Source organism: Typopeltis vanoorti, chromosome 26 (genome assembly GCF_054136105.1).
Source record: "Typopeltis vanoorti isolate ZY-2024b chromosome 26, IOZ_Tvanoo_1.0, whole genome shotgun sequence".
Taxonomy (NCBI): domain Eukaryota; kingdom Metazoa; phylum Arthropoda; class Arachnida; order Uropygi; family Thelyphonidae; genus Typopeltis; species Typopeltis vanoorti.
This window is the reverse complement of record NC_143574.1, coordinates 16259495-16465875: the sequence shown is the minus strand read 5'-3', so window position 1 is coordinate 16465875 and position 206381 is coordinate 16259495. Positions and strand designations below refer to the sequence as shown.

The 206381-nt window shown below is 35.4% G+C and overlaps 1 protein-coding gene and 1 non-coding gene across 3 annotated transcripts; one reads left to right on the top strand and one right to left on the bottom strand.

The window, feature by feature from the left end:
- Positions 1 to 14394: 14394 nt before the first annotated feature.
- Positions 14395 to 178697, bottom strand: LOC150092360 (protein phosphatase PP2A 55 kDa regulatory subunit-like). Of its 2 annotated transcripts, XM_090415158.1 has the most exons (10): positions 178532 to 178692; positions 178320 to 178385; positions 131821 to 131918; positions 110341 to 110506; positions 102913 to 103203; positions 93520 to 93684; positions 76525 to 76786; positions 43069 to 43192; positions 31679 to 31864; positions 14395 to 16980 (listed from the first exon to the last, which is right to left on the bottom strand). In XM_090415158.1, exons 1-9 carry the CDS (start codon positions 178536 to 178538, stop codon positions 31712 to 31714), a joined length of 1332 nt encoding a protein of 443 aa, XP_090271284.1. In that variant the 5' UTR covers positions 178539 to 178692; the 3' UTR covers positions 14395 to 16980; positions 31679 to 31711. The 2 variants fall into 2 exon arrangements, with proteins under 2 accessions (XP_090271284.1, XP_090271285.1); XM_090415159.1 differs by lacking the exon at positions 14395 to 16980 and having other exon boundaries at positions 31728 to 31864; positions 43069 to 43130; positions 178532 to 178697.
- Positions 159049 to 159121, top strand: TRNAF-GAA (transfer RNA phenylalanine (anticodon GAA)). The gene has a single exon. It is a non-coding gene; the product is annotated as a tRNA-Phe (tRNA).
- Positions 178698 to 206381: the final 27684 nt, after the last annotated feature.

The window sequence follows — 206381 nt, the reverse complement described above, 5'->3', positions numbered from 1 at the left end:
GAACACCAATAGCGTGAGGAACAAACAGCCATGACGCATACCTTAATAAGATGTAGGACATCCTTTTGCTGCAAAAACTGCAGCAAGCCTATCAGTCATACTTTTCATAAACATACAATGGCGTTCAATGGGAATTTTAGACCATTCTTCTTGTAGGCATGTAACGAAGTCCTGGACTGTTGTGGGGCAGACGTCCCTAGGCGCTCCAGTCCATCCCAAAGATGTTCAGCAGGATTGAGATTAGCGGTCTCTGTAGGCAGTCAAGTGTGGTAACATTCATATTCACCAACCATGCAGTCACGACAGCAACCGGATGGCATTGTCTTTGCCGAAAGAGACAATAGTCAGTTCCGTAGAAACGCCACAAAATAGGAAGCATTGCAGAGAATGTTCGTGGCCCCACAAATAGAAGTTGGAGGCCAAACCAGGACCATACATTCACACTGCCGAATTTCATAGAGTTACTCACTCTAGTAAGAGATGTGGCACCGACCATTCACCAATTCTTTTTATTTTATGGAGGATGTAGTGCGATTTCTTTCCTCATAAATAGTTTTCCAAGCTTTCACGTCCAGTTATACATGCTTTTTGCACCAATGAAGACGATGTATGTTGATTCGAATGTGGAGGCTGCATATGGCGGTTCTACCATGGAAACCCATGTTGTCAGCCACGGGTATGAATGTTCTTATACAGATTTGTGTTCCAGGCGATGCCCGAAACTCCGCCTTCAACGTGTCGGCCGGTGAATGGTGATTTTTACATATTTTATCCCTAAGCTCACGTTTGGTGTCGTCCACTGTGGGTAGTACTTGGAATTGACTGCCTGCACTTCCCTGTCTCCGTATGGTATCATTGATTAACCTAGAGTGGCCCCATTCGTCAATAATTTCCAGAAGAGATGGGCCTGCAACATGGCATCCTATCACAACGCCTCTTTAAAACTCCGTCAGTTTCCTTGTCTCAGCCGTTCACCAAGACACAGTTGCACTGACCCGGGAGCATCATATCCCTCCAATTTATATATACTGACTACAAACACGTGACGGTGTGATACACCTTGCCCAAGTCCATTGACTCTTTTCCAACCAGTGTATGTATATTGAGATGAGCAACTTTCTATCTTTTTCCTGTCTGTTTCATTTTTATCTTCCAACAACCCTTCCTAAATTCTAGCAGGTAATCTGCACTACTTCATATTCTTACTTACCTTCAATTATTCTAAATGGTGGTATGATCAATCCATGTCATAACATTCAGAACGCACCATCAATCTATAATTTTCCGTCATCTCGCACTATCTTTCAACTCAAGAAACTCAGCATCTGCATTACCTGTTTATAATAAAAATAATTCAGAAAGTTTTTCTATGACTCGTTTTTCATGTGTATCCATGACACGAGTAAGATTTTTCTCCAGAAATTCGGCTTTTTAACTCCCTATCTCAATAAAACGACCTTAAGAATTAGAAACAATAATTAATGCTAGCATATATGGCCATGAGATGTCAGAAGTTATCTGCTGTATCCGCTTTGTCTCATCACCTGAAATTCTTAATTTATTAATAACATAAGCTCACTCTCAGTGAAAGCTTGAAGGATAGAGAATGGCTGCATACTTTTCACAGAAGTATAGTTCTGCCTTCGCCTTTTGATTACTAAAAGGTATTACAGGATATAGAACAGTATGAACCAAAATAAAATGAAATAAAAACGCAAGAGTATGTAAATAAATGTCACAGATTTTTTCCGTGGAATAGATAAGCAACAGAGTGCGAAGTCTGGGAGGAATAATAATACACGAGCTTTTAAAAATATCATAAGAGGATACTTATCTAAAAGAATACAGAGAATAAAAAGAAATTTTCTACATCATCCTTTCAGAGATATAGGCCTAGTGGCCTGTTTCAGTCTCATTCCATCTTTAACTCGATAATCCCTGACTTATATATCCTCCAACTGGGTGTATCGGAGTATTTTTTTTTTTGGTATTCATTCTTTTGATATGTTCAATCCACTTCTTTTGGTATTCACATTCTTTGTCCAATATGGAGTCTATTTTTTCGTTGTTTATCTATTTCTGTGATTCTTTTCTTTCTCAGAGAGTATAGCCTACTGTTCTTCATAACAGGTATTTCATTTCTTCAGTTTGTATTCTTTTTTTCTTGTGCAGTTTTACGGTCCATAATTCACTTCTGCACAGATGTCTTGCCAAAACTTTATAAACTCTTTTTCTTGTATGATTTTAAACTTGTTTAAGTTTGAAACTATTACTGATGATGCCTGCTATCTTTAGAAAGTTTGATATCAATATGCTTTTTTTTTTGTATACGCTATGATACAGCAACATCGAAGGTATTTGAAGCAGTTAATTTGTTCTACGATTTTATTTTCACTCATTTTACTTTTGACTGCAGATGGTCCTTTAAAAGCCATGATTTTTATTTTCTGTTGATATTTGAATTTCAAATCAAACTTATCAGGAATTATATTTAAATATATATTAATCTTTGGAGTTCATTCTCGCTTCTTACGATTATCTGGTAATCTGCAAATAAATGGATATTAAGTATAGTTCCACGATCCAGTTTAAATGCTGGTTTTATATATTTCTTCACTATTTAATTTATACAGATATTAAATAAGATTGGTTGTACTGGGCATTCTTGACAGATCCCTGTTTATTGATTTCGATTCTGTAATTTTTTTGATTCTTATAGGTGTTTGGTCGTTCTGATACATGCTAATTACCGAAGAAAGCAGCTAATTTTGAATGCTTAGATTCTTGAGTACAGTCCACTGTTTGTTCCTTAATACTCTCAAAGGCTTTCTGGTAATCTACAAATGCTGTATGTGCCTCTATGTTGAACTCGTACATTAACACTTTCATTGCCAAGCTTAAAATTGGAATTTCGTGTGGTGGCCAATTTTTTTTTATTTCTTTATTTAGTTGACGTCCACGCGATAACGCGTGATCGGCCGTTTGGTGAGAGCTCGCATCGCGTGATATCGTTCATTGCCAAGCTGAAAATTGGAATTTCGTGTGGTGGCCAATTTTTTTTTAAAATTTTTATTTAGTTAGCGACGTCCACGCGATAACGCGTGATCGGCCGTTTGGCGAGAGCTTGCATCGCGCGATTGGCAATGAACGTGTTAAGATTTTTAATATATAGAAGCTGGGTCAATGCACGATCGTACTTTTTTGGAAGTCACTTTGTTCTTCTCAAGGATTATCTTTTACACATCATTAAAATTCTGAAGTTAATATTCGTGCAAATAATTTATATAACCAGTATTTTGAAGACTTACGTATTCCTCTGTAGTTTTCACAGTTGCAATTATGGCTTTTTACATATTGAGATAATAATTGCTTTATTCCAACTTTCTTGGACTTTTCCTTGCTGCCAGACATTAAATAATTTTAAGTCGTTTGATGAATAGGATGCCTGCCTATTTTATAAGTCCTATATTTATTTCATCTTCTGCAGGGGATTTTCATTAAGTGCTTTGCTGTATTATTGCTTGTTGGATTCTTCTAATATTATTTTTTCCACTGAACAGTTAGTAGTTAGAATTATCAGTTTTAGATTCCGTACTATTTTGACATTAGTGTGGAAGGAAGTCCAGCCAGGTTTACTCTTTATTTCAAGTTTCACTTTTTCTTTTAATTCAGAATAATCCTTAGAATATTGTGTATATATATATATATATATATATATATATATATATATATATATATATATATATATATATATATATAATTGGTCTCTTCAAAGATAGTGCAAAGCTGGAGCATATGCCCAAACGTCTACCGAATTTACCAGCCAATAAAAAAAAAGTATGATAGGAAAAATAAGAGTATGATTGTGAACGTAAACAAAATGAAAGAGCGAGTGCCATATGGAGATTCGTTAGTACGAGGTGTGATAGTAGAGAGTTTGACAAAATCGTACCAACCTGGTGCGAAGATTAAAGACGTGAGTCTGTTAGAGAGCAAAAGGTGAAAGAAATGATCGCGGTGGCAGGTACGAATGATTTGCAAGGAGATAAAATGGAACTCATAGAGGATCTGAAGGAATTGTTTGAGGTAAGCAAAAGAGAAGAGTGAGAAAGTTAGGATGATTAGTCTTTTCTGCGGGATGATAGTAAAGAGTTTAGGAGGGCAATAATTGCAAATGACTTTATGCGTGGGTTATGTAGGATGAGTGGAATGGAATTTGTGGACGTGTGGAGTGAGTTCGATGGGAGAAAGGATCTATTTAAGATGGATGGTTTGCATTTGGTGTAAAGGAGACTTGAAAAAGTGTTGTTGAATGAAGTGGACGTGCAGAATCAGGGAAACAAGATTTAATAAGGTGGTGGGGAGGTAGATATGCAGACCTTAGGGAGGCAGTTGAATGTATGAATGAGTGTAATATGCCCGAGGGAATAAGGACAACAAATCAGAATGAGATGGTTAGTATAAGGCATCAAGGTAGTGATGGGACTAACATTGGGGTCTGCAATTCATGTATACTAATGCTAGGAGTATGGAACAAGAAGAAATTTTGGCCTTGGTAGGCACTTCCAGACCACTGGTTATTGGCATTAGTGAAACATGGCTGACTGAAGATGAGATTAGCTAGTGGGATTGAATGTGAGGGGTATGCTGCGTTCAGGAATGACAGGTAGAATAAAATGGGGGAGGAATATTATTGATAGCTGATGAGCGGCAGCCAAGGAGAATAGAAGTTGAATTGCAGGATAGAGAAAAGAGCACATTTGAGGCCATTTGGTGTGAGATTGAGGCTAGCAGAACAAAATATACAATTAAAAAAAAAAAAAAAAATCAGCTAACGCCTTTTTTTTCCCGTATACGGGAGTAGGCGAGGCCATTTAGCCCTATCTAACTTTTTGGAGACTGAGTGGGCAGTTCAATCTCCACTGGTACCAATCAGAGATAGATGGCCCAAGGCTATCACTAATTAAGCGGTACACAGTGAAGAGAGACGGCTCAAATGTGCCGCCATCTCATGGTCCCTAACACAATATATTTAATGTCTGAAATAATGTGGGTTCTACGGTCGATTTTCTTGAGTTTACGGGACGAAAAACCCGCTTGCCCGTGCCAGAGATCGACTAACTCGGGAACCGGTCGAAAAAAGGCTTAGAAAAATTTCCTCTAGTCGGCGACTAGATTCGAAACCAATTCTTCCTTCGTGCAGCCAAGCGCGGTGGTGTGCAAACGCCACACCCACTGAGCTACACAGGCTCTCTCTAAAAATATACAATTGGGTGCTGCTATAGACAAGGTGATGGAATGGATGGTGGAGACAGTACGCACAAGCAAACAGAAGAAATGAGTGGAAGGAGGGTAATTATTATGGGAGATTTCAACTATGGTAGCATTGATTGGAGTGAGGAGAGGACACATGGGAGTAATTGGATTTTATGTGGTTCTTAAGGGATAACTATCTGCAACAGCATATATAATGTAAAATGGAAAATACTAGGGGTCAGAGAATGCTTGACCTAGTAATTGCATCTGGGGATTTGACTAACGAATATGACCAAATTGCCACCAATTGGTAAGAGTGATCATATCATAGGGTCTTGACTTGGGAGGTGGCTAAAGGTGTGGAATTTACAATTAAGACAGGGTACATGTGAAATTATCAGTCTGGTACGACAAGCTTAGGAGTTTGATTGGTTCAGTGCCATGGCACGTAAAACTGCAAGGTCTGGATGTTGATAGTGCATAGGAGGCGGTTAACACGTTCATTGCCAAGCTGAAAATTGGAATTTCGTGTGGTGGCCAAATTTTTATTTAGTTAGCGACGCCCACTCGATAACGCGTGATCGGCCGAACGATGAGAACTCGCAACACGTGATTGACAATGCACGTGTTAAGAAGTGTTTGCAGGAGGCAATGGCTGACTGTATACCTAGAGTCTGAATAATAAATAAGTAGGGATTAAATGGATGAATAACACCATTAAGCTTGAGCTGCAAAAGAAGAAACAACTGTGGAGGGAATTTAAGGAGAAAGGTGACCTGCAGGCACATGTACGGTATAAAGCAAAAGCAGATTATGAAAGAACATTAGCCATGCAGGCTAAAGAGAATCCCAGTTTTTTCGATATGTTGCAAATAAAATAAAAAAGGCATACGGCAGATTGATTTTAAAGAATGCTGATGGTAGGTAGGTAACCAAATCAGTTGATATAGTAGAATTACTGAGTGAACACTCTGCAAGAGTATATCATCCATGTGGTGACACTGCAGAAATGGAAGAACCAACAGCTTATATAGGAATTGTGGTGAATAGTCTATGACAAAACCTCAATGCCAATTTCAATTTGTCTGCGCGATTGGATGGTATATACCAGCTAGTGTTGTACAAGAAGCGGCTAAAGAATTGTCAGTGGCTTTGACCATTTTGTTTAATTTGAGTCTTGGGTCTAGATTAGTCCCAAGGGGGTGGAAAGAGGGGAAAATAGTTCCATTGCATAAAGGAGGTTCCAGGACTGCTCTTGAAAATTAGCGGCCGATCAGCATATAAGGAATTGTCAAGGTTTTGCAGACAATAGTCAAGAGGAAAATACAAGATTGGATAGAAAATGGGATACTGTATGAGGAACAGCATGGCTTTGTGAAGGGTAGATCATGCCTCAGTAACTTGCTCACGTTCTATAACAATGACAGTGAACTGTATAAGGGTAACAGGTTTATAGCGATTCTACTGGACCTTGCTAGCCTTTGATAGGATATCACATGGAATTCTAATCAGTAAACTGCAGCATATGACAATGGATATAGGGCTGGTGAGATGGATAGGAGGGTGGTTGATGGAGAGATATCAGAATCAGAGTGATTTATTCAAGAGTAGAGTCCAAAAGACAGCCTGTGACGAGTGGTGTGCTGCAGGGTTGTTCTTGGACCACTACTGTTTAATTTATTAACGATATAGGAAAGGATCTGAGCATCTGTTTGCAGATGATGCAAGTTAGGTAGAGCAATAGTGAATGCTCAGGATGTCAAAATTTTGCAGGATGATTTGGATAGTTTGGAGGACTGGGATAGGGAAAATGAATGCCAATTTAATGTGGCAAAGTGTAAGGTTATGCATTTTAGGGTGAAAAGATTAGCAGCAGTATATCACATTGGTGACACTTCATTCCAGGAGATTGACGAGGCCAGGGATTTGGGAGTGTTGATGGATAGGGAGCACATCGCAAAAGTGGCAAAATCAGCTCATCAAATCTCTTGGATGCTGAAAAACACTTTAACGAACAGAGACAAACAGGTTATCGTTCCTTTGTATCGAGCCTTAATAAGACCCCCATCTAGACTACTGTGCCCAGATATGGGCGCCAGGATTTCTTCTCGATGGGGAGGATCGAGACGAGTGACCAAGATAATGGCAGGTCTGTGGAATGAACTGTATGAGAACAGGTTGAAGATTTGTGGGCTGCAGAAATTGGTGGAAAAGGTGATATGATTGAGACATTCAAATTACTGAAGGGTTTCTATAAGATCAATTCAGAAGATATTTTTGAGAATAGGACTGGTAGTGGGAGGACTAGGGGCCATCCATGGAAGCTTGGTAAGAGTGTGGTTAGCAAGGGTGTCAGAGCTAGGTTTTTTACTTGGAGTGGTAAATGAGTGGAATAAGCTGCCAGTCTGTTGTGGGTGCCATGACCTGTAAATGAGTTCAAGGTGAAATACGATAGATACTGTGTGAATGTTGAATAGTTGTTCTTGACACGATGTTGGGCCTCCCTCAATGAGTCTAAGGATGCCGTGGAGCTGCCCATAATAGTAATAATCTTTTTCCACTTTTGCTATGAGGTTAACCCATCTTTCTCTATTTTTTTCCCCGGCCTGCTTTTTTTTGCTATTGCTATTTTGTATTTATAATTAATTTCTGATTCTAGTGATTTTGTGTTCATACATCATTTACATGCTTCTTTCTTGTCTTCGATTATTGCTTCAATGTTAACACCCCAATTTCTAAATCCCTTTCTCTTCAATTTACTTTTTGTTCCGAGGCATTATGTTGCTGTGTTTATTAATATATTTTTTAAATTATTTCATTCTATCTCTCTATATATAATCATTCTTTTATTTGGTCTTGTTTATCATTTATTCTCTGCGAATAAAGGTAGTTAATACTTTTATTATTCAAGAGTTGAATTCTGAAAGATTCCTGGAGATTGCTCTTAGCACTGATATGGTTAATTTTAAACCACCTTGGGGTATTCTTAATTTTTCTTGTAAGAGATAATGATCAGATTCTATTTCTGCACTTCTAAATACCAAGCTATCTAGTATCATATTAGCTATTATGCATTTTATGTTTATGCTTGAAAAAATGAGGGAAGAGAACATCATTCCTCAGCAAGCAATTCAAAACTGTCTGTAGGTTTTGATAAAACTCTTCACCAGGCCTATTTGTGTAGGTAGGATGCAACATAAAGTATCCTATAATTTAATAGCCTATAACCAAGAAGAGATGTCTGATCTTTCCCTCAGTATCACAGTTCCTCCATGGTGTTTTGAATATCTCCTGAGTAAATAATTAGCTCACCACCTTCTCTAACAGGTTCATATTTCTGTGAATGATGGATACATTCACAGAAATATGAACCTGTTAGAGAAGTATGTATAACATATTCTCTAACAGAATCCTCCACTTTAGCCCTGAACATAATTGTTTATTCTGTGTAACAGCCAATGCAGCATAAGATTCATAAGGCACAATCATGTTAGATTTTGAAGTGACAGGGTTGCATAAGTCCTTTCCACAGAATGGAGAGAAATACCCACTGATCAATTGGTTTCTTATTCTTTATTCAAAGAAACTCTTTTGGGCATGTCAAAGGCTGAACACTCCCACATGGTGCATCTCAGGAGAACCTACTCCTACCGGATGCACATAAGACTGGGCTCATCCTGGGAGCCCAAGTGGTTCTACACATAGAATAATTAGCATGGTAATTTATGCTTTAAGGACCTAACTGCCAATATTCTTAACAAGTATGGTCAATTTCATATACTGTCATTGACACTGCCATAAAAAAAAAAAAAAATAGAATTCCAAGCAAACCTAACTGAATATGAAGGCCTTAAGACATACTTGTGACTAGTAAGGATAATGTTGTTAATTCACTGTTGTTTTAAGAGATCAAAAACTTATTTTTCATTACTGCAGATACAAAAGCCTATTTATATTAAGAGGCACTATTAAGCATGGTACTCATGAATAAAAAATCTTATCAAGTTAAAGAGAACTCCAGTTAACAGAAAAAAAGCTTGTAAACTTTAAAAAAAAAAAAAAAAGTCACTTCCTGGGCACTTGAAATAATTATCAAGTTCATTTTGTATAATCTTCATAATCCTCTTTTGCACTGAATAGTGGATAATATATATAGCTCCAAGTAAAAACCAGACTTCTAATTCTATTAAAATTTCCACCATTATCAAATTTCTGATATGTACCCTCAGGGAATGTACAGGATATTATGATAGTACTACATGAAAAGTTTACATCAATACTGACAATTTTCCTCTCAAATAATCTTATCTGTCAGCAACCTAACATCAAATCATACATTTCAGTCTCCTAAGGCACTTCTTACTGTATCAATCTACTCAGATCTTGGTCTTCCTCTGCCATATATATACATAGATATAAAAAGCTTGTTTTGCTAACTATTCCTCGCTTATTGTGTAAGTGACCATACAAACTTAGATTAGTTCTGCTCACACATTACTGAATGTGCTAACAATGTCAAGTTTCTCACTAATATCTCATTAACATGATTTTGCCACTGATGCCATCTGTTTGTTCACCTTTTTCTCAGAACTCTCATTATCTATGGTCTTCAGTCTGATTTCTAATCTAGATCTATAGAAATTGAAAATTCCACCATTTTAAATCAACTTGAGAAAAACAAAAATTAACAATGATACTGATATGCGATGTGAAAACTCACACGTTCATGTAAACATTTTTTTTGAAAGGTTGCAAAAACTACAGCATATTGATGCTGCATAGTCATTTTTATTGAAGGAATTCAGTGGAACACTACCCATGCAAATACCTATAAAAAGTAGTAAAGCAGAAAATGGCAGATGAAAATGCATTAGGTAAACGTGTGTGTGTGTGCACGAGTGTGAAAGACGCACACAGTTTGAGTTTTTGGTCAACTAACCAAAATGAAACAAGAGGACTCCAAGGTTGATATTGAGATTTTGTATGAGATTAACAGCTGTACCAGTGAAACATGACATCAAGTTTTTTGGAAGCTATGGATGTAAGCCCAGGAAAAGATATCTTTTCTAGAGATATGGGCATTATCAAAGATAAGATGAGGTGAAATATTTCCTTAAAAAAAAAAAAAAAAATATTGACTGTTAAAAACATTTCCCTTTGTTTTTGAGAGAATTGAGGTGAGGACAATGGTATGAGTTTAATGCTTGTGATTTATCTTGTTTTTATGGAATAAGCAGATTATAGGCTTCCTTTTTGTAGAAATGATATAGGGTTAGTGATAGTTATAGATTACAACTGGATGGGTATCAAGACTAAAAGACTTGTTCATATGAAGGCTATTCCAGATTCTTCTGATATCTTTTGGACAAAACTTCAGAGAAGGCATGCAGTGTACTGCTTCTGATATAATAAGTGTTTGTGCAGATCACCTATGCACAAGGTGGAAAAGAAGAATTATGCCCAGGAATTTAGAGCTTTAATTTACCAATAGCTAACAAGCTTTAATCTGGGGGAGGGATTCATTCTTGCACAATTGCATGTTTCAAGTATGTCATCACTCCAGTTATTTCTTTTGACATATCCTTCTGTCACATACATATGTGGGCCCCATAATAATAATAATAAGAATAATAAAAAACTCAGATAAGAATGACTTATACACTGCATTTAAATATCTTAAATTAACCACATTGGTTTCCTTAGCACTTAGACTTTTGTTAACCAACATATTATTATTATTCCAGGCAACTCCAAGGAGTCGACAGACTCATCGAGGGAGGCCCTAACATCATGTCAAGAAAAACTATTCGACATTCACACAGTATCTATCATACCTCGCCTTGAACTCATTCACGGTCATAGCACCCACAACAGACTCTGGCAGCTTATTCCACTCATTCACCACTCTCCAAGTAAAAAACCAAGCTCTAACACCCCTTCTAACCACATTCTTGCTCGGCTTCCATGTATAGCCCTAATCCTCCCACCACCAGTCCTATTCTCAAAAATATCTTCTGGATGAATCTTATAGAAACCCTTCAGTAATTTGAATGTCTCAATCATATCACCCCTTTTCCGCCTATCAATTTTTGCAACCCACAAATCTTCAAACTGTTCTCATAAGGTTCATTCCACAGACCTGCCATCATCTTGGTCACTCGTCTCTGGATCCTCCCCATCAAGAAGAAATCCTGGCGCCCATATCTGGGCATAGTAGTCTAGATGGGGTCTTATCAAGGCTTGATACAGAGGAACAATAACTTGTTTGTCTCTGCTTGTTAAAGAATTTTTCAGAAGCCAAGTGATACGATGAGCTGATTTAGCTACTTTTGCAATGTGTCCCCTAAACTTCGATTCCCTATCCACCAACATTCCCAAATCCCTGGCCTCATCAATCTCCTGGAGTACGGTTCCACCAATGTGATATACTGCTGCTAATCTTTTCACCCCAAAATGCATAACCTTACACTTTGCCGCATTAAATTGGCATCCATTTTCCCTAGCCAAGTCCTCCAAACTATCCAAATCATCCTGCAAAATTTTGATATCCTGTGCACTCACAATTGCTCTACTCAACTATACATCATCAGCAAACAAGTGAACACTTCCTCTCAGATCCTTTCCTATATCATTGATGAACAAATTAAAAAGTAGTGGTCCAAGAACAGAACCCTGCGGCACACCACTAGTCACAAGCCGTCTTTTGGACTCAACTCCTGAATAAACCACTCTCTGGTATCTCTCCATCAACCACCCTCCTATCCATCTCACCAACCCTATATGCATCCCCATCTGTTCCGGTTTACTGATTAGAGTTCCATGTGGTATCCTGTCAAAGGCCTTGGCAAGGTCCAGTAGAATCACTGTAAACCCATTACCTTTATCCAGTTCAGCCGTCACTGTGTTATAAAACGAGCAAGTTACTGAGGCACGTTCTACCCTTCACAAAACCATGTTGTCCCCCATACAATATCCCATTTTCATCTATCCAATCCTGTATTCTTTTCTTGACTAATTTTTCCAAGACCTTGACAACGATTCCTGATATCCTGATCGGTCGGTAATTTACAACAGCAGTCTTGGAAACTCCTTTATGCAGTGGAACTATTTTCTCCTCTTTCCACCCCCTCGGGACTAATCCAAACCCGAGACTCAAATTAAACAAAATGGTCAAGGGTACTGACAATTCTTTAGCTGCTTCATGTATGACACGAGCTGGTATACCATCCAATCCCACAGATGTATTGACATTGAGGTTAAGCAATAGACTACTCACCTCCACTTCATTCACCACAATTCCCGTATAATCTATTGGTTCATTCATTTCTGCAATGTCACCACCTGGATGATATATTCTTGCAAAGTGCTCGCTCAGTAACTCAACTATATCAACTGATTCGGTTACCTCTCTACCATCGGCATTCTTTAAAATCATTTTGCCATATACATTTTTTCTTTTACTTGCAACATATCGAAAAAACTGTTTAGGATTCTCTGTAGCCAGAATGGTCAATGTTCTTTCGTAATCCTTTTTTGCTTTTCTTACCACACTCGTTACCCTTCTTGCCTGCGTTTTATACTGTTCGTGTGTCTGCCAGTCACTTTTCTCCTTAAATTCCTTCCATAGTTGTTTCTTTTTTTGCAGCTCAAGCTTAATGGTGTTATTTATCCATTTAACCCCTACTTGATTTATTATTTGGACTCTAAGTATACAGTCAGCCATTGCCTCCTGCAAACACTTCTTAACTGCCTCCCATGCACTATCAACTTCTAGCCCTTGCAGTTGTACATGGTACTGAACCAATCAAACTCCTAAGCTTGTCATACTTACCAGCCCGATAATTCCACATGTACCCTGTCTTAATTGTAAATTCTACACCTTTAGCCACCTCCCAAGTCAAGATCCTATGATCACTCTCACTAATTGGTGGCAATGTGGTAAAATTAGTTACAGCCAAATTCTCATTTGGCTGTAACTAATATTAAAACCCCTAGTATTTTCCTTTAAATGCTTTCGCAGATAGTTATCTCTTAACAACCACATAAAATCCAATTCCTTCCTCCCGTGTGTCCTCTCTTCACTCCAATCAATGCCACCATAACTGAAATCTGCCATAATAGTTATTCTCCTTCCACTCATTTCTTTTATTTGCTTGTGCATACCATCTCCACCATCTTTTCCATCACCTGGTCTATAGCAGCACCCAATTGTATATTTTGTTCTGCTAGTCACAATCTCACACCAAATAGCCTCAAATGTGCTCTTTTCTCTATCCTGCAATTCAACTTCTATTCTCCTTCGCTGCAGCTCATCAGCTATCATCAACAATACTCCTCCCCAATTTATTCTCCCTGTCATTCCTGAACATACTGTACCCATCACATTCAATCCCACTAGCTATATCATCTACAGTCAGCCATGTTGCACTAATGCCAATAACCTGTGGTCTGGAAGTGCCAACCAAGGCCAAAAATTTTCCCTTCTTGTTCCTAATACTCCTAGCATTAGTGTAGATGAATTGCAGACCCCTGTTAGCCCCATCCATACCTAATCTACTACTGTTCGTGTTTGTTTTTATCCTGAGATACCACATAGCAAAATACTGGTAAGCTGCATTTATCCAGCTGCCAAAAGACATACAACGTACTTCAAAAACATAATTTATGCATATTCAAAGTAAACTATCATACTATGGTTAATAAGGAAATATGCATCCATAAGAAGCGAAGAACCCATAGATAACTTAAGATTTTACAAGATTTCTTGTGAATCAGATTCAGCTTTCAAAATCAAGCTAAAAACTTCAGAAATATGATTATTCTAAATTGCCAAAGAGATGGAAAATGTCTGTAGAGTACACCACATTGGTTTCCTTAGCACTTAAAGACTTTTGTTAGACAACATATCTACTACTGTTCATGTTTGTTTTTGTCTGTGTTCAGTTATTTAAATCCTGAGATGCCATATAGCAAATACTGGTAATAAAATTTATTCCTATCTGTGCTAGCCTAATTATTATTTAAATCTCAAAATGAAAAATGACCAATATATATATATAGGTTAAAATCATTATATAAAATAACATTTTTAATATAATAATAATAATTTGATATTTCATCAAATCATTGCTTGAAACATTGTGATCATCTGAAAGAACAGTGTCAAATATATGGCACATGATATTTAATGATAAGTTGAAGTGCTCATACAATACAAGTTCAACTGAAAGCAGTCCCAATTGGGATGCTGTGGACATTTCCCATGAGTGTCATGAAAATTAAAAAAAAAAAAAAAAAAAATTAATATATATACTCATATAGTTTTGTCTATTACTTTACTTTGATCACTAGCAGTAAACAATGTTCTTTCCATAGTGGTCCTTTGTGAAAAATGTAATGAGGAAATTTCATGCCCTCTTATTAACAGTTTATACATGCACCCACCCCATACACAAATAATATTCAGTTAGGCAGCATACTAGAATATTCCACTATTGACACATCTGAAGCAAAGATCATGCTTTCTCATTATCTTCCTCAAATAAATAGTAAAGAGCCATCAGAGAACAAATCTTGTTTAGTACTAGTGATGTAGGTTACCAGTGACTGCAATATTTTTCAAAATCAGATCATGTTACAAAATCCAAAAGACAGCTTTCTAGCATAAGTTTAGAACAGAACAAAAAGAGTATTTTTTTGCTAAAATACTCTACAAAAACTGGTTTGTTTCCACAATGGCTGTGGAGCTGAACCCTGCATAAGGTGTGGATGTTTACAGTTGCTTGCTCTGGATGGGCTTGTATATAACTGCATTTATAAGAATTGTAATTTTTTTATTTTATTTTAAATAATAAAATTCTTTTTAATTAAGATTTTTGCAAGTTGAGATTGTCACTACTATTAATTTTTTCAATGTTTTCAATTAAAAACACTGGCTATTCCTATCATTTCATACCATACTCTAAGTCAGCTGAACCCTGCATAAGGTGTGGATGTTTACAGTTGCTTGCTCTGGATGGGCTTGTATATAACTGCATTTATAAGAATTGTAATTTTTTTTTTTTTATTTTAAATAATAAAATTCTTTTTAATTAAGATTTTTGCAAGTTGAGATTGCCACTACTATTAATTTTTTCAATTAAAAACACTGGCTATTCCTATCATTTCATACCATACTCTAAGTCATCTTTCAGGCAATTACTATGAAAGATTGTGATTTTTGGCTTTGAGTTTTTTAATTTAAAATTTCCCTAAATTTGCCTGTGTGTGTGTTAAAGATGGAAGAGATTTACTAGGAATAAATGAAAATAAACAAAGACATACCTATTATATTTCCAAGGGCATTGTGCAATGTTTATTTTGAAAATGTAATTGTGTATTTTAACAAGAAGTTGGGTCTTATATATATATATATAATGCGCGTGAGCCTATACATGCATGTATATGTGCATGTGTATATTTACACACATACATACCTGTGCTTATACACACACACACATATACACGAGCTTACTATTATACAATTTTTCCAGTAATGTCTCACAATGTGCTATATATATTTTTAGATTTCTATGATCTCTAGTTTACACACAAATATCAATAATAAAATTTAGTTACTGATTGTCCTCCTCATAGTAACTTCTAATATGTAAGCTATCCAAAAATTTTAATTCATTAAAAAATAAAAAATAAAATAAATCGTAATAAGCTCTTTAATGCCACATAAAATAAATGTAGCAAACAGATGAGGTACTCATTGAAAATTCATTATCCTTATTTTAATGTAAATTCATTAAAATCTCAAATATTCTGGAAGGTAATTTACTTCATTTATAACACTGGACAAAAATCTGTTCAATGTTTGTATTCTGCACATGGAAGACTGAGCAACACAGCACTGGACTGGGAAGGTATGACAATGATCAGAGTGAAAAATGGAGTGACTGTCATGATGAAATGATGCTGTTCAAGGTTTCCTGAATTTCCATGACAGCCGAAATATGATGTTCCCAAAAGACAAACAGCCAGCTAGCTAACAGCCAGCCAGAACACACACACACACGCACGCACACACACATAATCTGTATTTTGATTGTGACCGATTCATGATGTTTTTCCATTCTTTCATTATTTACATTTTTTACATTTTATACACAACATTAAGAACACTGCTGAAGAGTATACATTCTATGAATGTATATCACTATCAGCAATACAGAAATAAATTGGTCACTGCTTACTACAATTTTCTTGAGCACGTTTCCTTTTTTTTTTTTTTTTTTGCTCCAAAAGAAAGCAAATGATCAAAGCTTGACACTATATAGCCTGTGTCCACAACCTTAAAAATACAAACCTTTATGCATGATCTGTGTCTGAGAGCTTTCTGCTTTGGCTAATGTGTATAATAAAATTACAGTGTACAAAATTAAAAGAAATAGGAACCATATAAATACTGCAGCAGACAGCTGAAGGCACATGGGGAAGGGAAGTTACAAGAACATTCACATTTAAGTTACTGCTGCCTCTTGACAAATTATTTTTTGGAAGGAAGGAGAGAAGTCTTTCTAGCATGTGCACACACACATACACAGAGCGATCACAGATACTGTCAGTTGCCTCAAAGCACGTGGGTGCAGTACTACTTTCTTGAAAAATTAGTTTTGATTGCCGAAGACTACTACCATCCGGTAAAGAATCTTGCTGCCAGCAGCAAGGCAAGGGAAGCTATCAAAAGAAAATATTTAATAATTAGATGCCATTCAGCTATTCAAATGTTAAGATTATATAGATTCAGTCAAATACTGAAACTGCTTATTATACTTCATAAACATTCATAAGTATTTAACTTTAATGCCCTTTAATATGATGCCATGTCTGGCTTTTTTTTTTTTTTGAGTATTATTAGTATACATTATATCCAGAACAAAGTACAACCACAGGCAAGTGGCACAGTAATTTCTTTAACTCCATTCTACTGTTGAAACTATATTAACAACATAGCTTTTACTTTGTTCTGAATTCCTTAATGGAAATTTTAGCCAGATTTATTTTAGACTGTGAAATTCAGATGGATGTTCTTTAACTAATAACTGATTTAAAAGCTGATTTGATTAGAAAATACTGTAGACATAGTGAAAAGGCACAAACACCATACGAGAAAAATATCAGCATTGTATAAGAATGAAAGCAGAATTAAAACTAGAAGAAAAAATAGTGGAAATCAGCACTAATAAAAGAAAAATAGTTATAACTACTATAGAAAGAATCTGCTTAATTACAGCATAAATCTGATAAATGGGAAGAATAAACTGAAAAAAACCAATGCCAAATAGAAACCATACAAAGTTTTGTTGTAAAAATTTTATAAGATTAATTCAGAGGAAAATTTTCAGAACAGGCCTGGTTATGGAAGAACTAAGGGCCATCCATAGAAACTGAGCAAGAGTGTAGTTAGCAAGGGTGTTAGAACTAGGTTTTTTACTTGGAGAGTGGTGAATGAGTGGAATAAGCTGCCAGAGTCTGTTGTGAGTACCATGACTGTAAACGAGTTCAAAGCGAGGCATGATATATACTGTGCAAATGCTGAATAGTTCTTAACATGATGTTTAGGGCCTCCCTCAATGAGTCTAAGGACTCCTTGGAATTGCCTGTAATAATAATAATAAATCGAAATGAAACTATTTACTGAAGAACAGTATGGCTATTTTCACTTATTTTGTGACTTACAACAACTAATTTTTACATTGGCATTGTCATCAATGGCTTAAGTCCATTGGTGAAAATATAGTAATTGTAGAAAATGTGGTTAATTATAGTGAAAAAGAAAAACATACATACCCACCAAACAATATTATGACAGAACGACAGCTGATGGCACAACAGCAGAAATGCAGAAAGTGCCACTAACATTCCACAGATGCTATGCTAAAAGAAATTCATTCACTATCACAAGCTGTTCACTATAACAAACATTTTCCTACTGACTGTGCTATAGAGATACCACTATGAAGTACATGCAGAAATAGTAAAAGAAGAAATTAATAAAATTACAAGATAAACACAGGGTCGAAGAACAAAACAAAATCCAAAAAAAGCTTGTCATGCATATACCAGAGAGATACTTATCAACCAGAGAAGTACAAAGGTTAAACTTCACATTTTATTATCAAGTAAATGGAAATAAACAGCATATTTAAATCATTCCACATACAAAAACATATGGGAAATGCCTTGTCTCATTTAACTCCTAAACAGAGATGAACAAAAACACAGTGCAGAAAATTAACAACACCCATTTGCACCTTGTAACTTAAAAAATAGAGTTTAATAAGTCAATAGGACCTCCTGTAACCATCAGGCAGAACACTATGACTTTAATTTCCCATAAGATGCCATATTTATTCTTACTTTTATTAACCCAGTAGTAAGTTAAAGGCCAAAACTGAGGAAATCTCCATGTAACCTGAAAGGAATGAGGACAATTGACCAGATGGTACTAACCTAATGTCCAATCCTCATTTTCATGGTACACCATCATTAGTTAACCACTTGACACTAAAAGAATGCAGATGGGATGACAATTTGGGTATTTAAATCAAATGACATTCTTCATTGGGTTAAACCACAAAAATCATGATGGTATAATGTCATGCTGGAAGAGGTATTGACCAGTTAATAGAATGAGAGTGCTGAGAAAAAGAGTAAAAAAGATGCAGAATGATATTAAAAATGAAGATATTAGGAATTAACTTGATGTTGTTAGCATTCAAGAAAGTGTGAGCATAGCTTATCTTAAGTGGTATGGTCACTTAGAATGGGAAAGGAACAATTAAAACAGGTGTTTAACGCTAGATGGCAAAAAACAGACCCAGTGGAAGCCCAAATTTAAGATCTGACGATATGGATATTCTGACAGACAAGACTAATTTGAAGGAAAATTGTTGATATGAAGTCATTAATAAAACTTTTCATGTATTTACTATCATACTACATGTACTTTACTCAGGATAGATATTGATGAGTACAATATAATGGTAGTTAACAGTATTATTTTATAATTTTTTTAACCTGAAATTTTAATACCTACCAGTAAAAGAAAATACTTATAATTATGCTGACAGGCACTGAGAATTTATAGAACTAAATCAATGCCTCATACTCTTGAATGATGAGCCACCTTACTGCTTTTTTTTTTTTTTTTGGTTAAACATTATCTTAATCAATGGACAGATAAAGTCTTATGATGCAACCCAATATCAAATATGGTGTTATTTCCTGGAAGAGTGATTTAATATAAAAACTATAATACACAGCATGCAAGAATATTAATCCAAATAAACCAATTGTTATAAAAGCAACCATGTAACTCAAGATTTTTTTCTCATATTAGCTTGTGAATTTCCAATGAACATTCATTATACTCAAGGGGGGGTCACAAAACCAAAAGGAGCAAATTAACTAGAATGAGAATTCCACTTAAGTCAGTTTGAATACTCTTCAACATCTTAATAATATAGATTTATTATGACACACACATAGTGAACTTTATTTAATTGGACCTCAGGTGATTTGAAAGTTTATTTTTCACTTGGTTAGACTATAATAAATTTAGTTTAATGCTTTATCCAAGTGTGAGCAAACAAAGTTTGCACTTGAAAATATCTTCAGGAACTGGGGTAAGGTAGCACAACACCGGGCAGCTCGTCGCAAAGGTGGACCAAGCTAACATCACTCATATCTCAGTATCTCCCATAATGCAAAAGAAATCTCCTTGCAGATATGAATAATGTTAAGCATTAACCTCCCAAACGGTCAGGACGTCTATAGAGACGTCCAGCTAAATCTGGATATGTTTCAGCCCACCTGTTGAAAGAACCTGGATAAGAAGTGTAATTTGACTGTCATGCCCATTCAAAGGTGTCACGCTGAAGAGAACGGTTAATCGGATTATCTCATGTTCCTAGCTGCCTCTCAATTGCCATATGACAAGAAAAGCACTTCCTTGTTCAATGCTGGGTAACTGGATTTTAGTTATATAGGCTACACTAAAAATAGAGAAATTATTTATATTTTTGTTTTCTCTTTTTATTGTACAATACAATTTTAATGTCTGGACAAAATAAAGATCTTATATAATTTCTTCACTTAAATATTGCCTTACCTTGGAGAACCAATTTAATTTTTATTTTTTTTGCGCTAATTTTTTTCTAATCGCTTACTAGACAAAATATTTTTCTTTGTTCTCGAAGAAATTAATTCACGATAATTATTTGAAATATTCTTTTAAAAAAAGAAAAGAAAACCGACTGTGACATTCCAGATTATATTATTTTTATTTTTGTACAAAACCATCGAAATCGAATAATACTTCACAAATTTCCTTTAGGACACACTTGAGCAACTTTGCTTTATAGAGAATAACATGAAATTCTTTAATCATATTACTAAATTTTTTCTTCACGTTGTATAGTAATCTATACAATCTTTCTTGGTTTTCTTGTACAATTGGTCATTACAAAATGAAATTAACAGTTGTGATTTAAATTTATATTTTCTGCATAATTCAGATATTTTATTCTCTAATTTTTAAAGTAAGCAATACATTTGCTTATTTTTATCATTCAAAATATGTATATCAAATGCATCAAATGTGAAATTTCATTTCCTTTCACAATAGAACTGAATTCTATTTCGCCTCTGATAGTTTAACTCCCCCACCCGCCCCATTGCATTACTATCACACACCCGAAAACTGTTATGAACCATGTGTGTGTGTGTGTGATATATATATATATACAGGGTGTTCGGGATAAATTTGACAGTTTCGTAAGGAAAAAGAAAATCTTCTTTGTATCTATTAAATTTAATGAATTGACAAAAAAACATTACAGGCAGAGTTAATTACAATACTATCAACAAGATTTACTCAAAATAACCACCATTAGCATCGATCACAGCTTCAATTCTGCTTCGGAACCTCGAACAAGCTGATGCTACAGTCTCCCTGGGAAGGGCCTCAAAAACTGTTTTAATTTTATCCATTAACTGGGCTTTTGTATTACTGGAAGTGCGATTGGTGTCTTTTTCAACTGCGCCCCATACAAAGTAATCCATGGGGTTAAGGTCTGGGGAGTTTGGAGGCCAAACATTTGGACTGGTGAAGTCGTAGAAATTTTCAGACAACCATTTTTGACTTTTCCCAGAGGTGTGGCAAGGGGCCGAATCCTGCTGCCATACATACGGCCTACCATTGGCTACCCTTGTTATCCAGGGCTTGACTACAGTTAGCAACTCCACGAACAAAGCCCGAATTCCAATGCCAGGGTTCTTCAACACCTGTTCCTGCAGATTTGCAAGGAATTCTGCTGTACGAACGCAATCAGATCGTCTGCTAGGGATCTTTCTTCTTGCTACATCCTCGTAGTCACCATTGCAAGTCTCTAGTTCATGCCTGATTGTTTTTACTGTATTCAGGGAGCATTGGGCAGCAGTCGTAATATCCTTATTTTGATGGCGGGCACGAATCATCATGATACAAGTTATTCTCTTCCATGATTCAGGTGGGTTCCAGCTATCCATCCTTTCTGACATCTTGTATATGAATGAAGAAGGGTCCAAACTTTTAAATGAAGAGAAGTGTGTGTTAATACATGTAACTTACGGAAAAATATAATTAATTATAAATATGTCAAATTTATCCCGAACACCCTGTATATATATATATCACACACACTCAGTGCTATTGCGAAAGAATATATATATATATATATATATATATATATTTTAATTTTTGTAATATATATATATATATATATATTACAAAGTTTTGTAATAAAAATTTCTGCTACAATGAAGTTGGACATAATCAACAATATTATTACTACCTTATTTCTGTTTCTTGTGTGGGAGAAAAATGGTAAAATGTCACTCTTATAATTATATCAGATGTTATAATGGCAAAAATAGTAAGAAAAAAGTGATTTTCACTTTCTCTTCAAAACACAAAGAAAGAACATTGTAAATTCAGCCAGTGGAAAAGAAAATACTACATATTTTTCTTCTGTTATCAGATTTTTTTTCTTATAGCACAAAGAAGAAATCACTGCATATTACATGAAGTCTGCAGGAGGGAAAATATCTGGAAATTGGTTACATTATAACGAATAGAGAAATCGTGTCAGAAAAATTATTCATGTAAGATTCTAATCTCAGCAGACAAAACATTTTCTTCTAGATTACATATCTAAATTAACTGAACCTTTGCTACTATTTTACACTAAAATGAATGGGTATGTTCCCCAAGTGATTTATGTTTGTAACAGCTGTCTTTCAAACGATTTATGAAATAAATTCTCTGAAATATCCGCAGATCGTTTAGGTCTATCCCCCCCCAAAAAAAAGAAGATTATGAAATGCATATGCACCTTTTCTTTGAAAATAATTCAAATCCTCTTTTTCAAGATAATTGTATGATATAATTTCTAATTTTTCGATAATAAAAGTGAAACTGATCATTATAAATTAAGCAATTATTTTTAAATAAATAATGTATACGCATGTAAATGAAATGTCAGTATTTCTGTTAGGATATCAGTAATCAACAATTGAAAAGGAAAGACATTCTTGATATATTCTGCACTACAGCCCGAGGCACTTTAGTGTTCTCCCCCTTCTTTCGCAATAGCACTGAGAGTAATAAGCCTTCAACTTTTCCTCCAGCTAAGAGGATATTACAAGTATTTATAAGATGTAGATTATTTCAGAAATAGCTTCCAGCAGCAGCAGAAGTAATATTTTGATTTTTTTAAAAGAAAAATAATACTACTGAACTTTCTTTTGTGTGGTATGCATATAAACAATTTTGCATGGTCAAAATATAGCATATTATTTCTAAAATTTCACATAATTTCAGCAGATAGTAGAACAGTTGGTTTTAGATTGCAAATAAATAATACAGAATTAGAAGTTTCACGGTACAATCTGATTACCGTATATCTTTTGTCAAAATGGTAAAATGAAGTAATTGATTTTGAATACTGTCTAGAAAAGCTTTCAAACCTGTATAGACATTTAGGGTAGTTATGCAATTGAGTTCCAGGAGAGGATAAGGGGGGGGGGGGGAAGAAACATTAGAAAATCTTCAAAATGAGCAAAAATTTTGAATCATTCCATATATGATATTTTTCACATTATATTTTCAACATATCTACGAGGATATGCACTGGATATTATCGTAATATGCATAATACAAATAAATAAATAAAAGACGAAGAATCACTGCTAAAATATCATTGGATATAAATATTTCATACCAAAAAGACACACAATCGGAAACCGAGTAATGCAATTTAGCATTTTTTTTTTTTATTTTGTCTTTATGAATAACAAAAAATCATTTCTAAAACTGAAATGTGATGATCCATATAATGCTATTTGGCTAGAAATGAAAGCAAAAGGACATATTTATTTCAATAAATATTATTTAAAAATATAAATATTTGACATAATATTTTCAAAGCAAACATTTGAAAATTCTGAAATTCGAAAAAAATTTTTTCTATATTATAAGTAAAGTGAAAGAACAATCAGCACAACTCTTCCGGTGCACTGATTTGCAGAATAAAATACACCAAATTTACTATCACTAAATAGATTCATTGCAAAGGCTAATCAGTGGTCATTTCAGGATTGATTTTTTTCGCACATGTGAAATTAGTTTCAATTTTTGGGAAGAGACACAATAAATCATTTTAGAGGCAAAAAAGGTCAAATAGCTTAGGAGAGTAAATGAAATTCTAAGCAACACAATAGACGTAAAGACAGGGGGACACAAAGGTCACTCAGCAACAGTTAATCCACTAATGGCTATAGAAGAGCCATAACGAGATAACAGCAGAGGAAGGTAATGGCACGATAAAAGGCAGAATGCTGACGAAGTTTTGATCCGTGAAAAAAGCTAGGGAGAGCTGACTATTTCATCCACACCAGCCGGTTGGGAGGTTAAGGGAAGGGCCACTATCCAGACCCAACTACCCTGGGTAGTGGCCCTTCCCTTAATGCATAACAATATACATATCCGCAAGGAGATGTCTTCTGCATTATGGGAGATACTGAGATATGAGTGATGTTAGCTTGGTCCACCTTTGCTACGAGTTTCCAGGTGTTGTACTACCTTACCCCAGTCCTGAAGATATTTTCAGGCGCAAACTTTGTTTGCTCACACTTGGATAAAGCATTAAACTAAATTTATTACAGGTGATTTAATCTGTTTAAAGTGAAAGTAGAATCAGTCACATTTGAAAAATGAGCTGAAAGTTATGAAAACAATTTATTTCAAAATACATTGAATTTTTAATATGAATACAAGCTGCACAAATATGCAGTTTTGAATAATTCAAACATTTATAATACTATACTACTTCAATTAAAAAAAAAAAAAAAATGCCTTCCTGGATTTTTCCTTTTTGCTTCTATAGCATTATATTCTCCATGCCTGTGCAAAATAAACGGCCACTAACTTTCAGATGAATATGTGACACACGCCTAAGTTAAATCATCATAATACAGTGAGCAAAAAATAAATACCGTCATGAGATGCTGTGCAGATACAAAACACCCTGTGCTTTTAGTTTTGTCTTACTTTAATTTTTAACGTGAAGAGAAAATGCAGTCAGTAAGGAATTAACTCTGAATTGAAAATAAGTTAACAATTTCAGTTTTAATTTCAATTCAGGGTTAATTCTTTATCCCACACTTATCAGGCAGGAATTTCATTCTGTGCTAACTTGCATTTTAGGATTGTGTAGATCGGTCATTTCATATTTATGAAATGACCGATCTACACAAAAAAGAAATAAAAATACTTTAGGACAAACATTTCATTAATTAAGAAAGTGCAACTATTCTGTGAAATATATCAGATAATTTTGTTTATCCACACTTTATGGTTCCTATAGTTTAAGTGTCAGGGCACTCATTCTGCCATTGTATGCCCACCTATCTAGAAGTAATGTTATATTTATCAGTTGATATTTTTCTTAACAACATTCACTATCTGCATGCAGCAAACTTCCTGAGATAACCAATGGCAGCAGCAGCATTTATAATAGTATTACTCCAACTACATGCTTGTTTATATTGAGAATTGTTTCCTATTAGTATTCTGTAATTTAGTGAATGTTTCACATTTTTGAATTTGGAATGCTATTATTGTCTAATTAATATACTGAAGAATGAAATTAAGTTTTACACCAACACCAAGAAAAAAGTCATACCTATTTTCCAGGAAAGAAATTTACTTAGTTTTGTTCTGAAATATTAAGTAATTAGAACACAAATTCAGAAGAGAAAAAAATGGGATTTCATGATGATGTTCAACTGAATACACTCGATTATTTTTACCATCAATAGTGAAATATATGGATCATGATGATGCTCTTGAAATATGCTTCTATCTTAAAAACATATTCAAACTCATCTGGTGAATGATTTAATTTTAATATGAGAATCACCTGGATGATTTTAGTGAGTCTTCATAGCACAGTGAAGACAATATCTACGATTTTTATTTTATTTTGTCAAGATATTCAAGTAGCAGTTGAAAATTTGTTATGTTGGAATTCTTTATGCAAGTGAAGTAAACTAACAACAAACTACTTCAAGACAGACACAAACTAAACAGAGAGGATAATAGGGAAATTTTGTTTATCGCCCAATCCGATGCAAAATCTGTCAATCAGGAAGTGGAGGGGGGGGGGGGTACATACATTTATAATTTGAATTTATTTAATTCCAAGCCAATAATTTTTGGTTACCTCAGCTCCATATTAAATGGGATTGACTGTACACAGTTCTAATAGGTAACACGCTTTTGATATTGGTGCACATGGCAATATTCATCTGGTATTTTCCACAAATGGAAAAACTTAGAACATGGCTATGACTTTCTCTCTTATAACACCATAATAATTTTTTAATTCATTCATTTCATTATTATTTTTTTTTTTTACTGGAAGCAAGAATTAGTTTCAATTTTGTTTTGAAAGTATAATGAAAGTAGCTTATGGAATTTACTTATCATCATCATCAAATTCCTGACATTTACCCTCAAGGGGTGTACAAGATATGATAGTTCTACATGAAAAATTTACATCATTACTGTTATGACTCTTTATCTTCCCCTTGTATAATGCTATTTGACTTAGTGGTCGCTACTCTTTCCTTTATCTTAATATATATAAATTGGCCTCTGTCTGCTATCTTTAACCCTCATATATCCTTAAATCGTCTGTCTAACATTTGAGTATATGATCTTACTGCTAATCTGACAATCTCCAAATTTTTGGCCCCAGAAAATACCAATTCCCTGATCTCTATAAGTCATCCACATTCGCTCAGACAAATTTATTTCCTGCGCCAGCCTGGGCTTTAAGGACAGAGTCAAACTCAGCCTAAGGTTGGTTATAGAGTATCAGATGCTACTAAAATAATTCGCTTAAAATCGGAAGCGTAGGTTTTCTAGTCTGTTTACAATCTTGCCCCCTTTCCTTTCTTACTTAGGATATCCCCGCTCACACATATGATCACAGGTTCATATTTTTATGAAGGGTCTAGGTTCATAAAAATACGAACAGTCAACATGTTCAGAAAAACAAGCATGAATGGTAACATACAAATTTAATGAATTCATAATTAATTACAATACAAAGACAAAATTGATATTAATGCTAGATTAAAACGCTTACGTTTCTCTCACTCTCTCATTCTTAGATAACCATGGATTTCTTAATCTCTACAATACTATTCCCCTTAACTTATCAAATATTTAGTTTACAACTTAATAGGAGCCAGCTAGGTATTTGCACATTATTAATTTCCCTCAAGTAGGTCACGACAGAATCTCCAGTAAATTAACAGTTCTCAGAATTCAGTCTAATGGTATAGAGTCATTCACACACATAATAATTCTTCATGCTTATCTTTATCATAAATTTCGAGTTACACTTTCTTCCGCTTCTGTTAGTCAAGTTCTCTAAAGGGTTAGAATATGTAAAAGTACTTATCTACACTATCTTAGGTTCTTTCGGGATTTTCTCTGTCCTACCTTCCTACGAAGTTCTGTCTGCCTTGGTTCTGATGTAATGTGGGAATCACGTGCTCTCCCTGGATCAAGTGCTCAGTTTCTTTACTAAAGATTTATGTCGACGCTATTCCTTACCGACGGCCTGTGTTCAAAATTTGCCATGCTCTGTGGCAGTGCCATACTGGGATTTCTCGGAGATCAGCTCTTAAAGATAAGAACTGAATCACGATGACCACTTGAAGCACATGGCGAGAATACAAGAACAAACAAAACTAGGGGGGGGGTTCAATTCTGTGTTGCAGGTTTTATACGCTCCCCGAGAGTGCCACCTTTTCCGAGTTTGACCTCTCCTTTCGCCCTTCTGATTCATCCCCGACTGGGTGACTTCACCGATCCTCATACAGGGCTTTCCAATTCCGGGAATGCATGCGTCTTGATGTTTTCTTAGAGGTATCACCTGCTGACACTTACACTGCTATTGTAGTATTGGGCGACCTTTGCCTCTTCTTACTGAATTGTTAGCATTCTTTCATGTGTAGAAATTCACTGATAATTACTCTCATGTGATCCCTTTTTGTTGACTTACAGTTACATTAAAGTATAAACACACTAACTACTATACAAACAGTTCTTATTCTAATTTGCCAGTTGTTATTTCTTTTAAAACATAGTTAAATTGTGCCAAATGATAAGTATACTCATTTAATGTATATCTTCTGTTAGAGTCTGGAAAGATGACTCCATTTAGAGTGAGGTCGCCCGTTTCAGATCTAACATTACTAACTTCCTATCTACAATTTTCTGCCAAATCAATCTGTTACCTGTCAAAGCTACAACATTGTCAGATCTTATATTTATATATATCATCTAAGGCAATTTGTACCGTATCAATCCACCTATATCTTGGTTTTCCTCTGGGTCTTTTTCCTGCCAACCTGGAAGAGAACACTTGTTTGGCTAATCTTTCCTCGCCCATTCTGTTTAAGTGACCATACCACCTGAGATTAGCTCTGCTAACGCATTCCTGGATGCTGACAATGTCAAGTTCTTTCCTAATATCCTCGTTTTTAATATGATATTGCCATTGATGCCATCTGTTCACACCCCTAATCTTTCTCAGGACTCTCATATTTACGGTCTCTAGTCTTTGGTCAAGTGTTTTGCTTCTGACCCAACTCTCAGATCCATAAGTTAAAATTGGTTTGAACACTGTCTTGTATACAGCTAATTTAGTGTTCCGACTAATTTCTCTCTTATTCCATATAAATTTATTCAGTTGACTTCCTACCATAGCTTTGTGGATTCTGTTGTCTATTTCCATATTTAATTTACCATCTTCACTAAAAATCGTGTCAAAGTAGCTGAAATGTTTTACTTGTTCTATAGGTTCTCCATTCACAATGCAGCTGATATTTTCAATGCTATTGCCTATTTTCATTATCTTTGTCTTGTTATTGCTGACCGTCATACCATATCTATCACAACAGTTATTCAATTTAGTCAGGGAATCTTGCAGGCTTGTAGCAGATTTATTTAGAAGTATAACATCATCTGCATAAAGCAAGGAGCTGACATTAACATCCCCAATTTTGATATCAGGTTTAATACCACTTTCCTTCATAATGTAATCCATATAGATAATGGATAACAGAGGTGATAATGTACATCCTTGTCTGACACCAGATTTAACATTAAACCATCTCCCTGTACTTCCTTCAATTCTAATTGTTGACTTACAACTCAAATAAAGACTAAGTATTGCTTGATATAATCATCCACTGACACCATACAACTGTAGCGTTTTGAATAGCTTCTCTCTAGGCACCTTGTCATATGCTTTTTCCAGCTTTACAAAACTTAAATACGGATCTTTGTTATATTCCCATGACTTTTCAACTATTTGTTGTAAAGTGAATATCTGATCCTGACAGTCTCTATTTGGCCTGAATCCAGCTTGTTTTCCACCAAGCTTCTCTTCTCAACAGTTTCTCAAGTATACTGGCATAAATCTTACCAGGAACACTCAGTAGAGAAATACCTCAGTAATTCTCAATCAGTTTTATTTCCCTTTGTCTGGAATTCGTCCTTCTGAACTATGCTTGTTTAACTTTTATACCTCCATACTTGAGCAATTCTGGTCTAATATCATCTACTCCAGTTGCCTTTCCACATTTCAGACTTTTGATGGCTTTTTCTACTTCAAGCATAGATATGTATTCCTGATTGCATGCCTGGTCAGTGTTTTTTTTTTTATCACTGTGCTGTCATCACTGCTAGTTTCATTTAGCAATTGCTCGAAGTAATTACTCCATACTTCAAGGATATCTTTTTCTCCAGTTTTCATATCACCTTTATCATCTCTAATTCCTTTTACAGAACTATTTCCTCCATTTCTGAGCTTCTTCAACAACCTCCAGAATATCTTGCCACCTTCTTGATATTTATTTTCTATGTTCTTGCCAAAGTCTTCCCATAACTTTTGTTTAGCTAGTTTTACACAGTGTGTAGCTTTCTTACATTTGTCTCTGTATTCTCTAAGAGCACAAGCTGACTTATTTGCCAGGTACTTTTGATATGCTTCCTTCTTTTCCTTCACTGTCTCTTTTACTTGCTGTGTCCACCAGGGAGTTCTGATTTTTCTATCCTTATGCCTCTCTGGCAGAATCAATCAATGTTTTCTTCAGAGCTTGCCACTGAATCTGCAAGGTTTGATTCCTGTTCTCTTTCATTTTTTCTTGAATAATGTTTGTATAATTCTCGTTTTCTTTATCATCTCTAATTCACATTTGAGAGCTGCTCAACTTTTATTCGTTTTAAAAGTTTCTTACATGTTCTTCTTTTCAATATGAAATTCAATATTATCCTGCTCAAGACTAAATGGTGATCACTTCCAATTTCAAATCCTCTGTACACTCTGGTGTCCTGCACCACAGAGAAAACATTACTATCAACAATAATATAATCAATGAGACTTTTCTTATTCCTTGCCTCTTCTGTCCATGTCAATTTGTACACATTTTTATGTTGGAACATGGTGTTAGTAATAACCAGTCCATGTCTGAGCAGAAATCCAAGTATTTGCCATTATTATTAGCTTTGCTTTTTTCTCAAAATTTTCCCAAAATATTTTTGTATATTTGACAATCATTTCCTACTCTGCTCTTTAGATCCCCAATAAGGACCAACTTTTCATTTTTCATTGTGTCAGTTGCTTTTTCTAAAGCATGAAAAAATTCCTCCACTTCTACCTTAGGAGAACCTTCTGTGGGACCATAGGCACAAATAAGTCTCATTGTCCAATTCCCCATTCTGATATTTGCCCACATCACTCTACTTGAAATTGCCCGCCATTCAAGAAGATTACCCTCGTATTTAGTAATGAATACTATGGCTATTCCTTCTTTTCCTTGCCTGAATATAACATTTTGTATTTATTGCTCAGAAAGATCTTACCAGTTTTGGTCTTTTTTTGTTTCAGTCACCCCTATTATGTCGATCTGGTACTTATCTAATTCCTCAGCTAGCTCCATTTTTTTGCCATTCAGGCTTCTTATGTTGATAGTACCGATCTTCAATTCTGGTGATATTGAGTTGGGGTGTGTTTTAGGATTAATTCCAGTAGCTGACTTTTCGCTGTTTTCCCTGGCGAAAACAATGGGGGCCTTGTTTATCTGGGCGACGCCCCAGCTGGCATAAAATTCTATCATGTTGTACCATCATTTTCTATATTGATTTAAGCCAATAAGAATACAATTTGGTCAGCTAAATCCCAAATTGCCAGCCCATCCTCGTTCGTTCAGTATCCAGGTAGATACCCAACAGGGTGCACGACGAGAAGGTGAGGATTGGACACTAGGTCGGAAGCCCTGGTCGGTTCTCCACATTCCTTTAAAGGCTATGTGGAGGTCTTCTCTCAGTTAAAGAAATGAATTTGATCATTTTGAATTTTTTTATTTGCATAATTTCACCACTTACTATTTGCTTTTGAGCTGAATGGGTTATAAACACAAAATGCTCAACATTTAAAAAGTAAACTTTGTTGATGCAAAGCAACAAAGTTTACTTGTTTGTGATCAATATAATCTATTGCTCACAAACTTCTTTATTATTATTTGTCTATCAGTAACTTTAATGCCATATAAAGTATGCATATACCAAGAAATAATTGTACAGATGAAACTGATTCAAACTAATATATGGTGATAACTGTAAATAACTTCACATCATGCTAGGTAATAATATCAAACAGAACTTGGATGAAAAATGCATCTGAAAAAAAAAAATCAATAAATAAAATAACAGAGATTTAATATGAACCAAGAATAGAAATAAGAAAATTACCTGTACTAATGATTCCACCATTGCATTTAATACTCAAAATTTTTCTTGGAAGAGATAAAGGTTATTTGTGGCTGCAACAGCAATAATGTTTTCATGTGGATGCCAAGCTGTATGCAAGATCTTTTTGTTGAAATCTAGGCTATCAGCACTAATTTCATCTTTTCTTCTTTTCACTCCAGCACACACCTAAAGGAAAGGGGGGGGGAATACATCATGAAAATTGATAGATATAACTGCAATAAATACAGTACAAAATCACTGTAGTATAATGATTTTATCTGATAGCATTTTTTTTAAAATTATTTAATTTTTGTAAATTCGAATAATCTGAATTCAAAACTGAGCTTAGCAGAACAGAAAACTGGTGAACAAAAACCAGACCTGGGAAATTACTTGAGACTAACCCATAAAAGCCCATTATTTTATAATTTTTTAAAACTGCTCTTCAACTCTTCAACATCAGTTCATAAGAACATCCTTAATGAACTAACAAGTTTCATGACGTTAACATGATATGCTTTTTTTTTTTTTTTTTAAACTCCCAACGCATGAAAGATTGTAATCTATAGTGCATTGGTACATGTGAGAGTAAAGGGAAAGGGATTTTTTTTAAATTCATAAAGATTTATTATTTTGTATCATCATCAATTTCTTGATATGAACCCTCAAGGGGTGTATATGATAATATGACAGTGGAACATGATTAAGCTTATTAATAGTGTCAACAATTTTCTCCCAAATTAGTCTATTATTTGTAAGCACTCAAGTATTGTTAAATATTGTTTTATTATATACTTTATTGTTTATAATGATAAATGTTTTATATTTTTAATTACTGTATTTGCCGGTGCATAAGACGCACCTCCTTTTTTGTACACATTTTTAGGAAGAAAACTTTATCCAAGTTCTCATCATTTTCTCAGTTTGGAGTGGCCCAAAATGCCTCTCTGCAGCCCTGTTTCCATATTCTTTAGCATACGCAATCACATGTAGCTTGTATGCAATATTGTAGCAATGCTAATGTATTTTCAGCCATAATTTGTCAAGAAATTTAGAGAAAATTTAACGGCAGAAATTTATCGCCATTCACAACAACTGCAATAACATTCGGAAAGTTTAAACGAACAGGAACATAGCTGCGATCGTAGATGACAGCGCATGCACATCCACTGAGCTCTACGTAACTGGAATGCTCTCACACATTGCAAGGAAGCAAGAAAGAAATCGCATAATTCGGAACAGAGAAAATTTCCGGAAATGAAAGTAATAAAAAACTGAGCGTCAGCGTATAAGACGCACCCTGTTTTTCAGACCTATTTTCAAAGAAAAAAGTGCATCTTATACGCTGGCAAATACGGTACATATTTTTTGATATATTTTATTTATTTTTTCAAAATCCTGAAACAATATTGTAAGAAACCAAACATGGAACTTTTTCAAGCATTCATGCCTACAGCAGAATTTAAATCTGCAAACTGTTGGTGGAAGACAGGATACACTAGCCACTCTGCCAACCAAGCCAAGATATACTTACACATATTTATATATTATTTCTACATATTAATAGAAAATTTATTTTTAACATTAACATGAATGTCCATGTGATTGTATAAGACAATTTCTCTGTGTGTTAGAATGTATTTATAGTTTTTAGAGGGAAACCTCTCAGAGAATCTAGTTTCATAGGCTAAAAAATGCATCTTCTATGGCAGTGTGTGCAAATTAAATTTAGTTGAAACATGCTAACATATGCATGCAGTTTCTGCAGTAATACACTTTCTTCATCGCACATTTTCCACTTTCTTGCAAAATCCATTGGCTATGCTGGCAAAATTTCTTTTATGTTATCACCGTTAAATTTTCAGTTTTAAAAGGACATTTCCTTAGAGACTATGTTGAAAATTCTTCATAAAGATTACAGTATTTTAAATACCTTTCACTAAAACAATGGAGCTCTATCTATTGTTATACACACACACATATATGATACGTTTCTTTTGTATTTTGATTTATGTTATGAAAGCTATTTTTCCTGAGTTTTTTTTTTTTTTTTTTTAAATTCTAGTCAGTTTGAAAAATAAATAAAATATATCAAAAAATATGTACCGTATTTGCCAGCGTATAAGATGCACTTTTTTCTTTAAGACGGCTTCACTAAACATATTGACGTTTCTGATTTCTAAGACTTCATTTGCCATCGTTACAATTCTTATGCTGCAAGAACTTCAATAATTACCCAATTAAAATTGGGTTATTTCTGATGCAACGTGAAAAAATAATTTAGATTATCTTGCTTTGGGCATAAGAAATAATTGAGGAGTGAGTTCTCAGCAAAAGATTATGAATTAACAACTCTTTAGATGAAAATATCAGAACTGTGAAGTTGATGGAATAGCCTGGTGTCAAGTGTATTAGTGTTTTTTTGGGGTGTGTGTGGGGGGGGGGGTATGCAACAGTATGGCATGCATACGATACACACATGCAATATATTTACAAATTTGTAATATTCAGTAATTTTTTTATATTTTTTTTACACATTTAACCAAATGTTCAAATAAGTTTAGTGAAATTTGTATTTTTACTATAACTATTTTAAGAATTACAGATTATTTTCATGCTTATAAATTAAAACATTCATGCCAAGATGTCGTGCGCAAGTTGCTCCTCAAGCTGGACTGTATTTAAGTACTACAATAAACCTCACTTTGTCTGGTTTGCAACTATGCAGTAGTGTTCATTCCAGCTGTTTCTCTAATTACACTAAATATAGCATACATTGACTGTGTCTATAACTTAGTGCTACAATAAAAATTTACTTTGTTTTGCTTGCACCTACACAGTATGGTAAGGGGAGATGGGTTTCACTATACAGGATCATTTTCATTCTAGTACTAAACTACAAATACATACTGGATGTGGAAAGCACTGGACAAATTCTCCTGTCCTGCCTGAAGGTCAACCACAACATTAGTCGATTTGTCTCTTTCCCCTGTGAGCATATTAACTAAATAATTTTACTGGTTTATGACTTTCACAGATGTTCTGTTCATCTAAGAATAACATAAAATGATCAACACCACCATCAAAAATAACATCATTACAAACTTCCTATCAACAATTTCCCTCCAGATTAGCCTACTATTTGTTCAAATCTTATATTTCTCTCTCTTCTAAGGCAAGTTTTACTGTATCAATCTGCCTAGATCTTGATCTTCCAGTGGATTTTTTTCCTGCCATCCTGGCAAAGAACAATTGTTTTACTAACCTTTCCTTTCCCATCATGCTGAAGCAATCGTACCACCTGAAATTAGCTCTGCTAACATATTCCTAAATGTTAATAATGTCAAGTGCTTTCCCTATATTCCTATTTTTAATATGATACTGCCACTGATTGCATCTGTTTAGTCTCCCAATCCTTCTAAGGACTCTCATATCTGGGGTCTGCAGTCAAGAGTTATCTTTTTAACCCAGCTCTGAGTTTCATAAGTTAAAATTGGTTTGAACACCATCTCGTATACAGTTAAGTTTAATGTGTTGACTAATCTCTCTTATTCCATATAAATTTATTCAGTTGTCTTCATACCATACTAATTCTGCTGTCTATTTCCAAAATTAATTTGCTATCTTCACTAAAAATTGTGCTTAAATAGCTGAAATGTTTTGCTTGTTTTATAGGTTTTCCATTCAGGATGCAGTTGATGTTTTCAATGTTTCTACCTACTTTCATTGTCTTTTTAATGCTGATTTTCATACCAAATTTATTATAACAGTTATTTAATTTGGTCAGATAATCCTGCAAACTTGTTTTGGATTTATTTAAAAGTATAACATTATCTGCATAAAGTAAAGAGATTAACACCTCCAGTTTTGATATTAGGTTTTAATACCACTTTCCTTCACAATATGATCCATATAGATGATGAATAACAGCGGAGATAAAGTACACTCTTGTCGCACCCCCTGACTTATCAAACATCTTCCTGTACCTCATTCAATTCTAACTACTGATTTACAACTCAAATAGAGATTGTACTGCTTGATATAATGTCCCATTTGCACCATATAACTGGAGCATTTTGAACAGCTTTTTTCTTGGCACCTTGTCATAGACAAACTGTCTTGAATTATAATACAAAATTGTCTTGAACTATAAAGTAAAAAATGAAAAAAGATTCCTAGTGTCCTTTTTCCTTCCACAGTTAAATTAAAAACAATGAGTGAAGAGTTAACTACAGAGGCTGTGTCTAAGACTGTTTTTGTTCATGATGCTATCAGCATCCAACAGTAAGGAATAACCGACTTTAATTGCTGGATTGTTGATCAAAAAATGACTTCTGTGTAAAGCATAAATAGCTAAACTATCATAATAAGAGACTTGGAATTGTTGTTAGGATATATGCTACTCCTGAATTCAAGAAAATATATAAATTTTTAAAGGGTATTTTTTAATGGTTGAAATACAATTTTGCCAGATTTCTCACCTCCTCCCTCCCTACAAGCCTGCTCCTAGGAATTGTCTTAGTTGCTCAGTGGATTATGATGGTCCTCCTTGGATGTGAATTATGTAAACAAGGAAAGAAACTTTTGGATTGAAAAAAAGATGGCATGATGATTTCTAAGGACTGAGCAAACAATGAATTTGCCTCTTTTGGTGAAAAATTTTTAACACAAAAAGGACTGGTTGGGTGTATGCTCTACATTCCTATTTATCATTAATGCTGATGCTTCTGGTGAAGAACTTTGGGGTGCAGATATTTTTACAGAATCGCTGCATTTCTTCAAACTGTGAAGAATCAATGATGTTAGTTACATCAACATCTGCATTCAGTGACACAACATGGGATTGTGAAGTGGTTTATGAAAATATAATTGTGTTCCCCCTTCCCTGACTTTTAACTTCTTCAAACTACCTTGCTTTCCTTTTTGTCTATTTATGATGATATTATCTGAATGACACTGCACAACACAAGTATGAATAGCGTACGATACAATGTCATTCTCATTAATCATGAGCAGCAACCCAAGTGCATTTATTACACTGTTGTATGTTTATTTTCCCCATATTTGCAGTGCACATTAGAAGTATTTTTATTAACAAATCATATTTTCTGAATAAAATTTATGCTTGGATGATTTAAAAAACACCATGGCCCATGAACACCCTTTTGCACATAAGCAAATTGGAAATTTCCTGGTAGTCAAGCCAGTCCATCCCTAGCTTTGTATTGATTCAAAAGTAATTGATCTAAACTGTAATAAAATATTACTATACTTGTTTTTTTGAACAACTCTAAATAAAGGCAAAGGAGATACCTTCTTAGTAATTTATATACTGATGAAAAATCCACCATTGCTGCGATGGGATTAAACTGTGATCTTTCCAAACAGGATATGTAGTTTCTTTTTAGAAGCTCTGGAAAACTACACTATCTATCCTGCATGAAAGAAATAGCAAATCCTTGATTTAAAGCCTTAAAGGCTAAATAACCATCATCTCTGAATTACAAAAATGTAAACCATATATAAACATTTCCACAAATGTTTATCTAACATCCATGATTTCCCATAAAAGTGAAATGCATGTTAACAAAAAAGTATTTATAAAAAGGTCACATAGCTCGTGATCATTCTCAAACCCATTTTGTGTAAGTCAAAATAAATATAACTATCAGTTATTCTTTGGTAAGTGATGTATAGCAGTGCTAATTTTCCTTGCCAACTCCTCATGTCAGCTACATTAGTCAGTATGTGGGTAAGAATGCAGTCTTTGCTCTAATATGGTAACTATGAAACTAAGCAATTATAGACAACACAAATAAGACTACGCAGAAAATGTATTGCATTTGTCAACTGAGACATTCTTCTGGTTGGCCTTCCTAGTGAAAAAACATGTTGTCTCTACATCAAGCTGGCTGACTAACTTTTAAATAAAAAGCCCCCATAATGGTTTTCCTTGTCAAGTAGACAGATCTGAACAGATATCTTTTCAACCAAAGGACAGATGTCACGCTGGTCTTTATGACTATGCTACAATTCCAGATGGGGAAAACAGTAAACATTTTATACACAACAGACTGCATATACATGCATAGATTATGTGGTTTATGGCCATTAATTTCTAAGAAGTTGACATACCATGTGCTAAGGAATGGCAATGCATATCTTATACCAGTGAGCAACAAAATGGATTTTGAGTTCAATGAAACTTGAGATCCAGACTGTGTAAGTCATATGAGTGAATATATAACCAGTGCATATGCATACATTTTAACACAATTTACAGTTAAATATACTTCATTGTCATAGGTGCCCATGGGTCCAATGCTTGTTTCATCATCCCTTCCATTTCTCTATCCATGCCAGCTGACTTAAATTCTGCAAACTCTTTCTGCACTACTCCTTCATATCATCTACCCACTCTTGCCTTGGCTGTCATCTTCTGTTTATACCATCCATTGTACCAAGTATCAAGATTTTGATCTTTCTACTGTTATCCATTCTGCAGATATAATTACATTGTATTTAAATTAATTAGAAATCGTTCTTAAATCTGACATTCATTCAGGACTTTTGTAACTCTAATCAGTCACAGGGTATCAAAGCATTGTATTCTCCCTTCCATGCTGATATCACAAAAATTTTCCTTTAAAATTTTCTGAAAAATGTAAGTATTTTTGTAACTTCAAGAATTACTACAAATATCAAAATTAACGTTATTGCATTGTCTTCACATACAACAGCATTTTAATTTTTTTAAAAAATAATTTACTTTTTTTAATATTCCAGTTTTATGTTATAATTTAGCTTGAAAATTAACTACTTTCCAAACCCAAAACACTAAGAAAATTAACTTCTTTCAGGAAATATACTGATTCATTTTTTTTTCACCACAACTTCAATCATGCTATAACAGATCTTCAAAAGTTCAAAGCCAAATTCCTGATATCTGCCATCAAGGATAATAGTACTAAATGAGTAAGTATACACTAGTCCTAAGAGATCATCATCATCAAATTCCTGATACATACCCTCAAGGGTTGTATGGGATATGATAGTACTACATGAAAAATTACATCATTACTAACTTCCTATCTACAATTTTCCTCCAAATCAGTCTGTTACCTGTCAAGACTCCAACATTATCAGATCTTATATTTCCATCCGCTAAGGCACTTTTTACTATATTAATCCACCTATATCTTGGTTTTCCTCTGGGTCTTTTTCCTGTCATCTGGCAGAGAACACTTGTTTTGCTAATCTTTCATCTCCCATTCTGTTTAAGTAACCATACCACCTGAGATTAACTCTGCTAATGAACTCCTGGATACTGACAATGTCAAGTTCTTTCCTAATATGCTAGTTTTTAATATGATATTGCCATTGATGCCATCTATTCATACCCCTAATCTTTCCCAGGACTCTCATATTTGCGGTCTCTAGTCTTTGGTCAAGTGTTTTACTTCTTACCCAGCTCTCAGATCCATAAGTTAAAATTGGCTTGAATACTGCCTTGTATACAGCTAATTTATTGTTTTGGCTAATTTCTCTCTTATTCCATATAAATTTATTCATTTGACTTCCTACCATACCAGCTTTGTCGATTCTGTTGTCAATTTCCATATTTAATTTACCATCTTCACAAAAATCGTGCCTAAGTAGTTGAAATGTTTTACTTGTTCTATAGGTTCTCTATTCACAATGCAGTTGATATTTTCAATGTTTCTGCCTATTTTCACTGTCTTTGTCTTTTTAATGCTGACATTCATACCATATCTATTACAACAGTTATTCACTTTAGTCAGGTACTCTTGCAGACTTGTAGCAGATTTATTTCGAAGTATCAACATAATCCACATAAAGCAAAGAGCTGACATTAACATCTCCAATTTTGATATCAGGTTTAATACCACTTTCCTTCATAATGTGATCCATATAGATAATGAATAACAGAGGAGATAATGTACATCGTTCTCTGACATCAGATTTAACATTAAACCACCTTCATGTACTTCCTTCAATTCTAACTGCTGACATACAACTCAAATAAAGACTAAGTATTGCTTGATTAATGCCCCATTGACACCATATAACTGTAGCGTATTGAATGGCTTCTATCTCGGCACCTTGTTATATGCCTTTTACAGATTGACAAAACTTAAATAGAGATCTTTGTTATATTCCCATGGTTTCTCAACTATTTGTTGTAAAGTGAAGATCTGATCCTGACAGCCTCTATTTGGCCTGAATCCAGCTTGTTCTTCCTCACCAAGCTTCTCTTCCACAATCATTCTCAACCATTTCTCAAGTATACTTGCATATAACTTACCAGGAACACTCAGTAGAGAAATAAATGGACTTTAAGTCTCACATTCAGTTTTATTTCCCTTTTTATATATGGGCACTATAAGAGCTCTACTCCAATCATCTGGAATTCGTCCCTCTGTCCAGGCCTTTTGAACTATGCAGTGCAGCCACTGTAAGACTTTTATACCTCCATACCTGAGCATTTCTGGTCGGATATCATCTACTCCTGCTGTCTTTACACATTTCAGGCTTTTTCTACTTCAAGTATGAATATGTATTCCTGATTGTATGCCTGGTCAGTGTTTTTTTTTACCACTGTGCTGTCATCACTGCTTGTTTCATTTAGCAATTTTTAAAGTACTCCATACTTCAAGAATATCTTTTTTTCCTGTTTTCATGTCACCTTTATCATCTCTAATTCAGCACACTTTTCTTCATTTCTTAGCTTCTTCAACAACCTCCAGAATATCTCGCCACCTTCTTGATATTTATTTTCTATGTTCTTACCAAAGTCCTCCCATGACTTTTGTTTAGCTAGTTTTACGCAGTGTTTAGCTTTCTTACATTTGTCTCTGTATTCTCTAAGTGCACAAGCTGACTTATTTGTCAGGAACTTTTGATATGTTTTTTTCTTTTCTTTCACTGCCTCTAACTTCCTGTGTCCACCATGGAGTTCTGATTTTTCTATCCTTACAGACAACCTCACCACATGCCTCTCTGGCTGAATCAATCAGTGTTTTTTTCAGGGCTTGCCACTGAATCTCCAAGGTTTGGTTCCTGTTCTCAAACTGTTTAATTTTTTCTTCAATCATGTTTGTGTATTTTAGTCTACAGTTCACATCTGAGAGCTGCTCAACTTTTAATCGCTTACTTGCAAATTTGTTATTTGTCAGGAATACAATATTGTTAGATCTTATATTTTGGATCTTCATCCATCCACCCAGTTCTTGATCATCTATCCACACTAGGACTTTTTTTTTTCCAGCCATCAAATGTTTTGCTAACTTTTCATCTTCCATTCTGTTTAAGTGACCACACGAGAGATCGCCTCTGCTCACATATTTAATATCTTCATTTTTCTTATGATTCTGCTTGATGCAACCTGTTCACTCTCCTAATTTTTCTCAGGACTCTGATCTGCGGTTTCTAGTCTTTGATCAACTGCTTTATTTCTTACCCAACTCTTAGATCCATAAGTTAAAACTAGTTTGAACACTGTGTTGCATACTTCTAGTATAGTGTTTTGAGTAATTTCTCTTATTCCATATAGGTTTAATCAATAGACTCCCACTATACCAACTTTGCTAATTCTTTGTCTATTTTCATATTTAATTAGCCATCTTCTGTAAAAAGTACCTAAATGTTTAAGTAAATATTTTATAGATTCTCCATTAAGAATATTTGAAATTTTCCTTAAACTTTTACTTTGGATTAAATTAAAGAAATACTGTATGTAAGAAATACTGTGCAATATTTCATGAATTTACAGTTGTAAGAGAAATGCCAGGTGTATATCATTGGGTCCTGTCCAATCAGAAAACTGACATTCAGATCAGCTACATATTATTTTTTTCTCCACCTCTCAAAGCTGACTAATGTTCATTACTTCTGTTTCCTTCCTCTTTGTAAATGCAGGTAACCAAGTTGACTGACTACTGAAGTTTTCAGGTTATTTTTTATTTTGATGGTAGAGTGCACATATTTAGTTTAATATTGCAAATTTCTGATAAGTGACATTAATTTAAGCTAATGTTACAATTCAAAATTTAAACATTAATTCTGGATTTCCATTTTTATTATTTCACACTTTTCTAGTTCTGTTCTTTCTTTGTCTCCCATTATTGCTTGCATTTCTACCTGTGCACCTTATGCATGGTTCCTGTCAGATTTTCCATCACTTCTTTTGTGTTATTTCTTATGATTTCTATTATATTTCTTGCAATATCTTTTGTTTCATAGTAATGAAGCATGGGGTTAATAATAGTTACCTTAAATTCACTATATATAACAAACCCTGCATTATAATGGACTAGATCTGTGGTCCTTAGGGATTGACCACAGTGATAGTTTACTGTATATACTGTTAAGTGCATAGTTTTCAAAGTCAGCAAAGTATCATCTGTTGATGCTTCAACACTAAGATTTTCTTCTGTGGTGATGTATTCATGAATGCCATTTTATTATTTATTTCTGATTTCATATTTAAGAACCTACTAACTATTTTCAAAGCATTAAAGGTATTTTCAAAGCATTAAAAATAGGCTGATATTCCAGAAGGAAGAATTAACTTATCAGTATACATAACAGCTTTTTCATATAAATAGGTTAAAAACAAATAATAAATTCCTAAAGAATGTCCTACTACAAACAATACAAAAAAATGTTTAACTCAGAAATTTATTGGGCCTTAACTGTTTTTTTTTTTCTTTTTTGCATCTCTTCACCACTGCTACCAATTCTTGGCATTATAGGAGATTTTGCATAGTCCAAGTATAGATGCTACCATTAAGGTATGACATAACTCCATAAACTTCCTGAGAAATCCATATTTCTGAATGAAAATAAATTTCTATATGAGTCTAGAGTCAAGAAGAAAGTATTACCAGAGCATGATGATTCAAAATTGATTGTATTATCACAATATTTAAATAATTTGTTAAACCACATATATTATTTAAATATGGCTGCAGGGATTTTTTTTTGTTGTTGTTGTTTTTGAATCTTTTAAATTCTTTGAAATTTCTGAAAGATCTCATCGCAAGATCTTGTGTAGTGTAGGAACATAAATGACCTATGTTTGACAGGAGTATGCAATCAAGCAAGATAAAGCCACAACCAACATAAAGCAAAGGAAATGAAAAACAAGCCATGCTACACAAAGCAGCATAATATCAGGTATTAATGTAACAAAGTGAGGTTTAATAAAAATCTAACAAATTGTTTTTTGCTATCTGTTAGGAGTTAAGGTTAATTTTTTTTTTTTTTTTTTTTTTTTTTTAAGCAGAGTAAAACAAGTTATATTCAATTTTATGAAATTCTATTATAGTGGACTTCCTTCTATAAATAATTCAAGTTCAAGTTATTACCTTTTTAGGTTTCAGTGCCGTCTTTGGTTTTGCGATTTCTCTAGATGCTTCCAGCATAACTTCTTTTTTTGAATTTCGATCAAAAATGCGAAAGAAATTATTGTAAGATCCTGTCATAATATAACTGAAACAGATAATTTTTTCAGGCATTTAGCATTCTTAATATATCTGAAAGGTACTCATAAAAACAAATATCAGCAATTCTTTCTAAATGTTTCCTCATTTTAAATCTTTTTTTAAAAAAAACAAAACAAAAGAAACTTCATAATTTTATAAAGAATCTGAAGCTTTTTTTAGGTTGGCTCATATTTTTTTATTTTTTTATATAGAAAGTAATGCTATATATTACAAATATTTTAAGTAATTAAACATACTTAATTTTTAAAATATTTATTATTTTAACTGGATGGTTTTTGAACTTAGTGAAATATAACTGCATAAACAAGACAGCATATAATTATAGCATGATCTTCAAGTGGAATTAGAAAAAAACAGACACAATCACCATTTTCTTTTATATATAGGTGTTAAAACTCATGGCTACAGATTCTGTTCCTATCCCTTCTCCCACTGTGGTCAGTGAAAACACCTTTGAAAATATTATATACAAAAACAACAGAACCACTGTAGTTTTTCTGCTTCTTACTTTTTTAAGTTTTTTTTTTCCCTTTTGGATTCATTTACTAAAGAAAATTCAAAATAGATATGATATTTTGCTCCCCCCCCCATCAAACAATACAAAAACATTGAATATCTGAAGAAAACATTGGCTCAGTCAGAGAAGTATTTGAATTAGCATAAGTACTTGGGAATAAACTACTAAATCCACAAAATGTTATGCTACAGACTAGAGACCAAATAAAATGTGCACTCAATATATTTCTTCAAGCGCACAAAATTTTGATCTACACTAGTGGCCAAAATTGTGGAAACCTTTTGGAAAAAGTGTATTTTTGAGCTTTGATGGCTCATAACACCATTTTTTTTTTATGTAATACCATAAAATTATATATCAATGGAAAGATAATTTAATAAAGAATGTAATGCAATAACTTTTATGAAGGCAGTTATAAAGAAGAAAAGTGAAACACAAAAAAAATGAGATATACAAAAATTCTTACAATGCGAGTTAATACTTAGTTGAGTAACCTTTAGCGTTAATTATGGCCTTACAACACCTTCCCATGGAGTGAACCAAGTTTTTTAGGTTCTGCAGCTGTTATAATGTGAAACCAAGATTGAATTATTGCTTCTATTCATTGGGTTTTATTGGTGGGTTGCTTCTGACTAACAAGTTTCTTTAGTTGGCTCCATAGATTTTCGACTGGGTTAAGGTCTGGGCTATTCCCAGGCCATTCCAGCAGTGGAATATAATTATCTTGAAACAACTTTTTACACACAGCAGCAACATGACATGGAGCTGAATCCTGTTGAAATATAAATGCTTCATTATCTTGGAAAAGATCACGTGCAGAAGGCTTCAGTTTGAGCTCAAGTATTTCATTTATGTATTTTGGGGCATTTATATTCCCATTAATCATGCAAATTCTGCCTACACCTTTTGAGGTCATACAACTCCAGATCATAACACAAAGTGTGTGTGTGTTAAGTTAAGGGGATAAAAATCCCTCATTGTTTTTCAGCCAGTAAGTGAAACTAAGATCGAAAACTACGATCTGTAACGTTTTCATGCTGACGAACTGTCGGCGTATCCAAGCGTAAGTGATCACTTGGTAGTGCCACACCACTTTAGCCGTGGTGTGGCACTACCAAGTGATCACTTACGCTTGGATACGCCGACAGTTCGTCGGCATGAAAACGTTACAGATCGTAGTTTTCGATCTTAGTTTCACTTACTGGCAGAAAAACAATGAGGGATTTTTATCCCCTTAACTTATCAACCTCGCCAGAAAAAAATAGCCATTTGGCTTTTCATCTTAGTTATACAAAGTGTGTGTGTTTCATGGTAGGTGTAATGCAATCAGGATGCAAACCTTCTCCGATTCTTCTCCTTATGTATTTTATGCCATCACTACCAAACTGGGAGATTTTGGTCTCATCACTCCAAATAACACTGTCCCATTGTTCTGCTGTCCAGTTAACATGGGTTTTAGTCCAGTTTAATCTTTTCAACCTTTGTTTGAGAGATAAAAATGTTTTTTTTTTGTGGAAATCTAACATTCAAACCAAATTCCTGCAGTCTGCGCCGAACAGTCCTTGCACTCAACTTCACATTGTATTGCACCATTTCATCTTGTATACACCCAGATGATTTTCTTATGTCACATAGGCACAGCCTCTCAATTCTTCTATCATCACTTGCTGTTGTGCACCGTTTCCTGCCTTTATCAGTATGGTTTTGTAGTGACTGAGTCTCCTTATACCTTTTCAAAAATTTAGAAATGCCACATTTGGTTAAGTTTCCTCCAATTTTTCTTCTAATTTCTTCATAACTGTAGCCTTGTTCACTTAATAGTACTATTTTACATCGCTTTCTGGGTGACCAGTTAACTCTTTGCACCGTTTCTTTAATTTTATGAACGTTTTACAAGCTCACTAAATGAAAGAACACAAAAAAACCAACCAACCAACTTGATAGCAATCACATAACACATTGACAAATGTCCTCCTCTCAGTTCCAATACATGACATAATAGCTGAATCCTACTGTGACCTTATTGGCTCATTGCCAAAACAAGATGACACTTGATTGACTCTCTAAACACTGATGCTCACTGGCTACATTCAAATGAAGGAAAGCTACTTCATATCAACCTAAGCAATTTGTGCTTCTTTTTTCTGGTTATTTGGCTATAACTTTTCATAGAATACAGATAATCGAACAAACTTTGTTGCATTACATTCTTGATTAAATTATCTTTCCATTAATATATAATTTTATGGTATTACACCAAAAAAAAGTGGTGTTATGAGCCATCAAACCTCAAAAATACACTTTTTCCAAAAGATTTCCACAATTTTGGCCTGTACATGTTTTTGCACATTTAGGCATTAGATACATTTCTTTTTTTTGTTTGTAGGTGCTGAGAGTGAAAGGAAAAAAAATCATAAAATTTTCATCTTATCTTATGTCATCAGCAACATAATGCAGATAGCAAAAAACATTCTGCAGTCATACATCAAGAGTGTGTTTTGAGATTTTGGAGCATCTGAACAATTTTCAATTTTGAAAGCATATGTTTAGTGATTTACTATATATAATTTTATATAATAAATCCTCTAATGCTTTTTTTCCCCAAAGGGAGTAGGCAGAGCTCTTTTAGTTCTAACTTTTGGAAATGGGAGAAGGCCAGTATCCACCTTCAGTCATCACCAAAAAATCAGCACCTTAGTTCTGATTTCAGAAGCATCAAGACAAGAGCACAGCAGATATTTATCACCATTTTGTGATCATAAATACTAATACTTGTATTGTCTATAACAATGAGATTTCTATGGTTTCTTTTCCAAGAGATACAAAGCTAAAACCTTCAGTTCCACCTGCACTGTGGCATTCCAGCACATGGCTCAGTCCTTTAAAGAGGATTACCATTCTTTGTTTTAGCTTCACCTTGGGATTTTGCTGATGCACTGAGAATGGCCAGTTAGTTTCTGTTCGAAATATCTGCTATAATAAAAATTATTCATTCATGTGAATATGTGTGTCTAATAATCTTTATTCATCTCCATTCTTCAAGAGATAATATTCTCAATCTTTAACACAGACCTTTCAGTTTTAGACACCAAGTCTCTCCAACGATGTCTCTTTTTATTACAACATCGTTGTAATAAAAATAGTTTTATTTAGTTTTTTAAATAGTTTTGACTCACTTGCTCAAAAGCAAGAACCAATTAAGGTCAACCTGGCAAAACAGACAGATGGGACTGCCAACATATCTGGATATTTCCTCGCCTCAGCAGAAACTTTAGCTCACCAAAAGACATGATTATGCTGTAGTGCCTTAAAAAAATCCCATGCCTGAATTTCTTGCATAACAGTGATGGGAACCTAACCAACTTCTCACGTGATGAGGTTAATAAACTAGCTAGAAGTCTCCTCAGTACTACTCAGAGATAAACTACCCAGGAAGGATTAGGAATGGTTGCTATGATTATGTATGGTCAAGGGAACTGGGTGTGTGTGTGTGTGTGTTTGTGTGACAGACCCTGAGATATAAATCTGTACTTACATAAGAAATTTGCTCAGCCCAACATGCTGCATCATCCCAGTTCCCACGTGTCTCTTGCTGTGAACTGCGATATATATAGTGTAGTGCTTATTTTCAAGTTTTTTTTGGTGTGTTTTTCCTATTATTCACAAGGCCGATAGTAAATATATCCTTGAATCAAAATGTGAACTATCTCGCAAACATACTGCAATCGATCTAGAGATGAAATTAGAGATAATAAAGAAATATGAAGGTGGATAAAGCTTATCAAGTATAACACCGGAACTCGGTCTTGTGGTATTGACAGTAAACACCATAGCAAAGGTTGCCTCACGTAAAAAAGAACATGCTAAAGAAACAGTCAGCATGAAAACAACCATAATACAAAACATGAAGGCACACTAACGAAGACAGAAAAATTGCCACGATATGGATGGAAGGCCAGATCCAGAAACGTGTTCCTTTGAGCCTTATGACAATACAGGCTAAGGTAAGATGTTTATTTGAGGACTTTAAGGGAAAATATCCTGAAGGACACAGTCATTTGCTGCAAGCAATGGTTTGCACATTTGATGCCGTCAGCATTTAAAAATTGTCCAACTGGATATAGTGTAAAATGTATGCATCTTCTATGCATTTAATACAGTTTTTTTTTTTTTTTTTTTTTTGCTATTTAATATTTCCATTGCATTGCATGTTTATTTTTTGCATATGTGTTTGAGATGATAAACGCTATTATGAAAGGTGGGGGGGGGGGGGGGAAGCAGACACGTAAATTTCAACTTGCCTAAGGAGTTGCAGAACTACTTACATATGTCGAGGCGTATTTATTATTCAAGAAAACATGAAAGAATTTGAAAACAAGAACTAAATCTTGGAGATTCGCTGGCAGACCTTGGAGAAAACACCAAATGATTCAGCCAGAAAAGTAAGTGGCACAGTTATCTGCAAGGATAGAAAAACTAGATCTCCATGGAGTAAGGAAGTTAAAGAGGCATGAAAGAAAAAGAAGAAACCATATCAACAGTTCCTGGCAAGTAAGATAGAATGTGCTCTAAGAGAATACAGAAAAAAAAAAAAAAAGAAGAAAGAAAGTGAAATGTGTAAAAGCAGCTAAACAAAAATCATGGAAAGACTTTTCAGGAAGGTGATAAAATGTTGTGGAGGTTTATTGCAAAGACTACTTAGGAAAAATTTAATACTGTAAAATGAACCAGAAATGATAAAGGTGACATGAAAACTGAAGATAAAAATATTCTTGATATATGGATTATGTAGAAAAAGTCATCAAAAATCTGAAATGTGAAAGGCAGTTGCAGAAGATGACATTCAACAAAAAATGCTCACATATTAAAAGCTTAAAAGTTTTATGGTGGCTATACTGTGTAATTAAGAAGACTTGGCCAGAGATTCAAATTCCAGATGATTGGAGTAGAGCTTTCATAATTCTCACATAAAAAAAAGCTACATAAAACTCTATGTGAGAATTTCAGAGGAAGTGCCTTACTGAGAGTTCTAGGTAAAACATGTTGAAGGGAAACTTGGAGAACAAGCTGGATTCAGGCCAAATATAGGTTTTCAAGATCAGATTTTTACTCTAAGTGAAAGAATTGAAAATCATGGGAATACAAGGATTTGTATCTAAATTTTGTTTATCTGGAAAAGGCATATGACAATGTGCCAAAAGAAAATACGACACTATAATTATATGCTGTAAATGTGATATTATATTCAACAACAGTCTATGTTTCAGTTGTAAATCAGCAGGTATATCAGACAAGGATATAAACCATCTCCACTGTTATTTATTGTCTGTATTGATCACATACTAAAGGAAAGTAGCATTAATTAATCGATTGTTGAAATATTCAACAATTGACTTACTGTACACAGATGATGTTACACTAGTAAATAAATCCACTCTAAGTCTCCAGGATTCTCTAACTAAATTGAATAACTCTTGTAATAAACTTAGTATGAAAATCAGCAATAAAAAGACAGGCTAGGAAAATAAGCAGAAACACTTAATACTGAATGATGAGCCTACAGAAGTTTCTCTCTCTGTCTTTCTCCCAGGATGGCAGGAAAAAGACTAAGATCAAGGTACACTGATACAGTAAGAATAGCCTCAGAAGACTAAAATGTAGGTCTGATGATATTTGGGTGCTGCCGGGTAAGATTAATAAAGGAAAACTGTCAACAGGAAATTGATAATGATAACTTTTCATATAGTACTATCATAATAACCCCCAACCCCCAAGGATATATATCAGGAATCTGATGGTAGTTCCATCTGTAGCATTTTATTGTACTATCCACATATAGAAATGTTCTAAATTATTGCATTTTTTTAAAAATTTTGTGATTCATCATCATCCAATTCCCGACATGTACCCTCAACGAGTGTACAGAATATGATAGTACTACATGAAAAATTTACATCATTACTAACTTCCTATCTACAATTTTCCTCCAAATCAGTCTGTTAGTTGTCAAGACCAACATTATCAGATCTTATATTTCTATTGTCTAAGGCACTTTGTACCGTATCAATCCACCTATATCTTGGTCTTCCTCTGGGTCAATTTCCTGCTGATCTGGCAGAGAACACTTGTTTTGCTAATCTTTCCTCGCCCATTCTGTTTAAGTGATCATACCACCTGAGATTAGCTCTGCTAACGCATTCCTGGATGCTGACAATGTCAAGTTCTTTCCTAATATCCTCATTTTTAATATGATATTGTCATTGATGCCATCTGTTCACACCTCTAATCTTTCTCAGGACTCATATCTCTGGTCAAGTGTTTTACTACTGACTAAACTCTCAGATCCATAAGTTAAAACTGGTTTAAACACTGTCTTGTATACAGCTAATTTAGTGTTCTGACAAATTTCTCTCTTATTCCATATGAATTTATTCAATTGAATTCCTACCATAGCAGCTTTGTTGATTCTGTTGTCTATTTCTATATTTAATTTAAAACCTTCACTAAAAATCGTGCCTAAGTAGCTGAAATGTTTTACTTGTTCCACAGGTTCTCCGTTCACGACACAGTTGACACTTTCAACGACTCTACCTATTTTCGTTGTCTTTCTCTTTTTATTGCTGCCCTACATACCATATCTTTTACAACAGGTTATTCAATTTAAACAGGGAATCTTGCAAACTTGTAGCGGATTTATTTAGAAGTATAACTTCGTTCGAATAAAGCAAAGAGCTGATTCATGTTTAATACCATTTTCCTTCATAATGTGATCCATGCAGATAATGAATAACAGAGGGGATAATGTACATCCTTGTCTCACATCAGATTTAACATTAAACCACCTTCCTGTACTTCCTTCAATTCTAACTGCTGACTTACAACTCAAATAAAGACTAAGTATTGTTTGATATAATGCTCCATTGACACCATATAACTGAAGCATATTGAATAGCTTCTCTCTTGGTACCTTGTCATATGCCTTCTCCAGATCGACAAAACTTAAATACAGATCTTTGTTATATTCCTTTGCTTTCTCAACTATTTGTCGAAAGTGAATATCTGATCCTGACAGCCTCTATTTGGCTTGAATCCAGCTTGTTCTTCCAAAATCCTTCTCAACTGTTTATCAAGTATACTTGCATCAATCTTGCCAGGAACAGTCAGTAGGGAAATACCTCTGGAATTCTCACATTCAGTTTTATTTCCCTTTTTGTATATGGGTACTATTAGAGCTCTACTCCAATCATCAGGAATTTGCCCCTCAGTCCAGGCCTCCTGAATTATGCAGTGCAGCCACTGTAAGGCTTATACCACCATGTTTCAGCATTTCTAGTCGAATATCATCTACACCTGCTGCCTTTCCACATTTCAAGCCTTTGATGGCTTTTTCTAGTTCAAGTATAGATATGTATTCTTGACTGTATGCCTGTTGAGTGTTTTTTTACCACTGTGCTATCACTGCTTGTTTCATTTAGTAATTTTTCGAAAAAATTACTCCATACTTCAAGAATAACTTTTTCTCCCATTTTCATGTCACTTTTATCATCTCTAACTCCTTTTACAGCACTCTTTCCTCCATTTCAAAGCTTCTTCAACAACCTCCAGAAATCTTACCAATTTCATGATATTTATTTTCTATGTTCTTGCCAAAGTCCTCCCATGACCTTTGTTTAGCTAGTTTTACACAATGTTTAGCTATCTTACATTTGTTTCTGTATTCTCTAAGAGCACAAGCTGACCTATTTGCCAGGAATTTTTGATATGCTTTCATCTTTTTCTTCACTGCCTCTTTAACTTCCTGTATCCACCATGGAGTTCTAATTTTTCTATCCTTATAGAACAACCTCACCAAATGCCTGACTGAATCAATCAGGGTTTTCTTCAAGGCTTGCCACTAAATCTCCAAGGTTTGGTTCCTGTTCTCAAACTCTTTCATTTTTTCTTCAATAATCTTTGTGTATTTTACTCTACAGTTCACATCTGAGAGCTGCTCAACTTTTATTCACTTTAAAACTTTCCATGTTATTCTTTTCAATATGAAATTCAATTTTATCCTGCTAAACTAAATAGTGATCACTTCCAATTTCACATCCTCTGTACACTCTGGTGTCCTGCACCAGGAAGAAAACATCACAATCAACAATAACATAGTCAATGAGACTTTTCTTATTCCATGCCTCTTCTCTCCATGTGAATTTGTGCAAATTTTTATGTTTGAACATGGTGTTAGTAATAACCAGTCCACGTCCTGAGCAGAAATCCAACAGGTATTAGCCATTATTATTAGCTTTGCTCTTTTCTCCAAATTTTTCCAAGATATTTTTGTATGTCTCACAATCATTTCCTACTCTGCTATTTAGATCCCCAACAAGGACCAACTTTTCCTTTTTCATTGTGTCAATTGCTTTCCCTAAAGTATCAAAAAATTCCTCCACCTCTACCTTAGTAGAACCTTCTGTGGGACCATAGGTACAAATAAGTCTCATTGTCCAATTCCCCATTCTCATATTTGTCCACATCACTCTACTTGAGACTGCCTGCCATTCAAGAAGATTAGCCTCGTATTTTGTGTTGAATACTATGGCCACTCCTTCTTTTCCTTGATTGTCATTGCCTGAAGATAACATTTTGTATTTATTGCTCAGAAAGATCTCACCAGTTTTTGTCTTTTTTGTTTCAGTCACCCCTATTATGTTGATCTGGTAGTTATCTAATTCCTCAGCTAGCTCCATTTCTTTGCCATTCAGGCTTCTTATATTGATAGTACCGATCTTTAACTCTGGTGATGTTGAGTTGGGGTGTGCTTTCAGATTTGTTCCAGTAGCTGACTTTTCGCTGTTCGCCCTGGTTCTCTGGCAAAAACAACGGGGGCCTTGTTCAACCGGACGACACCCCGCCGGCATGAAATTTTGTCATGTTATACCATCATTTTGTATATTGGTTTAAGCCAATAAGAATACAATTTGGTCGGCTAAATCCCAAATTGCCAGCCCATCCTCGTTCATTCAGTATCCAGGTAGATACCCAACAGGGTGCACCACAAGAAGGTGAGGACTGAACATTAGGTCAAAAGCCCTGGTCGGTTCTCTGCATTCCTTTAAAGGCTATATGGAGGTCTCCTGTCAGTTATACAGCTTTGACCCTTAAGCAATTCCTGTATATCAATTACTGGTTCATGTGTAATTTATGCCACCTTTTAGAAATTTAATGTACTATCCAAAAACCAAGAGTCTGTTCTTAATTAGTAGTCATATATTATGCTGTGTATGGCTTTCATGTGAATGAAAAATACACCACAATTAATGATGCATGCATTCTATAGAGTAAAAGAAAATTTCTGATGTCTCTGTCCATGAGAAAGTACAACACAGAACTCATTCTTGCCTGGCATGAACATGTTAAAAAAAAATATTTTTTATTGTAATGACGTGACAATGACAACCAACATAGTTCTATATATACTGTATAATGTTCTTGGAATGAATGTGTTGCTACACTTGCACTTATTGTACACTTGCTACACTTGCACATAGCCTAGTGCAAAATCTGAAGCACAATTTCATTCTCTCAAATTATCACTTATGTTGGGAAAACACAAAGTTAGACCATAACTACAAAACTGTGGTCAGTGAATGAAATATCTAGTTATATCATGATATTTTTGACAAAACTGGACTAAACAGGCTGTGTCATGTTATTAGTTGCATTCTTGTTATCTATCTCTGCTATAGTATTTCCATGCAATGTTTCTTTGAACAAGCTCAGATGTCTACCAGAGTTTTGTGCAGTGTATGAACTAGAGAAAAAGATGATTTCAAAAATGTGACATATTTTTGAATGGAGTTAGCTTCATAAAATAAGACAATCATGAAGATGTTTCAGCTTTCATTACAAATGATCTTATAATGAATTAACTCACTAAACCAAACCACCAAAAGGACCACAGGTATCGAAGAAATACTAAGGAAATTCACCATAGCGCACTGTCCATTACAGTAACATCTCACAGTATTCCTGTATAAATACCCGCTGATTCAAGTATTTGAGTCAGTCACCATCTTCCACTTTACTGGTTTTAAACCATACAATTTATTTATTAACTCAAAGAAAAAAAATCAGAGCTTAAGAGACTTCAAAGATTGGGAATATAATCAGATATATTTAAAAAGCTCTGGATAAAAACCTATATTTACTAAACAGAAGACAAAATTATAAATTAAAGCACACACCAGTCTCACAATACTAGTCGTAACCTAGCAACAGATATCACATGACTGAAATGCAACAAACTCAAAAAGTGCCTGCTCACCTTCCAATGAGAAAACTTTTTTCTTAGCTGACACAGCACCACTAATAGAGAGTTCAAATATGAGAATAGCTTAGAGTTTAATGTTTTATGATATGAGAATTAAATAGAGAACGTTCATTTCAAATGTCATCATCAATTTCCTGATATGTACCTTCAAAGGGTGTACAGGCTACTATGAGAGTACTACGTGATTAAGCTTACATCATTATTAATCTCTTATCAACGATTATCCTCCGAATTAGTCTATTAGTTGTCAGCACTCCAATATTGTCATATTTAACATTTCGGTCTTCTAAAGTACTTTTGACTGAATCGATCCACCTAGACCTTGGACTTCCTCTGGGTCTTTTTCCTAACAGCTTGGCATCAAACACCTGTTTTGCTAACCTTTCCTCACTCGTTCTGAGTAAGTGACTTAACCATCTTAGATTAGCCCTGCTCACACATTCTTGAATGCTAACAATCCAGTTCCTTACTAACATCTTCATTTTTAATATGATTTTGTCATTGATGCCATCTGTTCACTCCCCTAATCTTTCCCACAACTCTCATAACTGTGGTCTCTAATCTTTAATCAAGTACTTTATTTCTAACCCAAGTCTTAGATCCATAAGTTAAAACTTGTTTAAACACTGGCTTGTATATTACTAGTTTAGCATTTTGGCTAATCTCTCTCTTATTACATATAAATTTATTCAGTTGGCTCAACATCATACTAGTTTTCCTTATTCTGTAGTCTATTTCCAAATTTAATTTGCAATCTTGCTAAAAAAAAAAAAAAGTGCTTAAATAGCTGAAATATTTTACTTGTTCTAGAGGTTTTCCATTGAGAATGCAGTTGAAGTTTTCCATGTTCCTGCCTGTTTTCATTATTTGTCTTTTTGTAGCTCAGTGGAAGTGATGTTTGCACTCCACAGCACTTGATTGCTTGAAGGAAGACCTAAGTTCAAATCTAGTCACCGACTATAGGAACATTTTTTTCTAAGCCTTTCTTTGGCTGTTTCCCGAGTTAGTTGATCTTTGGAATGGGCAAGCGAGTTTTTTCCTCCCAGAAACTTACGTTTTTTTTGTTCTGTAAACTCAAGAAAATTGACTGTAGAGCCTACACTATCTCAGACAATAAAAATATAGTGTTAAGATTAGGGACCATGATATGATGATTTGCCAGCCACTTCTCTTCACTGGATGCGTCATATTGTTAGTAATAGTCTTGGAGCGCCTCCATAGCTCAGTCAGTATAGACCAGTGTTTCTCAACATGGGGCATATGCCCGACGGGGAGGGGCAATTTGAAACTGTACACGTACATATTTATTCATATTTATATTATACTTTTTCAGAACTTGGTTGACTATTATGCTGGGGGGGTATGATCCAAAAAACGTTGCAAAACACTGGTATAGACGAAGCCCTTTGGTTGGAAAGACCTGGGTTTGATTCCCATCCATGATGTGAGAAACATTTATCTGGTCTCTTTCAACAAACAAGAAGCAAACATTGTCTTCGAATTGTTTCATTCTTTTACATTTTCTTCTGGTATTCACTGCATGGGTTATTCTTTTTCAAATGCTATGAGCTGTAGGTAAGCCATCCAAATCCTTGGATTTGGATGGCTCACCTACATCGAATTTTATTTTCATTTCATTAAAGTAGATTCTTATCATTATTCCACATTAAAGTAGATTCTTATCATTTATCCTCTAACATGAGTTAGAGGATAAATGGAGTGAAAGTGCACTGAGACATTCAGAGAGTACAATATGAGACGTAGCATACAACGCCACAAAATTAAGTGAAACATATGGATGATCCTAACTAGGTCTGTGGGCGCTTGTTGGCAGCCTAGGATGTTAACTAGAATGTACTAGCGTTTCCCATATTTTGGGACATTTAATGCAACTGTATTTATTTAAATTATGCTGATTTCTGAGAACAGCTGCAGATACCAAAAATAGCCTCTTCAAAATTTACTGCAATGGAGCATGGTGGTCTTTTCCCAACTGATTCTATGAGCCATATCTAAAACATGTCCCGACTGGCCATAGTCATGACTACAGATGTATTTTTTTGTGTTCTTCCATGCAGATGTTGGCTAATCTTCCATAGTAGGCCAACTTGCAAGAAGAGGGCACTTTAAATACTACAGGCACAGAGAGAGGAAACTTTGGGTGGAGCTTGAAAGTAGTACAGACATTGTATTTCTTTAAGACTCTCGTTATTTTTTCTGAAGTGTTTCAGACATAGGGGATAAGGATAATTACTAAAATCTTTCTGAAGAGAAGGTCAAAGACCAGGGGAAGGATTATTTTTTGATACTGCAGAAACTGTAGCCATTAGGTAAGAAGGTGTGGTGTATGTGATTAAGTTCTGCTGTGAGGGGGGGGGGGGGGAGTTTGTGAATGTACCTGCCTGTGTGGGTGGGTTCCTTTATACTGAAAAGGACAAGTTACCATTGGGTAGGTGTGTATTAAGGTGTCTCAGAAAGGTGAAACTATTTTTATTTTTTCCATGGTAAATTGGATTCTAGGATGAAGACTATTAAGGTGAGAGGGGAAAGAGTGAGGTGTCTGGACGAGGCCAAATGGAAAATAGATCATCCACATATCTTAGCTAGATAGAAGGTTTGAGGGGAAGAGTCAAAAGCACTTGTTTTTCAAAATATTCTATATTAAAAAAAATATAGAATATCAAAAGTACAACTGATCCTTGAACAACATGGGGGACTAGGGGTATTGACCTCCTGTGCAGTCAAAAATCTGAGTACAACTTTGGACTTCCCAAAACTAAACTACTAATAGCCTACTGTTGACCAAAAGCCTTATTAATAACATTAGTCGATTATGTTGTATGTATTATATACTGTATTCTTACAATAAAGTAATTCAGAGAAAAGAAAATGTTATTAAGAAAATACATTTACAGTACTATATTTATCGCTATAAGTTAATGCCATCCATTTAGATGAATCATCTGTCTGTCAAGGACCTGCAGATGTTATATGTATTATAACATTAGACATAAAAAATGAAAAGATAATGTGAAAAAGAAATTTATTTTATTTACAGATAACGATTCATGCATTGATAACAAAGTGGCAGCAATATGATTGCTTTACGGTAGATTAGTGTAATCAATACAATTTCTTCACAGTAGCCTAGCCTATACACCAATGAATAAATCATAAAATTATTTTTTATGCTAATTAATTAAATTTAATTTTGTGCAGTTATGATTTAATACTGCATCTTTACTCTTCTTTTCTTTACATTTCTCTCAATTGTGAATGGCACCATGTACAGTCTGTAAGTGTTTCTGTGCATACGTTTTGATAAATTTTAACTTTTTATAATAGATTTGGGTATATTTTATGGTAGTAAATGATAAAATAGACTAGTATCTACATATATTTTCTGCATTCATGATATACCTAACTTTTTCTCAATTTTTTCAATATTTCTAGGTATGCAGTTTGTCTGCGAGTTTTTCAAATTGTTGTAAATCTCCAAAAAATTTTCCAATATACTTATTGAAAAAAAAAATCTTCATATAAGTGCACAGTTCAAATAAGTATTGTTCAAGGGTCAACTGTATACTGAATGGATAGCAAAGAAAAACAGATCGGTAATATCAGGAGGAGAAACTTTATGAGTGATAAGGTCATTTAAGGGAATATTGGTGAACAGTGAGGAGATATCAAAGCTAACCAAAATATCTGTATTATTTAAAGTTAAATTCCCAATAGAAGTTTATAAGGAAGTGGTATGTCAGGTGAGGGAAGGATACAAGAGCATGCCAACTGTTTTGCTAATTTATGGTAAGTGGGAATTCGCCAGATTCCCCAAAGATTTATAGTAAATGTCCCCCCCCCCTACATTAAGATAGGCACTGTTTCCTATCTTAATTACATAGGAAACAGTGCCTATCTTAACGTAATACACTTACTCAGTCAATAACTGAACTAATAACACGCCAATAACGTCTAAAACATCAGTTGGGAACCGATGTTCTAGACATTATTGGCGAGTTTGTTCCAGTAACTGACATTTGTATGTTCGTCCTGTTTCCTTGACAAAAACAGCATAAGCTCTGTATGGAGGGTTAAAGCTTTAGCTGTTTGGTTAATGTAAGGGCAAAGAGAAGTCATTTTCATCTATTATGGATTACCAATTTTAGGAAATCCATATATCCACCATTGAATTCCTTATATTTACCCTCAAGGGGTGTTGAGCATACTAGGATAATACTATATAAAACGTTTAAATTATTATAACTTCCTATCAATAATTTCCTCAAAATAAGTGAGTTATTTGTCAAGGATTAAAGACTGTCCAATCTTCAACTTTCTGAAGCCCTTCTAACTGCATCATCTGCTTTGCTAAACTTTTCTTTCCCATTCTGTCTTCAGTAACTATACTACCCGAGACTAGCTCTGCTTACATATTCCTGAAGTTACCAATGTCAGATTCCTTTTTAACATCTTCATTTTTCATATGATTCTGAAACATATCCATCTGTTCACTTCCCTATTTCATAGACCTCTTATACCTGTGGTCTCCAGTTTTCAATTAACAAAAAAACACTAAGTCAATCATTTTCATTATAATAAACTAATGAAAAGTTGCACCCAAAGCACCACCACAGCATGACTGATATGCTAATGAGAAATCCCTAGTAAATTATAACATTCTTTCTTTCTTTCTTTTAAAAATAGAAATGCTGCTTCAGAAACACAGCATAAATCAATTAAGGGTAATTTTAAATCATGCCTCCAACTTCATTCACAATGCAAATTGCTAACAGCAGAGTTGTGATTAACTGACTCAGTGGAATTGCAGAGAGTATATAACTGAAAATACAGAAAATCAGCGCAAACATGCACAATCCACTGCTATAATGTAGTGTATTAAAACAGAAAGTGCACATATCACATGCAGTCATTTTGGATAGAAATATTTTAAAAACCACACTGAAAAAGTGTGATTTTTAAAATATCACACCTTTTCATAATAATATACTTCATTATTATGATGAGAAATGACTGTTTTCCACATTCATTTCTCATCTTAATTGTGAAGTCATAGTAACATTCGATGAAGCAGTATGCTTGTGAACCAGGTCTCCCTCTGCTGCATCTAAACAAATGGAATTTGGTTTTTGTAACAAAAAATTGTAGAAAAATCAGGAATCCATATTCATAACAACACTGGTGAACTTGACAGTGTTTTTGTGCAAAGTTATGCACCTGTGAAAATTTGACTATTTCTCCTGTTTATCCAGTGATCCATCTCAGATCATATCCGATTGCTATCAGGGATCACAGAAACTGTGTTATAGAGAATAATTTACTATAACACATTTTTTTAATGCATCGCATTCCACCCACAGAGCTTGGTAGAAGCACCTGATTTCAGATACTAGTAGAATTTTAATTCTAGTCAGTCAGTGTAAATCAACAAACTTATTAAAAGAACTGTAATATGAAAAGTATGACAAATCAGGAAGTGTTACCATTTCATTTTTAGGTAATAAAAATGAAATATTATATTGAAAAGAAAAATGCACAAAAGTTTTGACAAGAATCAAACCAAAGAAGCTATCAGAGGTGAACTGCAAATTCAAATTGGATATCAAGAAACAAAATCTGAAAAAATGTTGAGTGATTCAGGCAACCCTGGAAGAGAAGAAATCACACAGTAGAGAAGATGACCCCAGAATGTAGAAAAAGAAAATGTTAGAAAGATAAGTCATGGAAAGATGTGTGATACAGACAATAAATATAATGACAGTGACAAAATGTTCTGGAGGCTATTGAAAAAGCTTAGAAATTGAGGAAGGAGGGCTGTAAAAGGAATTATAGAAGATAACAGTCATATTAAAATGAAAAGTAAGGATATCCTGGATGTCTAGAGTAATTATTATTATGATAATTTTCATCACTTCAACAGATGTATTGCTGAAGTGGTATCCTGGATGCACTCAAACTTAACATCCACGGATTCCCCCCCCCCAGCTGACGAAAAATTCATCAACTAGTATAATACACTACCTTTCAGAAGTTTACCAGCCTCTTTATATCATCCCTCTTTTTTCTATTTCCATTCACATACTCTAAATCTATCTGTGCTCATAATCTATATTCCACAATTCTGACATGATCTTTGTAAGTTGCATACTTCCTCTCCTTTTCTTCATCCCCTCAGAACCCAGGAAACCCAATCTGTGCATAGTAGACCAGGTGCAGTTATAAAATATAACATAAAGGATCAAAATGACTTCTAGATCTTTACACAATGTTTCTTGCAGCAGCAGCACAATTATCCTCTGAGCTGTATTTGTAATTTTTGCTATATAACCATTAAACTTCGACTTCCATCTAAGATTAGCTCTGCCAACACATTCCAGAATACTAACAAGAGCAAGTTCTTTCCTAATATCTTCATTTTACTCTATTGATGTCAACTGTTTACCTCTAATCTTTCTCAGAACTCTCATCTGTGTCTCATCTCCAGTCTTTGTTCAATTATTTTATTTCTAACCCACCTCTCAGATCCATAAGTTAAAAGTCGTTTGAACACTATCCCTGTATACAGCTAATATAGTGTTTTGACTAATTCTTTCTAATTTGATATAAATTTATTCAGCTGACTTCCTACCATACCATCATCATCAAATTCCTACCATGTACCTTCAAGGGGTGTATAGAATATGATAGTACTACATGAAAAATTTACATCATTACTAACTTTCTATCTACAATATATCTCCAAATCAGTCTGTTATTTGTCAAGACTCCAGCATTACCAGATCTTATATTTCTATCGTCTTAGGCACTTTGTACCGTATCAATCCACTTATATCTTGGTCTTCCTCTGGGTCGTTTTCCTGCCAGCTTGGCAGAGAACACTTGTTTTGCTAATCTTTCCTCGCCCATTCTGTTTAAGTGACGATATCACCTGAGATTAGCTCTGCTAACGCATTCCTGGATGCATATCAGCAAGCATTCCTGTTCCCCCCACCACCACACACTTATCCCTGCATCACCAGCAAAGAGCTGTATGTTGTCTGTCAAATCTTTCCCAATGGTTACCTTAAATCTTTAAGGTAACCAGTGTACACCACTGGTTATTATTTTTATTAATCTTTGTACTGGTTATGGGCAGTACTACCCTTTCATCACATCCAGACTTGATATAGGCCTAAGCCTTTAAAAGTGTTTTACCCTATGCCTGTTCTAGTTATCATTGTAGTCATTCTCTGGTGGCAACACCATGCCACCAGTGTGCCCTGTAGGGCCCTCAAGGAAAGAACTTTTATATCCTTCTGCATAAGCCTAAGCTGTTTTAAGTCCTTATAACTATCTGCACTCGATACGCCACGTAAAGCGATGGTGGCGCTGGTAAACCTTGGAGTGGTCCCATGCTCCACCGGTATCTTACTAACTAGATCTTGGTTATTTTTATAATAATTTACTTTATTATTATGGCCATAGGGCACCCTGTTCCCACCACCTGGGCATCAACTACCCAAACGTCACCATCTTTTTTAAATCACTAAGTCTGGCTTATGCAAACCCCAGAGGTCCTATAATGTGGTTCCACCGCAGTCTCCCAACCTTTGTTCTTAGAGCGGTTGTTCAGAATGGAGACCACGGCATTATGCTTCCTCATGTGGACCCCGTGGGTGCAGAAGCAACACTGGGCTATATGAGACAATGTCTCACTGTAGGGCAGCCAGCCCTACAGTTGGAGTCGAGTAGGCAGGGCATTGATCCTCGTCTTGATAAGGTCAATATACTCGAACCAGGGAGGAGTCTGGTGCCATCCCTTACCCAATCATGCTGAGGAGGCACCAGATATGACTCTTTTAAAGGAGCACCATCTACAGAACAGTGCAGCAGAGATGCCCATCTCGTGTTCTGCAGGTGCTGATTCGATTAAAGTACCTTGATAATGGGACCAGCCTTTAGCCCGCCTAGTCTTCTTGTATTAATGGGCTATAGAAAGCCTCTCTGCAGATGGGGGAAGAAGATAGTTCTAACTGTTCGATTCTTGTTAGCTGCAGGCGTGGGATCAGCCAAGTGATGGAACCCCAGGCCCACTATTCTTCACCCTCGCATGGAAATATGCAGTAGGAGTGTCAGGCGGCAGTCGGAGCCGTGATCCTATGGCTGAACGGATAGTCCTGTACATTCTGGACAGTACCGAGATACATGTCCTACCAAGCACCAATTTATAGTAAAAGCGAGGTAGGAAAGTAGAAACAGTCTTTGCTGGGGCTTGAGAGGAGCTTTCCTCAAAGAAGCGATCCCAGCTTCTAGGATAGAAGGGACAGAAGACCTTCCCTTTGGGGTAAACATGACACCGAGGTATCTCCACTCTTCCAGGATGGTCAAAGCATGCAATGGCCTCCCGTGCAGGGAAAAACTCTACAGTCTTGACCTTAAACTTCTTGTCACGACCAGAGGGGGGACAAGAGCAAGACTTCTCTACATTAATAGAAAGGCCTCGAATAGAGAAGTCAACTGCCCAGTCAAGGAGTTCCTGCAAGCTTATCTTAGTAGAGGCTACGAGAAAAAGATCGTCTGCAAAGGCCATAGCATTAAAGGAAGAAGCACATAGAGAGTAGCCTATGTGGCTAGAAAGACAATGAAGAAACTCATCTATAATGCAGTTAAAGAAAAGGGGAGATAGAGGATCACCCTGGCGAACACCCCGCACTGCGGGAATAGAAGTTGCACGAGACCCTGTAGTGATAGTGATGGAGCTACCCAAGTATAGCTCTGTAACATAGAAAAGAAAAGATTCTGGACATCCAGCAATAGACAGCGCTCAAAGGAGAGCAGGAAGGGAGACGCTATCAAAGGCCTTTTGGAGGTCCAGCGACGCCATATAGAGGCTTAAGGTGGCATCAGGAATCAGAGAGAAGAGAAGAAAGAAGATATATATTCTCGGCACAGCCGTCCGAAGGGACAAAAGCTCTCTGTCTATAATCATGCTGTATATGTTGCTGAAGTCATTTAACTAATATTTTATGACAGAGTCTAAGTAACACAGGGGAGATGGTAATAGGTCTAAAGTCTGATGCACAGCTTGAAGTTTCTCTCTTCAGAATGAGGATAGTTCTTGAAGCACGTATGGTGGTATTACTTTACTGGAAAGGAGAATGTCCACTAAGTCTTGAAGAATCTTCAACAGCACCTTCCGAAGCCTAGATGCAGGAAAGCGGATGGAAGAGCTGCTTTAATCTCCTGGATGGAGACAGGCTGGTATATTTGAAGGGCAGGAGTGGACCTTAATATCATAGGTTGGTCATCATAATCAGGGAAGTGTGGAGGTGGAGCAGAAAAGACTGTACTCCAGAATTTGACAAAATCATCATGTAAGTCTGCTAGAGGTGTAGGGAAAGCACCGTCAAGGATGGTTTTGGAACATTGCCCTCTATTCTTAAATCTTACCAACTCACATTCCCAGTATACCACTTTATGATATATGTCAGTCAGCCATCCTCTTATCCATGTTAATATTTTATAATCAAACCCATATTCTCCGATTTATGCAACAGTCTTCCATGCTGTATTCTTTCAAAAGCCTTAGCAAAATCCAAAAATATCATGGTGTATCCATTCCCCTTGTCTGGTTCAGTGGTAACATTATTATAGAATGTGAGCAAGTTGCTAAAACATGATCTTCCCTTAGTAAACAATTAATGTTCATTGCAAAGTAGAGATTCACTGTAAATTCATTTCTGAATGCGAGTCCTAACCAATTTTTTTCCCCCAAAATCTTCACCATCACTCCTGATATACTAATTGGTCAATAATTGCACAAATCATTCTTTGCACCACCATTGTGCAATGGGATTAAAAAAACATTCTTTCCATTCCTGCAGAATCTTCTCTACTTTGAGATTCAAATTATATAGCCAGTTCAGCTAAATACCTTTTTTAGCACTCGTGCTGATATCCCATCAGTCCCTATTGCTGAATTCTTATTCAGCTTGTGCAATAGCTCTAATACCTCTTCTTCTTACACTTGAGTTTTTTCATTCAGTGAAGAGGTAGCAGTGAGCTCAATGTTGATTACACCAGTTGATAGTTTTTAGCATTTTGGGCTCTCATTATTTGAACAACCTCTTCTACATGTCACCCTCACACCATCTGCATTCAGAAAAGTTATTCTTTCATATTCATTCTTTCTTTTACTTGCAACATATCGATAGAATTCTTGTGGGTTGTCTTTACCTTCCAGAGCTAGTTTCTTTTCATACTCAGACTTAGCTTTCCGTACAACAGTTGCGACTCTTCTAGCCTGCTGCTGCTTATAATTTTTATAACAGACATCTTTATGCACACAGTATTCCTTCCACATCATCCTTTTCTTACAAATCTTTTGCTTAATAATATTACATATCCATTTAACTCTTAAGTTGTTTATTCTTCGAACGCTCAGGACACATTCTGATATTACATAATTTAAGTATTTTTTAAATGCCTCCCATGCATTTAAACCAACCCAAGACAGAATAGTTACATCTTTAACTGAAACCCCTTCTGACACTTTATTTGGATAATTAAAGTCTCCCATTATGATTGCTCTTTTGGCACCCATCATCTCTATTTGGCAATGCATTTCATTATTGCTACAAACTGATCCACCAGGTCTGTAACAACACCCCATTATGTATTTGATCTTGTTAGATTCCACCTCATACCAGATGGCTTCAAACTCACTGCTACATGAAATGCTGTTACTAGCACTACAATCATAGGTCTCAACACTAACTGGATTCAAGTCATCCAATATCACTAGCAGCAGCACAATGACAATCAATATTGGTTGTCAGTGTGCTGCTGACAACCCTTTACAATCAATATCAGTTAGTATGTCTGATTCTGATAGGCAAGTGTCACCAATGCCTACAATATGAGGTCCCAACATATTGACCAAGGCAACAAACTCAACCCCTTTGTTTCTGATACTCCTAGCATTCATGTACAGACATAATAATCTACCCACATGTTCTCATGTATACTCTTGTCTGCAGTCTGCATGACACAGTTGGACAACTTGCACATCTCTATTCTTCTCTAGTGGCATATATATGTAGACATCTTTGCACATGTTTGATGGGTTCAAAACCAGACGAACATAAAGTCGAAATCATTCTCTCTTTGTAATCATTTTCATGATAATGCCCATTCCCATCATCAACACAGTTATATAACACTGTCACTCTTACATCCATATTTTCACCATTCCTCCTATTATAATTTAGCTCTTCTAAGCATTACATTTCTTGTGTGTTTTTGGCACCATTTTAAACTATATTTAATGTTGCACACTTAACAAAAATATCTTATTATTATTAGACACCTCCAGGGAGTCCAAAGACTCATTGAGGGAGGGTACCTGCTCTACAACTCTGTCTCTGCCACTCAATCCACCAACTGACCATAACTACACTAACCACCACCACGAGTATTTCCAAAGACAATCATAAACATCCATTCCCATGGCAGGATTTGAACCCGCAGTCTTTTGGGTGTTAATGTATACATTAATATTATATTTTAATATAATATAAATGTTATAAAACACTAAAAACATGAAAGTCTACACTGATATACTATAAAACACTAATTTTCTAATGGAAAAACATAATAAACAGATAAAATCACCAATTTTACATTGCCACATGAAATACTCCTTTATTTTCCTTTGTAGTACAAGAACTATACTCTAGTCATCTGGAATTCGATCCTCAGTTCAGGCCTTCTGAATTATGCATTAAGCGACTGCAAAACATCTATGCATCCATATTTGAGCAGTTACAGTCATATTTCATCTACTCCAGCTGCCTTTACACATTTTAGGTTTTTGATGACATTGTCTGATTCAAGTATGGATATGTATTCCTAACTGCATTCCTGTGAAGAGTTTTCTACCACCGTGCTGACACTGCTTGTTCATTTACGAGGGTTATTTGATATGAAGAAAACAATTTTTTTGGGGGCAAACATTTTTTATTTTTCAACGTAGTCTCCTTGAGGTCTATACGCTTCCAACAATGCTCGAGTTTTTTGATCCCGTCCATATAGTATGATTTGTTCAACTTGATGAAAATCTCTTTCCTGCCAGCCATTTATTCATGTTTGGAAACAGATAGTAGTCTGAGGGAGCCAAATCTGGAGAGTGGGGAGGGGGGGGGGGATGCGAAAGGACTTCATAGCAGAAATCGACCAATTTTGCGGTTGCAACTGCAGAAAAGTGAGCGGGTGCGTTGTCCTGGTGAAAAGGAATCTTATTTTTTGCCAAGTGTGGTCGTTTTTCCTTTATTTCATTATTTAAATAATCCAGCCAAGATGCATTATACACTCTGGTAATTGTTTTGCCCATTTCCAAGTCTATGAAGATTATGCCATGAGCATCCCAGAAGATGGTGGCAATAACTTTTCCTGCTGAAGGAACGGTTTTCGTTTTCTTTGGTGCGGATTCCCCGCTAGTCAAAACCTATTGTTTTGACTGTTCCTTGGTCTCGGACTCGTAGCGATGAATCCATGTTTCATCCACCGTTAAGAAATGGCACAAAAATTCCTCTGAATTCCGTTGAAACAACTTTAAGCTGTCCTTGCAACAGTTCACACGTTGACGCTTTTGATACAATGTGAGAGAACGCAGCACCCATCTTGCAGATAGTTTTCTCATATGTAAATGTTCATGTAAAATATTATGTATGCAGTCGTTTGAGATGCCCACAGCCTTAGCAATTTCACACACCTTCACTCTTCTATCATCAATCACCACATCATGGATTTTTTCAATAATTTCTGGAGTAATGACCTCAACAGGGCATCTAGAACGTTCAGCGTCACTTGTGCTCATATGACCACTTCAAAAGTTACTAAACCACTTATAAACTGTTCTAATCAAAGGTGCGACTCACCATAATGTTCATCAAGCTTAGCTTTGGTTTCCTGAGCCATTTATTTTTCATCCATTTTTCACAAATCACGGTACTTGATCAATTCAAATGAACGTCAAACACAGAATAATAGATCCATCTGACTGAAACTTAGTGTGTGATCCTTCAACAGTTGCCAGCAACTTAAAAATAACCGCAATACATATTGGTGGCATCATTTCTTAGACTTTGCACAGACTTATCAAACAGCCCTCTTTCAAAGTAATTACCCCACGCACCTAGAATATCTTCAGTTTTCATGTTGCCTTTATCATCTGATTCCTTTTACAGTATTCTTTCCTCCATTTCTAAATTTTTTCAATAATCTCTAGAATATTTTGCCACCTTTCTGGTGACAAAAACCACCAAGTCTTCCTGTGATGTCTGTTTAGCTAGTTTTACACGGTGCTTCACTTTCTTACATTTTTCTGTATTCTCTGAGAGCATCAGCTGATTTACCTGACAGGAACTTTTGATATGCTTTCTTCTTTTCCTTGACTGCCTCTTTAACTTCCTAAGACCACCATGCAGTACTCATTTTTCTATTCTTGCAGACAACCCCACTACATATTTCTTTGACTGAATTAATCAATGTTTTCTTCAGGGTGAGCCACTGAATCTCCAAGGTTTTGTTCTTATCTTCAACCTCTTTCATTTTTTTCTTTAATAATGGTGGCGAATTTGAGTCTGTAATTCACCTCTGATGAAAGCTGCTCAACCTTGATTTACTTTAAAACTTTCTTGCACACTTCTTTTCAACATAAAATTCAATTTTATTTTGCTCAAAACTAAATAGTAATCAATTCCCATTTCAAATCCTCTGTATATACTCGTGTCCTGGATCAGTGGGAAAACATTGCTATCAACGATGGTGTTAGTAATAACTAATCCATGTCCTGACCAGAAATCCAACAGGTGTGTGTTATGATCCGTCGAGTTGTTTCAGACTCCTGGCGACTCCACGAACATACACTCTCCATTCCCATCTGTCTCTGATCATGTCTTTCAGAACCTCCAAGTGCACTCCAGTTGCTTCTTTAACTCCATCTACCCATCTAATTCTTGTTCTTCCTCTTCTCCTGCTTCCATCAACTTTAGCAAGCATCATCATCTTCTCCAGACTGTCATTTGCTTGCATAATATGTCCAAATTATGACAATTTTTGCTTGATGATCATTCAAGGGAGCAATCTGGCTTTATTCTGTCTATCACTGATTTATTGGTTTGCTTTGCAGTCCATGGTATTCTTAGTAAGCGTCTCCAAACCCATAATTCAAATGCATCTATTTTCCTTCTTTCACTCTTTCTCAGGATTAAACTTTCATATCCACACAGCACCACAGGAATACCATTGCTTGCATGATTCTAATTTTTGTTGCGAGGCTAATATCTTTAAAGATCTCGCTTAAATTTGTCATTGCTTTAATAATAATAATAAATCCAACAGGTACTTATTATTATCAGCTTTGCTCTTTTCTCCATATTTCTCCAGAACATTTTTATATGTTTGGTAATCATTTTCTGCTCTGCTGTTTAGATCTCCAACAAGGGCTCACTTTTTCTTTTTCATTATGTCAGCTGTCTTCTCTAATGCCTAGAAAATTCCTACCATTTCTTCATTAGTCAAATTTTCTATGGGGACCACAGTCACAAATAAGTCATTGTCCGGTTCCCCATTTTGATATTTGCCACATCACTCTACTTGACATTGCCTGCTATTCAAGATTATCCTCATATTTAGTGTTGAATACTATACCTACTTCTTTTCCTTGACTGCTATTGCCTGAATACAAATACAAAGTATTTGTTGCTTAGAAAGATCTCACCTGTGTTTCTTTGTTTCAGTCATGTCTAATATGTTGATCTGGTACTTATCCAATTCTTCTGCTAGTTCCATTTCTTTTCCATTGATAGTACCAATCTTGAACTCTGGTTAAATGTTCAGATGGGATGTTTTGGGATTTGTTCCATTTGCTGACTTTATGCTGTTCACCCTGGTTCCCTGATAAAAAACAATGGGGGGGGGGGGCTTGTTTGACAGGACAACATACCAGGTAATATGAAATTCTGCCATATTGTACCATCATTTTGCATTGTGGTTTAAGCCAATAAGAATACAATTTGGTTGACTAAATCCCAAATTGCCAACCCCAACCTCATTTGTTTAGCATCCAGGTAGATACCCATAGGGTACACCATGTGAAGGTGAAGAGTGGACATTAGGTCAGAAGCCCTGGTTGTTTCTCTGCATTCGTTAAAAGGCTAAGTGAAGGTCTCCTCTTTTTCTATACCAGCATAATCGTACTAATATAATATGCTGTTGAAAATCTCATTGCCAAAGTGAATAACTTTACAATTAACAAGAACCGACAACTGTTATCATTTGCTCAAAGACCCAACATATTCAACACTAATTTCTTTTCATACTCCAACTTTGCTTTCCGTATTATACACTTAACTTTTCTGGTCTGCTCTTAATATATTTCATAACTTTTAACCTTATTCCCATGATATTCCTTCCACATCATCTTATAGATCCCATACTTAATAAGGCTGCATATCCATTTCAATACTGCCATACTTGTTCTTTGAACTCTAGAGACATTCAGATACTGCCTCATTTAAGTAGCATTTCAAAGCTTCCTATGCATTGCTGATACCATGTGACTAAAGATACTATTTCTCCTGAGTTTATCATAATTTCCAGCTTTGCAGTTTGCCATGTAACCTGTCCTAACTGGAATAAGTTAGCTACTTCCCAGGACAGTACAGCATGGTTTTACTGTCACTAACTTGTGGTAAAGCAGTTACATCTTTAAATGAGGCAACTTCTGATGATATGATCAAATTCAACACTCTTTGACCTCAAGTTCCTTCTTTCACATGCTGCTCTATAAAGTTGTCTTGCAGCAGTGAAGTAAATTCTCCTCCACTCTTGTTACTTTTCTCTGCTATCCAATCTATGTTCATATAATTTTAAGACATCCATAATAATTATTCTTTTAGGACCCATCAGGATAATTTATCAATGCATTTTATTCTCCCAACAAATGAACTGCAAGGGCTCTAGCAACACCCACCACATATTTCATTCTGGAAGCCTACACTTCAGACCAAACTCCATATACTCTCAAACTCACTTTTATATGTTAGATTCTTATTATTATTACTTTTGTGAACTTCTACCTCAAATGATCAGTTATCATGAGGTCCTATTCTGCGTTTCCTGAATACTACGTGAAGAATATTATATTCTTTACACTTAATTCGGGCTGCTACATCTGACTCTGATAGCCAGGTTTCATTGATGGCAACAATCTTTAAGCCACACCATATATTCATTAATGCAACAAACTTAACCCCTTTGCCCTTATATACATAACAAGTCATCCCTTCTGAATTTTTAGTATACAGTCAGTCTTTGACTTATGGCAGGGTTCCATTCCAGCAATTCATTTGCAAGTCAAAAAAGTCAACTCAAAAGTCATTATATCAACCATAAGAATATGCAAACAATTAGTACAAACGATTGCTAAAATGAGTAGCATTTTCAGATTACAAATACATTTTAATAATGTGTAATTTGTACTTGTATTTTAGCTAATTTTACTCTTTGTTTATTGTAATAAGGTACAAATTACAACATAAAATGAATGCATAGAGTACTGTGGTGTAATAAATAAATGCACAGTGCTTCTGTGCACTTACCAGTAAAATAATCAGCTGGAAACACATGGAGCAAGAGAAATTCTTTAAAGGTGCTACTGATTTAAATTTAAGGGAGATGGTAAATCCCGTATTATTCTACAGCCGGGTATGAAACTCGGATTGAAATCCTAGAGTTTCATGCTGAAAAAACTATCGGCGAGCCCAAGTGTAAGTAATCACTTGGGTAGTACACCACCAGGGCAACTCGGAGCAAAGGAGAGTTCAAACAAAGTAGAACAAAGTTCTACAGCTCTCTATCTTCTAGTTCTGTAAGATAATTTGAGAGAATCTTCTTCCATAGCTCCAATAAAATGCTCTACATCTTCACTGTCAACCTCTAACTCTGGTAGTTATGTAATAATTTCTTTAGGGGTCTGATCTTTGTTAAATCCTGTGAATGTATGAACATATATTTTGAGCAGTGTCTTCTAAACACCATTCATACACTTTGCCGTCATCTTGCTCCATGCCACACCTGCAAGATATTATATTCCTTCCAAAAGTCTGAGGTTTTCTACACTCAGTAGTAGTAAAAGTAAAGTAGTATTTGGTGAACGTGCTAATGGGGGTGACAGTTACAAGTATATAAGTGATCATTAGTTGAGAACTGACTGTAATTACATCTGCACTCTGCTTGACTCAGTTGGACAACTTTCTTTTTCTTGTATCTACACACACACACACATTTGGACTTAAAAAGTCTAAAGATAAAAGATAAGACAAAATGCCCAACCCTTCAGATTCGTACCATGCTCACTGGTATTTATATTACTATAATAAATTTAGTTTAATCCTTTATCCAAGTGTAAGCAAACAAAGTTTGCACCTGAAGTATCTTCAGGACTGAGGCAACTCATGATAAAGGTGGACTAAGCTCTCAGTATCTCCCATAATGCAAAGCACATCTCCTTGCAGACAAGTATAATACTATGCACGAAGGGCCACTACCCAGACCGGTTTCGACCTTTATTGAGGTGTTGTCGGCGGGAGCCAGACCCAGAGGTGGTGATACTAAGGTGGAAGTAATGGAGAAGTCATATTTACCTATACGGGTTGGCAAAAGGTGTCTCACCTTATTATTAAATTACTCTAAATCCAGAGTAAACTCTGGATTACTGTAAATCAAAAAAGGGACCAGCTGCTTGCATCATGATTACGTGACGAATTCTCGCTATCAATCGCATCAAAACTTCGAGATAAAACTCCATTGACCGTTTGGCCAGGCAGAACGAATTCTTTGTGGATAATGCTCATGGAATCGTAGAAACAAATCAGCATTGTCTTTATTTTTGACTTCTCCAAGTAACTTTTTTTTCAGATGTCCCTCTTCTGGTGGTCTCCACTCAGCAGTCTGGTGCTTTGTTTCGGGGTCATACTCAAAACACACGTTTCGTCACCAGTAACTAACGATTGTTTCAAGGAAGTTTGAATCCTAACGAGTAGTTTTAATGAGGTCCTTGCAGTGTTCAATCGATACATTTTTTGGTCGTCAGTCAACTTGTGGAGAACAAATCGCAAATTCAATTTACAAAGGCCCAAACTCTCAGTCAAAATGTTGTGCACAGTTGATTTTGAAATCCCTAATCAATCTCACAGACGATTTCGGGTTTTCATCGATGAAATCATGCACTTTTTGGATGTCAACTTCGCTCAGTCCAGTTTTTGGACTGCCCGGCTTTTTGTCGTCCTCAAGTGTCTCATAACCACTTTGAAATTGCTTAAACCACTCGTAAACTTGAGTACGGGATAAGTATTCATCACTGTATGCTTTTTGAAGCATTTGATGCGTTTCGGTAAAACTTTTATCGAGTTTAACACAAAAGTCTATCGCAGTTCTCTGTTTGAAACTCGTTTTCCGAACATTTGTCAAAACACGCTGTCACTCTTAGCACTATAACTCGGCTTCCAATGAAACAAATGTCATAAACAGTTGACACAACAATAATGAAGGTTGCCGCTTTCGACAACAAAAAGATACGACAGGTGGTGCCACTAGTTTCTTCTATTTTCAAAAAGTTTGGTTTCTTTTTGAACAGAGGGTGTATGCAGTATGGAGAAATTTTTCTGATTGTGCTACTGTGACTACTTCCATAAGGATATCTCCTGAGTGCAGTTTCTTTATAGATTGTGGAGACCCTGCTAATCCCTCTATATAAAGAAGGACGACATATTTCCAACTGATAGTTCCCTAGCTGAATGCAGGATTATACATACATACATCTTCAAGGCCCACTCTTCCTAATTGGGTTGTGGGGATAACAGCTGCAAGAACTTCCAATGGTCACGATCCTCTGCCACCAAGCTCAGGTGTTCTGGTGGGATTCCCAAACGTGTCCACCCAAGGTTTTGGATATAATCTATCCAGCGAATCCTTGGCCTTCCACCCTCTGGCTTGGCAAAGAGGGTCTACTGAGGGAGCCTCTCTTGTGGCATTCTGACTAACGTAACCATGATCTCTCAACACGGAGAAGCAGCGGTTGAGTATTGAGGGTTTCCCGAATTGCAGAGTTTCTGACTCTGTCGAGTTTTGTCAGCCCCGCAACCCCTCGAAGGAACCTCATTTCAGCCGCTTGGATTCGTGTTGTCCACATTCTTTCGGTCATTACCCAACTATCATGACCATAGGTGAGGATGGGGACATAGACGGTATTGAAGACAGCCAGCTTTGCCTTCTGGCTTAACTCCCACTTCAATACTACCGAACGGCCAAGCTCCCGCAATATTGAGCTTGCTAAGCCAATTCGAGTATCTAGCTCTACGTCCCATTTTCCATCATTCGTGAATATGGACCCAAGGTATTTAAACTTCTCCACCTGCCTCATTGGGACTCCACTTACATTTAGAGTGCGCTGGGATGGTTGTCTTGAGACCACAAATGTTTCAGTTTTGGCCACACTGATCTTCATTCCGGGATCTGCACAAAACAGCCACAAACCTATCCAGAGTCTGCTGGAGGTCATCTGTGGAAGAGCTAAGCAGAACTAGGTCATCTGCAAAAAGCAGACGTCCAATGCTACATTTTCCAATTCTGACACACTCACTGCCTCGGCTGTGCCTATCAATCCAGTCCATAAATATTATGAAAAGGAGGGGTGACAGAACACACCCTTGGCGGAGGCCAACGGAGACTGTGAAAGGTTCAGGCTTTGTGCTGTTTACCCTGACACAAAACTCTGGGCATTCATACAGGGACTTGATGGCAGCTAATAGTTGATCATCCACTCCATACTCCTGTACTACTTGCCAAAGCTTATCCCGAGGGACCCGGTCATATGCCTTCTCCAAGTCCACAAAACATGCGTAGACATTCTTGGCATATTCCCCAGATTTCTCAAAGACTTGCCTTAAAGTGAAGATTTGGTCAGTTGTGCTTCTACCAGGACGAAAGCCACATTGTTCTTCCTGGAACTTTGGCTCAACTATGCTCCTGCACCGTCTTTCCAAGCACTTAGCATACACTTTCCCAGGCAGGCTGAGCAGAGAGATGCCACGATAGTTACTGCAATCCTTCTGGTCTCCCTTCTTAAAGACTGGTATTATTATGCCTGTCTGCCAATTCTTTGGTGCTCGCCTTGATATCCAAGCAGCCTGACACACTACAGCCAGCCAGAGAACACCGCCTCGATTTAAGGCTTTTAGCATTTCGGGCCGAATTTCATCATTGCCAGCAGCCTTGCCCAATTTTAGCGATTTTATTGCTAAATGGACTTCTTCTGCTGTGAGACTAGTCAGTGCCCCGATCTGCACCTCTTGGATGTCCACAACTGCTGGGCCACCCGGGTTAAGAAGGCTCTCAAAGTATTCCCTCCATCTATGGAGGATATCCTTCTCAGTTGTTAAAAGTGCACCATCAGAGGCATTAATTGCTCTTGCTGAGCACGATTTCCTCCCTCGAAGGCGGCGGATGGTCTGCCAGAATACTTTGTTTGCATTTGCATAGGATGAGTCTAATCTTTCTCCAAAGGATTCCCAAGCCTTTTGCTTTGCTGTCTTTACTGCCTTAGCAGCAGCTTTTCGTGCCTCAGCATACCACAAACGCATATCAGGTGACCTGACTCTAAGCCACGTTAGGTAGGACTCCTTTTTTGCCCGGACAGTTTTTCGGACTTCTTGGTTCCACCAAGGTGCCCTTTTCTCACTGCCCATTGCCACGCCGAGCCGCTTTCTGCTACACCATGAGAGTGCAGAGGCAGTGACAGTTGTTCTGAACAACTTCCATTCCTCCTCAACATCTACAGTATGCTTGGGAATCTCTTTGAACCTGGAGGAAATGTCATCTGCAAAATTCTTCCTCACAGCCTCATTTTCCAATGTCTCCCATTTCATGCGGTATAGCTGCTTAGGCCTACCAGCGTTGATGGTAGCATCCGGTTTCTGAAGCCGTAGAGTGCACACAACAAGGTGGTGGTCAGTTGACAGGATTAAGAAAATAAAATACCAAAGTAAGAAAATTTCTTTCTTTGCTTTTCTATTGATGATTCTATAGTTTCTGAATCTGGCATGGGTTTGTTTAGGGGGGGGGGTCCCTGATATATACAAGAGGATGAAAAATTATTTATACCCAAATGGAGGTTGATTCAGAATCAGAGTTCACCACAAGCACCATGGGCATCACTCTTTGGCAAGTAATGACCACAGTTTGGAGTGGGGAGTGTCATGCCAGGGCTACCTTGGATGCTATACCAGCACCACAGGAAATGTTGGACCCTGCCACAGACCGCATGGGATAGGAGGCTTACTGCAACACCACTGACCCTTATAGGCTTACCTATAAGGATCAGTGGTGTTGCAGTAAGCCTCCTACCCCATGTGGTCTGGGGTATGTAGACAGAGCAGGATCCTCCTTTTTGAATGTCCACAAGACAGAAATATAAGATCTGACAATACTGGAGTCTTGACAGATAACAGATTAATTTGGAGGAAAATTGTTGATAGAAAGTCAGTAATGATGTAAATTTTTTTCATGTAGTACTATCATAATATCATCCCCCTCCAAGGGTGGTGAAACATAACAGAATAAGCAGAGATATGGGGAAGGGGGGACCAAGATGAATAAATTTATATGGAATAAGAGAAATTACTCAAAACACGAAACTAGCAGTATAGGGGTTGTTGGGATTAAATGTTTATCAGGATAAACAAACTAGGAGCATATGGTTGTCAGAATCAGATCAGAAATAAAACAGTTCATCAAAGACAAGAAACCACAAATATGGGAGTTGTGAGAAAAATTAGAGGAATAAACAAATAGCATCATGAATTGCAGAATCATATTAAAATGAAAATATTAGAAAAGGAACTTGACACTCTTAGCAATTAAGAATGTGTAAAAATAGCAAATCTAAGGTGATATGGCCACATAAAAGAATGAGAGGAGAGAGGTAAGCAAGAGGTATTTGATGTCAAGGAGAAGAAGAAGATCCAGATCTACAAGGATTGAGGCAGTCAGTAGTAATTCCTTAGAAGACAAAAACATGAGATCAGACAATATTTGAAGCGAGATGAGACAAATAACAGATTAATTTGGAAGAAACTAATAATGGATCTTAATTATGTGGTAGTACTAAAGTATCTGTATATCTCTTGAGGATACGTTTCAGGAATAAATATGTATTCAGTCATCAATATTAGAGGGTGTCATAAAAAAGTAATTAGTTCATAAAATCATTAATAAATGTATACATTTTCTTTCTCAAATTTCAAAACATTGTACAACAATTAGTTTACATTCATACGATAAATATACCGAGAAGCAAGTCACTACTGACTGTCATTTACAAGCAAGCTACTATTATATTCTTAAAATATCTTAAAGTATTACTCACTTATCTGTGCCGTTCCAGCAGCACTCAAATTTGTCAAAAATACAGTCATTTTCATATAGACTACATAACTTGGAACGAAGATATTCATGAACTGGAAAACATTCTATTGGTTTTGTGTCCATATTGATGTCCCAAAGTTTCACTGTTAAATAGTCCCTAGAGATCATGTAACGGCCATTTCTACTAAATTTTACATCTGATATACTAGAAATAATTTCAGAAAAAAAACTTCTGTTTGTGGCATCCTCAGGTTCTTCAAACACTAAGAAAGAATACAAAAACCAATATAACACTTATATAATAAACATTAAATTTAATGATTAAATTTGAGATTATTATGAATATTAAGGGATACAAATAATTTAATGATACACAAAGAGTTGTATGACCAGTGGTGAGCTATAAAGGGGCTCGCGCGAGCCCTTTGTTACATTTTTCTCAAATTTGCGAGTCCCTTGTTGTTGTTCTTTACTTTTTACTTAAAAAAAAAAAAAAAACCATAATTTTTTGAAATATATTAAGCCACAAACTCGTTCGGTAACCTAACAAAAATCAGTCTATTTGGCAGTGTATAGATTATTTGGAATTATTGTTTCAACTCCTCTATAACGAAAGTTTAAAAATAAAAATAAATATGTAATTGTATGGCAAAACTACAAGACAATCAGATGTTTGTAAAACTGTCATCAGCAGGTTGTTCCACTGGACATTAGTTTTGTGTTCATCAGTACACTGACGTATAACAGTTGTTTGTGTTTAAAATTTCAAAATAATAATAAATTGAAAAACTGTAGATTCAGCAAATTTTATTTTTACAATTGTAAAAGTATTTTTACCTGTGAAACATGAAAAGACAGTGAAATTTATTATATTAAATTTTTTTGGGAAAAAAAATAATGAAAATTGATTCTGCTGATTCTACTGCTGTGAAAATGAAGTCGAAGATGAAGTACGAAGATAATATGCACATTGATTCAATGAATATGCAACAAGTTGGAGGAAAAAAAGAAAATAATTTACCTGATTGCCGGAACAAGAAGCATCGCATTTCTAAGTGCAGTATGTATAAGTGGTTAGAAGTTAAAAATGGTAAATTAGGATGTCGCGTTTGCTCAAAATATAAAAACTTAAGTGAAAAAAGTTATTTTATCATCAAAGGAATGGGTAGAAATGAAAATGGAACTGATTGGAAACACTACAGACTCAAGAAAAGCATCTTTGCATAAAAAGTTATCCAAACATAATGAATCATTTGCTCATAGTAAAATCATAAAAATAAATGAAGAATGTTGCAAATTTATATTACCAAATTTAATTTACAAACTAAATGAAAAAGAAATTTTGACAACTTGTTTGTTTGTTAATCGAGCTCCAAATTAAAAATGGTATACTGTTCTAGGATTATCATTGCACTCTAGATTCTTATGAATTAGAACATTTTTCTAAACAAATAAAATTAGAAATATTCTCCAAAATAATAGAAAAAAAAAAATGCAAAATTTCTATAATAGCAGACGAATCGATAATGTTGTCAATTCGTCTGCTATTATAGAAAAAAAAAAGTGTTTTAGTTATTCACATACAAGTTGAGCTCACTGAACCATGTATGATTTTTGTGCAGAACTAGAAAATACCACTGTGGAATGTATACATGCTACTTTAAATTCATATGGATTTTCTGATAACAATTTAAAAAATCATCTTATTGCAGTTTGTTCTGATGGAGCTAGTGTAATGCCAGGAAACAAATCAGGTGTTGCAATCAAACTTCTACAAAAATTTCCCAACATTGTGATTTGGCATTGCGTAGCTCATCGTTTACAATTAGCATTAGACGATTCGATAAAAAACATTAAAGAAATAAATTATTTTGAAATATTTATGGATAAATTATGTGCTTTTCATCATCAATCTCCAAAACAGCAATGAGAATTAAATACAATTGCAAAAGATCTTAGTATCGAAATTTTAAAGATCAGCTGTGTGTTTGGACCACGATAGGCAGCTTGCAGTTTATGAACAGCTCTTACTGTGTGGAGAAATTACCCAGCTTCATGCAAGCATTTTGCATCGAATGATAAATATAAGGGCTTATTAAACCGACTTCTCAATTTGAATGGTTAAAAGATCTAGCATTAATGATTGAGATATGATAATTCCTACAGGAATTATCATATCTGTCAGAAGCTCTACAAAGTTGCAATATAAGTATTATAAGGGCTAACTCCTTAATCATGCGAAAAATTAATGATTTTAAAAATTCTATAGGTTCTTGTGAATCTAAAATTGATACCATGTTAAAATCAAAACAATTTGAAGGATTAGCGATTGAAAGCAAAATTAGATTTCACAAACTACCATGAGAAACATTACTAAACTCTCTCATAATGTTTTTAAAAGATAGATTAATGCAGCAAAGAAATTTCAAACTTAAAAATGAAAATTATGAGGATTTGGAAGATGAAGAACTCAAAAATATTTTAAATGTATGTTATCCTGAAACATGGAGTACGGAAGAAGTTACGTGTCCATGGTTAGAAGGAGGGAAAAAAAAGATAAGATCTTTAAATTTTATTTTGAAATATGAAATTAAAATTAATGATTTTAGAGATTTAGCTTTGACTGGAAAGTTACGAAACGAAATTCCCAGCACGGCGAAAAAAGCCAAAGCGATTATGGCAACAATTGCAGTTTGCAGCGATGAAGCTGAACGAGCTTTTAGTGTGATGAATCACATCGTAATGACGAAGAGATCTTCTCTCACTATAACATATTTCAGATTTAATGACAATATGTATAAATGGGATTGACCCTCGATTGAATTTAATCCGAATCCCTATGTCAAATCTTTTCTAGAAAATCATCGCTCGGCTATAGATCCTCCTAGAAGAACACAAAGACGTGAAGGAGGAAATGGCAGCTGTTGTCATAAGTATTTCCTTAAAGTAATTGTTCGTAAATGTTAATCTGTAAAGGAGAGAGTTTTTTCTGGGTAAATGTGCACCAGACAGCGTTTTTTTTTTTTTTTTTTTCATGTAAAATCGTCTCAGAGTTTCAAAAGTGATTTTATTAAATAAAATATTATAGTTACTACCATTTTACAAATAAGAATTCACTTTTGATAGTCTCATATAAATAAATAAGACTATAAAATAATGCCCCTTGATTGGTACCGGTGATTATCACTTGAAGTATAAAAACAAAAGAGAAATATGACATATTTCAATATTATTGTGTTTAGATAATATTTATGTATTATTTATAAATCGTTTGTCATAAAAACTTCTATCGCAAACAAAACAAATTTATTTTGTTTATAAACATCCCGCGAACATCCATTAGCGTTCACAAACATCCCTCTGTGGGAATGGATGTTTGTGATTGTCTCTGGAAATACTAATGGTGGCAGTCGGCGATAGATGGCATTGGTGTAGTTAGTTTTTTTTTTTTTTTTTTTTTTGCTGCGAGCCCTTTGTTAAAATTTCCATCGCTCACCACTGGGTATGACACTGTAGAAATGTTTATTTTTAATTTATCAGTTAGTAAATCCTGTCATCAATTGTGCTAACTGAAAAAATAGGCTGCAAGTGGTATCAAATTTCTATACTGAAATTTAAGCACATAAGATGATGGATGAACATAATTTGCTATGATAATTCTCCTCTATTCTTAAAAATCAATGTTAACTTCCTCAATAATTAAATGAACTGTGTATTCATACTTCTATTTACAAAAACTAAAAAGTTTAATAATACTAAGATAATTAAAAGAAACCACAACAGAAATTCTTCTTGGAAAAAAAAAAAAAAAAAAAAAAAAAAAAAAAATCGCATCACTTATCAGGTAGAAAAAATATGCGACTTAAAATATGGCATTATGTTTTTTTTAACTGCATCTGGACTTCTCTTGAAAGCTTTTTTTTCCCCCTAAATCTCTTCGGCAGACAGTTCCTTATCCTGAAAACTACCTCTCTCTATGAAAATAACCTTGAAAAAAATCATAGATTCTCTATTCATAAGAGATACAAGAAAGTTCAGACTTGTTTGAAATTAAGGATTTCATCATCCAACACTACATGCATATGGATGCGCTGATTATAGAACAAAATTAAAAACTAACTTAAAAAAAAAACGGGGGAGGGGGAGTGATATATGTGTCAGCTATCAAATTATCGACCCATTGGTCAATAACTGTCCGACAGTTTTGATGACAATAGTACACTCCACTCTCCTATTCATTTGAAACTTTGCAGTACACAACAAGCTTCAAAATCTTCTATGAGTGCCTCAAACACAAACAGAGACGATGCCAATCCTCAATAGGATGGAATGCTACATTCCCACAGCAGGAAATATCAAAATCGCAGAAATTCAATGGGTGGAGGATCTTGCCCTTCATCAAAGCCAGAAATGAACTCTTAAATAAGCTATATGGCCAATTTCCTTATGAGAAATTGAAGGAACCCTATAGTTCTTTATAGTTATGTCAATGAAGGACTCATTAGAAAACCAATACAAACTGAATTTGCAATTCATCAGGAGTGCAAGAAGCCAATTCAGTTGATGAGTTATTATAGTGCCAGATTTCTATAAGGATAATAGTGAGACTGCACATGAATATAACAACCAATATGTGTTTCCTTATGAAAATTGAGAATTGAAGTCTCACCTGGCTGACAATGAATGAGGTGACCCAGAAAAAAAAAATCTTTTATTTCTAACATGCAGATCTTCAAGACTAACTAAATGAAGAACCACTGTAACAAATATGGTATGAAAATCAGCAATAAAAAGACTATGAAAACAGGTAGGAATATAAAAGCATCAACTGCATTCTCAATGAAAAATCTATAGAAGTAAAAACACTTTGGCTAGAAGTTTACTGAAGATGGCAATTAAACATGGAAATAGAATAAGCAAAGCTAACATGGTGGGAAGCTAGATGAATAAATTTATATGAAATATAAGAAATTAGCCAAAACAATAAGCTAACAATATATAAAACAGTCTTCACATCAATTGAAATCAAAAGACCATAGCAAAGAATATGATAATGTTATCTCTCAAGAATGTGTGAATATAGCTAATCTTATGATGATGATGAAGATTACATAAATAGAATAGAGGTGGGGAGGATAGAAAAACTGGTGCAATGCCAGGATAGCAAGAAAAAGGCCAAGATCTAGGATTGATGCAGTTAATAGTGGCCTAGAAAGCAGAAATGTGAGATCTGACAATATTAGAGACATTCATTCATACAAGTGCCATCTCTGATCCAGAGGTTGATAGCCATGGCCTCCACTTATTCCTATATTGTGTATTTCTAAAGATAGTACTTTTGCCTGTCCAATGCCCTTCACAGAGTGATGTCTTGGTTGGCCTCTTCCCTGGAGTCATATTGGTCAGTACTTCTCTTAATTTTCTCTTCCTGATCTCATTTAGTAATCTTTTTTTGGTTTGCACCTTCAAGTATCTGGTTGTCTAACTTTTCTATCCAGTTAATCCACATCATTCGTCTTAGTAACCACATCTTTAGAGCCACCAATCTTTTTTTTTTTTTTTTTTTTTTTACAATCCCCTTCCCTACAGTGGTCCATGGTTCTGAGGTATACAACTTTGCAGAATATACACAAGTCAACGGTCATATTCTCATATTTATAATGACTTTTCTGTTGGTATTTGTTTCCTATTAAGAAAGGCTATTTATTGGCTATTTGTATTCTTTGATTTCTTGTTCATATTTTCCATCATTAGGGATTTTACTAATTAGATGTCTCAGATATATAAATCTATCTTCTTGTTCTATGGCCTTTTAAAGTTATGTTTAGGTTTTTATCCAACACTTTACCTGCAACTACCATTGTGTTTTCTGTGTTTATTTTTAGTCCCAAGTTATTGTATTATAGCTATGTTAGTTTATTAAATATATTTTGCAATCTTCATTTTCAGTGGTTAGTACTGTGTCATCTGCATATCTTAGGTTATGTATTTCTTCCATCAACTGAAATGCTTATGTTCTTTGATTTCTTGAAGGACCATTTCCGAGAAGATCCCAAACAGCAACTGATAACACACGTTTCTGTCGGACTCCTCTTTCTATACATATCTATTGTGAAAACACATCGCTTATCTTAACTGCAGATTGTCAATTCCAGTATTTTTTTTTTTTTTTAATTTCTTATTATCTTTAAATCTTTGGGGCTCAGAAGTCCCATACATTTTCCAGGAGATAGTGTCAAATGCTTTTTTCAAAATCTATTTTGAAAAATGCATTTGATTTCATTTTTAACTAAATCCAGACCTGGCATTTATTTTTCTATTTAATTTAAGTGCTTTCTGTACTTCTTAGAATTGGAGGACTATTCTACTTCATTCTCCTTATTAGATTATCGATATTAACTATTGTCTGAATATAGGTATTTAACGTATTTCTCTCAGTGTTATACGATATATGATATCCCCCTTTTTATATATTTAAGTTTTGTTCCTTTTCTTTATAAAAGGAGCACACTCGAAAGTAAACTTAGTCTCCTTACATTTCTGAATTAGTTATTTCTTTATTTACTTATATCTTTATTTTTCTCTCTATCTCGCTTTTTTAAAATAAATGCATAATTTCATCCATCATTTATTCTAATCAGTTTTCTTTATTTTCTAGAGGTATTAGATCTTCTGATGTTTTTAGCATTATTTCCTTGAAATCATTAATATAGTAGTAATAAAAAATCTTAATTTTTTATTACTACCAGCACTAGAGTTTTAATGTCATACTGAGTTTTTGAAGCTGTTTTTAATCATTATAAAAATCAGTTTGGCTCCATGTCAGGTCCCCCAAGGCCCTTGTAGAGTCTTGGATGATGTTTGAACCAAATACACTTTGGTCACTTCCTTCTACTAGTCCAAAATATCCCACTATATTTTCATATTTTACATTGCCAACATGGCATTTATATCACCCATCACTATCAAGGGCTCATCTGTTTTAAGCTTCCTGTATCTTTTCATACAACCTTTCAATTTTGTCACCTGGATGGTCATATATCAGTAATATGCATAAGATTGCTAGTCTCTGAGATGGACCAGAATCCATTTAACAAATTTGAAGTGTAACAAACTAATAATAATATTATGCTGGATCCTTCAGAAAGTACTCATTGAAGAAGGGTACCTTCTGTGTCATGTAATGCCTACAAACTTATCTTTCCAGTACATTTAATGAAAATGCACTTACAACATGAAACAGCAGCCTGTTCCACATGCTCACAAGTCAAGAAGAACCTAGATCTCACATACTTCCTAACAATACTCTTATTTAGCTTTGAGAAATAATCTCGAAGTTCTACTTCTATCGAAAATGAACTGAAAAATCTTGTATCTATATTATAACCCCCCCTATCAGTTGTCTATCACATTTCCTATTTATTTACCTCTCTAACTTTAAAGACCATATTTTTTCAATCTATCCTCATAACACAATTCAATAGTCCAGATACCATCTAGGTTACCTTCTGTAGGATTCTTTTTAATTGTCACTCATCTCCATGGAACCCAGGTGACCATATTTGAACATAATAGTCTAGATGTGTTCTTAACAATAAAATGAGAGAATAACTTCTTTATTTCTACACACTAGTGTTCTCAACACAGCAGCTATCTGATTTGAGACTTATCTTAACAACGTAACCCTTTAAACTTCAACTCTGTCCACTATCATCCCCAGGAATCTTGCTTCAGGGACCACCTGCAGAAAATTCTCATTAATAGAATACTTTGCCCATGATGTTTTCATTTTAAAACCTTACACTTGGCAACACTGAACCGATACTCATTTGCCTATTAGACCAGTCTATTGAAATCAGTCTGCAGAGATTTTGTATTAGCTATATCCCTTATCCTTCTGAACTTTGCATCATCGACAAGTAACATATTACAATAACCCTCTACACATCCCCAATTTAAATAACTGTCTGATAAAGTCATAAATATGGCATCGATAAAGCTGCTCCTTTATCCATGCTACAAGTCTATTTTGTATACCCAGTCAGAGTCTCCTTAAGTAAGTTTGCATAACAGCTTCTCCTGTGGAATCCTTTTATATGCCTTGCAAAATCTAGAGGTATCATGTTATTTCATTTCCTTCTGTCCAACTCTGTCACTATTATAGAACTTGAGCAGATAGATGTTTCCTACAGAGAATCAGTGATATCTACTCACTTCAACCAGCCCCTCTAAAACCTTAATGACCACTCCAGAAATGCATTAGGCAATAACTGGGTGCTTCTGTCCTAGCTCCACCCTTGTATAATGAAATTATCTTGCTCTTCTTCCACTATTCAAGAATTATGCTCATGATGAAACACAAACTGAACAACCAAGTCAAAATTGTTAATTCTCTTGAAAATTTCTTCAGCACTCATGTTGATATCCCATCCAATTTCACTGTTTGGTTTACACTGCATTCTTGCAATGCCTCTTAACTCATCTGCTTCTACTCTTTCATCTAGTTCTCCCTTGGCATCCAGAAAGCTAATAAATCTGCCTGGAATATGTTATTGTTATTATATGAGAACTCTAGAAAGTCAGAGGGAGGCCATACATCACCCAAACCACATATCATACCGTCTCTTAAATTCATTCACACTAGATTCACTCGCCATTTCAACAGGCAAATTGTTCCACTCACTCAAAGAGAAAAATCTTACTCCATACTGAGATATACTTTAGTATACCATACTAAAGTGATCACTCAGTAACTTAGCTGTTCCTTCACACTGTTCATTTTCTGAGCTTTGTTGTCAACTTATCCTGGTACTGGATCCATATTTTTATTATTATTATTATTTTTTTTTATGTATGTAGTGTTTGTTTTAATGCGTTCATCCATTTAATTGCATCCCCAGAATTAGGAGAATAACTGACAGGAGTTAAATGGATGAATAAGACATTAAAGCAAACACTACATAAAAAGTGTGTCCAGTACCAGGATAAAAGTGATTGCTTTCAGATATCCTCTGACTATGCCCACAGCAGTGTACTGGTTAAGGGACCAGCACCATCCAGCCACCAGCTAAGAGAGCCAAAGTCAGGTGGAGGTAACTATGTGGTTCTATAATAAATTTAGTTTAATCCTTTATCCAAGTGTGTGCAAACAAAATTTGCGCTTGAAAGTATCTTCAGGACTGGGGTAAAGTCCTGAAGATACTACACCGGGCGACTCCTTGCAAAGGTGGAGCAAGCTACCAACACTCCTATCTCAGTATCTTCCATAATGCAAAACACATCTCCTTTTGGATATGTATAATGTTATGCATTAAGGGAAGGGCCACTATCCAGACTAGATTCGACCTTTATTGAGGTCTATTGAAGAGACCTCACCCATGGTTCTCACCCATGATAAGAGAGACATTATCCTACAAGATGATAATGCTCAACATCATCGAGCACATGGACTAATATCTTCAAGAGACTTTGCACATATGGAATGGCCAGCCAGGTCTTCTGACACCTTAATCTTGTTGAACATGCCTGGGATGGTCTAGTTGGATGTGTTGCTTTTCTCAACCCCCCCCCCCCCCCACACACACAAAACCTTGGACTTGTTGTGAGTGCTATTGCTATGAGGAGTGACCCCATTATTGAAGTACTTTGACAATCTCATTTTGACCATTATTTCAGTAACAAATGGATACATATTTATTTACAATTTTTGTGGGCATTTGTTTCACATCATACAGATTTGAATTACTGTAATTCTACTCTTCCCCCCCCCCCTTACCTATGTGTGAATCTCATCTAGGACAAAGAACTTTTACCAGAGCTTTTCAACTGAAGGTGAGTTAGCTAGTCTCATACAAAAAGTGGCAGGATTTTTTTTTATTTTTTTGCAAAGCAAGCAGACTGGCCATTAGAACACACGCAATTAACAGACAATACACTAGCCTCATAGCCTGAGTTGCTTTGCCCATACATTCAAATAAATCAAATCAATCTTTATTTCTTAATTTATGGAAACCAGAGTAAATGCCTAAAAAGTACAATCATTATGTGGGAATTACAGAAGCATTGCTTTAATTTCACATGCAAGCTATGTAGAAAGTAATCTAAAAAGACCAGAACCATATGTGAATACAGAAATACTAGAAGAAGAGACAAGTTGTAAGAGAGGTAGAGGAACTAGGGATCAGACAACAAACATGAGATGAATTTTGGAAAGAACAAGAGAATTTTAGAAGGAAGTATTAATCTATTTATTGGTTATAAGAAAGCTTTTGATAGTGTGGATGATAATAGATTGTAAAATATGATGAGAGCAATAGGAATATTTGAGCCTTTAATGCTAGACTGTCATCTATGTGACAACCAAGAAGCTTCAGTAAAAACAATCTTTGGAGGAAGAGTGTTTGCATGGATGGAGAAAGGAATGAGGCAGGGAGATGGTATATTGTTGTCTTATCTTTTTAACATTTATAGTAAATATGATTTGAGAATATTGCAGACTTGATGTAATAGAGAAGGCTGGCAATACTGCATGTGTAAAAAAATAAACTGGAAAGGATAAACAGCATGAGAAACTGGAGGTTTATTTTTATTTTATTTTATTGCATGAATAGACAGCATAATGGAATGGGAATCATGCTCAATCAGGAACTTAAAGAAAATGTGTTAGAAGTAAATAGGATATCAGACAGAATAATAACAAAAATTTTAGGTGAGAGATGAATGTCATTGCCTGGTGTGGGTCCACTGCCATATATCTACTCTATATATATAAAAAGATAAGCCAAAATTTGAAACATTTTTATGTCACGTTTTTTGTTTTTGGCTTACCAGCCAGGAACTCGGGAGTTTGGATGCTGTGGGTGCCAGAACCCCCCTAGCATATATATATATATATATATATATATAATATATATATATAGAGAGAGAGAGACACACACATACACAAAATTTATAAAAATAAAAATATCCCTAGCCCACCCATGGTACAAAATATATTATAGGTGCACAAATAACCTTTCATGAATGGGAGCAACACAAAAAAATTGCAATGCATATCGACTTTGATGGTAAAATTCTGACTTTAGTGAGTGTATAAATGCACCTCAAGCTGGTTGTGAAGATGACGAAAAGGAAAATTTTTTAGAGAGATGCTAATTACAAAGTAGAGCAGATCCTTTTGTGTGATGATCTTAATGGCCATGTTGGTGAAAGTAATGAAAGGGAGACAATAAAAGGAAGACAGAGTAGGAAAAAAGAACAATGAAGATAATAGGATTGCTGATTTTACAATAGCAGGGAATTTTGCTATATTGACACCTTTTATAGCAAACTACCAAACCACAGGTACACATACAACAGTGGGAAGAGGTACTCCCAGATGGATTATATACTCTGCAGAAGAGAAAATATGAAGCAGGTAAATGATTGTAAGGTAATACCAGGAGAGGTAATGGCAGAGCAGCACATGCTTCTTCCACTTGGAAGAATAGCAGCAAATGCATCTATTCTTCCAAGTGGTAAAATAGTTCATGTTAGAGGTTTAATGGAATATTAACAGCACTGAGAGGATTAAAAATAATTTTAATACTTCCAATATTTTGTCTCAGTCACAGAGACATCTTCGGGGATTACAAAAACTTTTTGTAGCAACACACACACAAATACAATACAAAGTGAAACTAAAGTCCTATCTAGGTGGAGCGCCCTCTATGAGCATTTGCAGGTGGCCTGGGATGTAAAGAGGGATCTCTGATAATTAAAGTTTCCCAAATTTTGGGAAGTTTAATGCAACCGTATTTGTTTAAATTAGGTTGATTCCAGAGGGCAGATGGAGATTCAAAGAATAGTCTTTCTTTTTTGCCCAAAGTTCACAAACCTGATGTTCCATTAAGACCAGTTGTTTCACATATCAGTTATCTAAGTATTTGTCTACTTTATCTGCTACTTCTACAAGAAGAGCTTCAACTTATAAGCATTTGACTTTAAAAAGTTTATGATATAAGTTGAAGTTCTTCTTGTAGAAGTAGCAGATAAAGTAGACAAATACTTAGTAACATGTGGAACATCTACAATCAACAACTGGTTTTAATGGAACATCAGATTTGTGAACTTATAAAAAAAGGATATAATCTTGAAGGATGTGCAGGAATGGTCTTAAAGTTTTAAGACCATTCTTGCACATGATCTTCGTCTAGGCCCTTCTGATATTATGATCAGTTTGATATTGTATCCTTATTTACTAACATTACTTTATCAGATACCATAGAATTACCCAAGTAAGAATTTCCATCAGATATTGTAAAACTATTTGAATTTGTTATTCACTCTGGATATTTCACTTTTCAAAATAAATTTTATCAGCAAATTGATTTAAGGAAAAGGTATGAGTGAGCAGTCTCATTTTTCTAACTATTGCCAACTTTTTTTTTAATGGAATGCCTTGAATGATGCCCCCTCTTCAATATTTTATAACCTACACATTGGCATAGATACAAAGTCCGTCAAAAAAAATGATGCATACACACCTTAACAGATATCATCTATGGATATGGATTTTTTTTTCAAAGTTGGATCCAATTATGGTTGCATTGTTCTCTCAAAAGATGTCGTTACTCACATAAATACTACCATCAACACGTGACCGGTAGGACAGTCAAACAAAATGGCCAAGGCATGATTGTCATTCAATGAACGCAAGACCATTTTAAAGTGGTATTTCAAATTTAAGAATGTTGTTGAAGTTCAACAAGAATAGAGGTGTGAGTTTGCAACACGACCTCCAACACACCTGACAATTGCACTTATTCATGATAAGTTAGAGACCCATGGTACAGTGTGTGTGTGTGTGCGCGCGCGCACGCACAAGGGAAGATCAGGAAGGCCTCACACAGCAACAAGTCCTGCTTCCTCGGCTATGGTGTTGACTGTCTGACTATACTACCAGTCATGTATTGATGCTAGTATTCATGTGAGTAACAACATCTTCTGAGAGAAGATCATACTACACATTGCTACTGCAATTTGATCCAACTTCGAAAAAAGTCCATAGATGACATCTGTTCAAGTGTGTTTAATTTTTTTGACGGAATCTGTACATCAATGACATTTTTGCAATGTGGAACAGTTCTTCTGAGTTACAGCAGTTTCTAACCAAAATAAATGCACTTCATCCTAGGATCTAGTTCACCTTAGAAAAAGATAATCAGTCATTTTGGATCTACTGATTCCCTGTCAACTGGATGACAGGGAATCAGTAGATCATGGTAATTTTCAGTTTTCTAGAAAAAGACTCGTACAGGCAATTATACCCATGCAGAATATCATCATCCTAATAAAAAAACTGGGACTATCAAGACTTTTATATATTGAGTCCATTCTTTATGTTTTTCAAACTTCTACAGAAAAATTACAACATATTAAGTCAACTTTTTTCATCAAGAAAGCATTTAGCAATACAGGATTCCTGTCTCTTTGCTCAAGAGGAATAACATATTCCTCTCACTTTGTTGCAAGGAATTTCCAAACATATAGCAAAAAATCATTGAATGTGACAGGGCATTTTGTCCTGTCAGAAGAATTCCACTTTTCTTGCATCTCCTAAAGACAAGCATCATCCTCTTAGTTTTCTGGACATTTACCAAATTCTTTGGTTCTTGTGGGTTATCATATTCTGACAAAACTGGAAGATCTGCTTTTATTCATCACAAAGAACATAAGTCATATATCATATATTATGAACATGTCATCTGCACAAAGCATAGAGTTCAGTGAAATAAGACAAGCATCCATCATAAAAGCTGATTTCTTAGAGAACACCTTTACAAAAATTGCTAAACATTGTTCCATTGTCCTAACCTAAACAGATCCAATGGTCTACGTTTATCTCCTTTATGAGAGATAGTACTCTTTAAATCAGCTGATTTTTCCTAACTTTTACTTATATTTATATATATATTTGTATGCAGGTTAACCCGGTTTATGAACATGTTCAATAATTTTAATGACTTAAAACACCAAGATAATTAAGAATAAATAAAAGTTTAATAAGGACACAACTAGTTTCGTTGGTAAGACAACTTTGTCAGGTGTCAAAGCACAAAGGTGTATACAAAAAGACCGACAGAAACATTATACACTTACAACAACAAAGCTTTCAAAAACGGTAGTTAAGTTTGAATTGGAGTCCATGCTTCAGTTCTAGCTACATTTATATGCATGCATGTGATCTTGTGAGAATGAGAGTCTGGTAAATTGTAACTAAGGTTGCTATTAATGTGGGTAGAATCGAGGGCGATTTCTTTTGACTCCAGGATACGTCTTTCAAGTTCATCGTAATGTTTGTGAATATTAGAAGTTAGATTCCAGTCTATTTGGTTTTGGCGGCCTTCACCAGAGTTTACAGAGAAGGCATGGCTAGCAAGGGTGCTGGCTCAGATTCTATTATAAGAGATATCTCTTTTGTGCTCTTCAAGCTGGAGAAAGACTAATTTAACAGTTTGTCCATAATATGGTTTACCACAACTACAAATAATTCTGTATACTTCTGGGAACTGAAGATGGCGATGTTTTTCTTTAGGCTCACTAAGGATAGATCAAAGTTTTGGTAAAGTAGAGAAGCAAGTTTTGATGTTGAACTTTTTTAATATTCTTGCCAGTTTGGGGTGAGAGGGAACTTATATAAGCTCTGGGGATAGAAGAATCTTCTTTGGTTTGTTGACGACAGTGAAATAGAAGTTTCTCAATACTTTGTGGAGAAAAACCATTATTGATAAAGGTCCTTTTGAGGAAATAAGTTCATTTTTAAGATCTTCGTCATCTGATAAGGATCTGGCCAGATGTGCAAGAGTAGATATAATGCCATATTTCTGTGGAGGGTAATGGTGAGAGGACCCATGAAGGTATCTATCTGTATGTGTTGATTTCCTGAAGATTGAAATTTTAATATTATCAGTACTCCTGGTTAGCTTTATGTCTAAAAAAGAAAGACAATTGTTAACGTCTAGCTCAAAGGTGAATTTGATGTTGTGATGAAAGTTATTTAAACGATCCAAGAAAACTTTGAGGTTATCCGGGCCATGTTCCCATATAAGAAAAACATCGTCAATATAACGGAGCCAGGTTTTAGTTTTGCTTTTTACCAATATACCAACCCAGGAGGTTCTCACTCTTCTCAAGAACAAATTATCAAAGAAGTTCTTCGCTTTATTTACTCATTGTGTTGACTCAGGCTACTTCAAATTCTAAGACAAGATCTACAAACAAAACACCAGACTAGCCATGGGTGGTCTGCTTTCCCCGGTGCTAGCAAACATATTTCTTGAAGACTTTGAAAAAAAAAAAAAAAAAAAAAAAAGCAATTTTTTTGGCCACGCTGAAACCTAAAATCTGGCTCTGATTTTAGTTCTACCCACATGCATAGCAATCTTAGTTACAATTTACCAAACTCTCACAGCTCTGCTATTCAGTACTGGCATTCTCACAAGATCACACGCATGCATATAAATGTAGCTAGAACTGAAGCGAGACTCCAATTCAAACAAGTACAGTTTTTGAAAGCTCTGCTGTTGTGTGTAATGTTTCTGTTGGTCTTTTTGTATACACCTTTGTGATTTGACACCTGATGAAGTTGGCTTACCAACAAACCTAGTTACGTCCTTATTAAACTTTTATCCTTAATTATCTCAGTGTTTTAAGTCATTAAAATTATTGAATATATATATATATTCAATAATTAGATGGGGAGATGAAGTTCAGAGGACACATTGCTAAGGTGTCCAAGATTGCACATAGGATTACTTGGTTGTTGGGGAACACACTGACATCCAGAGATAAAGAGGTTATTATTCCACTTTATAAAGCGTTGATACTTCCACATTTGGATTACTGTGCTCAGGTCTGGTCACCTGGATTCCTTGGAGATGAGGAAGCTGTGGAGAGGGTTCAGAGAAGAGTGACCAAGTTGGTGAGTGATGTAAAAAATGCTCCCTACATTGATAGATTGAGAGCTTGTGGATTGCAGAGATTGGATGCTAGGCGAAGAAGAGGGGATATGATAAAAACATTTAAATTACTGAAAGATTTTTATAGGATTGATGCAGGGGAAATGTTTCAGCTGTGTAATAGTGATGGAAGAACAAGAGGTAATCCCTGGAAATTTAGTTAACAAAAGTGTCAGAACAAGGTTTTTTGCCTGGTGGGTGGTGAATGAGTGGAATTCATTGCCTGACTTAGTTGTGAGCTCTTCGTCTGTAAATGAATTCAAGAAGAGACATGACAGATATTGTTTTGCTAGTTTGGATCTCCCGCGATGAGTCTACTGACTCCATGGAGATACCCGTAATAATAATAATAATAATAATAATAATTAGTTGGTTAGGAAAACATTCACTGTTTTTTGTTATCTTAGACTAGCTACTAAGGTGGCGTGCTTTTTAGAAATTACCATTATTGTTTAACTGCTATTCCATTTTTGTACTGAAGATGCTTGTGAAACATAAGTGAAAATTTTACAAATAATCTAGCTTTTCCATGTGAATTTTCTGTTTTTGTAGTTTATTCTAAGTGCTAACATAATTAATCTACACTGAAAATGAAACTAACAGAGCAAAACTACAGTTGTCAGCTAAAAGATGTTCATGAATGTGCTTCTTAAAAAAAAAAATAACCTATATAATGCAAGTAAAGTCAAAAGTAATGCAAAACAAAATTTAAATTTCAAAAAAATTTACGGTTTGCTACCATACACTGCACCCACACATTAAAATAAAAATACATAAAATGTAATTTTACAAGTAACAAAATTAAAATATCCAGTTATTATTTAGTATCATCACTCCTCCATTCTTCACTTCTCACATTTCCACAAATTCATTACAACTGCATTAATTGCATTGGGCATTTGTGCAATGTGAAACTTTTCCAAAGGAGTAATTTTGAGCAGAGCAAAAGTGACATCATTAAATATGTTAATATTAAAGGTTTTAGAATAAATACTTACACTTGGCATGCTGGTCACATAATGCAGATGCTCGCATATCACATAACCTTATAGTTCCTTTGCTACTACTATATACAAAAACATTGCATTGAGAAGGATGGAACTCCGATGTTGTAATTATTTCTGTTAATTCCTCCATGTTTGTGGGTTTTATATCAACAATATCTGTTTTTTTTTTTCAAGTTAAGTGAACTAAAATTTAAAAACTTATATTTTATAAATATACAAATGACTATTTCATGCACAATTTTGATAATCTAAGTAACATTTTTGATTAAATTATTCATGTATAAACACCACATAATTCTTTTGAGGCACACCACAAAATTGCTAGTTTATTAACAAAGTCTTACCATTGATAAATGTTATAAACATTTATCATATCACAACTATCCTAACCAAATTTTGATGGAGGGAAAGATTACTACTGATGTTGGCAAAAAGAAGCTACAACTTTAAGACAATTATGTTATTACACCCTGATAACCAAGAAAGTAAAAATTTCAGTTATCATGGTGTAACAAGAAAATAAAAATATAAAATCCTATGTAAGTAGCTAATACGAGATATTTAAAGACAGAAAATATGCTTGCATCCAAGAAAACTAATTATAGCAGAAATTGTTTGTTTAACTAAATAATAAAAAAGGGATTCTTATTACAAAAAAAAAAAAGATATGAAAAAAATAGGTTAAGTAAGACAAAGAAGATTAGAATTTGTATGTGAGAGGCTAGTTTAACACTTGAAAAAAGGAAATTAAAATATTCAAGTAAATTCTGAAAAGGGGATTAATTTAGTATAGAGGCTAGCTTAAAACAAATGACGATTGCTCAAGGTCTCCCAAAGTGAGACATCGTCACGTGAGAGTCGCGGGCAAGGAACCGTAGCATGTTTTGGGCAGAAAAAACATGATTTTAATTGGTGAATGAGATCGACTCCAGTAAAGGGGGGGGAGAAAAGAAAGTGAAGAAGGTGCCAATAGGGGCCATGCAGATAAAAGGGTTAGGAACCCCCCCACCCCAAAGGGCTTTTTTTCCTCAGAGTTCTTCATGAAATTTTCGTATAGGTAACACGAGTTTTCCTGAGTGACGGCGTAAGTTATCTCCGTCTGACGCAACAAGGAAACAAAGTGTGCGGGAATTCGATCCCATATTCCTATTGCAAGAAACGAAGAACGCTGTATAGTTATAAGAAGGAAGAAATTGTCTATGTATCTCATCATCCAGTACTCGAATCAAGGGAAAGAAAATCCCTACAGAAGTCCGTGCCCACATGATGAGTTCCATAGTGATAGAATAGAAGATCCTGTGTGTGTCCTTAATTCAAGCACGAAAGGTATAGATCGTGAAAACCAGGGTTCATCCTAGAAAGGTACTGTAAAATCTTGTATCAATTGAAATCGCATGTAGTTGCAATCATTGTTAATTACTGGACAGTCGAAGATATACTAGGACTTTAGTACAAATCAGAGTAGAATGAGAGTAAACGAGTATATATTATTTGATAAGCATTCATGTGCTAGAGATTTATGTATGTGCATGGTATCTCATATGAGAGTGTCTCAAAGGTCAAATGTATGTATGGGTATAGTGAAAGGATAGTTTAACCTATATTGTTTTGTAAGTTAGATAAGGTAAACTGAAAATAAACATCAATGTCCATGGTATTACAGCAATATAGAGCATTCTGACTAGTATAAGGTTAAGTATTAATTTGTTCCAGGATTATATGTGTATATTTATATGTATAAAGTCTGTTATGACAGTATGATCACGAATTCCCATATAGGATTTTGCCCTAATATTTGTATTTTGCTTGTGTAATTTTGTAAATTTTATTCTTACTATTGAAATGTGTTTTATATAATAGAAATTTAATTGTACCATGTTTGAGATTTTAAATAAACTTATGTTCACTAATAATACAGTTGTCTGAAATTGCTGCCTAATGCACCACTTGAAAAACGTACGAACCTAATCACGTGGGAAATTAATGGGTTAAGTTACGAGATAGAGGGTCACGACTGCTTAATAGTTTCACGCTCAGACATATTTTTGTATTTTGCTCCTTGTTTTTGAATTATATATCTCAAACTAAATGTCCTGAAAGGCGCAGTATAATATAAATATTAGGGACACTAAGGGGAGAAAAAGCTTAAATATTTGAATTTTGTAATATCTCGTGCATAGTTAAGTTTTGATTAAAGAAAATATAGATTCACTCAAAAGGAGAAAAGGAAAGTTTAATAATCGTAAATAGGGACATAACAATGTATAGTATGCAGTTTTCCACACTTTTCTATTTTTCTCGGTACATTCATATTTTGCAAAATTTCTCAGAGCTTTTAAGAGAGTGCTAGTACGTCTTTCCCAACTAAAAATTTCCCTCATGGATATGGTGAGGAGAGTACAGTAATCCCTCGATTAATGCGCCCCTGATTAGTGCGCCATTTTTTTTTCGATACCCAAATTCGATTAGTGGACCTATCTTAAAAATAAATGTTACAGATTTTAAAAATTTTCTATCTATACATTTTTATGGCTAACTATTTTAAAAAATCACTCACCAGAATGAAATAATTTAGTTACTGATTTAAAACATTTTACAAAGTTATTTTTAATGGCATACTACACGACTTCCCTGTACACTATGTTCCAAATTTTTACTGCCAAAATTTATGTCGTCTGCTAATTACATAGCATTTTCCTGATCATATCTCGTACCTCCTTTGCAATTATCTTCCTTACATTTTTTTATTTTATTTTAAAGTATTTTCCCAACTTTTCATCATGAGTAAAAGAATTAGTGAGCAAAAAAGTGAAAGTGTGAAAATGATTCGAAAAGTAACCTTATTGGAAGAAAAACTTGAAATAATAAAGAAAAATGAACAAGGCGAGTCCAAAAATGGGTGAATCAACTATAAAAGCAATTTTAAGCAAAACCGCCGAACAAAGTATTATAATGATTGAATTAGAGAGACTTCTTTGTACACGGATCGAAGATTGAACCAAATTTATATTTTGAATATGTTTTATTGTCTTTCGGTGTCATAGTTTTTCTTTAACTAAGCCCTGAGACATAGCCTAATTCTTTCATAAAAAAATCAATGGTAAAAAACGAAATTTGAGGATACAATTATACTTTTTTCCATAGGTTATTATACTCGATTATGCATTTTTGATTAATGCACCTGTTTTAAAGAAAGCATTAGGCGCACTAATCGAGGGATTGTTGTAGTTTGAAAATAATCTTTCTACCATAATACCGTATTCACTCGAATATAACTTGCACTTTCCCCTAAAAAAATTAAAGCTAACAAATCACAATGCGATTGGGGATTTTCGGAAACTAAATTTTTCAGGAAAAAAAATGAAAATGGGTATGACTTTCCAAGAATCTACTATTTGCTATCGCTACTTCTGGCCTTGGGAGCAGTTTTCTTGTGTGCATCGTCAAAGTCATCTACCCCAAATAGCATAATCTTCTTTCCCATTATTTCAAGCAAAAATTAACAGCAATTTACAAGACTTGAGATACATAACAAACAATCCTTCACGAATAATTAACGAGAATCGAAAGCAGAGCACAAAACAGACAGCAATGGTAGGCCAGTAGACAGCGTGCGATCCAAAGACAAAGTCAAGCTGTCAATTGTTGAGTTGAAATTCTAATTCTCTTCAACTCAAATGCAATCAAACAAACACTTATTTCATGCAATTGAAAAACTGGACAATAGTTTCAAGTTAGATACTGTGTTTGCTGGTGCAACATATGGTTTTGCTTGAGTCTATACAGCATAGTTTCTGTGGAAGGGGATGTGATTCATTAGTTAGTGACGATTTTATCCCAGTTGTCTCTAATTGTACTATTTGTTGAGAAATATATTACACAGACTGCAAATTCTCTGTACCTTATTTCAGCGATACAATAAAACTACTTGTTTTTCTTGAGTCTGTAGTATATAACTCATGATTGTTGGGGAGAGCATGTTGTTTACCGTGGGGAGTGAGTTACTATCACCCCGATGTGAACATGTTTAAACTTTTTTCAATGTACGAGGTACATGCAAAACTTGTTAGTTTCTTTTTTCATAAAGTAAAATCAAGGGTGCAAGTTATATTTCAGAAAATACGGTATTTATATAACCCACTGGTTGAGATGGGCTAGACTGATTTTGTAGTTCAAATGCATTTAGGCATTACAAATAAAAATAAATAAATTAAAAGTAAATAATTCTGGAATTTGTGAATAATTACTACTACTTCCCATAAAAGGAATATTTTAAGTCCATCACTTCTATTTTGATTGGGACAATGTAGCAAAAATTTTGCAACTTTCTAGGAGATTATTACTTTTATAGAGAATCTTAATTTTCTTCCAAAGGATTTGATATCTGGTGGTGATAACATGTACTCCAAGTCCCAATTGTTCTGTTTATAATGACAAAAAGCTGCCGATCTACCTGTCTGGCCAAAATATGACAATCCACACTTGAAAGGAATATGATACATTCCAGGGTGGGCCAAAAGTAGGTTTATCTTTAGTAGAGCCTAGAAAAGTGAAAATCTTGTTGATAAGCTGGAAGGACACTTGTAAGTCAGCAGTTCTAAGTAGTTTGGCCATATCTTCAAAGACACCTTTAACATAAGGAATGGTCTTGTTGACATAAGATCTACCAATGATCTTGTTAACATAAGATTCAGTAAAGCCATTAGTAAGGAAAGTAGACTTAGGTGGAGGTAGAACTAAGGAAGAGATATCTGATCTGTGTGGAGATCTAGGTATTAAGGGTATCTAGATATATTACCTAGGTATACTATTTTTACTTACACTATTGTTTTTTATTTATAATCTCAAGCATCCTAAGATTTATGTTTGTCAGTAGTTCTTTTCAGGCTGCTGGAGACACATTTCAACATTTTTTTTTTTTTTTTTTTTTAAATGTTGCTCCTACCCATAAAAGGTTATTAGTAAACCTATAGTACATTTGTAATGTGGGTGGGCTGAGGATTTTTTTCCCTAATTTTATTAATTTTTTTCATATTTCTATTATATATTTTATATATTTCTATTTTTATCAAACAAAACAAATACCAAATAATATCCTAAAAGCTATCATAAGTACATATGAAAATAATCAAATACAAATAAGATATGATTAAATAATGAGCTATCATATACGAGACAGATAAATCAAGGAGTCCGACAGGGATGTCCATTCTCAGCAACTCTTTTTAATATTTACCTAAATAAAATAATAAAAGGGAATAAAAATTTCCATCAAGATATTAAACTTTCTCCTACTGTGAACTTAAACACTCTCCATTTTGCCAATGACCAAATAATAATTACAAATTCTGAAGATAACTTACAGAAAGCTATTTTAGATCTAAATGAGATAGCTCTAAAGGTTATGGTATGATAATATCAACAGAAAAATCAAAAACCATGGCCTTTAAAGGACAAAAGCCAGTAAGAACTAAAACAGTAATAGATAACAAGATTTTAGAACAGGTGAATTCATTTAACTACATAGGTTGTATGATTACATATGAAAATGAATAAGATATAAACCTAAAAATTACAAAATATTTAAAAATAACAGGTATAATTAACTCTATATTTAAACCAAACCTAGTTCAAAAACAAACCAGACTAAAAGTATATAATACACTAGCCGTACCAGTCCTAATGAATGGAAGTGAAATCTGGACAATAAAACAAAAAGACAAACAAAGATTAACAACAGCAGAAATGAAGTTTGAGAAAAACTGCAAAGTATGCTCTATTTGATCACAAAAGAAACAAAGAAATTATGAAAGAATTAAACCAGGAATCAGTAATAGAAAACATTTTAAAAAATATAAACATAAATGAATGGAACACATTCAAAGAATGAAAACGGAAAGATTACCAAAACAAGCCTTAAAGTACAAGCCATTAGGAAAAAGTAAACCAGAATATCCTCTTAAAAGATTCAACGATGATTTCTAAGGCAGGAACAGGCCACTCTAGGCTTAAATTCTTGATAGGCACAATGATGATGATATATTTTTTGGTAATTTTTTAACTTTATTTTTATATAGTCCTGAAGCCTTGCTCTACAGACCAAACATAGAAGTTTCCCAATATCATCTATTTGTGACAATAAGCTTCTTGTCATCACTAAAGGTGCATTCAGCTATCCAGTAAAATTAATGATCTTTCTTATCTTTTTAAAATATGAAGGAACTAATATGGTAATTCATTTAAAAGGGACAATTTTAGATTCTACTAACAATGGTATACTTTCTTAAGCTTTGCAAATAAGTAATATCTATTTTAATAACAGACAAAAAAAACTGATTTTATTACAATACATAATTTTTAATGTACGTAACCTTCTGTGATATACTTCTGACTGGAAGTGTCATTTCCAACAATATCTTCTGTTTCAGTTTATAATCTAAAGGATTTAAATGTATCCCCTTTGTTAACACAGACATGGTGGGTGGATCAAATGAAAACAGAAGAAAGTCATAACAACAATGCATGAGGATACAAAAAGGAAGTCCAAAGACTTCCTGGAAGTGAAGTCGCATTGTAAAGTGCCCTCCCTCACAACTACGTCATCACCACTCACCATCAACTCTCTCTCACCATCCACAATGAACTGCAACTACACTACCGTCATTTACCACTCACCTTCACTAGTATTTTCACAATCACAAACATCCATGCCCACAGTGGGATTTGAATGCACAACTTTTTGGCTGGAAAGCAAATACGCTAACCACTCAGCCAACGCCAACCAGGCTGGCTTTCATCAGGGAACAAACAATAAAAGGTCAGTCACTGGAATAAGCTTCAACCCAACATCTAGACCAATAAACCCAAAATCAGAAGAACTGGAGATTGGAACCATCAATATATGGAGTATTAATGGAAAGGTAACTGAACTTGCAGAAGAACTGAAAAAATACCATGTGGACATAATTGGCATTACTGAGATAAAAAAAAAAAAAAAAGAGACAAAAACTGACAAGATCTTACTAAATAATAAGTATATGATAATTTCAGACAATAGTGATCAAGGAAAGGAAGGAGTAGCAATAGCATTCAACACCAAACAGGAAGATAAACTTCTTGATTGGAAGGCAGTTTCAAGAAGAGTTTCGTGGGCAAACTTCAAATGGGGAAATGAACAATGAAATTTATTTGCCTATAGTCCCACAAAAGGTTTGAGTCATTAAAATAGGCAGGTGACATAAAAAAAATGGAAAAAGTGGTACTTGTTCAAGATCTGAACAGCAGAGTAGGAAATGAATCCCACCAGGCATATAAGAATATTTTGGGAAAATTTGGAGAAATGGCAAAGATAATAATAATGGTAAGTTATTTACTGGACTTCTTTCTATTCAGGACACAGACTACTCATTACTAACAACATGTTTCAACATAAAGATGCACACATGTTCACATGGAGAAAAAAATGCAAGAAATAAGAAAGCCTCATTGACCACATCATTGTTGATAATGATATCTTCATGATGGTTCAGGATACAAGAGTGTACAGAGGATTTGAAATTGGAAGTTATTTTTACTTAGTACTAAGCAGGATAAAAATAGACATCATATTGAAAAGAACAATATGTAAAAAAGTTTTAAAAATAATAGAAGTTGAGCAACTTTTACAGGTAAACTGTAAACTGTAGACTTGACTATATGGGAAGTATGTGATGAAGTTGCTTGTAAGGATAGAAAAATAAGAATAAGGTTGTTGAAGAAGCTTAGAAATGGAGGAAAGAGTGCTGTAAAAGGAGTTAGAGATGATAAAGGAGACATGAAAACAGGAGAAAAAGATATCCTTGAAGTATGGAGTAATTACTTTGAAAAACTGCTAAAAGAAACAAGCAGTGATGATAGCACAGTGGTAAAAAATACTGACCATGCATGCATTCAGGAATACATATCAATACTTGAAGTAGAAAAGGCCATCAAAGGCTTGAAATGTGGAACGGCAGAAGGAGTAGATGATATTCGACCAGAAATGCTGAAGTAAGGTGGTATAGAAGTCTTACAGTGGCTGCACTGCATAGTTCAGAAAGCCTGGACAGAGGGACGAATTCCCGATGATTGGAGTAGAACTCTAATAGTACCCATATATAAAAAAGGGAAATAAAATTGAATGTGAGAATTACAGAGGTATTTCCTCCCTACTGAGTGTTCCTGGCAAGATCTATAGTATACTTGTGAAACGGTTGAGAAGAATTGTGGAAGAAAAGCTTAGTGAAGAACAAGCTGGATTCAGGCCAAATAGAGGCTCTTAGGATCAGATCTTCATTTTACGACAAATAGTCGAGAAAGCATGGGAATATAACAAAGATCTGTATTTAAGTTTTGTCGATCTGGAAAAGGCATATGACAAGGTGCCAAGAAAGAAGCTATTCAATATGCTACAGTTAAATGGTGTCAATGGGGCATTATATCAAGCAATACTTAATCTTTATTTGAGATGTAAGTCAGCAGTTAAAATTGAAGGAAGCACAGGAAGATGGTTTAATATTAAATCTGATGTGAGACAAGGATGTACATTATTCCCTCTGTTATTCATTATCTATATGGATCACATTATGAAGGATAGTGGTATTAAACATGATATCAGCTCTTTGCTTTATTCGGACGATGTTATACTTCTAAATAAATCTGCCACAAGTCTGCAAGATTCTCTGACTAAATTGAATAACTGTTGTAATAGATATGGTATGAAGGTCAGCATTAAAAAGACAAAGACAATGAAAATAGGCAGAATCATTGAAAATGTCAACTGTGTTGTGAATGGACAGCCTGTGGAACAAGTAAAACATTTCAGCTACTTAGGCACAATTTTTAGTGAAGATGGTAAATTAAATATGGAAATAGACAACAGAATCAACAAAGCTGGTATGATAGGAAGTCAATTGAATAAATTCATATGGAATAAGAGAGAAATTAGTCGGAACACTAAATCAGCTGTATACAAGACAGTGTTCAAACCAGTTTTAACTTATGGATCTGAGAGATGGGTCAGAAGTAAAACACTTGACCAAAGACTAGAGACTGCAGATATGAGAGTCCTGAGAAAGATTATAGGTGTGAACAGATGGCATCAATTTTAAACACTTTCCAATAAAGTCATGATTTAAAAAAAAAATTATAATAATAATAAAAAAAGGTATGGCTATTATTCATTCTGCTGCTTTTCAGAAGAACTGTAATAATCAATTCTGATCTTCCTTAAATGGAGACCACTACCTTGTTTTAGTTCCAATGTTGAATGAGAAAGATCCAAGTTTTTTTAATAACAGAAAATAGCATTATTTATAAATTCAGGATGCACTATTTAAATATAGGATTAAAACTTAAAAAGGATACTGAAACTCTGATTTGTAATCTCCAAATGCCATAAATTAACCCTTAAGTCATCTGCAGAAAGATAAGTTTCTTGATCACTATTCACGGAAATAGAGTTAATATGAAAAGTGTGGGCATTGGCAAATATGCGTCGTGGACTAGCTTCCACCATAAGATCCATTGACTTAACAACAGGGACTCTTAATGTTGTGATTGAAGATGGATCCCGAATTTGACCATAGTCATCTTTTAAATTGCAACCATCTATCTGTTTATCTCGTTCTGATACTTTCCATAGTTTTATCGTCTTATCTAATTAAAATAAACAAATAAATGATTTTCATATGAAAAAACTTTGTATCTACTTACATTAGGCTAAACATCCATTTAACATTTTTCTATTATTATCCCTTAGTCCCAGGTGATGGCTAATCCAGACTGCTAGAGACCAAAGCTGGTAATGTTTCAAGCCATTTTGGACTTCAAATAAATAAGTACATTAACAGCAGTTTTGCACAAAATGGCGATACACAAAAACATCTATGCCCATGGCTTGCAGAGTGGATAATATACCTGCTCTGAAACCAACAAACTACAGGCACAGATCTTTATGAATGTCATTGTTTTGTGTGTAACTACTAACCTACTTATTTGAAGGTTGAAGCAGTTCCAGCTTACTCTATATAGCAGGGGTTTCTAGATTATCTAGCCATTAGTCTTGGTATAAATCTATAATACATTAATACTAATGTATTATAGAATGACAACCTTTTGCAAGTGGAATATACATAAAGAAGTTCATTATCAACAAAAATTCAATATGATAAATTCACTAAAGAGGCATACCTCTTATTAAGGTAAGATTTAGATTTAAAACATGGTTATTCATAATTACATCCAAACCAACTAACACTACGAGACCAGTGTATTGCTGTCTATTAATTGAGTATATTTTTCTGGCTGGTCTGCCTGTTATGTGGGATGAAAAACCAAAGTTTCCAAGAGCAAAAAAACTATCAACTGTGTATGAGACAGTAAAATGCCTACAGCTAAGTTTCTTTGCATCCTACACAAGATTGAAACCAGGTCTTTTCAACCAAAGGCCATCCTCAACACCAAATGAATTATGGAGACCTGCTTTGTTTCTCAACCGTTTCTGAAGTATACTTGAGAAACGGTTCAGAAGGATTGTAAAAAAGGAAGCTTGGTGAAGAACAAGCTGGATTCAGGACAAATAGAGGCTGTCAGAATCAGATTTTCACTTTATGACAAATAGGTGAGAAATCATGGGAATATAATAAAGATCTGTATATCTGGAAAAGGCATATGACAGGGTACCAAGAGAGAAGCTGTTCAAAGTGCTACAGTTGTATGGTGTCAATGGAGCATTATATCAAGCAATACTTAGTCTTTATTTGAGTTTAAGTCAGCAATTAGAATTGAAGGAAGTACAGGAAGATGGTTTTATGTTAAATCTGGTACCAGACAAGGATGTACATTATCCCTTCTGTTATTAATTTCTATATGGATCACATTATGAAGGAAAGTGGTATTGTTATACTCTGAATGAAAGGAAAAGTCAAAACCTTTACCTTCATTCAGATTTAACATGGTTTATCAATTCCGGAGCCAGTATTAATATATCAAGAGAGAAATAACCAATTGTAATTTATCAATTACGTTAATATTTAAGAAAGTTTTACCTAATGCATTATGTTGAAATTAATTAAGTGTTTTGTGAAGTTTAAACTATGTGTAATCTATGTAAGTGCTGCTACAATGTTGAAGGCAAAGGACAATCCGATTATACAGCAATGGCCTGAAGTCATACATGTGCACCTAATAGAATGTGCACATTATGGGAGAGATTGGAGCTAGGTGCTGAAAGGAGTGACACGCCGTGAGGAAAGGGAGAAATCAGGATGACGTCGGCAAGAAACATAGGGCATGCGTTTTTAAAAGGAGGTGCGGCGCCAACTCGTGGCTTTTTTCTCGTTCCCTGTACTGGAGTGTGGTTATCGCAGCAGGCGGCAGTGTCCATGGGCAGTCCTAGGCTACGGAATGACCTAACACGGTAAAGTTCCAGATCACACCGGAGATCGAAGACCCATGCCCAGCCGATTGATGAGCGAGCAGGGAGCCAGAATTGCTTCCCCCGTCAGCGATGTGCCAAGTCCGAATTCAACTGATGTGTAGAAAAGCTGAGGTAAATCTGGAAAGTAATCTGGAAATTGAAGGTGCTGCAGGGATACACATGAAGGCCTAGTGCATCCCCAACTACTGGTAATGTAGACTCTTGTTATGAACAATTGTGTAGGGGACAATAATTAGATATAGGTAAAATCCTCAACTCAGGACTGAGCCCTCATTGAAAGAACTTTAGGAATTAAGCTGATGAAACTTAGGAACTCTATACTTTAATTGGAATAATAGTGGGAAGATATTTGTTAATGTATCTGAAGTATAGAAAGAATAGCCTTTAATGATGTCATATATAGATGAGTTAGATCCTTGTTAGAATTAATGGTATGAAATTATGATCTAACATGTTAAAGGAGATTTAGCAATCATAAGTGAAACTACTCACTTCCCAATATTATCAAGATTAACATTATGTCAGTAAAAATTTCTTATAACTTGTATTATGTCTATTCAATGAATTAAATTCTTTTGAAATGAATATGAAGACTTGCCTGATTTTCATTTTATTGAACCGTTCATAAAAGTTCGAACCAAGGCAGGAGATAAGAATAACAAACATAAAATAGGGGGCTACGACTGCGAGATAAATCCTAACAGTGAGATTAATTGAGAATACTCTGCTAAGTGTTTAAGAATTACGAGACAGTGTGCTGATCTAGACTTTGGTTGCATGAATAAATATTCATCAAATACATTTTTGGGTGGCGCAGTATAAATATAAATTTTCCCTAAAATAAAAGAAGGAACCAGTACCAGAATTGAAACAAAGGAATTGGCGCCAAATAACGACATTTCCTTTGTCTCCATAGCCCATGTGCATATTTGCATAGCCGATGAGCAAATTTACATTACACCATGTAAATTTGCTCATCGGCCTAGATTGATAGTTAAGACATGACTCACTGATGTTAGATTAAGAAATTAGTTAAGGGGGGTAAATCAGAACAGAAGATAAATATAAGGATATATATATGAATACAAATATTAAAATAAAACTGGAACACAAGTTTAACAGTATTTAACCTGATATCAAAATTGGAGATGTTAATCTCAGCTTTTAACTCTATGCAGATAATGTTACACTTCTAAATAAATCTGGTACAAGTATGCAAGATTCCCTCACTAAAGTGAATAACTGTTGTAATAGATATGGTATGAAGGTCAGCAATAACAAGACAAAGACAGTGAAAATAGGCAGAAGCACTGAAAATGGAGATCTTATAGAACAAGTAAAACATTTCAGCTACTTAGGTACAATTTTTAGTGAAGATGGTAAATTAAATATGAAATAGACAACAGAATCAACAAAGCTGGCATGGTAGGAGGTCAACTGAATAAATTTATATGGAATAAGAGAGAAATTAGTCAAAACACTAAATTAGCTGTATACAAGACAGTGTTCAAACCAATTTTAACTTGTGGATCTGAGAGTTGGGTCAGAAGTAAAACACTTGACCAAAGACTAGAGACCGCAGATATGAGAATCCTAAGAAAGATTAGGGGCATGAACAGATGGCATCAATGGCAATATCATATTAAAAACTAGGATATTAGGAAAGAACTTAACAATGTCAGCATCCAGGAATGCATTAGCAGAGCTAATTACAGATGTTATGATCACTTAAACAGAATGGGCGAGGAAAGATTAGCAAAACAAGTGTTCTCTGCCAGGTTGGCAGGAAAAAGACCCAGAGGAAAACCAAGATATATGTGGATTGATACGGTACAAAGTGCCTTAGGTGATAGAAATATAAGATCTGATAATGTTTGAGTCTTGACAAGTCCTGATCAAAATAATCCAAACAGTTAATCAAAGACTGCAGACCACATATCTGAGAGTTCTGAGAAAAATTATGGGAGTAAACAGATGGCATCAATTGTAGAATCGTATTAAAAATGAGATTAGGAACACTTGATACTGTGGCCATTTAGAAATGTGTTTGCAGTAGTAATCCCAGGTGATACAGTCACTTAACTACCCAACCAGCCTTGATGTGTATACATGTCAAAGTTGACAGAGATGCAAAGTGCATATTAAAATTATAATACCATATTATATTGAAATATATGATGGATATGAAGTGCATGTGGAGCGATATATTTCATCCATATTGAGGTCTATGCGGCTAAACAGAATTAGCAAAACAGTTGTATAATGGCAAGATGGCAGGAAGGAGACCAAGAGGAAGATCAATACATAAATACCCTAAGAAAATTAACATTTAAGATCTGACAATACTAAAGTTCTGATAGATAAGTTTATAATTTTTTACATTATTTATAAAATGAATGCATTTAAATGTTAATTATCAACGTTATTTACTTGACCGGCCATTCACTTCACAATGCGATATATTTGAATCTTTAGCGAAAATTAGCGGATGACTAATGAGAAGTGAAAGCGGAGTGCAAAACAGACAATAATGGTATGCCAGTAGAGATAGTGCAGCTATGAAAACATGCATATGATTGGTGCAGTATTAACAAAAGATCACATGACTCAAAAACAAAGGCAAGCTGACGATTGTTGAGCTGAAATCTTGATTCTCTTCAATCGAATTCCAAAATATCTGAAACTGCCACAACAACATCCACTATCTACTTCTTAAATACTTAAACTTTTTTTGTGCACAAGGTATATGCAAAACTTTTTAATTTCTTTTTCCGTAAAGTAAAATCAGGGGTGCAAGATATATGCAAGGGCTAGTTATATTTGGGTAAATACGGTATTAGAAATTTGATGATGGAAATGATTTCAGACAATCATTAAAAGCATTTCACCATGCATTTTTATACGATGAACCCATACGTTATCACGACAGTTGATCTTCAAGTTGTTTTGCCAAATTTTGCTACTTTTAAAATGAAATGACAAATTCTGTGATCCCATGAATACAGAATTAAATCCATTGAGCCAGATAGGAATCTGTCATTAAAATCAAAACTTTTTCAGTTTTCTTTTCAATCATAGCAGAAAGAACAAGGTGGAACAGAACTATGCACTAGAGTCAGAAATGGTTTGATGTATCAACGAAAATACTGACTTAACAGGCAGTAGTTTCATTGTTAAATCAGTTGCAGGTTTTTAACAATGAAAATAGTGCCTGTTTCAGTAAAGAAATACTGTGATAGACATTAATTAAAATTATAATAACAGAATTAATTCACGTAAAATATTTTTTATTAGTAGAATTTTCACCTGAGTTTCATAGGCATCTTCAGTACATGTAAAAAGCTAATTAAACAATAACTGACAATTCCAAAAGGTGTCACTTAAGTAGCTAATGTAAGATAACTAAAAAAAAAAAAGGTCATTTAGTTATCTTGTACTGAAGATGCCTGTAATACTCAGGCGAGATTTCTACTAATAAATAATATTTTATTTATTAGTAGAAATCTCGCACATAAGACCATTTTTGTCTTATGTGCTCTAGTACATAGTTCTGTTCTACCTTGTTCTTCCTGCAATGATTGAAAACAAAACGATTTTTATGGGATTTACCAATATCATTTAGTATTTTGTCAATGAAAATGATCCAATGGACACCAAAAAAGAACTACAAGGTATCTTGCATAATCCTAAATCACAAATGTTATTAAATTCCATCCAGGATGAGCAGAGTTATTGCAAATATAATTTTGACATATTTTACCCATTTGCCCACTTTCCTGTAAAAGGTCTAACTGAAGCAAATTGAGAAAATCTCAACAAATTTTTGTAAGGATTCAAAACATTGAATTTCAATAAAATCAGCTTGGCTAAAGTGTAGGGCTGACCACCTTATCCTGTGAATGGTTTGAGGTCCGAGAATTGTGGAAAAGTTTGCAAATGCACAATGGCATTAACAGCAAAACTGAGAATTAGTGTGACTAGAATAAATAAATGAGAAAAAAAATATCCATTTGTACTCCCATATGGCAATGCACTATGAAATATACTAAGAAAATAATGTGAGGTCGATAGTCTATATACAAGTAGACAAGTCACTCCATGATTATACTTGGGCATAAAACAAGAATGTAAAATAAAAAAATAAAAAATTTAATACTAATATTAGTACATGTTTCTGTTTTACTAAGCATTATGTCACAAATAATGCTTCTACACATACACTGAATTACAAACGTCACAGAAATCAGTGGTTTCTGTATAGGCATGCAAATGCCAATACTGATTCTTTAAAATTGCCTGCACATAGCTTGGTAACATATGGGTTGGAAACAACCTTCATTAAATGCTTTGGCCATTTGCTGCACACAGCAGATTGTTTGTCCATACAAGCCTTCTTAGATAATGGCGATCTTGTTCCTGACAGAATGTCTTAGGCCCACAGTTACGCCTCTTAGACAAGAAATATGGATTATTTTCCCAATGATTAAAACACCCAAGATATCTCACCATTTGAAAAACCAGTCAGCTCTGCTGTTTTCAAAATCGTCAGTCCAGTCAGACAGGCACTGCGATAAGCCTTTTACTGAAATCCAAAATATCTTTCTTTTTGCCTCACTGTAATTTACTATTGACGATTACTGACCAGCAGCATTTTTCAATAGGTGCCTAGAACACATGGTAGCACATTACCCAAGTATTTTGCATATATGTTGCATGATGTTTACATACATTTGCATAAAAGTTCTGGTATGTGTATTAATGAGAAATAGATTGTGATTTAGGCTGGAAGGGAAAAATTACAAAAAACAAAAGATTTTTCTGACTGAGGGCTGCGCTGTTAACCGAGTGGCTATGCGCTCGGTTCTATTTCCGTTGCTGATGTGAAGGGCTTACGATCTTTCTCAGACATAACCAAGCTAGATGGTCTTGGGAGTGGACTGCAGGGTATTTCTCCCCAGTTTATCTGGGGTTTTTCATTCCACAAGCAGGCAAACCAGCATTGAGAGCTGAACACTTCTACAGACATGGGATACACCGGGAGGCATAGGGCTAACCACCTTATCCTTGTGTACGGTTGCGGGTAAATGAATAGAAAACCCTAGACACCACAAGATAAAAAGAGGGAAAAAGGAAGATTTTTCTGACTCAAATGGGATCAAAAGCGGCCACAAATTCCCAGAATATAAATTTTCCAAGTAGAAAACATGATTTTGGATTAAACAGATTTTCAATTAAGTACTCCACCAAATGTTCCTGTTTGCATGAGTACACTGTATTACTTAAATGAAAAAAGCAGGGGAAACTACATTTTTAATCTGCAAAAAATTTAATAAAGTAATATACTATTTTCTTACCATTTGTGGACAATAAAAAATGAGCTGCATTTCTTCTTTTTAACCATCTAATCTTGTTTATTTTTTCTTCAATTTCTAAGCTCTTTAAATAATCAAATTCCGGTTCATGACTCTGAAAGGTGCTATACACGCTATAATCGCCTCTACATGGTATCAAATGTTTCGACTAGGAAAGAGAAAGAAGGATGAAAGCAATTTCAACATACCATCTTAAAAGAATATATGAACAAGTTCAATCTTTGAAGTGCTAAATAAAAATGCATATTAATAGTGAGATCAATGATTTTAGATGATTGAGAATCCATGCAGTTAGCCTAGTGGCTGTGCACTTTGCAATCATATGCCTGGGAAAGGAGTGTCCTAGGTTCGATTCCCCTCAGTGACGTGAGGAGCTGAAGGATCTTCCATAACCAAGTTAGCCAGTCTTGGGCGTGGACAGTAGGTTTTTTTATCCCCAGTTTATTCTGGGGTTTTTCATCCCACAAAGCAGGCAAACTGGCCTTGAGAACTCAACAATACGGACATAGGATACACCAGGGTGTAAGGCTGACCACCGTATCCTGTGAAGTTTGAGGTCCGATAGTTAACTAACTCTCAACACTACAAGGTAAAAGATGGAAAAAAGAAGATGACGAGATCAATGATTTTAAGTATAATTTTCAAAACAGTTAAGCAATGCTTATGATGTTTTTCTCTCATTTTGATATTATATCACTCAAAAATGTTTAACCTAAATTATGATTATAAGGATGCTTTTTTTTTTGTGATGTGCTTATACAGTTTCCCCACTTTGCATTGTCTTTAAAATATTCAATCTGAATGCATATTAGATCTATGTGCTTAGTGAGGTTTAACAGCTCATTACAAAACAGGTAAAAAGAAACATACTTCATCACCATAGTTAGAATATTCAAAATGTGATCACTGCACTTACTCTTACTATATCTTGATGCAGTCAAATTGGTTGTTGTTTTTGGCAGAGAATGAATCTTCAAAATCATAACTTTTTTTGTAGTCAAATTTATATAAATTACAAGTATCCTGGAGAGTAGTGTTTCCCAAAGTGTGGTATACATACATATCCCAAGGAGTATACAAAAGGTCTTTAGGGAATATGAACACTTAGGAATTTTTTAATAAAAATGCATCTCTTAGCATGTATTGGCTACCTCTATGTAAGGACCATGTCTGACAGCATTATCATGTTTCAAATGTATGGTTCAAACAATCAGAACTCCCTGCTAATTATTATTTTTTTAAAAAATAATTTTAAGAAACAATTTCATCTATCTTATTCAACCTTTGTTATTGAAATTACATTTTTATAACTGAAAATTTAAATTTCATATTTTTTTGTTTTTACTGCATGCTTATTGGATTCATATAAATAATGCATTTAATAATTCAAACTACATGCCGCATGTAGTCCGTAACGTGATTTTGTGCGGCCCGTGGCAGGATAAAAACTATATTAAATTATACATATTATCAATTTAGCTATTAGTTTTGACAGCAGATTTTCTGATTGATATACTAGTTATATTCATTATTTCCGATGATGGAAACAATTTATATTCTCAACACGGAATCAAAATTGCTTTAAAAAGCTTACTCAATTTATAAAATCTACTGCTTCTCTGTGCGAGTTGTGGTAGATTTCTATGCACTCCAGAGTAATGCATCATTGAAAGTCACTTGCTCTGCTCTGGTTACAGTGATCAGTTTCACAGTTGACAGTGTTATTGTTGCAGTTTGTGTCCCCTGGTCAGTTACTTCAGCCTTTATGTACTATGAGTAAGAAACATAAGATCTGTGAAGAAAACAGGTCGTTTCAGGAGAAATGGGAAAATGAATTTCTGTTTATAAATTCATATAAAAACAATAATGACAACAAACCAGTGCCTTGTGTGTTTGCAGTATTGTCTGTGCACAAGGAATATAACCTCAAACGCCACTACATACAGCACCACGCTGCTAAATACCAAGAATATATTGGAAAAGTACGTACTAAAATTGTACATAATTTAAAGAGAAAGGTTAGTGCTCAGAAATCTATTTTTACTAAACCAACATCAATACAAAAAAGCTCGCTCTTGGCATCGTTTGTTGTAAGTGCAGAGATAGCAAAAGCAAAAAAATCATTATCTGATGGTGAATTTGTAAAACACTGTTCTGTGAAAATGGCACGTGCATTTGGGAAAGATAAAAGTTACCAGAAATATGTAATTAAATTTAATTTAACAACTTATATTTAAATCAAGTATTTTATATTGTTCTCCCAGTAGTAAAATGATTTAACAAATATAGTAATTCAATACATATAACTATTGCCTTGAAAATTTGCAGAGTTTATTTAAGTTCTAAATTATTTAAGATATTATTTATGAAGTTGGCCATGCCTGATATATATAATATAATAAATTACATATTTGTAATTTATTATAATACGAGGGATATCCAGAAAGTAAGTTCCGTTTTCAAATATTTTCACTGCAGCACTGTGATCGCAATGGTGCGCATGAGTGCTGAGTTTGTTGATTCCTTAGTAAGGCATTGGTGCCATTTTCAGACGTTCTCACAGTGCGTAAGCTTCTTGGTGTGCGTTTATAATGTCTAAGAAAATTGAATCACCCGCCACATTGGAAATTAGGTCAGTTATCCATTTCTTAAATGTAAAGAACGTTAAAGCAGGGAAAAAAATTAAAAAAATACAATGTTCAATAAAATTCTTAATTACTAAAAATAAATAAATTAATGAAATAAAAGACAGAAGTCATAACTTTTAAGAAGAGAATGAAACAATATCTCCTTTAGGGCAGATAGCTGAAAACCATCAGAAGTGTTAAAAGTTAGAATTAGTAATAAGGTTTTGCAGCTTTGGTTATAAAGACATTCCATATGAATCTGCTCTTGTGTAGAAGTTTTGTCTTCCACAAAACTGTGCTTAGTACAACAAAGAATCTGGTAGTCACCTAGAAAGCTAAGGGAGGAAGATCATCGTTGGATAAAGAAAGGAAGGTGGAAATTTTCCTATTTTTCTGACAAGACAATGGTCAATGATGCTAAAAGGCTTCAGGACTTTTGCAATACATTCCTATATTCTTTACCATAGGGAAAAGGAACATGAGGTTCATTTTTGAGAAAAGAAGGCTAAACTGTTGAAAGCTTTGATAATAAAGGACTCAAAATAAATTTTGGAAAATTATGGAGACAACTGCTATGTTTGAGTAAAACTTTAGTTTAATACAAAATCAACAGAAGCGTACGCCATTATAATCTCAATGCCACCTTTAAACCACCTATAAAACTTAAAAACAAATTCAACTCCTCTAAGGATCCTCTCCTCCCATTGGCACATCCTGGAGTTTATTGCATCCACTGCACCTGTAACTTACCTTACATTGGTGAAACAGGACGTACAATCCCTACACGTAAGAAAGAACACATAAGACACATTAAATATAACCATTTTGGTGAAGCAGGCCTTTCAGATCACGCTCTCAACACCTTTCACCAAATCGACTGGAAAAGAACCTGCTCTTTACACCATACAAAAACCTGGTATGAAAGAAAATTTAAGGAAGCCTGCAAAATTCTGATAAACCACCCAAATATCAACAATGGTGGCATGAAAATTCCAAGAATCTGTATGGCACACATTCAGCCTACCTAATAGTTAGTATCCAACATATTTCAGGATATGCAACCTTCAGCTAGTATTGGAAACCATTCCATACCAACTGGTTGGAATTTATATGTATAATCACGGTGTTAATATATATGATAATATACAAACTATATATATATATATATATATACACACACACACATACAAACTATATATATAGACTTGTTGTAGCTCCCAATGTAATTTTTACAACCAATAGATAATATTAATAATAGGACTCTAGCGTTGATGTAGTAAGGGTTTTTTCCCCCCCACCAGAGGTCAGGCCAATAATTGTTGTAATGGTTCGTCAGTAACTTTAACAAACCATGTAGATTGTAGTGCAGCTTGTTTCTCTGTATATAGTATATATATATGTATGCTCCAAAAGATGAACTTGATATAAAGGTCGAAACGTCAAATGTGGATTTTGGTTTATATCAGACATGGTAGTTGTCTCCATAATTTTCCAAAATGTATTCGAATCTCTGTGTAAGCCTTTTTGGACTCAATTTTTTTTTTTTTTTTTTTTTTTTTTTTAAATGCTAATTTAATTCAAACTCTTGAAGTAATAAATAGCCTGTAGTAATCCAAACATGATGTAATGAGGTCTTTAGTCTTGGTTTTCTGATTAGGATGATGTGACAGTGCATGGATATAAGTCTGTATAATTTTTCTTCCAAAACACAAAATTGTAAAATGACCATCCAGTTGGAGAAAAATCAATAAATCTGGAAAGGCTGTGTCCTCCCTCTCCCATAAAGTGAACTGATTAATCCTAGGATGAACTGCATCTATTTCAGAGAAAAAGTTCTAAATCAGATGGGGAAACCATTCCACATAGCAAATATGTCATCCATATATTTGTATCAAAGTGCAGGTTTAAGTAAATGCCATTAAGGAGATTATCTTCAATTTTACTATTTAAGATATTATTATATCAACAGATTGAAAGGAACAACAAAATGCTCCATAAAGTAGTTAGCAAATGTAGGTTAAAAAGGAATTACTACTGCTGTATTGTCCGAAAGGTTAGCCTAGTGGCTGTGTGCTTCGCAACCATATGACTGGGGAAGGAGTGTCCCAGGTTCGATTCCCGTCGAAGACAGGAGGAATTTGAGGATTTTCCTCAGCCATAGCCAAGTTAGCTGGTCTTGGGCACGGGCAGTAGGGTTTTTTCTGCCAGTTTATCTGGCATTTTTCATCTTGCAAGCAGGCAAACTGGCCCCATGAACTCACACGGATCTACAGCCTTAAATACTTAACCCCCAATGAGGGGGCTCAACTAGCCCCAATAGAGGGAGAAAAAGGGAGGAAACTCCATACGAATAAATAGCTGTATCTTTCAATCTGTTGATATATCTTGAATAGTAAAATAGCCAGTATGAATAACAAAATCTTCTCTTCAAGGATTAGGCATTTGCCTGTTCTCTCTCTCTCTCTCTCTCCTTTTGGTAGCCAATCTCTTTCCATTTCTCTCTATATTCCTTGATCGTTTCATTTATGTTGTAAATATCTAGTTCTTTTCTGATATCTTCATATCTCATATGGTCCAATTTTGTGCACTCTTTAATTCTTAAAAATCCCATCTCTGCAGCTTGTATTATATTTTCATCTTTCTTTTTAGCCATTCCATGTTTCAGAACCATATAACAGAGTGGGAGTTGCCATTACTGTATAAAATTTTAGCTGAGTTTGTCTTGTTTTTTTTATTCAGTATTCTTTTTATTGTTCCACAGATTTTCTGAAATTTCATTATTTTTTCATCTATATCTTTAAGATATGTTATTATGCAACCTAAATAATTAAACTGTGTCATCTGTTCTATTATTTTATTTTATATAACTATTTTTTATCTAATACAACCCTGACCTTTAAATGCCAGGACTTATTTTCTTCTGTGAAATTTTTAAATTGTGCTGTTTAATTCGTAAACTGATTTTTGAAAGCCATCTTCTTTGTCTTGTAACATAATCTGATCATCTGCATACAACATTGTATTGATAACAGGTCTCATTAACTGGATACCTTGTTTTATTGTTTTCCATATTTTAATAATCTTATCAATATATATATATATATATATTGAATAGAGTTGGAGATAAGCTATATCTCTGCCTGACACCTCGATTTATTTCAATCTCTTCTGTTTTAATTTATTACCTAACTGTATTTTTGTATCTTTATATAAACTTTGTATAGCTTGTACCAAATGTAATGGATATCCTGGTTTTTTTTTTTTTTCATTATATTCCATGGTTTTTCTCTTTGTATATTTTATCCATCTCGTAATCTATAAAGGCCATACGAGTCTCTAAATTAAATTCTCATCTTTTTCAATTTGTTTTAGCACATAAATATTGTCTATACCTTATCTTCCATGTCGGAAACTTTGTATGCCCACAGTTCATAGAACTAGGGTTGGCAGATTGCCAAGAATAGTCAATTCATGCTGAAGGGGAGAAAGAAATAAAGGATGTACAAATTAGTCACCAACACACGAAATCACATGCTTTATATGTAAAATTTTGCAACTGTTATACAAGCAAAATAGTTACCACTTTAAAAACTACAATATTCATAAAAGAAAAGTTAATTTTCGATGTGTAATAATAAACAACTCATCCCACAAGACGCACAAATTACCCTATTATTGGAATGGATTCTCTTTCTTCTGATATGTTCAGAAGCATCGAAGGGTCTTGCATCTGTGAGCACACAATAATTTCCCCAATCAACTCTGCCTCCTTTCTTAAATATAGAAATAACCAATCTGATAGAACCTCAAAAGAACCAATAAATAAAAAATTAAACATAACTGTTAACAAAAAGAAAATTTAACAGGTTCAGTCTTTTATATATTTGGGACAAATGTTTACGGATGGAGGAAATTCCCTTAAAGAAATAAAAAAAGAAGAATAGAGATAGCAAGAAAAGCCTTTATTGATATGAAAACTGTTCTAACATCCAGAGACATTAACATAGACACAAGAAAAATATTAATAAAACGCTATATCTGGTCAAGTCCTCTCTACAACAGTGAAACATGGACTCTAAATAAAGAAGCAGAGAAAAAAATTAGAACTTTCGAAATGTGGACTATCAGAAGAATGCTAGAAATATCATGGATAGAGAAAATGAAAAAGTTTTAAAGAAAGCAAAACTGAAAAGAACATTAATGAAAATAATTAAAAATATTTTATGTTTAATTATTCATAAAATATTATGAATCATTTTGGACATTAACTAGACAAGAAGGCATTCAGAAATTAACATTAGAAAGGAAACTGGATGGAGGGAGAGGTAGACCCAGGAGAATGTGGTTTGAAGACATTAAGGATTGGACTGGCTTGAATAACCATAAATGTTCCAGAGCAGCAAAAGAAAGAAAAAAGTTCTATGACATAGTTACCTTCTAGGGGATGACACTTGAAGATGGAACCTCACATTTCCTCCAATAGTTATTAATTTAAAGAATATGGGATGTAAATATTCTTCACCATATTTCCAAAGTTATGTTCTGTATTTATGTCATCTAATCCAACTGATTTTCTATTATTTTTGTTCTTCCAATTTTATGAGTTCTATATTAGTGTTGATTTCTTCATTTTCATTTTCTGTTGTTAAATTTGGGTCATACCATAAATTCTTATAATGTCCTATCCATTGTTTCCATTGTATTATGTTGCTTTGTGCTGTATCTCTTTCTTCGTTGTTTAATTTCCTTAATATTTTGTAGGCTATGTCTTTTTCTATTTTATTAATAAATCTATCCCAAGAATCTTCATGAGCTTTCTGTACTATGGTTTTAGCTATATTTCTTCTAATTCCTTTGTATGTTTTTAAAGAAGTTATTTGTATACCATTTGTTTTTCTTTTATTGCATTTTCTGTGTTCCAGATTTTTAGTGTTTTTCTTTTTAATATTTTATTTTTCTTCCCGAGTACTACGGATTATCTTTTTTCAAGTTTTCCCATTCTTCTTCTGTATCTTTACTGATTTGGGGTTCTTTCAGGTAATTTGTTAATCTTCATTGATATAGCATTCTAATTACTTTATTTTTGTAACAGATATTTTGTATACTTATTATATTTCTTTTTTTTTTTCTATTTACTTCCTTTCTCCACTTGGCTAGTATTTTTATTTTAAAGACTACTAAATAATCCACGCAGTTAGCCTAGTGGTTGTGCGCTTCGCAACCATATGCCTGGAGAATAAGTGTCCTAGGTTCGATTCCTGCTGGTGACACGAGGAGCTGAAGGATCTTCCTCAGCCATAGCCAAGTTAGCTGGTCTTGGGTGTGGACAGTAGGGTTTTTTCCCAAGTTTATCCTGGGGTTTTTCATTCTGCAAAGCAGGCAAACTGGCCTTGAGAACTCAACATTATGGACATAGGATACACCGGGGCGTAGGGATGACCACCTTATCCTGTGAACGGTTTGAGGTCCGATGATTAATTAATCCTCGACACCGCAAGGTAAAAGGAAGATGAGATGAGATAAGACTACTAAATAATGATCTGAAAAAATTTTGCTTCCTCTGTATACATCTCTCTGTCACACGTGGAGCAAGTTTCTGCTTAGCAATGATATAATCAATCATAGATCTTGTTCCCCTGCCATTCTAAGTACAGTTAAATAAATTTTTTTTTGAAAAATGTATTGGTTATTTTAAAATTAATGAAAGTAGGGAAGTCTAATAGATCTTGACCATTATTATTCATGAAAATTTCTCCAACTCTAGGATTAAGATCTCCTGCTGAAAAATCATAAAACTTAATGATGTCAGAAGGGAAAATCTTGTTGAAGCATATCAATAGTATCAGTTAAAGAAAAGTTGGTGAAAAAAGAGAGAATATACTGAAGCTGATCATAATATCCATAAAGAAATTGGCCAAGGGTGGGGAAAGTGGTGAACCCATGGCTGTCCCCTCTATCTGTTTGTAGAACTTTCCTTGCCAAACGAAATAGCCTGAGTTCATTGTGAACTGAAATAGGGCTGAGATATCGGGAGGAAACTTGGCTTGGATGAGCTCTAGGGTTTCTTTGAGTGGACATTAGTGAATAGGGAGGAGATGTCAAAACTGACCATTATGTCAGTTTATTGGAGTGAGAGGTTTTCTACACTGGCTTTAAAGTGGGCTGAGTTTTTTTGTGTGATGGTGTGTTGCCAGTGTATAGTGTGTGAGCGTTCTGGCTAAATGTTTGGCTAATTTATATGTGGGGGAATCAATGCCATCCACTATGGGACGTAATGGCACATTTTGTTTATGTATTTTTGGGAGTCCATATAATCGGGGGGGTATCTAGAGTTATAAGGTTTTAGTCTGTTAGTTCTACAAACAGATAGAGGGGACAGCCATGGGTTCATCACTTTCCCCACCCTTGGCCAATTTCTTTATGGAGACCTTTGAAGAGAAAGCCTTAAACTCCGCCCCACAAAAACCCACTATTTGGCTTCGTTACGTGGATGATGTGTTCGCTATTTGGCCACATTGCTCAGACTCACTCCACTCCTTCCTCTCAATTCAAGGAATGATAGATTTCTGTCTCCTTGTCTCAAGAAATCTTTCTTATTCCTCTTTCCTATGTTAAAGAATATCGCAATGTAACACTGTGGCCTTTCATCCTATTAGGATGAATTTCTATCTACCTAAGGACAAGCCTCCTCCACTTAACTTTCCGGGTGTCTATTAGATTCCTTGCTCATGTGACTTGTCTTATTTTGATCAATCTGGTAGATGTGCTGCTGTCTGTCAAGAAGAACATATATCTTATATCAAGTACCATGAACCTGAGTAATCTAGCCAAGTACAAAAAATAACAGTTACATCAACAGGTTTCTTCTTTCTTAACACTTGTCCATACACAGAACCAGTTATATAAAACCTGGCTTTATATCATTTCATAGCTCCACTTCCTTTTTAAGTGTATGGAGATATGAGCTGCAGCAGCTGATCAACATCTATACAATGGTGAGCTCTGAAAGAACTAAACAAAATCTGTATCCTCTTCCATTTCATATACCAATGTTCTTCAAAAAAAAAAAAAAAAAGCCTTCTTGAATAGAATTTCCTAGTAATCATGACCTCCAGCTGTTCCTGAAACATATTTGCATGTACAAAAAATGACAGAGACATGATAAAATTACATCAACAGATCTAGTATAAAAGACAATAGTACATTTTAAAAACAGGAATGAAAGCTTGAGTTCTAAATTAAAGTTGACTACGTGCTTGAGCTGCCACGAGTGCACCAAATCAGCTAAATCCATCCTTTTGCATATGGAAGAATACCAGAGAGACATCTCCTACAATAGGACCAGAGCCAGCACTCTCTCTAGCCACATTCTCTTCTCTATTAACTCAGATGAAGGCTGCCAACACCTCGTAGACTGGCCAAAAACTTTTAATATCCATGTGTGTTATGATGAACTCGAAAGAAAGATCATCGAATCTAGAGAAATTTCACTAGATTCATCCCATATTAACAGCAGCCTTAGCTTCAATCTCTGATGCACACATTGCCTATGTTCAATATTGGCACACTTGTGGCAGCTCACGCACGTAGTCAACTTTAATTTAGAACTCAAGCTCGAATTCCTGTTTTTAAAATGTACCATTGTCTTTTATACTAGATCTGTTAATGCAATTTTATCATATCTGTCATTTTTTGTATAATTCTTTGCCTGTGATACCTGAAGAAGTTGAATCATTCAACGAAACTAGTTGTATCTTAATATTAAACCTTGTTGTTTTTTAATCTCGGTATATAGTCATTCAAACTAATTTTTTATTTTTATATATATATATATATATATATATATATATATAGGACTGTATGTATTAAATGTCTGCGCAGTGCCTAATGGCTATGCGCTTCGCAACCATATGCCTGAGGAAGGAGTTTGCTAGGTTCGATTCCCATTGACAATGTGAGGAGCTCAAGGATCTTCCTCAGCCATAGCCAAGAAGTTAGCCGGTCTTTGGCATGGGCAGCAGGTCTCCCCCCCTCCCAGTTTATCTGGGGGTTTTCACCTCGAGAGCAGGCAAACTGGCCCCGTGAACACAGGTTACAGTCATAGGATACCTCCAGGAATAAGGAGTAACCAACCAATTCCATAGAATTTCAGTTCCGAATGCCTACACAGTAAGAAGTGTAGGTCTATGCGTGAGCGTAAATTAGGATAGGATGTAAGAAAAGCTTTCATTTTTTTTCATTTTTTACAAAATGTAAAAAATGAAAGAGTATAAAATTTATACATAATAAAATGATGAAAACAAAAAATTTACTGCTTCCTGTTAGTTTTGTCTTCATTTAAAAATAAAACTGTACACTGTGTAGTTTAAGAATACAATGTTATAATGGCTAATAGTCCAATACACAAGCACTGTAATGAGCCTGAATGTTTTTAGTGTGTTGAAAATACCAGGTGGCTGCACTCCAATCTTGTGAAGAGCTATTACAGCTACAAGACTCTCAATCTCCCCACTGCATGTTAACCAGTACAACTAAACAATCTCTCTCTTTCTCACTCTCTCTACTAATAAACACAGGAATGTTGGCTGCACAGCACCACTAACAGAACCGGGCTCTCACAATTCTGTGGGCAGTGCAGGAGTGTGCAGAAGTTATAACAATATTTATAGCAAGACTGTGTGTGGGTGCACGCATCACAGAAACAGAGAACTTTCATGTCAGTAAATACTATTATAGGAACTTGCTCAGTGCTACAAACAGGTCCTGACCAAAGACATTCTGAAGAAAATTTATTACAGCAAAACCTTCTACTACATACATCAATGGTGTTGTAGGTTCTCTGTTCTAATTGGAGAGAATGAGGATCAAACTTTCAAGTCTTTATCCAAGTAATCTTTTCAGCCTAGATATCGTGTCCTTATTAACAAATGTTCCTTTAGAACACTTTTCTAGAGCAAGATTTTCTGGTAGACATTATTAGTCTATTTCACTGTCTTTTGTTCTGGCTACTTCACATGACAAAATATTCTTTTTCTTCCTTTCCAGTAATAGACCTGGTGGCCTGTTATGATCTTTTCCCATCTTTTCAAAGGCTGTCCTCTAATCCTTCTCCCTTGAGGTTGATATCTCTGTATGTCTCTGGGCAGTCTTCCTTTCTTTCTGTATGTTTCCATCTCACTCTATAAAGATTGATGTAATCTAAAACAGATAACCTCAAGTTCCTTTAAGATATCACTATTTCTTTTGTGGTCTATTATATCCAGCTGTTTTACACATGAATCTCATTTCAGAGTTTATCAGTCTTTTTCTATCTGCTTGAGTTATGGTCCAGGCTTCTGAACGACATGTTAGGATAGGGCTTGCTATTGAGTTATGGATTCTTATTCTTGTTTTCTTGCTTATTAAATTTGGACTGACTATCTGACTGATAGTATGTTGCACATCTTTCTCGTTTTCATAAGAGAAGTGGTAACCCAGATATTTGAATGCATTAACCTGTTGTATAATATAAAATTTTGCTTCTAATTGGGTCTCAGTCACAATATTAAATGCCATGACTTTGGCTTTGGAAGTGGAGATTTCAATATTGTATGTTTTTGCTATTTCATTTAATGAAAAGGCTGCTCGCTATAATGAAGATTCATTATAGCGAGCTTCAATCATTATCTTCAATTAGAACCTGATCATCAGTGAATAAAATTTTGTATCGATGTTGGTGTAATCATTTATGTGAATGGAAAAAACTGGTTGTTTTCCTGTACTCTCTTATAATATTGTTAATATAGATATTAAAGAGGAGTGGTGACAGACTATATCCTTGTCGGACACCTGCATTTATGTTCTGCAATTCAGATTTTTGTGTGGCTATCTTTATTGTAATTTGGTTGTTATATATATATATTATTGAAAATTGCTTTAATGCTTTAATTAACTGGTTAGTAATGTTGTCATCTCTTAAAATTTTCTGCTTACTACGACTGATTATATGGTATATAATAATATACCATATATTATTCATAATTAATGAATAATATATGGGTCTCTAAATTGAATTCTCTTCTTTTTTCTATCAGGAGCTTGAGACTTGTTCTTTCTTTTACATTTCCCATTCTCACATGACTTATTAATGATAATTCACATATTTACACCTTTGAGTAATTCAAATATATCAACCAAGTACAGGTATCCCTTAATATATGCAACTTTGATTAGTGCACAAAAAATTATTGTGACCATAAACTTGATATATGCAGTATCAAATTTGATTAGTGTGGCCCAAAAAGTTTGAAAATAAGCAAAGCGTTAGACTTGGTCAATGAAACCGATCAGATCACGTGGTTGAGTCATGCTCCAGTGTTAGTAATGCACTCTCAGCCTCAGTGCTTCAATTTATCAGCAGAGAGTGGCACGTAGTGTACGCTTACGGCCTATCCGCATATTACGTAATTTTCAAATTATGTAAAGCATTACTCTTCGTAACCATTGCCTCGAAAAAGAGTAATAAATGAAAACTTATTACTTTGGATACTAAAATTGACATTAAAAGGTTTGATAACGGAGAAAGCAAAGCAAACATCGGAAAAGCTCTAGGCTTTGGTGAATCAACTATATAAGCCATTTTAAATAAAGCGACTAAGTACCGTGAACAAGGCAAAGTGGCATCTGAATCTTTGAGTATGCAGAGTAAAATCATGGAGGAGAAAAAAAAAAAAAGCTACCACTGTTCAATTTACGTTAGATAAGTTTTTTTATAAAAAATAAATATTTAGATAAGTTTTTATGTAACAAATATGTATAGATAAAATATATAAATATATGTCACCTTAAAAAATAAATGATGTTTAAATTTTTATATTTTGCAGGATTCATTATAATTATTCCCATTAATTCTTAATGTTGAATAATGCAGTTTTGATATATGCGGTGTCCATCAAGGATTAATTAACCACATATATCAAGGGATACCTGTATAGTAATCCCTTTCATCGTTTTTTTAATATATTCTAAAACATATTGTCTCTATATAGTCCGCATCATGTATGTGCATATCATTGTTGAATATACCAGTTTCTGTTCTTGTTATTTAATTTGAAAGTCATACTGAAAATGTTCTTGATACTAGGGCAAAAAATTTGATACCAATAAAAATACATATTTAAGTTAAATCTGTTTTATGTTATTTATTTATGTCTTACATTCCTATACATCAAATTAAATAATTTTTCTTTTAATTCCTAATATGCTAATTAACTTTAAAAAAAATTCAAACTGCCTGATGAAATTCGGCAAAATAAGTAAACAAAATGATAAATCATTCTGTTATACTCAGACCTCTCTATGCATATACACCAGTGATATATATATATTTATGTGCTTCTTGTAAAAGTAGTAGTGTCAGCACAGACTAATTCAACTACTACATCATGAATTAGAGTGAAGGAAAGGGTAGGGGTAAACAAGAGAGATAAAATGCTGAAGTTTAATTTGCATTTATCTTTTACACAAAGCAGATTATAAATTATGTTTTTTTTATAGTTATAAAAAAAGAAGTAATTTATAATCTGCTTTGTGTAAAGGATAAATGCAAATTAGACTTTAGCATTTTAACTTTATTTAAATTAAGAGGATATTAAATCCCACTTTGTTTTAAAACCGAATAAGGAACTCAAAGATTGGAATCAGAGAGTTTCATGCTGAATGTAGTACAAAACTATAAAAGTATCGGTGACTACTAGCATGAACTAATACACGTAGTCCAAGTACGTATTGCCGAAATGAAGCCTATCGGCTCTTTATATTTAAGTAACTTAATGGGTGCACCTTTTTGACAACTCGTATAGCAGAGTATATAAGTTCTTTTCGCTATACCCTTTGGTATTAATTTGGTCTAGCTACTCACTGATGAAGCCTCAATAAAGGCTGAAACCGGCCTGGGTAGTGACATTATGGAAAATACCAAGAATAGCGATCAGAACTTTACCACCTTTGCTGCGAGTTGCCCGAGTTTGTACTACATACTTGGACTACGTGCGTTAGCTCATGCTAGCAGTTGCCAATACTTTTATAGTTTACTATACTACATTCGGCATGAAACTCTCCGATTCCAATCTTTGAGTTCCTTATTCGGTTTTAAAACAATGTGGGATTTAATATCCCCTTAACTTAAATAATGTTTAATTTATTTTGACTATTATGGAAGATTTTTTTTTTTTTTTTTTGTATTATCATCATGGAGAGAAATTGGTGACACAAGAAGAAGTACACAAGTAATTATGGATGAAATAACTGCTCCATGATTTAACATTACATAATCAAGAACAAAACAGATTTAGGAGTAGTAGCAACCATCTTATGAGCAGCAAGTTGCTACTATTACCAAACATTCTGCATTTGAGTCCAACTTATGCAACAATTTTTTTTTTTTTCTCACAAGGGAAGGGAAATGAAATATACTTGAATTTACTAAAATGCCAGTTATTTTATGATTTACTTGTGTATCAAGTCCTGCTGAATTATGAACATTTCATTTGTGTTTCTAAAGTGATTAGAGTGCCTTAAGCTAAAAGTGAAGCAACACTATAATCAATAATGTTAGTTTGCTTAACATGCAATAAAGCAGTCTGTGCAAGATGAATTAAGATGTATGCTAAATGTCATGAATCGAAATTTACATCAACAATAAGGGAAATAAACAAGTGATAAATCTCTTAATATTTAAAGAGTTAAATTTAACAGTTTAGTTTTACAGAAGGATTAGTGTACTTCAATTATGATAACAGGTTAAAAGATGTGGATTGTGATATTAAAATATCACTCTTCAAGGCATTTAAAAATGAAGAACCTAAAATAATGAGGGATTTATTATCCCATTAACTAACTTAACCTGAAGGAATATTTTTTATATCACTCTCACACAAAAGCAAAGCAATCTGTCCTTTTTGAAGAGTTTGTAATCTCTGGGGAATATGTCATGTGGAAGTATTTAATATCAACATTGTTTTTTGAACTGCAATGCAATGAACAAATAGTCCACCAGAAAGCAGCAGATTAACTCCATTGCATAACATGGATCGGAGGAATTCTCTGATCCATGTTATGCAATGTATTTATTTATTTATTTATTATCTTCAATTCTGGCTTAGTTCTCCACTGGAATCAATAAGAAGCAATCATCTGACTACAAAAGGTGTTTCTCAAGCTGCTGAGGAAACAAGCTGTGCCTTTCTTGGTATGTGAGAATACTTTATCTGGTTTTTATGGTGTGAACAACTATCAAAACTTCTAGAACTCCATTTTTTTTTATTCTAAGATTCATTTACAATGTCCCCCCCCCTCATTTTATGAGGGTTTATGAATATACTAGTCTAGGTGGTAGATATCTTTCATCATCAAGTGAAATACCACCAGCTTGCTTATTAAAGTTGCAAGTGGCTGCCATGTTTTATCTTCAAAGGAGTAAGTTTTCTACCCCCACCCCCTCACATGCTGGGCATGCTTAAAACAATGTCATTAATGAATTAGAGAGAAAGCACTTCCTCCATGAGGGTATAGCAGTAAAATAGTCCTATAGGTTAGCTGTTAAATAGTACAGGGAACTGAACCCGATGGTAAATTATATGCTGGAGGCTTTCCTAATCAGCTGGCAAATAATCCCGCTCTGCCAGGTTGTGCCTGGGAGGGAGTCAAAGTATAGCAGCATACAGGGGACACTGTTGAAGCCACACTGGGATTGGAATCTAGAAGCTCCCTATGTGAGTCCCTCACTTCAGCTGCATGACTTACTTGCACCAACCCTATCATGAAAGATAACCAAACAAATGTTAGCATCACCATCACTGTGAATGTCAAAAGTCTCCCATAAAAATTTTTTTTTTAAAAACACAAAAATCATGAAAAATGCAGCAACCAAAAAACCAAAATATCACAAAAATTTCATTAAATACCAAACCACTTCCACATCCATTATAGAGCATCAAAATCCTATCTGCTAGTCTTAACCAAATCAATTTGCATCTTCTGCAACAATAGCCTCAGCCATTCCAACAACATCTTTTGACACATTCTGTTAAAAAAAAAGTATGAACATGTGCTTTTGGTCAAATAATATATTCCTTACTAAAGGCTACCAATCCTGGATTCCACACTTTTCAATTTGGTCTGGCTCAAGATTTTTTTTTATTTCACTTTACAGTTCTAATTTACTGCATTTACAGCTCTCGTATAACAATGAACTCATATAACAATGTTGATCCACTGATTTTAAAGTTGATTTCATACAGTTTAACACCAACTGAGATTTTCTTCCATAGGAGACCAACATTCATAGTACAAACTAGCACCCCCCCCCCTTCTCTAAATTCACAGATCAAACTGGAATGGAAGCTGAATTCATTTGCTATCAGTCATGACGTAACAAATAGTGAACATATCAACCAGAATACCAAACAATCCTCATCATTTCTCCAGCAACAGCACTCTGGATCTTTTCTTAACTAGTCCTTCCTCCAAATACACTATATATGTCTGCTCTCTTCTCGGCAATCAACCATAATCTAATCTACATCTTTTCCACAGATCGATCCCCTCCCAGCCAATCTCAGCTCATGCCAATTGGAATGATCTCCAGGATTTCTTCGTCTCTATTCACGTATAAGATTTATTCATTTGCCTGATCCAAACAGCTACTTTGAACTAATACTCCAAATAATCCTTACTGGAATGAGGGGTCTTCATTAATTGCAGTAGAGCAATCCCAACAAAATATCTATTTAAAATGGCATAATACAGAAACAGAGCACTTACAGAAAAATTAGTGGAGGCAGTCTGTGAGAGAGAATTCACCTGTTAGGCAGATTGCCTTCTTCTGTATACAATCAATAATTTTAGGAACGTTTTGTGTGCACCACCCCCAAATGCAAGAACAATATTCTAAGGTGGGTCAGATTTGAAATTTGAAAAGGAGAGAAGGGTATTTTGAACAAAAAAGAATACCAAGTTTTTTTAGAGGCTAAGGAGACTACTGATGAATATGTTTATGCCAGATGAACTTGATATAAAACTTAGCCCAAGAAGGAGGAACCATTCTGAAGGGATATTAAGACATTATCAAAAGTAAAGAGTGAAGTAAGTTCTAATAAAACAGGACTCTGTTTTAATAACATTAAAATTCACCAAAATGTCTTTATCCCACTTGAGACTGGTGAGATCAGTATTTAAAACATTAGTTTATGGCAGATCTTGTAGTTTCAATCATCTGTTCTACAATTTCTCAAATGAAGAGCATGGGTGAGAGCAAAGAACCCTTGTAAACCAAGCACCAATAATGAAATCTGATAAGAGGTAGCCATCTACCATAACACTCAAAAAACAACCACAGAGAATTTTTTTAAATATTTCTCCCACATACATGAAAGTCAGAAGAACCTATAACAAACAGATGCCCTGTGTGGGCAGGGTCAGGAATAGAGTAATCTGTTGATATTCTTCTTGAACTGTTGGAGATGGTAGTGCTTTGGAAATGATTTCTGTGGAAAACTATTCCACAGAACTGAGATGGAAGAATGAAAGATCACTGGAAGTAGAAGGTTCAGTGAGTATGCAGCTTGACTGTAAAGGGATGCTGAGGAGCTGTAGCAAGAGTTCCTGTAGATCTGTCAGAAATGGGAAACATAATGGATGTTAGTTCTGCTGAACAGCAGCCATGATGGAAATATTTATAGAACAGCCACAATGCAGAAACTGATCTTCTGTGGGAAAGTGGACAAAGAGAGTCTGTAAAAGAAGTGTCATTTATCAACCATACTGTCCTTTTCTGAACAGCAGCAAGAATTTTTAGGGAGGTCTTTAGTACGCTACTCCATACGTGAAAACAGTATTCCAACGTTGGTTTGATTTGGGATTTATATAGAGCAAATGTTTGGCAGAGAAGTACCATCTTGAGCAGAATAAAATGAAAAGTTTTTTGGAACTGATGATGTTATAGATGTGATATGATTGTGCCAGGAAAGGTTTAAGAGAAGTCAGTCCAAGAAGAGAGATTTGGTTTTAATGTTCAGTTGAGCATTATCAAAAGTGCAGAAGATCCGAGGTTTTTAATGGGAAAAACAAGCAAAACTGTGTTTTGGAAGCATTGAAGTCGACCAGGTTGCCTTCATCCCAATCAAAAGATACTGTGACAATCAGTGTTCAGGGCACTTATTACATATGATCTTGAAGCTTGAGCAGTGCAAGGCTTGTCATATGAGTAGGACAAGTGGAGTGTGCTATCATCAGCAAAATTATGAATAGGGTTTGCAGTCAATGAGAGCAGGTCATTTATATAAATCAAGAAGAGGGTGGTTGAAATGACAGAACCATGAGGGTCACCAGCATTGATGAGAGAAAACACCATCCATGATTACATGGAGGGATTGATCTGAGAGAAAACTGGTGATCTATTTACTCTATTTACACAAGGATGAAGGCAGTCCAAATGACTAACTTGTTGAGAAGCTCTCAATGCCAGACCTATCAAAAGCAATGGACACAGGTTCTCTGAACCTTTCCATGGAATGGGTCCAAAGGTGAGTGACATAAGCTAGGAGATTTTTGTGGATCTGGAGTGGTGAAATCCATACTGGTGATCACTAATTAGATAGCAGTTCTCAAGGTGTTGAAGAAGTTGATTATCGATAACATTCTCCATTACTTTAGACAAAACTAATGTGAGAGCAAAAATTTATCTCCTTTTTGGGAACTGGCTTCAGTCTTCAGCATGGAAGAAAGCTTATGTATATACATGAGCTTTCTTCCATGCTGAAGGGTGGATGCCAGGTGAATATAGTTTAGTGAACAGGTGTCAGCTCAGGAGCACTTCTCTTGAGTGCAATGAACAGAATTCCATCAGGACTGACTGCTTTTGTGGTATCCAAGTTATTCAAGATTCTTCTGAGAAACATGTTGAGAAGTCCTTGACAAAAACAAGAAATGCCTTTGCAATATCAAGAGCAACCATAAGCCTCAAAATATTATGTTCTGTGTCCAGGAGTGGCAAGGTTAGTGATGATGTCTGCTGTAGAATGAGAATGGCCAAATCCATATTGGTGATCCCTGATTAACTGATGGGTCCTGCATGTAGTTAGGGAACACCAGTATGGAATTGGTCTTTCTCATTCTACAACAGACCTTATCAGTAACCTTACCACCACTGTACACAGGAAGATTTTGAGAAACTCATGGTTGCTCTTGATATTGCAAAGGTATCTGATCTTGTCTTGCATCAAGGCCTTTTCAACAAGCTATCTCATGGTCTGCTATCTGTCTTTTGCCAGGTTTCTCTCTGGTTGTTCTTTGAGTGTCATGGTGGATAACTTCTTCTGCTCTCACTGATGCTCTTTTTTTCTTTACATCAATGACGTCTCCCTTCAGCTTTAAATACTGTTTATAGTTTTCCTGATGACAGTACTTTCCATTCTTCTTCAACATTTAAAAAACTGTAGTCCCTCAAACTACAAAGATCTGACATAACTAATATCTTAAACACTGATCTGCTTGCCATTCTCAAGTAGAACAAAGACAATTTAGTAAACTGCAATGCTATTAAAACACGTTAACCTTTTCCATTACTTTTGAGAGTACCGAGGTGAAAGCAATGGCATGATAGTTTAATGGCCGACTTAACTCCCCTTTTAGGTACAGGCTGGATAAAGGCTTCCAAGCTGTTGAGTAGATTCCAGATGAATACAAGTGATAAGTTCACTTATCACTTATATTCAACTGTCACATTAACACCCATCCTATATCACTTATATAAGCTAGAATAGTGAATGTGTTAATTCAGGAGTACAAGTTTTGAGCACAACTAGAGGGATACCACCTGAACCAGGAGACTTAGTAGTATCAGAACTAATTAGGATTTTTCTGATGTCCTATTGAGAGATCAGAGGCAGCAAGCAGTGAACAGTTTACAGTATGGCAGGAGGTGATTTGCCTTCATCATCTAAGCAAGAATTGGAGGAAAAGACTGATAAAGAGTCTGCCTTATCTTTGGATAATGTTACCACCAGGATAAGAGAGGTGAAAACAAGGAAGGATAGAAGTTATGTTCAACAGCATTAGCAAGATACCAGAAGCATATTGTATTTGGCTTTTATGAAGTCTGCTTTGGATATGTTGATGATCTTACACTTGTTTTGGCTATAGTATAGATTGAATACGAAGCTGGGATTTGAATTGATCCAACAAATATATGCTGTGCTTTCATCAAGGACAGCAGTGGTACATTTTTTTTTTTTAAGAACCAGGGTTTGAATAGAGGTTGGAAAGAAAGGGTGTTCGACATGAGCACAGTCCAACTCCAAAACATAATGAATGAGCATTTTATCATCATCTTTAATTCCGACCTCTATTTTATGGAAGAACCTTCCGAATACTGTTTTTTCCAATGAGCACAACTGCCCAGTTCTTCTCGAAAAACTTGTCAATATTACTTCTTTCTCCTTAATCACTTGTCCATGCATGGCAACGTGGGTCTCGTGACCTTTCATGCATGGGAAAATTATTCACATAATGAACTTTACAAACCTGTCAGAGAATATGTACAACTGACAGACAGACTATACAGATTATATATCTGTATCAGAACATTAATCAGGTTTCTATAAAGCCAAGTTATTAAGAACCATAACAAGCCACTGAACCTCAGGCATTAAGAAAAAGATGAGAATTAACTTCATCAGAAAATCTTCATCTTAGAATCGTCTTTCAACTAAAAAGGTTCATGACAACAAAACACAATTTCCTCTCCTACATTAATCAGAGAAAGACATTGAGTACAAGAAAACTACATGACACTTACTGAAGGTTCATGCTGAAATATCACAATTCTTCCTCCTTTATCACCCGTTGCTAACAGGTCACCATCTGAATTAAACTCAACACAGGAAATAATATCAGCTGAAAGCAAAAGAATTCAGTTATGAAATATACATAATGAATATAACGTTTAAAAAATATAATTATACTTAGCCCTAATGAAAAGATTAGAGAACTAAAAATATGCATGATAAAATGAACTATATCCCATACTTATCTGATAACATGAAAGAAGCAACAGAACATAAAATATAATACTAACTGTAGCAAAACTATGTTACAATCATTTCATATTTTTGGAAGTATATACACTATACAGCTATATTTTAATCATCCATTAATTTCCTTACTATGAAGGAGAAGAATAAAATCTTTTGGTTCTGTCAAAGCTATTTTGTAGCAAAGGAAACCCCCCCCCCCCTCTTCTCCAGGTAACATCCTCTCTGAAACTAATATGGGAAACAGAGTAATAGGCTGAACTTGGCCAGTTAATAAAGACTGCTGGGATGGTTTTTGTATTTCTGCAATTAGTCAACAACAAGAGGCTTTTATCTTTGTAAAAAAACATTAACCTATATTATAACATAATTCCATTTAAGAATTTTTTTTTTCCCCTTTTTGAAACTATCTTTGCATTCCAAATTAAAAAAGAAATTTTTTTAAATGTAGCATGCTGCATTCCATTATTCATTGTTAACATGAGAAATATTTGCAATTTTGTTCTGGCAATCGATATTTAACTCTTCAGACTACTTGTCAGCGAGTTGAGTACAAGTTCTGTTTTTGCAGTAGCATCATACTAGTCAGTTTGTGAAATACGCTTGTCTCAGTTGTGAAAAAGCCGGACGTTAATGTGTTTTTAATCACTTGTGCCATCGCTATATATCTTATAATACAACAAAGTGTCAAATCATTGGACAGATGAGTGCTCTGTTTACAAAACTTTCTGCTGTTTTAAATTTTTCTTTTTATACAATCTCACCTCCACCCATGAAAGGTTCCATTATTAGTGTAGATAGATAAAAAAAAATCCTTAAAATTTACTTTTTAATCTGAAAATCCTGCTGTAGATAGCAAATATGGTATTTTTCATGCCACTTCAGCCCTCAAATAAGCAACATAGTGGTCTTAACGAAAGTGGATAATGAAATTTATCTCCTATTAAAAGACGATCGCAAACATCAATATCTATAGCAGGATCACAGACATCTATAAAAACCAACACGCAAGATTTGAACCTGCAGTTTGCTGGAGAGTGGATATGCTAACCATTCAGACTAGAAATATTCATATTCCTAAAAGACATCAACTGGTTTTTGCAATTCTAATAATTATGTAGGCAGCTATACTTGCACAATGACTGAAAAAAATAAGCATCAGCACTAAGATAGCCATTTTACTGAATGAAAAAGAAGTTCTTAATATCACCATCATCACATTCCTGACATGTACCCTAAGGGATGAACAGGATATGATAGTACTACATGAAAAATTTACATCATTACTAACTTCCTATCTACAATTTACCTCTAAATCAGTCTGTTACTTGTCAAGACTCCAATATTATCAGATCTTATATTTCTATCGTCTAAGACACTTTGTACCGCATCAATCCACCTATATCTTGGTCTTCCTCTGGATCATTTTCCTGCCAACCTGGCACAGAACACCTGTTTTGTTAATCTTTCCTCACCCATTCTGTTTAAGTGACCATACCACCTGAGATCAGCTCTGCTAACACATTCTTGGATGCTGACAATGTCAAGTTCTTTCCTAATATCCTCGTTTTTAATATGATATTGCCATTGATGCCATCTGTTCATGCCCCTAATCTTTCTTAGGATTCTCATATCTGCGGTCTCTAGTCTTTGGTCAAGTGTTTTACTTCTGACCCAGCTTTCAGATCCATAAGTTAAAACTGGTTTGAACACTGTCTTGTATACAGCTAATTTAATGTTCTGACTAATTTCTCTCTTATTCCATATGAATTTATTCAAGTGACTTCCTACCATACCAGCTTTATTGATTCTGTTGTCTACTTCCATAGACATATTTAGGTAAATATTTAATTTACCGTCTTCACTATAAATCGTGCCTAAGTAGCTGAAATGTTTTACTTGTTCCACAGATTCTCCGTTCACAACACAGTTGAAATTTTCAACGATTCTACATATTTTCATTGTCTTTGTCTTTTTATTGCTGACCTTCATACCATATCTATTACAACAGCTATTCAATTTAGTCAGGGAATCTTGCAAACCCATCGCGGATTTATTAAGAAGTAAAACATATTCTGCACAAAGTAAGGAGCTGACATCAACATCTCCAATTTTGATATAATGTTTAATACCACTTTCCTTCATAATGTGATCAATATAGATAATGAATAACAGAGGGGATAATGTACATCCTTGTCTCACACCAGATTTAACATTAAACCATCTTCCTACTTCCTTCAATTCTAACTGCTGACCTGCAACTCAAATAAAGACTAAGTATTGCTTGATATAATGCCCCAATGACACCATATAACTGTAGTATATTGAACAGCTTCTCTCTTGGCACCTTTTCCAGATCTACAAAACTTAAATGCAGATCTTTCTTATATTCAAATGCTTTCTCAACTATTTGTCGTAAAGTGAAGATCTGATCCTGACTGCCTCTATTTGGCCTGAATCCAGCTTGTTCTTCACCAAGCTTTACTTCCACAATTCTTCTTAACCGTTTCTCAGGTATACTGGCATAAATCTTGCCTGGAACACTCAGTAGGGAAATACCTCTGTAATTCTCACATCCAGTTTTATTTCCCTTTTTATATATGGGTACTATTAGAGTTCTACTCCAATCATCAGGAATTCGTCCCTCTGTCCAGGCCTTCTGAACTATGCAGTGCAGCCACTGTAAGACTTTTATACCTCCATACTTCAGCATTTCTGGTCAAATATCATCTACTCCTACTGCCTTTCCACATTTCAAGCCTTTGATGGCTTTTTCTACTTCAAGTATGGATATGTATTCCTGACTGTATGCCTGTTGACAGTTTTTTTTCCACTGTGCCATCAGTGCTTGTTTCATTTAGCAATTTTTCGAAGCAATTGCTCCATATTTCAAGAATATCTTTTTCTCCAGTTTTCATGTCACCTTTATCATCTCTAACTCCTTTTACAACAATCTTTCCTCCATTTCTAAGCTTCTTCAACAACCTCCAGAATATCTTACCACCTTCTTGATATTTATTTTCTATGTTCTTGCCAAAGTCCTCCCATGACTTTTGTTTAGCTAATTTTACAGTGTTTAGCTTTCTTACATTTGTCTCTGTATTCTCTAAGAACAGAAGCTGACTTATTTGCCAGGAACTCTTGATATGCTGTCTTCTTTTCCTTCACTGCCTCTTTAACTTCCTGTGTCCACCATGGAGTTCTGAATTTTCTATCCTTGCAGACAACCTCACCACATGCCTCTCTGGCTGAATTAATCAGAGTTTTCTTCAATGTTTGTCACAGAATCGCCAAGGTTTGGTTCCTGTTCTCAAATCTTTCATTTTTTCTTCAATAATCTTTGTGTATTTTAGTCTACAGTTCACATCTGAGAGCTGCTCCACTTTTATTCGCTTAAAAACTCTTTTCAATATGAAATTCAATTTTTATTCTGCTGAAGACCAAATAGTGATCGCTTCCAATTTCAAATCCTCTGTACACTCTGGTGTCCTTCACCAGGGAGAAAACATCACTATCAACAATAACATAGTCAACAGGTGGCGAACCTATGGCACGCATGCCAGAGGTGGCACGTCCGAAAATTTTGCTGGCACGTCAACGATTTACATATGGTATCCTTTTATACACTTATAAATTATTCAATCTTATTTTTAAAATTGTTACAATACATACAAGTTAAATTTTGTTTTACAGGAGAGAGCAGCTATGGTGAATTCTATTCTATTGGTGTGGTATTAACAAAAGATCATGCAACCCTTTAAAGACAAATGGACTGACAATTTTTGAGTGAAATGCTAATTCTCTTCAACCGAATTCCATGGCATCTGCAACTGTCATAACAACATTCACTATATATTTCTTAATTTTAAGACATTCACGACGGGGTGTCGTTTATCGTTCTGACAGAAGTTCTCATTACCAGCGGGCTCTACTCACACAAAGTTTCAACCACTGGTTGATTTTTGTCTTGTTTGCATTTCAGCTGGAAGGGGAACTCAAGCATTATATGGCATGTTTCAATTCGTGGTAGAATTTTATTGAAGTTAGCCTTTGTGATCTGTCATAATGACATCGAGAATTTCAAATGCAATCAAACAAACACTTATTTCATGTAATTGAAAAATTAGACGAGTTTTAGTTAGATACTGTGTTTCCGGTGCAATATATGGTTTTGCTTGCATCTGTACAGCGTAGTTTCTGTGAGAGGGATACATGTGATTCATTAGTTAACACCGTTTTTATTCCAGCTCTCTAATTGCACTATTTGTTGAGAAATATATTATACAGACTGCAAAAGGCTCTGTACCTTATTCAGGGATACAATAAAACAAATTTTTTTTTTCTTGCATCTACAGTATATAATGGCTATTGGGGAAGGCATGTTGTTTTTGTGTGGGAGACATATGCAAAACATTTTGATGTTTTTTTTCGTAAAGTGAAATCAGGGGTGCCAGTTAAACGCGAGGGCAAGTTATATTCAACGGTAAGCGTTTGCTGACAAGTCGACATCCTTCTGCTGCTTCCCCTGCTCTGCTGACTTCTATGGTAAGTTACAATGCATAAATATTTTTCTCACAATCGTTTTTTTTTTTTTTTTTTTTTTTTTTTTTTTTTTTTTTTTTTTTTATCCAAACCAACATCATTAAAATCAATTTAATAATACAATAATAAATTTTATACTGAATAATATTATAAATTTTTGGTGATCAGCATGGGATATGTCAATGAAACTTACCACAAATTCATTTAATGATGTTGGCCCCAAAAGGCTTCACATCGGCGATACAAAATTATATAAATTAAGTGGATATTAAATCCAACATTAAACGTTAGTTTAATGTATGAACTTTTAAAAAAATGGGAACGGTATTTACGAGTAAGTTTGTTGGGACTGGGCCCTCTAATACAGTAAAAATACAGTCTTATAGAAAAAGAATTGAGAACGACTGGTCCTTAGGATTCCCTGACTTTTCCCTTTTCTAATCGCACGTGCGTTCATTATGCATTTCACATGAGCATCTGCCAGTGGGCAGAAATAAGCAGTGGCAAGTGCATTATTGTTGTGTATGTGCACTGTTTTGTTTTTGCTACTGTAAATGGGAATTATAAAGATAATTTAATTAGGCATATAATAAAATGTTGATTTTTTTGAAACTATAAAAAATGCATTTGATTTAAGTTTTGAATTATTTTGTTACAGTTCTACTGAACATGATTGGCGAAAATAGAAAACGAAAATTATCACAATCAAGCAGCAGAGAGTTCCAAAGCTGGTGGACTGAAGAGTATGGCATGATTAACAAAGACAATAAAGCAATATGTGTTTTATGTTCCGGGACAGTTGTGTGCAGAACGTCGTCAGTAAAAGGAATTATTATTTGACAAACCATAAATCGCTCCTTGAGAAAATCAAGGACGAACAGGAAGAATTTATTGCTCGGGCAATTAAAAATAGGAATATCCAGTCAACAACCCTAATGAAATTTATCAGTAGTCGTTCAAATATAACTGCTGCTAGTTTTTTGCCTCAAACGTAATTGCCAAACATGGGAAACCTTTTAGTGATGGGGAAGGTATAAAAGAAGCATGGTTAAAATGCACACCAGTTCTCTTTGAAGATTTTGAAAACAAGGGAAAAATTATTCAAAGAATAAAAGATATGCCTTTGGCTAGAAACATAGTGAAAGATAGAATCACAGAAATGGCTAAAAATATAACTCATCAGCAAAAAATAGATATATACTCTTCTGGTTTAATTTCTCTTTGTCTTGATGAGAGTACTGACACAACTTGATCAGCTCGTTTAACAATTTTTATTCGTTATTCTGTTGAGAATAATATCAAAGAAGAATTGATAAGTTTAACATCATTAGCAACAACAACAAAAAGAATAGATATTTGCAACACAGTTGTAAATGCACTTGCTGAAAGAGATATAAATCCTTCCAAAATTGTATCAGTAACTACTGATGGTGCTCGCATTATGACTGGAGAGGAAAATGGGTTCATCAATTTATTTACCAAACGTATTGGACATTCAGTTCTGGGTTTTCATTGTATTATATTGGCAGGTTTTATGAGCAAAGGCTAGTTTCAAGCCAATGGAAGATATTATGAGCATTGAAAGAAAATTGGTCAATTTTATATCGGCACACACTTTAAATAAACAAAAATTTATAGAATTATTAAGTGAGGTAAACGCAGTGTACAATTGTTTACTTATGTACAAAAACACCGATGGTTAAGTGGGGGAAAGTTCTTCAAAGATTTGTTGAGTGTTTAGATGAAGTCAGACTTTTTTTTTACATAATGAGAAAATCATTGAAAAATACAATCAGTCAATGAACGCCGAATGGCTTTCGAAATTAATGTTTTTTTACTGATTTGTGTTTACATTTAAATGAATTAAATGTTAAACTGTAAGGTGTTAACAAGACAATTATTGTCATGTTTGATTTAATCAAAGCATTCGAAGCTAAATTACCAATCTTTAATCCTGACGTTATTTCCAATACCTTCCGATATTTTCCAAATACAAAAAAATTCTTTGCAGATCTAGAATCCCATGGAAAAAAAAAAAAAAAAGATCAAGTTGCTGTATATTATCGCTTATAATGCGAACTAGAAATTTTGTTTGAAAACTAGACCTAAAATGCCATGTCCACGTATAATGCGATCTGTTAATCTTGTTCCATAACATTATAAATAATACAATACGAATTAACGAAAGAAATATTTATTTTAAAACAAAATGCCAAAATACAATACGAATTAACGAAAGAAATATTTTAAAACAAAATGTCAAAATTCTTTAAATTCTTCTTCATCTTTTGAGTCATCAAACATTTCATTTATAAATTCATCTGTAGGGATTGCGCGTCAGCAGTTGTCGTCATCGCCTTCATGCTCTCCAATTTGTTGTGCATCATCCTCGCTTTCGTATATGACGTGATCTTCGAATCCATCCATTGAATTACTTATTCCACATTTAAGAAATGCGTGTTGAATCATTACAGATGGTATCGAATCCCATGCTTCTTTAACCCAGCTGGTGACTAGGGTGATCTCAGGCTTCTGAAAATTCCCACCCTTTGTCATCTTCACCAAACCAGATGACATCCATTCTCTCCATTTTTCATGTAAGTGATCTTTAAACTGCTTATTCAAGCTGACATCAAGCGGCTGCAAAACGGAAGTTAGACTACCCGGTATGACTGCTAGGTCTGTATGTAGCTCACGTGCTTTCTCTTTGCTTGCCTCTGTTAAATACACCCGGAACATATCCCAGACTAGAATGCTTTGTTGACGTAACAAGCTACCTGAACGTATATGTTCCATACTTGATCCAGCCACAATTGTACACCTTCATCCGTCCAACTTTTCTGATTGGCGCAAACAATTACACCTGGTGGAAATTTCATATGCTTCGGAATTTTCTCCCTTTTAAATATCACTGTCAGCTTTAATTTGGTTCCGTCTGCATTGCAGGCTAGAATTAGAACAACGGTAAAATGCGTTTTTTCATGTCCCGCTGTTCTTATGAAGACACCCTTTTCACCAACTGAATTTACTGTCCGATTCCCAGTCATATCAAAGTACACGGGCATCTCATCCATGCTGCCAATTTGGGAAAGTTCATATCCACGACACTTCCGTAATTTTATGATAAATTTATGGAAGGACTGCACTTTTTCTTCAAGCTGCTTTGGTAACTTCTGCGCAATTTTTGTTCAGTGTCGTAATGTTAATGCTTTGTGTTCCATAAATCTGTTGCACCACCAGGCGAAGCAAGAAAAGATGAAATACCTGGTGTGTCCTTGAATTTACCATTCTTGAGTTGTAGAGCTCGAAAACGAATTGCATTTCTTGTTACTATAATGCCATCTTGTCGTTGCGTCAAAATCCATTCATTTAGCTCTTCTTCGAGTTCTGGAAAGGATGTTACATCTCCACAACGGGCACGTTTCGTTTTGGGGATTATTTTCAAGACCGTCTTTTTGCTTACGCCAAAGTCTAACATTACTCTCTGCTACACCCAATTCTCTCATAGCAACACTGTTATTATGTTCTTCTGCAAAGTGCACGACACGCAATTTAAATCCTGCTTTAAAAGATGAATGTTTACGTTTCTGTTGGCTCATTTTCAGGCTAGGTTTGTTTAACGAATAATATTAAAAACGAACTATGGTTAAACTGATATACCTAACTGTGCTCTATCATTAGTACTACTTACATTACTGGCTTTATGCGCAGATACGATGCACGCACGGTTGTGAATGCGAGTGGGTCAAGTAGATTTGGTTGCATAGGAATTAGGTAGTATATATTGTGTGAGCAAGTCTATTAAGATGCTATATTTTTTAGGATCCACATATAATGTGAACCCATAACTTTAAGTAGTATTTTTTACCATAAATTTTTCGCATTATACGTGATCACAATGGTCACAATTACTTACGAAGTTGAGAGATCTTTTGTAATGATGTACAAGGTACAATGTCTATGCCTTTATTAGAGCTTTTTCAATTAAAAGTGAGTTAGCTAGTCACACATGGAGGTGAGGTTTTTCATCCTGCATGATATTCAAACCAGCCAGAAGAACACACAGACACAGAACAAAATACTTCAACTAATGGCTTCATAACCCTAACTGTTTTTGCAGTTATTCAAAACAAAACCAGGTTAATTGAATAATTATAAGACTAATATTATAATTTACATTTATTAGATAACAACATGAAAATAAAAAAATATTCTCTTCCTCCTTTCCAGGCTTATAGGCCAAGTGGCCTGTTCTGGACTCAATTTCATCTTTTTAAGGGTCTTCCTCTGCATTGAGTACCTTTTGGGTGATAATTTAGAATTTGTTTAGGTATTCTGCTTCTATTCATTCTTAGTACGTGTTCTTTCCATTTTTCTCTATAGCAAATAACTGTTTCATTTAGGGAGGTTGTAATTCCACGTTTTTTTTCTGATTTTGCTGCTTTTCATTTTGTCCATTATTGTGACTCCTTCAGTTCTGCGCAGAAATTTCATTTCGGATGATTCAATTCTTCTTTCATCTGCTTTTTTATATTGTCCATATCTCACTGCCATAAAGTAAGGTTGGTTTAGCTACTGTATTGTAGATTCTTATTCGTGTGTGTTTTTGTACATAATTGGGTTTAAAAATTTTATTTATAATGCATAAAAAAATATTCTAAAGTACATTTATAATGTATACTGGAATATTAATTAACAGATAATTTAATAAATACTTGCTATATTTTGGCAATGTCACATTGCCATCTTCATGGGAACCTACAAATATGGCACGTGCATGCAGGAACAAATTGTCCTACTTTGGTCAAATAGGCAGGAGCGAATATCAGGATTTCAGAACACAAGGACTACATCTGGTTTCACCAGTATAGCCACTCTGGGCTTGCAGACCATGCTCTAGATACCCGCCACAGGATACGTTCGAAGAAAGCCAAAATAATACTGCAGCAAGTTTAAGTACGAAAGATTATACAGTCCAACACAATTTTTGCTGACTTTTATATGAGACTTGTTTTTTACTAATTTGGGTGCGCTGATTTCAAATATCAAACCCATTTTTCTCTATCACGTCAGGTTTTTCCTCTATGGCATTTTCTTTTTGCTAATTTGTAAGTTTTTGATAGCTTTAAGGAGGCAGTACTATTTAGAGGATCAAAAAAAATCGATTTTTTAATATTATCTTCTGGAAGTATGTACTTTTAAAAATCTGTTCCTAACTTTTTATCAAGAAATTCGAAAAATTCCCAAAGACATAGCCTATTATTCAAAGCGGTACGCAGATCAGAATCGGAGCGCTCACCGCTCTAGCTTGTTAGTAAAAATAAATTTTTCAAATTTCTTGATAAAAAGTTAGGAACAGAGTACATACTTTCAAGAATGCTAAACAGTGTGTAAAACTAGCTAAACAAAAGTCATGGGAGGACTTTGGCAAGAATATAGAAAATAAATATCAAGAAGGTGGCAAAATATTCTGGAGGTTGTTGAAGAAGTTTAGGAATGGAGGAAAGTGTGCTGTAAAAGGAGTTAGAGATGATAAAGGTGAAATGAAAACAGGAGAAAAAGATATCCTTGAAGTATGGAGTAATTACTTTGAAAAACTTCTAAATGAAACAAGCAGTGATGACAGCACAGTGGTAAAAAACACTGACCAGGCATGCAGTCAGGAATACATATCCATACTTGAAGTAGAAAAAGCCATCAAAGGCTTTAAATGTGGAAAGGCAGCAGGAGTAGATGATATTCGACCAGAAATGCTCAAGTATGGTGGTATAAGAGTCTTACAGTGGCTCCACTGCATAGGTCAGAAGGCCTGGACAGAGGGACGAATTCCTGATGATTGGAGTAGAGCTCTCATAGTACCCATATATAAAAAGGAAAATAAAACTGCATGTGAGAATCACAGAGGTATTTCCCTACTGAGTGTTCCTGGCAAGATCTATGCAAGTATACTTTAGAAACGGTTGAGAAGAATTGTGGAAGAAAAGCTTGGTGAAGAACAAGCAGGATTCAGGCCAAATAGAGGCAGTCAGGATCAGATCTTCACTTTACGACAAATAGTCGAGAAAGCATGGGAATATAACAAAGATCTGTATTTAAGTTTTGTCGATTTGGAAAAGGCATATGACAAGGTGCCAAGAGAGAAGCTATTCAATACACTGCAGTTATATGGTGTCAATGGGGCATTATATCAAGCAATACTTAGTCTTTATTTGAGTTGTGAGTCAGCAGTTAGAATTGAAGGAAGTACAGGAAGATGGTTTAATGTTAAATCTGGTGTGAGACAAGGATGTACATTATCCCCTCTGTTATTCATTATCTATATCGATCACATTATGAAGGAAAGTGGTATTAAACATGATATCAAAATTGGAGATGTTAATGTCAGCTCTTTGCTTTATGCGGATGATGTTATACTTCTAAATAAATCCGCTACAAGTCTGCAAGATTCTCTGACTAAATTGAATAGCTGTTGTAATAGATATGGTATGAAGGTCAGCAATAAAAAGACAAAGACAATGAAAATAGGCAGAATCAAAATGTCAACTGTGTTGTGAATGGAGAACCTGTGGAACAAGTAAAGCATTTCAGCTATTTAGGCACGATTTTTACTGAAGATGGTAAATTAAATATAGAAATAGACAACAGAATCAGCAAAGCTGGTATGGTGGGAAGTCAATTGAATAAATTCATATGGAATAAGAGAGAAATTAGTCGGAACACTAAATTAGCTGTATACAAGACAGTGTTCAAACCAGTTTTAACTTATGGATCTGAGAGCTGGGTCAGAAGTAAAACACTTGACCAAAGACTAGAAACCCCAGGTATGACGGTCCTGAGAAAGATTATAGGCGTGAACAGATGGCATCAATGGCAATATCATATTAAAAACGATTATATTAGGAAAGAACTTGACATTGTCAGCATCCAGGAACGCGTTAGCAGAGCTAATGTCAGGTGGTATGGTCACTTAAACAGAATGGGCGAGGAAAGATTAGCAAAACAAGTGTTCTCTGCCAAGTTGGCAGGAAAACAACCCAGAGGAAGACCAAGATATAGGTGGATTGATACGGTACAAAGTGCCTTAGGCGATAGAAATATAAGATCTGATAATGTTTGAGTCTTGACAAGTAACAGACTGATTTGATGGAAAATTGTAGATAGGAAATTAATAATGATGTAAATTTTTCATGTAGTACTGTCATATCCTGTACACCCCTTGAGGGTACATAGCAGGAATTTGATGATGATGCTTTACATTTTTATTTTGTTTGTTCACAAAAGATATAAAGCTGAATTTCACATGTATAAAAATAAAACAAAATAAATAAATTACATCTATTTCAAAATATGATGCAAAATCAATCTTAGCAATAAATTTAGTACTGGAAATATTTGTACTGATTTGAAAAAATACAATTTTCAAGAGAATGTTATTTTATTCAGTAGAAAGCGGGGAGATGAGAAACAATCAAATTCAAATTGAGACCAACGTTTTTATTTGACTTAAATTGAAAAATAATCTTGAACTGATATTTTTTTTGAAAAAGAAACTAAAATTTGGACCAGAATCAAGAAAAAAAAAAAAAAAAAAAAAAAAATCCAAATCGATAAACAATATTAGTTTAAATGAAAATAGAGAAATAAGCCCATAATTACAACACAAGAAAACTATAATTTTTCCCTCTTCCCTCCTAAGTAAGATTAGTCACTAGGGCCTCATAAGAATCAGCAAGTCACTAATTTTTATGCCGCACTACTTTTTTAAAGCATACATTCAAACTTTTTCCATTAAGAATTTTACTTACTTAATTTGAATTTTTAATACTCACTATACTTATGAAGCACTTAATATTAAAATGTTTACCTTTTTTTTTTTGGCTTGTTTAAGTTTTCATTCAAAAATACTAATTTAAATGAGTAACTTTCTTGAGAAATTAAAGAAAATATAATTGTACGCTTAATAAACACCATTCTGAGAATGAGAGGAAAATTATAAATGAATAGGAATCCCCTGGAGATGTACAGAAGCACTGATAAGCCCACAGGTATATAGAATAATCCATTAGATGTTGCATTTTAAGTAAAATTATCATGGTCATCAGAGGTTGACTACTAAAGAAAATTGACATATCTGATTTGAGCTACTGGTAAAGGTAAATATTGTTTTAGGCTTGATTAGTCCATTAATAATCTATTGCAACTGAATTCGTAACTCATCTAACCAAAATCTGCTTCTAATCAAGTAAACAGATGATGCTGGTACTGTCACAATAGTGTTCTGTTTGGGTTTAGAACCTGGGACAGGAGAAACTTAAAGGATGATACTGCTCTTAGAGAAGAGCCATGTCTAGTTGAATTTTAATTAACATTTTATTTCAAATGAGAATGTACAATCAATTCATAATAGATTATGATTATTATTATTCAGGCCTCCATGGAGTCAAAAGACTCATCGTGGGAGGTCCTTCCTAAGAAACACAGTCTATCATACCACTCCTTAAACTCATTGACCGTTCTCGCTCTCACCACTCCATCAGGCAATGCATTCCATGGTTCAACCACCCTCCATGCATAGAAACCACTCCACATCCTCTTGCTCACAGTTTCCTTTCGTAACTTCCAGGGATGGCCTCTTGTCATCACTCCTTCCCTCTGTTCAACCAAGCAAAAGAAGTCCCCAGTGTCAACCCTGTAGCCACCTCTCAACAGTTTAAGTCTCAATCATATCACCTCTCCTCCTTCTATCCACCAAACTCTGCAGTCCACATTCCCTCAGCCGATCCTTGTAACTATCATTGTACAGGCCTGAAATCATCTTTGTTATCCACCTTTGTACCCTTTCCACAGTTAATTTATCCCCTTCAAATCCTGGGGACCAAATCTGAGAACAATAGTCCAAGTGTGGTCTGATCAGGGTCTTGTACAACAGAATGCTAACTGTTTTATCTCTGCAGGTCAGCGCCCTTCTCATTATTGCAGCAATCCTCTGTGTTACCTTCACCGCCTTTGTAATGTGTCCCCTAAATTTCAGGTTTCTATCAATCATCAACCCCAGATCTCTTGTCTCCTCTACTTCCTCCAGTATAACTCCTCCCATAGGGTATGCAGTATCCCATCGATGTTTCCCAAACCTCAAGACCTTACATTTTGCTGCATTAAACCGACACCCCCATTCATTTGCCCATCTATCTAGCTTATTCAAATCCTCTTGCAGGGCTGCCCGCATCTGCACTATTACTAATAATTCTTCCCAGCTTCGCATCATCCGCAAAGAACTGAATATCACCTTGCACTTGAAATCCACTAACAATGTCATTGATATAAAGGTTAAACAATATAGGTCCCAGTACTGAGCCCTGTGGGACCCCACTTGTAACCCTCTGCTTCCTTGAAACTGCCCCACCATACACAACTCTGATACCTATCGGACAGCCAATCCTGAATCCAGTTGACCAATCTGACATCCAGACCCATGTACTGCAACTTAAATATCAGCTTATCATGTGGCACCCTGTCAAATGCCTTCGCTAAGTCTAAGAAAGTGGCAGTATATGCCTTTCCCTCATCTAATGCTCTTGTAACTTTATCATAAAAGGCTAGCATATTACTAAAACAAGAGTGCCCCTTCACAAATCCATGTTGACTCTCACAGATAACATTACCCTCATCTGCCCAATGCTGTATAAGGTCCTTCACTACTTTCTCCAAGATCTTACTAACTACTGATGACACACAAACTGGCCTATAATTAGACACTTCCAGTCTGCTACCACCCTTATGCAATGGCACTATCTTACCTTCCTTCCATTCCATCAGCACCTTTCCTGCAGCCAGACTTTCATTGAAAAGCCAGGTCAAAAATATCATGTAATATATAAATTTAAAAAAAAAATCATGAAAATCTGAATAATGGGAATCAAAACCCAAACTTAATCTGAAGATGTAATAAAACTGAAATTGATATTTATAAAATCCTTGAACTTTAACCCCCACCCAAGGAACTTCAGAACTTTCCATCAACCCTGGTAGAATGCTCCTTTGCTTACTTGGGTAAAGGATTACTTTACCCAAGCATGCAAGCAAACTCTGCTTGTGTAATATCTTCATGACTACTTGAATATAACACTGTTGACTTTCCACCAATTGCCTTAATATCCCATAATGCATCATGAGAAGAGTTACTATTATCCAGAGTGGTTTTGACCTTTGAGGTCTCACCTGTCAGAACCAGACCCAGGAAGACCAAATTAATGTAGAAGTCGTATCATCTATATACAAGTGGTGTGTCACCATATTATCAAAATATTCTGGATTAGAGACAGTTGAAGGTTCCAGGCAAATTCCTGTAAAAAGTTCTTATGTCTAGCTCCCATTGATTAGACCTCAAAGGTTGAAGGTTGTAACCCTCAACATAACACTTTTGTATTATGGGATACTGAGGCAACTGATGTGGAGTCAGCCTCTATATACGTGTAGACTAATCATCAAGGTATTTCATGCACAAACTGATTATGTTTGGTTAGAGGATTTTTTTTTTTTTAGATGACTCTCACCAGCAAAAAGGTTACATAAACCTATAATCATACTGTGGATAAGCTAAGGATTTTTTTTTTCTTTTATTAATTAATTTTAAATAAATAATATATTTCTTACATAGTCCAGAAATATATTATTTATGCCAGTTATGCCTAACCTGCTCTGCAGATTAGGCATACTTATCTCCACTCCTCTCAACTGGAGATGAATATTAATGATGATTCATCTCAATCACCAACATCCATGTTAGAGAGTGGATACACTAACTACTTGACCAACCAAGCTGGCAAAACAAGAATATAAATTCTTGTCAAGCAGAAACAGTATCCCTTGTGGAGATAAAAGGGTAGAAATGCAGAATCTTCTGTAAAATTTACCAGACAGTTGTGTAAGGCACATCCACCTATTCTGATACAGCACATGCACTGCAGGAACAACACTGTTATTCATGGTCTGCTCCACAACAGCAGTAGCAACTTTCTCTTGTTGTGAAACTGATTGTGATCACTGCCAGGTCTAACTCCCACCAATCTCATTTCTTCAAGACAAATAATCACTTGTTGCAGAGCACACATGGAGATAGTGGACCTTGTCGACATTTGCTCGGGCAACGAAATTAGTGAAATGCAGCAACAGCATTGCAATTGTTTAGGTAGTAGAGCTTCATAAGCAAAGCATGTTGGGGCAAGGTGCCATAACTGTGGACAGCATTAACAACCAGAATGAACGGAAATCTTGCGTTCTTCTTTTAAAACCCTCCTGGCACCTGCAGAGTTGCAATGCAAATTCCTTTCATTTGATGTTTACAATAACCATGGTGATGGTGAATTTTGGAACTACTCCCTCCCTTGGATATCACTTCTATGTGATGCATAATGTATTCCTGCAAAGTTTTGCAAGACTTGAATTAATGGGTGGAGCTCCACAAGACCTTAAACAGGGAAACTTTAACTTTGTTCACTGTGTAGTTATTTTACTCTTTTTTTTTTCATTTTCATTGTAAAATATTGCTGCATGCATTGAAAATAATTGTAATTATTCATTGAAACATTTGTTTCAATAAATAGATAACAAAAAAAATAAATAAATCTAAATTTGTTCAAAATTTTAACAAAAATTCTAAATATGAAAATATTATATTTAGGCACCTCAATGCAGTCAGGGCCTTACCGAGGGAGAGTCATATAATTCCTTGACAAATGAATAGAACCGTTTTTATGTTGCTTCCACCCACAAAAGATTATTTGCAAATCTACAGTACATTTTGTACCATGGGTAGGCTACAGATTGTTTTCCCTATTATCAATAGAATACATTTTTTACAGTCTGGAAACTGCTCTAGTTCAAATGTCAAATAATTCAAGCCACTTCAGGCCTCCAATAAGCAGGGTAGTGGTCTCAAACCAAGTGAAGAAATTCATCTCCCACCTAAAGACAATCACAAACATCCATGACCACGGCAAGATTCGAAAGCAGTCTGTTGAGTGGAAAGTGGGTACTAACCACTCCGCCAATCTAGACCTCACATTTTTACGTGAGGTCTAGATTGGCTGAACAACCGGCTTCTGTCCACTGTTTTGACTGCTGTTTGGATTCTGGTGTGTAATGGTAAATCCAAGTCTTACCCATAGTAATAAATCAACACACAAAATCAGTTTTATTCTTGTTAAAACACTCCAAGCATTGTTCAGAGTGTGACAGGCTTTCAGAAATGATCCCAAGTTGTTCCTCTCCAGCCCACCATGAGCTGAAAAATTTTTCCTGCATCTTTACTGTAAGAACTCTCGTGACTCCTCCTTTTTTCTAAAATGTCACAAATGTATATGCAGTAGGAGGGTGGTCTGAAAAGTTCTTGGCAAAACAATGAGAAAAAACAAAATTTATAATTTAGAAATTATTTTTATTTTTCAACATAATCTCCCTTAAGACTAATATATTTATTCCAGCGATGGTCCAGAAGCATTATTCCTGTAGTGCTTCTCAGTAAGATCTGCAAAATAACCCTCTAAACTGCAATCACTTCTTGATTCAAAGAAAAAAGGCTGACCAGTGAGGAAGAGTTTTAGTTTTGGGAAGAGATAAAAGTCGGGGGAGCCAAATCTGGGGAATATGGTGGATGTTCTAACAATTCACAGTGCAGATCCCTTAATTTTCTCATTGCTAAAACACCTTTGTGGACAGGTGCATTGTCCTGATAAAGATGATCTTTTTCTTCTGTAAACCTGGTCTTTTCTCACAATTTTTTTCGTCTAGTCTGGTTAAAAGATCGGAATAATATTCCCTGGTTATTGTTTTATCCTTTTCAAGATAATTAATAAACAAAATGCTTTTAGCATCCCAAGACACAGATGCCATAACGTTCCCTGCTGATGGAACCGACTGTCTTCTTTGGCACTGAACAACCGGCTACTGTGCACTGTTTGAATTCTGGTGCGTAATGGTGGATCCAAGTCTTATCCATAGTAATAATAAATCAATAAACAAAATCAGTTTTATTCTTGTTAAAACACTCCAAGCACTATTCAGAGATTTTCATGCGAGCGAGTTTTTGATATGCTGTGAGCAAGCAGATCTGCGGTACCCATCTTGCGCAAAGCTTTTTCATTTGCAATTCTTCATGCAAAATATATCCTACACGTTCTTTTGAAATGTCTAGTCTCAGCAATTTCACACACTTGATCAATGATTTCTGTTTTTACACTTTGTGATGATCCACTTGGAAGTCCTCCAAGTGGATCATCTTCAAGGCTGGTATGGCCACATTTAAACTCGGCAGTCCATGTCTTAATTGTCGAAAATGAAGGAGAAGAGCCTATAAACTTTCACGAACTTGGAATGAATTTCTTTTGGCATTAAACCTTCTTTTACAAAGAATTTTATAACTGCATGGTACTCAAATTTATCCATTTCAAGGGATACAGACAACACTTTTGCTTCAGAACGAACCACTTGATAGAATGACTTGCAATTTCACATGGATACTTATGAGAGATGTACTAACTTAGAGAAAAAAAAAAAAAAAAAAAAAAAAAAAAAAAAAAAATGCTGAAAGTGCCGCCATCTATGGCCAAGAACTTTCAGACCACCGTTGTAATATTCCAGAATTTCAGCCTTTCGTTGCTGTAAATACATGCTGAAAATGTCAGAAGCATATTACATGCAGATTACTTTAAAATTTATGATCATTTTAATGTATTCCAATTACACCCCCACAAATTCCCATGAGAAGACAAGATTTATAATTACTTTGTCTAATTTTCAACTCAAAATTTTTTACTGAGTATTTTACATTTCAATATCCAAACTTTATTACTTCATTTTACTGTTTATTATTCCTGTTAACACCGTTTCCTTCTCAGCATGCCATCAGTTGTCTGAGAAGACAAACAGCTCAACTTATTCTAATTTTCACAAATAGATTTCCTGTTATATTTTGTAATAAAAAAAAAAAAAGTTAATTTAAAAGGAATAAAAAGTTAGCTTTGAGTGTTATTACTTTTCCCCATTAAAAAGTTTCGAGTTTCTGCAACTGCTAATGGTTGTTATTTCTGAAATCAGTCATATCATAAGTATATTAGCTAATAATGATTTAGTAATCATTATTAGCTAATGTAATTTAAGTAATAACATATCTAACAAAAAATAAGTTTAAATAAACTCAAATTCTGCCCAACAACGAACAGACTGAAAGCTAACTGAGATTACTCATTATCAAGAGAGACCTCCAGGGAGTCAGGAACTCAGAGGGAGGCCACACATTACACGCACCAGCTATCATACTTATTCTTGAATAAATTCACACTGCTTGCACTCACAACATCCAATGGCAATCCATTCCAATCAAGCACCATCCTATGAGAGAAAAATCTAGCACTCACCTTCTTCTTAGTGGCACTCATTCTCAGCTTCCAAGGATGCGCTCTTGTCCTTTCCCTATTCTACATAAATTGAAATCCTGCATGACCCTTTCAGAAGTTTGTAAGTCTAAATCATATCACCCCTCTTTTCTCCGGTTTGTTAGTGTCTGCAGTCTACAAATTCTCAATCTGTCTTCGTAATCAGTATTCCACAATCCTGATATCATTTTCAACACTCTCTCTCTCTCTCCAATATCCGAGGCAAAATCACATTCTTATCTTTACATGTGAAAGTTGGTTTAAGTTACAATTATCTTTTGAGTTGTATTTGAAATATTTGCTACATGACCCCTGAACTTCAACTTTCTATCTACTAACACTCCAAGATCCCTAGCCTCATCAGTTTCTTCAAGCATAATCCCGCTAATATAATACAACATTGGATATCTAATCACACCGAAGTGAATGACTTTACATTTACTGACATCTATTTTCTCATGCCCACGATTCCAGCCTATTCAAATCATTCTGCAAGTACTGTATATCAACAGTATTCTTGATTACCCTACCTATCTTTGCATCATCAGCAAATAGCTGTATGTTGCTTGTCAAATCCTTCCCAATATCATTAATGTATAGATTGAATAACAGTGGACCAAGCACTGATCCTTGTGGTACACCACTGGTTACCTTAAATCTTAAAGACTCACGTTCCCCATATACCACTTTTTGATATCAGTCAGCCATCCTCTTATCCATGTTAATAATTTATAAGGCAAACCCATATTCTCCAATTTATGCAAGAGTGTTCCATGTGCTGTATTCTGTCAAAAATCTTAGCAAAACAAAAACTATCGTGGTGTATCCATTTCCCCTTGTCTAGTTCAACAGTAACATTGTTATAGAATGTGAGCAAGTTGCTAAAACATGACCTTCCCTTCACAAACCCATGTTGCTCATTGCAAAGTAGAGATTCACTATCAACTCATTTGCGAGCTCTAACCAATTTTTCTAAAATCTTCACCACCACTCTGGAAATACTAACTGGTCGATATTTGGATACAATGGTCTTTGCACCATCCTTATGCAACGGAATTACCATACATTCTTTCCAATCCCGCAGAATCTTCCCTGTTGTGAGACTCATTAAACAGCCTGGTCAAAAGGAATAACCAGTTCAGCTGAACACTCTTTTAGCACATGTGCTGGATTATTCAGGTTGTGTAACAGCTCTAATCCCTCTTCCTTATACACCTGAGTTTTTTCATTCAGTGAAGAAGTTGAAGTGAGCTTAATGTCGCGTACAACAGGTTGATAGCTTTTAACAAAATGGGCATTCATTAGTTGAACAACCTCCTCTGCATATGTAACCCTCACGCCATCTGCATTTAGAAGTTATTCTTTCATATTCATTCTTTTACTTGCAGCTTCTCAATAGAATTCTTGTGGGTTCTGTTTAGCACGCATAGCCAGTTTCTTTTCATACTCAGACTTTGTTTTACGTACAACAGTTGACTACTTTAGCTTGCTGCTTATAGTTTTCATAATACACATCATCCTTATGCACACTGTATTCCTTCCACATCATCTTAAAAATCTCCTGCTTAATAATACTGCACATCCAATTGACTCCTACCCTATTTATTCTTCGAACTCTTGGGAAACACTGTGATATTGCATCATTTGAGTATTATTTAAATGCTTCTCATGCACTTAAATATTCACGATATTCTTCCCATCCAGCAACCGATTCCATTGCACCGAGCTCAGTATATGCCTCAGTTGGTCAGAATTTTCTGCTTTGTAGGATGTAACTTTTTCTGAATAGAACATTCATAAACTTAGTCACTTACCAAGTGAATACTGTATGATCACTGTCAAAAACCAAAGACAGAATAGTTCCATCTTTATCTGAAACGCCCTCCGACACTATAATCAATTCTAACTCTTTGACCTCTAGTTCGTTCTCTCACATGCTGCTTGAGGAAGTTGTAATGAAAATGTAAATGCATTTTCATTCTTCTCATGAGATTCTACTGCTACCCAATCAATATTTGGATAATTATAGTCTCCCATTATGATTACTCTTTTTATGCTTATCTTGTCTATTTGGTGATGCATTTCTTCATCAATAGCAACCAATCCACCAGATATGTAACAATACCCCCACTATGTAATTGATCTTGTTAGTTTCCACCTCACAGCAGATGGCTTCAAACTCACTGCCACATGAAATATTGTTAGCAGTAGTACTACAATCATAGGTCTCAACTCTAACTGGATTCAAGTCGTCTGGTATCATTAGCAGTAAGTCCCCTCCTCTCCTTTCTATCCTTCCTAAAAATAGTGTACCCTTTACACTCGATATCACTTAGTATGTCTGATTCTGATAGCCAGGTCTCACTAATGCCTACAATCTGAGGTCCCAACATATTGACTAAGGCAATAAACTCCACCCCTTTGTTTCTGATACTCCTAGCATTCGTCTACAGACAATCATCTAACTGCATGTTCTTTTGTATACTCTTGTCTGCATGACACAGTTGGACAACTTGAAGATCTTTATTCTTCTCTAGTGCCTTATACATGTAGACATCTTTGCACATGTCTGATGCATCCGAACCGGACAAACACAAAGTCGAAATCGTTCTCTCCTTGTCAACATTTCCACGACAAAAGCCCATTCCCATCATTAACACAGTTATATAACATTGTTGCTCTTACACTCACATTCTCTCCATTCCTCCCATTTTCCTTGACTCTTTGTGTTAGGTCTCATACCAGTTATTAATTTTTCTAGAATCCTGATACCAAACACATTTAGGTGTAGGCCATCCCTCTTATACAAATCCAATCTTCCTTCAAATTCACTCCACACATCCATTCCTTCTACACAGAACTACGCATCGAATCGTTTGCTATCATAGCCCTTCTTAATTCATTTGTATCATATCGCGGTTAAATACTGACGATTTCCACTTGATCACTTAGCTTTCGCTTCTTCCAACAACCCTTTCATGTCTTCTCTCATACTGAACTTATCAGTAGTTAAGTGGTTAGTGCCTACTACAATTACGCTTTTATTTACTTTTCTTTTCTGAATTGCTTCTTTTATATTCTTAATTTTTGCTCCAGGAAAACTCAAAGTTATAACTCACTCATTAATAGCATGTTTCATTATTGGGGGGGGGGGGGGGGGTAGGATTTTACAAACTATTCACAAGAAAATTAACAATGAGCTTCATTTTGGGAACATACCGACATTTTTTGTTTTCATATAAATTGATATGAATAGTAAAGATGCTTCAAAAAGGAAAGAAACATTTTGGTCCACCTTTTTGAATATTACATACAGGTAGCCCCTGATTTATGTGGTTTTTTTCTGCCACTGTATACATATGTTATGTCACTGTCTATACATTGCCATACTTGTGTGCATGTGCCATTTGCACCACACATTACCCAGCAATTATAATTTTTATTCAGAGTATTATTTCATTGTATTTTGAATAAAAATGATTTGTTTCAAGATATTTTGTACACTGCATTAATATGAGAAAAGAGGAAAAAAAAATCAATCAATAAAAACAGTCAAAAGATGTGAAAAAAAGATTATCTTGTTTAACACAGAAATTTCTTTTATATGGATTTCTTGGAACACACACCATCTGCGCAAAATTGGGGTTACATGTAATACCAAAACTAGTAGTGAACGTATTCCTTTTCAAATATGTAGTCAGAATTTTTTTCTTCAGAGCAAATGATCTTTTCAGAACCCAATTTTATTCATTAACAGCTTTTTTCCTCAAAGTGTGGAGGTTTTTTTTTTTTTGTGCAACAGCTGAAACTGAAAAGAAGAAAGCTTAGCCTATGCATAACAATGTTTCATTACTATTTCAATTTGTAATGAGTGATTCTGAGGAAGAGTGAACCTGCAACACTCAAAGAATATCATAAATAAGGTCTCATAACTCTCGTGAAATATGTAGAGATTTACGTTCTGTGAGAAAAATCATATAAAGTGCATAAAATAAGCATTCATTCCTGTGAAGTGATTTTGATTTCTAAGCTTATAAATATAAATAAACAAGATTTAGAACAAATTGTGAATTTTTTAAAACTCTGACATAATACTTTTAGAAAAGAAAAAAAAAAAGCACTACCAGCTAAACATAATCAGACAAAATTAACAAAAGGAAATTGATATTCTGCATTGCCTTTTCCATCAGATAAAATATTTATATGCAGTAATGATTACAACAATTTCCCAATAGAACCCTCCCCATTAATGAGTATGGGAAATTTTCCGATGATATTCCATGATAAAAAAAAAAAAAAAATCTTATTACAGAATCGAAGTGTCTTATCCTGCCTCCTCCCAAAATAAGAGAACCTGTAAGAAATCTTTTTATTAGACAAATTATAATTATATGACAAAAGGAAGGACTACAAATATGAAAATATGTTGTGTATATTTAGACCTATCTAATATCTCTATTTAAAATTGGAGCTGCAATGCACTGTTTTCAGTAGCGCTTGCCCTCAAGATGTTACAAGGTAAGTGTGGAGGATTATCACACCCCTTCATGGAAATAACTGATGACTTGCACTTATCCATTTTACTTCAATTGCCTTATGCTTCACGTCCATGTTTTGGTGGATGTGAAAACACATGGCTGACAGATGTTAATCCAGGAATTCCATCTTAATGGAAAAAAACTTCATGTCAAGAAACCAGATGATGTTCTGTCATGTTCCAAGACAATAATAGGCAGTTCTTGCATCTACTAGGCAGAGTAGTTTATGTTGTCAGGAACAAAATATTTAGACGAGTTCAATTTACAGCACAAATATGTGGACTGCACACTCTTATAATTAAATGGTTTTAAAATACAAAATTTCAAGAACTACAAGGACTTCTAGAGGCAATGATGTGGTCCCTGTTAATTACAACTTCAAGAGAAAATGATCTCACATTTTGAACTGGAACAATTATTGTACTTTTTTTTTTACATGAGTTCAATCTTAAAATATAAAAATCACTTCCATAAATCAGTTCTACTAAACAGTACCCTACATTATGCATGTGAGGTTTCAAACCCTGTAACACATCAGTCCCACATTTTGCCAGTGGACATTTAAGGAGGAAGTGGAAATCAATGTGTTTCTTGAACAGATAGAGGTTGTAGTCTTTGGAGAAAATAGCATGAGGAAGACTGTTCCGAAGAACAAAAGCAGGCAGAATGAATATCAGAAATTGGTTTGGTAAGTTTGAAGATGAACAGTAAATGGATGTTGACCAGAAGCTGCTTATGTTCTTATAGACTTTAGGGGCAAAAGAGGAAGGATGGAGAACTGTTCTATGAAACACTGCTCTGTAAAAATACAAAAACATAAGCAAATACAGAATGTCTACAAGAAGAGAATGCTAATGAGAGTGAATTTGGAAGAGAAGGTTCATTAATTAATTGGATTATCCTTTTTTCCTTTCTATTCCCATCAGGATATACCATCCTCATCCAACTGTGCTTCACTAATTACAACAACTTTTAGGTGAATAAACTATCCTCTCACTTATTTCTGATACTCATGGCTAAATGCAATTCACTTTCAGGTGTATACCCAAGTCCTACCCACGTTACCTCTCAGATGTACTTTTCCGTACTTACCCGTACCAACTGCCTTTATCATCGTTTATCTTACATGTCTCTCAGGCACCTACCCGCCCCCCCCCCCCCCTTACACTCCAAGCTATACTATTCCTATGCTGACCATAGGAATTCATTACTGCTTCCAAGACACTCCCCACCCCCCCAATTTCCATATTTTATGTTTCTGTAGAACATGATATTTCAGTCTGACCTGCCACACACTCCTGATCTTTCACATAACCTGCTATTTCCCATTATCTTTTGGATCAGATATTTTCCCACATCACTCATAACATTTCCATTTCTTTCCAGAATGAGACTCTCCATTTGACTCAACCAGACCATTCAAAATAAAATGACCACCGTAAATGAAATCCATCACCTCTATGCAATTCCATCCTTCCTTTGAGCGCATCCCACATCATCCAACAATTAACGAATAAATAAAATTAACTCTTGTAAAAAAAAAAAAAAAAAAAAAAAAGGCAAAATGTTTAATGTTTTCCCCCCTCCTTACATCCAATATAAGGTTTGAAAATAGAATTTCAATATATTCTGATGTAATTACTAATAATTTTTAATTATGAATAAAATTTATAATTTTATAATTTTTCTTGATACTTTTGATTTTTCTGATCCAATGTTTGCATCAAAATGAAAATTTACAATTTTGCTTCATTAGGTAATTCTGCAAATATGTTTACTAATTCAATAACTACATTTTTTTTGGGAGGGGGAGGGGTGGTGTTGAAACATTCACACCACATTACATGGCAATACCAATTGAAACTGTGGGTGGTAGATATAATAACACTGAGATTCCATGAAAGCAAAATTCAGACTTCTAGTCTTTTTCTGCAAAAACTCAATCCTTAGATGAGATGGGATTTCTCTCAGGATAAATCTAACTTCCAATCTTTCTTGGCATAAACAAAATCGCACATCTTGCTTCCTCAGCATCCAAGAAATTATTCTGTCTCTTTCACATTAGATGTTGCCTCTGAACAACTACTAACCATATCCAAACTGCACATTTGTTTAACCATCAAAAACCCCCACCTCACATAGACACATATGCTTGAATTTTTTTTTTAATTGTACAAATAACTTCTCTCAGTAATTTACTCCATTTCCTTTTATACAAAACTCCATTTCTAATGCAAACATTTTTCGCATATAGGAGTATTTTTATGATAATCAGAATTGGCATCGCTGTATGTTAGAATATGTATAGCAGCAGCTTCCATTTATACCTTCTACTGTCTTTTGGAATAAATCTTCCATTTTATTAGCTGCTTAAAGAACATAATGAGGTCTTGAAATCAAATCTTAACAGTTTTCTTCTATCTCCACAAATTTTCATCCGCATTTCACACACACACACAGAGAGAGAGAGAGAGAGAGAGAGAGAGAGAGAAAGAGAGAGAGAAAAACCAACCTTGGGGCAAGAGAGCACCATAAAATAAATGATATATTTCTTAATGAACAAGTGGAAAAAGAAATAATGAAAAGTCCATAAGAATACAGAGACAAGGACAAGTGCAAAAAATAACTTTTTTTTTTTATTTTGTGTGCGAACTACAGAAAATGTAAAAGCATACATTAAAAGACAAAAATGCCACTTGCATGAAATATTAAGTAAAAACATAAAATGTCAAATTTCACTCATCCAATGACTAATATACTTTAAAGTTGTTTCATTACACTGCATTAAATCTTTTTGGGTACATATATTATTAATGTCTATTAAGCAGCATTGCAGAAGATGATCCATGGTTTGTGCTTCACCACATGAGCAGCTATCATTGTCTGTGTAGTCCCATCTGGCCATATTCTGCTTTGATCTGCCCATTCCAGAACAAAGTCAAAGACATTGAATAGACTTCCATCTTTGCTAGTCTAGATGTAAGCTGGAAGGAAAAGATTTGTTTGCGTTCAGAGCATCTAGAGAATGTGCTTGCCACATTGTTGACCTTGTAGCTTTTATGGAATCAACCAACGGTTCCACTGAGTGAAGAAAACTTTTCCTTGATCTAGCCTCTTATGTACTGCAACATGTCCATACAAAGGATGCTGTTCATCATTTAGTTGTTGTTTCTGCTCATATCTACTCGTGTAGTCCTGATGTGAGGAGGTGCAATACTAGACAGTGAGTATACATGGTCAATTTTTGTAGGCATAAGGCAGCCGGTAATGGGTAGACAGGTTTCATTAAGAACCTTATCAATAATTTTGACATGTGATGATCTTTCCCAAACAGGGCTAGCATACCCGGCTGTCGAAAAGCAGAGTGCCAGTGCAGTACTTGTGGACTTGCACCCCACCACGATGATGTTAATTGGCACAGAATATTATTACATGCTTAAGTTTTAGCTGCTGTCTTCTCTATGTGTCGCTTATAATTTAAGCCGAATTAGCTCAGTTGGGAGAGCATTAGACTGAAGATCTAAAGGTCCCTGGTTCGATATCGGGTTTCGGCAGAGCGCATTTAATTTTTTTTTGACATATTGGTCGCTTGGTGTCGCACTGATTAGATCGTCGGCTTGTCGAGAGCTCCTGAAAAGATTAGTAGTATTTTGTGTTAACATTAGATATTTTACTAGAATTTTAAGTAGTATTGTTTGCTTTTTGTTTCTTGGTGTGTCTGTGCAATTTTTGATTGTTTTCTGTTATTTTAATTATTATTTTTAAGAAAAGATAGCGTACACATGGCACCGATAAAGAAAAAAATGGCGGCCAGGTCGCCATGTTTGTTTAAGAGTTTCGATGTAAACGAATTTATGCAATGTGCTGTCTGTGAGATGTATGCCTTGCGAAGAGCGGTGGGAGTCTAGTTAGAAAGTGATAGTGGAGTTAATATGTGTAAAAAGTGTAAAGAGAATGAGGACTTCAAGCGTGTTTCGTGTGTCAAGAGTGATATCGTTAACAATAGTCAGAATGTAGAAAATGGCGGTGTGCTAGAGAATTGCGTGGTAGTTCCAGATAGGTGTGAGAGCGTCGCCGAAAATGTAAATGAAGGAAGAAACACAGAAAGAATGGATGATTTGATCGATAATGAAAATGGTGAGATAAATGCGAGTAGCGAAATTGCCCATTTGAATGGTGCGATACACAGAGCTAAAAGACAACTGGAGCGTATGGAAAAATGTGTGCTGAACGTACCGACAAATAACCGGCGGAAGTCTGTGACAGCAAATAATAGAATGTTCGCAAACGTCAATAAAATGAAGGAGCGAGTGCTGTATGGGGATTCGCTATTAAGAGGCGTAATAATTGAGAGTTTAACGAAGTCGTACCAGCCGGGTGCGAACATAAAGCATGTCAACGAATCTATTCGACTGCAAAAACAGAGGGTGAAAGAGATGATAATCGTGGCAGGAACGAATGATTTGAAAGAGGATAAAATGGAAATGATAGAGGATGTGAGGGAGTTGTTTGAGGTAGCAAAAGAGAAGAGTGAGAGAGTTAGGATGGTGAGTATCTTACCGCGGTATGACAGCGAAGTGTTTAGAAGGAGGTCCATAATTGCCAATGACTTTATGCGTGGGTTATGCATGGAGAGAGGAGTGGAATTTGTGGATGTGTGGAATGAGTTCGATGGGCGAAAGGACTTATATAAGATGGATGGGTTGCATTTGAATGGAGTTGGTGTACGGAGACTTGAAAGAGTGTTGATGAATGATGTGGAAGTGGATGTACAGACTCAGGGAAACTAGATTTATTAAGGGGGGGGAGTTAAGTGTACGAATGAGTATATTATGCCCGAGCGAGTACGACGGACAACAAATCAGAATGGGATAGTTAGTCTAAGGCATCAAAGTAGGGATGGGACAAATGGGCTTCTGCGATTCATGTACACTAATGCCAGGAGTATTAGGAACAAGAAGGAAGAGTTTTTGGCCATGGTTGGCATTTCCAGGCCACAGGTTGTCGGTATTAGTGAAACATGGCTGACAGAAGATGATAAAGCTAGTGGGATTGAATGCGACGGTTATAGCATGTTCAGGAGTGACAGGGTGAATAAAAAGGGGGGAGGAGTGTTATTGATGATAGCTGATGAGCTTCAGCCAAGGAGTATAGAAGTTGAACTGCATGATGGGGAAAAAAGCACATTTGAGGCTGTTTGGTGTGAGATAGAATCTAGCAGAACAAAATATACAATTGGGTGCTGCTATAGACCGGGTGATGGAGTGGATGGTGGGAATAGTATGCATAAGCAAATAGAAGAAATGAGTGGAAGGAGGGTAATTATTATGGGTGATTTCAATTATGGTAACATTGACTGGAAAGAGGAGAGGGCACATGGGAGGAAGGAATTGGATTTTATGCGGTTATTAAGGGACAACTATCTACGGCAACATGTATTGGAAAAATACCAGGGGGCAGAGAGTGCTGGACCTAGTAATTGCAACTGAGAATGTGGCTGTAACGAACATGACCATGTTGCCACCAATTGGTGAGAGTGACCATTAGGTCATGACTTGGGAGGTGGCTAAAGGAGTCGAATTTACAATTAAGACAGGGTACATGTGGAATTACCGGGCTGGTAAGTATGACAAGCTTAGGTGTGTGTTTGGCTCAATGCCATGGCATGTAAAACTGCAAGGGCTGGATGTTGATAGTGCATGAGAGGTGGTTAAGAACTGTTTGCAGGAGGCAATGGTTGACTGTATACCAAGAGTCCGAATAATAAATCAAGTAGGGGTTAAATGGATGAATAACACTATTAAGCTTGACCTGCAAAAAAAAGAAACAATTGTGGAGAGAATTTAAGGAGAAGGGTGACCATCAGGCACAGGAACAGTATAAAGCTCAGGCCAGGATGGTAACAAGGGTGATAAGAAAAGCAAATTACAAAAGGAAATTGGCCACGCAGGCTAAAGAGAATCCCAAACAGTTTTTTCAATATGTTGCAAGTAAAAGGAAAAATGCTCATGGTAGAATGATCTTAAAAAATGCTGAGGGTAGGGAGGTAACCGAATCAGTCGATATCGTGGAATTACTGAGCGAGCACTTTGCAAGAGTATATCATCCAGGTGGTGACTTTGCAGGAATGGAAGAACCAACAGCTTATACTGGAATTGCGATGAATGAAGTAGAGGTAACTAGTCTATTACAGAACCTCAATGTCAATACATCTGTGGGATTGGATGGTATACCAGCTCGTGTCGTAAGTGAAGCGGCCAAAGAATTGTCAGTGCCCTTGACCATTTTGTTTAATTTGAGCCTCAGGACTGGGTCAGTCCCAAGGGGGTGGAAAGAGGGAAAAATAGTTCCACTGCACAAAGGTGGTTCCAAGGCTGCTGTTGAAAATTACCGGCCAATCAGCATAACACGAATCATTATCAAGGTCTTAGAGAAAATAATCAAGAGGAATATACAAGATTGGATAGAAGAAAATGGGATACTGCATCGGGTACAGCATGGTTTTGTGAAGGGTAGGTCATGCCTCAGTAACTTGCTCACGTATTATAACACAGTGACGGCTGAACTGGATGAGGGTAATGGGTTTACAGTGATTCTACTGGACCTTGCTAAGGCCTTTGACAGGATACCACATGGAATTCTAATCAGTAAATTGCAGCACATGGGAATGGACATAGGGTTGGTGAGATGGATAGGAGGGTGGTTGACGGGGAGATATCAGAGAGTGGTTTACTCAGGAGTAGAGTCCACAAGACGGCCTGTGACTAGTGGTGTGCAACAAGGATCTGTTCTTGGACCACTGCTGTTTAATTTGTTCATAAATGATATAGGAAAGGATCTGAGAGGAACAGTTCATTTGTTTGCGGATGATGCGAAGCTGGGTAGGGCAATAGTGAATGCAGATGACGTCAAAATTTTGCAGGATGATTTGGATAGATTGGAGGTCTGGGCTAAGAGAATGGATGTCAATTTAATGTGGCAAAATGTAAGGTTATGCATTTTGGGGTGAAAAGATTGGCGGCAGTTTACTGCATTGGTGGAATCGTGCTCCAGGAAATTGATGAGGCACGAGATTTAGGAGTGTTGGTGGATAAGGAATTGAAATTTAGGGGACACATTGCAAAAGTGGCCAAATCAGCTCATCAAATCACTTGGTTGCTGAAGAATACGTTGACAAGCAGGTTATTGTTCCTCTGTATCAAGCCTTGATAAGACCCCATCTAGACTACTGTGCTCAGATTTGGTGACCTAGGTTTCTTCTTGATGGGGAGGAGGTGGAGAGGATCCAGAGGCGAGTGACCAAGATGATAGCAGGTCTGTGGAATGAACCGTATGAGAACAGGTTGAGGATTTGTGGGTTGCAAAAATTGGTTGATAGGCGGAGGAGGGGAGATATGATTGAGACATTCAAATTACTGAAGGGTTTCTATAAAATTAATTCAGAAGATATTTTTGAGAACAGGGCTGGTTGTGGGAGGACTAGGGGACATCCATGGAAACTGGGCAAAAGTGTGGTTAGTAAAGGTGTTAGAGCTGGGTTCTTTACTTTTAGAGTAGTGAATGAGTGGAATGCGCTCCCTGAGTCTGTGGTGGATGCTGTGACAGTGAATGAGTTTAAGGCGAGGTATGATAGATACTGTATGAATGTCAAATAGTTGTGATGAATATGATTTGGGGCCTCCCTCGATGAGTCTAATGACTCCCTGGAGTTGCCCGTAATAATAGTAATAGGGTCCTATCTAGTGAGGTAAGTTGGATTTGGATAATTGACCAGTTTCACACCATTCCATTCTATATTCAACTCTCTCCTTGCCTCTCTATTATTGAGATGGAAAAGGCACATTTGGGTTAACTGGGATTTGGTTTCAGTTTCCTTACAGTAAACTTTCTAGCTCTTGCGTGAGCTGCTTCTCAATATCATCAAAGGATTTTGCTTGATAAGCTATTGCCCGGTCATCTGCATATAAGAAGGTTCTTGACTGTGGGTTTATAGGTTGGTCATTAGTATATATATTGAAGAGGAGGGAAGATAGCACACTTCCCTGAGGTAGACTATTTTTCTGGATATGCCATCTGTGCTTTTTTCCTTGAAAATCAACAAAGAATTTCTTGCTGAACAGCAGTGACCTAAATATCTCCACTAACCGATAGCTGTTTATCATGCTGTAAATTTTGACTATAAGCTTTCTAAAATTTAGTGTGGCATATGCTGCTGTCAAATCTATTGTAAAACTCGATGTAGCTTAAGAAATAGCAAAGCGCTTTATATCGATTTTTACTGAGGTCAAGTCTCATGAGAACTGTTACAAAAATAACCTTATTTGTCTCTATGTAATTTTTGCTAAATATATAATGTAAATAACCCTATGGGAATTGATTGTATTTACTGTTTTAACTAAAGTTTCTAGAATCTCAAAAACAAAGGCAATGCCTTGCCATTGGAACTTTGTATAATAGCTATGTGTAAGAGCAAAAGAAAGTTGTTTACAATTAAGTGTGTGAGAAAGTTGTTTGTCAGCTCTGCACACGAACCCCTTCAAAGCTAGTATCAAAGAAGTCCGCTAGTTTCAGAAGTTTCTGCTGCCCAACAAGACAAAGAAAAAAGGCACATGGAGCAGAAGAAAAAATGGGCTGGCCTTAACAAAAGGATCAAGGAGAACTGCCGATTTCTTCGGGGTTTACAACCCTTGGTGCAAGGTCCTGAGAAGGCGAAAATAAAAGAGGACTGAGCCGAACATCAGAATCAGTTTTTTGGCAGAGAACCAGAAGCAGTCGAGAGGAGGCGAGGTCCAGATGCTGACAGAGGGGAGGTGAGATCCAGCTGCCGAGAGAGCAGAGGCGAGGTCCAGTTACCGAAGCAGGAGAGGCGAAGTGCTGTTACCGAAGAGAGCCAGAGGCAGTCGGCAGAGAACCAGAAGCATACTGACCCAGAGAACCAAACTTTACGGCAAACCCAGACGAGAGGAAAAAATTGGGAAGGGAAGAGAAGCCAAAAGCCGCAGAAAGATCTTCAAGCCTGTATGCTGAATCTTCTTGCCTGAGCTTTTGAGTACCGGAAAAATTGCAGTCCAAGAACCGCTAATACTCCGACGAAACGCCCCCTGAAGAGGAGGGAAGGAAGCCTGAGGTGAAAGAAAAATCACAGACTTGGATGCAGGACCTTTGGAAGGGTCTGCATCAAAAACATCTTTGTCGTGACAAAGAGCCTCTGTAAGTGTGTCCAACCTTTAACATAAATTCTTTTTGTAATCTAGGAGATATGTCATAGATGAACTGATAAGAAATAGTAATAAGAAATATCTATAAGAGAGTCCTCTGATTTGTTGTTAACTGGAATCTAAATTGTAAGATAACTTGCCATAGCCAGTTAATCTCTTTATGAGTAAATTAGTCTCAGCAAATTGGTTTTCTTAAGCAGAGAAGTAGCAGAGTAATTATATTGTATAGTCATTTAATATTGGAAAGGGAAAGTTTATTCATTTATACCAAAAGCATAAAGGATAGGCAGAGAAGAGTAACCTCCCTATTGCTTATTTAATGTACTTTATTTTAAAATGTAAATAAATGTGTTTTAATTATATGTCAATAGATTGCTGCCCGATTGTTTATTTTACAATGCACTGTTCCTAAAAAAATTATCATACTTGTGAGGCGGAAACCAAGTGAGATAGCCGAAGCGTATACAGTAATTCCTCGATTAGTGCGTCATTTTTTTTCTATACCAAAATTCGATTAGTGCGCCTATATACATCTTAAAAATAAATGTTACAGATTTCAAAAATTTTCTATCTATACATTTTTATGGGTAACTATTTTAAAAAATCACTCACTAGAATGAAATAATTTAGTTACCTATTTAAAACATTTTACAAAGTTATTTTTAATGGCCTACTACACTACTTCCATGTACACTATGTTTCAAATTTACTGCCAATATTTATGTCATTTGCTATAGTACGCCCACAGATTCAAGACCCTTCAACACTTCTGCGCATATCACAAAAAGGAGAATCCATTCCAATAATAGGGTAATCAATCCGTCTTCTGGGAGGATGAGTTGTTTATTATTACATGTCTGAAAATTAGCTTCTCTTTTATGATCATTGTAGTTTTTAAAGTGATAACTATTTTGGTTGTATAACAGTTGAAAAATTTTATCTATAAAGGACGTGATATTGCGTGTTGTGACCGATTCGTACATCCTTCATTTCTTTCTCCCCTTCAGCATGAATCGACTATTCTTGGCACCAAGACAAACGAAGCTGTACAAAAGTGTGGGGTACTATAATTACATAGTGCTTTGATGGTCGTATCTCGTGCCTCCTTTGTAATGTTATATGAGTGTGTTTTCCTTACATTTTTATTTTAAAGTATTTTCCCAAGCTTTAATCATGAGTAAAAGAATTAGTGACCAAAAAAGATGTGTGAAAAAGATTCAATGATGAAGAGAGAAACAGTAAAATTTGCAGAAGAGTAAAAGAAGCAATAGGGCAATATCGTTGGTTGTATGAAAAAAAAGAAACAAAATGCCAGCCAAACTACGTTAGCTCAATTCTTTGTTAAGAAGTAGAATAATAAAATTTATATTCGGAATATGTTTTATTGTCTTTCAGCTTCATGGTTTTCCTTTAACTAAGTCCTGAGACATACCTTAATTCTTTTATAAAAAAAATAAGGTTCAAAAAAGAAATTCGAGGAATGAATTATACTGTTTCCCATAGGTTATTGTGTAATATCGTCGACTATATATTCGATTAGTGCGTTTTCGATTAATGCACCTGTTTTAAAGAATGCATTAGGTGCACTAATCGAGGGATTGCTGTAGTTAAGTGCACATAGACCACGACTGTTTGTGTAGTTTTACTGAAGAAATTTGTGTTAGAGAAAGAGAGAAAAATCAACTGGCCGTATTACTGAGTTTTATGCCAATTAAAAGATATTAGTGGTGCAGTCTCTCAATAAAAATAAATTTTCTAGTATCCACATGCATAAGACTTGTAGTGCGAAAGGTAGATAAACATAGTATGCAATAGTATAAGAAAGAAAGGTTATGAGAGAGAGAAAGTGCGCACTGCTAATTAGAATAACGGTATTTCAAAAGGCACAGTAACCAAGCAGGCATATAAATAGGCTTTATAAATAACAAGCAAGTAATAGGGCACACAATTTACACTATAAATACAGCTCCTGTTGCTAACCCCCCTCCCTTTCAAAGCCATCCTCAATAAACTGTGTCAAGCTTAATACTTGACCAATGCATGATCTTCCTGGTCTAAATCTTGCCTGTTCTTTTATCAGCATTTTCTCTATTTCTGGGCTTAGTCTGTACAAAATTAACCTCTCATACAGCTTCAGTGTTGTGCATAGGAGAGCTATAGGCCTGTAGCTGTTTGGATCCTCAGCAGGTTTACCCGGTTTCAGGATAGGTATTACTTTCATTTGCCTCCATATGCTGGGTATTTTAGCAAATTTCCAACAAAAGTTGAAAAATTCTAACCACTCTGTTGCGTTTTCTCCCAGATTCCTTAGTATCTCATTTCTGATATCATCTATACTGGCAGCTTTTCCTGGTTTTAAGGCATTTTCTAGTTCCTCTTTAGTAAATGGTGCTTCAAAGAGATTATTTTCTGAATCCCTAACTTTTTAAATATAATCTTTAGGTATTTTTCCTTCGGTACTTGGTTTACCATTCAGCGATAGCCAAGTTGCAATTTGGTTTGCATTTATATTAAACTTCAGTTGCTGCTGTTGTGGGGTCACTAGATCATTTTTTAAGTAAGAGCCACGCTTTCCTGCTATTGTGTTTCATATCTAAGCTTTTAATTTTCTCTGCCCATTGTTGACTTCTTTTTTCACATAGTGCTGCTATAAGTTCCTCTCCTGCATCAATTGTTTCTGATGAAAATGGATCTTTATCATATAGGTCACTATATCTTTCATATATTTCCATGTTGTGCTCTGTAAAATCTGAAATGTAACATGTTCTACAACCTCTTGGGATGTGCCTGGTAGCAGACCATCTAATAGCTTGGATGAACTTTCCATAATTTTCTGGTCTGGGTGAAATGTTGGTCAGATTTATGTCTAATTCTCTTGAGAACTGTTCCCAGTTAGCTTTTTTAAAATTAAAGCATCTTCTAAGTGGGATCTACTCAAGTCAGACTGGTGGGAAAACTTGCAGCATTATTGGTCTATGTTGTGAACTTGGGATTGGTGCAAGTACCTGTTTAGTGCACAGATTAGCTATTCTATTACTAACAAATCCTAGGTCTGGGTTATTACCTCTTTTCCATCTTCCATTGTTAAATGATGGTGGCTGTTTAGGATTGTGTACAAGATTCATTTGATTACTTTCAGCCCACTGTTCAACTAACTCTCCATCCTCATTTGTTTCACTATAACCCCACTGTATGCTATGACTGTTAAAGTCGCCTATAATAATAGCAGATTTCCTTTGTCAAGTACTGGGACATTTCAAAAGCAAAGGTTATACTAGGTGGTTTATATACTGAGAAAACACTGATGTTATCCAGATCTAAGGATTTCTATGTTATTTTGGTTTGTGATTAGGTATCCTTTAAACTGGAGCTCCTGCCGAGTGAAGATAGCACTTCCATTCTTTTCATGTGGTATTTCTTTTATGAGCTTCATTCCAGCAATTTTAGGTCTGCCTTGTTGAGGACCTGTGTGTGTGTCTCCTGTAGACATAAAATATCACATTTTTGTTCTTTACACATTTTTGCAATAAGATCTTCTTTTACAGAGGAGAGGACCTCTGTATTGTGTGAGATGATTGTCAGGGTTGATTCTCATAAGGGCTATTGAATTTTAGCCATTGTGTATCTGATAAAGAAGATGCTGGTCGCACTATAAAACTGTAGAAAACTATAGAAGACTGTACTGCACTATGCTATAGTGTAGATCGCTGGTAGCAGAATTCGCGGCTTATAAACAAGCCGATACAGGTCGCAACATGAATACTTCTGCTATGACCCATACACAAATCATTGAAAGCGAAGAATATAAAGGAAAAATATCATGGATGGCAACTAAAAAGACATTTAGAAATGTCAGAATGAGTACCATAAAAGAAATCAGATAAGATACGTGACATTAAAAAATACAAAATAAGGATATTCGGATATTTAGAGATTCTCCAGTGAAGCAAGTCTACTGAACCACAAATGCTACCAAAACAGTCTTGTTTCTCAAAAAAACTCACTCACTTCATAATACAGGAAAACCCAGGGCTGCTTAAGGGTTAAAGCTGTATAACTGCTTTAACCCTTAAGGCATTTTCCGACCATGGCTTCTGACCTAATGTCCAATCCTCACCTTCTCGTGGTGCACCCTGTTGGGTATCTACTTGGATACTAAACGAAAGAGGATGGGCTGGCAATTTGGGATTTAGCCGACCAAATTGTATTCTTATTGGCTTAAACCAATATACAAAATGATGATGGTACAACATGACAAAATTTCATGCCGGTTGGGACATCGCCCGGTTAAACAAGGCCCCCGTTGTTTTCGCCAGGGAACCAGGGTGAACAGCGAAAAGTCAGCTACTGGAACAAATCTGAAAACACACCCCAATTCAACATCACCAGCGTTAAAGATCCATGCTATCAACATAAGAAGCCTGAATGGCAAAGAAATGGAGCTAGCTGAGGAATTAGATAAGGTACCAGATCGACATAATACGGGTGACTGAAACCAAAAAGACAAAAACTGGTGAGATCTTTCTGAGCAATAAATACAAAATCTTATATTCAGGTAATGACAATCAAGGAAAAGAAGGAGTAGCCATAGTATTCAACACAAAATACGAGGCTAATCTTCTTGAATGGCAGTTAGTCTCAAGTAGAGTAATGTGGGCAAATATGAGAATGGGGAACTGGACAATGAGACTTATTTGTGCCTATGGTCCCACAGAAGGTTCTACTAAGATAGAAGTGGAGGAATATTTTGATGCTTTAGAAAAAGCAACTGACACAATGAAAAAGGAAAAGTTGGTCCTTGTTGGGGATCTAAATAGCAGGGTAGGAAATGATTGTGAGACATACAAAAATAATTTTTAAAAATTTGGAAAAAAGAGCAAAGCTAATAATAATGGCAAATATCTGTTGGATTTCTGCTCAGGACATGGACTGGTTATTACTAACACAATGTTCCAACATAAAAATTTGCACAAATTCACATGGAGAGAAGAGGCAAGGAATAAGAAAAGTCTCATTGACTATGTTATTGTTGATAGTGATGTTTTCTCCCTGGTGCAGGACACCAGAGTGTACAGAAGATTTGAAATTGGAAGTGATCACTATTTACTCTTGAGCAGGATAAAATTGAATTTCATATTGAAAAGAATAACATGTAAGAAATTTTTAATGCAAATAAAAGTTGAGCAGCTCTCAGATATGAACTGTAGACTAAAATACACAAAGATTATTGAAAAAAAAATGAAAGAGTTTGAGAACAGGAATCAAACTTTGGAGATTCAGTGGCAAGCCTTGAAGAAAGCCCTGATTGATTCAGCTAGAGAGGCATGTGGTGAAGTTGTCTGCAAGGATAGAAAACTTAGAACTCCATGGTGGATACAGGAAGTTTAAGAGGCAGTGAAGGAAAAGAAGAAAAAATATCAAAAGTTCCTGGCAAATAAGTTCAGCTTCTGCTCTTTGAGAATACAGAGGCAAATGCAAGAATGCAAAACACTATGTAAAACTAGCTAAACAAAAGTCATGGGAGGACTTTGGCATGAATATAGAAAATAAATATCAAGAAGGTGGCAAAATATTCTGGAGGTTGTTGAAGAAGCTAAGGAATGGAGGAAAGAGTGCTGTAAAAGGAGTTAGAGGTGATAAAGGTGACATGAAAACATGAGTAAAAGATATCCTTGAAGTATGGAGTAATTACTTCTATCAAAGGCTTAAAATGTGGAAAGGCAGCAGGAGTAGATGATATTCGACCAGAAATGCTGAAATATGGTCGTATAAAAGTCTTACAGTGGCTGCACTGCATAGTTCAGAAAGCCTGGACAGAGGGACGAATTCCCGATGATGGGAGTAGAGCTCTCATAGTACCCATATATAAAAAGGGAAATAAAACCGAATGTGAGAATTACAAGGTATTTCCCTACTAAGTGTTCCTGGCAAGATCTGTGCAAGTATACTTGAGAAACGATTGAGAAGAATTGTGGAAGAAAAGCCTGGTGAAGAACAAGCTGGATTCAGGCCAAATAGAGGCTGTCAGGATCAGATCTTCACTTTACGACAAATAGTCGAGAAAGCATGGGAATATAACAAAGATCTGTATTTAAGTTTTGTCGATCTGGAAAAGGCATATGACAAGGTGCCAAGAGAGAAGCTATTCAATATACTACATATGGTATCAATGGGGCATTATATCAAGCAATACTTAGTCTTTAGTTGAGTTGTAAGTCAGCAGTTAGAATTGAAGGAAGTACAGGAAGATGGTTTAATGTTAAATCTGGTGTGAGACAAGGATGTACATTATCCCCTCTGTTATTCATTATCCATATGGGTCACATTATGAAGGAAAGTGGTATTAAACATTATATCAAAATTGGAGATGTTAATGTCAGCTCTTTGCTTTAAGCAGACGATGTTATACTTCTAAATAAATCCGCTACAAGTCTGCAAGATTCTCTAACTAAATTGAATAGCTGTTGTAATAGATATGGTATGAAGGTCAGCAATAAAAAGACAAAGACAATGAAAATAGGCAGAATCATTGAAAATGTCAACTGTGTTGTGAATGGAGAACCTGTGGAAGAAGTAAAACATTTCAGCTACTTAGGCACAATTTTTAGTGAAGATGGTAAATTCAATATAGAAATAGACAACAGAATCAACAAAGCTGGTATGGTAGGAAGTCAACTGAATAAATTCATATGGAATAAGAGAGAAATTAGTCAGAACACTAAATTAGCTGTATACAAGACAGTGTTCAAATCAGTTTTAACTTATGGATCTGAGAGCTGGATCAGAAGTAAAACACTTGACCAAAGACTGGAGACCGCAGATATGAGAGTGCTGAGAAAGATTAGAGGCGTGAACAGATGGCATCAATGGCAATATCATATTGAAAATGAGGATATTATTAGGAAAGAACTTGACATTGTCAGCATCCAGGAACGCGTTAGCAGAGCTAATCTCAGGTGGTATGGTCACTTAAACAGAATGGGCGAGGAAAGATTAGCAAAACAAGTGTTCTCTGCCAAGTTGGCAGGAAAACAACCCAGAGGAAGACCAAGATATAGGTGGATTGATGCAGTACAAAGTGCCTTAGACAATAGAAATATAAGATCTGATAATGTTGGAGTCTTGACAAGTAATAGACTGATTTGGAGGAAAATTGTAGATAGGAAGTTAGTAATGATGTAATTTTTTTCATGTAGTACTATCATATCCTGTACACCCTTTGAGGGTACATGGCAGGAATTTGATGATGATGAGGAGGAAAACCCCGCTTAACATGTATTCAATATGCGCAATAAATAGCGTGATTGAGTGAAATGATACCATTCCCCGCTTTACGTGAGTGATTAATCAGTTACCACAATTTCTTTATGTTATGGAAAATTTTTTGTCGCCAATCTGCAGCAAGGCAGAAAAGCTGGAAGTCATTAAAAGACATGAAAGTAGCACTAATAACACAATGACTGTGCAAGACAAGGGATAAAGTGAGTCTATAGTTTGGACTATATTAAATAAGAGTAAAGAATACAAAGAACAAGGAAAAGTTTCTACTGCTTCTTTAAGCATGCAGATCAACCAAAATAGAAGTCATTTACTGATCGATATGGAGCATCTTCTATCACTCTGGATCAGGGGCAAATGCTGGTCTTGAAATTCATGCTTGCTCTTGTTATCATTCAGGGAGTGAGAGGTGTAATTGAAGTCTGATTAGCAGACTAATGAATCACTGACCATTTAAAACTATATATATTTAGAAATTTATGTATATTTAATCATACAAATACAACATTTATTTTACAAAAGATATTCTATCTATCTTTTTCAATTTAGCTACTTGAATACAAATTCTACCTTACGGTTCTTCTTTATGAACTGATCAATAACATAGTCATAAAAAGTTGCTTGTAACTTAATTTTCCCAAGCAACATGCACGCTTGTAAAGGATGACTGAAGCTCACTGCCTAGAACTACGCTGACTGCATATGGCCTCTGTTTAAGCAACGAAGTGAGATGATGTGAAATGGCTATGCGCATGTATAAGCACCCACAACCAAGCAAGCCAAGGTAGCTTTGACTAGACGAGCAAGCATCGGCCTTCGATACACAATGCATAGCTCAATTATTGCTGTGCAAGCTTAAGGCATCTTCTGTCTACAAAAATAAAAGACTAAATGGAATGCTTATAAAAGCATGTATTTATTAACAAATAAATATTACTTCTTTCTCAATTAATGAGCTTGCGCAGCAAGCATAGAGAATTCACTTCTGCTCTGGATTGAGGATTATAACTAAAAAAGAATACCTCTTAGTACAGGGAATATTCAGGCAAAAGCTCTCTATGCTTTTACCTCATTGAAAGAGACCAAATTTCAAGAGGATTGTGAAAGTTTTATGACAAGTTTAGATTGTTTGACTGTTTTTAAAATCGAACTGGACTGTGTAACATAAGAATAACTGGGGAGTTTGCTAGTGCTGATAAAGATTCTGGCCAAGTTTTGTGAAGAATTGCAAAGGATAATTCAGTAGGGCGATTATGACGATCGGCAAACATTCAATGTTGACGAAACTGATCTCTTTTGGAAGCGTATGCCAACAAAAACTTTCCTAGCTAAAACAGAAGCATCTCAACAAAATATCTAAAGATTGTCTTATGCTCTTATTAGGACGCAATGCAGAAGGTGACTTTAAACTCAAGCCTATGTTAGTTTATCGTGCACGAAATCCAAGATCTAATATTTTGAAGAAATCTTCCCAATTGGAAAAGAACTTGGATTTAATGAACTGGATAATAAAGATGTGAGAAACTTACTCAATTCCATTCAGAACAGTTAAGTGAGCATGATCTCCTTCAACTAGAAGAACAGCGTATGAAGAAAATGATGATGAGTGCGAACAAGAAGAGAATGTTAAAACTAAGAAGCTAACTGCAAAAGAACTTGAGCTAGTTTTTGATCACATTGAGCATGCTAAAGGAAATTTTGTTTAATGCCAATTCTGATATGGAACGAAGCTTCGAAGTCCGCCAAAATCTCGATAGATCATTTGCCAGCTATTGCAAATTGTATGACAAGATGAAAAAAGTCGAGCACAATTTAAACATCTTCACTTAATCTTTTTGTAAAAAAAAGTGGCTCAATCAAATGTTTAGACATTATTTAAGCAATTGATTTTTATTAACTTTGATGATTTTATCCTCTAATATAGCTTATACTGCAATTTTTTCCCCAAAATTTATGCTAATTGATGGATGAATTAATATTATTCCTATTGTTTACTGCATGCGCTTAATGCAATTTTGCTTAGCACACATTAATTGATGGATTAATCAATCATGTTAAGTGAGGTTTGCCTGTATTCAAAGCTATCAAAATCAGATTTCTCTTCTTGGATTGACTTACACATTCAGCCTTTCTGGAATAAACACACACACATCCAATGCTTCCAACTCCATTCAAGACATTACTTCACACATACATAACTCCCATTAGTACATAAATCCCAAATTTGCTAAACTGTGAAACTGGTCTCATATTTGGAATGAAAGGCCAAAACTTCCTAAGAAGCTTGATGTTATTCAGATGAGAACAATCATGCTTAGTAAATTACCCCTATGTTTCAGAGACAGCGCAATCACTTTCTGACAGATGCTGTGTGTGTCTACATTCTTTTCTATAGATACTGTCATAAGTCCTGTTTCCACCAAGCTGGCCCTAACCATCCCTCCACATTTTCCTCAAAATAAGCAAAAACACAAACAGCCACCTATCAATATCCTATACACAGTTCATTTTCAAACTTATACCAACTTCCCTTCCTTCTATTTCATTCTGTCCATGTCTGTTCTTTGCAACAGCCTTTTCTATGCAATTTCCCAAGAAAGTTTCATTCTTTCTCACTAATCGCATGCCCCTCCCCGAACACAGTACTCGTGTTATAGGTTTTGTGACCTCCTTTCTGTGGGGACTGTTTAATATAATTACCCTGAAAAGTTGTTAAATGAGATAAGCAATGAAACAAGTGTTAGAAAATATTCAAGAGAAATGCAATGAATAGTGCATATTAATACTTGAGAGTAGATGATATTCAACTACAAATAGTCAAATATGAAAGCACAAATTTGTAAATATTTTATGCTTTCATATTTGACCATTTGTAATTGAATATCATCTATCCTGTCAGCCTTTCTTCTTTAAATAATTTTGAAGGTCTGAAAAGTTGAAATCTAGACAAATTCTAAAAGAGTAGTGATTTCATAGTAACCATCTATAAAAAAATTAAATATGAAAACCACAGAAATTTCATAACAACATTTATGCAAACAAACATGAGAAGTTAAGAAATTTTTGGATTAGAACCAGGTTCATGTAAACAGGGATTGTCAAGAACAAATTAAAATAAACAGTAAAAAAATCATGGAAATATAACGTGGAGATATGATTAAGCTTTGTATATTTGGAAAAAAAAAAAAAAAAACTTATCCTTATATACAATACATAACCTATGCTTAACCATAGGCTATACATTGTTGTGTAATTTGGCAACTTATAATTAACTATAAATTGCATGTGTGTGATCACATTATGAAGGAAAGTGGCATTAAACCTCACATCAAAACTGGAGATATTCATCACAGTTCTTTACTTTGCTAACAGATAAAAACTATTTACAGTTAACGTTATACTCCTAATGAAATCCAATATAAATCTTCTGGACTGTCAAAATTGAATAGCAGCTGTAGCAAACGTGAAATGAAAATTATCAATATAAAGACAAACTATGAAAATAGGCTAGAATATGAAACACATCACCTACATTCTTAGTGGAGAAACTATCAAACAACTAAAACATTTCAGCTATTTTTTTTTTTTTAGTAAAGATGGCAAATAAATTTGGAAATTTCAATTTCAGACAACACACAATTTACAGCCATAGCACACAATGCAGATAAAAATTAATTAATTAGGTAAAGAGTTTCAAGTTTCTAAGAAAGCCAAGTTACTTGGTTATGACGAGCCATTGGATTTAACACCAAAATGATGATGAGATGCCAATAAAATAAGTAAAGTTTTGTTGGGAGATAGATGAATACATGTATGTGAAATAAAAGTAATTAGCCAAAATCAAACTCATAGTACACAAGAGATTAGTACTTGGAAGGGGATCAATCATCTGAGGTTATTGGCACTCTGCTGAGGACTGGCCATTCTCACAGGGTTAACTTCGGCCTATAAACGGACGTATGTCAGACCTCTGTGCCCTTGGGGGATATGACAATGACAAAGTTCTGAGAAGCATTAAGGAAGTGAATAGATGATATCCATGTTAGAGTCAATATTAATATCAAAGAGGAACTCAACATAAGCATTCAAATGAATTAAGGTTATTTTCCAAGATGCCAAGGAAGAGAGGGAAGAAAGAAAAGAAAAAAAAAAAAACTCAAGAGGAAGACCAAGACCTGGGTGGAAGGATGCAACTTTCAGTGGTATTTTTATTATTATTAAACAAGACCTCATGGAGTCAAAGACTCATCTAGGATAGATGAGTAACAAAGATCTGTATTTAAGTTTTGTCGATCTGGAAAAGGCATATGACAAGGTGCCAAGAGAGAAGCTATTCAATATGCTACATATGGTATCAATGGGGCATTATATCAAGCAATACTTAGTCTTTATTTGAGTTGTAAGTCAGCAGTTAGAATTGAAGGAAGTACAGGAAGATGGTTTAATGTTAAATCTGGTGTGAGACTGAATTATTTTATAGTAATCTGTGTATCCTCTAAGGACACATAGTGAGAAAATGCTGATAATGATCATCTTGTCAGATTACATGATCTGTGAAGTAGAATTCTCAATATATGAGGTAAAATAAACAAAAATTTCTGGACTATTTTTTTTCCAAAATAACAGCCTTAAACTTTTGTACAATGCTATCTCCTCCAAAATACAAAATAGTTTCCCTTACAGCGATACAGTAAGCTCAGTATTTGCATCATTGTTAAAAATATCTGCAAATGTTTGCATTTTGAACTCAGTAAGTATAGCCTGCAATTTTCTGTGAACCATCATGGCATATCAAATACTTTTTTGGTGCAAATCAAACAGGGTAGCAAATTGGGAAGAAATAAGGTATGGAACAACAAAAATAATCTCCAGTGTCATTTTTTGAATTATTGTATCAGCTCATCTTGCTGTAAGTGCTACAGAACATCTGAATAGAAATAACTCATGGTTTAAAGTGGAATTCAAAGTCTGCTTGCCAATGGATGCTCCTTTCCATTCATTATCATTAAAAGACATCACTTCACTGTTAACATCATTTAACATCTCAACTCTTAACATTTTAACATCCCAAAATGATTCTCTGGAGGTTTTTGCAATTCTGAAGCAAAATTTGATGCATGCATAACTTCTTTTTTCGTTATTTTTTGACAATGCAAATATTGCAAAGGGTACAACGATCACACAAAATCATATTACCATTCGATAATGCAAGCTATAACTTTAATATGGATGATGATGATCAAAGATTCAAAAGATCTTATTCTACCTGCACCTAACGAGGGAACACTGTATTAATTCAGCAATGTATTCTGGCAACTGCTTTGTGTATGGGATGAGGGGAGAATTATCATGATACTATCCTATGTGCATCATATTATACCTATCAAATGGGGATACAATTTTTAATACATTTATGAACACAAATTGATGAAATGGGATGTTCTATTTTTTTTTTATTCTCATTATGTTGTCTACATTTTTTTCTCTCTAAACGTTTCAAGTTCAAGTGTTCAAACTGCCGAACTGAAATTTACATACTGTGAAATGCTTATATGTGAATTTTTTTTTTTTGTCTATTATGATTCACAGAAATTACCAAAAGATTGAACAAAATAATTGTTCCAACTGTTTTCTGGACCTGTTTGGACATTAGTGTGAATAGTTTGATTTATTACCTACAATAAATGGAAGTGCACACAAAACTATAAATATATATAGGAATGGTGTAATATATATCACAACGGAATTAATAAGTACGTCAGTAAAACACTATAAATAGTTTTAAAGATTGCCCGCTATAAAAAATACTGCAAAAATGCATCTAGATTTTGTTTAACAGATAGCGACATAAATTGATGCAGTAAAAGATATAATGCTTGGATTAAATTGTTAAGGGGATCCTAAAAAAAAAAAAGGGGGGGGGAGAGAATGGGCAAAGACCAGAAATCGAAGGTAAGATTACTATCGACAATAAAAATGTTTGGTATAGCCGATATTTGCAAAGTAATAAAAGTGAAAATGTGAAACACTAGGAATTCGATATTGCAAAATTAATATTAAGGAATATATTATATTTATTAAATTTAATAGATATTAAAAAGAGCGCAAACACTTAGACATATACGAATTCGGCGAAGAAATTTTAACTCTTATCAATTTGATGAACTTTCAATTCATATATATAGTTGACAACTACAGAGACACCACTTTCACTACAAAATATATGAATTACAGAATAGTTTACGGAAGCACTTACCTTCCGTAACATCATCGTCCAAAGTTCCTTTTACTTGAGAAAAGCACCACTGTATGTCTCCATTTCCTATGAAAAAAGAAGATAAGGCGTTATAACCATCCGTGTAAGTATTTTCGATAACTTTCACCACACACGGTAAAAGCGTTGCCATTATAACATATACCAAACCGACGGACGTGACAGTAATAACGTCAGTTTTATAAGCGACTTACCTGCCATTCCAAACGAAACTTTTCACAAGTTTTATTAGTGTTAATATTAAATTTTCGAACAATTTTATTAAGATCCCAGACAGTTAAAAAAATCCTTAGGATGCCATTGGATTCTTAAGGAATCAACAAAACTAATTTCCAAAATGGCGCACTCGGAGTCACATGACTATCCCTGAACCACTGAAATAAAGAGGCATGGTTGTTTACAAATTGTACCACCTGCTTTCATTATCACAGCAAAAGCAATGTGTGCATATAACTTTTTTCGGAGACATAAAATTCAGATAAGGTAATGATATAAACAGATCACTACGTTTTTAATTGTATGATTACCATACTACACATAAGGATCAACGTTTCATCTTTTCTATGTATGCATACTGCGTCGCATTTATTTTTATATCATCCACACCCTTACTAATGGAACAGTATAAAAATATTACATTTTGACTTTTAATAATATACATGTATATATGGTATTTACAGCAATGTAACAATTTATTAAAAGAAATTATATTATTTTTTGTCCTAAGTAATAAAACATCAAGTAGTCCGTACCAAGTATTGTGTTACATTGGGTATTTTGCAGTACTGCACTCTTATATAAGTATTTTCCTGTATTACATACAGTATTAACAGTAAGTCTGCATATTCCCTGAAGGAAAAATAATATACGAACTATGAAGAGTGCAATACTTAAGGAAATTAAGCGGATGGTTGACTTCTCGTATACGCTGGGTTACTTCCGAAAGCTTTTAATTTAAATTTCAAATAGAGACCTTGTTTTCTACTTGCCCAGAAAACAATAATGGTTATCTATTTTCCTTTCATTCAATAAGTTTCATATGAAGACTTTTAGATTCTTTTCTTCTATACTTGGATATGAATTATTATAAAATAAAAAGGCACTTTTAAGCAAAGTACAGTATTTTTAACACACTGTCATGGTTGATTTGGGCTACCGAAAATGACTCATATACTCCAATTGGATCTAATGATATTATATAATACATAATTATAATGAAATTCATTATAATTAATTTCCTTTGAGAAAAAGAACCTCTCTGATCTGTAATCAGCCGCATGAATTAAAATTCTCGTAAGCCATCAATTGGCCTACGAGAATTTGAAAGAACCTCACAGATAGCGTCTACAATATAGATTGTCCTGGAAGGAACTGACCAAACTTCGGTGTTAATTCTATAAATGGGTTTTAGCAAAAAAAAAAGTTTATACGAATATGGGTGCGACTCTAAATTAATGAAGAAATAGCAAACATTAATGGTAATTGTTAATACCAGCAGATGTTTCACTTCTCGGTTGCCATTAACTACATTCATGTGTTGCTGTCTTTACTTAAAACAGTTCTCGGAAACCTTCAAACGAGGAGTACAAAATAAACAGTGTTCACATAATTTATAGTTTTTGTAACAACAGCGCGATATTTTATGGCATATATTTTATGTTCCTATTTAAGTTTTTATTGATGTACACTAATCTGTGAAACGCTGAATCACTTGGTTTTTGTATCTGAACGTGACGTTCACCACCAAGTTCAAATTAATTTGATTTGAGCGGTATAATGTAGTCGGGGAACACTGAAAATTTGCATACTTTCGAGTTCCTAAAACGAATGTCTGATAACAAACGATGAAAAAAGATCTTAAAGATTATTTAAAACGTAAATACCAGTATGATCTTATTGCAATGGCATTTGCTTATGCCTTTCTTCAGCCAGTTCCGAATTAATTGATCTTTGGCACAGGCAAGTAGGATTCTTTCTTCCACAAACCGGAATTTTTAACCCCGAAAATAAAAGAATTGACTTTAGATCTTACTCTGTTTCAGACATAATGGGTTGGATTTTGGGAGAAGAGAGAGAGAGAGAGAGAGAGAGAGGTTCATGCCATTTATAGGGGTTTATACCATTAACATTCCACATTTCATTATACACCTATATATAATAATATATAAATGGCAGTATTTAAGGCCGCGAGATGGCGGCGATTCAATGATTAGCCTAGAGAGCCTCAGGTATTGTTGAGGGTCGACTGGTGCCAGAAACTGGCTGCCTCCTGTTTTCAAAAAGTTAATCATCACGGCGAAACGAGTTCTGCCTGCTATTTTAGAGAATAAAAGGACATCTCCGATTTTTTTAAAATTTAAATATTTTGTAACTCTCTTTTTAAAATTTCCTTTAAACATGATATTATAGTTTACCCGCTTACAATTTCCATATCTCTGCACCGGTTAGAAGTCTGATATCGATACAAACCCTTTTGCTTAATCGCACTAAATAATAGATTTAGGAATAGATTCAGAACATTTTTTTGTGAATTCCACCAAATAAGCATTCTGAATCTATTATATATCAGATCATACATATACTCTTGGTGGATTAATGATTATGTAATATGGAAACGGTGCTGCAAAGACCAGATATGTCATTTATGAGCGAAGTTACTTCGGGCCTCAAATGAGTGTCTCAATTATCTCAAGTGATTGTCTAAGTGATCGCATATCAGTGAGCGAATATTATCTGTAATTAAAAGATATTCAGGGCCATCCATGCTCATAGTACAATTCGAATCCCCGTTCTGTTAAAAAGTAGAAGCTATCCACTCAGTAAATCAGCCGTGCAATAGTAGGTTCCATGGTTCATTACCAGTGATTTGGTATAAGTGGCATCGACTCTTAAAGAGTAGCAAATATAAAATATTTTGATCCAGTAAAGTTTTCCATCTTCATTTTTATAAATTCAATACAGGGTGTCCCAAAATTCATGCAAGAAGTAATTTTGATAGAAAAAACAGGTTTTTAATTAAAAATTATAATTTCTTATTGATTCATAAAGCATACAGTATAGGGTTATGCATGGAATAGCAAATCGGGTAAATGGCCTCCACGGCTTTGCTGGGACATAAGCACTCTTTTGTCGAAATTTTTCATGACCGTTTTGCATAAATGTGGCTGAATTTCGTTGATACAGCGCTCAATTTCTTCCTTCAAGGCGTGGGCTTGTTGGCATAAACTTAGACTTCAAAAAACCCCAAAGTAAAAAGTCCAACCTTAAGTCACATGATCTGGGCGACCAATTCTGATCACCAAAACGGGAAATTACACGACCAGGAAATGACTCATGCAGTAATTGAATTGTTTCTCGGGCCGTATGGCATGTGGCACCGTCTTTTTGAAAGCACATGTCGTCCACATCCATATCTTGCAATTTAGGCACAAAAAACTGGATTATCATGTCGCGATAGCGAGCACCATTAACTGTTATTGCCTTACCAGCCGCATTTTCGAAGAAGAATGGACCGATGATGCCTCCACCCCAAAATTCGCACCAAACAGTGAGAAACAAATGCATCCACGTGGATGCATTTGTTTCTCAACAATCACTCGTGGATTTTCTGAACCCCAAATGCGACAATTTTGTCGATTAACGAAACCATCAAGATGAAAATGAGCCTCATCGCTGAAGATGATTTTGTTCTAAAAATAAGCACCACTTGTTGTTGTTCCATAACCCATTCAACGAACTCTCTTCGCAGTGTGTGGTCATTTTTAATAACCCTGAACTGTCAGCTGTCACACTGTCGTCTTTTTTTTTTCTCGTTGGCAACACTTTACCGCACAAATGGCGCTAAATTTAAATCTTGCGTGAATTTTGGGACACCCTGTAGAAACTGGATATATATAGAAGCAATACTTCCTCCCTACACAGGAACCAGATTAGCTTTTAACTTTTATAAAAAAAAAAAAAAAGGGTTTGTGCCTAGCTGTTGATGAGGATCAAAGCAGATTCATATGTACCATATTTTTTTCTCTTTATTCAACCCCCGATACTATCAACAATGCCATGCTTCAAGCATTCGAGTCATGGCTGTTATGTGATTGTCTAACGTTTTCATTGACTTGCTGCTCCCACAGTCATTAGTAATACGACTGCCAGAAATTGGGATAGTTGTAACAACTGAGGTCTTTATTTGAAACTATTCTCTCGGTTGCGTAAACATATTTTAGTTATGGAAATGCTAAAATATACAAAAACGGAAGGCAACATGCGAATCCGCGCCGAGAGATTGCTTCTGATTATTATTGTGGTTAATGCCAAACGTAGTTTGTTGAGGCTACCTTAACCAATAAGTAAGAATACGAATCACTGCAGCTTCATTTTTATAAAAATCACGTGTTTAATTAATTGATTAAGCACGTATAACAACAATTACAAATATCCGAATCTTGTATCTAATCTTACATAAGCTAAGTGGGTATTAAATCCAACACTATTTCAAAGACGAACGTATATAGAAACTATGAAACTTTCGTAAGTTGACCTGAGAGCTTACGAGAATTACAACTCTCGGCATCCCCTAGTTGCCTTAGCATGGAATTACTTAAAAAACATGGGCGTTGCCGAAGCGTCCATATATTAGCCTTTTATTAGTCCATTTGATAAAGGTTTCACTGGCCTGACAGCTGTTTCGAACTGGTTGGTTCTCTTCAGAGACCACTACATAAATAAAGGGTATGCTCCAAAAACAAGGGGAATCCGCAGATCACTCTAACCTCAACAAGTGACATAAGCATCTTTTAACTTAGCGGTGGTTCTACTCCCTACCACCAAGCGATCTATACATTTAATGATATTGGGAAGGATTTGACAAGCAACACACAGCTATTTGCTGATGATGCAAAGATAGGTAGGGTAATCAAGAATTCTGTTGATATGCAGTACTTGCAGAATGATTTGAATAGGCTGGAATTGTGGGAATAGGAAAATGGATGTCAGTTCAATGTCCGTAAATGTAAAGTCATTCACTTCGGCGTGATTAGATATCCAATGTTGTATTAAATTGATGGGATTATGCTTGAAGAAACTGATATGGCCAGGGATTTTGAGTGTTAGTAGATAGGAAGTTGAAGTTCAGGGGATCATGTAGCAAAGATTTCAAATACAACTCAAAAGATAATTGCAACTTAAACCAACGTTCACATGTAAAGATAAGAATGTCATTTTGCCACTTTATAAAGCCTTGGACTATTGTCTGCAGGTCTGGTCTCCTGGTTTCCGTTGTGTTTGTGATATATCGGAGAGAGAAAGTGCAAAGGAGAGTGTTGAAAATGATATCAGGTTTGTGAAATACTGATTACAAAGACAGATTGAGAATTTGTAGACGGCAGACACTAGCAAACAGGTGAAAGAGGAATCATATGAACTTACGAACTTCTGAAAGATTCATGCAGGATTTCAATTGATGGAATTTTTCAGTTTATGGAGGGTGGGGAAAGGGCTAGAAGGCATCCTTGGAAGCTAATGAATGAATGCTACTAAGAAGGGCTAGATTTTTCTCTCATAGGGTTGGAATGGATTACTATTGGATGTTGTAAGTGCATGTAGTGTGAATGAATTCAAGAATAAATGATAGCTGGTGCGTGTAGTATGTGGCATCCCTCAATAAGTCCCTGACTCCTTGGAGGACTTTCTTAATAATAATAGTAATAATTTCAAAGCCGAATGTTTGTAGAAACTATGAAAATTTCGTAAGTTGATATGAGATACTAAGGCAACTCTGGAATGCCAAGGATTGTATTTTCGTAAACTCTCCGATCAACTTGTGAAACTTTCATAGTTTCTACAAACGAAATAATGATCGAATTAATATCCACTTTTCTTATAAAATTTTACATCGCCGAAACGACGCCTTTTGGCAATTTCTTTCACTAATTGAATCTAATCTTTATTTATTTCCTACTGAATAAAGGGTGTCCCAAAATTCACGCACGATTTAAATTTAACGCCATTTGTGCGGTAAAGTGTCGCCAACGAGAAAAAAAAAGACAGCGTGACAGCTGACAGTTCAGGGTTATTAAAAATGGAGCGTTACACGAAAGAACAACGCATTTTCATTGTTGAGCAATATTTTAAAAATAATGAAGGTTTGGCAGCTACAGTTCGCAATTTTCGTACAAAATATGGTCAAAATAGTGATTTAACTTCATCAACGGTGAAAAGATTAATTCAAAAATTCAAGGAAACTGGATTAATGAGTGATCTCATACACTCTGGCCGTCCTTCAACAATTCGTTCAACAGAAAACATCGAAACAGTTCGTGAGAGTGTTGTTGAGAGTCCAGGAACATCAATTCGGCACCATGGTCTTGAATTGGGCATTTCGAGAAGCTCTCTACAGCGTATTCTCACGAAACATTTGCATCTTTATGCTTACAAAGTTCAATTGACTCAAGAACTGAAGCCTACTGACCACACACACAGCGAAGAGAGTTCGTTGAATGGATTATGGAACAACAACAACAAGTGGATGCTTATTTTTCGAACAAAATCATCTTCAGCGATGAGGTTCATTTTCATCTTGATGGCTTCATTAATCGACAAAATTGTCGCATTTGGGGTTTAGAAAATTCACGAGTGATTGTTGAGAAACAAATGCATCCACGTTGTGGATGCATTTGTTTCTCACTGTTTGGTGCGATTTTTGGGGTGGAGGCATCATCGGTCCATTCTTCTTCGAAAATGCGGCTGGTAAGGCAATAACAGTTAATGGTCTCGCTATCGCGATATGATAATCCAGTTTTTTGTGCCTAAATTGCAAGATATGGATGTGGACGACATGTGCTTTCAACAAGACGGTGCCACATGCCATACAGCCCGAGAAACAATTCAATTACTGCATGAGTCATTTCCTGGTCGTGTAATTTCCCGTTTTGGTGATCAGAATTGGTCGCCCAGATCATGTGACTTAAGGTCGTTGGACTTTTTACTTTGGGGTTTTTTGAAGTCTAAGTTTATGGCAACAAGCCCACGCCTTGAAGGAGGAAATTGAGCGCTGTTTCAACGAAATTCAGCCACATTTATGCAAAACGGTCATGGAAAATTTCGACAAAAGAGTGCGTATGTGCCAGCAAAGCCGTGGAGGCCATTTACTGATATGCTGTTCCATGCATAACCCTATGCTGTATACTTTATGAATCAATAAGAAATTGCAATTTTTATTTAAAAACCTGTGTTTTCTATCAAAATTACTTCTTTCGTGAATTTTGGGACACCCTGTACAAGAATATTTTTTTTTTTTAAAGTGGCTGCATATCTCATGAGAAATACAGGGTGGCCATAAATTAAGTTTCCCTCTTTGGAGGTATCTGTAGCTAAAACTAATACATGGAATGGGACCACATTTTATATTGAGACTTTCGAAGGCATTGGGAGAATATAATACATTTAGTTTAATCGTTTATCCAATTGTGTGCAAACAAAGTATGCGCCTGAAAGTATCTTCAGGACTGAGGTAAAGTGGTACAACACCGGGCAACTCCTTGCAAAGGGGTTTGCCCGGTGTTGTACCACTTTGTTTGTTTTTGTACCACGGTGTTATACCACTTTGTTTGCACACACTTGGATAAAAGATTAAACTAAATTTATTATAGTCTGACCAAGTGAAAAATAAACTTCAACATCTTTCTTTAAATCCCGAGAAATTTAATAAAAATGTGGCACACCGTCTGGCAGCTCCTATAGGAGGATATGACCTCACTAATGCTTGGTATCTCCACTTGGGCCCGGCTCCCACTGAAGAGACCTCAATAAAGGTCGAAACTAGTCTGGGTAGTGCCCCTTCCCTTAATGCATAACATTATACATATCTGCAAGGAGATGTGTTTTGCCTTATGGGAGATACTGAGACAGGAGTGTTGGTAGCTTGCTCCACCTTTGCAAGGAGTTGCCCAGTGTTGTACCACTTTACTTTAGTCCTGAAGATACTTTTAGGTGCAAACTTTGTTTGCACACACTTGGATAAAGGATTAAACTAAATTTATTATAGTCTGACCAAGTGAAAAATAAACTTCCAGCATGGGAAGATGAATTCCATGAAAAAAAGATATAGTACCAAAAGTCGCCGATAGGGAAACTTTTGGCCCTGGCGGAGCCGAAAACCGCCAAATATTTGCAGTAAACAGGTAAAAAGGATTATGCAATTTTTACTGTGGGTACATGACAGCAACGCACCAATTCCACTTAAAAATGGATTGGGAACTTTCGGGCAGTTATTCGAATGACCGATGAATTGTGCTGAATATGCGTCCTACCTTGCCTCAGCATGCATTACTTGTTCAGTTGTTTTACCTTAAACAGTGCAATGCCGTAGTGGCCCTTCGGGAATTTAGAAAGCGTCATAACCTGCATATAGGTCCTATGTCAGCTGTAGCAATGAGAGCTATGATTAAGAAGTTTGAAGAAACTGGATCATTAGGAGTTAGACCTGGCAAAGGACGGTAAGCAGTGCAAGAAGAGACAGTAACAGACGTTGATACTGCGGTGTTCGACTGCCAGTACTGGTCCAAGTTCTCGTGCCATAGCTCGCAAACTTGATATGGCTTATAGTGCAGTCTGAAAAATCTTACAGAAAATGCTTCACTTCTATCCGTATAAGTTCAGTCGTGTGCAAGCACTGACTACCGCAGATTATGATAAGCGCATGACCTTCGCGCTAACGTTTCTTGCCCGAATGGAGTTCGACAATGACTGGTCTTGAAAAATATTGTGCGGTGATGAGGGTCATTTTTATCTGTATAGGTCGCTCAATTCTGCAGAATTTGGGCATCTGAACATCCCCAATCGATCCACCGAGTACCACTGCATTCTCCAAAAGTTACCGTGTGGTGTAGCTTCACAGCCGATTTCATAATAGATCCATTCTTTTTTGAGCGTATTACCCCTACAGATCCTGTAACCTGCTTCATTACTGGAGAGATTTATCGACGAATGCTGGAATTTGTCATTCATGCATTACACAAAGACAATGTTTGGACTCTGTAATTTTTATGCAGGATGGAGCATAGCCACACATTGAACGTTCAGTACAGCGCCTTTTACACCAGCATTTCAGTTATCAGTTCTTTCCGACGACATGGCCGCCTCGATCCCAGGACATCACTCCATGTGTCTTTTGGCTGTGAGGGTATTTGAAATCTGTTGTGTATGTTAGTAGCGTTCCCAACTTGCATGTCTTGAAAGAGAACATAAAACGGGCTGTTATGAACATCCAATCCGACTCTTTATGCTCAGCTGTAGATTATGTAGTTTACCAGATGCAGTTTGTTGTAAACAAGAAGGTCAGCACATTGAAAATCGTGTATGTGGTCGAGGGGACCCTAATTCTGACTCACAGGAAATAAAACATTATTTCCTGTGAGTTCGATCACTACATTAATTTCTGTGTTTCTGGAATGAGTGACGCGTCTGTCGCTTACACCGTCGAAATGTTATTATTCCATTTTATCTGTAAAAAAAATCAATAAACGCCTTTTATTCCCTAATAGGGAGTAGGCAAGGCCTTTTTATACCCTATCTAGCTCTTGGAGACTGAGTGGGCAGTTCAATCTCCACCGGTAGCCAATCAGAGAGAGCTGGCCCATGTCTATCACTAATTATAGCAGCCACCGATGAAGAGGCTGGCAAACAAGTGCTGCCATCTCTTGGTACCTAACCCTAACAAGATATGTCACTGTCTGAAATAATGTGGGTACTACGGTCGATTTTCTTGAGTTTACGGGACGAAAAACCCGAGTTTCCGGGAGGAAAAACCCGCTTGCCTGTGCCAGAGATCGACTAACTCGGGAACCGGTCGAAGATAGACTTAGAAAAAGTTCCTCCAGTCAGCGACTAGACTAGAACCTAGGTCTAACTTCAAGCAGCCAAGCGCAGAGGACGCAAGCGCCACTTCCACTGAGCTACACAGGCTTTTCCATTTTATCTGTCTTTAATGTAATTATCTGCTTGTTTTTGGCTCCGCCAGCGCCAAATTTCGGCGACTTTTAGTACTAAATCTTTTTTTCGCGGAAATCATCTCCCCATTCCTTCAAACGTCTCAATATAAAATCTGGTCTCATTCCGTTTATTGGTTTTAGCTACAGATGCCTCCAAAGAGGGAAAGTTATTTTATGGCCATCGTGTACATTGTTCAGAGTGAAGGGGCAAGAGAAAGAATTGCTGAATCATATCTTTCCTCATACAACGAGATGCCATTACATAGAGTCATACTACATCAGCATCTGTAGTAAGTTGGCAGTTTGGCTGGAAACGTAGTTACGAGGGAGGAGTCTGGAAACTTCTGATAAACTTCTAGAATAAAAATGAGATTAAAGAATCTGATCTCATTACCTACATAACTTTGCTATTAGTATGTGCTTTCTTGTGGTTATATCAGTTGCTTCAATATAGTTTTCGTTCTATGTGTTTATCGGAACTTTTCAGACCCCTTCCGCCTGCTCATATGCGTAGACTGCTCAGCGTCATCGGATTTCGGCATGTTTTGGTTGGACCAGCAGAAATTCATCACCATTTTATAGAGTTGTATGGAACAAATGTCATGTCACAGAAAAGATTTGTCTACTTTTGCTAATCGGTGAAATTTCCAAGATGGGCACTGAATTTGGGGCCCGAATGTGCACACGACGGACAAAAAACAATGTTAAGACATCCGTATTGAACTGAATGACAATGTCCATAAACTTAAAACCATCTTCAGTAGATTATTGCCTGAGCATTGTTTATTATATTTTTAAATAAAGAAAAGCTTTTGTAATGTCAAAGCATCTGTTTGCTACATTCTGTACAGTCCTTCCTGTTCCACGTCAAGTTATTTTCATGGCTTTGGACCAATAAAACATACAATTATTGGCAAAGCACTTGCAACTGATAGCTGTGTATCACACGATGTCCTTTCTTAATTAAAGCTATTTCATGCCCATTTTTGTTTGATAGATATCTTAGAAATGTTTAATCTTTAGCATAATCCGATAAATGCATAAACATCTTGAAAATTATGTTTTAAAATAATGTGTGATAACGACGACTTATACGTCATACATATTCATCCACAATGGTTTCCATAAATCAAAGAAAGAGAAAAATCAAGATAACTCAAAAACTGTATGGTGAATTTTTACTCAATTGGATAAAAAGCAGTATGATATAAGATGCCAAAGAAACACTCACAAAATTTGTAAATAAATAATTGCCAGCAAAGGTTGGTCGATTGGTGGAGCCTCTGCTACTAATGGCTCAGCAAAAATTTAAGCGAGTTTGAGCGCGGTTAGTAGTTGGAAGGAGATCAGTCGTTCGATGCTGTTTGCACACTCTCCCTCGACGAGTCTTTGGACTCCCTGGAGGTGTCAAATAATAATAATAATAATAATAATAATTTAATCCAGTAACCAATGGATACATGAAAACAATGGTCAAAATGAGATTGTCAGAGTGCTTCAATAAGGAATGCGTTCACAACTCACAACGATGTTCCATACTGTTTGTAGTGGTATTCAGGAACACCGTTGCTCCTGCAAAGCACTCCTAAAGTTCTTTAAGGTTTTAGGAACAGGGACGGAATGCAGAAACACATCTACCAGAGATCTCAACAGAGCATACTGGCCAGTCCATTCGTACGATAGTCTCTTCTTGAAGACACTGGTCCACGATCTTCATTCTGATGAGGACGAGAATTATCATCTTTTAGGATAAACCTCTCTTCTATCGCACATGGACGAAGATGGGACTCCATGATCTCATCTCTAGCATTCGTGGTTCCAAGAGGGAGCAAATACAGGTCAGTACATTCATCCAACGACATGCTTTCCCATGCCATCACACCACCTTCACTATAAGTGTACCTTTCAGGAATATTAGAGAGATAATAATGTGTGCTGATCCCTATTGGTCTTCGATGTAGTTGATATGGAGTGTGGTCCATTTCAAGCGTTGTGGCCTGTGGGCTAAAACACGCAGACTGTTAGTCGCGCGGCATACAGCCCACCTTCGTGAAACCTTCTATGCACATTGAAAATAGATATCAATGATCCTGTAGCTTTTTAATTCATTCAACACGCGATAGACGTAGAACGCAGGACCATGATATCATACGCGCGGTACATTGTTACAGATATGTCATACCTTTTCTCATAGCCTCTTCTTCTTCTGCAGCTTCTCCCACTTAAGTGGGGTCACTGTTGATGATGAGTCTCCTCCACATCCAAGTTCTTCATCCTCAAGTCCTCTTCTACCAGCTCCCTCCATATCTTCTTTGGCCGCCCACGCTTCCTCCTTCCTTGCAAACCCATCTGCATGACCCTTCTTCCCACATATTCGTCCTCCCTCCTCATCACATGACCAAACCATCTCAACCTTACCTCCTGTATCTTCGCTCCTAAGTTCGTAACTTTCACTGTTTCCACTCACATAATCATTTCTCAGACGATCCTCTCTGGTCACACCGCACATCCACCTAAGCATTCTCATCTCTGCAACTTCCATCCTGCTGATGTTATTTTTCCTCAGGGCCACAGTTTCTATAGCATACGTCATAGCTGGCCTCACTACTGTCCTATAGATTTTGCTTTCCAGATTGATCGGCACCCTCTTATTGCATAACACTCCAGTTCCTCCAATCTGCTTGTATCCTGCATCCCATTCCTTCTCAGCTCCAACGTAGTTGGAGCTGAGAAGGAATGGGATGCAGGATGGGATGCTAAGTATCTAAAGTCCCTCACCTTCCTAATGACATTTCCTTCCAGCTCCAGTTCTGTCTTCTGGCCGCCGCCCACTGTGCAACACATATACTCTGTCTTACTTCTGCTCAGTCTCATACCTCTCTCTTCCAGTACTTTTTTCCATCTTTCCAGTTTAGTTCCCGCTTCTCTTGAATCTGCACACAGCAGGATGTCATCTGCATTCAACATTGTCCAAGGCGCATCTTCTCTCACCTCCTCCGTCCCCACCTCCATCACAATGTTAAACAGAAATGGACTTAATGCTGACCTTTGATCCAAACCAACTGTTACTTGAAAACTTTCTGTCTGTCCCAGACAGGTCCGAACACTTGTCTTCACATTTCTGTACTTCTCCTGCACCAACCTGACATATTTCTCCGGAACCTTCTTCTCCCTCAGACACCTCCAGACTTCTTGCCTTGGCACTCTATCGTATGCTTTCTCCAGATCAATAAATGCCAGATGTAGCTCCCGTTGTTTCTCTCGAAACTTTTCCATCATCTGCCGTAACCCAAAGATAGCATCTGTTGTTGATCTACCAGACATGAAGCCAAATTGTTCCTTTGCAATCTCCACCTCCTTCCTCAATCTTCCATCAAGAACCCTTTCTAGGATTTTCATTGTGTGGGACATCAACTTTATTCCTCTGTAATTTTTACAGTCTTGAGCATCCCCTTTACCCTTGTAAATGGGAACAAGAGTACTCAATAGAACAATAGCCTAATTCATCGATATGTAGATCTGTTTTGTACGCTGCCCAGAGTTGACTTAAGATTAGATCTTAGTTTTTATTACTTTGGATCAGATATCATATATCATCTCGGTTGCCTCCTTAAATTTGCGTATACATAATTATTAAATTCTATGTACGGCATTTTAGTAAGTTGCTATTTAACATTTGAAGCAGAAAAATTGGCTATTAAGCAAAAGATTATCTTACAAAAAAAATTCACTAATCTCTTAAAAATTTAAATTTAATCAACAAACAACGTTACCAGCAGACAAAATGGTAACTGCTCTTTTCTCATATGTTCTCTCCCCAGAACGCAGTAGAGTATATCGTCGAAATACATTCCGAAAGTTGACATAGCAAATATCGGGAAAAAACTAGACTGAATTCCTGCAGATTAAGCATACATCATCTGCATAAGAACAGCAGCAATTCTAATTAATTCTAATTAATTCTAATTCTACAATAGAGTAATTAATGTTGAATAGAGTGCCTTGAAAGATCTTAGAAAAAAATGGAAACATCCTGATATTAAAAGCTGATAAAGGAAATGTAACTGCGATATTGGATTAAAATAATTTTACAAACAAGATGAATGATCTACTTCGCAATGCCAACACATGCAAATAATTAGATAATAGCCCAGACTGGACTATTTATAATAAGACTAACGCCATCTTTGCAACTGGCTCAAAGAAATCAAAGAACAGATTACTTAAACACATCTAGTTATTCCTATAAAAAATTTAAAAAAATCAACTAACGCCTTTTATTCCCTTATAGGGAGTAGGCGAGGCCATTTTAGCCTTAGCTTTTAGAAGATGAGTGGGTAGTTTCGTCTCCACTGGTAACCAATCAGAATTAGCTAGCCCAAGGCTATTGTTTTATTTTTAATATCTGAAATAGTGTTTGTTCTACGTTTGACTTTCTTGAGTTTACGGTACGAAAAATGAGAGTTCCCGGGAAATCTCTGGCCCACGCCAGAAATCGACTAACTGGGAAACCGGACGGGAAAAAAAAGGCTTAGAAAAAGTTCCTCTAATCAGCTACTAGATCGAACTCACAATGCTCTTTCTTCGGGAAGTCTAGTGCAGAGGAGTGCAAACACAACTTCTACTGAGCTACACAGGCTCTCCTATGCTGTCCATAGGCTCTCTGCATACCTATGGTGCACCTAAAATCTGTAAGGTGGAAGTTCCACTTAGATCCATATTCGATGCCAAATATTACCCAACATGTTACCTTTATAAATATCTATTTAGTCTATTTATCTATTTATACGTGGTACTAAATATCTATTTAGTACCACGTGTAGAGAAAACTTCATTTTATATAACAAACTCTAAAGATTTCATAAACAAAATTTACAAAAAAAAAAAAAAACCCAAAAAACCCCACAGACATCCTGACTAATTTGGGCATTAAAAGCTTATTCACCAATGTTCAAAGAGAAGAAACTTCTTAATCTTAGAATATATCACTCCTCCTATACTGATAAACTTTTTAGCTATTTTAGTCAGCTATTTTGAACAGGTTGAAACCCTATTCAAAATAGCTTAATAATAATCATTAGTATCCTATGGCAGATAAAAACCCATCAGCGCAACAGTTTTTGCATACATAGCTAACGAATATATTGGAAGATTTGAACAAACAGTTATTGAGAGATACCATACCAAACCAAGACTATGAAGATAAGTGGACGATGTTTTGATTAGTTGGCTAGGCTCAGAAGAAACTTTTCATAACTTCACTGACTTCCTTAATAGTTTAAATAAAAATTAAGTGGATATTGAATCCAACATTATTTCAAAGCGGAGTAGAGAAACTACAAGAATTTCGTGCGGAATATAGAAACTATAAAAGTTTCGGCGGATCCAAGCGTAAGAAAACCTTACATGATAGAGGCAACTCGTAGTAAAGGTGGAGTAAGATCTGATCGCTATCCTTAGTATTTCCCATAATATTAAACACATCTCCTAGCAGACATGTATGATGTTATACATTATGGGGGTCACTACCCAGACCGGTTTCGACCTTTGTTGAGGTCTCGTCAGTGAGAGCGAGACACAGATGCAAATACTCTGGTTGAAGCGATCCTTTACCATACGAGCTTACGTTGATTACGCTTGGATACGCCGAAACTTTTATAGATTATATATTCGGCATGAAACTCTTGTAGTTTCTCTATTCCGCTTTGAAATAATGTTGGATTCAATATCCACTTAATTTGAACAATTTTACATCGCTAAAGAAGCCTTTTGGCTGTCTTTTTTTCTTATCAAAGGTAGAAAAAAATAAATCTATTTCCTTACCAAAAGTTCTCATCTCAGTTGATGATCATAACAATCTTACTTTTGAAGTATACAGAAAAATGTCCAATACCATTGGTATCTACATGTCAGTTTCTACCACCTCCTGCCTCAAAAACGATGCATCATCAAAACCTTGAAAGACAGAGCCATTATGTTATTAAGAGATGATGATGATGATGATAAAGAAATAACGTATGTTAAAGACATTCTTCAAAAAATGGGCCCAACGTGATAACTATTAATAACGTCTTGAATAAACCATTGTATGCTCCAAGATAACAACTTGACGACTACAAAAAAGTCTCCATGATGTTCGATCGCCAAAACAACCTCATCAGCCTATGAAGGACCAGGAGTATTAAAATTGTTTCTTAATTACCGCGTTTGTTACGTTGGATAGACGGGGCGGTCAGAAGATATCAGAGATGTGGAAAAAATGCCAACGAAAACCATCAAGTTAATTGGCAACTCACTAAATTGACGTACCTAGAATTTAATAATTATACGTAAATTTAAGCAGGCATGCGAGATTATTTGTAACAAGAACCAAGGCCTGATGGTAAATTGACTCTGGACGGCAACCATAAGGGATCTACATATAGATGAATTAGGCTATAAGACAAGGTATGGTATGTCTTGTAAAATGTATTTGCATGTATGATTATCTCCATATCTCCTTCCTACGTTCAACAACTGCAGTGTGCTTAATGAAGAAAAAATAACAATTTGTAATTCAGAAATCACTTGATATTAGTGTTTTGTGTCGATCTGAAGAAGTACACAATAGCACTGTATGAAATCAGTCATTTCATACAGTGCTATTGTGTACTTCTTTTTTGGACGGACTTGCTCTAGATAAATGACGGAGGGGACAGTATACGGGAATAAGTCAAGAGACAGACCAAGAAGTTCCTATATAAACCATAGAACTAGGTTTTAGAGAAAAATCAATTGTAGAACTCACTATTTCAGTCACCAACACCAATCTTGACTAGAATCATGAGACTTTGGTGTTGACTGCCGTGCTCTACTGGAAGCATTGAAAATTATGAAATCGAGCGAGTTCAGCTTTTAGTAATAACTCAGCATGAAACTGCATCCCCATCGATTTTTAACAGATAGTTAGACTGAAATATTTAGTCCTTCCTCTGGCGAATTAAAAAGCATCAGACAGTTATATTATTGTAAAAATTGATGGGAGAAAATTTAAGATGAGCAAGTGGTTTTATTAGTAGCAAAAAACTATTCTACGTTTGTCTTATTTGTGCTTTATTTTGTGATATACAGAAAGTGATAACAATAACAGTCATTATCATTTGATATATATGCAGAGAGTAAGAACTCTGTTGGATACTATCTAACTGACTCGTGATTCTCTACTAACCTACATTAATGAAGAAAATATGCATTTCGAAATCTTATATCAATATATGAATGTGATGCTTTACGCAGCACTGTGATATAGATACATGTAATGTATAACTTAGTTTAATATTACATATAGAATAAAGTTAATGTCTCATTTGCAGAGAGAGAGAAAATATCATGAAAACATTATTTCACAACTAGTTATTTTACCCCACCAATTGGCACTCGTGTAATGGGAAAGCCAGTTTGTATAATAGTGGGGATATGTGGCGTACTTTTCATTCCAAGTTTGATGATCGACCAGGCAAAGGAATGTGATCTAACAGACTTCGAAAATATATCATTATAAAGTAGTGCAGGTTGAAAAGTGGCAGTATCTAAGAAACTGCCATTGTTTTAGGCTATTCTTCACTGTGTTCTGTAGATAGTGTTCTAAGAGTGGAAGGTTACTGAGCAGGACAGCAATCACCAGACTAATGGTGGATGCCCACGCCTCATCGATACTGGTCGTGAACGCAGTGTGTCTTGCCTTATGTAAGCTCATAGACGACTAACCATGAACTAAATCAGGAGATGAATGTCAGTGTTTCCCAAAAAACGGTCCTCACCTCCTTCGTTTGGGCCTCTGAAGATGGAGATCAATCATGATACTCATGCTTACACCTAATCATGGATAACTGCATCTACATTTTCATGTGAGGAAATCTGAGGAGAGAATTTCAAGCAGAAGCAGGGAGGAGACAACAGTTATGGTATAGGGAGTGTTTTCCTGGGAATCTCTTTGAACTGTATTTCGTAGATCGTACAATGAATATCAAAAAGTATCTATCCATTTAGATTGATCAGGAACATCAAATCCTAAAGACTGTCTTTCGAGATAACACAAGTATGGTCTAAGAGGAAGATGTGCGCCATGCCACGTTGCCGGTATACTACGAGAGTGGTTCGCCAAACACGACACCGACTTCAAGGTATTTTCACGGTCCCCTATTGTGCTGGATATAAATCCAGCACAACAGAAAATCTCTGGGATTACATGGATCAAAAGATATGGTTTTGAATCTTTTACATCGAGCACTCACGTATCTACAAGAAGCAAGACTGACAGCACCACTAAAAACAGTGGCGCACATCATTATTTTTTACCCACATGTATAAATTCACTTAAGGTTATCGCTTTCTATCTATAATAATGACAAGTAATCTTTAGAAAACAACAATAATTTTTCATACACTGCTTGGAAAGAAGTCAACGGACATCATACTATAAGGAACAAACTTCCGTGGCTACATCCTTTTGCTGCGATGACTGCAACAATCCTACAGGTCATGCTTTCCACAAGCGTATACTATAGCCATCAACGGGAATTTTGGGCCATTCTTCTTATAAGCATGCAATGAGGTACTGGAATATTGTCAGACAAGTGTCCTCGACTTCATCCGATGCTCTAGTTCATCCCACAGATGTTTAGTAAGATTGAGAACAGGGCGCGGACAGCAGTTAAGTGTTAAACACGCAGTTGCAGCAGCTGTGATACCGTGCATTGTCTTGCTGAAAGAAACAATAGTCAGTTCCATAGAAACGCCACAAAGTAGGAAGCACTGCGTTGTTCACAATGTTCAGATACCTTTCGGAGTTCAATGTTCGTGACATCACAAACAATGGTCCAAGGTCAAACCAGAAAAAACAGAATCAAACCATTATTACACGGCCACCTCCGAATTTCATAGTTGGGGTTATGCACTTTGGTAAGAGACGTTCACCGGGCATCCGCCACATCCACACCCGTCCATCTGCTCGACAGATGGAGCACGATTCGTTTCCATAACATACCTTACCAAGTCTCCACATTCCACTGTACATGCTCTTTGCACCATTGAGAACTACGCTGTTTGTTGTTGGTTATGTGGGGCTTGAATATTGCGGTCCTACCATGGAAATCCATGTTGTGAGCCTCGGTTCTGAATATTTATGTGCAGATTCGTGTTCCAGTCGATGCTTGGAACTCCGCAGTCGACGTGTCGGCCGACAAATGACGGTTTTTACATATTATCCTTCGTAGCACTTTATGGTCACGTTCAGTGAGTGAGGTGAGTTGTCCATCTCAATTTGGTCAGCGATGGCGTTGGCCATGGCCATCAGTGATACCTTGAATTGCCCAATTTGCCAAGTAATTGGGAGCAGACAGATCTAGAAAATATCTCTTTCAAGCTCTGTCTGCTCCCTTCTCGCAGCCATTTAACCCGGATACAGTTGCACACTGATTTGGGAGCATCATATTCCTCCAATTTATTTCGGCTACAAACACGTGATCGTTACATGGCACGATGTGCCTTGTCCATGGGGTGTTTAATGACTTATATATATATATATATATATATATGTATGTATGTATGTTAAAGATACCAAGCTATTTTAAACCTGGTTTTACTCCATTTCCCAAGTAAGCAAACAGACAAACAAGTTAAGTTTGCACCTGCAAGTCTAGCTGACCCTGCACGTAGTGCAAGACCAAGGCAACTCATGTTAAAATAGAATAAGCTCTGATCACTAATCTTAATATTTACCCCTAATGCAAAGCACATCTCCTGGAGGAGATGTATGATGCTTTGTATTAAAGGCAAGGAGCCACTATCCAGACCGGTTTCGACCTTTATTGAGGTCTCATCAGTGGGACCAGGCTAGAAATACCAAGATTTTAGTAATACAGAGCTTATAAGTATTTTATACATATATATATTTATTTCTACATATTTCTACATATATATATATATATCAATTATTTAAGTGAAATTAATTTCGTTCAAATTAATCACCTTACTGGCCATTATGGATCAAATACGCATGCTCATACGCTTCGTATCCATCATATATTTCAATGCAATATCAATGGTATTACAATTTTAATATGTACTTTGCATCCATGATAACCTTGACGTCTATACACGTCTTGGCCGGTGGTTAATCCATTTGCTGTGCTTTGCTCTACATAATTTCATCTATCATATATGTCATTATTGATACATTATAAAATCTCTGGCAGATATACACTGGTTACACTGAGCTGGAGATATCGAACCCAAGTTCATTGTGTGACAAACTGTAGCTGACAAGAAACACATGAAATTTTAAGCACAGTTGTCATAAACACTAACAGACAAAATAAATTGATGGCAATAGTTTAGAGATTCATCCACGCATAATTATGATTCTCGCAGAATAGGAGGATGACTGAAAAGATTTTTTTGGGGGGGGGAGATGATTCCCCCCCCCCAAAAAAACAACATTTAGTACCAAAAGTCGCCAATAGGGGAAATTTTGGCGCTGGCGGAGCCGAAAACAAGCGGATAATTACATTAAAGGCAGATAAAATGGAATAATAACATTTCGACAGTGTAAGCTACAGCCGCGTCACTCATTCCAGCTGTATATGTGGCGCGTTACAATGATAATAATAATAATAATAATAATAATTAAACGAAAACAACAACTTGCGAGAGACACAGAAATTAATGTAGTGATTGAACTCACAGGAAAAAATGTTTTATACATCAGTACTGGTCCCTGTGTCGTTGAACACCGCAGTAGCAACGTCTGTTAATGTCCCTTCTTGCACTGCTTTCCGTCCTCTGCCAGGTCTAACTCCTGGTGATCCAGTTTCTTCAAACTTCTTAATCATAGCTCTCAGTGCTACAGCTGACATAGGATCCGTACGCAGGTTATGAAGCCTTCTAAATTCTCGAAGGGTCGCTACGGCATTGCACTGTTTAAAGTAAAACAACTTAATAAGTAAAGCACGCTGAGGCAAGGTTGTGCTCAATATGCGTCCTACCTTGCCTCAGCGTGCTTTACTTGTTAAGTTGCCTTGCCTCAGCGTCAGTCATTCGAATAACTGCCTGAACGTTCCCAATCCCTTTTTAAGTGGAATTGGTGGCGCTGCTGTCAACGTACGCACAGTAAAATTTGCATAATTATTTTTACCTGCGTTTACTGCAAATATATGACTGCTTTAGGCTCCGCCAGCGCCAAAATTTCTCCTATCAGCAACTTTTGGTACTAAATCTGTTTTCGGCGGAATTCATCTCCCCATGCCTTCGAAAGTCTCAATATAAAATGTGGTCTCATTCCGTGTATCAATTTTATCTACAGATACCTCCGAAGAGGGAAAGTTAATTTATGGCCACCCTGTAGATACATGTATGACCCATTAATCTAATTTGGTGCACATCACTTGCCTGCACAAAGATTATTATGGATTTGTTCCACTATAGCATCAAGGCAAGGAATGTTCATCTATCGAATCTGCTTGCCGTGTATTTCTAGAAAGATAACAATAATGCTCTGTTACAAACCAACTAGATGCTCCTATTGTGAGACAAAGAAATGGAAATCAGTGGGTACAAGATTCTGATTATGGGGTTGGTGATCCAGAGTATTTTTGACCGCCTGCTCACACAAATTTTTCTGCAATTAAAATGGTCTTGAACAATGTTTCACACATTATCCATCGGGTTGTTAAGCTGTTAGGCATTACGCAGTTCAATGCGTCTGTTTGCTCTGATTAAAGCATCTGCGTAAGTGATAAGTAGTATCGTCTGTGATGAACGTGCTTGTGCTTTCGGATAGATACTGGTCTTGGTCATTTGTCTTGCCATTAGTAAAGGCATTACACCGAACTCAAAAATCTGTTTCTGTGAAGTGACCTTTGCTCTGTAAACTTTTACCAACCGGCAATGAATTTCTGCATGTTAGAAGGGTACCGCACTAGTTGATGATTTTCCGCTGCTGCTGCGACGATGCCATAAACATATAGAAATCAAATAACACTGTGCATCTCTACTTGTGTTCACTTTTCCAATAGTTTTTGCATTCTTACAACCTAGCAGCGCAATTCCAAGAACGAGGCGATATTTGCCCTTCGTTTAAGACCTAGGTCTGAATTCCTTTTAGAACCAGAGACATCTTTATAAGGGCTTTTGAACTTAAACCTATGTCATGTGGAAATACTGTGCGACCACAGATGCGAGAACCTTCGACACTTCTGCGCATGTCAAAAGAAGGAAAATCCATTCCGATATTAGGGTAATCAATGCGTTTCGTGGGATGAATGTTTATTATTATACGTCGAAAAATAAGCTTTTCTTTTATGAAAATTCAAGTTTTTAAAGTGGTAACTACTTTGCTTGTAAAAGTTGGAAACCTTTACGTATAAAGCACGTGATTTCGTGTTAGTAACGAATTCGTACATCCTTTATTCCTTTCTCCCCTTCAACAATTGACTCTTCTTGGCACGTACAACTACTTTTCTAACAACAGAAGAACTTTGTACTGTCTGCTGCTGTTAGACAAGTAGTTAGGCTTTTAATTGATCCATTAGGACAACATAACAAACAAAGCAATACATTTCTGCATATACATCAGAAATATTTCTAAACAGTTTTAATTTAAAAAAAGGGAATTAGCAAGAAGTGTTGCTGAACTACATAGAATAGAAATTTCCTCAATAATTGTGGTTCAAATGAACACACTTTCTCCAGAATTAAAATTGATTTTAGATTAATGATATTGCTAGAGTGACTGAGTGAAAGATCAATCATTGAGACTGAAGGTTTGTGGTTTATTGACTGCCCATCTCATGGAACGAATACTGGCTGTTGCATAGACATCGAGCGTACGCATGCGCATGTGCGTGAGCATGCGTACTCCGTATGCTATGGAGAAAGTGCAACGTTAGTGAAATGAAACAAAACGTCGCAGTTTAATATTAGATAAGTGAATGAATGTAAAAAAGCGTAGCATAAATTGTGTTATTTACTTTTACAAATTAATTTACCAATTCTAAACAGTAAAATAAATAAGAACTGTTTGTACAAATTAAGTAAATTTGAATTTACTTAGTTTGTCAATTGCAGTGGCTGTTCGTACATAAACACTGCGACACTGCAATACCCGAAGGAAAAAATTAAAAAAAATAAATTTTGTTTGTGTTTATAAATAATAACAATGCTTACAACATTATATAAATGCAACATGTTAAAGGTTACAGTTTATGTTTCGACTTATGTTTCGACATTAACTGAATAGTTAATAATTGGAATTGTTCGATTAACGCTTTAGATTACGAAACAAATGCAGCTAGACTCGCCGATATTTGGTTACGCTTGTGATTGCAAACGTTACTAGTGATTCTGACACTGCTCGTTTGGGCAGTGTCGCTTACAGATAAATTGTACGCATGCGCGCGTTATTTCTGTGAGATACGAAACTTTTATTATAGGTGTTTGTTCGTGGTGAGGGTGAAATATTTTTAATAAAGATTTTTAATACGTAAATTTATTTAGTAATAAATTGGTTACTGATTAGGAAAAAAAAATTTTTTTTTCCTAATGCCAATTTTTTTTTTTTTAAATCCATGTCAATTTGAATTTTTTTTTAAATTCAAAACTCAAATAAAATAATTTTTGAAGAGAAGAAAACGTAATTTATTTTCAATATTAAGAAAAGCAATTCTATACTTGTAAGTATTTAAAAAAATATAATTTTTTTATTATAATTTAATATTATATTATAATAATTTGAAATTAAAAGGGTGCTCCCTTTTAATTTCAAATTCTCCTTTTTTATCATTAAAAAAATGATAAACAAGGGACGCTTCAGCAAAGTTGAAAATTTATAGCACATGAGTTCTATAGTTGGGTTAAGAGTAGAATTTGAAACCTTGCTCTAGGGATCCAACATGAAACATTTTTCAAGCCACTTCCTCAAATAAATAAGGCAGTGGTTTGACGCTAGAGGGCGAAAGATGCCTACAGTCTAATAATTTATAATAAATTAATTCAAAATGTTTTTTTTTTTTGTTTAAAATTTTAATAAAAACAAAAATTAATTAGAAAAATGAATTCAATGATGCTGATTATTTGGTTTGGAAATACTTGAGTTTCGAATCCCGTTGTAGTTGAGATGGGTAGACGGTTAGTATTAGTGAATGTATTTCTGCGTTTTAATTCCATATTTGTCGGACCACTTTGTCTGCTTCACGAGAATGAAAACCCAATTAGCATGATATTCCCTTAAAATTGGCGAAAACCTTACAAATGTTTCGCATATTAACCATCTTATTTCAGTTCAAAAGAGGTATGTGACGTCATTATTTCGATTACGCTACGAAGACGCTTTCACAAGAATTAAAACTAACTTTTAAACATTAAAATATATAGTAAAGGTAGCAAAAAAGAGCCATATTTTATTATTAATATTAATTATTATTATTATTATTATTATTATTAATGTTTAGAATATTAATAATGAGTTCCTAGACATTTGAGGTGGTCGTAAGAGATTAGATTTTTCCTCCTTCTTCAATGAATATATATCTATAATGAACACTTGACCATATTCTGCTACTTCGTTGTCACTGGATATCAAGGATAGCATAAGCATTCATTTACTAAAAATTAATTAGGAAAAAATGGCCAGAATAACGCTTCATATGCATTAATGTAGCCTTTCAGAAGCCAAATGAATACTTCAGAAGAGTAATTGTTAAATGCAACATTTATTGATTTTAGTGATCAATTATTAACGAGATCCTGTTAGTGAAATTTTGCAAGTCACGTACCAGTGTGGGTTGGAGTAACATTGTGCTATAGAGTGATTCGAATTAATTCCAACCAAAAATTGACTATGTTGAACACAGCTAAATTCGATTGATACAAAATATGTTGCCAAAGAAAAATCAACTACTTGCGGTACATTGTTAAAAAATACGTATACAGTATAATGAGATAAACGAATGATATTACTTTGAATGACTATCTTGGGTCATTTCCATATATTTATAATAATTTAAAGTTATATATATTTAAAAATAGAATTGAAAAAGAGTTTCAAATATTATAAGGCAAATTCTTATTTGGAAACTTGAAATTGTATACAAAAGTTAACAGAAAACATATTTGGCAGACGCCTATGTCGTCAGATGAGCAACTGAAACAATGCTGTTGAACCGGAAGTTAGTAAAACGAGAAAAAAAAAAAAACAATAAATAAAATAAATAAAATAATAAGTCAGTTTTCTACATAGCTATTACCGTTTTTTTTTTTGGTTATTATAAGCGTTAAATTGGGTCGTTTTAGTGTCAAAATTAAGCAAACTATTAATTATTCGATTGATACAAAATATGTTGGCAAAGAAAAATCAGCTACTTGCGGTACATTGTTAAAAAATGCGTATACAGTATAATGAGATAAACGAATGATATTACTTTGAATGACTATCTCGGGTCATTTCCATTTATTTATAATAATTTAAAGTTATATATATTTAAAAATAGAATTGAAAAAGAGTTTCAAATATTATAAGGCAAATTTTTATTTGGAAACTTGAAATTGTATACAAAAATTAACAGAAAACATATTTGGCAGACGCCTATGTCGTCAGATGAGCAACTGAAACAATGCTGTTGAACCGGAAGTTAGTTATTAAAACGAGAAAAAAATAATAATAAATAAAATAAATAAAATAATAAGTCAGTTTTCTACATAACTATTACCGTTTTTTTTTTTTTTTTGGTTATTACAGGAAACAAAATCTAGTTGAAATGATTGCTTCAACACTCGAAATCAAAGACACTTACGCATGCAACTAGCGAAACATAATACAATATTACAGAGTTTTTATTTTTATTTTTATTTATTAAACTAGCTCACGTAATTTATATGACAAAGCAATTCAATGATGCCAAATGAGAAACATCCGTTTTAGAGCAAGCGTATTGGCTTGTAGTCGCGTTCATTTCCGCTTGCAAGTTGAAAAAAAAAAGTAATTAATAAAACTAAAACCGTAGGTATCAAATTTACGTGTGGTTATCAGTAGCATTGAGCTCAATTTCAAAGGGATGTAACAGAGGAGTGGCACCTTACAACACGATAAGCTGGAAAATACTGGATAATAGACACCACTGTTAAATAACGAGAACGGATAAAAGTACACAGAATAGGATTATAAAACCTGGAATATTCTCTTATCTTGCACACCCACCAACAAACAATCATGACAAATTACTGATGTCGAAACAGTAAAGAAAAATAAAATCGCACGTTTTTTTTTTTTTTTTTTTTTTAATTTAGTTCAAGTTTAAATGCTTGAAATATAAATCAATGATGAATCCCATGGCTTTCCATGGGAACAGTGTCTTCTCGAAGCTAGTGACATCCATGTAAATTGCAGTAGGTTAAACGAATGAAGTTCAACCTTCGATAAATTTCTCACAAAATGCACCTAAAACTGCATTTGGTGCGACACTCGGATCTGCAATCACTTGCACCTTAAACATGGGGAAGAAGGCTAGTTAGATCGTTTTGCACATTTTTGTTGCAAATAAAGTTTTGTGGACTGCTCCAGTTTTTGTTTTGGATCGCGACAGTAGTACGTAGGGGAAAATTACGTTGAAAGCATACACTGCAGTCTCTGCTCTGACCAGTTTAAATTTAATAATCTTCGGGATTTAGGATACACGTAAGAAGACCCAAGAATCTAAGATGCACTGCTTGGAAAGAAGTCAACGGACACTATAATGTGAGGAACAAATAGCCATGGCGCCCACCATAATAAGATGTAGGACCTCCTTTCGTGGCAATTCAATATTCGTGGCACCACAAACAGAGATCCGAGGCCACACCTGGAAAAATAGGACCATACCACCACAGACCCTGATCATCGAATTTCGTAATTAGGGTAAGAGGCGTTCACCACCACACCCGTCCATCTGCTCGGTAGAGAGTATAGCGTGATTCGTCATTCCATAACACAGCTTTCCAAGCTTCCACGTCCCACTGTGCACTGTTTGCACCACTGAAGACGACGCTGCATGCTGGTTCGGGTAATGTGGGGCTTGCATATTGCAGTTTTAACACGTTGGTTCTGAATGTTTTTGTGTAGATTTGTGTTCCAGTCGATGCTCAGAAATCCACATTCAACGTGTCGGCCGACGAATGACAGTTTTTACATATTATCCTTTGTAGCACCCTACGGTAACGTTCGGTGAGTGTGGTAGGTCGTCCATTGTGGGTAGCACTTGCAGTTGATTCCCTACGCTTCCATCTCAGTATGGTATCACTGAATGTTGACCTGGGATGGCTAAATTTGTCAACAATTTCCTGAACAGATACGCCTGCAGCATGGCATCCTGTCACAACACCTCTTTCAAACTCTCCCGGTTCCCTTCTCGCAGCCATTTTTTTTATTTGCAACTCGGACATAGTTGCATGACTTGCATACAAGCACGCACGCGCGCGCACACACATATACACACACACACACACACGCGCGCACACACACACACACATATAAAGTATTTCACCTTGGGTATAATAAATGTTAAAGATGCCAAGATATTTTAAACCTGGTTTTACTCCATTTCCCAAGTAAGCAAACAGACAAATAAGTCAAGTTTGCGCCTGCACATATTGGAAGTCTAACTGACCCTGCACGTAGTGCAAGACCAAGGCAACTCATGGTAAAAGTAGAATAAGCTCTGATCACTAATCTTAATATTCATGCATTTCTCTTTTCTCTTTTAATATTCTATTAAAAGAGAAATTTTAAAATTTCTCTTTTAATATTCATGCATATATTTCGGCATTTAGTAAATTAATTCTTCTATAATTATTGAAATCATTTTTATATTCATTTTTTATAAATTGTAATAGAAGTGCTTTTTTCCGAGAGTTGGGAATTTCTCCAGAAGTCGAAACGCGATTAAAGAATTTTCAGGAGTCTTTTATTGATTTTTTTTTCACCTGTATTTTTGTACCGTTCAATTATTTATAATGTTTTTCCTGGTACTTTCCTACTTTTCATTTTATTCAT

Bases quoted from the DNA above. Each gene is read 5' to 3' on its own strand.
- LOC150092360 (XM_090415158.1), bottom strand. The intron at 76,787-93,519 runs GTAAGTATTTAT...ATTCTTTCTTAG, and splicing joins ATGTGACCAGCATGCCAAGT to TGTTTGAAGAACCTGAGGAT. The intron at 43,193-76,524 runs GTGAGTAATACT...TATCTGTTTCAG, and splicing joins TGCTGGAACGGCACAGATAA to TTATATTATGACAGGATCTT.